The sequence below is a fragment of the Scomber japonicus genome, chromosome 14 (genome assembly GCF_027409825.1).
Source record: "Scomber japonicus isolate fScoJap1 chromosome 14, fScoJap1.pri, whole genome shotgun sequence".
In the NCBI taxonomy this organism is placed as follows: Eukaryota; Metazoa; Chordata; class Actinopteri; order Scombriformes; family Scombridae; genus Scomber; species Scomber japonicus.
Window position 1 is genome coordinate 15378977 of NC_070591.1, and position 249744 is coordinate 15628720.

The following is a 249744-nucleotide window of genomic DNA, read 5'->3' on the forward strand; positions in this document are numbered from 1 at the left end:
CAAAAACAAACAAATGCGTGCTTCAGTTTTCTCCTGGGTTCAACTATCCATGGGCTGATCTACTTATCTTGAAGTTCAGTTGCAAATTAAACTGCCTCATAGTAACATTGGCACAGTGTGGGTACACCACATAGTTCAAGTGCTCTTGTTTTGGTTCAAAACTACATCTTTTTTTTAATGCTGGTGTAGAATAGAGACTGTCAAAATCATGTCCAAACCTTTCTGCCACAACAGATCCTAATTGACACTTATCTCTATTCACACTACATACTGAAGGATACAATCAAATGTAATAGGAAACATCAAAGAAAAGCTGTGATGAGGGCTTTTTTCCCCTACTGCTGAGCCACTGTAACCACCTGTTAGAATATAAAAGGTCTATAAATCAAAAGCAGGAGATCAAAAGCGGTCCATGCTGCAGGTGGTCTTAATTTACTGTGTCTCTTTGCAGTTAACATTCAGATGCATGGTATCATACAAGCAGGTTTGAAATCAATCTGCTTCTCTTCAAAACATATGTTTCTTTTTTCCGTTAAAAACTTGTACACACTGAACTTGAGTTACCTCATTCAAAAGTTCATCTTTGTCCAATCAGATAAAAGAATATCAAATCTTGTCATGACTTGCCCTCACTCCAGGTGCATGAGCCATGTGAAAAACTCAATAAACACCATCAGATTGTGTGAGAGATTCAACAAGCCTCTAAAGTCTCGGCTAGACATTCTCTTGGCACTTCCATAGTCACCAAACCAGAATTCAATCCTTCAGGTTTTGAGGAATGTTTTTAAACATTATGCCAACCAGTCTTACAATCAACTGTCTTTTCCAGAGAGTATACATATGTAATTTAAGCAACTGCAAAATAATGTTGTTTTTTTATCATATCTCATGTAATTTCACATATGCTGCAAAGGAGCATTTCATGATAAAATGGAATGCTAATAACAATACAGACTCATATGAACTGATTGCATTATTATTATTATTTATTATCAAAATCTAGTGGAACAATTGCCTTAGTGCATCCATGCTTCCAAGAGGATTAGCCATTGTGAATATGGTGACACCATGACTTGAAGCACAGTTTCACTGTCATTATTTGACATAAGATACCACAATGAAATACAGATGTTGACTGTCCAATGTATGCTTGTGTTTTAATAAAACATGCCCCATGAAGCAATATTCGATCAATATGTAACACCCATTAAATAAATAGAGACAGTCAGAGTTTGTATTTGAACTCTGTTGTCATTACATCATTACAAATGTATGTATAGTGCTTTAATTATGCATTAGGACAAAGCTGGGGGGACCATCTGAAATATTTATTGATTATAAATGTCATATTTCATTATAAACTTGCTTTATTCATGGTTGGTTTACTGTTTCATTTCACATGCCAACATGATTGCAGGCACACTCAAGCAATGCTTTACATGCTTTATATTGGTTAAGGTTTAAACAGTTTATAAAACAGTGCTAAAAATGGTAGACTGTAAACAGCTGTACTGTGCTACACCATTTCCCCCTACAATACAGCAGGGCTCATATTTTCAGAGGTTTTAATGTTAAGTAGAAAATATGCTCTCTAGAATTGAAGTTTTTTGCTCACATTTGTCTTCCTTTCTCACACTGGCCATACAAAACTGCGTCACTGTTACATAACCAAAGTACAATAGTAAGTAAATGAAATGATGGGTTGTGAGACTTTACCTGGCCTTTCTTTGTCAGCACCTATTCAGTTACTGCTCAGCTGAATAGATGCAGGTGCCATTTGAAGAGAAGAAAAAATGCTGTACTGAATTCATTTGATTTACTGGGATGCATCAAGTGAACCACATACATACTGAGCAGATGGGAACATCTGTAGAATTGTTTGGTACTTAATTTTAAGTACAGCTACTTTAGTGATCCTTGCAACAACAAAAAAAATCCTTGAAACAATGCATGACTAATTAGTTAACTCTCTGCTCCTCAGCACTGTCTGCTGAGCCTGTCCATGATCTGTTACTGCAGTACATGTTTGCCATTTTGATATGCATACATGGATTTCTAGGTCAGCATACATTACTTTGCCCAAGAAAATGAGATCAGATCAATTGTAATCATCTGAACTCTCCATAGTAATCACAGTGATGTTAGGCCTGGTTTCAGATGCTGTTTTCACAAGATGCAATAAATGCTACATGACAATCATATCTGAATATTGATAAGGGCATCACATGATGGCAAATGTGCACTCGTGTACTGGGTCAAATGTGCCGCATACAGATGCAATACAGAAACAGCAGATGTAGTTACAAGCAATGACTATGGAATAAGATCTAGATAGAAAACAAGAAAAAATATTCAAATCTATGAAGAACATATTGCGTTACTTATCGTCCACAGACTTTTGACATGACAACTACTCCATTAAAATAAAAAAATATATGTTTAAGATGAATACACACACCACTCAGCATCACACACAGAGGATCTACAGTATGTAAACATACAAACATCAAGTTAGAAGGTCTAAAACTAAGAAAGAGCATCTCAAATTGCATTTCCACTACCAAGAAAAACACTAAACAGTAAACATATCGTTATCTAATTATACAGTGTGTCCTCTTGGGTACTCACATGTAGACCTTCCTCACACTGGGAACATACAAGAACTTAACAATATACACTCTGTGTACACTATTTAAAAATCAGCTATAGAAACATCACATCATTTACACCTCATCCTAAACTAGTGAAAATCCAGTCAAGTTTTGACTGTCAGAGTCAGACCCTGTCATCTCTTAAACTAGTGCTCGTAATGGGGCCGTCTTTTTACAGACAAAGAAGAAAAATGGCAATCGAATTTCCCTAAACACCTCATTATTTTCTTCACTGGCAGTGCTCTGGTGACGTGGTCTGGTGAGGCTGTTGGTGCCTTTTACTGCAAAGCATGTTCACTGAGGAAAACAGAAGCGATAATGAGTGGACCCGCAGAGCGATTGTTTGGCTACAAACACCTGATTTTAATGCATGAGCTAGTCAAAGCAAATGCTGAACAATGATTTGAATAGTAAGACCATGACTTTTGCATTGAACCATTCTAGTAACAGTCAAGCCTCTGTCAAGTAAGATGCTAAAGAGGATAGCTTTTTTAAGTCTGTTGGGGCAGGTCCACGTCGCTCTGAGTGACAACCCCAAAGAGAATTCTGCAATTCCCCCTCAGCTCGTCTGAGCTTTATAGCCCTTTTCAGCTAATTGTTACAGCCTGTGATTTGTTTCACTCTCACTGCTCTTTACTGCTATTTGCCCAGCACCAAACTGCACACAAAGTTAGCAACGAGTCTTGTTGGAGTATTTTAACATTTTTTGGGAAGTGTCAAGTTGAATCAAATCTTAAGGAAATCTTGTTTCATGTAATTTGAGTCTCAAGTCCAAAGTCCTTATTTTTGTCTACCTTGAGTCCAAGTTTCAATTTTGCTACTTTATACAACATAGATATTGCAAATCCCCAGTCGTTCAGATGTTAGCATTTCACATAATAATATTACATATTTCTTACTATAGCTCCAAAAACAGCTGAATACTGTGTTCATCAGTACGAAGTTGGAAAGACTGGCAACCGTAAAACCTTAAAAACATTGTTCATGCAAGTTTACATCCAAGTCCTACAATTATAATGATTAATGTGGAAATTATTTCTTCACGTGTGGGAAGAAGCAGAGCGTCACACATACAAGCTGGTTTTATTATAAACAATACATTTAAAGTGTATTAATTTCCAAAAAGGATATGGTTTATGGCTTCATCTTGCAACTCATTTAAAGAAATGATCCTTTACTTCTGCAGAGACCTACCCAGTAACTCAATATTCACTCTAAATATTTTGATGCAACTACTTACATCTGCCAAGGGTGTGTGTTTGTAGAAAACAGGAGGCGGACCCAAATGCAGACACCATTGCACACCAGTGGAATGAGAGGGGGCATGGTGGTTCTTCCTCTGGGCAAACTTCCTGATTGTGTGGATGATGTCATGGAGCTGCTAAATTGACTGTCTTTCGATTGACAGCATTGCCAATAATTTGAGTCATGACTGTCTCATGGTATTGCAAGTGAAAGTTTTTATCCTCTTCAAGCTGGAAAATTTTCTCTCTGACTCATCATATGAGTTGTTTTTATGATCATCTTCAGTAGAGTGTAGAGTACTACATTCTCATGAATGGATGTTAACACAGACTGAGCCTTCTAAGTATCATGTTCAATGTGGCGGTACAGAGGGGTCAGCTCAGACTTCAACTTCTCCTTGTTTTCTAAAGTCCATAGTTTAACAGCACAGTCGAGCTCAGATGTAGTGAATGACAGGATAAATTATGGGAAGAGCGAGCAAACCAGCTTTGCAGCGATCAGGTGGTCGCACTGTGAAAACAACTGACCCGAGAGATTTCCCCAATTCTCTCTTGAACATAAAGTTGTTCTGGGCTGTCGTTTTGAAGACCATCCCAAAACCTTTATTTCTGCTCTAAGGAGTGAGGATCTAATACACCACACCATCTCTGCAGTTTCATACCGAAGTGGAGACAGATTACAGATTAAACTCAAATGTATCAGTCCCATGTTTTATGTTTTATTTGTATTCAAATTCACCATCTCATTAAAAATCTTTGTTAATTGTTCATCTGATCAACAAAACAACAAGAAATAACTTTCTTCATTATTAGTGTAACAAAGAGCTCTTCGTTACTAGTGACTGAGGGCTTCTGCCTTATAAATATGGCACAACTGGGTCTGTGTTTTAATGTCACTTTTAAATAAACAACTTAATTAGGCACTTTAATAATGGCACATGCACTTCATTAACAGTTTTGCACATTGCATATTTGCACATTGATCTTTATTGAATATGTGAAGCATGTGGGTGAATATTTTAAACCATTGGGAAAATGATGAATTGTGATTGATGTGTGTTGTCTTCTGCCAGGTGCGGTTGTGGATAATCGGCTTCACCGAGGGAGAGAGCGATTAGACAATACTGTGTGTGCACCTCCAGTGTTCATAATTGATAAACAGTGGAAATGAGGTGCTGTTGAGCTTTGTTTCGTCAGACACAACATAAATGTGCTTTCATATTTCAATGAGAGTGTTTATTAGTGTGTTAAAGTTGCGGCCTGTGTTTGAGTTGTTTGTGTATTCTTACCTGTCTTTTTGGTGTCTCCTCCAGAGTGTTCGGCCAAAAGAGTCCCTAGGCGTACGAACACCAACTTAAAGGTTCCGGGAGAGACCAAGTGAGAGGATAGGAAGAGGGGGGTTTGGTAGTTGGTGTGTGACCAGTGATGGGGTATAAAAGGCGCCAGTTTCCATACGTCCTTGTTGCTGGTCAGGTCTCCCATCAGTTAATGCTGTTAGTTATGTTAGTTATGTTGGTTTGGTGCAATGTATCATCGCCTTTTGACAGCTCTTTACTGCATCATCCAGCTGCTTATGGTCAATGTAACAATAAGAAAGCTATTTCCCACATTAACTGTTATTATGGATCAAATTAAAGTAAGGGAGAATCTGTCTATCAGCAACAAACCCATTTTAAACATATTTATATTTTACATAATTTCTCATCATATCCATTCAATCACATGTGAAACTGAAAATTCCAGAGCATCAGATGTCATTTTTTTCCTGAAACGTTTAGCTAACTGTTATCCACTTTTTCTTTGGAAGCCACTCCACATTATGCCTGCAGTTAATTTTACCAGCAGTTTGAGTGATGACAATATCCTGTGGCTGGTGGACTCCAAGGTTCAAATATGATAGGTTCAAATATGAAATCCACTTTTTTCATTTTCACAAGTTAGTTGGATCTGTCAGACAGATTGCCAAACCCTGAAATATGAAATTATGCTGTAGTGGGGCTATGGGCTGTCTGCCCCACTTGTCATCAATTTCGTCTGATCTACATTAAATACAGTAACACTCCAAGCATGCATATTTTCTCACATACAATACTCATTGCATTGTGAGAGACGGGCTGGCCCCACATTCACGCAAATCAGGAATACGCAGTTGAGGCAGCAAGACAGGGCAAATCCTAACAGAAATGATACACAAATGCAAATTTAGGAAAATTCAATTATCATAGCAGATAGCAGCAAATTCAAGCAGATACACATTTCAAAGTTAATAACATAGTTTGCAAAGTTCTTTCTGGCGACATCAGGTGGGTCAGAGTCCCACCTGCCCCTAATGGCCAGTCACCAGTGGGTATAAGTAGGACTGATTGGATAATGACCAGCCAGTCAAAACAATTTGGTAGTAAGCAGGTGGATGTGGGAACCAGGCAAGAAAGAGGGCATCTGGTGGACAGGTGGAGATGGCAAAGCCAAAAGAACAGAGTGTGTTACTGAAGGCAATGACAAATGCAGAAATGTCAAGAGAAACAAAAACAGGACCCAGGCAGGAACAACATTTACCCTGTGTTTCTGCCTCTAAGTTAAACAAGCATTTGTCCTGATCCAAGAGTCGGAGTCAAATTGTGCTGTTGGGTACTTTTATCCATCTTGGTCAGCTGCAGTTATCCCTGGTGTGAACCGCCAGCTATTCTGTAAAAGTGGTGGTTATTTTATGATGCTAAAAGTTGCTTTAAGACTGCCATTTAGCACAGTTACTGATTTAGTGATTAAACAAACACACATAAGGATGGATTTCTACTCATGCAATGAATGATAAACAAAATTATTATAGAGTGTTTAGGATGCAGAGAGATGAGTCCATCATAGTCCCACAGGTCTATAAACACATCATAATCTCAGTATGATCTCTCAGTTTCACAATCTCTGGATCACTGCACACCACTGAACACCAAGCTAAATAAAATATAAACCAAGCCCATAATGCTGTTATGTTCTTCCTGTTAGATTTATAACTCTCAGTTCAAAAACATAAATCCTCTGGACAAATGTGAATCGAAAAATAGGAAAGAACAAAAGGATCAATACAATAAAAAATCAATAGCAACCCAGTGGTGGAATGTTGTAAACTGGGAACAATGAACCAGGAACATTTATGTTCAGCTATTAACCTTACACAACAGCTGAATGTCTGTTTGTTTGTCTGCACCTTTTGGCACTGCATGTTGGTACACAGAGCTGCTGACAGCTGTAGTCAAATTCTTTGTTCAAGGATATACTCTGCCAATAAATAAACTTGATTCTAGTAATTTCAAATGAATGTTCCTCCCAGCTACAGTGTGCCTGATCACAGTCATGATCAATAACAATTTTCCCTGTATTTTTGTCACTATCACTTTTCAATGCTATGTGACAACTTGATTTTACCTCTGTATACACGCCTGCCGGGTGGGGTTCATTTTCTGCTGACACCCCCCTGTTGAGGATCATATGATGCTCTAGTGTTGCTTTGTAATGTTTTGCATATGGCTCCAGGGCGAGGGTCCAAACTCTGAGCTGAATGGTGTTTTTGTTCAACATGGATCATCCCCGAAGAGAGCAAGCGTGCACCACGGCTGCCTCAAACAAGGCTGTCAAGATGTGCGGAGAGGCCCCTCGCCAGCATACCCCACCAGGCAGCTGCTGCCTGCCAGGCGCCCATCTACAAATAATCTACTGTGGGAGGAGGTGTCAGTCTGTTCTGTCAGGCTACATAGTGTTTATCCAAATCTATCAGTGAAAGGCATAAAGTTTTTCCATGTACAAATATATAATAAACATAATTAGAATCGTTTTATCAATATAATACTTTGTGACTTTAAGCTGTTAAACTGAGACACTAAATCCATTTTTAAACTTTAACCCTATTCTGAGTGATTATTGTTGGGATTATTCACAGGTAATGACATTTTTAAGGATGATGCACTAGGAGGTGTTCACATTATCATTAATGTCATACAGGTTTTGTGCTCTTCCTCTGGTGTGCAGAATTATGAAGATGCATTTAAGGCAAATTTAGACAAATATATTTAGTTTTTTGCATGTTTATAATCCGTATTTCGTAATTGCTTGACAATCATTTAAAGTGTACGGGTAGTGAATGGAGCGTTGATATTACTGTAAGACACAAGGCATCATGTTTTATCATTTCACAGTGAAGAACATTTCTCCTTGTATTACAGAACAACCAATCAGATTTTGACAGCCCAGTGATCAGGTGGCATGTCAAACTCTATTAAGCATGACTGTGAAAGCCACAGGCTTCATGCCATAAACTCCTAAATTCTTTGTTCACACTTTTTGCTTTGATATTTTTAATTCATCTCAATTTCCTTTGACAAGTAAAATCAGTTTGACCACTTTTCATAGAAAATAACTATGTGAAATGCTGCATGAAAAATGCCAAGTCATATGGCTTTACCCGTGTTGCAAATTGCTTACAGACAGTCGAGTTAACCGCAATCAGTTTGTATAAACAGCATGAGAATAAAGCTCATGCTACTGAGCCAATACAGAGTCTCACAGGCCTGGCTGCCGACACAAGTTATGTAAACGCCAAAGCGACAAGGCAGATCCTGAGAGGTGCCCACCAGGGATCAGGGCCATCATGCCAACTCTGAACCTCTGAAGCCAGACACTTTAGAGAAGCCAGACCAAGTTATTACTTCATTTCAATGGAAAGGTGGAAGGGCAAATGTGTTAAACTACACTTTTAATTAGCAGTTGCAAATGAATTAAATTACGGAGTTTGAGTTTTTTAAATGTTGTATATGAAGCTTAATAGTCACATGCCTAAAATGTCAATTTTTCAGATTTTGTGTCACTGTTATGAAGGAAAAAGATGTTACAAGAAACCAACAAATAACCATATTGAAACAAAAACTGAAGATAATTTACCACACAGCCTTGGTGTTTTCATGTTTGGGCCCAATTTCTCAGCTCCAGCATCATTCTAGCCTGAAGGCAGTGGTGTCTCTGCACGGTCATCGTGGCGACTTCACCGCTAAGAGTTTACTGTCATAATGCATCAGCATTCATCTTCCCACAAGCTGCCAAATAAATCCTGAAACACTGCTGTGTTGACTGAAGACACTGGAGTAAGATGACCACAAACCAAGCAACCCTTAAACCTTCAGTAGCTGGAGGAAATACCACCCTGCAGAATGACATCTCTGTATTATCCAAACAGTCAGATGTAGCTTTTCAACCATATTGTTTCATGCATTTTGTCCACAAGCGTGGCACAGCAGACCAGAAGACTCAGAGTACTTAGGGCCCGGAGGAGCAAGCTGCTGGCAGATCTGAGGGTGCGGGTGGAGGTTTGTGGTATGATCATTTCCTGTAGGTAGGGAGGTGCGTGTCCCTTGATGGATTTGTATGTAGCAGGACTTTGTAGTCAGTTCTGAAGGAAACAGTGAGCCAGTGCAAAAACAGAGGTGTTATATGTTTGTTTTCTGACTCTCATCAGGATCCTGGCAACGCTGAACTGAATGTATTGGAGCTTCTAGGTGCTCCTGCCATGGATCCCTGTGAAGAGCACATTACAGTAGTCCAGTCTTGAGGAGATAAATTTCTCTGCATCTGAGTTGGGGCTGAGTTTAGGAATATTTTCAAGATGGTAGAAAGAGGTTTTGCACAGATGTTTTATACAGCACAGATTTTAAGTCAGCTGAGGGTCAAACCTAACATGCAGATTAGTGACTGAGGAAATAAGGGGGATGTCCTTGCCATCAAAGGTGAGTTGAGATATGAATCTGGTGTGGAGTGGCAATAAAGAGAGCTTCAGTTGTGCTGCTGTTTAACTGGAGGACATTTGAGTCACAGATGGCTCCTTACAGAGGCCTAACTTAATTTTAGAGCCTGCTGTCAGAATATTTCCCTTTCTGCAGTTTTCTACATCAGGAGAGATTATGTAAAATAAGCCAAAGCATATCTGAGTTCCTTGATATGATTGTGCTTTAGATCTAAACACCAGCTTTAATTTTTTGAAAGTGGGTGTGAAAACACAACCTGTTTTATGAAGGTTGTGCATCTGTGGCAAGAGTCCAAAGGAAGTAGGTAAACTGAGGACACAACACGAGTGGTCATAAAAATGGGAGTAATCAGATATCAAAATCAAATAAACAGAAGCAAAACAGCATTTCAGCAGCACACATGTGACTTACAATGGAGACATTAAATTGTATTAAAAAGAGAGGCATCATCTACAAGGCCGTTAAGGAGGTTTACTGCTAAATTCCTCTCTTTGGTGACTACAGCGTTAATATTCCTAGGAAGCTCCGCCTCCACTACCACCTTTTATGTTAATTTCAGCGTGATCTCTGCACGGACTGGAGGAAGCTGCCGCCTGCTGAATGTGTTGGCTGCTGCTGGCTGCATGCTGAGGCTTTGGACAGATGCAACCTGCAGCTGAATCACTGTCGGGACTTTTTTGAGCACGGCGTCGTGTCTGTATAATAATGTCGCCGCTGAGGACGCGCAGCTGAATTTGAATATTGGGGATCCGCTGGTAGTTAGAGAAGAGGTGAAAACACACCTTGCATCCAGCCATGGGAGGTCAGATCACCAGAAATACCCTGTACGGTAAGGACATCAGTCATCACAGCTCCGGGAGACTGTATTGAATCTATATTATTTACAGATCTTGTAATTTTAAGTGTAGATTGAAAACAATCTGCAGTGAAAACTGTGGGCGTCCTGGCAGCCTAAAAATAAACGAGAACTGAAAGTTGCTGAGTTTGAACACCTTCTGTACGTCACGACTGGTTTGGAATAAAAGGAAACAGAATAAACTGTATTTCATGATCCTTCACAGCATTGTAGTATAAAACATCCCAGAGATGCAAATTTCAGTCAAACCTGCTCACATACCAAACAGGACAAACTGAAACTAAATTGGTAAACTACACACAACTTTTTCCACCTGGCTTGTCATCTGTCCTCATTGCCAAGCTGAAAGTGATACATGCTTGTAAATGTAAGCAAGTTGTAAACAAATAAATGTAACGACTTTGTTTTTTTCATGTTTGTATTTTTGAACTCACGAGGCTATAAATTGATCACGAAAGTCTAAATGATGGTAGTTGACAGGTGCTTTTTTAATGATACAAATGATCACGTTTCAGTCAATTAAAAATGTATCTCGGAAACTTTACATCTAGTTAGTTGAAGACACATTGAAGTATTTCTGATTAGTTGCTAATACAGTCATCAAGCAAAGCAAGAAACTTTTGTTCCCTAGTTTTCATCTGTACTCTAACAGTAATGCACACAGGCCACATGTGTGATTGAACTAGTTACTAGGTTACATAAATATGATATCGACTGTTCACTTTATATTCTGACATTAAGAAAACATCCTTGTTTCCTCAATAAAAGTTGATCAAATATTATCCCAGGTGATCTATTACTGTTTTATGTATAGCAACAACTGAAATGATTAGTTGATCAAACAATTAGTCTGCATCTATTTCTAATGTCAGTGAATCATTTCAGTAATTTCTCAAGGAAAATAATAAGGTAGACATTTTCTGTCTCCACCTTATCAAATGTGAGGATTTACTGCTTTCTTCTGGTATATAGGACAGTACAGTATGTTATACATGATTGGGTGTTGCTTTAACCAAACAAGCAATATAAAGATGTCAGCTGTCATCTTGGGCTTTACTTGTTGTGGGCATGTCACCATATTTTCTGACATTTTATAAATTAAACAATTAATTAATTAATAGATGAGGAGAATAATTTATAGCAGCAGCTCTGACTGACAGCAGATGTGGTGTCCAAACCAGTTTTGTGAAATGGAGGAACTCACTTCTGAATGTTTCATTTGGCCTTGACTGAATTTTAAACAGTGAACACTGAAAAGCAACAGAATTCACTGATGATTGGATGCTCTAGTATTGATGCATGAGCTGATTTCTTTCCTTTGGCTGTATAGCAGATGCTTATATTGTATAATACATGTTTGGTTTGAAGCTGTGTGATGATGTTAACTAGCGTATATGTCTGGGCAAAGAAAACATCTCGTCCACCAGACAGACAAATGGACTCGGGTTAATCTGCAGTAATCCATCCAAATTTCATTCTGAGAGGCCACTAGTGTGGAATAGTAATGTAAGTGCCGGCAGGGGTGCTGCTAGAAATCCTTGGCCCCTTGACAAGAGCTCAGTCTGGGACCTGAAACTGTAAATATCTATAACCCCTGTCATGTTCCAGGGCCCCTGTCCAGCTCAAGGGCCCATGAATCATTCAGCTTCCACCTCTCCTAATTTGGCATCTGTGCGTTTACGTAGTACTGAAGTTTGGGCATCACAGTTTGAGGTTAAACCATTTTTCATGAAAAGTCATTAAGTTTATTTGAACCTTAGAACCTTAAAACGGGCCACTAGCTCTTGTTTTCTTGTTCAACAAAAATCGTGCCTCAATTTTGGCTTCTGTAACACCCTCATTTAGAAAATACCTCCAAAACAAGCAGCAATAATGATTCATTACTTAACATTACAGTGCAAAAGAAAGGGCTGCCTGGAGATATGGTACATGGAGTGTTTTCTGTCTTAAGTAACTTAAGCTAAAATCACATACATGCCCTCTGGCTCTTTAGGATGCTGTCTATGAGTGCTGGTCTTGTGAGTACGTGTCGCCGAGCCTTGATACTAACGTCACACCACATTAGGGCCTCTGTTGAGGTTTCGTACTGAGAACTAGCCTGGGGATACAACACAGAGGAGGCCAGGTGACACTGGCCAGGGCCGTTCTTTGTCTCTGCAGTGTTTGTCCTTTCCAATTAATGACAGCAGCGGCAGTCACATTGTGTGCGGTGGTGCATTAAGTAACATTATCCGTCCTTAAGTTGCTCATCTGACGTTTGTCGTGGCACCTCTCTTTATCATGGCAGGGCTCTGGTAACTGTTAAGCATGACATCTCTGTCAGGTTGCATTACTTTTTAAACACACTTCAACAGCCACTCTATCATCAGCGCTTTTGGCTCTAATCATTGGTTCTGCTGTCATTTAAACTACATCAAATGTGGTATTTTTATTTATCCATTATTTACTAATTTGACTTTATTCAGTTTATATAGTCCTCTGTATGCTCCAAATGCTGTAAACCTATTCCAAGATGCCTGGGATGTGTCAATAAAGCTGCTACTGAGGAAATAATTTAATTTCACTGCTGCAGAAATTATATTAATACAGTGAAAATGAAAAAATAGATTGAAATCTATGCTTAGGTGGTGAATAATGCACACTGCCAGACTGTCTGCCGAAGTGTGTGAGGTGTTGCTGCTGTTTTCAGACCTCACAGGAAATACTCTATTCAGTCTCAGGCCCAGTCATTGATGGAGTACAATACCGCCCTGTTATTTTTTCCTGAAGACATCGCGTATGACATGACATCATAGATGCAATATGGTTGAAGGATTTGTTATGACTTCATTTAAGACCACTGTTGTACATTGAGCACAATTCAGCATTGTTCTGCAGCGACAAGAACATGCAAAGAGCTTCACAAATACACAGTGCTGAGCCCAGTGCACTTGGCAGAGCCTCACCAATTGTGATTTGATTATAGGGAGAAACTCTACAGAAATATGTGACATCTAATTGAGAATATTTAGATTATTATATATTTATAAATTATTTATATTCTTTTTTGAGCCTTTTCTTGTTTAACCTTGACAAACAAGTTTTTACATCCATGCTTGTAAATTAGGGCTATTTTTAGGGAATTTATTTTCATTAATCTGTTGATTATATTTAATAAAATATCAGAAAATGGTGAAAAATGTTGATCACTGTTTCCCATGGTCATATCCTAAAATGTCTTGCATTGTCATGACCAACAGTCCACAACCCAAAGATGTTCAGATAATATAAATGGACTAAAGAAACCAGAAAATATTGAAGAAGCTGGAACCTGAGAATTAGTTTTTTCTTTTTTAAATGACTGAAAATAATTAATTGATTATCAAAATAGTTGATTAATTTAATAGTTGACAACCAATCAATTAATCATTGAAGCTCTGATGTAAATTTAGTCTTTATCCACAGAACAGACTAGAGTTCTTCCGATTATGATACCAGTATCGGGAATGCCTCCGATACTGCCAAAAATGCTGGCATCGGTATCGGCGAGTACTGAAGTCCAGGCACGATCCGATACCACGTAATTTATTAGAAACAGGATTCTATTCACTGGTTAGCTCCGTTAGCTCTGACACACTTCTTCTTCGCTGCTCTTAAAACAGTTGCACTATGCTGCCATGGGCAGCTGCTGTTTTAGAGGGGCGAAGAAGAACTGATCACCTGACACCTGTAACAAGGAGCTAACGTTAGCGCATCATGTCGGCGGTTTGGCAGTACTTCACAGTGGATGTTCCCACCAGTAAGACGGTGACATGCAACATATTCAAAGAAGCAATTTCGAGGGGTGGCACGAGTGTTGCTAATTTCAACACCAGCAACGTAATCAAACATTTGAAGACGTGTCACACTAAAGAGTACAACGAATTTACCAAAGCTAAAGGGAAAAAGAAGGACAAACTGCAGCAGCAAATCTGGAAACTGTGTTTTTTATTTTACAATATTGTGGCTGCACATTATTTAAAAAAATATATATGTTATTCCTAGATTTATGTAGTTAAGTTGCTGTTGCACTACTGTTTTATACTGTTCTATTTAAAAATAAATGGCTTCCATTTGCTGTATTCATTTATGTTTTACAAAGGCTTTAACCTGAGCCAGGCTTTACCACAATGATAATCACATTACAATCATGCAGGCGTAGTATGATTTTTTATTTTTTATTTTTTAAGCACACTGGTATCGGCTGATACCCACAGCACAAGTATCGGAATCAGTATCGGGAGGGGAAAAATGGTATCGGAACATCTCTAGAACAGACCCATTTCTCTGTCCTGAAATCGAAATAGTGGTGATGTTTTATCAGACCCAGCCTAAGAGGCCACATGATCGGCTTTAACCTCCTGACAGTGATAACTGATTTGTCTCCAGGGTACATTGTAAAACCTCTCGACCCTCCAAGGTCACTCAAAGGAAAGCGAGAATAGCTGTCTTTCAGCAGTGGCACGTATAGTCTTCTTCTTTCACACACACAAATACATGCAGCTCCTACTCAGTCTTCCAAATTTAGGTGTGAAAATACAAGCAGCTCTCAAGGACAAGTGCTAATTAGGCCTAAATTATTTATTTGGCTTCCAGTCTTGGCTGGAAAATCCTTAAATGTCATTGTAGAGAGGACTTAAGTGTTGCATTAGAGAAAACATTAAATGAGATTTGTACATGAAGTCATCTCACCGTACATGTACATGTAACGAGAACCCAATGTCTCTGAGAAAATGCCTCCTGCACCACGTCACTGTAACCTTTGCAAAGAGAAATGTGGGTTTGTCCTCATGAAAAGCATTGTAAAACCAAAAAACAACAACAAAAAAACAATTTAGGTACATTATGAGTTACGGTAAGTGGGAGCAGTGGTGATTCACGTGTCACATGGGAAAAATGGAAAAAGACTGCTACTCCTGTGGGTCTGCGCTTATTTTACCACCTCCTGTGAAACAAAGCACACTAAATATCACAAAGCCTGGTAGCTGCTCTATTTATTTTCTTTTAAAAAAAATCATTGGGCAGCTAGTGCATACTTGACTGTAATACAGTATATTGCAAGTGATATGCACTCATTCAAACATAAGCCACAGCTGGATTCACAGCCTCTCTGTTATAAGAGCTGTTTTGAACATATCAGCCAGCTAAACATATACATAAGTGACTCCCCAAAGGTTGCTTTCTGCAGTGCTAATTTAGCTGTTAAGAGAGCTGTTCAGATGTGTGGTGTCGTTGCACCTTACTGTACATGCTGGCTAGTCATTGTTAGTGTGCCTACTATTTCTCCTGCTCCATTTCCTCCTCTCTACTTATTATTGTACAAATGGTGTTCCAGCACAGACCTGACCACAGAGGAAACACTAACCGGTTTCAAATTTGGCAAACTGTAGAATAACACAAAGTGACAGGGTTTTTACTGGAAATATATAATTTACTGAAATTAGAGCATTTTGTATGAACTTCTCGCAGCTGCAATTTTCTCCTTAATTACATAACAATGAGAGCAAGCCTGTCCTTGTATTTTTTTTCCATCCAAAAACATTTTTGTATGTAATCACCTTGTATATTGTTCTTTCTTTTCTACACCCTGTAGGTGTGTGGTTGCACTTATCTACCTTAAGAGGCTGGAAACAGAACCCAAGTATTAGATTATTTAAATGTATTTTCACTGAATTTGACATGTAACATCTATTTATAAATTACAGGAGCGTCCGTCTGTCTGTCTGTCTGTCATTCGCATATCTCTCGAACTGTTTCAAACGTGACAGGTGTCTTGCTATGGGCATGGGTAAGTGCAGTGCCAAGTTTGACATTGTTTGGATACGAAATGTAAAAGATATAGATAAATATATCGGTAAAAGAAGCACACATTTGCTGCTGCCGCTCTGGCCGCTGGCCACTCCCCCTCTCACACACTGAGAACAGCGCAGTACCAGAGGGTATAAGGCAGTAGAGCTTTGGCAGCTAAAATGTGAAATACACTTCAGACCCTCAAAAAAATGGATGAAACTGAAAACACTTCAAATAGCTCAGGCTACTTTATTGGATAAGGTCTAGGGTCATAACAGACCATTGCTCTAGCTAATTTATTTGAGTGTTTCTTGTGTTCTTACACTGTTCATTCAAAAAAACCCACATTTTTCAGAAACAGAATATAATATTCATAAGTATGTTTTAATTAGTGTATAATCACTTGAAAATAAGGATTAGGCTATTGTGTTTTTGTTACCTTAGGATGAACCTTTTCTATATAGGGAGCAGGTCCTCTTCCACAAAGTCCACCATGTTTCTACAGTAGGCCAGAACAAACAAACCAAACTCTGGCTGTAGAGAGAAACACTTTTTTCCCACTAAATCCTACACATTGGTCCTTAATGTGAGTCCACAAAAACCTACATCTTGCTATTTCTAATCAAGAATTGATTGTAAGTATGTTTTCTTAGGTGTGTCTACACAGGTTTTTCCTACCAACATATTCCTAAATACTGTAATCACCCAACTGGGCCCAATTATTCCAATTCATACCACATCTGCTTACATTAAGTTTTTTTCAATTTTATGCTGCTTTCATTTGCTTACACTTTAGGTAATTCTGGGGCACACTAGTATGTAAGGTGAAAAGACATGTGACAGCAGGTCACAAAATGCTATGATCTAATATTCTAATCTGAAATGCAGTTACTTTACTCTAAATTATAAGATTAATTAATTGTCATCTATTTTCTGGTCACCACCTGTGGACCAAGCTAAGCATAGCTGACAAATTCATATTGACTCTTGTTTATCCTCATAGATTCTCTGAATGGGCCATTTCCAGCCACATCCCACCGATGCCATCACAAGCCTAAATGCTGTCTGCCCATTCAGCCATGCAGCAGTCTGTCGTCCTTTCCTCTGCTCTTCCACCCCAGCACCAAGGGCTCGCAGATCGTCATGGACATGTCCCAGAGGACCGTCAAGAGACAGGCCAGCTTCTGTAACGCTATCACCTTTAGCAACAGACCTATTGCTGTATATGAGCAAGTTCGGCTGAAGGTAAGGAAGATACATGGCAATCACTAGCTGATATGTCCCAATCCCATACCACAGTGTTTGCTTATTCTGAGCCTGTTTAGAGCACGCCGATTAAAAAAATCCATTTCTGAGCGAGGCACTGATGGACACATTGTGCTCTGGTGCAACCTGTTACGAAAATGTAGGAACTACTTGAGAAGTGCAATTGCTGCTGTGACAGAAAAAGGAAAGCTAATAAGTCATTAGAAAATATCTATTTTACCATTTGTGATATTGTTTTTATAAATCAGGGACCCATTTCACCAAAAAATAATTTGTGAGACATGATGCCATCATTATCAGGCACAGACCAGGTGGAATCAAATGCAGAGACAGGGACACAGGGATGAAGAGTTCTCAAGCCATTTAATCAGTCCAAAAAGTCAGAAACAGGAAATCCAAATCACAGGGCAGAAGTACCAAATCACTAGGCAAAACTGGTCAATAACACTAAGAATATATACTGAGATATGAATGCTGACAGGAAACTGACAAGACAATCTGGCACAGAAGTGAAAGAGCACACCACATATATACACTGGATGATAACGAGGCACAGGTGTAACACATTAGGGGAAGGGAGGCAAACAGGAAGGGAGGCAAGACAATGGAAAACACAACAAAATAAAACAGGATGTAGACAAGACACAAAAACTAAATCTACCAAACTACCAGGCCCTGACAATCATGTGCATCACTTGCAATTCACATTTATATAATGGGGCATTTTGATAACTTCCCCCGTATCCTTTAAAAAATGTTACTGAACAAACAACACAACAGTTCATGAAGTTATTGTGTACTAATGCCAACATTAATTCTAGGTCTGTACGTGACTCTTCTGAAACTGATTTGGCTGTTCAATATGGAGATTTGACTATTTGCTCCTTTTTTCCACATAGACTATGTGGCAATCAGAAAATCCATTGGCATGAATTTCAGTGATGACTTTGACCACATTAACATAGCCAAATGCAACACAGTCATGGGAACATATTTTGATCATTTAAAAAGATAAAATAAAAGACAGCTGCATATGATGCAATATTTGAATTGTGGCCTATCTAAATTGCTGACATATAACGTAGGGCTACCATATGGATTTATTGGAATGACAGGTATCTCTCTTTAAACATAAAAACGAATAAATAAAACCAAACAAGAATAAATTAACACATCTATCTGTGTTATCCTGTTATTGTAATGTACACAAACTGTGTACTAATTAGGGGGCAGCCCTAATTAGTATACACTGAACTGCGTAATGTTTGTAAAGTAGTAAGGACACGCTAAATTTGACTATGATGAAGAGCAAAGTCCTCCTACTGTATGTCTCTCCCTCTCCTCTCTCCTCCATTCTTTGTGTTTTTAATTTTCTTCTCCCTCCCCTGCCTCACTCTTCATCCCACCACTTTGCTCTACTGTTTTGTTTTCTCTCTTTTCTCTCTCTCTCTCTTTGTGTGGGCCAAAGCAGCAGCTTAGAACAAGTTTCCACTTCACCTATCAGGCCATCTATGTCTCGAAAGTGAGAGAGCAGGGCAAGCATTGCCATGTGAGGAATACTGTTATCTTGCACAGTAAATGCAAAGTAAATAGAGACAAAAATTGTTTGCAGATGATAGACATACAAAGGTACCTACACTAGTCTTAGTTTTTTTAAATTAATCTGTTTTTATTTTATTGTTAACACCTCAAAGAGAAAAGTAAATGTAAAAAATGATATCAAGTTGAATTAAATTTGTACTCTCCAGATCACTAAAAAGCAGTGCTGCTGGAGCGGTGCTCTGCGTCTTGGTTTTACATCCAAAGACCCGTCCAGGATCAACCCAGACACCCTACCAAAGTACGCCTGTCCCGATCTGGTCTCTCAGAGCGGCTTCTGGGCAAAAGCTCTGCCGGAGGAGCTCTCAAATGAGGGGAACGTAATCTCCTTCTGGGTGGACAAGAAGGGCCGGGTGTTCTATCGAATGAATGATGCTAGCCCCATGCTGTTTTTCAGCGGGGTTCAAGTCTCTGAACCTTTATGGGCTCTCATAGATGTCTACGGCCTCACCAGGGGGGTCCAGCTGCTAGGTGAGTCCAGATTATGTTCTTTCTGGAAACAGTAACTCAGTTTGAATTGAGAAGTTATCACAAGCTTTCGGCTGCTTTTTTTAGACTGGGACATTTCTTTTTTTTTTACGTCTGATACTTTGAAAGTGAGCGGTTATAAGGTGATGTTACCTACAGCTGCTCTCCTTTTCCCACACCCACCAAAATAGCTCAGTGGAAAAAGATGGTGGGAGATTAGGTAGATTGTATAGTTACCACGGTCGTTAGTATCAAAGAAGTCTCCCTTAGGGGGAATTTCAAAATGTCTGAAATCCATTCTAACAATTTCACCGTGCTGTTTAAATGGTCATTACATCAAAGAAATTAAGAGCAAACAGGTCCTCTCCAATCATTAACAGCAGTTTTTCACTGCTTTGAATTATCTGAAGTATGTTTTCATGGTAGCTTGAGATGCATTTATGAAACACATCATGCGTTGAAAACAGCTGTGTCCAATTTTTGAAAACAATGCAAAATAGATAAATAGGAGTTCTTGTGGACGCCTCAGTATTTATTTACTGTGTAACCATTTCCAAGAATTGCCCTGCCTCTCATCTTGGAATAGAGGCTGTCAGCACCGTTAATAAAAATAGAAGAGGCTCCCATATTGTGGAGATAGTGCCATTTAACCTCATTTCTTGCGGTGTGGTTGACAGCGAGAAGCGTGCTATCTCATGATGGGCTGTTTGGTATCCAGCGCCGGAGTGCGACTATCTGGGGTTCAATGGCCTTGCGGTGCTGACCAGTACACAGCTCTTGTCGGAGAACAAGAGGAGTGTGTTGGTCATCCCAATAGGACAGACAAGAGGAGGGATGATGTCAGGTAATGACATGTCTGGGGTGTTTTTCCAAGACAATCAAACCAGTGGAATGTCTCACTCTTTGGGTCCAAGTCCGAATTCAACTTCATGTGACAGCCTAAAACAAATTGTCATGTACAGCCATAGTATGATATTATATCCAAACACTGATTTGTGTATTTATGTTTTGCCATTTTAAAATTAAAACCAAGTATATAGTCGTACTTCATGTAACTTTTGCTACTGTTTTGCCTGTGAATTAGGCCAGCATCCCTAAATCCCACAATTTCTTCTCTGGTTTTCCCACATTGATCACCTTTATCCCTATATTGATGGCTTAAACCGAAAAGCCTCGGCCCTCAGTCAGCTGAAGGATCACTTGGCTATCAGCTTTCCTCTATAGCCCGAGAGCGTCACCAGTCAAGAGCATGGTATATCTCAAAGGCCCAGTATTGTCTCAGCAGTTGGCTGCAGTTCAGCAAGCACTTAGTCTCTGAAATATGGGCGGACACATCAAAGTCTGGTGTTGCGAACTGGCACATGTGCACATTTTCCTTTAACAGAAGGACGCATTTTGATACTTAATGATGCTTACACTGGGGTCCGATATTAATGCTACACCAGCTGATAAATTGGGCCAGATTTCACCTGTTGTGGGCAAGTTATCACAGAATCTGTCCAGGTGGGAATTACAGGTCTGTAGCAGTTGTTGTTGTTTTTTTGCAGGAGACAAATGGAGCGTGGAGCTGTGAATGAGCTCTGTGGAGTGTAGAGAATGGTTTGGATGGGTGACCTTGATTTGGCTTTTGAGATAAATGCGCTAGACAGTAAGATTTAAAGAGAAAATAAGTCGTTGACTCAAGTAATATACATTGCTGAGTAAGTGAGATAATGTAATAGTGTTTTTAGAATTTCACGTTCATTTAGTTTATGTTGAGAAAATGAAAATATGAGTAGTGATAGCGTATTTCCTCTTCCCCATAACATTTAACTGTTGTTTCTCTAAGCTTAACCATTCTTGTGTTGTGACCTAATTTCCCAGCTGACACAGCTTAGTCCATAGACTAGGCCTTTCTCAATCTGCGTTCTTGTCTGTACTTGTGTTCTTGTGAAACATAATTCCTTTTGGAAGATAAATGTTAGTGTCATGGATTAAATCTATCATTGTTGCTGCCACATTAGTTTGTTTGAAAGTAAAGTGAAGCTTCATGTTTTTACTGGATAAAACAACAGCGCTGCCTCTGGATTCTATATGTATAGATATCACCACATTTCAATAAATAAAACTGTAGTAAAATGAACACATTTTAAATGTATTTTCATTAACTTACAGTTTGGGTTTTTACTATAGCTACATTACAGACTGAATTACACAATTTGCTCTATGTTTCTGTTCATGAAGTTAGTGGAGCTATGAGTTGAGATTATTTTGACATAGTACAGTCGGATAGTTGTGTTTAAGCTGAGCTGTTGCTGTCAGCAAGTACGCTGCTGTTCCAACTGCAGAATAATTGTACTGCGTCATTCTGTTCTCCGAAATTTATACTCCTGAGTTGAACTACCAATTCCAATCTTCCAAGAACGCAAGTTCAAACACTGCTGCACATGGTATTGAGAAAGCTCCTTTAACATGACAGCAGCTCCCCAAAAGTGAAGCCAAAACATCTCAATCATCACCTGATGGCTGGCTGCAGTGTAGGTCATAAATCTCGTGCCCTCCATGTCATCAGACAGGACATGAGCAAGTATCATGATGACGTATGTTCAAATGCTTATTGTTCTGAGAAGTTTGTTTTCAATTAGTTATTTGACAATATAAAAAGGGGATGTGACGTCATGATTGACAGCTGTAATACAGCCACCCTCTAACCTTTGTCCGACAAGCTGCTACAGCAGTAGCATGTACATTTTCATTTGGGATTCCCTACTAGCTTTAGCTTCTAGTTACTTGCTGGTTTTGGCTGGTTTACCTCTCCATGGCAGCTCCTCTTGGTGACAGGACAGCTGTCAGTCAAGTTGAGGGGGTGGGTCCTGAGGGCAGATATACCACCACTGCTCTACTGTGCAGACTCTGGTTGCAAATGACACAAGTAAGATGGCAGCTGCTAGAAAGGAGATATTTTGGCTTCACTTTTGCATAGCAGCAGGAGGTGAAGACATGTTGTCCATCTTCATCAACAGTTTATGGCTCATCCCAGCCAGCCTTCACTCTCCCTTATTTAAAACCTTATGTCTTGGTCTTATGAGCATAAATGTATCTCATCACGTCCTTTCTGTGAATAGCTTCCTTGCTTTTCATATTTCATAAATGAATTATAAAAGTGTCCCTGTTTGTGGTTTGACTATTTTGCTTGAACTAATCCATCCTAGAGTGAACAATGTTTTCTAAACCTAGAGGCTGAAATTCATTCTCAACCCATGATTTAAGTTGCATCATTGTAAAAAAAACTTTTAGATATTTTTGAAGCTCTTTTTCAGTGACCTACTATGAAAGTGAACCATTTTAGCAGGGTTACTGTCAAAAGTATGTTGTTTGGGGATTTGTTTAGCCTGTGGATAATCCACATCATCCACATGCTCCACAGGACTCTCATACCGTGGTGTCCGATTGATCCTTTACAACCTTGCATGCTGTGTTAAAGAATTCATCAAATATGCTATCCATTGCTGTCTCTCAAAGTTGCATACCGCCAAACCGTTTTCCTGCTGTCAAGTTTTATTCTACTATTTAAGGATCTATTTAAGAGCAGTGTTGTTTCCTCTGTAAGCTTCTATCAAGGGAGTGCAGTTCAGTAGCTAGCCACCCATGCAAGGAGTCAAAGGCAATCCTGAGATCTGTGAGACTGCTTGAAAGCTGAGATGGTGTTGCGTAAGAGAGGAGGCTAAATTAATCTGCTGAAATCAAACTGAGCCTCGGGGGTTGTCCAGACCAACAATGCTGCCCATGCAATTTAAGAAAGATCTGTTACATCACCGCACTTGTCCTACTCACGCAGCTATCAATAAAGACTGAAGTGCCTTGCTTGGGCTATGTACAGAACAGATTGTGCTGTTGAGCATCTGTGGCGCTACACAGAGACACATAAGCCCTTAGAGGGACTGACAAAAGGTTTCTTAGAGTGTATTATATGTCTCAAAGCTCAATTTGTCAGCTGTATTTTCACACGTCTCTTCATCCAAGCAATGTTATAAGGACAGAAGATTTAGAAACAAAAACACTATCTCCCTAACAAACATATTTTAAAAATATGAACGTTTAATGGTTACTTTTCAGGTTGTTGTTTTTTTTTGTTTTTAACTTCTCAGCTTTTGAATTTCAGAAGGTTGTTTGTTGTAGAAGCTCCAGAAATCAGGTCAAAGATAACGTGCAAATGTTTTCATTTCCCTGAAGTGAAACACATATGGGAATGGTACACCTTCCCGCAGTCAAAAAAAGTAATGGAGAATCACAGTTATCCCTTTACACATGTATGTTTGCAGACTTAACAGAATGTGTTTGTTTATGGGAAGAATCCCGAGAGACCACACAGCATCCACCGTTTTGTACAGGTATGATGGATTCCTTCCAAGTTAGATAAGCGGAGCGAGTCAGAGGCATCTTTTGATGGATGCAAGATGCTCTACTGGGGGTTTGTTTACTAGAGGTAGATGAGTCACTTAATCACTGACAGAACGGTAGTGATCCGTGAGACCGGCGTCAGCTAACATCATCTGCAACCTGTCTCTCTAGTCATTAGAGAAGAATCCAAAATGTCTGCCAGACTGCCAAGAGGCTGCGTACCTCTCAGGTGATTAAGAGGAGGGTGTTGACATCAATCATCTGAGTACACGGCATTGCAATACATTAATCCTGTCGAGCATCACGGCAGGGAAAACCTGGTGTACAGTATAATTTTCACGCAACATCACTAACATTTCAACCTGAGGAGACAGAGCTAACAGTTTCGGAAGATGCTACAGAACATAGATGGCAATGTCAGTTTACAGTATATCTCAATCTATCTCAACTTCTATTGGATGGGTTTCCAGACATTCATGGTCTCCAGAAGATGAAGAATCCTGACTTTTTTGATCCCCTGAATTTTTCAATTTGCACCTTAAGGTTGTGATAAGGTTGACAATTGTATTTTATTTATTTATTTTTTTGTGAAACAGATTATTGAATTGGCGTCTATAAAAATTACGTCATTATTTAAATTTCAACAAAACTCATTAGATTCCCATCATCCCTTAATGTTCCTTGTGTTAAATGTCAATTAGCACGTTTGCATATTAACACATTAAACTAAGATGGTTAACATTGTGAACATTACCTGCAAAACATCACAGCATATCTAACAGCTACCATGGCTGTAGACTCATTTCAAATTCATCGGTGCAAACTTGCAATATATGGTGGTCACTATATCTGAAACCTTTTTTAAACTCTTGTTATCACATGGTCCTCATCTTACTAAAAGTAAAACAGAAATTATCTCTTAGAAGTTAAAAGATCTCTGATTCACACCTTTATGTCAACAGATGAAAAGAATGAGTAGCATGGAGATACTGGAAAGTTCTGGAGATACTGGAAATAATTTAAGTATGATGAAAATGAAGGTTGCTGTGGAGGTACAGAGGGAAAAGCAAAATTACGAATTTGAAAATAGCGAAACAAATGAGTAACAGGGAGGCCATAGCTAGATGACAAGTTGGCACAACTATCAAAGACACCATCTACATATAAATGTTTGGATTGTTTGATACCCTTGTCATACCACACTGAAAATGTTGAGTCCGACTGCGTAATAACAAACACTCTGCCTCTTTAGTTGATATGAGATCGAATTCTGCCTGTAAATCTAAACGCTGCTTAAGCAGTTCTGGAGAAGAGTTCAGTGCACATCTTTGATCAAGGTTACTCATCGCAGATGTAAGTACATTAAGTCTAGCATTAAGCGTTTTATTAGAAAGAGATTTAAATGTCTCCCATAACAATGAATATGAAGTGAAGTCATTCTGATTGAAAGAAAGGAACTCATCAATAGAATTAGAAATGAAGTCACAAAATTCTTTATCTGACAAAAGAAGAGCGTTAAATCTCCAAAGTGGTGGCCTATGTTTATAAGTAGATAATTGAATATCTCATAATAAAGGTGCATGGTCAGATATTACGATGCCTAAATAGTCAGAGGAAACTACACATGAATTAAGTGGGCTATCTATGAAAAAATAATCAATCCTTGAATATGAATGATGCACCTGGGAGAAAAAAAGAGACATTTTTAATAGAAGGGTTATGAGATCGCCATGGGTCAACAAGACCATTCTGTCTTATAAAATCAGAGAATGTTTTAGACATAGCAGATTGAGTCAGATTATGGGGATTGGACCGGTCCAACATTGGGTCAAACACACAATTTAAATCCCCCGTCAAAGTTTGGTTTGGTGCATATACATTTACCAACAAAACCTTTTTTGCATTAGGGTTCCAGCAACTATGAGGTATCGGCCGTTCTTATCAGCAATGACATTAGTGGATGAAAACTGTACTTTTTTGCTAAGTAAAATGGCGACTCCTCTTGCTTTTGAATTAAAGTTTGTGTGGAAGACTTGACTCACCCAAGGGCAATGTAGTCTATGGTGATCTTTAATCCGAAAGTGAGTCTCCTGTAAAAATACTATATCCGAGTTTAAACGTTTCAAGTGTGTAAAAACCTTAGATCTCTTAACAGGATTACCCATGCCTCTGATATTCCAAGTAATAACCTGAGAGGTGTGCCTGACCCAGCAATGCTGGGACCTATATTGCCGTTAACCATTTAAATAAGATAAACAACAAAAATACAGATAGCCATAAAGAACCGAGGTGGGACACCCTCCCCCCAAAACACCCCTAAACACACATACACCCAAAGTCTCCATATAACCACAGAACAAAGGAAACCGCAGTGTTTCACACAGTAACGAAAGGTTGTCCACATTAATGTGAAAACGACTCAGAGAGTAAGCAGAACAAACAGAAGTAAGAGAAAAAAATCCTACCAATTTCAAATCTGGTTAACACTATGCGCAAAATAGCAAATAAAATATAATTTAAAAACTCACACCACAAAGTCTTGTTTTGTCTGATAGTGAACATTCCAAAAAAAGTATCCCTGAGAGTCGTTTGTAGTTCCTGCTTCAAAATATCAGTGATGTCTTTCCTCAGCGAAGCCAGCAACTCGAACTTAAGAGCGGTAATGTCAGGGTCAGCTTGCGACGAGGGAGTTGGCGGCTCACTCGAGGATGTAGCTGTAGCTTGTGGGCTAGGCCTCAGTTGTGTCTGAATAGTATTGCGAGTTTTTATGCTCTTTCCAGCCATTTTAACGTGGTCCAAAGTTAAACTTCCAGATAAAAAATGGAACGGAGTAAGTAAGACAAGACTAAATATAATTATAAATATTAATTATAAATATAATAATATAGACTGAAAAGCGCAGATGAATTACAATTTTAATCAAAATGGGCAGGAGCCTCCAAACTCACATCCTATTCCATTAACTGCTCAGCAGCGCCCCCTCTTTGTGTCTATTTCTAAATGCCCACACTCACAAAGTTTTGATTTGTGGATAAAATGGTTCTAAATATAGAGAGGTCAGATAGTTGCAGTCTGACACAAGTGGCCAAATACAGCATGGAGTCAGTCTGGTGTTTAACTCAAATAACAATGCAGGTAAAAATGGCTCAGTATGACAGGATAAAGAACAAAATGAAGGCCATAATGCACTGAGTGAAACTATAAATTCAGGTTTATGCTGTCTCTAAATCATGTGAGATTACCTGTGACGGGGCTTCATAAGGGAGCAGCAAACTCTTTTGTTAATTTTGATTGATGAAGACGTGATAGACCTGAAGGCTTTGATTACTCCTAACTACTGCAAAATGGATGTTGTACTAAGACGTTCGATTTCTGGTCTGCTGCTTACATCCAAATCCTCCAAAAACAATAAACTGGAAATTCAGCATGGTAATAACAATATGCAAAGTCATCTGTCAAAAGTCTCTTTCTAGCCAAAAGCAAGCAGTAGACAGAGAGAGAGAGAAAGGCAAAGAGAGAAGATAAATGCCTCCATATTATAAACATTTAATAATTTCCTTCAGCTGAATTCTTTTGGCAGAATTAGACTAAAATCATGAATCATACTACAGCCTGTCACTGTCTTTTTTCTGTTTTGCTCTCTCTTTCCTTCCATGCTCCCTGTCTGTATGCTGATCACACAAGTAAATTATATGAAAAATGATCCTTTTTTCAAGGGATTGGACACTTAAACCTGATTATAGTCACATTAAGATTTTGCAAGACTATGCATCCTGTCCCAAGTTCTCCTCTTTTGGAAATTACTGAAGCCTGCAACTTATGTTGAGGTCAAGAGGACCATTAAGGCCCATGTTGATGCCTTTTTTGGGGAAAAAATCTAAGCCTAGATAATTGTGGCAATGTTGTCCATTTCTAAGTATTGTCCCTCTCAATCTCATGCTTGTAAGTCTTTCCCACCATACTTGATGCTAAAGCTGTAACTCTCCCTAGCGCCTTTCCAAGTGCAGCATTTTGCACCTACATACAGTAGTACTTTCACATTCATTCCTTAAAATGACAAAAACTAAGTACAAATGCCAACATGCTTGTGATTTCTAAGGGTTTCTTCCTCAATGTGTAGATATTGAGTCTTTCAATTTCATTTTAATCCTTAAATGTAATGTTTTCAAATCAGTAAATACTGTTCGTACTATATATAATAATATATATTTTTAAAATAATTTTACCTGTATTCATCCTTTTAGATACTAAGTGCCAAAGTAATACACTGAAGACTAGAACCTACAGTATAGTGCAGAATTGAGATGCAAATAACCTAGATTTTCTTAATTCCAGTGCCATGGCAATTTCATAATCTTTTGTTAAAATGTGTTTCCATGCGTGCTTCCTATGATACAAAGATACACCATGAACAAAAATGTTCCTTGGAAGAGGATTTTAAATACAAAAGTTGAAACATTCACAATTACTGATTATAACAGTTCAGTTTCCCCAAGATAATAATAAACTTCCTTAATCTGCAAGAGATTGGCTGTAATCAACAAGAGAATAGGGTTGGATGAAAGCAACCATGGCAACGGTGCATCAGAGGCTAGTGTGAGTCAAGAGCAAAGCAAAATGCCAAGAAATTACTTGAAAAAGCAAAATAAGATAAAAGACATTCCTGGACTCAAATGAAAATTTAATGATTAAATGTAGTGAAGACACTCAGTGAGCAGTTTTTTCAGGGTATTACACAACAAGATGGACATGTATTATTAAATGGCCACTTTACACTCACCATTTTTCAGAAATTTTTATCTTTCATGGTTTGTATATACTTTTTCTTAAACCTGCAATAACACATTTTCAGCCATTTTTAGACAGCTGCAGAAGCTGTAAACACTAAGCTGATATGTGAGCACTTTTTAAGTTAATAAGGTGAGCATATTTACACATCATTATTAGGCTTGAGCACTATGTATTTCTTCATACCTTCACACCTTCCTCACATTTCACCAGGGGATATGGTATATGACAGTATTTGTAAAAAAAGAAAAAAAAAGAGCAGAGCTACTGGTGATAGAAGTTGTAGCATTTGTGACATTGTGTAGCCTAATGCTGTGTGTCTAATATGCCGTTAGTCTGCTTGAACAAGTATTTCACTTTCTTCAGTTTCAGACCCACAGAATAATAGGAAATAAAAATAGGAAAAGGAAATAAGCATCCTTCTTCCATCAATTCTTAGCAGGGGACTTGATGACACTTGTTGCCATGGCAGATACCAATATATCGGCGGGCTGGATGGTGGTGGCAGGCTGGCAGTTGAATAAAATCATGTGGCTAATAAACTGCTCTTTATATGAGGTATCCGGGACTAAACCCAAAATACTCCCACACAGGGACAGAGGCATTTTTTTCTATTTTACTAGTCCTGTAATGTTATTTCTACCACTTGTAGTCACCATCTTTGTCAGCACAGCTACCTGTTCCATCAGCTGGTGGCTGTGCATTACATCTCTATAGTCTATTTTTGATGATATTGGAAATCATAACTTGGGGATTTCTAAATACCCTTCTATACCATAACATCTTCATAGCACCCAAGCCTGATCATTGGCATTCATTTGTAGTCATGTATCTATCCACCTGATGAATACAATTCCAGTATTCACGCTCCTTTTTAGCTTTGTTTTTGGTCTCCACCAACTCCTGCGTATCTGCCTCTTGAGTAGTTAAATGGTGCTCGGCAGGTAGCGTAAAGTGGATTTATAGAGCTTCACACTGAAAACAGCAGCCTGCTGCTGGCAGAAATTACACTGATGAGAAGGAGGTGAGAGTGAACAACTGTAAAGGTTCAGGTCGTAAAACCAAAAACTAAGAGCTGAAACAGGCTGTGAGGGGAAGTCCAGAGTCTGGTTATAATTCACTGTCGGTTTATCACTTAGACATGAATTAAACCAAAAACTAACCAGACCTCCTCATACCTATTACATGTTACACTTGATATGCCATACACATCATGCACTGACTACGGTATAATGACAGTATCTTGATTTACCCTTTATTTCTCCTTTGGAGCTTTATTATTACTGAAGTTAAGTCATTCTGTCAGACACTTACAATAAAATGAGGGGCCTGGTATAAACTAAAATGTTGGAGAATTGTCCTTTGACCTAACATCTGCCAGCATGTGCACATTGGGATTATGGTCTATGTATTTATGAGAGCTCTGTTTCAAGTGATCTCAGTGCTTGGAATTTATTTGATTTGTTGAACTAAAATAAATGCCGCTGGACAGGCTATTGTGCCTCAGCTGGGATTTAATCGGCCCAGATGGAATCGAACAGATTTGCGGAGAAATCAAAATAGAAATCGTAATGGAGCCTGTCAGGTTTGAATCCTGGGAGCTGCGCTGTATGGGGGAAAGCCTTCGGAGAGGAGACTAATCACTTTCAGATGACCAGGGTCTAGTCCCAGTGACGATGTGAATGTGTGCTGTGTATTCTGTGTGTGCGTGTTGGTGTGCAGATGTGTTCATAGTGTGTGTAGTTTTTCACACACACTCAATATTGCATTGACCAAAACAATGAGATGAGTCTTGGAGAAATGTGTTTGTAATCATATTAAAACACCAGAGACGCCTCATCTACCAATGCACACTCTCACCTTGAAGGTACTCTGCACTGCGTGTTCCAGCACTTTAGAAAAGATAGGTATGTTGTTCAAAAGGGTGTTACCATTATAAGCTGAAAGAGTGTGTGAAGTGCATTGTCCTTTATGCATATGGAGACACTTAAGTTAAGTTCAGAAGTGGCTTTTAGCTTGTTTTGGAAACACTGTGCCCTTGTGACATCCCCTGAAGTCCTTAGCGTCGTTTTCACTGCATTTGTCACCTGGGTGTGTCCCACTTTTCTTTCAACGAGCACAGTCCAAAACGCTCCGAAACATCTGGCACTAAACCAGAGACCCGCCGTGATCTCTCAAAAACGCCACATATGTGGCTCCTATTGCACATGGCATCTCAGATACTCAAACTGTTAGGCTTCTCCCTTATATCAGTATCTCTAGCCATGTGGCCCCATCTGCTCCACACTCCTATACTCGTGCCATTATCTTGACCGGGATACCACTCCTTAAAAGCTCATCAATGCAAATTTTCCCTCTGAGCCAGTTTTTGTCTTTGAGAAGCGACAGCCCTTCTTTCTCCTTTTTTGGGACAGACACACAACCCCCACCCCTCTAACTTTCTTTCTCATGACAGATGACTTCACTCACTCATTCTAGACAGAGCCCTGGATTGGCCTCCTCGGTATGCATACTTAGGGCAAATCCCCTAACACACATACACACACGTCCAACTGGTGCATCTGACCTTGTATAGGGGTTGCAGCTTCACTAAAAAACCCCAAAAGCCTCCTAATCCTGTTCCACAGCGCCAAGGAATAAACTGAACCCTTCCCTGTCTAGCCTTGCTATTGTCTGACTGAGAGCTGTTTAAGGCTAAAAAAGGCATTAGACATGTAAATATCAAAAATACTGGCACAGTAGTAAATGAAGATAATCCATTGAGGCCCGTCTAAAATATATTTCAAGATGAGGTGGAGTTTGACTGCATTATGTTAGTTGTCATTCATGTATCTGTTCACAGTGGATCTTTTCAGTTGTTTCCTCCACATCCTTCTTCCCCAGTGTTACAGTAACTTTCCAGAAACTGTTTTGTCCAGTTGGGTTAAGAGCTGAGGGTTGCAACTACTTTGAATAGGTAAACCTGAAACAGGAAGAGGGATGTTTATTTCTCCATAGGGGGGATTTTTTTGGTGTGGGTGTTTTCTTCCACAAAACCATGACATTCCTCCCTAGTGTACAGCAAGAGCTTTCAGATTATTTTCCCACAGCCACAATACTTAATACAAAGCCAAGAGGTCAGCCATTGAGTTGAGTAGAACTGTTCAAAGACCACTTAATTTTACTAGAGCAATTTCAGCCATGCACTTAATCACGTCTGTATTGTTTTCAAGCTTGAAAAAAGAAGTGATTCAAACTTTCTGTTGCTATTCAAAAGCCTCAAGGACCTGAACTTTAAAAGTAGAATATAATCACCATTATGTTCAATAGGTGCTATTATAAAGCCACTGGAGCGTCGCCAAATGTTAAGACTCAAAAAGTGTGTCACATTAAGCTGCAGTGAATTTTCTATGGATGCCATGTTTAATTTTGGGACATACTGTAATTCAGAGGACAATAGGGCCGACTGCATCTGTTTGAATGTGAGTGACATTTTAATGAGTGTGTAGACTGAAAGGATCTAGCTTTAAACAACAGTTGGCACCTTTTCAACTATTATAACAAGAAAGTATTTATACCCCAGATCCAACAAGGTAAAGAAATTGTTTACTGTTATGCTGCTGGACTATCTTGAGTTAACTTTTTTTTGTCAGATGTACCGCCACAGCCCTTTCATATTGAACTGAAATGCATTTTTATCAACACCAATGATCATGCTCATAACATGGTCATCTCAATATAATAGAGTGGATATCCCTTAACGACTGATTAGGGCTGCAGCCTGACTCTTCAGTTTACCTCGTCTTTACGGAGCTTTTTAACGAGTTTTAGTTTATTGTTTAGCTGTCCGGCCCGTAGCTTTACTATTTTGGTTCACTCTCAGTGCTCTCATCATGTCTTGACCAGTGGCAAAAAAAAACACAGTAAACAAATAGCTGATGAACATAGTGGAGCATTTAGCAGCAAAAGTGTCAGATATTTCCCTTCAGGAGATGGCAGAAGCCAACAACAAAGCCAAAGAAGAATGAATATTGAACTTACATTCAGAAACAGACTCCAAATGAATGTTGCTACAGAAGAAACTGTTTGCTAACAAGTAAGCCATATCAACTTAAAAGGATATATCAGTGCCGTGTTCACAACTTGTTTCCACTGCCCACAAGTGGTTAATGCAGATAATGCATTAAGTTAATGCAGGTTTTAGTTTGCATTTGTACAGCTACTACTTCTAGTGTCAGAGGCTTGACATTTCAACCATTTATTTGTTATTTATAGCCATCTAATAGTCTAATGGATTTCAGGCACTCTCAGTCACAGCACATAGTATTTAGGTGGTTGAGGATCACTGTCTTGATACTGTCGAAAGCCATGTTCCCCCCGCTATGTGCATGTGTTTGCTGTGAAAGTAGTAGTTTACCCCATGCAATCAACCCTGGTGTGGATGTTGTAAACATGCAGTGAATGTTGGTGCACATAAACAGATGTTCATCATTCGACACAGAAGATAAACAGTGTATTGTGTGTTTCAGGCCGCGTAATCTCACCGTGTGACTCCTTTTTTTCCACATTTGTTTTATTTGTGAAATTGTATCCCAGACTCCTTTGAGACCAAATCCAGGAAGAGGTCATACATAAGTATTTGCTTCGTGTCTTATCTCTCATTGTTTTGTCTCGTTTTATCTTTTTTACATCTTTTTCTCTGCAGTAAAACTTTAAACCTAGTATTGTTACTATTCTCCTCACGGATTGTTTTGACTGCTTCACCACTCTCAAAAACAGAAACTCTAAACCCCAGGAAGCCATAATAGCAAGAGTAGAAATTATCTCTTGTATCCCAAAGTCGGCTAACTTTGCCTTGAAGATGATAAGGCTGCTAATAATAAGAGCCTCCTGCTTGGTTGTGGACACTCTTGACTGAGGAAGTAATTAAGTTCAAGCAGTTTATCAGTGGCTGGCCGGAGATGTGCTGTCTTTGTGTGATAAAGAGGGGCTGGAGAGGTATGCCCGTTCTCTCAAGTGTCCATCCCACCCTATTTTTCATTCTCTCCTCATCTTTCACACTACCTCTTCATCTACTTCCCATAGGGGAAGCCCAAAGCGTATCCAGGCTAAGAGCCACACAACTCAGCTATCATGTCATTCATCCCTTAGCCCGTCCCTCACCACTCTCCTCAAATATCCAATCAGGCAAATTTTAACCTGTGTTAAAGGGGTGTGTTAAATTTGGCAGTGTGTCCCAAAGCGTGCCACGCTGTAGATCCATTTGAACTGACTGTGTGCATGGAAAGACAAACTGTGTTTCTGTTTTCTTTTTTGTAACGATGTTCCTATGCGGCTTCTATTTTAGAGTCGGCAGAATTAGAAGAGGAAGGGCTATTTATGAGGGTGGTACATCGTATGAGCAGACATGTGATACACTTTTTAGAATGCCTTTTCCTTTCAGTGATTGGAAAAAGCTGCTTTTGGCATTCAGACACAGTACTGAAAATGACAACAGTGTACAAAGGTAGAGTACATTAAGCCACTGCAGCTGAGACAGTTTGTTATGTAAACACCTAGGACCCGTGGTAGCTCATTACAGAAGTTTGAAACCCTGCTGGATTATACATACACTTCCAGTCCTTGACAAAGACTGAAGGCAAACTGGCTTCATTAAAAAGTGGCCTTTTTAAAAAAACAGTCTTAATAATGTCACCTTTTTCATACCTTAGTGAAAGCTGCAGCTTCAGTACTCTGTCTCTCTGTACCGGAGGCATTCAGCAGTGATGGAAGAACAACATACATCCTTTAGTTCAGGAAACGTTATAATACCACACCATGAAATATGCTAGCAATACAAGCAAAATGTACTTGAAGTATTAGAAGTAAAAAATATTCATAATGAAGAAAAATGACCCCTGTCAGTGTTGTAGTATTTTGTTATTATTAAGTAGCATTTTGATGTTGTAGCAAGTCAAAGTGGAACTAATTGTAACTATTTTATATAGGCTACTATTGGATAAGTACTGATAATGAATGTGCTTTGACCGTAAACAGTAAATTTATGATTTGTAAAATAAACTCAAAACCATCCCTTAGGCTACGCCCCTTCTGTGTAGTTCTGTATGATTACAATAGAAGCGTATCTGGTCTGTCAGATGCAAGTAAAATGGACAACTGAAACACGCAGCTGAAATGCCTCCCGCAATAAGATCAGTCCTGCCCATTATCACAGCACTCCAAGCTAAAGACAGAGTGGGAGGCCCAAATGCAGCAGAGTTTCATGGTCTTTCAATGGCTTCATGTATGTCTCTTATTCAATGTTACATAAACCTGTTAAGTCTCTATTACTGTGATGTAGCCACTGGCCTGTGGCTGCTGCATGTTCCCACTTAAAGTCCTGATATGTTTTTAAATATGTAAACATGGATGTATTTGTCGCCAACATTGAATAACAAGCTTTGCCGCACAGAGTGCATTATAATGAATATGTGTTCAAGCAGAGAAGCCGCAAGACAATATTTGTTTACAGTGACAGGTATGATGAATGAATAGCGTCCAGTGAATGTAAAACAAACCAGTGCTGCAAACAGGGATCTGCAGAATACTAAGTGGGTACATAAATTGAATCTGGTTCTCTGGACTCTTTCTATCCCTGACTGAAAATGGAACATTATGTGACTGTGTCAGCCACAGTCCAAAAAATATAATGTTCTTGAAGTAAAAATTAGAAAACAACAATAAAGATATTGTGCAGTGATTCCGACTGAAAACCCAGCAAACAAGTGATTACATAATTTCTGTTTATCTGTTTCCACAGACAGTGAGATGGTCCCCCTGGACTGCTTGCGTCCTCGCTCTTGTGCTGCCACCCACCGAGCCTCTATTCAGCGAAACAGTGATGACCCTCGCCTTTCCATCAGCCTGTGTGACCTGAGCCTGCAGCAGCAAGAGATGCATCTGGAGGAGGATGATGAGGAAGAAGAACAGCTACAATCCTTAAGCTCCTCTTCTTGCCATGTGCCCCAGAATTCTCAAAACTCACAACAGTGCTCACTGCTGCCCAGCCATTTGGACAATGATCTGCATTTCCACTCAGTGCATGGTATCCATGTTACTGGACTGGATAAGCATACAGTGGCGCGGCTGGATCACCGCGGTGACGAAAGGACCCTGGTGTTCACCAGTCGGCCGATGCACTGCTCAGAGACTGTCTTTGTGAAGATGAAAGCAGGTGTCACACGGGCTGGCTCTCTTTCTTACGGTGTGACATCCTGCGACCCAGCCACCCTGAGGCCTAGTGACCTGCCATCCAACCCAGAGTCCCTGGTTGACCGCAAGGAATTCTGGGCAGTGTGTCGGGTGGCGGTGCCGCTTCACAGTGGAGATATCTTTGGCTTTGTGGTGAATGCAGAAGGGGAGGTGATGATGAGCCATAACGGTGTCAGGGCAGGGATGCAACTGTGTGTAGATAACTCCCGACCTCTCTGGATGTTCTACGGTCTGCACGGTACCATCACACAACTCAGGATTTTAGGTATGTTCATATCATCTCAAAGAAAAAGAAATAAAAAACGTTAAACTATTTCCAAGCCTATCCAATCAAATTTTGTTTCAAATGGCAACCCTAGGCCATTTGAATGTAGGTTAATTGGTTAATATTCATATATTTGGCACAAAATTACCCCCTTTCTATGTAAATAAGTCTTGCAAAAAAACGTCTAATTTACAAAGACTAGCACTAATTGCCTCATACAGTTAGGGTGGAGTTATTAGTGTCTTCAGATAGTTGGTGTTAACTGTGCATACACTCACTCTATCTCTCTCTGTCTCTCTCTATCTCTTCAAATCTTCATGCTTGTGAGACTTGAATAATATTGAATTGATATTGAATGGTATCTGAAATCTTCAGTCAGACATGGGGAGGAGGATTGAAGTCAGTATGGTAGGCTTATCTTGGACTTTCAGCTACTTAAAAATAAAAATGTCCTGTGCTGATGAAGCTCAGATTTGGAATCTGAGTGTAACAGCTGACCTGTGTAGATGTGCAGCAGAACACAGAACATTGATTACCATAAGATATTGAACAATCCAGTGTTAATGAAGTTACTGCTGCTGTGCCGCATGCGTAAATGCTCGTAGCCTCTTTCTCAGTTTGGAGACACGTTTCAGCTGTTGTGTGATGCAGCCAGCTGTGACACATAGCCAGCTGTGAGAACATCAGCATTAACATTTAGGATTAAGATTCAGACGTTAATCTAACACGTTTTAGATCTGCCGGAATCACATGGATAGCTATAGCATATTTTGATGGCGTTTCAGTTGGTTATGTTAGAGTAAAGTTATTATGAGATGTTATTGCATTAGAATTGGTATTACTTTTTTTTTTTTTAATTTAGTTTCAAGAAATAAGAACACATTCCAACGACCTTTACAGGATGTCATTTGTAACTTTCCATTCCGAAATAAAGGCAGTCTGTGATCCTTGAACGACCTTTGGAGGCTGAATTCCTACTCAGCCGAGTCTTGAAATAGTTTCTCCTCTTTTGCTTTCTGTGCTGCTCTGTCTGACTTTTTATCAACTCATGTATCTCTTTGGAATTTACATTCAGCTCCTGCAATTTGCATATGAATGTTATCTTTGCATCTTCAGCTGATCAGAGTTTCTGTCAACTCGGTTTAATTCTGACAGATTTCACACAGTGATACCACAGGATCGGCTGAAGATACTGTGAAGTCAGTTGTGCCGGTGTTTACATTCTGATATAATGGCTAACAGGTCCAGAAGCTGTTGAAAAAGGTGACTTAATGACAAGCTGTGTTAGAAAGTAGATATCACTCGCATCATTTTCTTGTCCAGGAGTTTTATTGATTTTGAAAGTGAAATTGCAACCATTCAGCCCATATTGCGTAGCAGGCATGACCACAGTCTGAAACACAAACATGGTGAATACATTCTTTTGATGATGTGTGGAGAAACAAAGCTGCCTTCAGTGAGGAGGTACAGTAAATAAGCTTTCATCTGAGTCCAGTTTGAGTTTGAAATATTTAGTATCACTTGCCCAGTTTTAACACTTGAAGGATTTTAAATTATCATAAGATGGAGTTGCTGTATTGCTTGGACTTACTGTATTATGATGTGGCTGTGAAATACTGCAGAGTGCTGCAAGCACAAATGTGAGTGCTTTCCATTTGTTTACAGTCGCCGCAGATAAAGACGTTTATCTTAATTCTTCGGAAACAATCTTCCTCCACCCTGCTGTTGCATTCTGGCTGAATTGATAGTGATTCTTTCCCAGCATGTTTTCACACAAAATTTATAATTACAGGCAAAGTTTTTTAAGGAACTTCAGAGGAGGCGCAAAATGCACAACATGTTAGAATTTGTTGATTTACTTTAAATTTGTCTTGTAATTTATTTCTGGGTTAGGTTTTTTCCTCTCCTTTCCTTTTTCATGTAGTCAGTCACACCAGAGCTGAGGAGGTTATTTCTGTCTTGCGTGGGCTCCCAGCAACCAGCATTATGTATCAGGAGGGGGCCCGTGATAGCTTCTTATGATGCCCTCCATATGCATTATTAAAATGTAATTGCATGGAGCTTTGCAATGGTGGGTCTTCCACCCACAGCCACCGCTCCCTTAACACTGGTTCTCCAATCGTCGCTCTACTTTCTCTTTTTCTTTTTCCTCTTCTCCTCGTGCAATTTCATACTCGCCTATCCCACCCCCCGATTCTTTGGGGTATGAACGTTCTTCGAATCATTACCCACTTGAGTTGTGGGGAGTGCATTTGTGACGTATCCTCTCACCCACTCGCCGCAGCCTCACGCCATGAGTTGCCATGGAAACATCTAGCCACTCAGGCAAGTGACAGTTTGTCATGGCTGGGTGTTGTCAAGCTTGTGAAGTGGAACAGATGGGACTCTGTTGCTCTCCCATGGTCATTTTGTACGTGTTATCTTAGACATCAAGATTTTATAATTTCATATGAAATATTCATATTCAGTAACGGCCTACTTATGTATATCCTTATTATAGGTGTCCTGCTGTGGGTTTGCTTCTGCCATCCTAAAGCTGCTACAATAAATATTTTTTTACATTAACAATTGATCTAGAGCTGCAGCAATTATTTGATCGACACAAAATTAATCTGCATCTATTTTGATAATTGATGGATTGTTTTGAGTACCAAACAAACAAACAAAATTCTCTCATTCCAGCCTTAAATGTGAATATTTTCTGGTTTCTTTTGTCCTCTGACAGTAAACTGAATATCATGGGGTTGTGACTGCTGGGCAACAGTGATCAACATTCTCCATTTTCTAACATTTTATAGACCAATCCGCGATAATGAAATCAATAATAATATCATCATCAATAATTAAAAGAATCTATTACTCACAGATAATTATCACCCAAAACTCAAGTTGCCTTCAGTGCTGCAAAGTATTTCAGCATCTTTCAGCTCATTTGTTTGTTTTTTATGCTCTACAACTTAGTTTTGGTTCACTCTCACTTGATTGATTGATTGATTGATTGATTGATTGATTGATTGATTGATTGAAAATGTCCTTTATTTATTCAGGGAAGGTCAATTGAGAACAAGCTCTCTTTTCCAGTGACACCCTGATAACAAAACACATGAATAAACATACACAATTACATATCACAATTAGATTCAGACTGCAGAACACTGAACAATAGGCATTTGAAATCTAAAGAAATAAGACGATCTAGTTCAAGAAAACACTGTAAATCATTCCACTTCTGAGGGGCATAGACCTGAAAAGCAGTCTTCCCCAATTCGGTGTTGTGTTAATGTTTAAAATGAAGGTCTCTTGTGAACGAGTGTGCAAGTTACAAGTTCTAAATGAGATTCAACTTGTTACAGATACAGCAAAAAAGCTCTTAAAAAAGTACCACACATACGATCTGACCAAAATATCACAGCATATTAGCAATTAGCTGTTGAATGTAGTGGAACATTTAGAAGTTAAGGAACCAGAAATCTCCTTCAGGAGTTGGTGGTGAGCAAAGCAGAGCTAACAGAATGGTAAATATTGGACTTTCATTAATTAGTTGGCCAGAAATAAGACCCCAAATGAATGCTAATGTTGTTCCTCATGTTAGATGTGTGAACTGTTTCCTAAGAAATTCACAAAATCAACCTAAAAGGTGATGCTGTATTAACTTGTTTCCACTGCCCCCAAGCGGCCAAAAAAACATTTAGGGCCCCATCTTGCGGTCGGCGCAGGCGAGCGTGGCGCATGTGTCTTTGTTAGTTTTCCCTGGCGCAGTTGTCATTTTCTCGCCCTGCGACCTAATTGTCTGAATAGCAAATGCACTTGCACCAGTCTGTGCAGGTCTCAAAATGAGGTGTGGTCAGGCACATCGGTGGCACATTGCTATTTTGATGCAGGGGAAAGTGATTGCGGTACTGACCAAAAAAAAACAGGTCTAAAGTCACTGGCGCATATGTCACTGTTACTTAAGGGGCACATCATCAAGAGTCCAATATGCTCTTAGATAGGCGTGTATATAGACGCAGCCACTTGTTACTGCTTGTTACCACACGGACGCGCAGCAGCACACACGCATGCAAAACATCACTAATAAAAGGACCACAATGTGAATTGGTATTATGATGTACATCAACATATTAAAAAAAAGTCACAATGACATGCCACTCTGTATCAGAATCAGTCAATGGCAGTAATGATCAATGAAACTGTCAGTGACAATGAATGTAGTCATGTGACCAATCCTGGTAAATCTGTCATCAAATTTACAATCCGCCAAAGTGACAGCGTTCCTTGATATTAAAGGGAATGAGAGATGACACTCTGATTGGTTTACCGCGTTATGCCCAAAATACGGCTATGATTAATGAGGGGACTTAAGTACGACCCTTTTAGACCATGTGCCTGGCACAGTGACCATTTTTCCGCCGTTAAAGTAGCAAAAGTGGTGCTTTTGCGTTTCACGCCATGCGCTATAGATTGTTAAAATGTGGCCCTTAATGGCAATTTAAAGCCCAACAGAAAAATAAATATTGTGACCGAGTTAGCAGACCTTTCTATGTTTGATAAGCAAGTGTTGAAAGTCACCATACACATGCTAAACCTCAAATAAGTCTCCTCTGCTGCTTACATAGCTACAGTAAATACATTCACATACTTATTCCTGGTCATGCAGTCAGCAGTAAATTCATAATATGAGAGAAGATGAAAAGTATGCTTGAGGGTGAAGGGTAAATGAATAGATATGAAGGTTATCCATTCTTCCTTATTTGAGTTGACAAAGACATTTGCTAACAGGTGCATTGCCATATAGGTCACGTTATGTAGGTAATGGAAGGGTGTACAAATGCTACCGTTTACATACAGGACTCTATATCCACACTACAATATTAAAATAAAAGAATAAACAAATAGTCCCAGTGTCTCAGTAAAATGGTTCAAACATCCCCTGTACTGATATTAAATGCAAACACATTATAGAAATGTTCTTGCATAGATTACATTGAGTCCTGTATTCATGCAGACTTTCTTGTATCCGTTGATTTTCTGTGTAGCAAACTGATTGTTGCATGACTAAAAAGCTACTATGGTTTGTTTGTGTAGGCTGAAACTGAGACTGTAGTTGTTCGAGTGGTCCAAGGAGAAGGCATCAGAGTTCAGAGCAATGGATATGAGCACGTAGCTGCAGTTATGCAACAAAACTGTATACATTTTTGTGCAAGCAACAGACCACATAAATGTATCTTTTTCTCTTCTTATTTTCTCCTTTTAATATTTTGCACCATCTGTGGTTCTTTTTTTAGCCATTTCTCCTCACCACACTGTCATTGTTGGGAAATTTGGACAAGCAAATTGTGGGATAGGATGTAAACTAACAATATTAGATTATTTGACACATGGAACGATGGGTGGTGCCAAGTAACCGGCCAGCCTGACAGTGTAGCAATATTTCTGCCATGGTCAGTTGAAGGACGATGTGTAAACAACAATGGCTTGTGGCTGCCAGGCAGACTGGATCAGAATTTGTCTGTGGAGTCAGGGTCGGTATTCACGTCTGTAAGGAGAGATGAACTGCCAATATGAGAACTGATGCCAGAGCCGATGGTTATGGGGTGCGGATGAGAATGCACCAAGACAGAGAACAGATAGGAAGCATTTTGTACCCTACCCAGAGGGATCATGGGCTTATGAAGGAGGAGGAGGGGGTCCTTGGCATCTCTGACGAGGCTACACCAACTCGAAGGCTCTTGACTTACTCATACACACCCACACACAGACACTCTGAACTCACAAGTCATCTTCTTGGTGATAATACAGACTTAATGTGTGTGTGAGTGTGAAATGGAAAAAGTGACAGATGGACATGGTGAGAGGGAGATGCATCAAGACATCAGCTCTCTTTCTTTTGCTAATTATCAGCTCAACTTCTTCTCAGTGTGAATTATGATTCACTCACTTTTGTATCTTTTGAACACTGAAGTCTTCTTCTTTCATAGATGATCTGTAGGTTGATATTCAGAAAGTCTTTTTCTGATCCCGGGGTCTCTTCTGTATTTTCAGGCTCATCTCTGCACCCAGATCCCCGAGGCCCATCAGTCCCCAGTTCTCCATCCTGTACGCCCAACACTCCCAGAATGCTTTGCAGTGGCAACTCGGAGCCCAACCTTAACACACCTTTTAACATCAACCTCAATTCCAGCCTCAACTCCAACTATCAGACTGTCTTTACTTCATCCGCAGGTTTGTGTTCCAGTTTACTCTTTTATCTGTCTTTATCTCTACCTACTTAGGTTCCCCCAGTGTATTGTTATTGTCTCAGTAATCAGTTGTCCTAATAACCATCCTAAAAATTCTATCATAGAATTGGGGAAAATAAAAAAGACACTTCATCTTCCTTTTGCATACACTGCACAATTATTTTCTTGTGCCATTTCTGTCCAGAAAGTCATGATTTTCTTTCTGCTTTGTTATGTTTTTATTTATGAAATGTATTAAAATGCAGACATGTAGGACAACAATTGAACCGCCAGCTGTTCACAAATACTAACAGAACAGAACCAAAACATCAATTCAGGATATGCATGTTATCACATCAAGCAAATATTTACCTTGGTGATATGAAGCAATAATCACTGTAGTCCCAATCTGCAGACAGCATGTCAGGAAAAGTCCTAACAGGTGTTGGATGTAGAAAGAGCGACGATTGAAGCACAAACACAATTATTCCTCCATAAAGTTGTCCTTAAGTATTAGCAGAGGACTTAGAGGAAATGAGTGGGAGGAAGGGTATTGACAGCTTAAGTATTGCCACCTAAATAATTCTTTGTATATATGCAGTGATTTCCCTGTGTTTCTTTCTCACAAACCTCAGGTACAACACCAAGCTCTCCATTCTCCAGTCACTCAGAGTCCCCTACCTTCCCATCCTGCTCAGGATCATGGAGTGACGAATGCACCATCTGCTACGAAAATGTGGTGGACACTGTCCTCTACGCCTGTGGACACATGTGTCTCTGCTACACCTGTGGCCTCAAACTCAAGAAGATGGCCAACGCGTGCTGCCCCATCTGCAGGAGGACAATCAAAGACATAATCAAGACCTACCGGAGCACGTAGGCTTGTGTTAGACAATGTGACACATCATCAGGTTCAGCTCAAGAGGTTATCAAAGCCATTTCAGACTTTGTAAGGATGGACACAGCACATGTGAAAGTTCTGCTTGTTTGTGTGTGCAATCTGGCTCAGGTACTCTACAGCAGGACATTTAAATCCACATTTTATCTATGTTACGTCAAATGCACATGGTTGGTTCGTACCTGTGATGTCTCAATAAGGACCAGCAATGAGATTCATCGGAGACCACTGACAGAAAGAAAATATTGTGTGTGCTAGTGCAGTAATAGAAGATTGGACCAAACTCATCAAAGCTTGACCTACTGTTTTCCGCAGACTGTGATTTGTGCCTCTGTTGAAGAGAAAGAATAATATGAGGAAGCATGTGTCCTACTTCCTGCAGAATAACCCTTCATTTTGCTGGCGATACCGTTGCTGCTAGCTAGATGTAGAAGGAGTAAAATTGTCCAGAGGTGTGGAACAAGCAAGAAGAATAAATATGTAGTTTCATAAGCTGCTCTTTCACTGCTTGTCAGATAGCATTCAGTCAAAAAGCAGTGTTGAATTGCTTCTCTGCTAAATCTGAATCCTGAATTTTTCCAAGATTCCAGAGGCTAGTGAGGAATGAATTTTAAAAAAAACAACATTTTTGTTGGTGAAATTTTGAAGCAAAATAAGCCATTTTTTAACGATGAAAAGCTCCAAGCTCGAGCTTGAGGGTAAAAGAACTCTGTTTTGTAATGATTGAAGCGTTTTGTCAAATATCACACTCCCTGCTTCTGTGAACTTCAGGCAGGGTGAGATTGTGCGAAGGGTAAGAATGTGTGAACATTGTCACCATAGAAGGTCACGCTTGCAGTGAATGAGGATGTAAATCAGTGAAGAGGGAGGAGGAAGAGAGAGGATGTTGTACGTTTGGGACAAAGACAAGAGAAGAAGGGGCGCCTTTACTGTGTGTCTGCACAGCATTCGGTGCAAAGAAACAAAGCTCATTTGGGCAGAACTTTATATGAAAGCCTGTAAAATGTGGGACTCACATGGGGTTACATGTCCTGCCTCTTGGCAGTGGTCCCTACCATCTCTGGCCACTCAGTAAGCTTGGCGGATGCTGTAATTTGACAAAAGTCATACAAATAAACATTGGTGGGCAGTGAGGTATTTTTAAAATGCTGAAAGAGCACATAAGGAAGACGAATCAGCATCTACATCATTTCTAGTAACCCATGAAACACAATACGTTACAGATGGCTTTGCTTACTTCAGGTTACACACTTCTCTTCCTTTTGTATCTACATTAAATCCGAACATGATCATTTGCTTTCAGTGATGACGTATTTTAGTTCATTTATGTTTAGTGTGTCTTAAATTGAAAAAAAAAAATTCATGTGCAGTCAGTGACAACAATGCAGCTTGTTATTGTGGGACGTTGTGATAATTTAATTTGCATTTCAGTTGCTGAGTGCTGCTCTCCGTCAGTAAAAGCAAACTCCAAGGACATTTTCACTTGACTAATCTCATACATTATGTACGGCTTTAAATTGCTAATTAATACAAGCTATTTTCAGGTGTTTTTGTTTTCTTGTCTTTTTGTTTTGCTTTTGGCCTTGCTAAAACATTACTCCTGATTTTGTTGATGCTTGGCATCTCGCCACCGTGGAGGGAAAATTAGCAGTTATGTTGTTTGAGTCAAAGTTGTGTTTTAGCGCTTTTGTGTGCCTTTTTAAAAAGAGTCTGGAAAAACTTCATTAGGTTCCTGCTTGGAGGAGGTTCATCTTCATCTTTAATTCACGCTTATGAAGTTATGTTTTTGACATGAGCAGGTATAATCACACAACCTACCAGTTCATAGCTGTTGTATTTGACTTTGAAGCAAATGTTTCCTTCTACTTAAAGGTTTACTATGCAGGATGGTTTGTATTAGTAAACACGGCATTCAAGGTTGGCCTCTCCTCCCCCAGCTGAGAGAGAGAGAGAGAGAAAGAGATAGGTAGTGTTGCGAGCTAGAGTGTAAATGAAAAGAGCGAGCAGTGGTGGTGAGAACAAAGCCGTAAATCAATATCTTCTGATTGTTTCATGGCAGTCATGTTCTAAAGCACAAATAAACATGCCCACACCTCCGCCCAACCTTGCAGGAAGGTACGATTGTGTGAATGCAGATCTTCATCCTGTCCACTGTGGCCTCTCTGCTCTGTGTGTGTGTAGCTCAGCGCCACCCTTGGTCAAACAAACACACACAGACCTGCAGCTCTTTATACGTCCATGATACAGAGACAGAGAGCAGAGCGGAGCAGAGAAGAGTCACAGAGACAGTAATGTAACCTCGTTGCTATGCTACGAGTCCCAACCTCACATCCAGCATGCTGTTAATGGCTAGGGGCTACATACCCACTGCTCAAAGGTTGACACCCAGAAGCATCCCAAACACAGCAAAATAATAAGAAAATACAGGCAGTGTGTGTGAGTGTGTAGTGTCTGCAGAGTAATACATCACCACACACTTCTAGTGAGTTATAAGTGATGATTAAGAGGGATTACTTTTGTATGAGACTGTACTTTGTTTTTAGGGGGAAAATCCTGCATAGTATACCTTTTAAAATCAGTGTATGCATTTATTTAATTATTCACTGCTGAAGATCAAATGTTTAAATATTGCCTTGTTCCTCTCTGTCACTGCATTGCATAATACTGGAATTTTAGTTGCTCTTGAAAGACGCTTAGCTTTTACATTTCTAGTTTTTGTTTTTCTTCCTGACCAAATATATGACATAGCAGATATATAAAACATTGTGAAACATTTTCATATAAAAATACCATTAATGACAATTAGTGTAATAATAACTGTACATTATGAGGTTTATTTATTTTGTCAATGCTACTATAGAATTATTACCACTGTTTGTTTTATATGTATGACTATCATGTCCAAACAGTACAAATATTGTCTATTTTGTTGTTGCATAGTTAAAGATTATAGACAATTTTATTGCCTCGGAAGGCTCTGTGTTTGTGTCAGCTGATTTTCACTTAAAGAAATAGTTTGACATTTTGGGAAATATGGGTATGTATGTGGTGAAGCATTAAGGTGCTAGTAGGCTGATTTTGTTACTCTTAGATGGAGCCAGACTAAAGTAGCTGTTTCCCCCGGACTCCAAACTTTATGCTAAGCTAAGCTAACTGGCTGCTTGCTTCAGCTTTATACTTAACAAACATGACAGTGGTATGAATCTTCTCTTGGTCTTGGTTAAATTTCTTTCCCAAAATGTCAACTATACTAAAATATGGTATTAAAATGGAATAAAATGTGTAAAGTTGGCATTGATTATCTAATCAGTGGTTAGCCAGTAAAATGATGTTTGTCCTTGTGCATATTTAAATTCTATCTTGAATTTGTATTGTAGTGAAGCAACGTGAATAGTTCCCATATGGTCATAATTTAGACAGCCTGTTTGAAAACTGAGTTTTTCAAATATGACCAAATATTTGTTGCCCAAACAAAAACAGCAAGTAACTCCAGGAGGGTATTTGTGGATTTTGGACAAGAAAATCAGCTCATACATTTGGCTTTCTGGGTTTAGGATTTCTATTGGTCGTTATAAAGAAAAAAAATTCTTAAACTGGTTTCAGAATTTGCTAATAATGTTTAGTTTGTTAAATAAAGTTTAAGTCTGAAATACTCGTTTCAGTTTGTCATTGATATTATTTCCTATTGATTGATTCCTATCAAATGAAAAAAACACGACATTCCCCAGCCTAGACACACGCTTTCCAGCCTTTGGTACAGGTATTTGACTCAAAATGCAATAAAAAGGTAACACTGACCATTTCAATTTCATAGATACTGTCCTTATTATGGATTATGCTAAGCAGGAGGCTGAAGTCAACCTGGCAAAGGAAATGGGGAAGGAGAACGCATTAGTGCTATTACCTTCTCCCAAAACATACATTATACAAATGTTTAATGATGGATTAACCTCTTAAGCAGGAAAATTCAAATTGGGCAACAGATAGAGCACAAAAAGGCAGCCCTCTCTCTGATGCCTTACACACTAACAATCACTCTCCACAGTAGTATACTTGTGTAACACCCCGCCATATACTATATGAATAACAAAGGCAAGGGCTTTTAGTAAACAGCTATAACTCATAGAGAAACTGTTTAGAGCTGTGGTATGTAAACCTGGCCAGACTGAACATCATGTGTTATTTACTACCCTGCAGGCCTAGCTCTAATGTAGCACTGTTTTATGCTGCTCTCCAATAGGCACAAATATAGTGCATGACGTCCGGACATGAAACAGGCAGTGGTGGCTGCCGTTCATGGCCAAGTGTTCTCAGAGGTGAGAGGGAAATACACAGCCGGGGCCTGTGAAAGTGACATGAATACAGTATATCTCACTGGTGTCTGTGTACACACAGACTTTCCACTCAGACCTCTCAGTGAACCTGGCTGAAGGCCTTCTGAAGGCTTAAGGGCTTGGCAGACTTGTTTGAGCTGTGTTTTGGTATCTCTTCTAGACAGCTGTTTGGTCAAACATGCACATCTATTAGGGTATCCAATTTGTTTTCCCAAAAAGCATGACACTATCAATTTTGAATTTCAACCAGACATCATAGTGAAAGTTAGAGTTTCTTCCTCTGTTGTAGTTCAGGGTTTAAGCTTTTGGTGTTCAGGGTGATGTAAAAACTTTTTCCTCAAGTCAGATTTGCAGCATCAAGGGAAAAGACATGAACATCAATTATATTCAAAAGTACAACTTTGTTCACAGTCTAAATATATCAAATGAGTGATTTCACCCCTACATTATATAATTATTTTTTTGATGCAATTGGAACATTTATTTCCTAGGCAGGGAAATGACACCTTTTTTTTAAACTTACAACTAAGCCAAAGTAAACCACAAGACAAATTCTGTGACAGATGTGAAGGTTATTGTGATGCTTGGTTGTGATGATCTGCAATGAGATGCTGAGTTCTGCTGTCCTCAAGTGGCCATAAACTGCTGTTGCAGCTTGTCTAAATCTTCAGACATACAGATCAGCATGTGTACTGAAGGCAGAGATCAAAAACTATTCCAGTGTGTGTCATAGGATATTTTTAGCCAGCCATTTTAATATTTAATATGCAATTCTTTGTCATTTTCTACATTTTTCAAATGATTACCACAGTGGGAGTAGGCTACTTCATAGTCACGATTACTGTTTTTCATGGCAGAGCAAAACTTTTTAATAATGAGCTAATCAGTTATACTATTCTATAATATATTTCAATTTGACAAATTAGCATTACAGTAACTCAATCTCATAGTCTTCACCAATATGCTCAGTTGTTAAACAACTATCCAGCTATGAACTTTCATGTTTATTGGTCAGTATAGACCAAGATTAGAGCTTTACAGTACAGCCTGTTCTGACGTAATGACTGACACACCAGCTCCACATGTGAGCTAAGATTTATTTTTAAGCCTCTCTGTGTATATTTACCTGCACTCACCTGCAAAACTTGCATTTTCTTTTTCTTCTGTCTCTCTTCCATCATTTATCATTTTCATGTTTAAATAAGTACAAGCGAGCATGCAATCAGATAAACTTACAGCAGGCATACATGGTACACTTATGGTCAGCACCGATAGGTTAGTGTCAAATGAGTGTAGTACAAGTATGTAGATCCCAGGATAGGAAACAGCCAGTGGGATGGACACATTGAAGTCATATGAGCCGTAAATCTTATTATATTTCAGACACCAAATCCAATATATCACCAATATGATTGCAACTGTGTTTTGATTTGGTGTTTTGCTGATTATAACTTAAGGCGACAATATTATAGACTACAAGTCCACACCGGCAGATGATGCTAAATTTAAGCAGCCCACAGAATGAAAGCTATCTAGACCAAAGACAAATGTGCAGGTTCTCCTGAAGCAGAAGCTGCCAGACGAGGTCAAACAAAGAGAATTGCATCACTATCTGGCTTTGGGTTAGAAATAAAAGGGCGTGATCTCATTTATTTGCATAACAACATCCAGATGGTCAAACACTTCAGCTGTATTGCATATGCACAGACATGGGTTTATACAAGATATAAACACATTCAGCATTGAGATATTTTACTTATAGTACAGCAGAAAGCTTTTAGTGCAAAGCAAATGAGAAGCTTCACATACCAGTGATTACCGCTTGTAATAACTTTTCATTATATTGTTTATAATATGCCACAATAATTAATTAATTAATTCATCATTACTCCCCTCTCACATCTCTTTTATAAACTATGATGGCCATTGCCACACAAAATACCTTTGCCCACATGAGCAGCTTTGAAAACGCTCTTACAACGCTGAGAAAATTGATTCATTTTGGTTTCCTGCTGACTACTATTATTACATTATTTTTCATTTCTAAATATGAGCCAGTGTGGAAGCAGGTCATTATTTTGCCTTAAATTCTCATTTCTTTGTAATTTTTGGAATCCAGGATGGTTATCACACCTGATATAAGCTGTTCAGGTTTTACCAAATTAAAGAGACAATGCAATTTCTCAAACTAATAGAACAAGAAAATAAGTATTTTCAGGCTTTTTAACCTTTTCCTTTTAGGTGACAGAAAATAAGGAGGGAGAACATGCAGCTACTCCTGGGGACTGTCAATACAAAATCACAGGGAGCTGAACTAACTAGAATTATTGTAATGTGTATGAATATATGTATGTTTAATGTGAACATGTATTCTATGTGAAGTGCATCATGGTATGTACAGCCACTGAAGCTGAAGTGATTTGTGTTTTGTCACACAGACTCACACATTGTGTTGAATAAAAGCCCTTTACAATGGTACCAAACATATTACAATGAAACATTAATAAACATCCTTTATGTGTGCCTAAAAGAAAAAATGCATCATACTTTAAATACTAAATACATACTATAAACTATTAACTGATGTAAATTTAAAAACGAAAGTACAAATAATTGTTCAAAAGTGCATTTATTTAAGTCTTTCTTTTGGCACTTCAGTTATCATCGCTGGTCACACAGTTAACATAAAACAAAAGTGAGCATCCCTGTATGACTACAGCTGAAAAGTTTTGTCAAATTTACTGCCCAGCAGAAATTTTTAATGTTATCAGGATTATTAGAGCAGTCAGCTCGTAAAAATGTTTGAGCGGTTGTGAAAATGTGTTTATCTGTTCTTACAATAATAATAAAATAAGCAATAATATAATTCTAAAGTGATGAATAAATATAGTTTTTGCTGAAGTTAGGGAATTTTTAAGTTGAACAATAGTCTCTGAAATAAAGAAAACAACCATAAAAGGATAATTTCAGGGAAGTCAACAGGGATTCATTTCTGATTTAGGGAAATAAAATATTGTGATGATCAGAGATGCTCACAAATTGTTTCGTTAGGACAATATTACACAATTAAATGGGTAAAATATTCAAAATAACGGTGACATACAGTATAAAAAGATATTAAAAAAAACATGCAAACAGACAGCACCAAAATGAGACTAACACAAAGCAGCTTTGGCAACAACTGAAATTTTCTGTAAGGAAAGGAGGAAAAATGTTAAATCTTAACAGCCCAAGGCATTGTCAGTATATTGAATCACTTCAAACATGCAGTAAGTTTTAAATGCTTAAAAAGTTGTACAAAATTACATTATAAACTTACAAAAAAAGAAACATTCAAGGGGTGGACACAAAATGACATTTTATTTCAAGTTAAAGTTAATGACTGAAGCATTTAATCATTCTTCCACTTTCTGGTGTTATACTATATTGCTCCTAATGCGACGTCTCAGGCACTGTATCATGTAGACTCATTTTACTAGATGTCTCATTTCTTTTCAAAGTCACGATCTGATCTGGCTGCTCATTTTGTACCGGGTAAGATTTCAATCCTAACTCAATGTTTTAGGGTTAACCTTTTTCACAAAATTGATGTCTCTTTTAGAAGTCTTTACATACATGTTCAGAGTTCAGCCAGCTCCTCACACAAGCGCTAGTGCTTTTTCTCGAGGTAATTTGAAGGAACCCACCCTTTCCTTGGTCTGCCATTGTCCAGAACCTTGCAGTACCACCAGCCATTTGGGTTTCTATCAAGAACCTCCAGACTTGTCCCCTCAGGAAATCCCATGGTCTCCTCGTCGCCGTGGTAATCTGCTATGGAGACATACACCTCTCTGAGGTTGTTATGAATGATGTGGGGCTTGGGTTTCACTGTGGATACAGGGAGGGCGTTCTTCAGAGAGCTGAGGCCGAGGGATTCAGAGCTACCAGTACCAGATCTGTTACTGCTGGGTAGTGCTAAATTGTTCGGTGCAAGGCTGCGTGGCACTGTGCCAAAAGATGCATTCCGTCGCACTGTGGGGCTGGCACGAGGGTGGTCTGTTGAGTTGAGGGATTCGTTTCTCCTGAGAGAGCCAACAGGGCTGGGACCATCCTTGATGGGAGCTGATATGAAGACGGACTGAGGTCTGACAACCTGCTGCTGTTTGGTGCTGTTCTGCTTCTGTGATAAAAACAACCCGGTAGGTTTGGAGAGGCCACCTGGAGGCTTGGAGGGGATGGGTGGCGTGACCTTCTTTAGGTTTTGGTTAATGTTGTTCAAGGCCTGCACCCTTTGTTCATTCTTCTCCAAGCTGTTGGACTTGCTGAGGCTTCCAGGTTTAGTGGGAGTGCCATCAGATTCGGACCCTGCCATGTCATCTTGTCTGACTGGCTCCAGGAAGTACGTTGGGGCCCAACCCTCTGTATCACCCCAGCGAATGTACCACCAGCCACTCTCCTGCTTCTCCAGCACCTCCACCTCCACCCCAGCAGGGAAGGTGAGCTCACACTCTTGGATCTTTACATAGGGATCTGTGGTGCGATAAAGGCAGCAGCCTTCCAGGTCAGAGTCTCCCCGGCTGCCTTTGGAGTAGATAGAGGAGAGGTCTGAGGTGCTCTGAGAAGAGAAGGAGTCCTCAGAGGAGATGACAGAGGCTGTCTCAGAGTCCTCACCTTTAGTTTTACTGCCATTCTTCAGCTGCCCTGTGGGCCGTAGCTGTCTTCTTAAGGTGCTGATGTCCATCTTCTCGGCACTTGACGCCTTGGCAAGCTGTGGTTTAGGCCTAACTACTGGCTTTAGTTTAAAGGAAGAATTGTTGGCAGAGAATGTTTTGCTTTCCTCTTGGTCTTTCTTTGGTCTGGACAGATCTGGGGTAGACTCAGTGGAGGCAGATTTAGGGCTGGATGCCTCCTCAGCTTTGGTTGAAGATGGGCTCCCATTCAAGTCAATCTTGAGCTTCTTACCCACAGATCTCCATCCTGCTGGTGTTGAGTTAATGTTTGCAGTCTTGCCAGTTTCTAACAAGACACTTGTCTTGGAGGAATTTGAGTCTCTGCTGCACTGCCTCTCTGGGGTCTCCCTGAAGGGTCGGAAGCCATCATTCTCATAGATACACTCTTCCTCTACCTCTGCCTCCACCTCTGCCTCATGGCCATCTTCAAATGACTCACCCATCTTGAAGGAGGCACTGTGGAGTGATGAAGCTGGGGAGGGCTTGGAGGACAGATGGGATCCCTTCTCTGAGGAAGTGTCTTCATTTTTTCCATCCACTAAAGAAGCTTCACCCCTCAGAAACTCAAACTCAGACTCCATATCTAGATCGCCAATGGCAGGAACATCGTATTCTGGCTCTTCATACACAGGCCTCCCAGGAGACACAGGGGACTCTGGAGCCTCAGACCCTGGGCTGCTTGGAGGTGCAGTCTCCACAGAGTCCTGTTTTTTGACAGGTGGAGCTGGGGGTGGGACTTTGGGGCGGCACAGAGTGCTTGTTCTACGATTCAGATTAGGCTTTTTACGTTTGTCGATGTAGGAGCAGGGAGCCCAGCCCTCCCTTTCTCCTATTGAGACATACCACCAGCCACCAGAATTCTTCTCAATGACCTAAAACAAATGTTCAAAAGTTCAAAATCTGTTTAATCTTTGTAGGGAAACATTTCAATCTATTTTGTTACTGAACAATAATGAATACGTTGATAAAACCACAGATATATGGTTGTTACACAAGTTTAAGACAGTTCTGTTCCTAAAGTTTACCTTACAAAAGATATCTTACCTCTGCTTTCTGTCCTCCATTGAAACTAATCCCATCAGATATACAGGACTGAAAATCTGCAATGGTGTAATACTCTGCTTCAACTGTAGGGGGCTCTGGTGGGGAGGGCAACTGAAATCCCTGAGCAAAAAATGAGATCACCACAGTTACACATGGGTAACTCTATAAAAGAAAAATCCTGTGCATGGCCATTAATCTGAGTAAATAATACAATCATTGAGGCTCTGATTTATCTTTTCCATTATAGATGGTTTGTTTTTTTCCTCAAACAAGAATAAAAACTCGGGATAAAACTCTGCATCCTGCCAGTTACAATTGCTTGCAAGGGGTAAACATTTATTAGCGCCTATGTATGCATCTTTTAGAGGTTTGTGATCTTCATCAATAAAAGGACAAATTAGTAGAATAAAATCTTAGTCATCCAGTCATTTTTTTGTGATGGATAAATAAATAACATTCTTACCAGGGTTGCATCTCTTCGAGGAGGAGGTTTTTGCCTGAGAACTGGTGAACCTGTGAAGCAATCATAGAGCAAAGAACAATGCTTGGTTACATTTCAGAATAAACATCTGTAAACCTAAGAAATGAAAGAAACAAGTTACTGATGATAAGAAAATTATTGGCATATTTGCTATACTTAACATTGAGTAACTAGTGCCCTAAACATTCACAGTGACATAACTGACCAATTTCCACTCGATGAGGGGCAATACGGGCTACAGCTGGCGAAGCTGGCTCTGCTTTGCTTTTTCCATCCTGTTGGGTATTGACAGGGCTGGAATCAGAGCACGGGATTGGCAAGCTGATCTCCTTCCTAGCCTCTTGGGGGCTCTCCGGGACACCTTCAGTCTGCACGTCTTTCTCACTCAGGGCTTTCTTGTTAAGCAGGTTACTGATCTCCATGATGTTGCCAATGATCTCCACTGGTCCTGTCACAGTCTTCTTACGGGGAGAGAAGTCATCCTTCATCTTTTTCAGGTAAGAGGCTGGAGCCCAGCCCTCCTTATCCTGGTATCTGTGAAGTTAGTCAGGAGAGAAAACAATAAATAGGATGAACTTCTTGTGTTGAGAACAGTGAAACCTGTCTTCCCAGAAAGTCAAGTGCGTGAGCAGAGGCTTACCTGATAAACCACCAGCCTTCTAGGTTCTTCTGAATCACCTCCACAATGGCTCCTTTTTCAAAAGCAATTTCATCCTTTCCCTGGCTGGTGTAAGGCTGCACTGTAACGTACTTCTCTTCTGTCAAAGCCACAGCAGAGAATGGCAACAAAATTAATGTTATAGTTTTTTAAAATTTGTATTAAAAATTAAATAAAAGATAAAGGTGTGTGTTTTCCATAAATCCTCTACCCTAACCCATTTACATGAGGATTCTGCTGAATGATTCTCTATAATTAGCATTATATCACCCAGAAACATACCTGTACAATAGTATATCATGATGATCATGATGATTAATTTGTGATCCATTGGCACCAATTTTATAAGATATTAGAGCAGAGGTGTATCTTTCCTTTACTACAGACTTTGATTGTTGTGCTGTACGGCACTTCAGCTGCCAGATGTAAGTATTGTGTGTGATAAAATGTTTTTGGCACACTCTGCTTTATAAGGCCTGTCTATAAATGTTTTTACGGAACTGAAATCACTTTATAATATAGTGGGGCACATGATTAATTTCTGTATTTTGAAAAGTTACCTTTAGGAATGCAGCTAACAATGAATTTCAATTGATGAATCTGTTGATTATTTTATCAATTTATCATTTGGTATATATAATATGAGAAAATAGTAATATATTAGCTTGTAGTGTTTGCATCATATCATGACAAACACACCATGACAGTATTGATTTATAAGTAACCCTATTGGTGTGCATTCCTCAAAATGTGATGTAGTGTGCTACATGGCTACTGTAAATTTACTGGTATTGATTACAGCATAAGCTAGTGTCCTAACAGTGTCCTTGGCCTGGTGACAGCGAGCATCTCCTACTGTAAGTCGGCACCATGCTGATTTATGTATTCCCACAAGGCCAGTGGGCATGGAAAAGACATAATTTCCTGTCATTATGGCAATTTCTGTCTAAACACAGACAGTTCCGGAAGGCGTTCAGAAGGGAGAAAAGGAGCTGTTTTTTAAGCTGTTGGTACACAGTCATTCAGTCACATTCTAGTCAAACACAGTATTATTCCATTTTCCTTTTCTCCACCCATGTCATAGGAGTTGAATGGGTGTAGGATAGTAATTCCCCTGACTTGCAAAAACTACAGTAAGTTTCGTAGGTATAGGATATTTTTGTCTGCTTTATTTTCCTTTTGCCTGGTTCTTCCGGCCTCTTTGTGCTGGGGCTGGTAGAACGTTTTCCTCTCACCAACCTCTCTCAAACAATATCCAGCAGTGCAATGAAGGGAAACTCTGAATCAGATGTTATGTTAACCACAACATGCATCGCCTGCATCAGTGTTATAAATTATTCTTGTGGAGTCAGCAAAATATCTGTCTTTTTTTTTTTAAACACAAAGCAGGATTTCAGTCCTAGGGTGGAAACAACTCTCTCTCTCCACTCCAGAGAGCAGCATTCAGTTCTCTAGAAACCACTGCCAAGCACAAAGTTTGGGCTGAACTCAATAGCCTATCCTCACTCCTCTGTCAACAATCCAAATGCATCTCCTATGAAAAAAGCCTTGGCGTCAGTAAGAAGAACATGTGCAAATTTGTCACTGACAATGTGATTTTCTTACTAACTAAGTAAGAGATTAATGAAGTGCTTTGTTTGTCTGTCAGCATTGGTTGCTATCTGCACCACAGCAGGATAAATGTCTGTTTCTGCCACATGTTGGTAAAACACATATTCATTAGAAAACTACACACATGTTTCGTTTTCTCATAAAAAAGCAAAATATGGTTCTAAAATGCAGCATAAGGCATTCCAAAGGGTAATACGCAACTACTTTTTGATGAGTGGGTAGTGCTTTTTTCATCTTCTGTGATTCTGAGAAGATTGGTTTTGGCACACAGTGTTTAATTATAACAAAAACGCTTACATGGAGCAATTTTGTAGCATAATTTGAGCTTAGCATTGATAATTGGTGTATAAAAAAGTTGCTGATTTCACCTTTGCTTTCCAGGCTCATTTCATATTAACATCAGTTAGTGGTTAGTTGTGGTGGATTGTGGCTCATGATAAAGACATTTGCTGGAAGACAACATGAAATGCAAGACCGAACAATTATGTGCATATGGAGAGGGGCAAGTTTAGCCTTGTGATAAGAGACAATACACAAGACAGGGTGAGCATAACAATAACAAAGGGAGGGAGGGAAGGAGGGAGGGAGGAAAGGAGGTGATGCAGCATCTGTCTCAGTTCACCTCGGCTCTGCTGCCTGCTGATGACACCCCCCAACGTCCATCTCCGGTCCAGCCTCTTCAGATGGGCCTTATGTCGCTTAGTAACTAACAGACACAGATGGTAACCAGACAACAATAAACAAGCAAACATGGGAAACATGAAGAGCAAGCACAAATGTCGCACAAACACACAGCACACAAATGACATGGATCTGAGCCCCGTTATTAGCTACATGGGAGACATGAAAACAAGACTACAAAGCAAAACATGGTGGACAGTTAGAGTGGATGGATGGGTGGTTTGATGAGTGAAGGTTACAGAGGAAGTGTTAAACCAAGACATCTTCTCTGTGGCTTGTAATTAGGATGTTGTTAGCATGGTTTTCCCATCCTGTCGTGTTAGAGCATCTGGGAGACACATTGCTGCTACAGGAATGCCATCCAATTAATAGAGCAGCTGAGAGTGCTGCTGGTTGGAGCTGTGCGCCTCAGAAGGTCTATAGTTTCCTACGTCTTTTGTAGGCCACAGAGTGAAGAAACCATTCTGAAAACTTAGAAATCTTGAGTCACATGTTAAAATGATAAAATAAGCTCCTGCAAATGGTCTTCCTGTATGTAATTTCCAATGATGGTAACAGAATCTGAGTGATGAGTTAAAATAAATAAAATATTATTTTTAATGCGATTAAACTAAGCTAAGTAATTCAAAGGATTAGTTAAACTTTTTGGTAAATATGTTTATTTGCTTTTTGGATGGTTCGATGAGAAGATTGATACCACTCTCATGTCTGTCCTATAAATACGAAGCTACTGCCAGCATAACTAATTAACACATTATATCCATTTGTTTAATTCATACAAATTTTGCTGGGATCACTAACTTTCTGGTCTCTACTGGTTGCTAAGCAACTACTCAGAGGCAAGAAATAGTCCAACACATAAACATCCCATAAAACAATGAATTGCTCTTTGTCTCTTGCACAAATTAAACAAATGAGACTTTATGCAGGTAGGCAGATTCTGTTACCTTTTGGACAGGTTAGCTGTTTTCGCTGGTTTCTATTGTTTGTGCTGAACTAAAGACTTACTGTGCAGATATGTGACAGTGGTATCAATCTCCTATTGACCTAATTTTCATCCAGAAAGCGAAAGAGGTCCCAAAAGTATTCCTTTAAGCAATTTTTTTACATGAAATATGACCAAAACAAGGACTTTGACTTTCCAAAAACCTTCTTGTTTCTCCTATCTTGTTTTCCAGAAATATGTTTTTTTTTCTGTGATAGTGCAGTGGCACAGACTGCTGAAGACCACAGGACTGACAAAGAGATGTTTTATGAGTTTCATGCCATTCCCATGACTGACTAGACATATAAACACTGATTACACTGACAGATTGTCCTTCCCATAATTCGCTGGCAAGAAAACTCCTGCTATCCCTCTGGTAGACAGGAGTGTTGGTTGTAGACATATGTATGGTAATAATTTGTGTTATGCATGTTGAAATCCTCTGTTGATAGATATGCTATGTTAGAGATATGATAGATAGGCTATGTATGAGAAAATGAGAAGAAAAGGGCACTAAAACATACTGCTAAGTGTTCATGTATCCTCTCGCACTCCATCTCTGACTCATAAGATATACAACACCAAGGGGATCCTGGGTCCCATTGTTACAGAGTGTACCAATTGTAAAGCAAATATGTTTTGGCCAGAGTGCTGGAAAATCCTGATGTTTGTTTGGAAGCGTAATATGCAACTTAATCATTTCCGTGCCTCCAGTTTGTTGGGTTTTCTTTAACATAATGATGCATAAATCTTAACAAATACTCTACAGTTGCTTCACTACCTGTCAAAACTATCAAAATCTGAGTATGTGACGCTAACTGAGCTCTATTGCTCATCTAGATTCAAATGTTTTCTCCACTAATACTGAAAAATGCTGGAAGAGTGAGATGGCTTGAGCTCCTCTTAGATGGCTTGATAACCATAGCTGACAGCGCTGTCAGGATGACTGCAGTATTGGGTGTCTGTAGGTTCACTTGTCAGCATGATTTTTCTGGCAAACCAAACCTCACATAGGTGTGTTTCCTATAAAGGATTTGGATATTGCTCTGATTCCAGTAAGCTCACGTAAACAGCAAACGTCTACAGTACTGTAACTTATCAGTAATTGCATAAAACTGCATAATTCATTTTGAAGCTCAATTTGATTAACAATAACTATAAGTTTAAGAGTCCGACTCATTAAATATTATCATGTTTTATTCCTTAATGCTGATGGAAACACATGCCTCTTTCATGAGCTCACTCCATGGAGGTCATATCATTTAATATTGCATCGCATCGCATCTCTACTGTACAGTGCAGTACTGTACAGCACGTCATTTCAGTGCACCTCCACACTCGGCTGTGGTCTGGTCTCTCCTGGCACTGCTCCTTGCCGTTTACTTGGGCCTGAATCCGTACTCTGTTCAAGCATGCTTATGATGGCAGGCAGACAGAGAGAGTTGTTCACACCAGCCAGGCGTCAGCCGTTAGCGTAGGCCGGCAGTGGTGAGGCAGGGCTGAGTTTGCTCCATTTTGTCACAGATCAAAGACTGAGGATTGAGGGCAGAGGTGGTATCTGTGTGTGGGTATATAACAGAGTGTGTGAGGTTGTGTGTGAGCTTGTGTGGGTGGGTGGGCAGGGGCAGGAGAGTTTGCTGTGACTTACCTTCCCCGGCTTTTGAAGCGCCCAGCTCCAAGTCATCTCGTGTACCACTGTGGGTGTTGAGATAGGTAGCAGGGACCCAACCCTGCTCCTCTGCAGTACTGACAAACCACCAACCTGTGGATACACAAAGAAGCTGACTATGTAGAGTTTACCGAGGTAATCATGTAGAATATGCAGGATATTTAACATACATGCACTTCGTCACAGAACAAGAACCTTGACTGTATGAGTGTAAGATGAAATACAGGAAATAATAGAAAGTGTCTAATTAAAATATCTTTTAGGGTGTAGAAGATTTGTTGACATTCTGCCTGATATTCTGGGCCTGTGATAAGACCCCTTCCCTAAAAGCGAACATAAAAATGTCTACAAATACGGACAAAAATCAACACAGATGATGTCAGTGGATGTGACCATAGATATTCTAGTATGGCTTATATCTGCTGATAAATCAGCATTTTAGTCACTGAACCCTAATTTGATGAAATATCTCAAATCAAAAGGATGAGCTACAAATAAATATGAACATGAAGTAAAAAAAAAAAAAATCAGGTTGACTGCGCTGCCAACAGAATCTAACTATGGGCAGGGCCAAGAACATCAGAGGGAACACCGTCTGGCTGTAGTTCGACTCATGACGAAGATTTGCTAAACCTGCATTTCATAGGGATCAGTCATGATTAAAGTGGGCAAGACACTGCTTTTGTGCTATTATTTGCCAAAATATCCATGTGCAATGTTGCAGCTGATTTGACTTGGAATGCCTCAGTGGGAAAGGTGCACATAGAAAGCAATGTTTCACTTCTACAAAATCTGCTCCAAAAGAGGTGACTCGTGCACAGTGATCTATTGTATTGGATAAGGTGTTTTGTACAATGGATAACTGCAGATGTTAAGTCCATATGCTCACTAATCAAAAGCCACTCCACATTTGTGACACTGCGTCAGTTCTCAGCAGGAGAGCTAAGTGGCAAATTTGGCAAAAAAGCTGTCCTATATGTGGTATGCCACACATACAGTATTTGTTGTGGTAACAGGAATACAATATGGCTGACAGCTGTCTGGACAACCCATAAAGATGATAGAAGTGTTCCATCACACTTTCACAGCTGTTCCAAAACCTCCAGCGTACATTTTCCTTGAGAAATGGTGTGATTTGAGGTGGATAAAAGAAAGGGAAAAGATTTTTGGGGATTGTTTTATATCTGCGTCTAGCCTGTTTTAATTATCTTGTCATTAATTCCAATCAGACAGGTAGCAATTAAAGGCTTATATAGATTAAAAGGTGTAATTATTGGAGTTTCCGGTAGACGGTGGTGTACAAAAGGAAGCCCTTTTCATTTCATATTCACACCTTTTTAACTCCATTACGCTGAATCTACTGAATGTGGAGAAAAATTATTCTGTGAAGTCAGAGAGAATTTGGAAAATGGCAATACACAAAATCTAATACCTGGTGGATCATGTCAGTTTATCTCTCAGTAAAACAAACCAGAAGTCTGCTAACACTGAACAATTTTTCAACTTGCTGTTTTATCCCAACATCATTGCTTTCAGTAAATTGCATTCATTTCTGCAAGAGTGCCCTTAGGATTTGCTATCAGGTCACAGAGTTTCATATTGTAGTTACGGTTATAATTGTGTAATGTCGGCAATCCCAAGTTTTGATGACTAACATAACTGAATCAAACCGTCCCCTGGCTGTAAGCCTATCTGTCCACCAAACATAGCTGGAATCAAGATCCAATAGAGATATCCTGCTGACAGACTAAATGCATGACTTTTTCAGTGAAAGCAATAACAGAGAAAATCTATCCAAGACTTAAACTTACACACGCAATCTCTGTGATTCATTTGAAGGGTGATTTGTTTAAATGATAAACTTGCTAAGCTACGTAACAAAAAACATTGTCAGCTGTACAGTGGAGCTATTTTGCATAGAGTTAGGGTGGGTCCAGCTTGGAGAAAGCCTATGCTGTTAGTGTGTCTGGCTCTGACCACCATGCTGGCTGGGGCTCAAGGACGTAACAAGCCATGTAATGTGCTCAGTCTTTGCACTAAAAGCTGTGGCTTGCATAAAACCCTATGCCAATAAATTAGACAGAGCAGCATGCTGCAAAAAAACAACCAAACTAAATAGTGTCTACATCATTCAAAACCAAAGGACTCATGATATAGATTTTATCTTACCACACTGGTGTTAAAAGCTCATGCAAAGGTTTGTGCAGTAATGATTTTATGATGTTTGGTACAAAGAAGATTAAAGTATTGTTAATTTTCATTTGACATCAAGTACACCAAAATCAATATTTAAATGACTTAAGTTACATCTGTATTTGGAACTGAGAACATTTAAAAAATCAAAGGGCAACATCAGCTGCATTAATGGTATATTAAATTAAACTGACCATTACAGAACAGCTTGGCAGGAGTAAAAACATGTGTGTCAACTCAATAAAGAAAAAAATCCTTACATTTGAAAACTGCTATTTTCACACCAACAAACTGACACTTGTAGAAATATAAGCAAATACAAGACTAAGGTGTAAGAATGTACTTTAATTGAGAGCACTTGGCCAAAAGTCTGAATATACATACACAGCAAAGAAACACTGTCACTTTAAAAGGCCTGAGTAAATATGTGCTGTTATTGAAGGCCAGACTTGCCTTGCCTGTGTTTTTCAACCATCCTCCCATATGGCAGGTGTTTAGGCTGAGTTCACTGAACCTCAAAAATCTGCAATAAAAGTACTTTTAAAAACACACATACATATTACGCAAGTGCTGACTTCCTGACCATTGCAGGTTTATATCAGACAAGTTGCATCTTATGCGTTATATGGGCCGAGAAAAGAAAAAAAAACACTTCTAAATGAGGAACCTGCTTCATGTCTTTCATCACATGCATTCATTCACAGAGTGACTACAAATCAATCGTGCACAAAACTAGCTCCATGGTCAATGTATATGGGCAACATATAACCGTATCCTGTATTGCTGGGCAAGGTGTCAAAAATAAAAAAATAGCATCAACTCATTCAATCTATTAATTATGTTTAAGCGTTCAGATTTCAAACAAAACTCACCTATTATTGTCAGATATTGTACCTTATGCCATGGGCACATATCCCAGGGGGTTTGGGAGGAACAAATTCCCTCCAACTTCAAAAAAATAGTTGTCCTTTCCAATAAATTATTTCTAAATAAATTATGTAATTTAAAATATAATTAATAGAAGCATCACTGTTGAAAAAATTCCTTCTTTGTGGTCTACTGTTGCATATACTAGACTTGTTTATTTATGGAAACCCATAGGGGACTGCTATCATCAAGGCGGGTCTTCAATTAGGACATCAAGCCTTCTCTGTAACCCTTCACCATCCTGCTACTACAAACAGCACGCAGCCCCGGAGGAGGGTCCAACTGGGGTCAACTATATAAACATTCATTTATTTCACCGTAATCTACCAAAATCTGTTTCAAAACAAATTTGAGGCAAGAAACAAGCAATCCAGTTGCTGAATCTGGACTCACATTGGAGTGAAGACCTAATTTAAAAATGTGTTCTGACTTTCGTAAGCTGTCATGCTGTACAGAGAAGATCAAGTCGCAAAGGAAGTGAAACACAGGAACGGCATAATAAATGTCAAACAACTTTTCCATTTTCATTTTAATATAGTCATAGAAAGCACCCACAGCTGGCCCCCCTCTCCAGTTTGTAATTAGATCTGCACCCTTCCCTTATGCTGTGATAATACTTGCTGAATATTTCTCCATAAGTGTGAGGAGGGGAGGAGTGTGATTCTTAACTTTTGGAAGATGTCAACTTCATATTTGACCTGGGTTATCATTTGTGCATTATTGATGATGATGCATACCTTAAACTGAGGTCATTATAAAAGAAACAGCTGTTTAGTGTTTTCCTGCCGCCAAGACAGCAGAATTACATCATGTTGAACATTTTGATAATTCTTATTTTTTAAGTCTACAGAGTTTCAGAAATTAGCTAATCTTAATTTTATCAGTATATGACCTAATAGGTGTCAATTTCGTAATGTTGGGCTTGAGATCTCTGTTGTCAGATATAAAGGATTGCATCTGACATCAAAAAATGACCTTACAACAATTGATCAGTGAGGTGAGTTGTGTGAATAAAGTTTTTAATTCAACTGGCAGATAATGGTGCCATGGCAGATAATGGAAATAAAATTAGGAAAGGAATATCCTCTCTCTTCTTTGTGTATGGATGGCAGGGATTATGTGTACATATGTGAGAGGAACAAAGGTGAATGAATTATACTTTCATACCCTGAAATCTGTGTATGGGTATATATGTGTGTACTTGTTTCTGTGCATTTGTCTGATTTTGATCCGCTAACTGTCTCGGCTCTCACAGCAGAGAGTGCAGCTTGTTTCTTTACCTGTACTTGTGTTTAACCTTCAAATGTTTTTCATCAGTCTCTATCACAATCTGTCTCTCCCTAACATCTCTATGCCTTGCTGTCCATGACAGGAAATGTTAACAATCCCAGAAGACTGCTGCAAAGTTTCAAGCACAGAGGAAAACAAGAGGTCAAAACCTTGAACATTACTAAACAATGTATTAAACATGAGGGAGATTTTAATTTACATGTTGCCTCGTTACCATCAAACATGAACATCATTACCATGATTTAAGATGTTTGTTTTCATAAAGTATTTATTTATTTTATTTATTTGTATAGCGCTTTTCATACAGTAGTTACAAACATACTTTAAACACACTGCATTAGGTTTTGGTGTAGGTTGTATGGTGCTGTTGTAAGAAGGGTTGAGTTTTTTTTTTTACTTACCCACATCCAAAAAATGTTTTAATACAGTAACTAACAAGTTAATTATTAGTGCTAAGCGTAAATGACCCCAATGGTGTTTGTCAAAGTTACAGTACAGTAGATGTACTTTTTATTTTACTTCTACTTTTTTGAGGAAATTGATAGTTGCACTGGTAAGGCTAACAGGCTTTATTTGGATAAACTGACCATTATATTGTATAACAGCTTAATCTCCGCCATTGCTGTTGGTTGCTCTTTATATATCCATGGTCAGTAGGTGCAAAAGGCCTTCTGGGATACTTAACTTCAGCGGCCTTCAACTGGCTTTGGCTGACCAATGGTGTAACTTCCTAACTCAGTCAGTCGATCAGTGATGAACAGACGTGGTTATAGCGCTGGTCTCACTCTTGCGGTGCAGCCAAAAAGAACATAGCCAAATGCTGACTGGCAATACACTTTGCTAAACATTATTCAATATTACAATTACAGCTCCTTAGTCAACATCCTGAGTAAATCAGAAAGCTTTTAAACCATTTGAGCAAAGGATCCACCGTTTTGGGGGTCAGTGGTTGCTAAACCCACAACCCTCTGGTGAAGATCTCATATAACACCATCACATCATAGGATCATGACTGCAGACATTGGCCTCACATGTCACAGCCTCAGAAAAGAAGAAACCAAACTGTTTATCTTGACAACACTATTGTATTACACTACAAGGACATCATGAAAAACTGGATGTTATAAGCAGACCAGAGGGCAAGTTGTAACTAAGTTTATGCGTAACGTAGCCTGCTGTGAGGTGCAAAGCTCTGGTTGTTTGAAGTGGAATGCCTGCTTGATTCCAATTATCTCAGTAATAAAAAAAGAAAATGATGTCAACCTAATTTAGACCACATGAAACATACTGATCCAAAATTAACCAACAATGAGCAACACATATCAAAACTATTTGGTTGTATAATGAAGAAAGATTGATGTTGGTTATGCAAGTTGAAGGTTTTGCAGATATTTGACAATGCCAGATGGAAAAATGCTACTGAGGTAGATTTTTTTATTTTTTAAACAAAAAAAAGGGGAAGCAAGACATGTGAATAGATGCTTGGTCTACGCTTCTAATGGAGCTGTCCTCATAGCTTACTCACCCTTATATTCTAGCTGTGTAAGTGAAGATGCATTACAGCAGTTAGACCTATAATGAGGGTGAGTAACATTTCTGAACTCTATTTGTCTCTCATACAGTACCTGCCATCTGGAAACTCTATCAGCTTTAAGACCCATGCTTCATTTTTACTGTAATCAACAACAGATTCTCAGCTGCAACAAGAAACTAAGCTTTCATTTTGGGGGTTTTCCTGAAGTGACTGGATGACTTATAAAACAAAACCGCAATCTATGTATGCAATCAATCAACCTAATACCTGGCAGTGGCATACATAACACAGCGTGACATTGCAATGAATTTCTTTGATTCATTAATGTCATACACACCTACTTATTTATCAGAGTCTTAGACCTGAGACTGTACTAAAATTGTTTTTTACTTCAGGAGTAACTGACAAAAATTTTCTACACATCTAGCATGAATATGAGAACCACAGATTCAGCAGTAAGCAGAGGCTTTTTTCATGGCCTGAAATGATGAGGAATGCAGTGGCTCAGCAGTCTTGCAGATATCTGACACCACTGTTGAGTAGAGCAGAAGAAAACTCCATTCATTTCCAGCTTCTGTATTTATTAACAGTAGATCTAGTATCAAAGCACAAGGGGGAAGGTATCCAGCTCTATACACACACTTCCAGTTTTCATAAAACACTGGGTTTCAATTACCTGTGGGTCGGTTATGAGGGGGGAGGTGAAAACGGAACAAAACGACTTTCAAGAGCTAATGTTGACCTAAGGAACAACCTTCACTCCCTCCCAGCCTCTGAAAGGATCCCCTCATGGTATGAACGAGGCTATAGCCCACTGTTTGTGTGCACTCTAGGCTCCACTGATTTGGAGACACAGCAACCCTTGAGCGTGTGAAAGCCCACCCCTTAAAATACTGTTTTAACTCAATGGTCAATTCTTGAGTCACAGTGGGGTACCTTTTTGGCTCCACAAGTTTAATTCTGTAAACTGCTTTTGCTACAATTTGTGCTTGTGAATACTTACTCCTGTTCTTCATCTTTTCTGTCAGTATTGCTTTGTGAAAACATTCAAGAGAATGGGGTAATAAAAGCCTAAGTTGAAATGCTATACTTTATAATTGCAAGCCACACATCTGAGTTTCCACATAATAAAAATATAGGATAAGGTTAATTTCTTGAGACGCTCATTAGTACTTTCTATAGTGAACTAAAAGAATGTGGAGTATGGGGAATACTATGAGTGGATAATGTGTCTTCCATCTGCTTCTACAACTTCTCCTTAAAAACGACATTTAACACTTGGCAAGCTTTCTCTATCGTGTGGTGGTTCATTGTGAAGAGTTATAAGGTTTTTCTTCCTTTATACAAGAAAACATGCTCTTGCTGAAACTGCAAATACCAGATTGGGAAACCGAGTTTGAGTACACAGAGGCTCAACACTAAACTTAGCTTTAATCCTCCTTCATATAACACAGAATCAATGCACCAGTATACATGATGCTGTCACACGTGCAGAAATTGTTGTTGAATTCAAACAGCTTTTGTGTACCATTACCTCAAAAAAAGACAATTGTCATTTCCATTACAATGAATGAGGAGCAGGGTGTGTGTTCCAGGAGACAATAACTAAAAATCAAGGGCTACATTAAGCTTCACAGTTTATTACAGTTATCAAGGTTATGTGCCCCCTATTTGAATTTGTCTTTCAATGAAAGTCCAATTAGAGTCAAATGAAAAATGTCACCTGATGATGACACCAGATGTAAAAGTTAAGGGACCATATAAATGAACTTGAGGAGAACTTGAATATCTGTAACAAATTCTATGGCAATCCATGCAATAGTTGTTGAAATATTTCACTAAAAAACACATGTCATCCTGCTGGTAGTGCTAGTGGAAAAGGTTAATAGGTCACCAAAGTGAGACTTCATCTTCTCAGGACCATGTCTCAGTGTCTAAAAAAACAATCTATCTGGTAGTTGCTGTCTAGACCAAACCATGCTCTGGACGACACTTCCATCACTAGCATGGCTAAAAACAATTAAAAGATATAGAAATAATCTAAAGTTCCCCGAAATAAACTAACTGAACTCTAGTGTTTGATCTTAGAGTGAACTCTGTTGTTGGATAATTCAAAGCAAGGCCCTGCTGAGCTGAGCCCTAAGATCATGTTGTTTCCAGCCTGAAGACTGAGGCCTGATATTATTGTATAGGTATATTTTTTTCCATTTGAAAGTAAAGCAGACATCCTGCACATCCATCATGCCATGTTCAGGGCCAGACCCACTTAGTCTGCTAGGATCTCACTCCTGTAGTTTCTTTGGGCTTTCAGCCAGGCAGTCGAACATCACCTGTGGGATCCCCCTATTACCATCCAGCTTTTCTATGGCTCAAATTCAGCAAAGAAAATAAGTGTTCAAGAAGGTAAAAAGCCATTTTATAAACACGAGAGAACTGTCTTGGTAAGTGACTCTTCATCTGATTTTACTCACTCCACCCTGCTTAAGTAGGCTGGGTGGAGCAGTAGAGATACATACTGCACATGGGTGGTGCCAGGGGGTCTTGGGGGAGCCCGAGGAGCCGATGGATCTGAACTGGCCTCTTTAAAACAGACAGGCAATCCTGGAGTTGATTTGTAATTCATAAAGGCTGATCTAGACTTGGAATGAAGACAAGTTAAACCCTTACTGGTCCATAGGGAGAGATTTGCTACGCAGGCCTGGTACATGCATAGGGCTGCCCTTGAAATGTAGGCAATCCAGCTGCAGTATAAGTACAATATTTCCAGAAGTGACTGCAATTTGTTTTTCCTTTTGTACATATTATTCCATTAAAGGTCAAAGTTTAAACCATTGAATATAGAGCATCTGAACTGAGCAACAAGGCTGCTAGCTTAGCTTTAGTTAACATTTCTCCAATATAGTGTAAACTGAGGAGGCATCCTGCAGGATCCATTAAACTATTATAATGAACCAATCTCTCTGAACCACTAACTTTGGCAGGAACTAGGTTTTTCCATTTTCTCCTGCACTACTCTTTTCTCCTGAGCAGCAACTCCTCCTGGCAAACTCTCATAAAACAGACAAATAAAATAGCTGTAATCCTGGAGAGGGAGTGAGGACAGAATTAATAATTGTAAAACAATACAAAGTTGTAATTTTTCTGACATTTTCATATTGCTCCTTTAGATTGAGCATTTATATCCTGAGGTTTTGCTAATAGGAACTTGTGTGTTGTCTAAGTATTATTCCAGAGAGACTAAATGCTACATTGTAGCATCAAGCAGTCATTGATCTTCCCTGCTGATTTATTGCATGCTGCATATACTTCAAACACAACCAACTAAATCAACAATCATTAATAACTGTACTGTACCAATTGAAACAAAGGCCACGACACAAACTGTATCGTCAAGCCAGTGCAGCGGAAAATACTGCCTTGGCTTGAGATGGCAAGCTGGAAAAGTGGAGAAAGCTGAGCTCGCTTATAGGTCTGACCTAGATTCACGGCCCTGTCAAAGGCATATATCATCTAATCCAAGGTAAGGAAAACTTGATAACTGCACTGGGCAGGACAGCCACAGTAGGACTTCTATTGATGGACTATGGTGAATGACAAAAATCATACAGAGCTGTTGTACAAATATCACTGTTACAGCTTTTCTTAACAAATCTCATATAAAGCAAGCTACACACACAATGCTGATACAAAATTACATTGCAATATGACAGAATACAGGGATTTTCCGCTTAAAGCATTGAAACACTCGACAGAGGAACCCATGCTAGTTGAAATGTGTGGCTTTAAAGGAATATGTGTATGTCACTGAATATAGCTCAGAGCTGTATAAAAATCCACACAACGCTTTTATCATCACAAATGTAATAAAAACATTTTAGTACCTTTAGCTCAGCACATTCGCTTAGCTCTGTAATTCACAGATCAATCTGTCAGAAACCATTAAAGGGTTTGTACTTATCCTGCTAGGGAATGGATGCTAAATCAAATGAGCTCTGAAATCTTCTTAGCACACACCTGGTCTTGTTAGTATTGGCAAAGGGATGTGGAGTGATGTCACGCAGCCAAATGGAGAAGCTTTAGCCTACTTCCATTGCAGGAGGTGTTGAGATTTCAGTTAAATGCTAGCTGTGCTGCTGGAAACAGTCTCCATAGCAAGATGTAAAGGGGGTTTGTATTTACTTCAGATCTCTGTGAAAGTGTCCGTTAGTGTATAATAAAACTGTCAAATGGCCTTAGGATGTGTTTTAAGAAGGCTGGAGTCTACTGTTTTGCTTTGAATTCATGACAAATGTAACCAAACCAGAGATGAATGAATGAGCCAAACTGCATCCAAATATTGCCTGCATCAGAGAAAAGAATGAAACAAAGCAATAATTATGTGGAAACTAAGCTAAAGTAATAACACTGAAGCCTGGAAATCATAATCATAATGAGGCCATTGAAGTGCATGAGTTTCACATTCTGCATGGATCATCAACACACAGTTCAGCCGCCATAACCTCGCACAGTGATCAGCTGAAATACAAAAGTGAAGGGGCCTCTACTTAAAAGCACCGGACCATGCAATTCAAGTTCATACATGTGCTGGAGGAGAGCTCTCATATAAGGCCCCTGATAAAAGGACTTCAAGGTGTTGGAATATCCGCCTTACCATGGCTCCCCATTGGGTTAAAATCCTACTGGAGCAGGGAGTGAAAACAAATACATGAACCCGAAGGCAGGACACGTGACACTTCAAAGTGTTTCTGCTCTATGGACCCTCTTCCTTAAGGCCAGTGTGGCATGGCGTTTCACTCACACCCATCATGAAACCCAAGTCCAATTGCCTTCCTGGTCACCGTTTCCTCCTCCATCTCTCTTTCCCTGTCCTCCCTCTGAAGAACACATGAGTCCCATTACTGTTTTACTGTCTCAGCACACCATTAAAGCTGAATGTCAGACCCTATTACTGGGCCCATTCCTCTCCAGTCACTCATGTGCCTCATATGACAAATTATCTTTGAAGCAAAAGTGCTTTGTGCAGGTGCTTTTAAGCTGCTTAGACATGGGTTTAGTACAATGGACAGTTTTACCATATTTACCCAAAACACATGAATATGTACTCATTCAATTATTGATAAATACAACTACCATACAACTAGCTTTTCTGCTGTCCTGCTGCCTTAAAATATACATTAACTATTTAACCAGTGCTCATTTTCAGTGCATTTCAAACAGATATATACTGCATTCAATTTATTTATCTACATTTGCCTTTTGTGGTAGCCTCCATTCCTAAAATATAATGAAGATGTACTTCACATCAGAATGCTACTGACTAATTAAACATTCAATATTGTCAAAATGAATGATCTATAACCTAAAACATGATTTTGTCCCCATCAACTAGCTTTTCCAGAAGTTTAACAGCTGACTAAGGACTCTCTGCAGCTGGCATTTGTAAATCCGGCATGTCTTGCTGGCTTTCCATTAAAGTGAGGTGGAATAATTAATACGAGTCTGGAAGACATTCCTCTTGCTAGAGGCAACATTCTGGCCCCCAGCCTAAACCAACAGTGGGAAAAACAGGGCTGACTGCAGGCCAAAGTGAGCCTCCAGATGGAGCTAAGTAACAGCTAGCAATCTCTGGACAAAGGAGGTGAGAGGGTTGAGATAGGGAAACTGCCAGGGCAGATTGTCTGAGGAAGCAGGGAGTGAAAGACTGAATCATTAAAGTGTCTGTGTTTGTTTCAGTCTTCTGTATTTGGCTGACAGCATTAAACAATGCATGTCGTCCATTCCTGCTCAGCATGTTTGTGTCGTGCATTTGTTTTGATTACTCACCACTCTCGCTCTTTTCAATGACGTCCACCACCTCACCCGCTTGAAGGCTGATTTCTGCAGGTTCTTGTTTTTCGTAACTGGCCACCACCACATACTGTTCCAGGAGCATGGGATCCGAAGCATCCAGACCTGGAGTTGATGGGAAAAAACATGCTGTCAGCCAGCTGCCAGCCATAGGTCCCCGAGAACGACTGCTGGGCACGCGTTGTGCCATAGGCCAATCTGTCAGTAGAGCTCAGCCAATCACAATATTCAAAGGGCTCAGTACATCTTCCTGGGTGTCTAGCCATAGAGATACATCCCCCTCCAGCCCAACATCAAGGGCAACGGAGATGCTGAAAGTCTAGAAAAAGAACCTCCTTCCAAAAAGTGAAGGATCAAGCAGTCAACTGCAGAAAATCCATTCTGTGTTACAGAAAAGGCCTCATCCTCATTGTCCAACAAAGCTGAAACCAGATCAATAGGTGATGGTAGAAACATTAACACAGTGGGAATGGGAGCCACAACTAGAAAGCAGAAGAAGCTGTAGCAGTGAGAGAAAAGTGAGCTAAAGCCAGTTGAGGACAGGACAGTAGAGTGGGAGAAAGAAATGGTTTCCCTTGGAAAATAAACCATCTGCTAAAAAGTCTCCTTCTCCTCAGTTGGGGCTGGAGCTGGAGGAAGAGTAGGGGGTTGTGTACGCCAATCATAAGAGTCGGCACTAGAGGCCTTAAATAGAACCAGATGAAGGGGCTGGAGCTGTGCTCAGAGGGATGGCCCTCTGTCTCCATGAAACACTAGAGCTCTGACTACAGCGTGTAGCTCAGCCAATGGAAATCTTCCTTTCTCTACTTCACTAGGTTAACCATATAAGCACCAGCAGTGACTTAGTTCTTTTGCAGTTTGTGCTTATTTTCATAATTTGATCTCATCTATTACTTAACCAAAGTTTGTTTCATTCTAAGTACAGGAATGTCTTCTTAAGACAGAAACAGATATATTTTATTTGTAAAGACACTTCAGATAAAGAATATATAGTCCCTGATACATCACAAACATTCACAACAGTTTCCCCCCACATGATTAACTGAGCCTGGCTGACACCTTAATCATGAAAAATCCTTAAAACAAGTGTAGCTGAATGAACTAAAGCACATCTAACAAGCGTCAGCTGGAATCCGGACACATCCCCAGCTGACATTCAGTTCACACATTAACAAGAGCTTCTGCTAAACCACTGAGTTCAAAGCTCGTCACAGAGGGAGTTTACTGTTTGCACATACTTCAGATTAAATCTGTCTTTAATGCTGCTGCTCATATACTGGATATTTCCTCCAGTTGGTATGACAATGTCCTTTGGTTTGTTTGAATAAAGGTAAAGGATCATCAAATATGGTAGGAATCACATTATCTACTGTATATATGGCCACAGTGCTCCATATGCTGATTTATTAGCAACTGCTAGGGCTGGACGATTAATTGGTCAATTTTGGCCTCCCACGATTACAAAAACGTAATAATTGACTTAAAACGATTATTGTTCCACCTTACCGCTTTACAACCTCTAAATATTTACAAATGTTAACAGGTTTTAACAGAATGAATGTACTACTCTTTGTTCAGTACTTTGCACTAGATTTTCAGTACTTTGCACGACAGGATGGCTGTAAAAATAGTTTAAATTAAAAATAATAATAGCCATATGTAAAAACAATACAAAATAAAAACCTACCCAAAAAAAATTCCCTGGCTGCCGAGCTTTTTTTGTTGTTGCTTTTTTTTGATTTTGAAAAAAAATCACAACAAAAAAAGCTTGGCAGCCAGGGGATTTTTGTTTTGGTAGGTTTTGGCTATTTATCTTTATTTATTGTGTTTACATATTGCTAGTTTGCACTAGGTTTTGCAGGGAGCAGGATGGCTGTAATTTTTTTTTTATCAAAAAAAGCAACAACAAAAAAAGCTCGGCAGCCAGGAGATTTTTTTTTGGTAGGTTTTTATTTTTATTGTTTTTACATATTGCTATTATTATTTCCATTTATCATTATTATTTTTTTCTTGATTTTCATTTATTTCTGGTTCATTTATTTTCAAGTTGAGTTCTGGTGGTTCAATAAATGCTTATGTTTACAAATCTATGAAAAATCGTGTTTTATAATCGCAATTTCAATATCGATCAAAATAATCGTGATTATGATTTTTGGCATAATCGTCCAGCCCTACCAACTGCCATTAGTTACTATAGTAAAGAAACAAAAGAAAATGTCAATATATGATCTCTTGACTCACATAATAAACAAATATTTCCAGAAAAAGTAATGTCACATGGAAAAGAGTCAAGTTGGTCCAAATAAAACATTTTTTCAAAATGTGGTTAACAGTTTCTGGAAAGAGGAAATACATTTCATCCTGAGGATGGAAAAATAAGAACAAGTCAGTCCAATAGATGGAAGGTTTGAGACTTAGATAAGGAATGATTGAGACAGCTTGGATTAAGCTGCCATTTCTGCAAAGAGTTGACCTGACAGTCCCCCAGACTAGAGATTAACATTTCTCTAAATCGGGATAATATTTTGCATTCAATTTGGGAACCGAATTTGAAATGTCAAGGAGCTTATAACTTATGAGGATGAACTCAGCACCATTTGCATCTCAAATTCTCAAACTGCCAAAGAGTCTGGCACTGGATTACAGTGGTCAGGCCTGTAGCTTCATGTTATTTGTGCAAGATGTTTTGTCAAACCACAAAGTTGGGTGCAGAAACACTGGAAAGAACATGTTATTTAAATTCAGGGTATAGCCTTCTTGTTCTTCAAAGTATAAGATGACAGCATTTAGTTAAGTAACAGCAAACAGTGGTATTTCTTAGACATAATTCTTGGAAATGTATGGTTGAGTGGTTTGTTTTAACTCACTGGTCAATTAACACTGATTACTAGTGTCAGCTCAACAAGGACTTAACTGCCACCATGCTATAACTATTACAGGACTTTTACCACTGATTAAAGTAAAAAATAAGTAGTAGTGAAATTTTGTGGGCTGTAGACATGGTAACAGTATGGGACAAAGTACAGGAATCTAAGTATGTGTAAATCAAGTTCCCAGACTATGGTCCTGGCTAGATTTACTGATGTATTAGTATGTAGCACATTATTGGAGTGAATTCTAAATTAGCTCCTCTTTATTATTTCATGACCAGCAACTTTCCCTCCATTCAACTGCCCACCTGTATAAGAGACACAGCAAACAATGCTGTGGATTTATTCACTTACTTTGGCTGTGAAATAAAATAATGACTTGTCAAAAACCCAATTTCCCAAATGCTATCTTCGACATCATCTTATCAAAAACAAGACACACACACACACGTCAACAATATAATTTCAAGACAGATAGACATAAAACCCAGCAGGTTGTGATCTCATAAAACCATAATTTATGTCCTATGATGTAAATGGAGGTTTCTAAAACCCGCAATTAATTACTGCTGGTGGTGAACAGTAAATCTGAGACATGAGGTGAGTGACAAAATATAATATTTCAGCATGTTTTGCAACAGCAGGAAGACAGACCCAGCACAAGAACATGTGTGAGAAATAGGAGGTGAAACAGCCTTGGACAGGATAGGTCTAATTTCAAATTCAATCTGAGCAAGGAGTATAAAACAAGCTGTATACATTTCTGTTTTTTTTATTGAGGTTTCAATTAAATGCATCAGCCCAGTAAAGTTATTCCCATTAGTCACCCCAAAAGAGGTGATTTCACATAGTCAAGTGCTATTGTGTGTGTAAGCTAGCATGTGTGTTTTTGTTTATTTATGTGGGTTATATGTGTATGCACAGCGCAGAGCATGACCAAGTATTTATGGGATTTGAAAAGGGTTTTTCTTCTTGGCTTCAATCAGATAGCCCTATTAGCCACTCATTGTGTTTATATCTCTCCTCACTCAGATTTATACATGTGCTTCCTGCTCCCACCCCAGCACTCCCAGAAGTCCTAACTCCATCCAACCTTCCGCCCCACCCCCACTCACCAATCATCAGCCCCATCCAAAGATGATGACAGTTGGAAACTTTGCAATAATTCATCACCAAGAGGAGGAAAGCAGGGAGTCGAAGAATTTTATTTTTGTGAGAGATTTTTTGGGGATCAAGCTTTTTAGTTGATAGCATAGTTGGCATCAGCCTTTATTTCATAGTGCCATAATTTGAACCCCTGGGTAAGTTTATGAGAGCAGATTTGGGTTGAGAGGAGCAACATTTGGCAAAGTGCAATGCCTTTGTTTGGCTCATCAGCAGCAGATGTGCAGTTGGATTAGAAAAGGACACAAGACTGCTGTTCAATGTAGTACAGATGTACTCATGTCATTGAATCAGTATGTGGTCCTGAGGGAGAAGGGGCAGACCACAAACAAATAGTACAGAAACTTCCCCCAAAATCATCCAATCATTACAGTCAGGCAGCCTTTACAAGCCTGTTAAAAGCCATTAAGTATCGTCCCTATCTCCAACTGATCTCTGGATCCTCTCAGTATTTTAGGTCGAGCATCAATGTTACAGAGGCAAAAAGCACCACAAAAGTAGAGTCAAACATTTAAAGGCACCCTATGGAGTTTTTTGTTGTTGTTGTTTTCTTTTTTTCTTTTTTTTTTGGCTGTTTCTCACAATATATATTGTGTGCTTCTTTTCTCATAAAACGTGCAGAGCCAAGATTTTTAAAGAATTTGAAACCTATATTGTTCTTCTTCTTCTTCCTTGCCTTTTCTGATACATTTACTATATTTCTTATAACTTTATCACCACAAACTGTAGATCAGCACAATACATGACACCATCACAGGATTGTGAATCAAGTTACCCACATACACCTGCATGTGCATCTTTGTGGGCGCACACATGACACTCCTAAAAACATTGCTCCATTGCAATACTAGAGGTACAAAACTCCAGACCATTAAGTCCTCTGAATTAAGGGTCGATCGATACATCGGCCGGCCGATATATCGGGCTGATATTTTTTTTTTTTCGGTCTGAGTTACAGACAGGCGCATCTACAGACAGCCCTGTGTTGTTGGGGGCGCTGGAGAGCACGTGCAGCACATGCATTGCCCCTCCCTCGCTAGCAGCGTGCAGCTGGAAGTTTTGGAAGCCTGCCAACAACAGCACAGCTCCCGGTGTCCCATGAGAGAACGGTAAGTTTTCACTCTGACTGAGAGCAGGACAGAGCAGCAATCACAGCAGTGTGTGTGTGTGTGTGTGTGTGTTTGTCTCTCTCTTTCTCACTCTGACTGAGAGTGGGACGGAGCAGCCATCACAGCGGTGTGTGTGTGTGTGTATGTGTTTGTCTCTCTCTCTCTCACTCTGACTGAGAGTGGGATGGAGCAGCCGTCACAGCGGTGTGTGTGTGTGTTTGTCTCTCTCTCTCTCTCACTCTGACTGAGAGTGGGATGGAGCAGCCGTCACAGCGGTGTGTGTGTGTGTATGTGTTTGTCTCTCTCTCTCTTGCTCTGACTGAGAGCGGGACCCATCACGGCAGTGTGTGTGTGAGCGCTCCTCCTCGTCTGGAGGGAGAAAAAGCAATATTGTCTCCAAATATCGACTCAAAAAAATCTGTATCGGCCATAAAAATCTTTATCGGTCACCCTCTATTCTGAATTAATTGACCAAATACATCGTTTGACCATGAATTCCAGAATAGAGGATGACAATGTTTTCGGGAATCCTGTGGGTCTGAAGTTAATTTCACTGTTGATCACGTGATTGAGAGGGGACCGGGAAAAAATCAACGGGAGCAGGCGGGAGTGGGAATCATAGTACATTCTTTATTATGTATATTGCAATTGCAAATTTATTTATATTGGAGTCATAATGCAATGTGCATAATGCAAAATTTTTATTATCTGTATTATCTGTCTCCTCTGTCAGCAATGGCTGGTTACTTGTTGCTGGTTGGTTGCAGGCTGTCACGTGACGTGACCTGCATACCCGTCATTATGGGCTAATTCAACGTGCTGGATATCGTCAGGAACTAGACAAGACCGGGAGTCACTCTTCTGGGAGTGGGGCAGGACAAAACATTTTTTCAAATCCGTCACGGGGCGCGCTGGAGGTCGAGTGGTTAGGACACATGCCACATACGCAGTGGACCCTGGCTGGAGTTTTTAAAAACTTTTTGGAAATGGGAAACTAGTGGTTGAAAACAGAAAACTAGTGGTCTTCTGCAACAAAGTCCAAAGTCCACTTTTAGAAAGTTAGGGTTAAACCATCCACCCAGCCTGTCACCTCTGAATGAGCAAATTTGTAAACTTATGGAGATATCATCTGAAATACATTTCCAGGTCATAATTACTATGGCCACTTGATGACACCTGTCACTCAGATGTAACTATGGGCCTGATTTACTGAGATCCCAAATAAAGGGTACTAAATTGCATGTGCAGTGCAATAGATTGTGTGTTTCGTTTGCGCGTTTTGTGGGTGATCTACTAAGAATAACTGCGTAAATGAAAACAGGTGCAACAGGGTGCAGACAGCAGTATTTAAATGAGTAATAAATATATTGAGTTATAACAAAAACAAATATTACCAGAAAAATCCACATACGGGAGAGTATTTGTGACAAAGTCGATGCTGTTTGTAAAACCAAAAATATTCCACTCCAAAATTATTAACACGGGTGGAAAAACTCCTGTACGTATTCTGTCATTGTGCCTCTGTCTCCTCCTCTCCACAGTAACAGAAGTCATCTGTGCACAGTGCGCAGCTGGTTAATACCTGCCCTTCATAAAAATTACCTTCAGGTTTGGAAAATCACAATGGGTGTGCTAAATAACATATTTACATAAACTCCTCCCTGTATTTTGCACACTGGGGTTAAAACGCCCCACATTACATATTCTTTATGGTAAATGTAATAAATGGACAGCGCGTACTATCTCGCACATTTGAAAGATGCAAACCTCAGTGCGCCACGTTAGTAGATCAGCTTGCATGGTTTTTGCAGGTGATGTCAAGTTTGCACACATTTTTACACATGCAAACCTTTAGTAAGTCAGGCCCTATATGCTGTTTTTGGCCGACTGATATTACAACCTATTTTACTACCCATTTTTCTTGGGAGGACAGACTCCCCCATAAGGTACCTTTAACTTCAGTAGTTGCCATTGCACCAGGTGATGCTGATACACTTGGTTTTGAATCAGTGGCAAACTGTTAAAAAGTATTCACTTATTTATCAGTGCATGTAACAATTGTTACATGTTGGATTGTGTTGTTGGACGTGTTATGCTACTGGAGGCTAGCCTCAAGCAGACATGAGGAGCTGGATACAGTGGTCTGGTAAAGTTATTTCTAACTTCACACCCCAGGATTGTTTTTCACTTTCAAACTTGTGGTCTTCTGCCCCAACCGACATGACATCAATTGAGGCAATGTTCTGTATCAGATTAAGCACAGCTCCTTTTGGAGACACAAAAGGCTTTAAAAACTGTTTTCATATATAGTAATAGCAATAACAGTAGCATTACTCCCAAAAATATACTTAGGGCCTGATTTACTAAAAATGTGCGTGTGTAAAAACGTGTGCAAGCTGATCCACCAACGTGGTGCACTGAGGGTTGCGTCTTTCAGATGTGCAAGAAAATATGCACTGTCCATTTAGTAGGTTTTTGTCATAATAAATATGCAATATGGGGCGTTTTTTTAACCCAGTGTGCAAAATACAGGGAGGACAAAAATGCAAATATGTTATTTAGCACACGCATTGTGATTTACCAAACTCAAAGCTAATTTTGCTGACGATAACTGCGTCTGTAAATAATGTTTGGAGGGCATGTATCAACCGACTGCTGTTAAGAGGACATGGAGGCACAATGACAGAATATGCAGAGATCTGACTTTTTCCACCCGTATTAATATTTTTCGAGTAGAATATTTTTGGTTTTACTAACAGCATTGACTTTATCACAAATACTCTCTCATATGACAGGTTTTATGTTTTTTTTTTTTTTTGCTATACCTCAATATGTTTGTTAACCTCTTCCACTAGAACCTCTAATGCCATGGGATCAATTTTCATTTTGCGCTTGCAGGCTTTCTGTTCGTCCAAACTCTATTAAGACATGCAACACCCTCATTTAAATACTGCTGTCTGCACCTGTTGTCATTTGCACTGTCATTCTTAGTAGAGCACCAGCCAAACGCATGCTAACAATCTGTTGCACTGCACACGCAATTTAGTACCCTTCATTTGGGATCTCAGTAAATCAGGCCCTTGGTGTAGTACATGTTAAATCAGTGGAGTTCCCACTGAACCAAATCAGAGGGTTTTAAAACCAGTCTTCAACTTCATCTGGTGCTCCTGTAGAAACTCTGACAGACACCTTCAACACTTGACACCTCGTATGTAAAGAGAAAGCAAGTGTATCAAAGATCATAACTTATTGCTAAGACTTTAGTGACACCCTGTTGAAAATGACCAAAACTGTATTCATTCATTTAATTTCTGATCACATTCAACTTAAGAACTTTTTTCTTTCTGGCTTGAACATGGTGTTTTGAGCAAGAAGCTTAAGTGCTGCCTCCAGGGTGGGAGCATTTCCAGGTTGGACTCCACTGTGACAAATGGTCACTTATCAGAAACAGAGCAGTCTGTATTGGATCTGCTCCATGATGTAGGGGGTAGAGTTTCAACACTGCCAGTGTTGACGTTCTGCTTTGACTGTACGGTAACTTTATAGCTATGATAAAGTGGACAGCAATATTCCCAACTTTGGCAACATTTACTAAAAAAGCAAAAGCCACATTTGATTTAAATCTGGTTTAACTCACAAAATGAATCTTTCTGCTACTACATCATTGTGTAACAGCCCAAAAAAGCAAGAATTTGCTATTCAATCGCTATTCATTGAGAATGAAGCTGCTGAAACACAGCACGGCTGTTAAAGTGATTTCAGAGCACTCATTTGCTCTAATGATTTCCTATGCCAGTTTAAAATCTTATCCATCTGCAAACACAAACAAACACACAGACCTCCTGACCCACCCACCATCTAACTCAGTTAACCCTTTGGCTCCCACCAGGCATGCACACACAACACACATGCATACACACATACAGTATGAAAACACCCACATGCAACCTCATGCACACAAACACACACACTTTAAGCCCCCAGAGACTTGCAGCTCAAATAAAGACAGCAAGTCTGCACACATTTATTTAACCTTAATTTAACCAGGAAGTCCCTTAAGATTAAATTCTCTTTTTCAGGGAAAAAACGCTCTCCCTCACTCCATGCGCAACACTGAAATGGTTTCCACTTGCCACGTAAACCTCCTCTCCTCTCCATCTGCTTTTCACATGCACTACACCCCCGAGCGCTCCGTTTCTTTCTCTCTCCTACTCAATTTCTTACTGTCTTCTGCATCTCACTTTTTCAACTGCACATTAAATACAGATTATCACTAATGCTTTAAAGATGATCAAACACTCCTGATCCAGAACATCCTAAAAAAGTATGTGTTTATTTAGAAGAAAAACTTGTAAGCAGTGGTTGACACTAAAATCCTAATTTTTTTTCTTCTTTTTTTAACCATGAAACAGTTCACCCCTTATCTATGCATGCTAGTATTAAGTATTAAAGAGATATTTCCTTTAGGGTTTGGTTTTGGACAACTCCACTATAGTATATGTCAGACAGAAGATTGCTGTATTACTGTATTTCTTTGAACTTTATGTAGACAGTGGCCTGGCTATGATGCTGAGTCAATAATGTAGACAACTTCAAGCTCATAGCGCTCTTGAAGTGGGAATCTCAGTTGGGAGATAATAATAGAAATATCAGACAAAATCCTACTGAAAACATTCGAGTGATGAAATTCTTTTAAGTGGTCTCCATCATCTTGTAACTGCCCTCCAAAAACAAGACATATCTCCAATCAAGAGCACTAATGGGGGAGTTTGAGTGAGACAAAGAAGCAAGAAAGTCATGATGGTGATGATAATGATGACAACATAATCATAAAGACAGAGGTTATGATGAGACCAACAGTGATCAATCTCAGCTGTTCAGATAGTCTAGGATTTCCTCTGCTTGCCAGGTAAATAGAGTTCCTTGTCGGACCTCTAACCGCTTGCAGTTTTGTGGCGAAGGGCCACATTCTCCTATTTAGGGCAGGGGCTCAGTAAACTCTTATGGGAGACCAGTACCATGTAATTATGGAAACCATAAGATGCAGCTACAGCACAAATTCACCACAGACTCAGTTCACTTTATCTGCTGTCCCGCTTTAAAAGAGAAAGATCAATCTTTCATCTGCGTTAACCACTAATGCCCAGCATGGGGGCTACAGTGAAGGTTTGGGGATCAAGTATGGAGGGCTTGTAGAGTATGTGCTCCGTGATGACTGTGGACAATAAATTATCATGAGCACCAGACATTAAGCATGTTATTATTGTTTTCATTAGCATAATTGAATAATGTATTGCAAGCAGAAATATGTTTACATCTTAGAAACTACAAAACTGATAATTACACTAATTATCATCAAACCATATTCAGAGTGAAACAGCAACTGTGCATGAAAACGAAAAGGACTATACAGTATGACAAACTTTCCAGGCAGCTGATATGACTATAACTGGAAACCAATCTAATATCTTGCACAGGCTGAATGTAGGCTACTTGACACACACACAGCTGAAATAAGACCATTTTTCCATTTCGCTATGTAGCTGGAATTCCCTGTTACGTAAAGCCTCAATACCATGGAACACATAATGAAATTAAGTTGGGGTCTTATTTCGTTTGGTGGCAACTCCGGCACAGCTTTTACTCAAAATGGGTCGCCCACAGAAAATTAACTTTCAGGTCAGACTTCAGTCAGACTTTCATTGCCAAACTATGGCATACACAACTGCGGGATGGCCACAGCAACTTTGCATCTGATTGCAAGACTAATATGTAATTTAGTAATGCATGTGGGTATTCTAAGACTGCATGCATGCAAGTACACGCACACAGACACAAATACACAACACTTGCACAGCTGTTCACTAAACCCCTCATACTTTTCCTGCTGCCTCCTACGCCTGTATCCCCATGCTCAGCTGAGTCACTCAGTCTTTCTGTCTGCCTTGCACTCACACACACACACACACACACACACACACACACACACACACACACACACACATATACACACACATACACACACATACAGATAAATTAAACACACACACATACACACACACACACACAAAGTCACTCCAACAGCCAACCCTGGCAGAGCAAATACAAAGCATGGAGGCACAAACAGGTGCTACCTCCCACATGAGATTTTTAACCATTTCATCCTAATACTAATAATAAAAATAGATTAATACTAATCTTGTGACAGGATGTGTGTTTGAAGAACAAAAAGCCAACATGAAAACTGATGAAAACTGATGTCATTTGTACCTAACAGCTAACAAGCCATCATAATTTTACTGAAGTGTTAGAAAATACAGCAAAGACACAATACAAATAGATAGAGCATAGAATAACTATATGTCTGATTCTACCAACTGAGGTTAACAAAATTAAAGATCCTTACCTGATTTGCGTTTGCCGGAGCCACTGCACTCTCTGGAAAAGAAGCAACACCAGAAAGGCATGGTCAGTATGACTGTGTGTATGTTTATGTTAGTGAGTGCATGTGCAAGAGAGGTCAGTGCATTAATATAGCTTGATTAATCCAGTACAGCTGAATCTCTGACTGGGACCATCCAAATGCCGTTGGCACACAAGTACCAGCCAAACCCTCGTGGAGAATGCACGCAGAACATGACCTACTAGTGAGGGGAGGGACGCAGGGTGGGCTACAACATACAGTATGGGTGTGTGGAGAACCACAGTAAGTATGTTAAGGACAGAAACAAAGCAACTAATCAAATCAGTTAGTCAATATACTGCTGTGTGTGTATGTATATCTGTTAAAATTGTAGAAATGGTGGTAACACAGCTGCCCCTGTTCAACAGAACAGCATTTATTTAGTTGACAACAGTATCATATCCCTTGTAAATCCCATTCATTTTTAGATGTGAATGCATCTTTCTTTTCCAAAGCACTGAAGACTGAATGGATGAGCATTAGCTTCAATGAACCCGCTCTGTGCTTTGACATTCATTGGGGTCACAAAGTCACAAAATTTTAAGGAACCACTGATTTAGAAGCATACACATTTGTTGTGGACTGGAATGATGAGTGCAGGATAAATACACTAAATTAACTGATTAAAATGATGTCAGTTCAGTGCGGGGGCTCATGCTTCATTTGCTGTACTGCAGGTAGATAAATGATCATACTTATCCAATTTGATATACAATAGAAATTTATTTGAAAGCGTGCAGGCGATTGAGTGGTTAAGAGCGCATGCCACATTAACAGCAGACCCCGGTTCGAGTCCCGGCCGGCGGATCTTTGCTGCATGTCACACCCCCCTCTCTCCCGTGATTTACTGTCAATAAAGATGTCTATGCTGGGAAAAAAATCTTTAAAAAAAAATATAGTATAGTATATGTAGATGTGCATGTGGTTTGTTTAGGAAATGTTGGTCCACTGCAGATCCTCATTTAGTTAACTGAGCTGCAGAGAGAGCACACCGAGGAGAAGCTGAGGTTTGACGTAGATGGGAACAGACACCTGGCTCCCAGGAGAGGCCAGCAGCAGGACTGGAGCCATGGCCAGTTATGGATATGAGTGCATGTTTGGAGAAACCTTGTCCAACATTTGCCAGGTTATAGCCTTTTTGTCAACTCTTTCTGTTTCACTGATTCTGGTTAAAAACATGAGAATTTTAACTATTTCTGTGATTGCTAGTTTGATGTTAAAGGGCATGTTTTCTGTGGATTTCATTAGACATTAATTCAGTAACATTAGGATTCGAATCTGTAAAACTGAAGTATGTCAGTGCCTCTCAAGCATCATGAAATGATTACCCTACTGTACTTCAAGCAAAGCAACACTTCTTGCTTAACAAACATTCACATTGTTTTAACAATAACTGTATTCCTCTGTTACTTTAGATGAAGTCATTCTTGGCAAGAGGTTTCTCTGTTTCCAGATGCATGAACAAATGAGACAGATCAGTTATGAGACTTTTTCAATCACACAGCTAAAACCATGCAACTCAATTCAGCTTCATTAAAAACACAAAATATATACTTACTTAATTTTGACAGAAAATTCAACTATGAGTACACTATTAAATTTGATTGTGACACGGTAAAAACAATGTTTATATTGGATTTTCAGCAGTGGTCATGCTGTGGAAAAACAACTGCTATATGAATTTCATAACTTTCTATAGTATATGATGGACAGAAACAATATAATGTTGAATGCTTGTGCTGAGCCAAGTTTAGAGTTTATTAAAAAATAAGTGCAGTCTAAGCAGATGATGCACCAAGCATCACTCTAAACAACTTAAAACCAAAACAACTCACACATCATAGGCTACTGTGTGTTCACAGATTCTACTTTTCATAGAAAAGTGAGCAATGAGTGATGGCAGCATTTCTTTATGCAATGTAGCATAAACTTAAGGATAAATTATTATATGTTTACAGTGATATTTCAGGTACTGTTCAAATTGACATAATGTGTGAAGCATTTCTGAAGTATTACTGCATATGATGCTCTCTGTGTTTATTTTGCAAAAATATGCTAGGGTGGAGATGAAACCGAGGGAGGCACTATAGAGGGTTGGGGAGAAATGATGGGGATGAAGTAGATGCTTGACCTGCCTTGCTCGTTGGTGACCCTTAGCACAGAGCTGGAATAATATTCCTCCCAAAAGGAGATTGAGCACACAACTCTCTGGCTCTGTGCACTTTCTTCTCATCACCAGTAAAACGTAATAGATGTGAGGAAGGTAAAGGGAGAAAAAATATCTCCAAACACTATTAAATGTTTAGGACACTGCTGTTTTTTTAGGCGTAAAGTTTAACCTTTAGTTAACAATGGAGTCACAGAAGTTATGAGATAGACTTAACAATTCATACAGTTTTGATTTCATCATGTACACACCCATGCCTGGAGATGCACACACACTGTACAGTGCAGCAGCTGATTAAAAACCCAAGCCCGTGAGAGTTCATCCTAAGCTTGAGTTGAGAATAACCATCTGTCTGCATATAACTGCAGCTCACTCTTTGTAGGTGGGCCTATTAGAAATGGAATGTGTGAGATATTAGTCCTTTGCTCACATTTCTCAGCCAAGCCAGAGGACAGAAATGTTTGCCTTGCTCCAAGTCTACATTACACAGACACTCCTGCCTGAGGTTGACCTAAGATTAACCTCTGTGAGAGTAACCTCCAGCTCAGGGGTCAACGGGTCGACGCCAATGAGCAGGAAATCATTACGATAGAGTAGAGATCTGGTTTGCACACAAAAAGGGTGCAGTAGGAGCTTTAGTGTATGTGTCCTTAAGAAAGGTAATGAAACTGCTTATACACAAAAGCAGGCACACACACACACTCACACACACTAGCACAGTAAAATCATGCATACTGGTCTACATCACCAGCAAAGCTTGGTCATGATTTCACAGTGATGTAAGGGGGGAAAAAATGCTAGTTTGATCACGTCAGCCACTAATAACTTCTTGTGCGGAAACACTGATATAAAATTAACTCATGGCTGTAAAAGAAAAATACTTTAAAATAAAAAAACAAAGAAAAAACTTTACAACCACTATACTTATAGAATTTAATCTGCATAACTGTCTGCTTTTATTAACACAGTGTGGAAACAAAAATCAGTTCACAAAACCTTTGTTTTAAAAACCTTTGGGTTAAGGTTAGAATTCAGGTTGGGCATGCAGTGATTATAATTACATATGTGTTAACTAATAGTAAGCTAATTTAATGTAATGTCTTCCTAAGGGACAAAAACATGTATGTCCAGTCAACAGTAGCTGTACCACCATGTATGCACATCTGTAGGAATACATTATGACCACAAGTTTTATACCAAAAGCATGTTCATATGTTCTGAATCAAGGCAACAGAATAGCAAAAGAAGGGAAACTTCTTTTCTTCATTGATGCCCTGTCATCTTGTCACAGCCAGCTTTCATCTGATCTTTACAGACAGTCTTCAATGAACTAACCCTTTGAATGCTAGATTTACTGTTTGTAGTGAAGAGATTTCATTCTGACGAAAATGCATCTTGCATGATGTAAATGTCCGTCATGTGAATATGTCACAGGAACAACTCAGTCCTTGACCCCTTTGAGTAAGAAAGATGGTGTTTAGATCTCCAAAATCAGACAGCAAGGAGATTATTCCCTGCATACTGGTTATATTTATCTTCAGCTGCACAGCCTTTGCTGTCATGGCATGCTAGGTCATTCATGTACTCTAAACCTTTGATGATGCGATGTCTGAAGTTGCTGACAGGATCCTTGACATCACATTGCAATTGTTTCCTTTTCTTACTATTCAGTAAAATTTAGAATTTAACTCACACTCCTGATTCCTGGTATCAAGACTACTGGATGGGCAGCAGTTAACAAGGAATCCAGTAATGTGGGACGTATGAAAGTACTGTTGACAATCTACATCAGGGCACTTACATCCTTTTCATTTCTAATCAAAGCTATGGTGGACAAGAAGTTGCTGTCTGGCAAGGGCTAATATCCATGCAGGTATTCATCAAGGTCATGTGAAATTGAGTCAAAACATAACTAAGCGATGTCCTTCTGCTGGCTGAACATGTGTACAGGAAGTACAGTCCAGGAGGTACTGATATTTTAAGTTCAGTCAGTTCAGTAGGGCTAAATTTTACTCTGTGAGATAAGGTCTTCATCTTCAGTTTTTTACATGCTGAGCTTGTATACTGCCCACTGGACCACATATGCAGAGTCCAGATGTGGATTTGACTGCAGTGAAGTTCAACCAACCAACCTTCAGACTAATAAGAAGTTTAAATATCATTGCATATATACTGAAAATACATAGAAAGTTGAGAAACTTGAGATTTGTCCATATAATGAGTACAATGACATTTAAAACTGAGATGGTGCTGTGAAGAAGGTGGATATATGGATATGGTTATTGGATTTATTCATAGTCCCCTTGCCCTTGAAAAAAAAATTTAAAACTGCCCTTGACCAAGGAACTGGCCTATAACTGGAGCTGGTCCCCTGGCGATGTGCTGCAGCTCTTCCTAAATAGTTTAGATGTATCAAATGCAGAGGACAAATTTCACCATGGGCATTAATAAAGTGTAACTTACTTTTTACCATTCACTAAAAATACAATACAAAGGGATGTCACATTGCTGACAGGGCAATAAAATATATTTTTCAGTCAACAAGCAATGACATGGGCTGGCATCTCAACTTTGTACACAAGTTACTTTTTTTTTGCATTCAGTAACTTTAAAAAGGGACAGCATTATCTAAATGAACATTGATCATTACTTTATAATGCATGTCTGTGACTAGAAGTTAGCCTCACTTTGTTTTAAATTAGTCACTATGGACAAAATAAGTTCAAAATAACTGACACACGTCAAAGTGTCAAAGTGTGAGAGAATTATTTAGCTACACTATTTTGATACAAACATTTCAACATCAGAGATTACAAGAGAAGATGTTCTGTCATCCCAACACTCTCTATAGCTTTCCACATTGTATAGATAAAATACACAGTTTTATGAACAGTGTATATTTATTCATTTACTGTGCTACAAAAATCTATTTATACATATATTCAGAAATCTATAAAGTCCAATCAAGACATTAAAACAAGTTGGATATGTTTTTTGTTGATGGCTGTGTGTGTTTTGTGTTTATCTATCTTCACCATTATTATGACTGCTGTTTATCCTCATATCAATGTGATGTGAAACATCAATAATATAAATAATATAAATAAACATTTTACAAATGTCAAGCCTACTATATGGCTCCCTCTTGTGATGGAGCAACATCACATCCATTTATTTTTGCATTTTTTTAAATCTGCGAAGGAACATCTATTGACCACTAGATGGCAGAAGTAGACGAGAGCTCAGACAACAACAGTGCCTTTCTGCTGGTGCTGCTACACCAGTGACTACAGGGAAGGACGACAGTAAAATGATCATGTCAAAGAATATGTCACTGATTGTCTCATGGTATCGCTCACTATTTAAACTGCTTCCCAATTACTTCCAATCATTCATCATCATCTTTTTCACAAAAAATAATGAAAAAGCTCTCTGGTTCAGGGAAAATATAACTTGTTACTTTCCGAAAATAATGTTGGAACAGATCCCACAGTAGAGAACTGGGTGGCTTTTACACCCCCACATCTCAATTTAAGCTGCACTGAACCGTGTCAGAGACTGGAGGACGACCTCACTTTGAAGTGGGATTAACATGTCAGAGGTGGTGGGCCTGGTTGTTGCAGAGAGACCTCTCAAGAGGTTACCCAACCACTTTTTCTCTTAGAATGTGTTGGGACAGTGTGCCAACTATATTCAGCATTTGATGAGGTTATATTCACATAAGCCTATTAGTAAAAACACACAATACTGAGATACTGGTCGGTAAAATAGCAACTTAACAAACCTACCCTGAACATAAATCAAAGGGAAAAAATACAACTTCAGCTAAAGTAAACTTGCACCCATTCAAAATAGTGAGTCTGTTTTTACTTCCACTCTGACTTTGATCTGAGTAAGACAAATGACTAGACTGAGAGCCATGTCTGCCCTGAGACTTGAACTCAGCCACACTCGCATAACACCACTGATCCTTACGCATTTGTTCTGGGATCAGGTGTCACCTCCCAGAAATCATTATTAATAAAACACAGTGCCTCCCAACCCACATCAATCAATCATCTCTGAGACTCAGCAAAGCCTCTGGATCAAGATGGGTCAGCATGGGTGAAAGGCAGAAACCACAGCTGCTGGAACTCTAACAAACACACACAGTGGTACTTAACCCACCAGAGGGTAGTGTTTGGTATCTAACAGTTCACGTAACAGAGATGATGCTAATGCTCAATGATAGCTTATGATTTATAAAGTATAAAGTGATAGTTACTCACTCTGTGGGAGGGTTCAGGTCCTCTGCATTGGTTTCAAAGAACTTAAGAACCTCCTCACTTTGGGAAAGGTGGGTGGGAAGCTTCAACAGAGCCTGTAACAAAGGCAAAAATATTTACAGTAGAAGGTCACACGTTTTCAAAAGTGCTGTATGGTTTAAAAGGCAATGAGTAACAAGCTCACAACACTTTGTCATTGTACAGTCAGTCAGATGAGAAGACCAGACGGAGATGTGGAGGGTGTGGAAGGGAAGGAAGAAGGATCTGAGCCCAGAGTGAAGGTTAAAACAAAGGAAAACACACAGGGGTGATATAGAATAACAACCGTCTGTCTCAGCTGCATAGAGGTATTCAAAATCAGATGTTTGAGCCCACTGCACACGAATCAATCCATATAGAAACAATATTAATAGGAAATATTTTTCTTCTGGAGAGACAGGCTTGTTTTTAAGCATCCTGCCTTCACAGCAAATCTAGTTTAGTTCTTTTAAATGAAAACTGCTGCCACACTTGGCAACACACCTGCCCCACATTCCCTTCTCTGCCATAATGAATATAAGGGAGTCAGGTAGCCATCTGCACACTGCAGTTTAAGTCTGCTGATTCATTCTTGCTTTCTGGATTATGCTTTACCCCCTATGCCCCCATTTCCCTCGTTTCCTTTATAGGCTGCCTATTTACATTGGTGACAGGAAATGACCAGTGCAGATAGAGCAGTTGCTTTCCTGTTGAGGCTGGTGGGGGAGATAAATGCTGAAGCCTGCCTTCAAAATGTGGCAAATGTGCACAGGGAGAAGAGCACTTACATTGATAAAATGCTCTTTCAATCAACAATGTATGGTCAACCTTTAGTACATTAAATAAAAAAAGAGAGATTATGGATTCAGTTTTGTGAGAAAATAACACATACAATAGACATACAATCATTCTCTTACTTTGCAGTAGTTATCCAGGTGCTTCAGTCTTCTGACAGCTACATCCCTTATGTGACTTCTGCGAAACAGCACCTTTCCTGGGGGAAAACAAGGCACTGTCAGTTATGTGTATGACAATCATTTGTATGCATCTGCAAAAACATAGTAATCTAACACACTCATTAAAAAGGCCTGTTATTAGTTCTGCACTAACAAAAACACCAGCATTAAGTACAACTTCCTGGGACAGATAATATTTACACAAAGGGTGCATCGTTACCAAATAATTTATTAATATTTTGTCAGTAAGATGTCCAGCAGTATAAAGTGTTTCTCTGTATTTTATGGAGCTCATTGTCATAATTATCTATGATATACTCAAGAAAAAAGTAGCAAACAGTGAATACATGGTTTGAATATTTAATAATACAAGCATATTTCTAAACAGAAGAACTCCTTAACTTGTTTTAGGCCACGTATTAATGAAAGTGATTGTAAAAAGTTACATAAAGTTACTACTAATCCTCACTCTAGAACGCAGACTGCCAATATCAGCATCCAAACACTGACCAGTGAAAAAGTGTGTGTTGTTTGTTGTGTGTAGGAGAATCCAGTTCACCTCACGGTGGGCTTACAGAGAGATCAAAACAGCACTAGCCAGACTTGAACAGTACAGCTTGTCTAACAAAGGATCTCTTCACTGCCCTCCTCTGCTCTGACCTACAATGAGTTGATCAGATTAGACAAATCCCTCTCTGCTAGCCTCCTACTTGCATAGCAGACAACACATTGATTTTGCTTGAGTGGAATATTTTAGTTAAAAACAATACAACATGGTAGATCATGCTAAGGAGTATGTAGGAGTAACAATCATTGGTTGTGCATGAAAATATCTGAAGGCCCTTTTTTTACTTGTACTTTCTTTACTTGTATCTTCTTTAACTTTGAACACTGTAGCCCTTTAGATAAAGGTACAATTGATTGACTGTTTAATGCAAGCTATGATACAATGTTTGTTTATCACCTGGCAAAAAAGGAATTATCCTCTTTTTGGGGTCCTTCTGGCCACCGTCAATTGGGAATTTGTCAAGGATTCGCATCTGAAAAAGTGGAGGAAAGAGCAAACATGAGTTGTGCAGCAAAACTTCTTTTTAAAATCACCCCCTTTGAATTGCTAATCTAACGCTTTAAGCAATTCGATAGGACAAAGATAAAAGCCAAAATATTATTATTCTATTTGAGGTCTGACATAACAAGAACTGTCTTCAGTTAAAGTTCAAGTAAAGGAATCTGAGATGAGAATAGAGACAAAAAAAGTGGTTGCAAATACTCCAGGAACAGACAACCTCCTTGTTACGGTACATGAGTTCATTATGGAGTGTAATTACACATCGTCTGAAAAGCTACTGTGTCGTGCGACTACAAACAGAGTCACTTTGATCTCTGGGGCAGCAGACAAGGTTACATCACCCACACTTATCTGGAAAAACCTCAAAAGTAAGTTCCATTTAAGCAGCTTAAAAAGCCATCAAAGTAGATCATTAACACTTTGATGTGAGACCTCAAGCAAAAATGACACTTGGTATATATCTATCCATGATCGATCTACTGAGAGATAAAGGCTTAAACCGAAAAAATAAACAGAACACATGCTGTGTGAAGTCTTGATGATGACAGCATGTAACTATTTTCCTCTAAGTGTAGCAGTTTGTAATTGTTTCAGCATGTGTCTGTTCAGATGCATGTATGTGTGTGCATCTATCCCATGTGTACAAGGAACATGCTCTGTTGTATATGATGTATGAGCATATTTGGTTGCGTGCTGAAAAAACATGAATTGCAAATGCGTTAAGTATTTGTCTGCATGTGTTTGTATTACGGACAAGAGATTTTAGTTTCCTCTTTGAATAAATCAAAGTAATACCATGAATGCATATGTGAGCTTCCTACAGTAACAGCAAGCTCAAAACACAGACGTGGCCCCGTTCTGCTTTGCCTTGTTCCAGATGTGCTTGGTAAAACAGCAAAGGCTGTGAGCGTCAGGCTTAAGCACACTCAACTGAGAGGAGGAGACTGGGAGACTAGTCTCGGTCTAGACCGAGCCAAAAAGAACCAGGTGGACAAACAGAAACCAGCTTGGAGGGTAAAGTTGGATCCACTCTGTCTGGGCCTGTAGGAGTTGTTTGTAGGACTTCTCTAGTAAGAGGTGGTTTGGTTTCTCTTCTTGTGGTTCTTTCTTTTCTGTACTCATCTGCTGCCTCCACTAAGTCTTTACATTTCTCTCAGGGCATGGTGTTTCTCCCTTGCTTCGAAATATAGACAGCTAACAAGAGATGGTTTTCTTTGAGGACAGCCACTGTTATTGCGCTTTAAGGGCAAAGTAAAATAGAGTATAAAGCACAGCCCTGGTTAACCACACCTACCTAAATGGGCAGAAATGGACACAAACATATCACAGTAATATTCCTGGTCTTACTAAGATTAGATTTTATTGCGTCTTACACAGAAAAGGCAAGACAGCAAATATGTATGCAAACCAGACTGTATTTCTTTTGGACACTATGGCAATAACATCATTTTACAGCCAGAGCTATAATTTAAAAAAAATCGTTTTTGTAACATTGGCAATTTTATTGTTTGTCTGAAACACCAAGCTGCACACTCATCAGCTTCCCAGCTGCCTGTAGCAGTATACTCCCTCTAAGATGGGAGTGTTCACTCAGTACCTTTGGAAACAACCACAGATGACACAGAGACCTCTCATCCAGAAGCAATGACGACATCATCCCCCAGGACCTGCCTGGATACACTCACAGCTCTACAGGACAGGTGTGAAAGGCATTCCTATGGCAACAGCTGAACAACTTGGAGAAAAACTCCTAGGCAAAATATTTCTCACATTTCATATACCTTTAATTCAGAGGTTCGGGAACTAGGCCCAAAGATGATGTATCTACACTGTACAGTATATTGCTTTCCTAAACTCTACACAGGATACTGCAGCGTATTAAGCTGCAGTGTCAGCCAAGTGTTCCCATTGGGAAAATGAATATGTCGATGTAGCAACAGGTGCTATGATGTAATCACCATCAGCCTGTCTCTGTCTACACACTAGATAATCAGTGGTGTGAATAAATGCCAGAGGAAGAAACCCTCAATCATCAAATATACCTCTATTTTAGCATTATGACATTGTGAACAAGAATTATGGTGACAAGAATAAACCCAAACAGCTTTTGTACACTGTAATGATAATCATTTAGAGCATTTAAACATAACTGTGCTTACAGGGATGGGAAGGGAGGAACAGACAAAGAGACAATACACTGTGCAACAGACAAAGAAACTGTTCTGGGAGGAATCTCTGACAGCAGAAATTTGGAGGAATGTTTGAGTGGGACAACAATTTGATTCCATCTCGTTTTGACATCTGCTTGACAGTTGTTTACTGCAGAGTGACTGTGGTGCAACAGCCGTCTTGGTCAGAAAATGTTTCAGACTTACATGGAGAGAAACGCATAACATTGTGCATGTTTTAACCACAAATGACTACTGTCCTCATTATCAGATATAAGTAGAATCAAGTGATATAAATACACATTTTATGTCTCTACTGGTACTAACTAGTCGCTGCAACATTAAAAATTATAATTAAAAAGTCTCATCAAACCTTTAGGCTACTATTAAATTAGAGCTTATTAAATTAAATAAGATGTAACTTCAGCCTATTCTCAGCCATTAGTTTGTCTGCTTTATATGCCTTCAAAAAAGCCCATGTTTGATAACAGTTTGTTGAGAAAAATACCCATGTTATACACTCAGCGTGTGTCAGTAAGTAAGTAAGTAGAAAGTAGGCCAGACAAATTACAATGTGGGCTGGGTAGAACTGACCCTGGTCCAATTCCCAAATCCAAAAATAATGACGACTAAGAGATTTTTGGAGACTTTTCAGTCCAAAAGGGAAAACCAGGCCAGCTAGCACACTACACAATCCCCTTGAGGAATATTGCGACCCTTGTGTTCTGTCCGCTGTGGTTGAAGGGTGTGGAGGGGGTAAAATGTGTCTGACACACTGACCAATTCTGCTCACGTCGAACATGTGCAGGTCAAAAAACATTTCCCTTTCACACCAGAAACAGCACTTGGTGGGATTCAGGCTCAGCACTATTCATGAAAACAAATGGATCTAAAACTGTGAGTCAATGTGCTTAACTCTGCACATGCATTACAAAGACCACACCTCACTTAATGTCAGCAGAAAAGAAGAAAAGAGAAATATTTGGCAAAAAGGAGATGGGCTCCTTTTAATTTATGATAATTGCATCCCAGAGGACCAGTTATGAGTTATGTGAAGTGCACCAGAGAGGTTTGAAACATAAGCAGTGAGTGCATTTTTGGATGTCCATTTGGCAATGAAAATGGATATTTCATGTTTAAAAGTCAAACAGAAAAGCTGCCCGTTGTTGATGAGAAGTTTCATATAACGGACTGTGCAGCATAGACTGATATTAGACATAATATGAATTATAGGCCACTGCTAAAAAGGCATTTTTTGTTCTGTGACCTTACTTAACTCTTCATTCTGGATGAATGCTTATCAGATGAGATCATGGTCACAATTGTCGGGCCAAGGGTGTCAAATGCATTTTTTTCCTCAGCCAACCTCCAGTGAACATGAAACAAGCAATTGTGCTACAAAGACAGAGAACTATGCAGAGTTTGGAAATATAGTAGGTGTCAGTTGGCAGGCACAGAAGCAAAGCTCATTTTCTGATTTGAGAAAATACAAATATTTAAATACATCTGTCTGTTGATGAGCTACAAAATGGGAAATTCAATGCACCAGAATTGTAAATCACTGGACTACCATTGCACAACAAGTAATATTAAGACATGGGAAACATGCAGCAGTGAATTAACTGTCTTATCTAAACTTCGCAGGGAATGCATCTTTCTTTCAGTTGTGAACCCCCAACCCTTTCCTGATCACTCCTTCCTCTTAATTTCATCCAGTGCATTCTGAGATGCATTTCCTACATCCTACATCCTCCTTCTGTCGGAAAGTAGCTGCAAATCTCACTGATTAATTTGGTTTCCACAAAAAAAGTAATTATTCAGCAATTTTTCTAACAATGGGATATTTTGAAGAACCAGCTAACACTAGTAGAGAGAACATGTTGTTGTCTCTTTTGTGTGGCTGCTTAATCCAACACTAATCACAGATTGTCTGCCACTGCCAGGGTGCTGCACTACGGAGATTTCATTTTTCCATCTATACAACTATGTTCCCATAAGGAAAACAAATTAAACACACCATCTCCACCCATTTCACATGGACAGCTGCAGACTGCTGTTCTCAAACACACCCCGGCAGCAGGAATCTATGGACAAGAGTAATGTTTACAGAGACAGGAGAGAAGTTCTGTTTCCATCGAACACACCAGGGCAGAATTTTCCTGGCTATTAGCAAGAGACCAGAGAACAAAGGGTTTCCTCTGCTGCCTTCAACAGAGCCAGCCCACCAGAGCCACGGTGCTACAGAATGCAGTCTGGCTAAAAGGGTCATCAGAGAAGAGACAGCCTTTTACAAGAAAAATGCTTGATAAGGTATGCACTCATTTAGACTTAAATCCTCCATACTGCTACTTAGACTACTGAAGTGTTTTGATTTGTTAGCTTTCTAACAACCATACAATAGTAAAGACTGTTTAGTGAAGTGCAGTTGAAATGTAAACTTGAGTCTATGTTAGTAAATGCATCAGTTTCACCGAAGGCTATGAGAGCCCTAGGAAGTTAAGACTGTAATGCCCAATGCTGCAATCTGTATTCTGACTGAGGTGGTGTTTTCTCCCTGCCTCTTTACTTCAATGAATATGATGCATCTGCTGACTGGATTTCCCCCATTTCCCGATTTCCAAGCAGGCTCCAGCAATCTTAAATGAGACCTTTCACTAAACATACTGCCTTCCATCAGCTGAACAGAAAGCCGTGACCAAAAGGTCAAACTGACCTCAGAGTTTAATGTGGCTGGTGGGTAACATGAACAAAATATATTCAGGTCATTCTTAACACACAATTTAAAACTGTATTGCTTTTGAGAGAATTTAATAATATTATGTGAATTAAAACTGCTCATATATTTGTGTAAAGGTGTTTAGTTATTAAGCCAGTGAAACATACCTGTAAGTCAAAGAATTTGCTGTATCTCCTGTAGATGATATGAGAAGTGGAGTCTGAGTAAGTCACGTTGATAAGGTACACCTAGTGAGAGAAGCACAAACAAAAGGGCCATTAAGAACAAAGTCACTTTGTCAGACACCACGGCATCGCTTTGGATCGACTCACCCTAATGCCACAAAGTGCATTCTCTCCTGCCTTAACTTCAAGAGGTCCTTAAAGGTCAAATAAACTCATTAAGTTTGTCTGCTTCAGTCACACATTGGAAAGTCATCAGGGGTCAACAAGAGGGCCAGATAGATAGATTTCAAGCGTTATGTCATTTTAAAAAATCATTTCTAATTAATTTCTTTTGTAATTTGAGTGATTTCAGTGGTTTAAAACACTACTACTCACTAAGACTGAATTCTACTAATAACTATAGCAAGAAGCTGTGACGCCATCTTTTTAATATGATTTGCTCTTACGATATGCATTTCGATTCCTTCCACTACACACTACTAAACATCACAACTTTGAATTACTGTGTTTATAATGTCCACCTGGGTCCACTGTCTGAGGAAACAAATGATGACCCCATTGTGTCAGCGACTTCTTGCGCTTATATCTGTCATCAGGAGTAATGATAGTGTTTACTCATACAAAAGCTGAAATGGGAATATCATTTCCTTGGTAGACATCAGTCATTTTCAGAACAAAACACTGTTGCCGGAAGTTTGCCCAAAATAAATTCTCTATTTGTCTCAACAATAAAGAGCCCACAAACAATCGTGTACACCCTGAGGTTTTAGAAACAGATGGTTGAACCCAATGCATTTCCATCTATGAGCATGAGTGTTTACGGAAGCAGCGTTTTACACATATGGTGGCAATCTACAAGGACATATGTCTGAAATGCGGTATTCATTGGGCACACATTTTATTACAGAAGGAGTGTGCAGTGAGGCAGAACAAGTTCTCTAGCAGCTCACTAATTAGATACAGACAGTATGATCAAACACTCTGAATTTAGGCAACAGCATGGCTAAAAGTGAGGGTAGGTGAGGCAAAGCTATGTCCCAAAAGAACCATGAACCATGTTTATGGTTGACAATATAACTTGAGATTAACATATTATCTGAGTTAATTAATGCAGAATTATAAAGTAATAAAAGTAACATCAGGAATTGATTGTGATGTTTACAACCAACATATACCTTATGGGCCTATAGTAAAAGGCTTACACTCTTCACAGTGGATTCAAAGCAAGTTAAACAGCACAAAAGAATGCACATTTTTGACTCTGTGGGCTCATCCGCCTTAAATTACCATGACTGGTGGTCAAATACTGCTGACTGGCACACTTTTTTCTAAATACTAAAGTCTGTATTTAACAAGTACCTAGCACAGTATACTGCACAAACTAAAGACTGGCTTTTGGATCCCCCTCTGGAAGTGTGTGTAAACAAGGACTAGTTGCCATGCACTCACTGGCTCCAGTGCCATGAGTCCCTGGAAGGAAGTCACACTTGAACCGTGGGGACAAAAGACAAAGGGTTGCTTCTTTCCTCTCTCAAACCGGATAGGCATTTTCAGTTGCTTAGCTCATAGATAATGAGATTTTATTTTATTCTTCCTCTTCAACCCTCATGGGGACTTCCCAGTCAACCCTCACTTCCAGCTTCCATCCCAAGGGAGAGCCTGAGCCTGACTCTTAGCAGCCTTGGGGAGCTCCACTCAGCAGAAGATGGATGATGCAATTGATCCTAACTCTCAGGTTGATTAATCCAATTGTACCTGATGGACTAATTGATTTTTGCAGTCCCGCTGAGACATGTCTCGTGGCTCATTGGATTTGATTACTCAAGTCAGTAAGATGACACCAAGACTAGACCATGTGCTCAAACAAGACATAAGAGTCTACAGCCTTCCGGGCGGCTCTGTGAGGTAGTACTACGCAGAGCTTTGTGCTAAATGCTATGGTCAGAAGCATCTGAGTTTAACTAGCACGTTAAACTAAGTGGTGAACGTCGTAAACATCTTCTACAGAGATTAAGAACAAAGAGCCCCATTTTACTGTCTGCCAGCAAAACAGTTCAATTATGTATCAGCCAGAGAACATGATTATACCTTAAAAGTCTTTGTGACGTTTCGCTAAAAAATGATGGTGACGCAAGGCTAGCCTGAATCAGCAGCCTTCAACCATGTATTTCCTTCACCACAAGTCACTGTATTAAAGCACCAACCATGGTTTTATAATCCTGTGCTTTAACCAGGTCATTAGATAAATGTACTGCAGCGTATGTCCTGTAGCTAAGAGATGTTTCTCTCTTGAAATACTGAACATTTTTTAATCCATTACTTTAACAATTTGTGCAGTCTAATATTTAGTATTATTTTTCATGTAATTGTCTGTCTTTATGTCTTCATGCCAAGCTAAATGAACAGTATCCTGGCTTTGAAAGCAAGAAAATGAATAAGCAACATTTTTAAACTACTGCTTTTATTATAGTCATGATCAATTAGTCCCCGACAGAGTGTCAAACATCATCAATCTACAGACATGACATTTTGGTTGATTAACAGCTGATATATTTGATGTGTAGCACAGAAACACCACAACAGTGAACGTTTGGCAGTGAACATGTCATGGACTTATAATAAGTGACATATGCATATAAGCACACTCTTCCTCAAATGGATGGAAACAAACTATCTACATACTCATTCCTGCTAAATGGTGATGATGACATCTATCTCCAAAGCATGAAGGACACTGATGGAAGCAAGTGCCTCTTTTCTGGCCATCTGATCAAATATGCATGTCCCATTATACGGACTGAGAGCAGGTATTGTATTCCATTTACTTTGAAAATGGGGGCTTCCTTTTGTCTGGCTACACAGCTTTGGTCATAAATAAGATGTCCCACTCCATTACTATTATGGAGTGATGATGTTTACATGGGAATATGTTTGGCCAAAGCAAAACTCACGCCTAATGGGTGTGAAGATGGTACATTCCTTCCCTTAAAATAGACAGATGTGTCTACTAGTACACAGATTTCTTCCAGCTAACGTTCACATTATGTGGAACAGAATACATGATCCTAATCTGAAATGCTGTACCTTGTAAAGAAATGGCTTCAACATTGCTAAACTGTAACTTTCAAGTGGTAAAAGAGCTTCCTGGCACTTTGCTTCCTACAATTGCTTTTAGGTTTATAAGTGTCGGCATGACCTTGTGCATCTGTGTTAAGGATTTAAACTGTTTTTCTACCACTGTTCCTCCGCAGCTTCTTAATAGGCATCAGCACAGTCCAACCTTTTTCTTTCTTTCTTTTTTCTTTTTTTTTTGCATCTTCATGGCAATTTTGTGGGCAGGCAGTCAGCCAGAGACAAATGGACATGGAAGTGGGGAGTAATAGAACCTTGTAACCTGGTACATACTTTCTGTACAGTACTTGATGAAGATCATGGACAGTATCAGTGTAGGAATGTCTGTGGACTTTTCACTTTAATGGCGGTATGTGGTGGGAGTGTTGTGTGTTACATATTTAAATGATTGCTGTCAGTTCGATGTTGTGTGAGTGTTGTGACATAGCTTGGCATCAATTTGCAACAGATTCTCACTACAGATTGAATCATGTGTCCACAGCAAATACTGTAGTCTCGACAAGACTTCTAGAGTTTCAAATCCTATGTTGGTTTGCTCTGGTGTGAATCAATAGAAGAGTTTATAAAGTTGCAGTGTTAACATCAGAATAATAAAGTGTTAATCCGTAGAAGGTATAGTTTTTAGAGCTGAAACCTAGTTAGTCTTACCACTGAAAATTAATCTGCAAATATTGTTTCAGTCATTTCAAAGCTAAAAAAATCCAAACATTGGCAAATTTCAGTTTCTCAAATGTGAGGATTTGCTCGTCTTATGATTGTAAATTAAACATCTTGTGTCTGTTGACTGGACAAAACAAGCAATATCAATACTACGACCTGGGAAATCACAATGGGAACTCTTTATAACTAAACAATTCACCAATGGATCAAGAAAATAATCAGAAGATAAATCAATAATGAAAACAATTTGCTGCAGCTCTAATAAGTACCAAAGTCACCATTTTACAGACAAAACACAAAATACAGTTGAGGCTAGTGACTGTCATTAGTTAATAAAATACTCTTAACATTTTGACCTGATCATGGCATGATAGCAGATGAGAAATCAGACATTCGCCAACGTTGTTACTATTAACGCTGAAGGGACATAAATCTGTGTATCAATTGTACTAACATTTCACTAAAAACTACAGTGAATCTCGGTGGCGCTGTAGAGGAAAATCATAGGATTATTTGAGGGGCAACAAGGTGGACCAAAGTGGTGGACCAACCAATAGACCAACATTGTCATCCACAGAGCAAATACAAGCAAACAATAATGGTAGTTTGCAGCCTGCATTTATACAGCTACTTAAACAACATGATAGAAAAAAAAAACACAAAACTATAAGAAACAATAACTTACATAGTGTTTGGAGGGATTCCTCCTCTTCTGAACATCCACAACATTAGCGTCCAGGACCGTCCGGAGCTGCATCTTGTCTGACCAAATAGGATTTTCTCCCCCCCTAACCCTAACCTTTTTTTTTTTAAATACTCTGAATGCTACAAAAGAGGATGCTCGCCCATGAAAACGATATTAAGTAGCAAAAACTAAGAGGGAATTCATTGTCTTGTGCGGACACTCCGAAGAAAAGCAAAAGTTGCAGAAAAAAGCGGAGGGGGGGATTCCGCACTCAGCCTCAGTGTGCGTCCATGATATGCTGGTGTCAGGCGGTCTCGGGTTTTCTGAACTGCTTGTGAAACATGACAACGCAATAAAACAGACGTTTAATCAGTCCTCTCCTCCCTCAAGAGGGGCTGTACTGCCGCAGCAAAGTAAATGGACAAGAAAGCAGGGTCCGGGGCGGTCCCACTTCAGCTGGCTGGACACAATTCGGGACCTTTAGAAGAAGTGAAGATAGACTGCTTGGGACACGAAAACCGTGGGGAGTTTGGAGTTAATTCTGGACCTGCTACACGAGCAAAAGCATACTATTCTTTACTTAAAAAAAGAGTATGGACCAGAGAATGTATTGCTGCCTTCAATGCCCCTCCTAATTTTCCGTAAAGGCTAACCAGCCTTTCTAGTACATTCATTTAGAAAAATCTAGATGCAGTGGTACAGTAGCTACGAGAAAGCACAAAAACGATGTTTAAAATTTTAAAAGGCTATATCTTTTTTCCCAATAAACACCCAATAGCAAACTGCGTATAGACGTTGTCCTTTTATAATGACTTATATGTAGCCTTCGCCTGACTACGCATGCACAAAATGGGTTACTTACATCTTTATAGAAGCATATTATTTGTCTACTCTGGTGACTATCACATAACATTACTTTTACCGTCCACTTTAATGTTTATTTCAACGTTATTTTAGGAGTTACGACTGCCCATAAACGCCTCATATGGTGAACAACTCTGCCCCCTCTCTGGAAGAAATAAAAAATAAATAAAAATGAAAAAAAGACAACAACATCCAGAGTCTTCCACATGGGGGCGCTATATAACATAATGATACACCTATTTAAATGTGAGCAGTAGTGGTGGTGGTTTATTTTAGTGATTCTCAGAGTGGGGACCCCAGGGAAAAATGTATTTGCACTACATCAATCCTTCAAATCCTATCAAATCTTATCAGATAGGAGATCCTGGGACAAAATATTATCAAATGGAGGTCAGGGGTATGATTTAATTGTGTCAGATTAGGGGTCTTTGACATGAAAAGGTTTGACAATCACGTTTATTTTATGCTCTGCTGTGATGGTAAAGTAAAGCTCATGCCCTCACACACAATTCTGAGGTCCTTGTGTTTTACTTTAGTATTTCATGCCACTTTAGACTTCTACTCAGAGGTATTTTTTTACTCCTCTACATCTGTTCTACAGCTATAGTTAGTAATCAGGTTTTACATTGTGCTATCATCATATAAGCAGTGTGTAGTTTACATCAACTCGACCTGCTGCAAGTATAACACAATGACATGCTTACATGTCAGTGAAGAGTCATTAACAAGAGTCTTACTGATGATAAGGTGATATTGGTCAATGTTTTGTTGATTTTTTTGGGGGGGCTTTTTGTTGTTTTGTTTGCCTCTTAGTCGGGTGTGGGGGTGTGGAGAGGGACTTAGTGTATACAGCTTTTTTCAATTCAAATCAATTAGTTTTATTGCCATTAAAGTCTCCAATGTTGCCAAAGTATGAAAAGACAATTTGTCCAAATATTTGGACAGCACAATATAAAAATGACATGAACATTAACACAGCATGAATGTTAATTTATATCCTATGCATGTATTGTGTGTGTGTCTAGGTCATTCACTGCCACCCTGGTTATGGTATGTGGAGTATTTTCGACTTTGAGAGGCCATTAAGCTGTTTGAAATCTGACATTGCAGAGTTGAGCTTGTTAAATTACCCTAGACTAAATGTCCTTTATATCATTGAATATTTTACATTGCCATGTACGAATATGCACCTATTACGTCTCTCCAGATCTGAGTGATTGTGTGTTACGTTTTGTATTTCTTCCTTTACACAATAACTGATTCATCACAAGAAGAAAAAAGAACATTGACATAATTAGCCATAACCATCTGCTACAGTAATTCACAGAAAGCTTAGCCCATGACTTCTCTACAATTACAAATTAGCTGAACTGAGAAGTTACATCCACTGACTCCTTGCACAGTTATGTTGGCCTGTAACTGGGGCTAAACGCTGAAACAACTTCTTCCATTTTCCTCCTTCTCATGACGACAAGAACACAAGCAGCATGCGTGGTAGAAAACGTCCTGTCGATGAGATTCAGGAAACCGATACAGGGCCAGTTATCAAGTCACCTAGTGATAGACCGACTGCTAGCAGAAACATCCCCGTTTAGCCTCCAATGTAAAAGCATTGAATGAGTCTTATGCGCACAAAACAAAAAAACACTTTCACACTTGAGATGTTAAGGATGACGTGCTGCGTAAAATGCGTTTTATCAATCCAAACAGGTGTAAAGTACGCTTGACTTTAGCTATCAAGTTCTCATCTTTTCGTTGCTATGATGTGTATTAATCGTATGAATCTCTCTCCTTTTCTAATTGCAATGACTAGATGTAACGGCTACGTAAAATAAATATACCTAGGCCTAACCAATCCGTTGCAGTTTCTGAGAAGAAAATGTGTAAATAAATTACAATTATGAACATGTTGATGATTACAAAGGTGTTACATCATATATGTAGCATACATATATTGCTGTTTTTAATTCATTGAAATCAATACATTTTGTAAATAAATCATGATGTGGGCTATGCTGTCACAGTACCAATTAAGCCCATCGCATACTTTTGACTATTTTCTATCTTTAGGCCTATTTTTATTCCAAAATCTACATGAACGAATGAACACATTTTCAAATGAGAGAAGAAAGTTGAAGAAATGATCTCCCTTACAAATCATGTCAGTATGAAAAACACCTGAACTTAGATTTTGGTGGGCTTAATGGGTACACTTACCCTAACAGCTGAAAAGTTAAAAAAAAAACTAAGTTGCATTTGATTAAGTAGGCTAATTTAAATAGTTACATTACTAATTACATTTTAAATAGGGTAACTGGTAATCTGTAACATTTTACGTTTCCAAAGTAACCCAACCCTGACTTAACGTAACATTGGTTTTATTTCCAATGGTTTTTAGCGGAAACTCATATTCATATATTGGCGTTAACTTGCCGACGCAGGTCCGCTAACTTCTGTGTGGTCAGCCAACCAAGGCATGGGGTCCTTACACTGCCTGTTTATATTTCTTTCGTGAGAATGTTAAAAAAAAAAAACAAGAACAACATAATAACGTCGTTTAGAGTGAGAATATATGGTCGATATTAGTGGTGTCATTGTCATTTCATCTCAGTCGCTGAAAACGGAAACGCCAGCAGCCTAAACTCTTCTCGGGTATCCTCCTCACCTTCTCTCCACCAGCGTCCGGGCTGAACACCGCATATACGATGTGATTGTGACTATTTGCCGTCGGGGGGAAGTTATAATTGACATTATCATAGCTGAATGGCTACAGTAGCGGCGTGTCTGTCTCCGTTTCACCGCCTGCATGCTGTTATTTCGATAGACGCCTGAGCTCCGTGTCGGGAGGAACCGCTAGTGTTACATTTCTTGGCGGAAATAACCGAACAGACGGCATCCACGGCGCTGTAGTTGAGCTATATCCGAAGAAAAAGATGTCCTTTTTCAATTTTCGAAAGATATTCAAGTTAGGGCCTGACAAGAAGAAGAAGCAGTATGAACATGTACACAGAGATGTAAACCCGGAGGATATTTGGGACATCATTGGGGAACTTGGAGATGGAGCGTTTGGGAAAGTATACAAGGTAATAATAAGAAATTACGCCCGCCTTGGAGATTTTCTAACCCATTTCTTAAACATTTGGTCCCACTGTTTTTCATGTTGATGCCTGTGGGTCATAATAGACGACGTTTAAATGACAGCAGTGACAACCTACAGTCATCCGTAAGGCCATTAGACTCTCAGTCATTACAATTTACGTTTCAAATGTTTGCTAGTTCACTTATACTCTACACTGTATTATAATTGCTACTTGCCTAACACATGGCTTACTTGAATCGTAACTGGAGAGGAAATTACACCCCCCCCCCCCTCCCAAAAAAAAAAGATGAACTAGGTCTGTGTGAATGACAGCTTTAACTCAACGCCTAACTGTGTCAGAGGCATTTCCCATTTTGGAGTTTTTTAAGGGTTAGGTAGGCCCAGCTACATTGTCAGGTTATAAATATGACTTTGCCTTGTCATTGAGTTGCACTTGGCCTCAGTCAAACTGTTGAAGGTGTGGTTTTTTACCACAGAAGAATAAACATGGCCTCACAGATGCCAAACGGGATTGTCTAAGGCTGCTTGGAGAGTTCACAGGACACACTGATGAACTGTAAAATAAAGAAATAAATAAAGATCCTGGGAGCAGGTACCCTAAAAGTCAAATCAGTCACTGTCAGCTTTGCAGAATCGGGTGTATGTGAAAATGAACCTTGTTTAAATAGACTATGGAAAGTAGCTAGTGCCTTACACTGTGGCAGGTGTGTATGTAAATTTGATGCATGGTTAAAAGTGTGTCACTTGAGGTCGAGGTTTGTTTCACAAACACATACCGTTCATTATACATGAGGTGGATACAATATCAGTAACACCAGAACAGTACAATGCAATTTAATAAAATAGCTACCGTTGTGTAGACTTTGATGTGCTGTTTTTGTCGAGAGTACCACAGAGAGGAGTCGTTTCCTCCTGTGGTTATACCTAAAGCTGTAATGCGTGTCGTTGGATTGCATTGTATTGCATGGTGTACATGGTTTTGTGTTCACCTCCTGTAATCTCCACTAACTGACGCATATCTGCAGGTTATTTTTGTGATAATGTGTGTTGTGCCGAGCTCACAGTTTAAAAAGGTCAACAACATGAGAGAAATTCAGCCTAGCAAACTGTATGTCTTTTTTTTTAACATAATTTAAAAACAACCTGTTTGAATAACTTCCAGGAAAGGTAAAGTGTGTAATACAAATACAGATGGTGGAAATCACCTTAGCATAAACCTCTATGCCTTCATCAATTGAGGACTATTTTATTACTGTAATCCCTGTTGAGCAGCTCTCTCTCTCTCTCTCTCTCTCTCTCTCTCTCTCTCTCTCTCTCTCTCTCTCTCTCTCTCTCTCTCTCTCTCTCTCTCTCTCTCTCTCTCTCTCTCTCTCTCTCTCTATCTGCCACTGACGTTGTTTCTTTCCGGAGCTCTTGTGATCAAATAATGCAGCTAATAGCCCCAGAAGTCTTCATTTCCCTGTTTCCGAGTCTTATTAGCTGATTAGTTAACCATGATGAAAGCCAGAAGACTTTCAGACAAAATAAATATGCTGGTAAACATACACCTTACTATGTATTGACTCCTGGTTCCCACACAGAGCGGTTTAGGGAGGAGTTGCAGTTCACATTACAATCAAAGCACTTCATCAGTTATTTCACAGGCTTTTGAAGGCTGCCTCACTTGGGTGGGGTGATTGCCAGCGAAGTGTGTACCAGCTGTTTCAGCGAGGTGAACGAGTTCTGACCTCATATTTACATCTAACATGATGGTTCTACTGTACCTTTAATTAGTAAAGAGGCATGGCGTATATTTTGTTAGGACCTACCGCATACTGCTTATATAATTCTCTTCACACAGACCATTACTCACATAGTTCATTCATGTACCTGTCTGTTATAATATGAGAGACAAATGGTGAGAGCGGCGTCAGCCAGTGCAAAGCGAAAGAGACAGGGTGTGTGTCAGGTCAGAAGTGTGTAAATATAGGGTCTGACACATGCTACAACAGTTAGTCTGAACTCTCCCTCCCTTTTCTTTTTCCTTAACTCCCTGAGATTATGTCTGTATCCATAAACATGAAGCCCAAAACTGGCCTCAGAAGAACTCCTCAGCTTGTTGTTGTCTGACAGGAAGTGTGCTTATTTTTCATGATTGTCTCCTCAGTGCAGCCTAATGGGGAATATGACAGAAACTGTGGTGTGTGTTACCACAGTTTAGATGCCATTTCTCCAATCAGAAACCTATTCAATAATTGATTCATTTCCTATAATGTCTAAATAGCTGTAAGCTATTACAGTTTCAAATCTGACCTTACAGTGGGTGTGTCACTGTGAAGGGAAATAAAGAAGAGAGAGAGGAAATGAACACGCTTCACACTAACCACTTTTGTTAGTGTAGGTCAGAAGATGATGAAATGTTTTTACTTCAAATGGGCTCTGTGGGGCTCGGGTTTTTTTCTACAGTTATTTTCCTTTTCAATACATAACAACTTGTTATCATAAGGTCTCTGTGAAATGTATTAATAGAGATGTGATCATCTAGGAGATTGCATGCTATAAAGTGCTCAAGTGTTTATTTTTCTTCCCCCAAAATTGCCTTTGTCTGAGATGAAGTTGTTAATGTTGATGGATGTTCCTCCACAATAGCCACTCTAACCAAGCTGATTGTTCTGTAGCCTGGCCAGCATGTATTAAAATTGTATTGAATAACACACTTTTTTGATACAATCCCTCTCTTTGTTGTCTTTCTCTTTACTTTTCCTAATTTATACATTTTGTATTGTGAGAAAGTACTCGGGGATTTAACCTTTTTTTTCCTGTCTTAATTTTAGGCTCAGAACAAGCAGAATGGGACCCTCGCTGCTGCCAAGGTTATTGACACAAAGACAGAGGATGAGTTGGAAGACTATATGGTAGAGATTGAAATTCTGGCCTCTTGCAACCATCATTACATCGTCAAACTGCTGGATGCCTTCTATTTTGAAGGAAAACTTTGGGTAAGTAAGAAAGCGCCTGACTGAGGGAACTGTTTTTTTTTTTGGGGGGGGGGGGGGGGGGGTTCCTTGTGTGTTGCATCAGGGGCGATTTTAGGCCCTTTTTAGGGTTGCTCTAGGTGCTCAGGAGCTGAGCCACCGTAAATGTCTGATCCTGCAATCGCCCCTGTAATGTATTATAAATGATTAATAATTTATGGATAATGTTTGGAACCACAGCAACCACCATTGATTAGTCAACTAATCAATTAGTCTATCGACAGAAAGTCATGAAATGGGAGAATTTCAGTCTTTAAGTGTGATACTTAATCATAAAGTGAATATGTTTGGATTTTTGACTGTTGATCCAACAAAACAAGACATTACCTTGGGCTCTTAAGAAATACAGGCATCAATATTTTCAGACATTTTATAGACAAAAATAGTAAGTGAGAAAACAGTTGGCATGTTAATTGATAATGAAACTGTTAGCTGCAGCCCTAATCTTGTTAATAAGTGAAGCTGTTTGCAAGGTAAGGAATACAATGTAGTAGGGCTGGGCGATTATGGCAAAAATCATAATCATAAACACAATTATTCATAGATTTGTAAACATAAGCATTTATTGAACCACCAGAACTCAACTTGAAATATATTTGAACAGCACAACCAGAAATAAATTAAAATCAAGAAAAAAATGTATCATGATAAACGGAAATAGTAATAGCAATATGTAAAAACAATAAAAATAAATAGCCAAAACTTCCCAAAAAGAAATCCCCTGGCTGCCGAGCTTTTTTTGTTGTTGTTTTATTCATTTAAAAAAAATTACAGCCATCCTGCTCCCTGCAAAACCTAGTGCAAACTAGCAATATGTAAAAACAATAAATAAAAATAAATACCCAAAACCTCCAGCGGGTCTAACATAAGGGGCAGGACACAGAACTTGCTGGAAAAGACGAGGGCGTTGGATTTATGTCACAGGTGCGCCGGGAAGAACAATAAACGTTGTAAGTCAATTATTACATTTTTGTAATCGTGGGAGGCCAAAATTGATATCACGATTAAAATTAAATTAATTGTCCAGCCCCACAATGTAGGTCAACAAATTAACAAATAGCTTGCACCTGTGATGTCCAACACTGTATATTACAAATGAACTGGACACAACATCAGCAACAGTGGTACAGTATAATGCAAATGAATGAAATGGGCCCAGAATAAAAAAGTCTCAGTCAGTATTGTGCTGTGGTGTAATCCATATGGATTGTGAAATAAATAGATTTTCAACAGAGCCTCTGTGTCAAATAACTGACCTCCCACTTTTGACCTTATTTATTGACAAGGACTCATTTGTAAAGAGTCCTGCATCTACTTATTTTAATACCCTCATTAAGCTTTGTCTCCAAGAGCGACAACTTGACTCACAGAGCAGTTTTGATACATGGTCAGTAGATCTCATGCTGTGTGCAGTAAGAGGCCCCCGAGCAATTAGGTCCTGGCAGGTGGTGTCATGTGACCATCCCTTGTGGACTGGCCACATCTATGGGAAGATAATGGAGTGGTTTTGGTGGCTAGAGAAAGTGCCTGTGAATAATTCAGAGCTGTACGCACGTTGTACCTCGGCCCCGTCTTTAAGCAGCGTGATGAATACGCAACTGCCTCCGCTTTGCATGTGTTGCGTGTTGCATTTATGTACAATATGTTCAAGAAAAATATGTTGCTTAAAATGAAATTTATTTGCATGGATGATGATTAATTTAAGATTATGATCAGCATATAGCACAGATTTGTAACAGCTTTATGTCAGAATCATAAAAACATCAGATAACAAGCAAGAGTTTTGCGGCTCAATAAATCGTTATACATAGCAGGAACAACAGCTTGGTTTTCCCTCTTCCCTCTCTTTGTTTGAATCCCTGAATAGAAGACAATGCTTGGTTGTAGCTCTGATTGATTTTTCTGTATCATCATACATGAGCTGCCAAGTAACCTGCTGGCAAAGCCCATATAGATAAAGAGGTGGTTGGGTACATTACATCAGCTGTTACAACTGAGGTCACACTCTGGTCAGTTTTACATCAACAGTATTAGGCAATGATATTATGTTCATCTAATGCACTGCTGCCCCACAGACTTAACTGTTTCGTCCTTGTATTATACGCAGGCCATTTGGTTTAAGCAGGTCAGGTTTATACTGTGTTGAAGGCACCCCTGTTGAGTATTGCTCAAGTCTGAACTTCTCATTTTAAGTGGTATGTTATGTAGACTTTCACTCAAGGCAAGAAATGAAGTAATCAATCAATACGTCCACTCACGATTTCCCTAATATAAATGATGTATGTTAGACATAGTATAAAGAGCTTGGGCAGTTATTTGTGATAGGCATTTAACAGTCTGTCTGTCAGGAATGAAATGCTTCATGCTACATCTGACATTTTGACTTCTCAAAATGAGGAAGTCATTTTTCACCAGCATGTGTGATGAAATATCCTGGATGTGAATCAACAAAGCGTTTACACTTACACAAAATACGTTTTTCCCCATTTTTAAAAAGCAAAGTTCAAAGAGGAAAACCAACCATCACCACCATCTCCCTCACACTTTTTGAATAAAAAACCTGAAATGGTGCATTGAATTGTAAAAAAGCACATAATGACAAACAAGGAGATGATTCAGGTCATTGTCTGCAACTGGCAGTTTGAATCTCTATTTATATTTCGATCCAGCAAGGACTGCAACATAAAGATTGTTCTGAAAAGAAGGGATGTGTTTGTAGAAGATGCTCACTATGGTGGTTTAGTTTCTGATTGATTGGCTTCTTGGAATGTCTTCACAGTATAATCAATAACATAGAATAGGGGTGCTGATGTCTTTCCTATAAAGGTCATGCTATTCATCTACCTTGGATGACATGTTCCTCCTTTAAACATAATTTGCTTGGTTAAGAGTTTCAGAATTGGGGGTGCTTTACATTTATATTTCATCCATCTTACAGTTTCACTTTCTTTTCTTTTATCGTTGCAGATTCTGATCGAGTTCTGTGCGGGTGGTGCAGTGGATGCCATCATGCTGGGTAAGTCCCTCATTCATTCAGGGAAAACTGAAAAACACTATGAAGATGTGGAGCTTTTCCTTTGCTCCATCCTCCAGTGCCAACGCTTTTTATTCCATCCAAAACCCTCTGTGGGATTTTTTTTCCCTCTCCCCATCGGAGAGCCCATTCCAAGTGTGTAATTATTGTAGCTCAGATTTCAAGGAGTGGTTAGTCCACTTCTAATGCCTGCAGTTTCTTTCTCTTATTGTGAGGCTTGAAGAAACACCTCTCCACATCTTCTTATATGTGAATTACAATGACATAAAGTATCCCTGTTAATTCAGTCCGCTGCTAAATGTTGATGAATTCTGATCTGTTATGTGACTCACCTATTACACATATTCTTCCACCAGGCTTGTCCAGTCATACATGCTGGCTTGTGAAAGGGTGGAGTTTTGTCCACTGGTTGCTATTGGATACCATCAGGCCATCACATATTAACATGTACAGATGTCCCAGTCTGTTTGTAAAAGTGCATCACAAAAACTACAGTAACAAAACCATCTGGAACAAAATATGACTCACGAACTGTCTTGTATGTTTATCTACAGAACTCGAGAGGCCTCTGACAGAGCCCCAGATCCGTGTGGTGTGTAAACAGACCTTGGATGCGTTATGCTACCTCCATGAGAACAAGGTCATCCATAGAGACTTGAAAGCTGGGAATATTCTCCTCTCCTTGGAGGGAGATGTGAAACTTGGTAAAAAAGAAAAAATATCTGCTGCTGCATATGCCATCTAATTTGTTTCATTAATTGTGAAGGGTTATTCAGCACTGAATTATCACTCATCTTCCAGCTAAGCACACATTAAGATAATCTTAAGAACACTACACAGAACAATAGCTGATTCATTGTTGATTTCTCTCTCAGCTGGTGTCCTTGGTGGCCACTCAGAACTTTCCTGCAGGGCCAAACGCTAATAGGCTTAAAAAGCTAATTAGTAAAGTCAGTTTTGGATCCCTTTGCCATCAGTGTGATGTCAACCAGCTGAGCTATGTGACTTTGGGGATAGCGGTGACAAATGCACAGCACTGTAAAATTGGAATGAGTCATTTATGTAACGCTGATGCATTTTCAAGTGCAAAAAAAATTACAAAATGAAGTGATGTGTTTTCTGTAGCCCTAAAGGACAAAACTGGATGGCAATACAATGAATTGATTGCATAATTTCACAAGTATTCATGTTGCTGCTGTAACATCCGAAGCTGCTGGTTCCCGGATGATTCATGTTCTGTAGGCAGAGGGTCATGACGGAGCCTGGCAAACAATAATTATCAAGCAGTCACCAGGGACTTAATGATAGATCTCTCTTTCCCTCTAATGTGTACATACTTTAAGTGATGCGAGAAAAAGAGAGCAGGCTCAAATAGTCGCTCAGGTAACATAACTGCTGGTAGTGATGATAGACTCTCAGAGCATTATAGAAGGAATATTGTGGCTTTTCTATCCAGTTATATGGTTCATATTTGAAGGCATGGAAGTTAAGAATGAAGTCTGCTGTTTTATGTCTTCATTTGCAATTGATTTACTGTTAAACGCAGGATGTGTCTTAACAGTTTAAGTTGATTCACTGATAAAGAGAACATTAATTCATTTCCTCTTTCAGCTGACTTCGGGGTGTCTGCTAAAAATACCAAGACGTTACAGAGAAGAGATTCTTTCATTGGCACTCCGTATTGGTGAGTCATGCTGCCTGGACACAAGCGGGTATTCACCCCTTTTACATCCATAATTGTCCTAGTGTGTCACACAGCTAGGGGTGATTATTTTTCAATGTGGTATCACAAAAGCTGTCATGGATTGAGGGATAATGGGAAAAGCCTAATCAGCAAGTTAAATGCAGCCGAGTGTTTGATGACCTCAGCTTTAAATAGTGAATAGGCTTCCTATCTTTCAAATTCCAGACCCAAATGCACATGCTCTATTTTCATGTTTCCCTCCAAAAGTAAGATATCAAAGAATGCTCCTGAATGCACACACTCACATTCAGTCCAGATTTTTCTTCATGCTTATTTCAAACCTACTGGCTTCTCATTATGCAGGATGGCCCCAGAGGTGGTAATGTGCGAAACTTCCAAGGACCGTCCATACGACTACAAGGCTGACATCTGGTCCCTTGGGGTAACCCTGATAGAGCTGGCGCAGATTGAGCCACCCAACCACGAGATGAATCCCATGAGAGTGCTGCTGAAAATAGCCAAGTCCGAGCCGCCCACACTCATGCATCCCTCTCGCTGGTGAGATTGCACACTGGTGATAAGTAAAGAGGTGGCACTGGAATGTTTTCAGACTGTTTAATGTGTGAAAGCTCTGTAAATGGTTAATGCTTAGCTGAATGGCCACAGGAAAAGGATTGTATTAAGTTTAGTCCACAAAGCAGCACTCAGGGGGCATTGATTATGGTTTATATGGTTTATGTTCTACAAGCTGACTCTTTGTTATTTATTCTTGAAAGGTCGCCAGAATTCAGTGACTTCCTGCGGAAGGCACTTGATAAGAATGTGGACAATAGGTGGGGCCCTGTACAACTTCTACAGGTAGGCTGCCCTCCTGTTACCACATGCTATGCAACTATTTACACAGCCTGCAATATAACCCAAAGATTGCATGCACTTAAAATAATGTGAATCTGAATGTCCTATTTTGAAGGGTGTTATTTTACTGTTTTGCTTTTTTTGTTTGTATTTGATTCTACCCAAAAGTTTGTGATGGATAGATATTTATATTTCATTTTGATCTTGTGTCCTCCTCCATCCTTGTAGCATCCTTTTGTCACCAGTGTAACTGATAGCAAACCCCTCAGAGAGCTCATAGCCGAGGCCAAAGCTGAGGTCACAGAGGAGATTGAGGACAGTAAAGAGGAGGAAGAGGAGGAAGAGCCTGATACACCTCTGGTATGTACTTTTAATGTTGTATACAATGTTCATAATACTACTGATTGTTTGCTTTTTTTGGATCAATCAAACTTATTCTAATGAAAAACCTTTTTCTAACTTTTACATCAGGCGGCTCCTGGGCACAAGCGAGCACCATCAGATGGCAGTGTGGCCAGCTCAGAGGATGACAAAGTTCCACCAACCCCTTCCACGCTGGAATCTGTTACAGAAAAGGCAGAGGCTGAAGTTGCTGAGGACAGGACCAGTGATAAGCTGTCTGATGAAGGACTGGGAACAAGTGAGGTAGACAAGACTGAAGAGGAGAAACTCAATGAAGTGTCTGATGCTAGCAATGAAGACCTGGCCTCTGGGTTAATAGAGCCCACCAAGAACATTATCTCACAAGATTCTACGGAGACTAAACCAGAAGATGGTCAAGCTGAAGAAATTCCTGCTGAGCCTGTACTATCACAGCCAGAAGAACCTGTGACAGATGGTCAACAAACAGTGGAGGAACTGACTGAGACACAAGAGAAAACCAAGGATGAATCTCCACAAGTATTGGAGGTTGAAAAAGAGCCCGAAGAGGTGACAGAAGAGGAGGAAAAAGAAACAGGTACAGAAGAATCTGAGTCAAATCAACAGCTTACTGAATCCAGAGAATCAGAGGAGAAACTTGAAGATACACCAGAAAAGCCAGAATCCATATCAGAAGTAGTGAAGGCAGGAGAAAAAGAAGAAGAAGATAAGGACACAATATCAGATATGGCTAATGGTACAGATGTAGATATGGACAAAGACAATATAGAATCAAGCCCAGAATCAAATGTATTGGACACAAACTTAGATGGAGACACAGAAACAAAGTCCAGTGTTGATGACTCCTCTGCTGAGGTTTTGGTTGAGAAGGAGGTTGCAGAAAGTCAGCCAGGTGGGGCGACAGAAGAAAAGCCTGACGAGAAAGTCCCTGAGGAGGCAGAGCAGCCGGAACAAGAGAATGAGGCCAGAGAGATTGAACTGGAGGAGCAGGCACCAAGTGAATCCACAAATGGAGTCAGTGATGAAGCCAAAGACACCTCTGAGGATTCAGAACAAGTGCTTCCATCTAAGGATGTCCCAGTGAAGGAAGATGAGGAAAAGACTACTAGTGCAGATGAGAGCACATCGCAAAATTCGGTCTGCGTCCCAGAGAGTGAAACTGATTCAGAAACCAAGACGGAGCAGGGAAGCCCTGCTGTGATCAAACCAGATGTGGAGAAGGACTCTGACTCTGGAAGCAGCTCTGCTGCCGATAGCAACAGCCTTGACCTCAATCTGTCCATCTCCAGCTTCCTGTCCAAGAGCAAAGAAGGGGGCTCAATATCATTGCAGGTAATACAACCTGTCCCTCACTTATAACCTCAAATATCAACAATAATTTAATCATCTGAGAACATCTCTTTTCCTTTGTAGGAGTCAAAACGTCAGAAGAAGACTCTAAAAAAGACACGTAAGTTCATGGTGGATGGAGTGGAGGTCAGTGTGACAACATCAAAGATAGTGACCGATAACGACACCAAGAGTGAGGAGATGCGGTTCCTCAGGTATGTCTGTCTCTAATTTTCTTGCTATACTGTGTTTCTAAATATGGGACATGACCTATTTAACATGCCAGCCTTAAATAGTTCTCATTCATTTCACAACTCCCACAGCTTTTTACAAATGCCAGATGGGTTATCTCCCATGATGAATTCTGCATTATGTTACTGTCATCTCCCATGCTGCCTTTTTAAGACATGAGACCTGCTGCTCTGACTGTTTATACAAGTGCTGTCTGACTATTTGCTGCTGGGTTCATGACCTTCTGTCAGTATGCAGTCTGAGTTAACATGTATCAATTTAACAACTACACATTCAGAAAGTGGGAACCAGAAACATCAAAGCAGGGAAACAATAGTCTCCTATGAAATATGGATTGGAGATTAATATTGAATTAAAAATTAAACTGCATCAAAGAAAAAATAGATAAAGAAGCATAAAATGTATTTTGTGAGTAATTACACCATTGGTGTGGTTTCCTCAGGCGGCAGGAGCTGAGAGAGCTGCGCCTCCTGCAGAAAGAGGAGCAGAGGGCTCAGCAGCTGCTCAGCAACAAGCTGCAGCAGCAGAGAGAGCAGATCTACAGGCGCTTTGAACAGGAAACTACAGTGAGTCAGATTGCTCATACTGCAGCGGTGTGATGTTTTTTCTTTGGTAATTTCCTTGGAATTGAGTTCAAAGTTCTTAAACGTGAACTCTACAGAAGTTAAACATCCCCTCCACAAGTTTTACAACATATAAAAATACCTTTGTACTTGAACTAGTAATATATGCTTCATGTGGTTTTTCCACAACAACAAAAAAAATCATTTCAAATTTCTCTCCTACTTCACTGTAAAGCACTGTTTTCAGTGTAAGTGTTGAAGGTGCACTGTATGTTGCGTATAGGACCATGATTGCCTCTGAAGTAGTTGTGATCTCATAAATCAGGCTTGCATGGCCTTGAACTCAGATTCTTGGTGAGCACAGAGAAACTTTTTCTTCAGCAGCTGAATGTGAACTCTCTTAGTGTCACAACTGTGCATGCATCATTCTGCACAGTGAAGCTCAAACAGGGACTTTACTGTAAATTTAATGGAGGGATTTAATCCAATAATATTGTATCACATATAAACACTTCACCTTTTCAGACTGATGTTAATGTCCTGTGACTCTGTTTGTGTAGGCTAAGAAGCGTCAGTATGATCAAGAAGTGGAGAACCTGGAAAAGAAACAGAAGCAGACCATCGAGCGCCTGGAGCAGGATCACACCAGCCGCCTCCGAGACGAGGCCAAACGCATCAAAGCAGATCAAGACAAGGAGCTCTCCAAGTTTCAAAACATGCTGAAGAACCGGAAGAAAGAGGTACGTCATGCATGACCGTGTCTGCAAGGAAGAGCCTTTTAGTGGGATGATTAGCCCTTAGCTGGTGGAGGCTCATTTGCATGTCATAGATACGAGCTGTTTAATGGTGCATGTGTTTAACAGCTTACCGGGTGGCATATTAATCCTCTGGGAGTGGTTTGACCTGCTGTTGTGTTTAAAACTGTACTGTATGTGTGCAAACGATAGCAATTGGCAGACTGTGCTATCTTACTCCTAGATGCTGCTAGCTGCATGTTGTTGCATCCATTATTCATCTGCCTCGAGGCTTCTAGTTGCCTCACAAGCAATAGCGCACTATTGAGTCTATTTGTTATTTTTAGAGAACAATTTGATAAAAGTTCAATCTCAGGCTAAGCATAAAACCTTATCAGAATGGAGGTTGCTGAGGTTGTGATACATATATGAGAGGTGTTTAATAGTCTTTCTGGTTCTTTCTCAGGCAGTGTTAACATGCTCTGTCAATAGTTCATGTGTTTTGCTTTATGCAGCCTTCTCATGCCAATGATGCCATTGGTATTATATTGTGCATTATGATGCCTAGGTGGTTGTGCTCTTGCTTCTTGCTATTTTTCTGGGCAAGGTAGAGGATATTGTCATTTAAAGTACCTTCTTATTGCAGGTTGGCTGAAAGTGGTTGCTTCTGTCTGTGGCAGTGTACTTTGTTTGTTTGTTCAGCTGCAAAAATATGAGCTATTATTTATTGATAAAATGTGTAGTTTTGTTTTTAATACATTTTGTTATTTGCAATACTGTATTCTTTATCCAGAATGTACTGTTGTTGTCTTTTTAACTAACCATGTATTTTGTATGAGTGTGTGAGGTGGCTTTGGTCATGGGATGGCCAACTTTTGAAGATTTTTCCAAGTGGTGTTTGGGGAAGTTTGGGAAAATAATAAAAGTATCAGAGTAACTGTTATGGAATCATCTTTAACATGTAAATTAAAACTTAAATTAACACGACTTGAAGCATTACGTGTGTAACGTGATGCAGCAGTGAAGTCTAATCAGCATTAAATTATAAACCCAGAGTAGTCTACAAGTCCGGACTGTTAAACTGATTCCAGCTCACTTACTCTGGTTTTTGATTTCAAGAGGGGAAAATAATCTTCTTGATAGCTTTGGGAATTAATCAAATGCAAAGTAATGCAGAGGGAGCTGCTACATCTTCTATCATGTACCAGTCAAATCTTTCTTTGACAAACTCTTGACATGATTCTAACTCGTGCAGATAATGCAGACAGTTCTGACGCGCTCCAAGCGGCTACTAATCAAAAGACTGACTGACTAGTTCAGAGGGACTTCCAACCCGGGCAATGGGGGTTTAGCATGCTGATCAGTTGGTGGCTGGATGCGGCATATTTCCTCTCAAACCGGGCCGTGCATGTCTTCTACTGTTGTTGGCCGACTTTGTTAGCTTTTCAGAATATACAGCATCAACCAGTTTCTGCACACACACTTTAGGTCGAACAGGAAGTTGGACAGTCACCCAAACACATGAGAAAAGAGCTCATGAAACGCGTAAAGGAGGACCTATCACTCCTTAAGACTGCTGAGGTAATCCATCACCTGCTGTCTCCTACTCTGTGAAAGAGTAAGAGATTATCCTGTCTCTCCATATGTCCTTTTCTCTCTCTCCCTATAACCTGATCTGTTCTGTGAAGGTATTCATATGTACACCAACATGAACAATGACTGTGTCTGTAATCTCTTAATATTTACTACCTAGTGCTCTGTATTCAATCTTTAGGTAGAGTTAGCAATATGACAATATACAGTATATGGTATACAACAAAACTGAGTGTACCCTTGGTCAATATCAGTATCACTAAAATGTTAAGTAATTACAAATCATGTCCATTTAATACAGTTTAATTTGTTTTGTTTGTTATGTTTTCAAGATTTAAAAAAAGAGGTGCATGAGGTTGACTTCATGCATTGTGTGAGCAGTAACTGAAACACCAGTTTCCGCAGATAATCCTTGTGCCAATTCAGAGGCACTCGGCTGTCTTTTTTTAATACAAGGTTGCATATAAACAGCAAATTGTGCATGCTCTCATTTTTTTAAGGATGACCACTGTGTCTTCTGTTATTGATAGTATGGGCTGATACTGATGATTTTGTATCCCTCTCCCATCCTTATGGTGTCTCACAATCTGGTTTCTTACGTGTTCAGTGGAGCCACGTTGCATCTGACACAACTTTCACGTGTTGTTTTATAGCGTCGTTCAGGAAATTAGACTAAATTTAAAGTCGCAGTTGTAATTTAGTTTTGGTGGTCACAGGTGTCACTTCTGCATTGAGGTTGTTCTTTCCGGCCTGTATTTTCAGTGTAGTCTATAATAAGTAAAATTAAATTAATTTAAAATAAGATAAAATACCCTGCACTCCACCATAAAGATATTACAGTTATTGTAAGATTATATGATGTTGAATTATTTAACCGTGTACTGATATTGCACAGGGATGTATTCACTTCTGTTATATGCTGTATACTCCTGACAGTGTCTAAGATTTTAAGAGTCAGAGAGAGTTCCAATGATCCAACTTTTCATCACATGATATTTCTCAAGGCAAGTTCAAATACAAGTTCAGATACACCTTACCCGGTGGTAAACCACAGTTCATCATGTTCACTGAACATTAACAAAACAGTGTCTGAGATTTCGCCATACCATTTATACTTAGGGTTGGGCAGTACATTGATAGTATATCAGAGCTGCGATATGAAACTAGATATCTTTTATATTTAAAGGCTGCATTATAAAGTGATGCAATTTTCTGAACTTAACAGATTGTTCTAGACATTGTATTATTTCTATCGCCCAGCCTGAATTATACTGCGGTAATGATCCTCATGAGCAAGAGAATTTGATTGGTTAGGTATTGATCTACTGTAACTAGATAAATCTATTTATATTATCTATAAATGGCTTTGATGTTGAGTTTCCAGAAAACATTACGCGATATTAATGATATTAACAATATGTGATGATGATCAATTAATTGTTAATCATATTTTTAGCAAAAGCAACATAAATTCACTGGTTCTCACCTTCTTAAATGGTAATATTGGCTGTTTTTCTTGCCTTTGCCCCTAACATTACTTTTACACACAGCAAACAGAGAGCGGTGATGCAAAATGATGATTCATAAGTGTTTTTTTCTCAGTTTGGTACTTATCATAGAGCCCCCTTAAGTGTCTATCATGTAGAGGGAGATTGAAAGAGGGAGCGATTACAGACACAGCTTTTGTTTCCACAGAATACGTTTACACTGTCAGCCCTTTCCTAACTTTGTTTTCCTGTACATCTTTTATTAATTAGTGATGAGTCACATGGAGAAACGCATTCTTTTCTTCGGGAGGTAACCGTTTTAACACTTCATAAGCCAGTAGCATGGAACATATGTTAACAAAACTGCTGTTGCAAGCTGGATTAAACTCAAGTGCTTTCAAGCATGAGAAGATGAGAAGAGTTAATAACTAATTAATGAACTTCCTAACATTTCTCCAGTATTATGCTGTGCGCCTCAAACTCGCTGACATTCCCAAAGTAGAAAAAGGGCCATATCCTGCATAACCTAGGAAGAATCAGTGTGTGTGTGTGTGTGTGTGTGTGTGTGTGTGTGTGTGTGTGTGTGTGTTTGTGTGTGAAAGTGAGAGATCCTCAGCCTGCTGTGTGATGTCTGTCCCTGATCAGGGCGAGTGCGCTGTGTGCTCTCCTCCACAGGCAGTGGCCCAGGTTATGATACAGTCTTTTCAGTTGTCCTCATGCGCACTCTTCAACGCTCAGATGCAGGATGTAAGTTCTCCCCCACCGCCCCGATTCTCTCCGTTTCTAGCCCATACTTAGATGTGTGTCGAGTTAAGTGACAAGAGGGTTTGTAATGATTCAGCTTTCACTCTTAAGAGCGACACATGTAAGCATGGGCGGTGTTGTTGTTTCTTTTTTTAGTGTTGCCATCGCTCTGTTTGTGCAGTGGTTTTCTCTTTCTCTCCTGCACAGTATTTTCCTCCACCAATCCACAAATGTTCTACATCGAGTCTGTGTATTTTATATGGTATTTTTGCATCAGACTAGATTGAATCTGGGAGTGAACTTCTACATTTATCCTTCTCAGAGATGGTGTTATTGTTGATCCCCCAGCTGAGGTCAGCTGAGGTACAAATATAGACTAACTACCTCACAGGATAGATGTAAAAGCTGCTGGTATAGCACATAATTTTGTTATGGCGTCATATTTCAACCAGTTTAATTTAGAACTCATCAGTGAATTCTTTATAATTGCATGATCAATTATATTTAATCATAGTTAAATACAGTAATAGCGATTCATTTGTCACCTGCTACGTATTTGAAACCTAAAGAATGAAACATTACATAAAAAAGCTAGAAAATAACATTTAATGAATCGATGACTCATGGCACAATGTAGGCTGGACTGCACACTTTGAATGTCGATGTAGATGTTGTCTTACATAAAACTGTGAATCTGAACGTCTACTGAACTGTTAACTTTTATCTCTTACTCTCTTCACCTCCATTGTGGATCGTTGCCATCCATGATCTCTCAGTGTTCCCTCTTCTTACTCCAGTTTGATGATGTGAAATGTGCTCTGTGTTGTACTGAACTTGAAGTGGATGACTTCATAAGATTATGTAATTTACCCTCAGGCAGCTTTGATACATAAGATGCATTTGTACTTTGACATTTACGTTTTTCCTCTCTACTCTTGGCTCTGTCTCTCTGTATGATCCCCTCATCTTCCTCTTGCTGTGTCTCACTGCTCTTCCTCTGTCTGGCTCCTCAGGAGCAGGAGTTCCTACAGAAACAGCAGCAAGAGCTGGACGGAGCTCTAAAGAAAATTATCCAGCAGCACAAACTGGAAATTGCCACGATTGAGAGGGACTGCCTTAACCACAAGCAGCAGCTGATGAGAGGTGGGAGACGGAGAAAGAACTACAGTATTTAACAGATGAAATCAGTCACATCTTTTCATTACAGCTTACCACTTGTGCTTTTTCTTCTACTAGTTTCTGTTGAGAAACTTGCTTCAGACAAAAAATCCATCACAGGGATCACCTGTCTTTATTTTTTGTGTGTTGAGTCATTGTGTAATAATGTTGTTGAAATCACTGATAGATTTGAAGCGTCAGGCTGTTGTGGTGCATTCGTGTGCTGGTGACTTCAGGATTTGATTCCCTGACAGCGCAGCTGAAAACACTACATCAACAGACTTTTGTCATCAGTTCACGCTTGGACTGTCACCTCTCAAAAAAACATTTCAGCTGAAGCATCCTGTGCAAGTTTCTAGTCTTGTTTAATTTTCATAACAAACACACATGAAACCAACAGTTAAAGGCTGAAAGGTAGAAACACTGTCCCCTTTTTACCCGTGATTCACTGAGGGGCTTGTGAAGTCAGTTCATGTCAGTGATGACTTGTACTCATCATCAGTGTGTAAATAATGACTGTGACATGCAGACATGTTTGAGAAGACATGTAACAGCTTGTCATACTTGCTGACAGTTTTTCCCGACTGTTTTGCTTTCATCACACTTCTCATCACAAGCTAACATGCATATACATGTCTGCTAACCATGGCCTTGTCTGATGTTTCTGTGTGTGTGTGCACATGTTTTTTTGCAGCTAGAGAGGCAGCCATGTGGGAGTTGGAGGAACGCCACCTGCAGGAGAAGCACCAGCAGCTGAAGCAGCAGCTCAAAGACCAGTACTTCCTACAGAGACACCAGCTGCTGAAGAGGCACGAGAAAGTAAGAGCGAAGACATGGAGAAGGGTAAAGCTTTACTAAAATACATGACGTGTGTTCATATGTTACCATTTCTGTGTGTGTGTACTTTACAGGAGATGGAGCAGATGCAGCGCTACAACCAGCGGCTGATTGAGGAGATGAAGAACAAACAGAACCAAGAAAGGGTTCGTCTGCCCAAGATCCAGCGCAGCGAGGCCAAGACCCGCATGGCCATGTTCAAGAAGAGCCTCCGTATCACTGCCACTGCGAGTGTGACTCCAGAGCAGGAGAGAGAACGGATAAAACAGGTACGGACATCATGGATTCATGCTACTGATGTTTCTATTTTATCTATTTCTATTTACCAGTTGCTACATGTAAGGAGAAGTGACTGAACATGCGTGTACTTTTTATAGCAACACTGTGTCACACTGGCATACCGTCACAGCTGGAATCTGCCCAGCACAAACACAGTACACTTAATTTTCCTGGATTTCAGACCAGCAACTTTCCCAGTAAACATTTCACAAGCTTCACTGGCTTCATCATCCTCAAAGTTTTGGAGGAAATAATGAACATCTCATAAATTCTCTGCATCAAGAAGCACTTCTTCTTCTGCTGACTCTATTCTTCTGTTTGCTGGTATTGCCTTTAGCACAGTACTAATGAGTTTGAATTGTGTTTTGTATGTGTGGTTCAGTTTGCTTCTCAGGAAGAAAAGAGGCAGAAGAACGAGAGGCTCCATCAACACCAAAAACATGAGAACCAGATGAGGGATCTGCAGCTGCAGTGTGACTCAAACATCAGAGAGCTGCAGCAGCTACAGGTGAGACCACAAATGCTCACATTATAAGTATTTAGCTTGCTTTCTTGTCTGCACTCACAGAATGAATGTAACCGGAGAACAAGCTTTTAATACCTAGATTATAAACAGTGGAGTGTGACTATAGAAGGATCAGCATCCAGAAGGAAAATGAATATTATGATATTATAATATTATCAAAATGAATATTATGAAGTATTTTTGATCTTGACACACCAAATTAAATGAAACAATCAAATAAGAGCAAAGAAACAAGACTTAATTGCAGTGCAGATAAAGTATTTTGTTGTTGTTCTTCCAAAGATTATGTGTTCACCCACATTTCCTTTCAGAATGAGAAATGCCACCTGCTGATCGAACATGAGACCCAAAAACTGAAGGAGCTGGATGAGGAGCACACCCAGGAGATAAAGGAGTGGAGAGAGAAGCTCAGACCCAGGAAGAAGGTACATTTAATATAATTTTACTCTTTTGAAGAGTTTGTAAATCCCACAAATCAGACTGTGTTTTGTATCAAGCTCATGCTCATCACTAATCTGTTATATGAATGTCACGGTTGAGACTCATGCAGTCAATTAGCTGCCTTGACCATTTTTTTCATCATGTTATAAAATCCTCAATGGTTGACTCACTTGTTTGTATCTGCTGCCCCCTGCAGGCATTGGAGGAGGAGTTCACACGGAAGCTCCAGGAGCAGGAGGTCTTCTTCAAGATGAGCGGCGAATCCGAATGCCTTAACCCCACCACCCAGAGTCGAGTATCCAAATTTTACCCCATCCCAAACCTGCACAACTCTAGTTTATAGCCTCAAATCAAACTTGGCTGTGCTAACAGACTCTTCCTGTGTGTGCATCATTTCTCTGACCGTTACTGATAAACATGAACATGTCTTCACTGCTTCGATTCCACCTTTAGTGAGCATGATGTGCCTACACTCCGTTCCCTCACTTAGTCAACTCTTATCTGCTCGTTGGGAAATGTCCGATGGACAAATATGCACTTTTTTGAGCATGTTCAAAATGTATAAGTCTGCAGTAGGTAGCTATGGCCAATCATGCTTATCAGAAGCATTGTAAGCACAGCCTGCTACAGTATGAATGATCTTCAGTGCCTCATATGTTCTTTTTTGTTTCTGCATTTAGGGCCCATCCATGTGTTTATTACAGCTTGCGGTAAATACAGGGCCCCCTGAATGTTTTGCACTTAAATACCTGGATATCATTTTCACCTGTAATCACAAGGTGTTGAGAGAGAGTTTTATTCATTTCATAAGCTGGTGAGTAAGCCAACTATAAAGTCTGTTTTGCTGCATGTAAGGTGGAGCTGGTTCTGGGGAGATGTACTGATGAGTCAGAAGAGGTCTGTAGTCTGTAAGGCGTTGTTATGGCTGTGTAGTCCTATGTGCCCAGTGTGTAATGTCTTCATGGGAGTCAAAAACAGCAACGTGTTGGGATCATAAGGCTGTGATTTAAAAGCAAGTGGAATGTACTGTGTTGTGAATCATGCGCTGAGTAAAATGTTACATGTGCGTAGCTACATATGAAGTTCAATCAGATACTCTGCTTAACATGAGGATTTTAGTCTTTAAAAAATATATCTATTGCTTTAGTACATCATTTCATTTCATTGCTGTTCTCCAAAATACACATTCCCCTGTTTAGTTAAAGACAGAGGTGGCCTGTTACTTCCTGGAGAATGATGAAAATACTCATATAAATAAATAAAAGATCACCTTTTTTGAGAAATGTTGAGTGAATGCTTTTCTGTGTGAAGTATGAACACAAACGTATACTTAAAGAATGTAAAGCTGTTGATTTGCACTGTTTTGCCACATGAGCTAAAAAGATATGCAGTAGTAAACTGTCATGTGTATTTGACAGTAAGTCACCTTTGTCTCACCCAAGCCTATTCGAACTCCAAACTGAATGAATTGTTTGAACATCTTTTCTTGCTTCTGATTTTACCTTCTTTTTTTTTCTTTTTCAAATAAGCCCATATTTTATGACCACAGCTAGTTTTCTAAACATGTATTCCTGATATATTGATGCTGTAATCGCTCTTCGTGATGAGCTTTGGCTCTTTTTGAGACCAGTGTTGTATGAGAGGTAATATGCTGAATCTGTAACTCCTTAACTGTATTTCATAATGTGAAGAGATGTTCTTCACTGCATTTTATGAGTACTGACGGCGCACAAAAAGAGACCCATTTCAAGAGAACAATACCTGATTCATTTATTTTGCCACTGCATATCATCAATGCATGTTATTAGTTCTCTATATACTGACATGAACATTAACATGGTGTTTTGTCATGAATGCTGGATTTTTATTGGGGTTATTGGAGGCTGTGTCTTGTGAATGACACCATGTGGCCCATAGATTTCAAATATTTTTTTATTTTAAGTTACAGCATTTTGATGTGTTTGACGAGTTGTCATTCTACCACAACAAATATTCTTAGTATATGCATTTTTGATGTCAGATCAAATGTGTTTAGTGTCTTTATAAATGGACATTTTTGTTGTAAATAAAATATTGACTGTTTATTTGGACCAAACCTTGAGTGAAATCATTTTGAGATCAATTTAGTCACACAAATATCAAGACTCACAAGTCCAAAAATAGATTTATTTGTGTGTCTGTCAAATATATTGAATGTCAAATGTCAATAAATTCATGAATGTAAAACAATCTGGGAACAATTTATAATTTAATCTTTCCAACACTTAAAAAGAAAATATATGAATTTCAGTGTGCTGTCATACAAAAATATACAATCCAATCAGTCATTCCTTAGAGATTATCTGAGTCCCTGTCTCACAACCCTGCAAACAACCTAATTTTTCTTTTTTAACCAACAAACCTTTCAAGTAAATCATCAGTCCTGAATGCAGCATCATACACACCTAACCCCAATCCTCCTGCTGCACAAATGACCTGCAACTTGACTGGGACAGTGTCTGCTTCAGATAATGATGCATTGCTATTATGTTTAAAAATATATTTGTTATATAATTTGAATGGCTAATTTCCAGGGTTTTAGAGGCTGGAAGATGGCTTGATTCATAAAGATAATGTGGCAGTATTATAAAGTATTGTAGTCTTTCATGAAACATCGATTGGTTACCACGTTACAACATTAACAGCATTTAACACTTGTATAGTCCTCAATACAATATAATCCTCAAAAAAAAAAAAATACAAAACAAAAAAAGTACACCAGACTCTGCAGTCACACAAGCTGTGGGAAAAGATGCAAAGTGCAATTAAAAATTTCAGCAATTTCTAGCTATTGCCCAAAAATGTTCTTAACCAAAGCTGTCCCCCAGATAAAGTTTGAATGTAAGCTTCTACCTAAGCAAAGTAAACATTACACACCCACATTTTAAAAAGTGAAAAATGCCGGACTCTCACAAAAACCCTCACCTGTAGCTAAATCCATTACTCTACCAAAGCTGTTTTTAAGAGACGTTTGATGCATTTTTTTGGCAATTTTTCCTCAAATTGTCCTTTTCTACAAATTGAAAAAATAATGAGCATGTTCTACTACTTGCATTGCTACTGTTGAACACCTAAGAAAAAAAAAAGACTAAAGTAAAAATGAAATCTGACATGATCCAGTAGTATGTTGCCTTTTAGCCAATGTTAGCTTGACGGCGACGCAGCTGATGACGAACCACTTTATTGCCTGCAGTGGAGGAAAAAAATGGTTTAGTGATGAGTTAACATGTAGGTTACACTTTTACACATTTTTTCACGATTTGGATTTTGAAGTATGTTACCGGTATCCCTCTTCTGCACTCGGTGTGGAATTTGTACAGTGTATGTCCCCGGTAGTCCTGATAAACCCTGGCGTCCAGGATCACCTGTAAACATACAAGACTCAGATTGCTTGTCTCAGTCACTCTACTCTATTTTTCTACTCTGGAAAATATACAACAGGATTTTCTCAGTGTTATCTATTCTTCTGGGCTGTACCTTTTTCTCCCCTGGGTCCTGGGTACCCTCTCTCTCCCTTTGGTCCAGGGATTCCTGGAGGACCGGGGATGGTGCCATGGGCTGTGAAAGAGCAAAAGCCCAGATTCAGTGGTAATGAAGCAACATTTTCCAACTACGCTTACATAAGTCCAGATAGTTTTCCATTGCTGTAGAGTTTAATCTGATACAACATGTGGAAAATCATAAATCTGTGTCCTCACTTCTGAAGAAGTCCATCAGGTCAGCTGTGATGTTGCCGTAAGTTCCAATGACACGGCTGTAGCCAGGTGGTCCAGGAGGGCCAGGTGGACCAGTGGGGCCTTGAATAGCTCTTACATTTGACCTCCAGGGACCTTCAACCAGATAATCCTGCAGGAGGCCTTGATCTAGGGAAGGATTATTATATCAAAGTACTGCTGACACACATGTAGTCATACTTGTTCATTTAATTTGATTTCTATTAGTTCCAATTCATGTATAATAATATGAAATTATTCATTCTCTTCATATTAGTCAGCCGTAATCTACTCACTCTTGATGTAGTCTGTAACTTTCAAAGCAACGTTGGAGTAGTCTAGTCTCTCAGCGAGCCTGCTGACATCAATGTCTTTGCGGTCTGAACCATAGCGAGGGTCACCCTGAGGGTAGCTCGAGCTATGCACGTAGCTCTGGGAGTAACCTGGCTCTCCACGATCTCCTTTCTGACCTGGAGGTCCTTGGGGACCTGGAGGTCCCATAATGGTACGACGAACATTGTCACCTGTTAAAAAAAGGATTATTTATGAGATCTGCAGTCATAAATGTTTCCACATGTTTCTCATGTATATTCATCTGTGTATGATAGCTCACTGGTCAGATACTCCTGAACTTCAGCACGGATAGACTCCCGAGGGAAGTTCCCACTGTAGGAAACCGATCCACTTTGTCTGCCTGGTGGACCCTGTGGACCTGGAGGACCAGGAGGGCCAGGAAGACCTCTGAAGCTAGAACCTTAAAAACATTAAATTCAAAAAGTGTGTATCAAAATGATGATCACTAGTGCAACTCCATTTATATTAATGAGGGTCTATGTATGAAACAATGAGCTGTGATATTATTAGAAACACAAGCACTGTCAGAAAGATAACTGAGTCAACACTGATCTAGCGTGTCAACAAGAACTGAATGTTGCATTACATACAGTAAAGGTCTTAATGCAGGCCTGTTGTATTGCATTATATAAAAGAGTAACTTAACCCTCTAAAATATTGTTATTGCGGACCTTCAGTTTAAACTTCTCACTTTGCTTCAGGGTGCATTAATACACTGTGAAGTCATTGATGGGTGTGGCTAAACTTCTGGCCACACCCAGCAGTGAAACAGGTTTGAATTGTTCAACCAGAGAGGGCAGCAACTGCTTTTCATGTTGGTGAACCTAATAAACTGGAAACTCCATGTATTGAAAAGTATTTTATTGTTAACACAAAACCGTGGGAATAAGGGACTATTCTTCTCTGTCTGTAAAGCAGGCACATGTTCCGGGGGGAACATGTGCTTAGAGCATTAGAACATTCTAATGCTTTCTAGTGCTTTGCCAAATGTTTAATTCTGTTTTCAGTAAATATTCTCTCAGGCAGGCAATTATGGCATTAAAGTCTTGTCTATGGATTTTCCTTCTTTTTTTCTTCTTCTAAGTATGTTGCAATCGTTTTACTCAAATGAGCTAAAAGATGTAATCATTAGTATGCTTTTTTTAACTGTACTACAGTGTAACACAATTGGTCGCAGGTTGTAGATACATTGTTTTAAAGTGTGATTATTTTATTTATTGTCGTTATCATGACTCTTCATTGTTAGACATACTTTTTGACAAAACATTCACAGCTGAGAAGAATGAAACTACTTGATATAATAGATACAATTTAATTTGAATTTACATTAGCAGTCAGTCTACCTCACAATAACCAATAAGTGATGTTCATCCAGTCTGCCAGACTCACCTTGCAGGTGACGCTGAATTTCCTCCAAACTGTACCCGCGACTTCCCGTTCCCTGCACAATTGAAGTGGAGACTCCTGGTGGCCCCTGGGGGCCAGGAGGGCCAGGACGCCCTGAAACACCTGGAGGACCGGGAGGACCATGTTGTACAGCAGAGGAAATCCATGAACGGAAGTCTGGATCTGGTGTAAGATATAAGAAAGGTGTATGAGTGACTTTTGTTTTGCCTTACTAAGTGGCGAAGAACATTGTTTTCTGTGTAATTTTTGAGGAAAACAACAAGACAAGCAGATCTAAATCCTGTCCTGTAGAGTTTATTGTCTCTAAGTAAGACAAGGTCAGTGTCTGTGAAAGGGAAACATTAGTAGTAACTTACTTCTTATCAATGCAGAGTAGTCAATTGTAGCAGAAGTATAGCTAGAGCCCCCTGCACCTGCAGGCCCAGGAGGGCCTGGTGGCCCAGGCAGACCTCTAGCAATCCCTCTCTCTGTGAGAGAAAAACAATTTTACTGATTGAAGTTCAGGCACCATTTCCAGGGTCAATGTTTTCTACGCAACCTGAGCCTACCATTCATGATGTTGAAGACATAAGTAGCTATCTCCTGTATATTGTAAGTGCCAGAGATTCCTCCTGATGCTCCCGGTGGTCCTGGTGGTCCTTGTGGCCCTGGCGGTCCTGACATATATCTCCTCACATCATCTCCTGAGCAGATCACAACAGAGAGACAGAGTTTAGTTATGTGCACAAATGTCAGATGAGTTGATGTTGAAGAGTTCATGGGCACACTGTCTCCAACAAATGTGTGGAGTGCAATGTGGGTCATGTGTCTGATAGGATTCGGCTCCAACTGAACATGTACATACTCTGTAGCATGGTAATGAGAGCGTTGACAGTCAGGGATCCAGAGCCGGGGCCAGGAGGGCCAGGTGGTCCTGGAGGACCCTGGACACCAGTGCCGAAGCTTGAGCCTGAACCTTTGGTAGCACAACATAGCTAATAAATGAAATCATCAAGTACTCCTCACACTGTCATTTAATAATAGAAATTCTGGGGGGAAAGCACAAGTTTACGTTGTATGTATGCAATGATGCGAGTGGAGATGTCCTCTATAGAGCCTGAGAAGGTTCCGGGGATTCCTGGAGGCCCAGGTAGACCTGGAGGTCCAGGAATACCAGCCTGTCTGTTTCTGCCTGCATGGAACAAATTAAACATGTTTAACTCAGTTTTGTCCCCTGGCAGCATGTGATCTTGCAACCTTAGCTCAGAAAAACTCTTACTTAGATAGGTATTGATGTAATGGTGCATCTCAGAAGAGGAGAATGCGCCAGGTGGGCCTGAAGGGCCAGGAGGACCTGGAGGACCAGGAGGCCCTGAGGTGACTGAGATTGAGCCTGAGGAAAAAATAGATAGTAAACACCTTGCAGAATATAGTTAGGCACAAACTTTAACACCATTCTAGTGCTTTAACAAGATTTTTAATTGTGTTTGCTCATTACTGTAAAGAGTTATAAGGATATTGTAGGGGTTTTTCCTACCTCGTGAAGTGCTGGGTAAACCAGGAGCTCCAGTGTCCCCTTAGAAATTATTAACAAAAACAAAAGCTTTATCATCAGGTGATGTATAGGCAAGCAGATACAATATCTACTCTACAATACAAAAAAATAAAGCACTGTATGGACATTTTGTTTTTTGTTAGTTTTACCTTTAATTCCCTGTGGTCCTTGACGTCCAGGAGGCCCTGGTGGACCTGGTGGTCCTTGGATCCCATGTCCTCCAGCATAAGTTGACACTGTAAGGAAGAAATATACAGTTACAGTATTTCTATCACACATTGTGCTTAGCATGCTCCTCACACATGCTAAGCCAATAAGATTTCACAATTATGGCTCTCTAATATGATTATGTATGATTTGTGTTTGGACGTTCATTTGATGGACAAACAACTGACCTCTCTCTGAGCTTCCTGGTCTTCCTGGGGTGCCGGGCGAACCTGTTTCACCTGAGACACAAATGAGACATCACAGTTCATTTTCTCAGAACTATCTGTACTTTTACATAATGGTCATAAAGGTTTGTGAAAGCTAAACACAATGAATGGATCAGATTGATTTATAGCTGATAAGATACACATAACTTAAAGAAAGACAGTTACCTTGGTACCCTCTTGGTCCAGGTGAACCTAAAACAATAACAGAAATGTCATGATAGAGTTCAAGTAAATTAACAGAGAGGAAGTTGTATTAAAGGATACATAAGAGGTCACCTGTTTCTCCCTTCTGTCCAGGTGGCCCAGGTGGTCCTGGTTGTCCATAATGCACTCCTGTAAGAAGAGCAGTGTTGAAGTGAATACACTTGTGTAACTGTTCTTTAGTGCTTTCTGTGACATGCTCTGTTTCTGTTGCATCCTGACGGAGCAAACATTCAGATTTTGAGCCATACCAGAGCCAGATGCATAGCTTGAATCTCCTTTGTCTCCTTTAGGTCCTGGTCTTCCATAACCTATAAGGCAGACATGATTATTAATGTTTGATATGAAGAATGGATAAGTGTCATAAAATACGAACCATTTGAAACTGTGGATTTGATGAGCTCAAATACTTGCCTGGAGGACCTTGAGGACCAGGTGGTCCTGGAGGTCCTTGTCTTGAATCTCCTAATGAAGAAAGTATTCAGATGGTCAGTGACACATGTTAAAGAACATGCCATTGCAGGAAGAGAGAGTGGCTATTCTCACATGGTGTCAAATTCCACAATATTGTTTCTGATGATGTCTTGGATAACCTCAAAACAGAGTACAAATGTGTCTTATTTACCTGGACGTCCAGGAGGTCCAGGCGGACCTGGTGGGCCAGGTATTACTGAGACTCCACCAGCACCATACTGCCCTAAAGCAGAAACAGATCAACAACAGACCAAAACATTTACATTTCTTTGGTGTACTGGTGGCAGAGGGCTTTAAGATGCTAAACATGTACTCAGCTGAAGGACTTTGTTGCCTGTTTCCACTGTATCCAATCTCATTAAGGTTCGAATGGAAAGTAGAATTTATGTTTTTATTGGTAAGTCTATGTCTGCAGCAAATCATAATACATCTCAGATATTTTTCAATTCAAAATATTGTAGGATGTCTAGACTTCATAAAAAGAGGACTCACTCTCAGTTCTGCTTGAGCTTACAGAATCAGACGTTCTCACTGTTATTCCTGCTTCTCCCTGCTCTCCCTTGTATCCCCTGTCACCTTTAGGACCTGTGAGGACGGAAAAACATAGCATCTATGAGACTCTGAGGGCTTCATATCTGATCCAAATTTGTTTTGTTTTGTTTTTGACTCCAGGGTGCAGTAACCTACCAGGTTGGCCAGGCAGACCAGCAGGACCAATAGGACCTAAAAAAGAAATACAAACACACTTAAGTTAGCTAATACAACAGTGATAAGCCCTGTTAATTGTGATAATATGCAATCAGTCATCATGCAGAATGACGTGGACGAGGGCTGGGTTTTTTCTGGGCTGTCAAACTGTCAGACCTGATAATCCTGGATGTCCGGCAGGGCCGGGAGGTCCAGAAGGCCCAGGAGGTCCTGGGATACCCACAGAGGCGGAGCCAGCTGGAAAACAACGATCAGATATTCTCAAAACTATATTATAATCAATGGTTTGTAAAAGAAGGTTCTGTGCTTTCTCTGTTACCTGCATTAATGATTTTCCCTTGTTGACCCATTTCACCTAAAACAAGACAGACACATCTCAGATTTCAAATAAACTACACTAGAAAGCATGGACATGTTCTGCTGGAGAAGGCTTTTCTGTTTTTATTAAAGCATTACAGTTGACAGGAGTACCTTTGGCCCCTGGCTGTCCTGGATTCCCTGGTATTCCTAAAAATAAAATGTGAGAACATTTTCAGTCTTGACAGCGTTTAAAGCAACAAATCTAAAGATAAGAATCTAAAACCACAGTGTGAGTCATAATAGACCTGTACCTGGTGGTCCTTGAAGCCCAGGTGTTCCTACAGAGAGGGAGGAATTATGACTATATCTCATCATACTGTCCGCTAATAATACTATAGCTGAAGATTATGTTTCATAGAAGGGACAGCGAGTTTATTTTACCTGGAAGTCCAGCATCTCCAGGAGGCCCAGCAGGACCTCTAAGTCCAGGGGGTCCAGCATGTCCTTGGTCACCTATTGGCCAAATATTATAACATAATCATTATTTTATATATTTAAAAAGCAAGAGGAATAAAAGCTTCTTCTATTAGCTTGACCCTAATATATTCAAGAGTTGTAATCTCTGATGTAATGTCCTTGTGCATATTACAATAATATTTAAATAGGTGTATTAGTAATATTTATACAGTAATGACTCATTTACCTCTTGAGCCTTTTGCACCATCTTGTCCAGACAGCCCTGATGACATAAAAATAAAATAAAAAATAAATATTCTGTTGAATATCAATCCATGAGTCACTCAAAAACAAAACATTTGTCTTTTTTTAAGGTGACTGTTATTCAGTACAAACACACTCAGAGTTTGTGGCAAGGCATCTGTAGTTTTATATTGGACTATATCTATGATGCCTTTGTACTTTGTTTGAACGATGTATCATTTGGTTTTACAAATCATAGGAGAGACTTAGACGATGTATTTTTTCTATGTAATCTCATCATATTCCTGGCCAAGTTTTATATATAAAGTGTTAAAAACTAAACCTTCCTTTTATACCTTTAAAAAGGAGTCAGAGTCCTACATTAAAACACCTACCTCTTGCAATAGAAAAGCTGTGAAAACGTTGAAGCTGTGATCCAAATTTGATGTATTTTTATAATTTTAATTTTTTATTTATTTTTTTTTTACATTGTGTGCACCATTTTTATTTCATACTTGTGTTTTGTTTGTAACCCCTGGCGTTGTATATCTATTTGTTTCCCTATTTTCGTATTACTACTGTTGTTTCAAAACATATTATTTCTGTAAATTATGCTATGAAAAAAAAGACTGTTACAAAAGATGGTTTATTATCAGACTCTTCTCTGCTGCCACCTGGTGGACTGAGTGTGTTACTGTCCTTAACTGACTAATTTTAAACACCTGCCATAACTAATTTTTTCAGTGCAGAATTAAAATTCTTTTTAAAAATAAAAGACATAATAGAATGATTTGGTACAGTCAAATCTATTACATGAAGGGATATGTTCACAATTTATATATGAACAAACCATATTTCAATGTTCATTTGGGCACCTGACTGTTGCATTAAAACAGATTGGGAAACTTTGAACAATTTCAGCACAATCCATTCACATTAAAATTAGAAGGGCACCATTTACTCACCCATCGCTCCTTTGGATCCTTTCTCTCCAGCTGGGCCAGACAGACCTGGTAAACCAGCTTCACCTGATTGAGACAACTGGATTTAGAAACTCATACTGTACAGAGTAAAAAAAACATGCCAATTTCACAGCTACAATACAGTAATTCACAAAGCTGTACTAACCTTGCAGACCTCTAAGACCTCTTTCACCAGATTCACCTAAAATAAACACAAATTAAACAACAATTAGAAACATTTACTGACCCCACAAGTCCTATAAACACCTGAAGTATTTACAAACAAACAACAAACCTTTAAGTCCTTGAAATCCAGCAAGTCCTCTGTCGCCTGCAGAATCAAAAGAGAGAGTGTGAATAACATTACAGCATAAAATCCATGTTCTATCTGGGTATTTCCATGTAACCTACCTTTAGCCCCTGGTAGCCCTGCCTCTCCACGGAAACCTTGAGGACCTGGTTGACCTGTAACAAAACAGTTCATGTAAACTGCCAGGGACAAGTTGAGGCAACGCCAACAGTGTTTTACTTGGTGCTGCTAAATCTGAGATAATAGTCTCATAAGCAGGTGTTCCTGTAATGACTGTAATGTTCTGAATGGATGAGAACAGGAAGAAACTCACCTGGTGGTCCAGAAAGACCATGAGTTCCAGGTTCACCTAAAGCAAAGATTATTAATTAAGATCAGCAAAAATGCAGTTTAACAACAACATTTTATTGCTTTGTGAGATTTTACAAAACAATTATTTTCCTAGTCACAATGAAACACCAATCTCAGTGCTTTTCTTAATTCTACATTTAATTTTATTGTAAGACAGTATGCACAGCGGTGGCTCCCAAACTTTGTAGTCTAACAACCCCAACAGTACTATCAGATGCACTTCAGTCCCCCTTAATTTATATTTTTACTATTTTTGCTAACAAGTTATCTTACTCTATAATGTGCAGGTAACTCAGGCTGGTATAGGGAGTGTGTCATTTGTCCAATCATAACTGATACTTTATTGAATATTGTGACTAACAAAGACAAGCCTCACGCAAGTTTGCTGTTTGTTTTACTAGTAAACACAACTAATAAAATAATATTATGTGTGTGAACATATCTAATATATTCATACTAGACATTTTAGATGTATACACATAACTTATTTTTTCCAAACTAGTTGAGTTATTCTACATGTTTCCATAGTCTGTAGTGATTTAAAACCAATAACACTATATTAACACTTTATAATTTTTTATAATGATTCTGCTCATCATTAAATGATGAGAAGAATCATTACAAAGTCAAATAAATCATTATAAGTGATTATAAAGTGAAGGACATCAGTTAGATAAACATGGGTTGGTATTGCAGGCAGTATCCTAAAATTAAAGTGAGAATTTCAGATGGATTTTCAAATTGAATACAACCCAGTTGTGCTCAAAAGACAATGAATAATGGTTAAGTAGTAGTGAACATTTTCATTATGATAATTTATGTGCATTATTAGTATTAAACACTGGATTTGCTTTAGTCTAGGAAGGAGTCCTTCTTTCTAATGTGGCTTTATTAGCAAACTGACTCTTTGCTGCCACCTGGTGCAGTTTGTATTTCTTGCATTACGAGATAATAAAAGTAATAGCAATATGTCAGCAACTCTGTAAGTAAAACCAATGGAAATTTGATCAAAAACTACTATACATTTAGGTGTTTTTGTTTTAAGTTTTTAAATACATTGAAATGTAAGGGGTAAGTATTTAAGTTGATGATTCACCTTTTGGTCCAGGCGACCCAGAATCTCCTGAAGAAAGCAGAGAAATGAGATTCCACATTTACACAAGTAAATAACAAGTTCCACCAGGTGTTATTATTATCACTGGAAAACATAATTTCTGTGAGCCATATCTGAGCCGTACCTCTGTCACCTTTTATTCCAAAACTTGCATGTCCTGGCTCACCTCTGGGGCCAGCAGGGCCCTCACGACCCCTGATACCTTGTTGCCCCTCCGGGCCATGATCACCTGATCAGACATTTTAAATCAGATACTCACTTACTCTTAATAAACCAAACAGCATACTTGTATTGTGTACTTTGAACTGAACCACTCTCTGTACCTTGGCTTCCTTTCTGTCCTTTCTGACCATCAATACCTGGGTGGCCAATCGAACCAGGAGGACCTGAGGTCAAAGGTCACAGAAAGTAAAATTACATGGTGATCCTACACAAATTATGTAGTACTGGTAATGACTCAAGGAAAATATGAGGCATTATTCCTAACCTGGCTGTCCAGGGAAACCAGGATCTCCTGTGACAAGAAAAACATCCATTTGATTACGATGACAGTATGCAGTAGATCACAAACAAATACAAATTCAACATAACAGAATTAAAACTGAAGAAATCTGAAAAGATTTATAACAGCAAGTGGTTTTCTCCCTAACCTTTAGCTCCAGTGTCCCCTGAAAAAAGCAGAATAAAGATAAATTAACATAAAATAAACACAGCTTCTGGTAATTAATTAAAAAGAAGAAAAAGATTTTATGAAATTAATTATATTTGTATTTCACCTTTAAGTCCAGGCAATCCCCTTTCTACTTGCACAGAGGATGCTATTAAAGCTAAAAGAGAAAACAGCCATTAGATAAACCTGTTTGATTTTATGTGTGTGTGTGTGTGTGTATGTGTGTAAATGTGCAGTACCTCTGAATGCCTGTGACTGCATTTCAGATTTCATCATGTGCTGGATAGCAATGTGGAGAGCCGCAAGATCTATGTGTCCTCCGCTTACACCCGTCCCAAGGCCAGTGAAGATGGGGCCACCAGTGCCGGTGCCATAGCTGGTGCCACTAGCGCCAGCGCCACCACTTGAGCTGGTTCCACTAGAGCCGCCAGCGGTGCCACTAAAGCTGGTGCCACTAGTGCCGGTGCTGCCACTAAAGCTGGTGCCACTAGTGCTAGTGCCACCACTGAAGCTGGTGCCAGCACCTCCAGCACTGACTCCAATGGTCCCACTGGCACTGCTGGCACCACCGGCCCCAGTGGCACCACCGGCAGCCCCAGAGCTACTTCCAGTGCCGATGTCAATGGCATTTCCACCTCCACTGTGGGAGCCACCGGCACCACCAACTCTGATTCGTGTTCCGGTACCAGAGCCTGAGCCTCCTCCAGCAGCTAGGTGTATGTCAGTGCGGCTGCCACCTGCACCATCCACATAGGCGTTGATGTCATTGGTACCTGACAGACGACTGGTCTGAGCAGTAGCGGCTGAGGATGCAGCCTCCAAAGTAGCCACTCGATTCTTCAGCTTTCTCACATCCTCAGCTAAGAAAAGGACATCAAAATTTGTTAGGATTCACACACAATGAGCATATATTCAAGCAGAGTCAAGAAATTATTTTCAGTTTGTACTTTGACACACAAATACAGTGTTTCCCACAGGTGAAGAATTTATCTGTAGTAAGCTCCTGGGGTTGGGTACTCAAATATCCATAATTTTCATCCACAAACTCAATGAACCATTTTGACAGATTTTTATATCAACAAAATTTCCAAAAAGAAGGAATAAGGAAGAAATAATTTACAAAACAAACTTTTTGAATGGGATGGGGAACAATATATTTGAGAAAGCTGCCAAGATGAACATGGTAAATATTTTACTACGTTCATCTTGTTAATTAATTAAAGAAGAATTACTTAAAAACAAGGAACTGTAAAAGATAAAATACAGCAAAATATTGCAGTTGTGAAAAAAATCAAGTGGTTGAATTACATCCAAACAACTTTGGAAAAAGAAGATGTTGGAGTCCAAAACAAACTCAAATAAGAAATACAAAACATATTTACAGATTAGATACAGATGTGATCATAGATACAAACCATAAACCCTCATTCTCTTATTGGGTAATGTGCTGGCTGGTGTTAATTTCAGTGCTTAAAAAATAGATATAAAAGTATTTTGACTAATTGTTTATGAAATTAATTTAGATTGATTTGTCCTGTTTCAAGCTTTTTTAACTACGGTCATCTGTATGCCTGTTGTGTGTTTTCCCCATAATATTCTGCCAGAATCTCATGAACTAAAGCTGAAAAGTCAATCTAACACAACCCATATGATCTCTATGATCACTCAAGAAACCAAATTATTGATGAAATAAGAGAAACAGTCTCAGTATAGGGCTGCATGTTAACACACAGCAGTTTAATCAATTCATATTCAGCAAACAGGATTTTATTAAGTATTTATCTGTTTGTTGGTTAATTTTTTTAAAGATTTATTTCTGGGCTTTTCTAATAGTAGGTAGCATAGAGGCCAACAGGAAACAGGGAGAGAGAGAGGGGAATGACCTTCAGCAAAGGTCCCTTAACGGAATCAAACCAGGGATGCTGCCATTATGTGGCATGCACAGTAACCACTTGGCTACCAAGGCGCTATAAACTAGATTTAAAAAACATATATTATGTACACATACTCTGTATTTTCTACTTTTCTGATTACACTTATAAAATAACTGAAAAAAGTCAGTCATTTCTTATGTGTCTTATTAAATGCAGTCAACAGGTTTTGCTGTGTGGATGCTTTAGGTAAAAATAAATCCCAAATGATGATGAGGGAATGCAAATGTTATTCCAGGTTTGTACATGTTTTATAAGGTTTAATACACATCAACAAGTCTCCTGCCACAGGGTAACAAACTGGAGTCTGTGATGTCATCAGGCAGCAATTTCTGGAGCTGCTCCACTGACAATGAATGTCAGACCGACTTTATGGCACTGGGACAGAGCCCAGGGATCAAATTTCCAGGGAGAGGAGTACGTTTACAGGCTACCAGTTCTTTGCAGCACTGTGAAATAATGCTCACATGCCTGTAAAAGCTGAAACACACATTTCATTGGTTCAAAAACAGTCAATCCCAGTAGCTTCACTGCAGGGCAATACCAGAGAGTATTGCATGACTCCTGAGGTTTTTAATCTTCATCCCTAAATTCAATTTCAGAATGTTTCATAAGTGATCCTCACCTAATGCAATGAGCCCAAAGAGGAGTCCCAGCAGGAGCAAGGAGAGAAGGAGAAGACCCAGCAGCCATTTCCACCAGGAGCAGCATGCGTCAGAGCAGCAGCAAAATCCTCCTCCTCCAAAGATGCCGCTGTCCCTGTGAATCTCTGAAGACAGAAGATAATTCTCACTTTCCAAAATTAAAACAGTCACCATCCTGAAAGTATTAACATACATACAATCAAACATACCTGCATAGGTGGCTTTGTCTTTCATTACAACTCCAGACGACCCATCTAGTGAATGAATAAATAATGGTTGCTGATTTAGTTTTTTTAATTAATGTAATCTTTCCTCCTTAAGATGTTTTAAATGATCACTCACAGTAAGTGTTGCCGCTCTCTGTCTTCAGTGGCGCCGTCTCACTATAGCTTGAAATAAGCTTCTCTTTTTTTATGGAGTCTCCTGAAAGTGAGCCTGGAAAAATAACAACATTCATTAAACATAATTAGTAGAAGCTGAATTCACTTTCGGTCATTTCAGCTATTTTGTTACAAAACAGAAGTGTTTGTGTTTGTGTTGTGATGGTTTAAGAGAACTGAGCAGATCCAATAAGCTTAAATGATGAATTTACCAAGTGAGCAGTATCAGGGTTTCTTGATGTTTTATTAATGAAAATAGAAGAGTTGTATTCTGCCTAAATATGCTATACAACTTGGGAATCTGGGGATCTAAGATTGGTTCCAAGAATGTTGAGAAGTTCCACTAAGATGATGGAAAATGAGGTGTTAAAGCAGCTGACTGACCTCCTCCTAAATGAACGCTGCTGCCAGTGGTGGTGAACTGCTTGCCACTGTCTTTGGCCAAAATGAGTATCTCTGCATCTCTTCTGGCTGGAACGTTCTCCTTTTCAGAGATCAGGAACTTATAATCTTTCTTATATGCATCTTCAGTTTGGGATCTAGTGGCTGACAACAAAAACAACAAGGTTACGGTAAGAAGTGACTCATTTTTAGATTTGACTGGACTAACAGGACTAATTTGTGCTTACTTGTAGAGACTCCAGTGCTGACAACACCACCACCGTTTGACACATTCTTCTGAACTCCATAACCTGCAGAGACAAACACAAGTGCATGTTAACACTGATTAAATAAAAGCACTATTTTGAATATTTATTGACTCAGGAAACTGTCAAGAGTGTTGTGCCACCATACCTCCCAAATGAGCATTGACGTTAGCGCCATTGGTGGTGAGGACACTGCCAGAGGTGGGCGCCAGATTATTCTGAAAGCCATAAACTACAAACAGAGACATACAGGGTCAAATCTAGAGCTGCAAAATAATGAATATTTTCCTCAATCTCTTGACTTTGATTTTTTTTTCTTTTAAATTAACACATAAAATGAAGGATTCTTTCACAGGATGAGAAAAAATTAAGAGAAGGAAATCAAAAACAAAAAACACAGATATGGAAGGACAAAAAAATAAAAATAAATACAACAAACTGGAAATAACATAAAGAAGGTGTTAAGATTCAGATTCACATTCAGACAACTTTATTTATCCCAGAAGGGCATTTAAGTTCCACAGCCTGTCAGGTCCACATAAATAAAACTCAGTTTAGCAGCAGCATTCAAGCACTGGCATGCCAGTGACAAGAGATCAACGTATGGCCTATACAAACACAAGCAGAGGACACACTATGGCCCTCTCAGGTCGTCATGTAGGCCTACAGTATTTGCAGGCTTACATGAGGAGCCAGTTGATAACAACAACAAAAAAACACTGAAAGAAAGACATTTGTAGTCCACACAGATTTTCAAGGAGATTGACTACATTTCAATGCTGTCTGCATTTAGTAGCCTGATAGCAGGAGGAATGAAGGAATTAAAATAGCGCTTTGTTTTTCTACTGGCCGCATGAGAGCGCCAGCCTGAAGGCATTACAGAGGATTCACTTGACAGTGCAAGTGAGAGTACACTTTACAGTTAAGCATACAGCTGACCCAGAATACATAAACTAAAAGATAAATTGACCTGCTCAGTTCATAAAATGTCATAAAATACTGAAAAATGCCCATCACAGTTTCTGAAGCGATATCTTCAAAGTGTTTGTTTTGTCTGACAAAGAAACAAAATCCAAAGATATTTAATGTAAAATAATAATAAAAAACAGAAAAGAATCAAATTCTCACATCCAAGAAGCTTAAAAGTTTTGCACATTTACTTGATCAACTGACCTGGCACCTTCATCAAATGTTCCTCACTAACTTTCTAACAAGATGTCAGTTCACCTGCAGGTAACAGGTGATACTGCGGGGACTTTGAGTCTTACCTGACAGCGACGAGGGTGAGGTGGCGCTGAGGGGTGAGGATCCTCCCATGTTGTTGTTGCCCGCCTGGTACGTGTAGCTGCTGGCGTTGCCAGTGACCACCGTGGTGGAGGAGGAGGGCAGGGTGGCGGTGGACCAGGAGAAAGATGGAAGGAGAGCATCCAGCGTGGAAGTGTCATACTGGCCGGATCTCACCCCGGCACTGTACTGCTCTGATTTCAGACTAGCATCATACTGGCTTGATTTTACACCAGTTCCGTACTGTCCTGAACTCACACTAGCATCATACTGGCTTGATTTTACACCAGTACCGTACTGTCCTGAACTCAGACTAGCATCATACTGGCTTGATTTTACACCAGTACCGTACTGTCCTGAATTCAGACTGACATCATACTGGCTTGATTTTACACCAGTACCGTACTGTCCTGAATTCAGACTGACATCATACTGGCTTGATTTGACACCAGCATCATATTGGCCTGATCTGACACAAGTCTCACACTGTCCTGATTTCAAACTATCATACTGGCCTGATCTGACACCAGTGCCATACTGCCCTGATTTCACACTGATATCATATTGACCTGTTTTCACACCAGTATCAAACTGCCCATTATCATACACGCCAGATGCATCAATGGTGTTGAATCCAGCTGACGTCACACCAGAGCCAAACGAAGTTGACACTGCAGGAGAGAAAGAAACAAAAAGGCTACAATCAAGAGGAGATAAAATTGATCTCACTTAACCACCTCTTGTGTTTGCTCATTTTGTTTGAGTCACTGTTTTTGTTTTTAGCTTTCAAAAAGGTCCTTTAACATCACCTTTTGCAAATTTGAAAATATTTCTACAATCCTCAAAGGCTCCTCTGTCCATCTGGACCATCTGGATCTGGGTTTTTGACACATTTCCACAGCTGTTACTTTATTGAAGTAAAAAGGTATCCAGAAGTTCCATAAAACAGAACATAAAAAATATTGATATATTTTTATATGTATTATTTTTTCCATTAATTTCCTTAACTAACAATATATTTTCATTTTCTTGTATTAAAACAAAACAAGCAAGAAGAGAACAGGGTTAAAATATTTTATATTTTGCAGTGGACAAAAATTGTTTTGTTTTAAAAATCCAGATGAAGAAAAGTCCTTCAGGATTCTGTAAATACCTTAAAAACTGCAGTGAGTGTTGTTAAACGTCTGAGTTCACCACGGATTATCTTTCAGAAGAACAGGTGCTGAGCCATGACTAATACGTAACAGTAATAGATGAGGCCTCTTTAAAACAACCATATATCATTGAGAGGGAGACAAAGTGTCTATGAATGTGTGTGTACCCGACTGAGAGGCCACAGAGACAGTCTTGGTTTCCACGCCGGCCTTCTTGGGAACAGGCAGAGTGGTGGAGGAGCGAGTGGGGCTGACACTGCTAGAGCGACCCTTCAGTAGCTTCTTCACGTCGTCCAACTCCGTCCCTGCAAACACCACAATCTAATGTTACTCTGATGTTAACCCTTAACACTGAAAATACTGCCCTGCAATACCTCACACGTTTCATTGTACATGTACTCTAGTACTGTGATTATACAGAACTTTAAGGTACTTCTAATTTCATACTACTTTATTTTTCTACTCAGCTAAATTTCAATGAGCAATATTGAACAATTACTTTTATTTTACAGATATTGTTATTAGTTCCTTTGCAGATTTAGAGTTAACAGACATAATATGGAACATTGTTACAGATCAAACTACCAAATGTATTTAATTTGCTCCACTTTGTCCAGCTGCAACATTCAAATGTTGAAATCGTATTAATGCATCATTGATAGTAATCCAACAATATGACAAACAGTACAGCAATAAAATACCGGGGGACCATTGTTCATAATTCATGTACATGATTTGCTCATAGTACTTCTGTTCTTTTACTTTAAGTGAAATTTTGAATGTAGGACTTTTACCTGTAATTAAGTATTTTTACAAGTGGTTTAAACAGTGTCGATCATTTTACTGAACTATAAGTAGCAATATAACATTATAAAAATATTCATTTACAAATAAAAGTCCTGCACTCACAATTTTACTTATATAGAAGTACAGAAGTACTTAAAGTATCTGCTTACATCTAAAATATGTTACCAGAGCAACAAATCAGACATCACCCATCTCAGTAACAGCTTCTTTCCACAGGCTGGTGAACAGATGGTGTACCCATATATACTGTGTTATTGTGTACTTAACAATGTGTTTATAATTTATACATATGAATGCACTGTGTACATAGTCTATTTAGGTCTGTAATGTATTTTTGCTGTTTCGGGATAGTGTATTCATTGAGTTAAGGCAGAGAGAGCCGGAGGACATGTTTTTTTTAAATACATATGACAATAAAGGTGAGCTTAAAGTAAAAATACTCCATATGTCATCATGTAAGCAGCATTGTAATGTTATAGTTATAGGAGGTGGATCTCATTTTAACTGCTTTGTATAAATCTGATCTGCAACAATGCTCCGTACTCTATGAGCCAATCAAATGTTTTGTATGTGAAATCTTCAGATCATCAAAGTAATTCATTCTTATGATTTGTTAAATAAATGCAGTGAAGTAAAGATCTTTGTCTCTGAAATATAGTGAAGTAGAAGAATAGAGTAATATATCTAATATATATAGTCATATAATGGAAACACCCTCAAGGAAAGTAAAAGTTTCTTGGGTAACTCTAATTTTTACACTGCAGGAGTGCTATTTTTTCCAAGTAAATGCTCTGAAGACTTCTTTCACTGCTGGTGAAATCACAGAGAAAAGCCACACAGCAATCTGACACCCTGCTGAGCTGGGGTTAAGGTGGCACTGGATGACTAACTGTTCAAAAATGTGGATAAAATCACAGCAGTTGTTGGCTTTAATCAGCAGGGGGAGCAATCAGCCTCAACAATTCTCTGACCCTCCACAGTTGTTAGGTTTCTAATGGCAGGCACAGCAAACAGTGAGTCATGTGTGCCTTTGTTGCCACCACAAATCTGCACATAAACTTCTTCCCCATTTGAGCACAACGCAAATAAACCCTGTGATACTCGTTTAAATCTCGCCCTCTTACTTTCCGCTGATGTATAGCTTTTGTCTGAAGAACTGCACGTGTTACTAATTGAAATTTCACGAGTGTAAATGTGCATTTGAGAAGTGGAAGAGAAGGGAATGCCTTATGTGTGATATACTGGGGTCTTGAAGCATTTGAAAGCAGCATAATTCAAAAGAACACGCTCCTCATAAGTAACCCTGCTCCCTGTTTTGATGAACACGCTCAGATGAAGATGCTTTGTGGCTTTTATGGCGAATTGCATAACCGGCACCATATGGATCCATGTGTCTCAAGCTGTCTTACATCTGGAAGCTGAGGGGGAGGCACTTTGTAATCTGGCTCTGATCTCGCTCTCTGGAAAAAAAAATCACAACACACAATGGACAAAGAAATCCTGATTTAATAAAACGTAAGCCAGGACAATGCAGAGTCAGATGGTGCAAAAATAAAGACAGGAAGACTTAATACCTCTGCTTTCACTCCTCCCTCGCGTGGCACTGGAGCCTGAAAAGAAAACAAACAGAAAAATGGAAGAAAAAAAAACATTAAATCTACATAGACACAAAACGAGGATGAAGCTGGAGGAATGGCGCTCTCACTTACAATAGTTGCCATAATCTTTGCGTGTAAATTCTGGAGAGGAATTTGCACTGGAACTTCCTAAAAAGAAACACACAATGGCTTAGAAGAAATATAAACTGCACCCTCGACAGTGCCCAACAGTTTCCTCCTTTTTATAAGCGCCTGTGATGCCAACTGAACAGTGCTTGTTCAAAGCTCACCGTCGTAACCTCCTGAGCGACTGCTTATGGTCTTCCTCTCCCGGAAAGCTGGCGACAGGCCTCGTGATGAGCCGGTAGCCTGCGTTCTCCTGGCCCCACCAGACGAGCTGGTCCTGACCTTTGACACCGAGCTCACGTGATAACTGCCACCTCCAGAACCACTGCTGCCAACAACGCCTCCGCTTCCATAGCTTTCTCCATCTATGTAGCTCCCCCCTCCATCACCTCCTCCTGAGGAGTCTCCACCAAGGTAAACTCCTGAGGAGGAGCTGTAGTTGCTGGTATTAACACCTACAGAGGCTGGAGGGATGTACACAAGTCATTTCTTGTAACTGTAACATCTCTACAGAGTTAAACAGGCTTATATATTAGTCACATTAAGGAAGTCCTTAAAAACTGCAAGTGGAAACATTAATGATACACAAACTCATAAATCAAAATCTATCCGTTTAGTTCAAACAGGAGCTTAAAATACAACATTCAGCATTTCAAAACTTTTCTGAAGACAACCACTTCCCAAATTTGGACCACAAGTGGAAATATATTCTCACATGAACTGAAATAAGTTCCACTGTTCAGGGTTAAGACATTCTTCTCCAAGCTCAGCCCTCCAGCACTGCTGGACATATTCCTGTGATTTGATCCGCTGGTTCCCTCTAGCAACAAGAAGACACACAGCAAAACAAGGAGAAGCTGTTAGTCATCGGGGGCTTCCTTTGGACCTGCCCAGCTATAATTATTGTTTTATGCTATAGTTTAGGGACAATACTTTAGGCAGGCGTGGGTTAGGGACCAGGAAAAAAGAGACACTCACTTGGTGGCAGAGAAGTCAGTCTGGTCGTGGAAGTTATAGTTTCTGTGACAACTGATAGCAAACAGAAAGAAAGAAAATGAATACAGTGTTTGTGCACTGTGCTTTGTGCTTCATGTTGGCTAATGTATATGTTATCTATAGAGCAAGCTTTATGTTACAGTATTTAAAGTATGTTTCTCCCAGTGGGCAGGTGCTTAATGGAGTGTTGAGTGGCTGGCATGATGATGTGCTTTTATCTTTCCAGAGTTGACTTTACTTACTTACTTACTTTACTCTATTAACAGAGCTACTGTAGTGCTACTGTCCTATGGGTAGACTGGCTAATAAGGCAGAATTTATTAATTGTTTATAAGCAAGTTAAAGAAATCCCTCTGGATAAGTTTCATCCATCTCCAACAGGAAATTTGCTTTGTCTTTTTGGCTCTAAACTTCATCAAGAAGTCCCCCGTGCCCCCGAATGGAACGTTAATGGTTTATTATAAGAAACCTACACTAAAAAAGTGGCCTTTTATTAAGGCTTTTTAGAAAAGTGAAACATACATAACCTGTCTAAAATGCATTACTAATGACTATTATTTTTCTTATAAATGTTTATAACTGATGAATAAATTAGTAAATTATTCCTTAACTATTAAAGGCCTGAAAACAATCAACCAATCACTATGAATGATGAAGTACTGCATGAGCACACCACTTTCTGCCAAAGTTTGAACCGGTGTAATGACTCCACTTGAGAGGTTTCTGTTTGTTTTAAACCGGCGAGGCTCAGCTAGAACAATGCAATGTCATACAGTTATAGGAACCAATCAGGATTCAGTAACATGTGGATCTGAGGACAGTGGGTGGGTTGTTTTTGGTCCCTGTCAATCAAATCTGATTCAACCACACACACAGTCCTGATGAAACAGATTCACTTCTTGAGTGGTAGCATCTTTATTTAATGTAAATTCGTTTTCCTAACTCTAAATTTGGTTGTTGCTTTATTCAATCATGACTATTTTTAGATGTTACATAATAAGTTATTACATAATCAGAAAAATGTTGGGTCTCTTTATATTAAATTAAAGAGTAGACCTGCTCTATGTGAAAAGTACCTTGAGATGACCTTTGTTGTGATTTTGCACTTTATAAATAAAGATTGATTGATTGTTTGGTTTATTGATTGATTATCCTACTTTATACGTTTACTCTTTTACTCTGCTGCATTTATCTGACAGATATCATTACTAGTTATTGTGAAGATGAAGATTTTAACAGCTTATACTAACTACACAATCATTTATAAAGTAGTTAAAACTATCTCCACCTTAACAAGCTTAAACTTTAAAAACCTGCTTTGACAGTGATAATAATTAAATTATACAACACTCATTATGTCACCTAATGAATACTTTTAATACCTTAAAGTACATTTTGCTACTAATTCTTTTGTACTGCTTGTAGGATTTTTATTTTTATAATATGATATTACTACTTTTCCGTCAGTAAAGGTCTCAACACTTCTTCCACAACTGATAAATATAAACTAAATTATCAAAACAAATAACTTTATCAGGGAAGTCCGGCTTTTAAATTTTCACTTTGACAAAAACTTCTACGTTTCACTCTCTGGAAACTTTCAACATAATAATTAAACCATCTTCAAGACAAATGAGGCGATGAAGGCTACAAGAAGGCTACAAGCCGCTGAAATTGTGACTGATGTTTTCCAATGAGCAGACTGTGTGCTAAGAGTCCTTCCTGCCAAACTGCTTTTTCCAACGTCAATAATTAATCTTTAAGCTCAACTTGATTTTTACTATTGCAAAGTTAACTCTTTTGTGAATGCATGAGAAAAAACAACAGTACTTATAATCCAAAAGCTCACTTTTCTATAGAAAGTACACACATAAAATTTGGAGTCCTGTTCTCACATAAATAATAATATGTCTAAATCTGTGTCCGAACCTTTAGATTATAATAAATGTAGACTGTAGAAAACTATTGAAGTTTAAGTTTGTGCTAATCAGATCCTTTATAATTAACTTGCTGATGATGATTAACATCAGTAACAATCTTCTTCCACTAGGTGGCTTTTTACTCTCTAGCTGTAGCCTCTTGACTTTTCACTGTATTCAGTTATAGACAATATAAATTCATCTTCACTTTCATGCTGCCTCCTTCCCTGCTCCTCCTCCTCCTCCTCCTCCTCTTCTTCTTCTGTCCTTTTAGGGACTACTGTCTGTTTGAAGGTCTAGGATGAAAACTTAAGGTGATCGAGCTTTTACTGTTGTCACTTCTCGCCTTTGAACGGCTTCCAACAAAGTCTCGGAGAAGCCAAGTCGGTGCACATTTGTCAAAATCACTTTCTAACTCAATTGTTTTGGCTTTTTTACGATCCTTCAACTATGTTTGATTATCTCATGTCTCTGTTTTTCACTTTCTTTTTCTCCCTCGTGTAAAGAGCTTTGTAACTATTAGTTTGAGCAGGACTACTTACATAAAGTTTATCAACTCAACTTGCTTACTTTAAAAAATGACACAAAAAACAAGAGAAGAACGACAGGGTGGCTGATTATATGTTTCTCTTGGTCGGCATCAAGCATATAATCAGGTGTCCCCTGACCTCTCCATCCTCGCACGTGTCAGAAGTCGTTAGTACAAGTTGAGCTGTACTTTTAGATCCAGTTATGACTACTGGAGCAAAAACCAGAGCATGACTTACACCATGAGCCCCTGAGAATGAGGAATAGAAATGAAAACTGAGACTAGTGAAGTCATGCCATGTTGTTAGTAACAGTAAGCCCCCAAGAAAAAGAAACAAAAGCAACACCCAAGGAGAGGCTGCAGTGCTATCTAAGGAGAAGTGTTTGGGGTTTTTGTGTCTAAAGTAACCCTACACCAATCTGTCATCAAGCTTTAGCTTTGTCATTAACGAGAAATCACATTTTCAAATCTGTGGATTATCCTAGGACATTGCATTTGTAAAAACATGTTACTGTTGAGCTTTTCAAATGTAATTATTTTATGCTTTGAGCGAAACAAATGCGCCTCTATTCTCCTCTGTTGTCTGCACACATCATACAAGTATAAAAAAGTGGGGATGTTTGTGATTTGGACAAACCAATCCCTCTCCTCATGCTTTTATTGTTTCTTTTATGATGCCTTTTATCTACCAGAAGTGAATTTGGGAATCTCACCATTTTCTTCTGACAAGCCTCCTGAGAAGTCCATCTGTCTCGTTAACTCCTCCATTCCATCTTATCTGGTGAGATGATGATAAAATGTTGACCACTGTCATGCATTTATTGTGCCAACTCTTGTTAAAAGTCTGCAACTGTGGTTAAATGGTATTCTAGCAACAAAAAAATGATGGGAAAAGGGCAAAAATGTCAAAAGAATTAAGACCAGAGGGCGTGTATCATAGCCTATGATTACTGCATTACTTTGAATTTTCAGTGCACTGAATACACAGAAAACTATCATTTCATCAGCCTCACAACCACATTTTTAAAAAGCACTATTTGATAGATAGGGTTAGGCCAGTTTCCTCTTGAATAACCTGCTTTTAATGACTTCAACAAAAGCAGACATTTCCCCAGTGGCTCCCGGTACATGATCAAAACATCCACTACTCTCGTCAACCTAAAACTTTCCAGACACGTTTAATGTCATGTGGATAATTGACACCACATGAAAAGGCCCCAAAAGTTACAAAGCATAATGATCAGACTACCTGTATATTTCAATACACTTCTGATTTACTTTGTGTCTTTGAAGAACAAACTAACAAAAGAATCAAAAGAAACCAGATTCCTGCACTGCTCTGAAAGACCATCCACTCACCACACCCTTCGAGCCAAGGACATTTAACCACATGTGCTTCATCTGCAGCACACTCATTTAGGAATAAAAATGCAGAAATATACACAAAAATTACTTTTTCCCTCTCTTTTTTCTCAAAGCGCAGGCTGCTTAAGACACAATATAGAGCCAGCTCAGTGCAACCATAAATGTTTTCTGGAGAAAACTTTTCACTTTTATAATAAATTCATACTTAATAGTTGTTTTCTTTCCTCTGTGTACAAAGTTCACTATTATAGCCTGTAACTGAGCTGAAGAGAAAATATAAAAGGCTGATGTCAAGTCAGCCACTGCAGTATATTTAGAGGGATGTAAATAGCACACCAAAGAGCATGTAAAACTATCCTGAGCTCGCTATAACAGACTAATTTTATAAATACCACCAGAAGAAAGGTGATCCCCTTCCACAAAACCCCTACTGAGCTGGAAAGACATGAGAAACTTCAAGAAGAACTTAAGAGAAATACAGTATAGAGGACTTTGTGCAGATCCATCCAACAAAGCCAACAAATGTGTCTGACAGCCCATCACCAAACTCCAAGAGCGCAGTTATTAGTGCAGAGGTGCAACAGCCAGGTGGGACTAAACATCCGCAACATCCAGCAAAAACAAGAGCCTCCAGGTTATTCCAGTGTACTCTTATTAAAGTCCATACCTTCACAAAGCCGAACAACAATCTATCAAATGCCGACTCCTCTCAAGATGGACAGTCTGATCGCGCTCTGCGCGGAGAGAACAATGTGAGTTTGTGAAGTAGGCGCACCGTGGTGGGATGTTCTTAAAGTCCTCGGTTCTTTTGTGCCTTTTAGCACAACTTTCCCAGGCAAGTCAAAACAGAGATTAGGGCACAGGTCCCAGCCGCGCCCATCAGGGCTGGAGCTTGGCAAGCAGGTGTAGTAGACGGCACGAAAAGCTTTAGTTAAAAAACTCAGAGCCTGAGGGAACCAATTAAGCGTCGGTCTCACCCCTGCAGAGACAGATAGTCTGACTGTGTAGAGAAAAAAAGGAAAGTGATGAACTCCTCCTGTTGCTTTAGTCACAACTTATCGACACTGCATGGCCAAGTTTTGGGAAAGGAGTGCTTGAGGAGGTGGGATTTTCTCCCTTTTTTCTCTCTCCCTTTTTTTTTTTTTAGGATTGTAGGAGTGAAACTATTTCAGGGTCTGCTGATATATTGTGTGCAGAAAATCCATCCCGTTGCAGCTGGGTCACATCTGGTGCACACATTGGAATAAGAAACATAACATTTAACCTATATGGTTTCAGCCGCTGTGTTATTTACCACACATCCATTTTAAGGAGACAGTAGCTACATCTTAATATACTTTCAAAAGTAACTGAGGTTCATTTCAAGCATGTTTGTGCAGCTCTGTAGCTTTTATGTTTTCTACTTCTGAGATGTGGAACTTTGATAGATTTAACAGCTGAAAATCATTTGAAGATGCATCAGAAAGAACGCACCTCTGAGAGGCAATTTTGAGCCAAATTATAGATGTTTGATTCCTCTACTTGCAGCCACAAAGCACCATAGGATCCCTCACCCACCACACCCAACATTCACCCACCCTACATGACTCACTGCAGAGCATGACTCCAATCTGCTCAAATGATGGAAAACAAATGGCCCCAAGGATAGTGAAGGAAGGAGGGGCCACTCCACACTCCACTCACATCTATGTGCAAGCTTGAATAATGCCAAAGCTAACGGAAAGGGGTTGGTTTAAAACAACAGATACCAGGTTTGTAAAAATAGAAGAGAAAAAAAGTGTTTCCAGCAACCCTTTTACATGAGACACACTCATGCTTGTGTTGAGGATAACAGTTTTCCTGATAAAGGTACATTGTTACTCTGGAGCAAGTGTGCAGCAGCCTTTAAACGTGCCCAAATTTGGTTTACATGGACACAGGAGTCCAAAAGAAGGACTTAACATAGCAAAGAACTTATTCAGTTGAGATTTATCAAGTTATTGTGACATGAATATCCACATAAATGACTCACTGTGAAAGTGAACTTGACAGTACAGTGTTATAAAGAAAGTTAGTGTTCCTCAAGTGAACCAGAAAAACATTACTCATTATGCTACATTACAGAAACTGAATATGTTAGATTGTCTTCATAACTGTGGGGTATAAAGGAATCTCTGCACTCGCACACAAGGTCTAATGGACTCTCCTGCAGGTATGAATATCTCCCCATTCAGGTGGTTTATTGTTAACAGTAAAAGATAATACATAAGAAAGCTCAACAGACTGGCAGTAAAACTTAGGTATTTTGGAAGTTTGGATGTTTTAAAAGAGATAAAACTGAAGTACGTCTTTTCATTGGCATCACATTTTGTTCTGAGTTAAGCTGGTAAACCTCTCTGGGAAATATCTCAAAAGAACAGAGAGAAACAGATTCCAGGAGGGCACCGTGTGCGGTCGCACGGTGGTGAAGCAGTTCTTTTCCCCTCACTGTATATTTAACTGGATTCTTGATTACCTGGATTCATGCAGGCGGTTTGAAAATAAAAACATAAAAAGTTTATTTCCCTCACTTTTTTTTCAATTCAACAAAACTCTGACACAGAAAACTCAGAACTAATCAAAAACTGTATAATGATAAGATATTTCTTTGTCTTCATTACTGTGCATTACTACCGAAGGATCATCAGGGTCTTTAGCAAAATATTCCATTTAAATTGTACCTTATTCTGCATAATTAGCCTATATCAAATAATTACGACAAAAGAACATTAAAAAGAGCATACAATTGAATAAAAGACAATCACTGCCCTTTCTTCACAACATACCTCAACCCTCTTAGATGGAAAGGTGACAATAGTGTCTTACTGCTGCCCCATATGTACACAAACATGACATTAAGCTTTATTTAGTGCTTGAGACACAGAACCTCTGTATGATGAAAGAGCTGGAAGCCTCACACAGTGTCTCACATATACAAACCCATATAATGCAACAGTTACCTCATTTATATTGCGGGGGAGCAAACTGCAATATTTCATGTCAACAGTAAAAGAAAAAAAAAAGGTCCCTCCTGACTCGCAAGTTGTAATTATCTTCAATCCTCAGCCCTGTGAGATTCATCCATATAAAATGTTAAAAATCCCCATTACTCGGGGTGTGTTATATCAGATTGCCAAGTGTTCAAGTCCAGACAGAGTTACTTGGATAACACCTTTTTCCTCGAGGCTACAGAAACACAAAATCAAAAATGTAGGATATACACAAGTCTCTAAACAATCTGAAAAATATCAGTTGGTGGGACTTTCAAATAAACCTTTTAATAGAGTGTGAATCAACGGATGAGAAGAGCTGAATCACAATGCGACTTGACACTAGTAACCAAGGTAACCAAGTAACAGAGCCTCAACAGTAGCCTCATTGCTATTTCACTAGATCATCCTCCTCATAATTAGGGCCCGAGCCATAGACTGTATATGGCCCTAGCAAGCCAACGGGCGAGGCCCTATTTTATCTGTACTTATTATTTTTATTTTTATTACACATATATTTTGTAGGCTATAGTGAGTCGATTATTTTGGTGCCTGTCCGAATTGTTGTGAACTAAAGTGCCACTAAAGTGCAAATAACTCCGCCAAAATAAGAAATGAGAGACTGGTGTAAATATTTTTTTTGTTTTTGGTGTGACGAATAAAAAAAGTAAAAGTGAGTTTTAAAGTCGAAGTTTAATTTTTGCAGGCATTAACTACAACTCCCATGATCCCTAGCGGCGAGACGTCATCACACGCTGTCCAATCACTGATTTTGGAGGTTTTCTTGAGCCGCAAAAACAAGGAAAAACAGAAAAATCTTACCGTAGCTCTCACTGTTATTTATTTTTCTATGATAGTAGATGTGCTACTTTCTCTGTAGTTATTGTGAACTTGTCAAACAAGTTTTCTTCGGTGTTCGCGTGAATTGTTGTCTTCGGTCGCGTTATTTTGACAGGGAAAATTGCACTAATTTACAAGAGGTGATCTAAGTGTGACCGATGGATATCACGCCGAAGACAGAGAGATTAAAGTCGGTGTTTTCTCCACCTTGTGATTCAGTGGAGTCAAGCCCCACTGAGTCTAAACAAGTGAAGGTAAATTAACTTCAATTTCAAATCTAATTGTCCGATACTTGGGGTTTAACTCTATAATTTTAGATAAACGATACATACACATACACGTTATGCACTGTGACATATTCACGTTAAAGTACCACCTGTCCACCCTGTCGTCTCTGCAGAGTCACCCACAGCTGAGTGCCTCGCTGAGGGAGAGGCTAAAGAGATCAAGGCGCTCCTTCACCTCGCCCTTCTCGGTGGCCAAACGCCTTTGTGTTGAGGAAGGGGAGGAAGAGGAGGATGGTCAACAAGTTTCAGCAAAGTCCCGGGAGACGTTTAATAACACTCCACTGAATACCCTGAATGTTGATATAAACAGAAATGAAGCCAGATCAGGGAGTGAAAGGTTGTCTGAAGCAACACATACTTCTCTTGTACCACAAAGACAACAGCTGAGCAGGGAGATTAAAGACAAGACCGAGACTCTGCGCAGACTCAAGATGGTTAAAATGTACAGAAGCAAGGTATCAGCCACCTTTTTTAAGTTGTCTGGGTTTCTCCTGCCAAGAACATAATGGGATTTAGTTTTTGCTGACCGTAATTATTTCATGACATGTTCCCTGTCTTTCTCCCTAGAATGATCTAAAGCAGCTCCAAACCTTGATTGACAAGTGGCGGAGTTGTGCTCAGGCCGCTCTGTATGAGCTCCAGTCAGAGGTCCCCGTAGACGGAGGAAAGGCCAGCCTGTCAGTGCTTATTGACCTCTTTAGTCTGGATGACACTATCCTGCACTTTGATCGCACAGAGGAGGACTTCACTATCTAAATATGCTTTCAAACACACATATTTAGTTGTATTATGAGTACAGAGAAAATAGTGCAGAAGAACAATCACATTTAATATATATTGAGTTTTATTTGTTGCTGCTATGCCATTGTTTCACAGGTTCAGTTGTGATTTCACGTTGAATGTACTTGTTAAGACGTGTAAATAAAACTTGTGTTGTTTGTTGAAGACAAGGCTTTGCTCAGTTGTGTTTCAGCTGATTGAGGGAGGGAAAGTTCTTCATCCTCAGACGCTCCACTTCTGCGCTGAGGAAGGCCAGTTCCTCTCCCTGTGCCCTGGCAATGTCCTTCAGATTCCTCCTCTTAAGGATTTCCTGGTAGCGCTCCTCTATTTTAGCTACCTGGTTTTCCTCTGATGCTAAACAGCGAAAGAGCCATACCGTCAGTCAGAAGAAGCTTTAAAAAAAAAAAGCATTTTGCTGCGTTGCATTGGAATTAAAATGACAGTTTTATTACCTGCTGCTTGATAGATGTGCCTCATCTCTGCCACAGTCACCTGCATATCATGTATCTGCTGGTCTAAAACAGCATTCTTCTCTGCTTTCATCGCTGCCTGCCGACTAAGCTGTTTAATCTTTTTTTTGCGTATCTCCAGGTCCTTTAGATGAGTCTGAAATCAGAGGATAATATGCATATCAACCAAAAATACACAATACAGGGCTGACTGAGGAGATCACATCAGTACTTCTCTGTTACCTTTTCCTGGAAAGCTATAGTTTTCTTCAAAGTGGAAACCTGCTTCGACACTCGACTGTCACGATCTGTCTTGTTGAGATACTGGAAAGATGGAAAAAAGTAAATTTTTATGAAGTGACAACCGATAAAACATATTAGCAATGTTTTTTTGCCGTTCTTGATTACAGATTCCACTACAGTAGCAAGGATTAAATTAAGACTTTTATACGTTTAAAACTGCACAATGCCTGAAATTAGGCATTAACCCCTGCAGTAGTGGTAAAATAATGAATGAATCGTAAAATATACAGGATGACTCAGGATGGACTTGTTTATATTTAAACTTTACTCCCACAAAGTTTCGGGGGCCTAAACAATGACAGGAAGCAGTATGCCACACCTACAGCAGAGCTACCTGAGTCCTTTTTCCAAAGGAAACTGGCATTCGTGCCTGGAAACGTGTTTGTGCCATGCGCGCAGACTTGTCGAAAATAAGATTATGAATGACTCATTTAATCTTCATGTACTGTTTCGTTGTTTAACCACCAACTCCCTGTACTTTTCTTTTTATACCACTGACTCACCAGATGTATTTTTGTGATATATCTGTCTGAAGGGGTTAATGGACTGAAACCATAAGTAAAGTATCTTCCTGTCTTGTTTTGTAGCCTGTATTTGATTAAACCAACTGTTCACGCCTTACTTTTACTGCCAAAAGATGCAGAGTAGCTTCTTTGTTTTCCCAGAATTTTAAATCTTTGCATAATCATGGCTGAGATGTTAAAAAGCTAAAAAGAACAGAAAAAAAGAAAGCACAAGATGTGTGTGTATAGTTCTTAAGATGTCTCCACTTATTGGATAACAGTTTTTTAAAAATTCAAAATAGGGGTTGGGTTCTCGCATGGGCAGGTTGTGATCATCCATCTGCACAATGGGAGCAATTATCTGTTTGCACAATATCCAACACTGCCAAAACCAAAATACCTGCCCTGAAATCGCTGATTGTGGCTAGATCAGAAATGCTAACAGGCAAAACTTTTTAACCCCAAGAGCAAAGGTTTCATTGCCACTTCAAGCAGATGCTAAATTTTGAAAATGTGACGTATGGCATGTAAAAAATGTCAGAATTACATGCAGGGTAACATCTTTCCACTATCCAGCAGTTGTTATTACAGCACAGACTGTTATTTAGAGCTCATCTCTTCTTTATGGGCAAGTCAGTATCTGATAGAGGCTAAAAGACATTCAGGTCCACGAGAAAGGCAAATATTTTGATGTTTTAGGATCATAATTACCACACTTACCTCCTTCTGGTCTTCAGATAGTCGTAACATCTGGATGTCTCTAGCCTTTGTTTTGAGGTCCTCTATCTGCATCCTCTTCATTTTGTTTTCCCACTCCAGCTGGATGATGCCCTTACGTAAGTCTTTTGTCTCCACCATAGCAGCTATCTTTTGGTCTCCAAGTGCCTGATCACACAAATAATCACTTTACAAATTTTTCCATTCTCAGTGTGTTTGACATACTTAAATGTGACAGATTTTGTCACTTTGGCCGAGCAGAAAATGATCTTTTATTGTATTTACATTGTAATTAATAATTAAATACTCTCTTTTCATAAACTCTGGACTCTTTTCCAGAGTTTATGTGTTGCCATAAGAATTTGTGTGTGTCTGATTGTATAGACTGACCCTGATTGAGCTGTTGAGGTCTTCCACCACAGATCTGTCGAGAAGTACACAGTCACTGAAGTCAGGAGTAAAGTCTGTGGTAGGCATCTCCACCTGGCCCTGTTTGAGTAGGACCTGAATCATGATGTCCATCAGGAAGCGGTGCTTTTCCTTATGCAGACTAGAAGGGAACGGAACAAAAATCATTGGGTGATCATACTTCCTTAGAGATATAAATTTAAGAGTTGCAGACATTAAAGGATGCCTGCAGTATTTTATGGGAGTAGGAAAGAATACAAACGTTGTATGTATACGATTATAATTGTTTATAATGTCAAAACCACAGTCATACCTTTCAAGTTCGTCAGTGAGATTTTTGATTTCCTGTTGAGCAGTCTTATCCTCATTTCTCCTCTTTTGTAGGAACGCCTGCATCTCAGCAAGAGCCAAAGCTTTTACTCTTACCTGCACAGGATATGTGTAACAGTGAATGGACAACTACAGCTAAACATTCAGAAGAGAATACACACAAAATACATATTTGGTGATGTTTTTTTGAATCTGTTTCTTAGGTGGGTCAGAAGAATTACAGCAGAGGTGTATTTTAAAATAGGGATAGGAAGGCCTTGTTGATAAATGCAATTAGAAATATTTAATTATAAAACAGACAAACATCAAGTGTGTGTGCATGGTTATTCCATATTTGTACTGGGACATGCCTCTATGTGTGTTTTGGTGGTCTAGTGCTCTGAAGTTGGGCCAGGCCACGTTCTTCTGTTTTTACAGTTTTTACCCGTCAGTGTCCTCATATTACCTTTTGCTCACTCTCTACTTTTGTTCTGCGTACAAGACAAAACCTCTCCCAGATTGACGGATTCAAGCCCTCTGGCATATTCTCGTGAGTATCCAGCTCATCCATGGCCATCAGCATTTTTCCAAGCCCATTGGATGCCAGAGAACCACACAGACTCTGGTCTTTAAAGGGGTTTTGGTTGTTGTCGGTCTGGGTCCTCATCTTTTGAACCCTGAGGCATAAAAGACCCTGATAATGGGGCAGCTCTGCCTGCAGCAACTGCTAAATAATTTACTTTTATTTGTATAATATGCAGTTTTATACATTTTAAATATAACAAACCTGGGTCTACGCTTGAACAGTTTATACAGGTGATCAACGACATGTCTTGGTATATCAAAGAACTCCTTCCTGAACTCTTTGTCAAGAACCTTGGGAGACATGAATGACATATTATATTGTGGGCTCAGATATGTACTGTCAGAATTATTTCAGTATTTTAACCAGTAAGCTTACTTTGTCCTCAGCTAAAAGGCTGTCATAGGTCTCGTGAAACAATTCTACTTCCCTTTCATGTTTCTTCACTTCTTCCTCAAGTTCATCCTGTAAGAGAAATACATGTTGATAAGATCAGAGTAGGATGTACGGGAAATAGTGACTGGCAGTCTTGAAGCCAAAGAAATTAGCCTGCTGTACAGGTTAGCTCCTGTAAAACAAGCCTGAGCAATGGGAAGATGTTATACTACAATTTGGAAAAACATCAGTGCTATTCACCCTGTTATTTCCCATATAACAGAATCTGAAACTGACAGTCATAAATTCATCCATCATTTCTATAGAAGAGTACTCTGACCTTGTATGCCAACGTTTTTTCAAGTCTGAGCTTGAGCTCCAGCTCTCGATTCCTCATCACCTCTTCCATGTGGATTGAATAAACAAGAAAAGTAACCTTGAGCTCTTCCTGTAAGATATGTTAAAAAAAACTATTTTAACAAGAGTTTTAAAGTGTGACGTTCACAAGATATCATATTTGTGTGTATGTGTGTGTCTTTCTATTTTTGAGAGAACCAATTTCAGTTGAAAACCAGCGTGCTGAAAACATTTCTATGTTTTAATGACATTATGACCTCACAACATCAAGAGGCAATTTGAGCATTAACACTTGGTTATAAAATTAAGGTTAAAATTGGGTTTAGGTTCAGTTTAGGACAAGTTTGGATTTACACATTTAATTGTGAAACCTAAAGTTAGGGTTATGGACCTGGGTATTAATTATGTCAATGAGTATCATCACAAGGATAGAAAGACAAACGTGTGTGTGCTGGCTCACCTGATATATCGCCATTTCACACTTAATTTTCTTCTCAAACAGCTTTTTCAAGGTTTCATCAAACCTTTCAGTGGCATCCTTGGAAGATGCCTGGAGTTTTTTCATTTCAGTTTCCAGTGACTGAAATTACAGTGTCCACACATTATTTATATTGATCACTGATCAGCAGAATTCGGGACATTTTCCAACAATAAAAGTATTGCTTGTAAAACTCAAAATGTTAAGACCAGGTGAAATGAAAATTACTTTTTCCCACTTTTAATCCTGTGTCTCTGTGTTAATTGCTTATTTATCTCTTATTATAGGCCAAATAGGTCATAAAATCAGTATTCTTACATCTTTTCCTGTAAAATAGTCTGAAATATTCGCTGATAAACTCATAGGCATTTACAAAGGTTCACCCAATCAAATGTGACTTTGTGTAAGTAGTCAACCACACTGGACATATAAAACCACACGATTTGTCACGATTTGTGAGTCATAGTAGCTAACAGAGCAATATGAACAAAGACAGGAAGAGAGATGTGTTTGATATCACTAAGCAAAAACTTTGTTTTCATGTCCAGAACAACGTGGCTGAACTCTAATTTACTGAAAACAATCTTCCTTCTCTGAATATTGTCGGTCACATTACAAGCAAAAAACATTGTGGAGAATTTTGCAGATTTTCATTCTGGATCACCGCTGAAAAATCTAAAAAAGTCAGCAGATTCCATTTGGGTCTGCTGATCAGATGTAAATCATATTTCTCATTATAGCAAATCAAAAATCACAGGTGTGACTGTAATACCTTTTTGTATTTCTCCTTCTCTGCACTCAGCTCTTTGCTTTTCTTTTCATACTCTTTGTAGACTTTTTTCTCCTCTTCACTCCACTGAACGTCAGGTTTCGTCAAAACAAACTCAGGCGGAGGTATTTCCTGTGGAGTAAATTCAATAGAAACTATGTGCTCTAATTCAACTGGAACTGCCTAAAAATAATTCAAGTTTAAAAAAAACCCAACTAAGACATAATTTGGCTAAATGAAGATAATTAACACTTTCCTGTGTGCACATGAAGCCGTCAATTTGGGCTGCTGTGAGACGTGTAATGTTTTGAGTACATAATGAAAAATGACAGCAGGAGGAAGGGAATAGTTTTCTTTCCCAGACAGTTCAAAAATCATTTTGTATAGAATGTATTAAAACTCTTAAAATTTACATTTACAGTTTTTGATTGAAACCAACCTGGGATTGACCACTTTCCTGACATCTGTTTTCATCAGCCTGGCTTCAATATTTAAATAGATGCAGTTATCATTGTTAAATAGGTTTGTGTCATTTTAATTAAAGGATAAAGTGTTGTCTGCAATATGTGTGTAAAAATGAATACTTTAAAGTGTTTGTAAATTATTTTAATTGATAAGCAGAGAATATTTCACTGTTAAAAAGTCTATTGTCTATTGTCAATCTACAGTATTTAACCTTAACAAGCTTTGACTTGTAGCTTTAAACCTGCAGTGCCTGTACATATAAATGAATGTCTGTTACTTTCAAGCTCTTGCTAAACATGTTCACACAATGCTGATTAAGCCTATCACTGCCAGATACATCTCTCTGTATTTCAAAGTATACAAAGTTTTTAAATCCCATTTCGGGCAGGGAATCCCCACTTTGGCAGTTTCAATGCTTACCCAGAGGCTTCCAATTAGCTCCCTGCTAACTTGAATGGGGATAAAATAATGTAATCGTGCAGCTCTACTAGACTTTCCAAGCGTTATCAGGCCAAATGGATCAAATTCTCATAATGAAATGAGTGATTTCACTGAGGTTTTTGTGATGCTCAAAACATTTATCCACCATTTTACAGATGCAACAATAAAGTCGGAGTAGGCTATACTCTCACTGCCAAAAGGGGAGACCAAAATTTTCACTTTAACTAGAATTTGACTATTTTGACCTACCGTTTTTAAGAAGTCCTCTTTTTTCACTTCAAGCACTCCATCCATCATGTCATCAAGAGCCCTTTCTCTGACATTATCAGCCTGAAATAAAAAGAGAGAACTGCACTATGTATTTGTAATTCGTACCAACACTATGTACTGTATATCACTAAGACAAAAGACATTCATTTAATTGACAGCATTTCTAATTAGCAAAGGACCATTGCATTTATTTTTGTTGTTGTGAGTAACCATCAAAGACATAGAGATTCCACATGGAAGAATTTGAAAACACTGGCAAGCTGTTTAAAAACAAAAACACACTTCTTATGGCAGAATACCTTGGCAGCCAAACGCCTTTGCTCCTCCAACTTCTTTACCTCCTCCTCCTTTTTTTGTTCTGGAGTGAGGTACTTTTCTGCTTTTATCTGAAGTGGGACAAAGGCACATACAGTGTCTCACTGGTGTTTCATTGGTTAGTTGCAAAAAACTCATTCCTATCATGACATCCACATAATGTTTGACATGTTAAAAATAACCCAAACAACCACTTAGTACAAATTGTAAGCTGTTTGTTGCTTTGTTTGAACTCTACATGATCTTTATGTTTAGATGTTTCATGAGGCAGTCATTAACCTCTGAGTCATCCACAGTGAACAGCCTCTCAGGCCACTCGCTATCATCCAGGCTGGGCTCCCACAGCTTCTCGTTTATTTCCAGCTCTGCCATGATCTCCCTGATTTGCCTGTTCCTCTCTCTCATACGGCTGAGCTCCTGCACCTTCTGCCTGTGCACAGCTTCAAATTCAGCATTGAAAGCGGTCTTGACTCGATAAATCATGTCCTGCATTTCGAGTTCAAAGAGAAAAGAAAGTATTATTTATGACCAAAAAAGTGACTTATACAAACTGCCTCACAGCTGATTATATAGTTAAGAGCTGTCAATCAATTTGTATTAATCACTTTTTAAAACACATTTTCAATTATTCCTTTTCTATTTTTTATTCATTTTTTGCTATGGTGGTGCTATATAATACAAAGATATAATTATCACCACTTTTACATTATACTGTTGGTGAGAACTTTTTGTTCAGGTTCCCACCTGTAGCAGAATGATCTGGTTGACCTTCTGTTCTGTGGTTTGCAGGTTGAACTGATTGTAGAGGTAGGGATTTGAACATCCTAACTGAGCAGAGTAACTACCCGTTACAGCGTCGCTCTCTGCCTCATGACCTCCCTCCCCTGGCTCCTGCTCCTTCACGCTGGTTGTGTTGGAATTTTTCTCTGGGCCAATGTGCTGCAGCTGAAAGGTGTGGACAAATACTTTGAATGTGTGGGCTGAAATTAACATTTAAGATTGAATCTGTGGCCATGAGATTATAAACTTTATCCTGAGAATTTTGAAGTGAACCATCTTAACAACTCTCACACAGCCATAAATCCAGATGCATTTCAACACTAGTGGATTGGCACATAGTCAAGTACTTTAAAAAGTTACAACAGTGAAAGGTCAACGTAGGACTGTGATTCAAAGCATCAACTTATTCTCCAGCTGTAATCTTGTGTTGACTTGAGTGGTTTTCCTCATAAAATGTATTTTCAGGGAGTAAAAACCTGAATGCAGAACATGTTGCCGTGTGGCAGCTTCTAGAAAATGTAGAATGTAGATTTGTTGTTGGTCATGTCTTTACATGCTGCATTTCTGTTACATGTTATAAACTGTAAACATATGTCTGATCCATTCCAACTAATTAACTGTGCTTCATTTTGCAGTGTAGACAAAAATCAAAACCACAGACTGTTGAAATCAGTTTTACTCACGATGGAGGCAGCCTTTTCCAACGTTCTCATATTCTCAACCCTGTGCAGGTCCTCCAACTCTTTTTCAGATCTCTCTTTCAAAGGGTAGTTCTTCACCTCGTGTTCAGAGTTAAATGCCTGAGACAGACAGCGAGATATTTATAACATGCTCTTAAAATTCTAATGATAATGCAGAAATGTTACACCACCAAACTGAGACATCTTACCTTAACAGCTCTGCCTTTGACTTTCATAGAATCCCAGCATTCTCTCTTTAGGACGTCACGGAGGTAACATTTCTCTACAATTTCCAATTCGATTTCATTTTTCACCTACAATCAAGGATCACAACCGTAATGACCTCAAAACAAACAAACAAAAAGACCCATTGCAATCATTTCTGTAAGCATGCATTACCCTGGTAACTTCCTGCTGCATTATGACATCCAGCCTTTTCTGCTCCTCAACATCCAGGTTGAACTCCTGTAGTTCTAGACGCTCCATTTCTGGGGCTCTCTCATTTTCACGGATCATCTCCTGGATCTGACAGTACAGAGGATACAGTTTAGTTGTCATGTTGTTTGTTAGACAAACCATAAACTTTTTAAAACCTTTCTGCAACTTGTTTTGTATTTGTGTCACTCTCTATATTGTAACTTAGCTAGTGTCATCTTAACTTAAAGCATACCGTGTGCTAGAAATATGAAAAACTGTAAATCAAAGATTATTTAAAACGTTGTAAAATGTATTTTAAAATGAATCAGTGATGCTTTGATATACCATTGGATGACTGCTGTTTCAGTGCCAAAGTTGTTAATTTTCACATAGTTAAGGCATGACTTTGTAGTTCATTTTTAATCATTTATGTATTTACTACCAGAATTCAACATAACGTTATATCTAAAATCTTTGAATTGCATTGACTGTGTTTGACTGTTTTTGCTTGTTTTCTCTTTAGTTTCTTGTGTGTGTGTGTGTGTGTGCGTGTGTGTGTGTGTGTGCGTGTGTGTGTGTGTGTGTGTGTGTGTGTGTGTGTGTGTGTGTTTGTTGCCCTGAGTTGTGAGCTGATCCTTATAATTACAGAGGTAAGTCTTGAGTTGATTAGAATACATTCACGCAGTGTGCAATGTGTTTATGGTACATGCATAGATGCACGGTGGGATGTTGTTTTGTCAGCGAGTTTTATGTTTGTTATGATACTGTTATTGCTCATGGCAAGTGTCTTTGTAGGTTACAATTTTTTAAAGTTGAATAGAAAAAAACACTTACAATGTCACGCATCTCTTTCATTCGTTTCCTCAAGTTTTTCTTTGTCTCAGAATATTGCTCGTTGTCTTCTTCTACAACCTGTTCAATACGTAGAGATTGAAAACAAAGTGACATTTCAACTGAACTTCAATAAATGATTAAAACAGTTAAATAATTAAGCTGTATACACAATATATCAACTTCATGACATGTTTTTTAGCCACTGTGACTAAAATAACAGAAATTACAGACCTTAAATCTGGTAAATATGATAAATTGTATAACAGGGCAAAATGTTACAACACTTTACCACACAACATTTTATAGCTAAATACAAGTCCAATACAAACAGAGGCCCTCACAAATGTGAGTCAGCTGATAAAGCATGTTGGAGCACAAAAAGCTGGCTAGATAGCACATCTGCCTGTTTCCCATGTGTGATTGTCAATGAGGTGTAAAACCCACAATCCAAAGACTGACACACCTTCAAAATCAATTTTGCTGTTATCAAGAAGCAGGTGACAAATACTAAATATTTCTTTTATGAATGCTTGTCACCATTATCGCACTTTAGCACGTGCTAATAGGTTGACTGTCTCACATTATAACAAGTCGCAATAAGTCAAACTGCTGCGTGGTGAAACAGTGTGAGAAACACAGCTGATATTGCACACAGGTGCAAAGGGCAAATGCGTAATCCTCCACCTGCAATGTGTCAGAGACATAACAGACCTATCTAAACATGGTTAATATTAATCAATCAATATTATCAAAATCATTTGTCACCACCACAATTATAGTATATTAGTCACTGACTGCCTCTTGTCTGTTTTCCAGCCAGGTGGGGTGTGAAGATGGAGCATAACTCTCATCCTGCGCCTCATCCACAGTCGCTGTTCTAACGCTGACCTACAAAGTGTTAACATAAGAAATATCAACATATATAGATAAATAAAATGTGTCTTGTTTTGATGTAATACTAAAATAAGGAAGGAAATAAATAACACAGTGCATCTATCAAACCAGATTTATATCACAATACCCTAATTAAAAACACAAAATGTTGATTGGCGCTCCGAAAGTAGTTCTTAAAAGCTATTTACATTTGTCATTTTATTCCCTTAAATATACTGGGATGCCTCACCCTTCACACAGTATCATTAGTATAAGTCTCACATACCAACATACTTTCATGCACAGCTACTAATTTTAGGCACATCTAGCTAAAAGTCCTGCAATAAATATCACCCTGTTGTAACTTAAAATGAGGAATGCTGAGATAATCTTAGAGGTGTTGATTCAACTTTATGATTGTTTTGCAATTTCTAGTTTGTGGTGCTGTTGAATTGTATAATGCTGTAGTGAGAAATGTTTCTAATACTTTTTCCAAAAAACAGAAAAGCTGCACACTCAACTCTCAAAAAAGCAGCACAACAGTAGCAGTTAGTACACTTTTATATGGTAGTAATTTACTAAAACAGAACTGAATAGAACATTGTTTACCTCACTTTCTTCTGTTTTTTCAGTGCCAGCAGGAGACTCTTTTCCCCACTTTGGCAAGTTAATAAGGACTGCGTTCTCTTTAATGATTATGTTCCTCAAGAAATAATTCATAGACTGGCTGTGCTGAGTGGCGCTGTTCATTTCACCAGCATCCAAATCTTTAATGCTGTATGGAGCCATGGAAAAAAGACAGGAAACACAGAATATGACAGTAGGCATATGAATGTCTTAAAGAGGCCTGATAATCACCAGTTGATCCAAAGCAAGCTTTGCTGTTCTTCGCTATATCAAACTGGGAATGACACTACTGCTGAGAGCAACAGTTCCCTCTACTGTTCACAGCTGTGCAGGATGTAAACATGACATGACAGACTGTTCACTGCTTTACCTGAGACTAGCACACACAAGAGAGCCATCATTAAAGCCAGCAGTGAGGAGGGTCTGGCTGTCTGCAGAGAAGGACACACTCCGGACTCCATGGAGGCGGTAGGAATGACACTGTAGCTCGATGTACTGCTCCTGCAGGTGCAGCAAGCAACAGCATCGTAATGCACACCACAAACAATAACAAGATTGTAACACTTACAAACAAACCAGAAGAAGGAGAATTAAGATTAACATCAAATAAGCTCACACCATGGAGGTGGTTTCTCGGATACGCAGTAGGCCATCGTGGCCCACAGAGGCCAGCCATAACTGGTGAGGAGAAAGCACAAGAGAGGCAGGGCCCAGAGGATGACCCTTCACTTCCTGCTCTGGTTGCAGCTGGACCACCTGATGACTCGGGATGCTGTCTGTGTCCTAAGAGGATGAAGCAGGGAGTGGGTGTTACTACACAGATTAGGAACACATTTCATTTAAATTTGGACCAAATATACAATGCAAAAAAAACACAATGATGCTTTGCAGTAATTTCGCAAAGCATCATTTGGATGAATACAGAGAATAAGGGAATATGTCACATTAGACAAACCTGTGGAAGCTGAAATCGCTGAAGAGTTTTCCTCCTTTGGCAATAAGTGAAGACCTCACTGACTCCCAGAACACAGGATTTAAGTGGATGAGGCACTTCGTATTGGGACACTTTTAGGATATGATTAGACAGACAACCATGTCTGTCTACACAATCCAAACCTGCAAGTCAGTAGGGGCACATCATAAATGTAGTAGGACTTGAATAAGTAAGCGATTATAAACAGACTATCTGTAGTGACAGCTTTAAGGGGTCTGCTAAACATGCATGTTCACATTTACAAGAGTAACGAGAGATTCTAAAATAGTTGATTCTGGCACTTTTGTTTGAAGAGTAAAAGTGCTTTATCAGCGTGAGCAGACATACAAATCACACAATGAGAGTCTCTTTTTTTTGGTCTCAACTTGCAACTGTGACCACACCCTTGACTTAATGTTTGCATTGCACAGGCTTCTGCCTAAGCAAAGCATGCAATTTTGTAAACCTCTCAGTCATTTTTCTTCCTTCTTACCAATGTTAATGACTACATGTCTAAACATTTGGATAAAATTTAACACTTTCAATGTATTTTCTTGTCTCAGGATATAGTTGCCACTTTAGAAACTAAACTGAAGTCCACTGTCAGGCTTTTCAGGCTTAAAATGATAAGAGCTGTGGAAATGGAAGTCCAGTAATCTGCAACTCTATTATTTAGGGCTCACTGATTTATTAACCTTATATAACCATACAATTAAAGAGAATACAATATATGCCATTTCTACCAACCAGCACAACATTTGAATTTGATTTTTATATCAGTAATCACCTTGTAAACTCCTCTAAATATCAATTTTTGAGTGTGTCTCAATGACCTCATCTGCTCCATCAGTGCTTTACCTGTAAGGTTCCTTACAGGCAGAGTGAGCAGGATGAGCAGGTTGCCATCGTGACTTTTGCTCTCATGTCCAGGGCACAGTGCAAGAACTTTCACCTGTTTAAGGTCCCTAATGTACTGAGTGGAGAGGGACAAAACTGGCCCAGGAACAACTGGAAGAGAAAAACAAATGACACAAGAATGCAGGAGAGCTGGACCTTTCTCTTTCTTTAAATATTTATACATTAATTGTGCCACAGCACTGGGTATCTACCTGTGTATCCAATGACTGAAAATCTCTTTGATGGTTTTGCATCAAGTACATAGATATGTGAGTCTAAGGCACCAGTGAATAGACAGTGTCCCTCTTGATCAAAACTGTAAAAGCACAAACACACAGTCCACATATATATTTACATTTTAATTAATTTTCCTGACCAGAACTGGGAGAGATAACTCCCACTACTTCATAAATGTACTATAAAATACTTTGTCACATTAATCCTGTCAAAGTCTATAAGTCTATAATATTGGAGTGGTGGAGGATACTTGCACTAGGTGATCCACAGGCCTGTGATAGAGATGAATCTGGTGTACCAGGCGAGGCTGTTGCTCCATGTTCAGGTCAATGAACAGGACATTTCCTGTCGCTGTTCCTACAGCTGCATATTGTGCAATGGGACAGCAGGCCAGGCTTGTCACCTACACAGACACAGATGAAAAGTTTTCTTGATTAATTTAAGCTTAAGTCATTTTCACATGCTTAGGGACCACATGTATTAATGTGGCCGTACTGATGTGTTATGCATATTCATATGTTTTGACTCTGACCTCAGCTTGAAGTGACAAGGAACTGAGGCAAAAGCCATCCGCTGACCACAGCTGCAGCTCCCCAGAGTCCCTCACTGACTGCAACCGGACACAAACATCATTGTCACTTAAATTGACCTTAATTTCACAAGCCAACACGAGACACTGATTATGAGCAACACTATTTTACCACACAAATGTTCTTTTCATATTGCAACATAGCAGCTGCCACGAAGTTGCCACTGAGGACATCCAGAACCTTCACAATCTCTTCTGACCGAGTTGGGTTCAACATGTAGATTTGCCCCTAAAGAACAAGCAGTCGGTTATACTTTTTTAAAAATGTTATATATATTTTCTCAGTAATGCTATCTGGTATTATTTGATGGAATATCATGTGTCCTTATGTAAACTAAGTCACACTATGGCACTTTTAAGTACTCACCATGTTGGAGGACAAAAGTAATGTGTCATAATCAGGGGAGTACATAACAGTGGTGACAGGTCCCTCTAATTGCCATGTTTGTATGATGCTAATCTGAGCCCCTTTTATTTGTAAGCAGTGCACCACATTCTCCTGTAAGACATAAGCATTTTAAAGTACTTTTAAATTGGTGCGAATACAATTTTCTTACTGAAAACTGTGAATTAGATCACTGATAAGCAGAAACTTGAGAGATAGGAACAAGCAGACAGTAATAGACGTACAGGTTCCTACCTTTCCTACAGCAATCAAACCATTTCTGTTCAGAGCTAAAGCTTGAAAGTTGCTCTGCTTGAGTTCAGGAATGGCATCAGCAGCTGGACAAGAGGTAAACACAAATTAGTTCTCAAATGTTCAGCAATATTTATCTGAACGAGTAAAAAAACTCCCACAGATTTTCTTTTACATATATACCACATCACAGTGTTTACTTGTGGGGTTGAAGAGGACGGAGATGGAGAGCTTCTCTGGGTCAACAAGCAGCAGAAAGCCTTCCTCACAGCCCACATAAAGCTCTGATGTGGCAGTCCAGCAGATGGCAGTAGGAGTTAATCTGGCTTTGGTGCAGAGTTTAGTCTGTGTAAACACATGGAGTTGAGTAACAGTTTACAGGTTGTTTTGAAAACCTAATTGTCTTCCCACAAATGGATACAAAGATCTATTACAGATATATCACCAAAAAGCACATTAAAAGATGGAGGTGTGTTTATTTTCTAAAGTACTAGTGCATAGGTGACAATGGGACAATACCACAATGCTTTCTGCCTTGTCTCCCCTGAGTCCTATGATGGCTGATGGGGGCATCTCTGGACCAAAATAGGTGAATTGCTCGCTGGCTGTATGAGAGGTGGGCCACAATTTCTCAACCAAGGAACCATCAGTTGCTGGAAGGTCTATCACACTGAAATGCACAGAATACTGTTTGAATCATATACATTTTAGACATACCAGTGTTTGATTGTGAACACTTTCTGTTAGTAAATACTGATTAACGTATTTCGAAATGCCACAGTCTTAGTATCTACAGTATGTTCCACATGTGTTTTTATAAGTCCCTGTTTCACCCGCTGCCAACTGAACATAAAGACAAAATACTAGTGATGCAGTTTAATGTACATGTTGAACAAGATAATTGCAAAAATGTTATGCCCACATATTAAGATGGATTTCAACTACATGCTTGTACAGCTGGGTCTGATTCACCTTGGTTTTAGGAGGTGAAAGCTGGCACTCTTCTCAATGTTCCACACAGTGAGCGATGAAGTGCCCAAAGCACAAAGCTGGAGCCAATTCAGAGGGTTGAACACCAGTGAAATGACCTCTCGCCCAGCTTGTGGTTGTGTACAGAGTAGCTCAGCATTTTCCCAGTTCCTGCATAACACAAGTCACAATCACAGTAACAGAGCTTCTCAGCACACATAAACATAACTGAGAATATGTAACACAATATAAAAAAATGTGTTTCTTTCAATGGCTTACCACACTGTTATTGTGTAGTCTGGAAGAGAGGAACAGCAGCCCAAATAAGAACCACCATCACTTAATGTCAGGGATGTGTAGTCCAGTTGTGCAGTTCCTAGAGATATATTAGTGGATAAGAGGATAACAAGATACATTTTGGAGTACATTTACAGCAATATCCCACCTTAAATTGATTATTTTAACCCTTACATACTGCTCAGAGTCAAATTTGACCAATTTGTACATTTGAGAGTGCCAAAACACAATAAAATACTTTTTATCTTATCTTTGTATGCTGTGGGTAACCCTAATGTTACAGCATACAAAAATTGAGATAAAATGCATCTTTTTTCGTGCAGCTGATACACTTTTTTGTATGCGAATGTACAAGTTTGACATGTGTTTACTAAAAAAATTCAAAAATCAGCATTCAAACATAAAATGATGTCCTGGACCACAAAATATTGATTGTGAATGTCTTTTTTCCCTATAAGATTAATCAAACAGATTAATCAAATATTTATTCAAGACTGATGGGAAATGTATTAATGTGAATTGGTGTAGAAACCAATTATGAGTCAGATTATGAACAGTGTGTAAGGGTTAACAGTTATAGCTAGTAACGTTTTATATGAGCTGGAAGAAAATATTGCCTCACTTGGGTTACCTTTTAGCTCGTTTTTCAATTGAAGCTCAGGGAAAATGTACACAAATATAGAAGGGGAAAGCTTTTGCTCAGAGAAAGCAAAAATCCCACTGTGGCTGTTTGTTGTTAAGGCACCGACACCTCTGCCAGGACTTTGAAGTACACTTTGCGTTTTTGTTTCCAGGTTCAAGAAACAGATGTGACTCCCACATGTGTAAAATATTGTTTTATCGTCGACAAACTCGATGTTCTTGTTTGTAAAGCCTTGAATCCACCTGGAGGGAGTAACGTAAAGGTTAACACAGCCAGATATTAACGTTTACTGCTTTGGGCACAGTGATAACAAATGGTACATAATGATGCATTATAAATTGTGCTTTAAATAAAATAGAAAATAGGTTCAGTTACACCGACGACGTACCTTATTTCTAAACTCCCAATTTCATCCATTTTAAGATAAATATAGCTACTCACAACTACATTAAACTGTTTTATTAGCAGGCAGACGAACAGGCGAGTTGTTGCGTTCACCTGGCAACCAAAAAGACCTAAGACCCGCCCCCCTCTTAATGTCATTGGTTTACCGTTCTGATTGACAAAGAGATGCAGGAAGTTATGTTATTCAGTTTGTAATGTAGATTATAATAATCCAAACGATTACGTTGTTTATATGATGTATAATAAAACTACTTTTTATATCGACTGATCTGTTCATTTTTATACATGTATGTTTATTAAAATGTGGTGATATCTATACATATAGAGCCCTAGTTGTTCTGTCTATCTTGACCCCCCTTAGAAGAAATTCAAATTGACAGTTGGGAAAAAGTAGCAGTGAAAGTGGACTAAAAATAGAATCAACAATAAATAAGACAAAAATAAGATAAAATAAAATACTTTATACAGTAAACTGGAAATAAATAAATGTGCAATGTGTATAAAATATGAGATATATACATGTACAATACTGGGATTTATATATTAAGGTAAAGTAGGTTAAGTAAATACACTCGTGCATACTGTTGTACAGAGTGAGTGGTGTATGGTTTGAGTCTTAATTCTAGTCCTACTACTGGTCAGTGGACTAGGAGCTGTGGTATTGTACAGTCTGGTGGCTGATGGCATGAAAGAATAATAACAACAATAACGGTAATAATAATAATAAGAAGAAGAAGAAGAAGAAGAATGATAATAATAATTTGAACAATAATGCAATCCATAAATAACATAATTTAGATGATCACAGGGCTGAGAATAGGGATTTATGATTTTAGTAGAGCTGTGGGAATGGGATCCAGGGCACAAGTGCAGGGTTTCATCTAATATGGCACTGCCTGATGCTAGCTCCCGAACAATGTCGAGGACAACAGGGAGGTAGACATCAGAGCTGGACATCAGAGAGCAGATGTTGATCTTGGCTCTGAAAAAGTCTATTAAACTGTTACATTGCTCTTCTATCCTCAGTTGGGGTAGATGGTTCAAGGATATAGGCTATGGTAGAATAAAGATGCTTAAAATGACCAGGATTGTTATTGAGGAATGTGGTCAAGCAGTCTTTAAGGTTTATTTTGTTTGGTGGTAATTTGTTTCCTCTTTTGTCTATTAGACATGTTTATATTGTATGTATGTTACTGTTGTCTGAAGTCGACTGTTTTCAATAAAGTTTTTTTTAACACAAAAAAGCTCCCTGACACGCCCAACCCGGAAGTGTAGTACATAAACAGCTACCTGCCATTTCTGTTGTCAGAGCTCCACTTTTATACGGATTTCAACCCTCATTGTAAACATGACTACTGAAAAGTGTCTCGCCAAAGGTAAGACAACCGGCAAATACTCTGGAAAAGTATTTACATCAGTCTGTTTTTGTTAGAAAGACTGCGGTGCAGCCAGCCCCAGTTCGGAGTCTTTTTGTTTAATTACGGTAATAGCGACCAAAAACGTCGAAGACTGAAGATGTTACTATTCAGACTAATAAAAATAATAATAGTAACAAGAAGAACAAAGCCCTAGTTTCCTTTTCATGTTCCTTATTTTTTCAATGTTATGGAAGCCCCTTTCCGTCAATGTCATGAAAAGAAAATGGTGCAAGTCATTATGACCCAGACTTTTTTTTTTGCTTATTCAAGTCATGATTCAAGTGAATAGGAAGGTGTGCCCAAACGTTTGACCGTTGAGCTTCCTGACACGCCCAACCCGGAAGTGTAGTACATAAACAGCTACCTGGCATGTTTGTTGTCAGAGCTCCACTTTTATACGGATTTCAACCCTCATTGTAAACATGACTACTGAAAAGTGTTTCGCCAAAGGTAAGACAACCGGCAAATACTCTGGAAAAGTATTTACATCAGTCTGTTTTAGTTAGAAAGACTGCGGTGCAGCCAGCCCCAGTTTGGAGTCTTTGTTTAATTCATTTTCTTTTATACAGTCTATGGTTTAATTACGGTAATAGCGACCAAAAACGTCGAAGACTGAAGATATTACTATTCAGACTAATAAAAATAATAATAGTAACAAGAAGAACAAAGCCCTAGTTTCCTTTTCATGTTCCTTATTTTTTCAATGTTATGGAAGCCCCTTTCCGTTAATGTCATGAAAAGAAAATGATGCAAGTCATTATGAACCAGACTTTTTTTTTTTTTTTGCTCATTCAAGTGTATAGGAAAGTGTGCCCAAGTGTTTGACTGTTGCTGTAGGCTATATGATCTGTTCTCTTATAAAGTGTTGCAAATTTACTGGTTACTTATTTAAAAAGAACACGTGGTTTCTCTCATGTGACTCTCAGCTGGGATTCTTCACAATTCACAATTATACTATTAAAATGTAACCATACAAATTTAAAGGAAATGTCCTGCATTTCTAATATTTACTACTATAGTAGTTTAGTAAAGTCCTTTCTTTCATTTGCTGTTTTAATTAGAAAACTTAAAATTAATAAAAACTTGAGGTAAAGAAGTAAAGCAAGCAAATTCAATTTGTGATTTTATCTGTGAAACACAATAGCTGAAAATAATTTAAAAAGTCAGTAAGTAAAGCCACATTGATGCTGTAAAAGGGGTAAATGTAAACCAGCAACCAAATGTTTTAGTATTTAAATATAAATCAGCATGCTCTCCCTGTTGCACTGTTTAACAATCTGGAAATTGCAAAAAAATTCCAGGAAGTGTTGCACCTGATCCAGTGCCCGAAGGCCGCATCAGACTGTACAGCATGAGGTTCTGCCCCTTTGCGCAGAGGGCCAGACTGGTGCTGAATGCCAAAGGGATCAAGTAAAGTTTCCTGATTCTTCATTATTTTATGCTTAACCATTACCCACACTGAATCGTGAAATTCCTTAAAGTGTGCTTCGATTCTTATCAGGTATGACACCATCAACATTAACCTGAGGGACAAGCCTGACTGGTTCCTTGAGAAGAATCCCCTTGGTCTTGTCCCAACACTGGAGACACCTGCTGGTGAGGTGGTATATGAATCTCCTATCACATGTGAATACCTGGATGAGGTCTACCCTGAGAAGAGGCTGCTGCCTTCCAACCCGTTTGGTAAAGCTCAACAGAAGATGATGCTGGAGCAATATTCCAAGGTATCTTGCATGAAAACTTTAATACAAATCATAGGATTTGATCTTGTAAAGTCTAGAACCATCATTAAAGAATCATTTGAATTGCTGTTTTTGACAGATAACGCCATACTTCTACAAGATCCCGACAGGCAGAAAGAATGGTGAGGATGTTTCAGGACTGGAGGCTGAACTGAAAGAGAAGTTTACCAAATTAAATGAGGTAAGTTGCTAAATTGAGATTAATTTGAGTGCTCTGGTTTCTTGACACATTCACCAGATGTGTCGTTTTGTTGATTGTTAAATCTGTTCTTTCGAATTACTTTGGGTGCAACTGTATGAACTGTAGTAAGTCCTCAAAGATAATGAGTGAAGTTACTTTATTTGTGAGATTGTCATCCATGTATCTTTTCTTTAATGAAAGTGTGTGATTACTTTGCAGTGTGACAATATATTTTATAAAAGATGAGTGACAGTGATTATGTTGATTATGTTTCAGGACCTGGTTAATAAGAAGACCAAGTTCTTTGGTGGTGACTCTATCACAATGATTGATTACATGATGTGGCCATGGTTTGAGAGACTGGAGATCTTTGAACTGAAACAGTAAGTAATCTCTGAGGACCTTTTATAAATAAACACATTTATCTATGGAAGCCTTTTAAGACAGTCAGCATCACCTTTTTATGAGGAGCGAAAAGTGTGGTGTTGATGTTAGGTACAGTACAAAAGTAAATACAATAAAGAGAACATTGGGATACAAATGATTATCATCTCTCCTTCATGACATCTGACATTTCAGATTTCTTGATGATTGACTGTACAACCTTCATGCTGAGTCAATAATTTATTTTTCAGCTGCCTAGATCACACACCGGAGCTGAAGAAGTGGTCAGAGCGCATGTTAGAGGACCCTGCTGTCAAAATCACCATGCACAGCATGGACACCTACAAGGCCTTCTACAAGACTTACGTTGATGGGAAACCCAACTTTGACTACGGCCTGTAGAGAACATAGGCCAACACCTGTAACCGTCCAGCGTTTTGTTTATACTCGTGTTCTTGGTCATCATTATTCTGGATTTAAGTCTATTTTTCAAACTTAGATGTAACAGGAAATTTTACTTCAGTAAAAACCATGGGGAGTAAAAACATTCCAGAGACAAAGCTAACAAAGAAATCTGTTTTTATTGGACATTCAGCACTTATTGAGGGAAGACATGAAATTGACATAATGGGAATGAGGCACCTTAACTGTATTTTGTATACATGTATAAAAGGTGTTTTCAAAGATGTTCACTTTTCCTAATAAAAATTGTAGGTGAAATGACGTTGAGGTTTTCTGTCTGTTACAACACACACAACTTCATTATGTTTTCCCTCTAGGCTATACATTGGTCCTATTTCATTAACTGTAAGTCAAAAGTGCCAAAAAGTTGACATCAACATTGCGGAAATCTAATAGGTCAAATAAATGTGCTTTTTAATGAGCAATAAAAAAAAGAGAGAATTGTGTAATAGCTGCGATCAGATTTGCAACAGTACAAATGCAAACGTGTGATACTGTTTGGTAAGTGATACTGGCATAATATGAGAGGTATTTTTAAAATCCGTACAATACTTATTGCTACTTCTTCGAGATTTGAAGTGCTCCTTTCAGGTTATGCTTCTAAAACAAGCAGCAAGGCTTATAAGATTCAGAAATAGTCCTTCAAAATTATTTTTTGAAAAATATCCATTCACAGGCATACAATACACCTTACAAGTCTTGTAAGATATAAACAGTTTTGACACTAGATTTTACAAAGCAGAGCCCATATTATTATTATTATTATTATTATTATTATATTAAGTCTGAAATACTGAACCGATATAATGTATGTAATTACTGGATATTTTTAATACACTGGTAAATTGTTTGCGTTAAGAAAGCAGCTACAGCAAATCACTACATATTCAGATAACTGCCATCAGTAACATTATTTCTAGGCTGGGTCTGATACACCTTGGTTTTAGGAGGTGAAAGCTGGCACTCTTCTCAATGGTCCACACAGTGAGCGATGAAGTGCCCAAAGCACAAAGCTGGAGCCAATTCAGAGGGTTGAACACCAGTGAAATAACCTCTCGCCCAGCTTGTGGTTGTGTACAGAGTAGCTCAGCATTTAATTCATTTTAATTTTAATTTTCTTTTATACAGTCTATGGTTTAATTATGGTAATAGGGACCAAAAACGTCGAAGACTGAAGATGCTACTATTCAGACTAATAAAAATAATAATAGAAAATAATAATAGTAAAATAATGACTCATTCAAGTCATGATTCAAGTGACTTGAATGAGCCTATAGAGAGACGTCTAGTCTCTCTATAGGCACTCTATGCCCAAACATTTGACTGTTGATCTTCCTGACACGCCCAACCCGCAAGTGTAGTACATAAACAGCTACCTGGCATTTTTGTTGTCAGAGCTCCACTTTTATATGGATTTCAACCCTCATTGTAAACATGACTACTGAAAAGTGTTTCGCCAAAAGTAAGACAACCGGCGATTACTCTGAAAAAGTATTTACATCAGTCTGTTTTAGTTAGAAAGACTGCGGTGAAAAATCTTACAGTATTTCATTGAAGAACTAAATTTATGTGACCCCTGGAGGATATTATTCCCCAATAATAGAGAATACTCATGTTATTCAAATGTTTCTAAGGGCCACTCCCGAATAGATTACTTTTTGTTGTCCAACAACCTTTTCCCCAGAGTAACAAATTGTATCTATGAATCCATTACTGTCTCTGACCATGGTCCAGTCTCCATATTATATAATGATAAAGATCTGGCACAGGGTAGCCGAAGATGGCGACTCCAGCCTAAATGGTTAAATGACCCAAAATTCCTGAAATATGTGGGAGAACAAATAGACGTGTTTTTCTTTGTGAATAAGGAAGAGACATCGGCCTCAATAAGGTGGGAGGCATTTAAGGCCTTTATCCGTGGACAAATAATTAGCTACACCAGCTCAATTACCAATAAAACAAATTTAGAAATGTTAACCTTGATAAGACAATTAAACAACTTGAGAGGGAGGTTTACAACTCGGAAGCTCACTTACAAGAATTATTAACTCTCAGGGCCAAATACAATGCACTTTCAGCTGCTAAAGCAGAAAACAGCTTATTTAAACTAAAACAAACATTTTATGAACAGGGGGAGAAAAGTGGGAAGTTGTTAGCTTGGCAAATAAAGAAGTTAGAAACTGAAAGAGCCATCAATATTATTAAAATCTCAGATGACAGTTATTGTTGACCCCCTATTGATTAACAATGCTTTTGCTGCTTATTATCAAACTTTATATGATTCAGCATCATCAGAATCGGATCAGGATCAATCTCTCTTCCTTGATCAACTTCCAATTCCCACCCTATCTGAGGATGATAAATCCTGGTTGGACCGTACACTTACAGCCCAGGAAATCTCTGAAGCTATGATGCATATGAAAGGAGGGAAGGCAGCAGGTCCCGACGGTCTTCCAATCGATATCTATAAATTATTCAAAGATAAATTGATAAGCCCACTGAAAAATATGTATGAAGAGTCTTTTTGTAATGGTTGTCTGCCCCCCTCTCTGAGAAATGCATTAATTACTTTGATATATTTTTTTGGGCTTTTTGCCTTTAATGTACAGGACAGTGGAGATAGACAGGAAACAGGAGGCAGAGAGAGGGGGAATGACCCGCAGGACAAGACCGCTCGACTCAGGATTCGAACCGGGATCACCTGCAACGAGGACTATAGCCTCAACACATGGGGGGGTGCTCTACCCGCTGACCTATGGTCAACCCCAATTACTTTGATATTAAAACCAGATAAACCACCTACAAAATGTGAATCCTATAGACCGATTTCTCTTTTAAATTCAGATACGAAAATAATAGCTAAATTATTAGCTTTACGAGTAGAGAAATGCCTTCCATCTATAATAGGCAGTGATCAGAATGGATTTATTAAGAATCGTCAGGCATACTATAATATTAGGAGAGTATTAAATATAATTTATGAAAAAGGAGAAACACTGGATTCTTGCATTCTGTCCTTAGATGCCGAAAAGGCTTTCGACAGAGTTGAATGGCCATATCTATTTGATGTACTTCCCCGCTTCGGTTTTGGTGATTATTTTAGGCAGTGGGTCAGACTTTTGTATTCTGGACCAAGCGCAGAGATACTGACTAATAATGTTATTTCTAAACCCTTCACCCTACATCGTGGAACCCGTCAGGGGTGCCCCTAGTCCCCCCTGCTTTTTGTTTTGGCACTTGAACCCTTTGCCATTTCCATCAGAAATCACCCTGTTATTAGAGGAATTCCAATTGCAGATGTAGAGCACCGCATAGCCTTATTTGCAGATGATACATTAATTTTTATGACAAAGCTGGAGCAGTCATTATCAGCCCTTACTGACGTAATTGACAGGTTTGGGAAATTCTCGGGTTATAGAGTTAATAAGTCCAAATCCTCTATTCTTTTTCTTAATGAACAGGAAAGGATCCAACCTGAGATCCAGCATCCTTTTGTGAATGCTTCCAAAGGTTTTAAATATCTTGGTATTTTTATTACTCCAAACCTGAAGTCACTAATACCTGCCAATTATGATCCAGTTATTGTAAAAGTGAAGGAATCTCTAAGCAGATGGGTCTCACTCCCCCTGTCTGTGATAGGACGTATAAATGTTTTGAAAATGAATGTTCTCCCTAAATTTTTATATCTTTTCCAGTCTATCCCGCTTTCTCCTCCACCTAAATTCTTTCGAGATATGAAGACAGCATTCACCAAATTCATATGGAAGACTATGCGCCCAAGGCTCCGTCTTACACTATTATACCTTCCATTTGACAGAGGGGGCCTGAAGGTAACAAATCTTGTGTGGTACTATTGGGCAGCTCAATTAAGAGCTGCCAGCTTGTGGTTCTCTCCCCAACCTCAGTTACCCTGGGTAGGGATGGAGGCATTGTCCACAAAAGGGCTAGGATTAGACTCATACTTATACTCTGACTCTGTTAAGAATTTGAAGGAAAACACTCTGAATCCATTTGTCAGAAATACCTTGTTGATATGGCATAAGGTGCATAGTGTTATAGGCGATGTTCCTAATCTGTCCTGCTTCTCACCTATCTGGGGAAATGCTGAGTTCAGACCTGGTAAAAATGATTTAGAATTCAAACAGTGGTCACAGAAAGGTATCAAGAGGATCATGGACCTCTATGACAGTGATACACTGATGCCCTTTAATGAACTCAAAGACAAATTTAATATTCCACAGACCCACTTTTTCAAATACCTACAGCTGCGAAGCTTTATTATCTGCAAATTTAAGAATTCATCTATCTGCCCCCCTTTAACAATATTAGAACAGTTTGTAGTTCAACACCAACATAGCAAGGGCCAGATCTCTTCTCTTTGCAATATATTTTCATCATATTTCACAGAGTCCTCTGACTCAAAAAGGAAGTCCTGGAGTGAAGATTTGGGTGAGTGTGTTCTTGACTGTGAATGGAGCCAGGTGTGCTCCGAGGCCCATAATATTTCAATAAATACTAGACTTAAATTAGTATAGTATAACTGGATCATGAGAACGTACATCACCCCATAAAAGGTAAATAAATTCAATCCAAATGTTCCAGATATTTGTGTGAAATGTCAGACTCACAAAGGCACCCTCTTTCATTGTATTTGGGAGTGTGAGGAGATACAAAAGTTTTGGAAGGACGTTATTAACATAATTTCTCAAATCACCTCCAAACCCATTCCCCTCTGTCCCAGAATTTGTATATTGGGCCTGTATCCCATAAATCTTACTTTAAAAAAACATGAAATCACATTGATTAATATCTGTCTCATCCACACGAAATGTCTGATTGCCATGTACTGGAAAAATGTGTCATGTCCCAACATTAGCCATTGGCTTAAGGAACTATCATCCTGTCTTGCTTTAGAGAAACTAACTTATAGTCTTAGAAACAGGCTGGGGGAATTTTATGAGATCTGGAGCCACTTCTTAAATTTCCTGGAAAACACTGATCTGCAACATGCCCTTCACTCTTAACCTCCCTCCTAACACTTTATATATGAGCACATTCAATTCATCTGAAAACTTCATTAATCCTGCATTTTAATAACTTTACCTGTATGCCTTGCTCTACTCTGACTGTATGTCTTGATATGTACTGACTGGAAATCTGAACATTTGTTGTCTTCATTTTATTTTCAGATAACTGCACTATGTACTGAGATTTATATAATGATGTAGTTGTATTTCTTGTAACTACTGAGAGACGAGATGCTGGGTGGGTGGGAGGGTGGGATTATTTGTTCACAATGTGTTTTATGTGTACATGTTCACCTTGAATTAAAAATCAATAAACATATGTTTAAAAAAAAAAAAAAAAAGAAAGAAAGACTGCAGTGCAGCCAGCCCCAGTTCGGAGTCTTTTTGTTTAATTCATTTTCTTTTATACAGTCTATGGTTTAATTACGGTAATAGCGACCAAAAACGTCAAAGTCTGAAGATGCTACTATTCAGACTAATAAAAATAATAATAGTAACAAGAAGAACAAAACCCTAGTTTCCTTTTCATGTTCCTTATTTTTTCAATGTTATGGAAGCCCCTTTCCGTCAATGTCATGAAAAGAAAATGATGCAAGTCATTATGACCCAGACTTTTTTGTTTTTTGCTTATTCAAGTCATGATTCAAGTGAATAGGAAGGTGTGCCCAAACGTTTGACTGTTGAGCTTCTTGACACGCCCCATCTAGAAGTGTAGTACATACCTGGCATTTTTGTTGTCAGAGCTCCACTTTTATACAGATTTCAACCCTCATTGTAAACATGACTACTGAAAAGTGTTTCGCCAAAGGTAAGACAACCGGCGATTACTCTGGAAAAGTATTTACATCAGTTTGTTTTAGTTAGAAAGACTGCGGTGCAGCCAGCCCCAGTTTGGAGTCTTTTTGTTTAATTCATTTTCTTTTATACAGTCTATGGTTTAATTATGGTAATAGGGACCAAAAACGTTGAAGACTGAAGATGCTACTATTCAGACTAATAAAAATAATAATAGTAACAAGAAGAACAAAGCCCTAGTTTCCTTTTCATGTTCCTTATTTTTTCAATGTTATGGAAGCCCCTTTCCCAGCTGACACAGGATGTTGTATTAACGTTGGTCCTTGGTTGGATATCGGTTGCAACGTCAGACAACTAAAAGCCAACATTGAGACAACGTCTAAAGCTGACGTCAGTTTCACATAAAAATATAACGTTGACTTTACGTTGATATTTAGTTGGTTTTAAGTTGTGTTGGTAAGCAATCAATATCCAACGTCTAGTCAACCTCACCTGTTTAGGTTTACTTGTTTAGGTTTTAACGTAAACCCAATTTTCAAATCCATATCATAATCCAATGGCAATCCAACGTTGGAGTACAACGTTGTTCTAATGCCGCATTAACGTCAGGTGTCTGTCAATGTCATGAAAAGAAAATTATGCAAGTCATTATGACCCAGACTTTTTTTTTGCTCATTCAAGTCATGATTCAAGTGAATAGGAAGGTGTGCCTATAGAGTCTCTCTATAGGCACTCTAGGTGTGCCCAAACGTTTGACTGTTGAGCTCCCTGACACGCCCAACCCGCAAGTGTAGTACATAAACAGCTACCTGGCATTTTTGTTGTCAGAGCTCCACTTTTATACGGATTTCAACCCTCATTGTAAACATGACTACTGAAAAGTGTTTCACCAAAGGTAAGACAACCGGCAAATACTCTGGAAAAGTATTTACATCAGTCTGTTTTAGTTAGAAAGACTGCGGTGCAGCCAGCCCCAGTTTGGAGTCTTTTTGTTTAATTCATTTTCTTTTATACAGTCTATGGTTTAATTACCGTAATAGGGACCAAAAACGTCGAAGACTGAAGATACTACTATTCAGACTAATAAAAATAATAATAATAGTAACAAGAAGAACAAAGCCCTAGTTTCCTTTTCATGTTCCTTATTTTTTCCTAATTTTTTTGCTTATTCAAGTCATGATTCAAGTGTATAGGAAAGTGTGCCCAAGTGTTTGACTGTTGCTGTAGGCTATATGATCTGTTCTCTTATAAAGTGTTGCAAATTTACTGGTTACTTATTTAAAAAGAAGACATGGTTTCTCTCATGTGACTCTCAGCTGGGATTCTTCACAATTCACAATTATACTATTAAAATGTAACCATAAAAATTTAAAGGAAATGTCCTGCATTTCTAATATTTACTACTATAGTAGTTTAGTAAAGTCCTTTCTTTCATTTGCTGTTTTAATTAGAAAACTTAAAATTAATAAAAACTTGAGGTAAAGAAGTAAAGCAAGCAAATTCAATTTGTGTGTATTGGTTGTGATTTTATCTGTGAAACACAATAGCTGAAAATAATTTAAAAAGTCAGTAAGTAAAGCCACATTGATGCTGTAAAAGGGGTAAATGTAAACCATCAACCAAATGTTTTAGTATTTAAATATAAATCAACATGCTCTCCCTGTTGCACTGTGTAACAATCTGGAAATTGCAAAAAAATTCCAGGAAGTGTTGCACCTGATCCAGTGCCCGAAGGCCGCATCAGACTGTACAGCATGAGGTTCTGCCCCTTTGCGCAGAGGGCCAGACTGGTGCTGAATGCCAAAGGGATCAAGTAAAGTTTCCTGATTCTTCATTATTTTATGCTTAACCATTACCCACACTGAATCGTGAAATTCCTTAAAGTGTGCTTCGATTCTTATCAGGTATGACACCATCAATATTAACCTGATGGACAAGCCTGACTGGTTCCTTAAGAAGAATCCCCTTGGTACTGTCCCAACACTGGAGACACCTGCTGGTGAGGTGGTATATGAATCTCCTATCACATGTGAATACCTGGATGAGGTCTACCCTGAGAAGAGGCTGCTGCCTTCCAACCCGTTTGGTAAAGCTCAACAGAAGATGATGCTGGAGCAATATTCCAAGGTATCTTACATGAAAACTTTAATACAAATCATGGGATTTGATCTTGTTAAGTCTAGAACCATCTTTAAAAAATCATTTGAATTGCTGTTTTTGACAGATAATGCCATACTTCTACAAGATCCCGACAGGCAGAAAGAATGGTGAGGATGTTTCAGGACTGGAGACTGAACTGAAAGAGAAGTTTACCAAATTAAATGAGGCAAGTTGCTAAATTGAGATTAATTTGAGTGCTCTGGTTTCTTGACAAATTCACCAGATGTGTCGTTTTGTTGATTGTTAAATCTGTTCTTTCGAATTACTTTGGGTGCAACTGTATGAACTGTAGTAAGTCCTCAAAGATAATGAGTGAAGTTACTTTATTTGTGAGATTGTCATCCATGTATCTTTTCTTTAATGAAAGTGTGTGATTACTTTGCAGTGTGACAATATATTTTATAAAAGATGGGTGACAGTGATTATGTTGATTATGTTTCAGGACCTGGTTAATAAGAAGACCAAGTTCTTTGGTGGTGACTCTATCACAATGATTGATTACATGATGTGGCCATGGTTTGAGAGACTGGAGATCTTTGAAGTGAAACAGTAAGTAATCTCTGAGGACCTTTTATAAATAAACACATTTATTTATGGAAGCCTTTTAAGACAGTCAGCATCACCTTTTTATGAGGAGCAAAAAGTGTGGTGTTGATGTTAGGTACAGTACAAAAGTAAATACAATAAAGAGAACATTGGGATACAAATGATTATCATCTCTCCTTCATGACATCTGACATTTCAGATTTCTTGATGATTGACTGTACAGCCTTAATGCTGAGTCAATAATTTATTTTTCAGCTGCCTAGATCACACACCGGAGCTGAAGAAGTGGTCAGAGCGCATGTTAGAGGACCCTGCTGTCAAAATCACCATGCACAGCATGGACACCCACAAGGCCTACTACAAGAATTACGTTGATGGGAAACCCAATTTTGACTACGGCCTGTAGAGAACAAAGGCCAACACCAGTAACCGTCCAGCATTTTGTTTATACTCGTGTTCTTGGTCATCATTATTTTGGATTTAAGTCTATTTTTCAAACTTAGATGTAACAGGAAATTTTACTTCAGTAAAAACCATGGGGAGTAAAAACATTCCAGAGACAAAGCTAACAAATAAATCTGTTTTTATTGGACATTCAGCACTTATTGAGGGAAGACATGAAATTGACATAATGGGAATGAGGCACCTTAACTGTATTTTGTATACATGTATAAAAGGTGTTTTCAAAGATGTTCACTTTTCCTAATAAAAATTGTAGGTGAAATGACGTTGAGGTTTTCTGTCTGTTACAACACACACAACTTCATTATGTTTTCCCTCTAGGCTATACATTGGTCCCATTTCATTAACTGTAAGTCAAAAGTGCCAAAAAGTTGACATCAACATTGCAGAAATCTAATAGGTCAAATAAATGTGCTTTTTAATGAGCAATAAAAAAAAGAGAGAATTGTGTAATAGCTGCCATCAGATTTGCAACAGTACAAATGCAAACAACGTGTGATACTGTTTGGTAAGTGATACTGGCATAATATGAGAGGTATTTTTAAAATCCATACAATACTTATTGTTACTTCTTCGAGATTTTAAGTGCTCCTTTCAGGTTATGCTTCTAAAACAAGCAGCAAGGCTTATAAGATTCAGAAATAGTCCTTCAAAATTATTTTTTGAAAAATATCCATTCACAGGCATACAATACACCTTACAAGTCTTGTAAGATATAAACAGTTTTGACACTAGATTTTACAAAGCAGAGCCCATATTATTATTATTATTATTATTATTATAATATTAAGTCTGAAATACTGAACCGATATAATGTATGTAATAATACACTGTTAAATTTTTTGCGTTAAGAAAGCAGCTACAGCAAATCACTACATATTCAGATAACTGCCATCAGTAACATTATTTCTAGTAACAAAATATATATAGAACTGCTAGTGCTATAAATAAGTAAATGTGGCCAATGCTTATACACTTTCATCTAGACTGTGGTGTACACCTCCATTTGATAAGAGGGATGTGTACTCTTGTAGGAGCACAGTTGAATTCCTCAACATCTCCTGGAAGTGTCTGGCTGTTGCTGCATAAAGTTCCCTTTGCAACACCAGTGACCTGAACAGGTTGATGGGCATTGCTTTGCAGACAATCTCAGGAACCTGGAGCACATCAGGCACTTTCCTGTTCCCAATCAGAATGTGATGCAGTCTCTTCTCCTGCAGGCTCCTCTGTATGAAGTTGAGCACATCCCGAAGCCTGTGCTCAACATTGTCAATGCCCCACAATGAGGGCCTTTTACTCAGCAACAAGTGCAACAAAGCAGTCTTGAAGTGGTAGTTAGTCAGAGCACTTTTTCCTGTGAGCCCTGTCTGCTTTCTGTGCAGGAAAGAAACAATCTGAAGGCAGTGCAAATGACAGGAATTTTGTGGTAGGCGTTTAGTAAAATGTTTAAGCAAATTCCTTTCATAGACAGCAAAAGAGAGGGGCCAGTATGGGTCTGGAGAGCTGTCACAATCTGATGGAAAGTGTGAGACAAAATAAGCATCTGTATCTTCAAGCTGAACAACGGGTATGATGTTCATCACAATGACTTTCCCTGAACGGAATCTGATCTTCAAAGCACCGGCAGCATCCAGGTTGCGAAAAGTGACCTCGAAGTCATATTTGTGAGAAATGCGTCCCCACGCTTTGGTCACAGAGATCTGAAACCACTTCATGACTTGATCTTTGGCTAAGTAAGGTGTGTTCTTGGAGCACAGCAGTTCATCAGGAGTGCGGTCAACTATGAGTGCATCATTTCTACTATGCAAAAGACAAAGCATGTCCTCTCCAAGGTTAGCAGAGCCACAGAGACAGCCACCTTCATTCTCCCCAAACCTGGTCACCTTTATCATGCCAGAGCCCTGCATGTCTGGAGGAATGTCACTGGACGGACTGCACCACAGATTGAATTGGAAGGAGAATGGGTCCGGAGGTGAGAAAGGCACTATGAGGTCGCACATCAGAGGCTTGCACACCTTCCAAGACTCAAACATGCTTCCAATCCCGACAAAGTCCCCAACTTCCATGTCAGCCTCCCTGTCACAAACGCTCCTGAGTGATTCCAGCAAGTCATCAGCAAAACCTTCAACAAACTCCCTGATCCTCCAGTTTTCATGGGCTGAAGTGTAGGTGGATCTGTCACAGAAGTTGCTCAGGATATCCTTGTCTAGTACCATTGTGCTTGGGCTGACGGATTCACTCTCTGAAAACACATCTTCTTCGTCGACTGGCCGTATTTCTGTGTCAGCAGAGTCCGCCCTGCACATCTCAATAGTAAAGAATATGACGAAGGACAGAGCGCTCCAGAAGTACCAACCATAACCTTCTTCTGACCTGGTTTCTTCTTGCTTCGAGTCGAGCTGTGAAAGCTCCTTCTCCAGCTTGGCCTGCTCCATTTCCAGCCTCTCTTCATGTTCACGCATTCGAGCTATCAGCTCCTCATCCTGTTCTGGAAGTGTGGTGTTCTCTTGAGGAAAGAGCAAGGGATGGTTTAATATGGCAGCCGCCACCACCATACAGACTCGTGCGATGGCCCCCTGCATCTTCGGCTAGTTTCTACCATTCACATTTAAGCTCCTTGCAGACGTCCAGCTCAAATCCTGAAACAAAAAATAGAAATAGTCATTTAATTAAGAAGAAAATTGGATTCAAAACAAAAATGAGCATTGGTGTACTAAACTAAAAGTATGAAAATCATGTTAAATACTGTATACAAATAATCCATTTATTTTTATAGAGTACTCCACCCATCAGGGGAAGCACAGATTGTACCTCTAAATATAGAGGCAGTGGGTTGAGTGACGCACTCTTCCAGTATCAGACTGTGCAACATGCATGGGAGGAAGGAAGATTGAGCCCTTTAGAAGAACGTTGCCCTTCTCTGATAACCCTATTTAGTTACCAACATTGTGCCTCCTAACATTTACATCCTGTTACCATTTTATCCAAAATAAAATGAAAAATTACTCCCTTTCTAGAAAATGTCCAAATAAATCCACATTTATAGACTAGAAATTCAGCTTCTTCTGTAAGTGAAACTATGTGCTGAAATAAATAGACACTGACACATTTTCTTCTTTCCTGAACGTCATCAGACTAAACAGTAAAGCAATATATTACAGAAGAGGAAATTACATGACACTGTTGCTTATGGTCTGAGCTTTAAGGGGAATTTAAAGAGAGAACTGCGAAATGCTCTGCTAAGGACAGACTAATTTACTATTACTAATACTATTACTATTAATAACACAATATGAAAGCAAGTGCTAAAACTGCACTGACTTGAGTAGACTTCCTCAAGTTCAAGACATACGAAATGACAGTAGGAACTAGGAAGTACATGCATCATCATCTCATAGTTAGATCATGTGATTATGAACTGTTTCTCTGTCAGATTTTAGCTTTGACATGACAGAAATAATGGCAGCGCAGTAGTAGCAGAGCACATGAGTCCGCTGAGCCAAACTTCCCATGCCTTGCTCAGCTAGATGTTTTCCAACACTTGCATGGCTCAGTCCATCCAAACAAACATCAAGGAAGACAGAGACATATGCTGCGGCTAATCAAAAATGATTTCAAATAATCTGTTGCTACATAACATGTTGACCATACCCAACATGAATTAAAAAGACTGAATCCTTGTTAGCTACTCACTTTCCCCAAAAATGTTTCAACTGCAATTCAAAACAGAACATTGATCCTTAACTTAAATAAGAGTACTAATATCATTATGTAAAACTAATAAGTAACTATGCAGAATGACACATTTCTGAGTTATAAAAAAACACATGCTTAATTTACATAGGGCTGGGTATTTCAATCTATACGTTACTAATACTTCATATTTGTTAAGCATATATTTTGAGGGCTCAATCTTATTCTTCAGAGCAAAAAGTTAAATTGGAAGTACTTCTAAGTTGTACGAGTAAATATACTTCATGCTTACCCTCAATCACTTTTGACTGCATCATCTTACACCCAATGAGTTCAGGTTATTTGGAACAACAGAGTACATGATCCAGACTTTCCAACCACTACTGTACTAACAAATGGATGTATTTAGACAAATTGCCAAGGCTTACCTCCCTTAGCAACAAAATAGTGACCCACTCATCACGGAAATATGGTGGCAGTCATTAGTGCAAACATTATACCAGACTCATGAGTCACTTTACAGGCTGGTGTCTGCGGACTAACGATGCTCTAATGCTGTGTGAAACTTTGAAGCAAATAACAGCATAATGTTCCCGAAAGCACAGCAATAAAAAGCAGCATCACTTGGACAACATAATTGCATGTTTGATAGCTTGGACTCGCTCTGCATCTACAAGTTTTTAGAGCCACGTTTAGAAGACGTGTTGTAAAGAAAAAACAAAGTTGATAAACATACCTTTGCCGTGATCTCTGCCTTACATGATAGTACACTTCATGTTACGGGGTTCCTGTTCAAAGGTACTCAACCTCCTGAGAACATCGAGGAATGTTTCACAACTCTTCTCTTACATGTTTCCTGAACTGTGCGCTCCACCCATGCAAAGACACACCGCCCAGTTTCCCTCTATTCAACCAAATAGGGGATGTTAAAGCGGGCGGGTAGCTTCCGGTCTGAAAAATGAGGCCAATAAGGAAGTGCCTAAAACCTACATTCTTTCTAATGGCCAGGAGAGGGCAACTACATTGGATTGTATAGAAGTCTAGAAAAGGACCCTACTTCTCATTGATACATTACCCCATGAAGCTTTCCCCTATTGTGTTTATGATCTCAATTGCTAGTTTCAAGTATTTTTCAATACAGCATGATGCTAATTTTGGCCCCATTTAAAGTAAAAGGGACAATTCATCAGCGTATTAGAGCGTGGCTACCTTATTATTGACAAGACACTACTATGCCGTGGGATGTTTAGTTTTCACAGTATTGTTTTAGGCCTGTTTTTTCATTAGCGAAAAATAGCATTAGCATTAGCAGTATCATTATCACCATAGACTTTAAATGCATCATGCCATCATCCAAATATGGTCACTTCTGGCTCCAAAAATCAAAGAGGGTAATGGTCAAATCACTAAAAACCAATGGGGGACTTCATGGTGACACTTTTTTGTAGTTAAGTTACAGTATTTATTTAGCCTACAGTTAAGCTGGTTTAAGCTGTGACTAGACAGGGTTTTGGTTTTATTAAGAATTTGTCAGAATAAAAGTAGATTATTGCAGTCTATGCAGTTTAAAAAGTTAAATTAATTCTATGCATTAAATCTTGATTTTATCTGTCATTGATTAAGATTTCTTTTGCAGTAGACATCTAAGAACATAAAAAATAAGACAAGAACACAGTTAGATAGAAATCATAACTACACAATAAACAAGGAATTCATAAAAACATTTAGATAAAAGATAAGATATAAAAGATTTAAAATCTCCAAAAGGAATATCAGGTTTGAGGGCAGTTGTCAGTTCATTTCACATCAGTGATTACCCGAAGCATATCTAAGTTAAGGTTAAGTGGTTACTGGATCACTAGCCTGTGATTAAGAAGTGATAATTGGAAAGCATCAAAGGCAGACTGAAGATGAGTCAAGGCCTCTATGGGCTGGGTTGGAGCCTGGGGCATGTAAAATTGTATCATATTGTTACATCAATACTATGGTAGTGCAGTAAGTAGTGTAAAATGTCATGAAACTGAATTACTCAAGTAAAATAAAAACTATGAGAACATAAGAAATACTTGAATTCAATACAGCATGAATAACCTACTGTATTGCTTTGCATTGCATTGACAGCTTCTCTTACATTTCCATTTAGGGTTCACAGGAAATTGCATCTCAGAGACACAACCACCTTCCTCCTCTCATTTTCTATGAGAAGTTAGACGTTTCCCAGCTTATGCTGTTTCCTGTTAAATTGTATGCTGAGTGTGTGTTTTTACTCAACTACAAACACCACTGTTGAGAGCTGTATGGGAAGTAGTCTGATAGTTGCACACATTATGATTCTATCTTTCCTCAGATTAATAGTGCTGCAGTGTTGTCAAAGTTAATGTTCGGAACATACAGTCACACTGCAAAATATCAGTGTGAAATGTATAATTAATGCAGATTTTTTCTTCTACATAATTACGTCAATGATAATAATTTATTACAAAATTTTATGAAAAATGTATGACTGGAGGTAACCTCTCACTGGTCACATAGGAGTGAACATCTGAAGATAACAGAAAGAACTTTTGAACAGTGCCTGGATTGTCTTGTTTGTAATGAATGAAACATAAACTGACATGTTTGCAGCTTATTAATAGAAAACAACTGACAAAAGTTTGAATTTGCTAAATAAAGGTGCATATGGTGCTTGATTGGTAGAATTAGAAATCATTCTCAGGAATATTTTCTGTATCTGATTAAGGTGTGAAGAATATGAAGTAGCCCAGACAATGTCAAATATGGAATTAAGCTATACTATAATGTCATGACACAAGACTGATTAACTAAATGAGAGACTCTTCTAATACCATAAGACTTCATAATTGTTTTGCATACATACTCAATATGGTTTCTATACATCTTTCATCAACTTATATACCAAGAAATTGTGTACGAGAGACCTGTTTAATTTCAATGTTATTAATTTGCAGCTTTGAATCCTGCTCAGGAAAAGTTTTATTTTTGTTTCTACAAAGTATGAAATTTGATTTGTTCACATTTAAGGAAAGCTTGTTCGTCTGAGACCATCTTGAGGCATATTCCAGAGTGGTATTGGCATTTCTGATTAGACAGCCAAAGTCAGACTGAGACATGGCAATATTAATATCATCTGCTAATAGAATGGGCAGAGTAGACTCAGACATTATAGCAAAATCATTTATGAAAATTAGAAACAGAAGGGGCCCAAGAATCGAACCTTGAGGCACACTACAATATAGTTTTGCTTTCTTAGATACATGACCATTTAAACACACATATTGTTCTCTGTTACTAAGGTAATCACTAAACCGTCTGATCACAACATCTTGAACACCATATGGGTGGAGTTTTGACAGAAGATTCATATCATGGTTAACTATGATCCAAGAAAATGTCATAAATGTTGAGTGCTTTTGACGAAAACCATATTGGTGTTTGTACAGTATGTTATTACCATTAAGGTGTTTAATAACTCTTGTATACTAACTTTTCCAGGACTTTGGAGAAACACGGTAAGATAGAAATCAGCCGATAATTGTTAAAAATACTGGGTTCACCTTCTTTAAAAAGAGGCAAGACCCTTGCCACTTTGAAAACATTAGGGACTACCCCAGTTTTTAATGAAATAGCAAGGACATGTGTTAAGGGTTTACTAATGAAGGGAGCTTCTTCCTTTAGCAGCTCAGCCTTGATTTCATCATGAGCCGCTGCAGAATTGTTAAGATTTACAATAATGTCGATCACTTCATTAGTGGGAGGTTCGAAATTATGCAATACAGGGAAGAAACTAATAATATTATCAGTAAAGCAGTCATTTGATGGTGGAATTTTCATGGCGAAAGAGCTACCAACATTAACAAAAAATAAATAAATTGTTAAATTAATTCTCTATGTCAGAGAGATTAGAGAATATGGACTTGCCATCTGTAAATTGGGATGGGAATTTCACAAGGACCTTTTTCTTGTTTAATACTTCATTAATGATATTCTATGTATTTTTTCATGTTGTTAGTAGATTCTTTGAATTTATCAGAATAGTACTTCTTCTTTGCCATTCGAAGTAAATGAGTAAACTTGTTTCTATATTTTTTTTTATAAGTATTAGAGTTCTGAGCAGTTGGGTTAGAAATAAACTTTGTTTTTCTTAACTGAGGATTTTAAAATTCCAGTAGTGAACCAGGGTTTATTAAAACCATGTTGTTTATTGATTTTGAGGCTTAAAAGCAGAAAGCACTCATTAAATACTGTCTTGAACAATTGAATAAAGGATTGGTAAGTTCTCTTGGCATCCTGCTGAGCGTAAACATCATCCCAATTTACTTTCTGTATCATTCCCTTAAACTTGTGGAAACATGTTCTGACACATATATAAATACATGTTTTGTTTTTTTAAATGTATTTTTATTTATAGTTATTTATGATGATTAACTTCCCTATTAAGTTCAAAGTTTCAGTGCACTGCTGTCATTTTATATTTGTTTATATGTTTATGGTTAAACTATAAAATATTACACATTCTATTACATATCTTTGTCATAAATGTTTGATGACCAAATTTTAGGGATCACTACAAAGATGTGTTTATGTAGGCTACATATTCTGTATATATATGGTAATATTGATCAGATTTTTTTAAACTAAATCCAGTATCAGTCTAGCCCAAATTTAAAGAGACATATTTAAATGTAGCATAAAATTTCTAAATCTTTAATTTTTTCTGGCTATGTTCACACTGTAAAGACCTAAACAGAAAATGTTGTTCTCTGATTTCTGAAGATACTGAGTCATATTTATGACCAATAAGTCTTGTGAACTGATTTGCTTTCAAGAAGGTTGTAGTCATGAACGTCCATACATGATAAAGCATTCTGCTTTAGCGTAGTGACCGGGTCAAAAAAAATGTGGAAGGGCTACATGAAAGGTGTAATAACACACAGGAATAAGGAGAAAAAAGTGTATATACAGAGAAACCACATGAATGAGTAAAACAGTGACAGAAAGCAGGTGAGCAAGTGAGTTAAATGTAGATGGGTTGGAATTTTATGCAGTTTTTTTGCTGTAACAAAATGTCTACTAAAAGTGAGGTTCAACCACACTATTTTTTGATCAAAATAAGCCCACCTTCTCATCAGTGTGGACTACTTAATCAGTATTTTCAGAATGAGGAATTTGCTTCAATTGAGCAAGTTTCAGTCATAAGATCTGGCAATTTCTGTTTATTTCCTCAGTACAGCACTACAGTTGATATAAAATTACATTAAAAACTATTTTGATAATCAATCACCAAAGGTTCCTAGCTCCTCAATTTGGCAGACTTCCCTTATTTTGTTTAAGTGACAGTAAACTGAATATTTTGGCGCTTTTGGACTGTTAATCTGACAAAACAAGAAATCTCAAGACAAGTTCATATTGTGGTGTGCATTTGTTAGTATTTTCTGGAATTTTATAGACCAAACAATTAATAAAAAAATGATCGACAGATTAATTGATATTAGAGTGACAGTTTAGATTACAATGGTGTGCACTGGGTAATTCTATTGTCCACAGAGTGCCAAGATCAAAATTGGTTTTATATATATACTCAAAAGCAAATATTCCAGTTTTTCATTTTATTTTTATTCCAGAATTTTCTGTGATTTCTATGAAATGATTAAACTGAATCTCCTACAGCAAACAAAAACAACCTTTGAATACATAAACATGGTTCTTGGAAACAGTCAATGGGCATAGATTGTCTCCCACTGATCATCAATAAATTGAGATAGTCATTAATCTGACGATTATGAAAATCATTCTGACTCATCACCATAAAATGTAGATACAAGGAAAAAAGATGAGATCATGGAAAAATCTGAGGTGCAGTAATGTGGTCAAGATGTAACAATACATATTTTCAAATATTTACAAATGCTATTAGCAACCTATAAAGTAATGTATAAAGTCTACATCTTATTTTAGAAGTACTTTGAACGGTAGCATACATTCTTCACATCATAAAAGCAAATTAATATTTACAGGTTAAACACTGTCATGGAAACCTTTAAAAATAACAATTCACACAGTAGACAGCCATGCAGTATCTGTAAATGTTTTTAAAAACTTCTTCTTCTCCATGCCCTGCTGCTCCACCCAGATCTTCAGTAGTTGGTGCGGCTGCTCCTGACAATCGCCTCGGTGGTCCTATTTACGCACCTCTATAGTAGCAGTAGCATCTGGTATCCTGCTACGTGTTTCTATGCGCTGCTGCCACCACACAATATATCGTGCACTTTCTCTGCTGTGTGCCTTCTGCCTCTGTCTTGTAGCATTTGTACCAATTTTTCTGAGGCCTGCATGCCCTGCTGCTCCACCCATACCTTCAGTAGTTCAAGTGTCTGCGCCTGACAGTCATTAGGGTGGTTCCATTTACAAGCATCAATAACGATCTTTTGTACCCCAGTACGCGTAGCTATAGCCTCCATATCTTTCCATTCAATCACCCCTGCAATGTCATGTACGTAAGGCGAGAGATCCACACGTGGAGCTAATGTGAAAGACAGAAAAAATAGGGTTGAATGCAACAAAGCACAACACATCACAACTTCATTGATCTTGCAGGCACATTTTGATTCTGGAAATTGTAAACTAGACATAGAAGACACAAGGCAGATACAAAATAACCATATTTAAGGCCATATTTAAGAAGTTGAAAAGGACATCAGTCACAATGACTAAACTGACACAGGTTCTAGACAGCCAGATTTCTTCTCACATTTTAAATTAACATGATGGTTAAACCAATAATAACCAAGCAGATTAGGATGTCATCTTTATGTAGCAGAGTCAGAAAAAAAATTGATACGCCTGTGAAAAATATCAACGGAAAAATCACCCTAAAAATGGATGAGATGTGCGGGTTGATGTACTTACAATTTGACTCACACATAAAAGATAATAATAACTTTGGATGCAGAAATCAGCTAACATAAACTGAAAGTCAGACTGAATAACAATGTGAAATGAAATGAACAGTACGGTCTGATTATCAATCAAACAGCAATTTCATTTGACAATCTCAAAATATAAAGAAATAAAGCTCTAATATTACATCAACTAAAAATAAAGGTTTTGCTTTGCTTACCGTTAAGAAGACGCATCTTCTGAAAAGCAAAAGTAGAATGAATGTTAATAAAAGTTTTTCAACTCCACTGTGATAAAATAAGAAATAAAGTTATTCTAGTTTTACAGCTACAGACACACAACAACAACACTGACTCGGCACAAGCACGCTAACAAGGACACAAAGGTTTCTGACAACTAACCTGTATCTCTTTTAGAAAGCAGATGCTGCCCAAACATTAAAGGAGAGACAGAAAGGGTTTATGATACATGTACATATGTATGTGGGTCTGTCACAGGCTACTTTTGGGAAACCAGTTAATTGGGGATGGCTTGTCCAGTTGGGGAGAAAAGACGTGTCCCCAATTATTAAAAACACTGATCAGTTGTTAAGGTTTGAGTTAGGGTCAGGCAAATAGTGGTTAGTGTTAGGGTGAGTTTCCAGGAAATTAAACTCTATGTAAATACCCCAAAAGTTACCTTGGACGGCGTGTGTGTGTGTGTGTGTGTGTGTGTGTGTGATAAAAACAGGACAAACATCTACAGTTGGTCAAATATGGTCAGAGAGTTATAAATGGACTAAATAGGTCTGTTTCTTTTACCCACTCTGCTCCTTGGTTTACACCAGCACAACGCCAGCTCAAAACTAAAGGCCGTCGTTTGGAGCGCTTATATGTAAAAAACGGCCTTGCAGTTCACAAAGAAATGTATTATAATCACATACTTCAATACAAGGATGCTCTTTCTTCAGCCAAGACCACATACTACTCAACCTTAATCAGGACAGCTGATGGGATAGTTGAGCCCTATTCTCAACTCTCAACAATATTCTGAAACCACCTGATGCTCTACCAACTCACTTACTCACAGTTACACAGTGTGATACCTTCATGACCTTCGTCAATGCCAAAATTGAAAATATCCACCAGACACTGACTGCTACTAAAAACTCTGCATCCTCTCTGCACTCTTGGCCTACATCTTCCTTCAGCTCTCCGCTCGCCAGCTTCATACCACCAACTGTCTCTGAAATAACTGGTCTCATTCATAAATCCAAGTCATCTACCTGACAGTTAGACCCCCTACCTACACACCTGGTAAAAATCTGCGTACCTGCCCTGTCCGCGTTAATAACTGACATCATTCATTCCTCACTGTCTTCTGGTGTTGTTCCATCATCACTAAAGACTGCTGCAATAACACCAACACTCAAGAATCCCTCTGGCTTGGTCCAGATTATATCTCTCTGGCCGCACACAGTTTGTTCAAATCAAGAACCTGAGATCCGGCTCCTCTCCAGTCTCTAGTGGTGTTCCCCAGGGCTCGGTCCTTGGCCCCCTCCTGTTCATTATTTATCTTCTGCCTCTTGGTCACATTCTCAGGAAATTTGACATACAATTCCACTGTTACGCTGATGATACCCAACTCTATCTTTCCACTAAGCCTACTTCCACTCTGCCACCCACAGCGCTATCTGACTGCTTACTGGAAATTAAATCATGGCTCTCACTCAACTTTCTTAAACTCAACAGCGAAAAAACTGAGGTCCTCCTCATCTGTACCAGATCAACCTTAGTAACACTCAACACTTTCTCCATGTCCATCAACAATTCCACTGTTCTTCCATCCCCCCAAGTAAAGAGCCTGGGTGTCATCCTGGACAGCACATTATCTTTCGAAGCACACATCAGTAACGTTACTCGGTCTGCATACTTCCATCTACGCAACATCAATCGTCTCCATCCCTCACTTTCACCAACCTGCACCGCTATCCTGGTAAACACCCTGATCACATCCCGTCTGGACTACTGTAACTCTCTCCTCTTTGGTCTTCCTCAGAAATCTCTCCACAAACTCCAACTGGTACAGAATGCAGCCGCTCGTATCATAACCAGAACTCCCTCTATTGAACACATCATTCCTGCCCTGCAGCAACTTCACTGGCTCCCTATCAAATCCCGCATTGACTTTAAGATTCTACTCCTCACGTTCAAGATCCTTCACAACCCGGCACCATCATATCTCTCTGAACTTATTCACATCTACACACCTTCTCAAACTCTCCGATCCTCCGCTTTTCACCCCATCTGCCAACTTAACTACCATGGGGTCAAGAGCCTTCAGCTGATCTACCCCCCGCCTATGGAACTCTCCCACCAGACATTCGCACTTCGGACTCCACCTCCACCTTTAAATCCCGCCTGAAAACACACCTATTCAGAGTGGCATACTCTGTCTCACACTAACTATGCAATCTTCGTACTTGTTTATTTATTGTACTAATGCACTTTGTAGTCACATTCATATTTATTTTTTATCTTTGCACTAAATGTTACCTGATTTATATTGTTTGATGTACTGTTGTTGTGTTATATGTGCCTTGTAAGGTGACCTTGAGTGCTTTGAAAGGTGCCTTTAAATAAAATGCATTATTATTATTATCATTATCATTATTATTATTATTATTATTATATAATACATAATACAGGAGAATCATTTACCACCAGAGTTGCTTTGCCATTTTTCTGTCCGGTTATGTTCTGCTGTGCCCTCCCTAATGAGACAAATGATTAAAAAACAAGATGCAAGGATATATTATGGAGAGGATACAAAAACAATGATTAAATCAGAACATTACTAGAGCTAAACTAAAGGTATTATTACTATACTTTGCTATTTTTCCAAGGAAAATAGAAGGTTGTTGTGCCCTCTGCTGGTCACGTTAGATATAGCTGTAAAGTAGTAGAAATGCTCACATTTCTTTTTCCATAAGAAGACTACAGTGCCCGCAATTCCAGCAATTCCAGCAATTAACAATATTGGTAGAACTACCCCGAGTATAGTTGGCGCATTTCCCCCTGAAACACAAGCACACAGATATTAGTGGACATTTTCATTACAGACAAAAATACTTTAAAATGACAAGGCAGTAGTCTGATTATCACCAGGTTGCAAACTCCAGCCATCAAACTTAAAATCATACCTTCACTTTTGCCATTGCACACAGTGTTATTGGTGGCTGTACAGCGTTCTTTAATCCCCTCATCACCACACCTTGAACCAAAAAGAACCCCAAAAAAGTTATCAGTCACTTTGCTGTGGTTTCAAAACTCTGCTGGTAGTTGGTGAAGACAAGTCAACAAATTGATGATTGACAAAACACTGAAATAAAACTGACAGTTTTTAAAAGCCTTGCACATATCCTATGAACAAATATTTGAATGAGTAAAACTTACACTTTACAAGGGTTGCAAAGCCTGCAGGTGTCTTTCATGTATCCAGTGCAGTAGTGATCCTTTTTACATTGACACTTAGTATCACTGACAGATGTACAGTGTTCACGGACCTCTAGATTGGCTAGAAGGAAAGTACATTGATACAACTGTCACCAGTGGTTCTGACAGACCTTTACATTACTTTATTATCCAAAAATCACCACAGTAAAACATTTTGGTTTTTATGGGTAGTCTACACTTCATGTTAGAGTGAATTCTTTAATGTTGTTGTTGAGTTAGTCTGTTTTGTTTTATTAAAAGTAAAAAACATTTACTCTGAGTACTGAATCCTCATAGATAAACTAAGTGCTTTTGATTCTTTTTATTTTTTGATTCTGCATATCTCACTTTAAATGATTGGAATTAGAGCTGCAGCTGTTTTCATTATTGATTAATCTGGCCAACATTTTTCCATTTATTGCTCAAAGACATAGTGTGTAGCATTTAGGTGCATCTAGGGTGAATATTATATTTTGTTTCTGCCATGTCAGTTTTGCTACATGCCACTAAATTCTAAACACTGCACCTTTAATTATTTGGTTTATATATGTCGGAAAGTAGTAAAGAAAACCAAAAAGCCCATAACATTTTCTCAGAACTCTAGTTGATGTCAATAAATACATTTATATCTCTAAAAACATTCTAAAACCCAAAATGTGTAAAATTACAACCAAGAAAAGCAGCAAACCTTAAACTTTGAACAGCTGGATCCAGGCAATATGGCATTTGTGCTTGGTAATTAACTTAAACAATTAATTATTTTAATTGTTGGTGATTATTCTTCCCTGACTAATTGTAATCATTCTTCTTTGTGTAAACTTAAAACGAGGCTGTGAATATACTTAACTAACCTTAACTAAGTGGAGAAAATTTTACACCAACATTATTTTCAGCCATATGCAAATTTGAATTAACTCTATAATTAGGATTTCTTGATTCTCTTTATAAGGATAGGAATGTCAATTGGCCATATGTTGACAGGTTTTTGTGGAGCTTATGTGGTCTGAGACATCTTAAAAGCATAGCATATTAGACAGTGTACCTGCCTACTTCTAAATCGTATGTCATTTGTATAGGCCAGTTCCATTGTTAAATCAAGAAATGGTGTTTAATTGTGTCTGTACCATTGGATGAGCATGAGATGCAGGGTTCACAGGTCGGCAGGTCATTAGGCAGGCTGTTATACGTTCCACTCGCACACTTCTCGCATTTTGTAGAACTTGTTGCAGTGCAGTGACCAATCCACCGTTGACCTACAATATGGAGACAAATTATCTAATCAGATAGATTACAGAAAGATAGGCATGCAAAAAATGTTCAAAGTCAGTATTGTGTCACTTAGTCTTGCAAAATAGACACTGACAGCTTGTAATTGCCATACTTATCAATATCTTGTCAAACGTTATTACCTACCACAAAGTTCAAGTTTACTTGTGACATGTGAAAGATACAAAACAACACAGAAAATACTCTATTACAAGTCCAGCATAAAACAATCCCATGTACACAAGTATTAGCAAAAATAAACTGTACTTAAGATAAAAGTAGTGCTTTGGTCCCTTATCATTTATGACATAATTACATCATATACTGAAACATTAGTGTGTAAGCAGCATGTTACTGTTGTAGCTGCTGGAGAACATGTGACCCCGACTACACACTGCTTTTTGTAAGACGTCAGAGGCCAAAAAGGCTGATAACATCTGGTTTCATCTCTAATAAATTGTTGTACTTTAAAGGCTTGTTTTAAAAGTCTATCTGAAAAGTATGCTATCAAATCAATGCAGTGAAGAAGAGAGGACAATATTTCCCTCTTAAGTATTGCCAGAGGAGTGGCAGTATGAAGTAGCATCAAATTGAAATACTAGAATAAAGTAGTTGTACCTCAAAACTGTACTGAAGTCCAGTATTTGAGTAAATGTATTGCATTTCCCATTAATTATATAGAATGATGCGGTCTGTCATGGCCTAATTTATGCTGCTAACTTGCAGTTTAGTTATCAACTTGAAACAATGTAGGAAAAGATGTTTATTAAAAAAAAATGTGTAAAAATCTAACAATAATTTATATGTTTCTTTGCTTTCTTTGTTTCAGAGCTGAAATATGGGCATTAGTCTTTTTTGCAGGTTTGTTATTGTTACATTTATGAACTTGTACATTTTCTATCCCATGCTTTGTGGGTATGAGCTTTTTGCTGTATCATCACCATCCATACCAATACAGCCAGTAGTTAAATTACTAGAACAATAAATTGTTTAGAGCACCATCTTTAAAATAGATATAACCTCTTAATTTGGCTCCCATGATTTGCTCCCAGACTGAGGTCCGACCATCTTAATCTCTCAAAAGTGTGGGAAACACCGATGTACTTAGGTGTCTTGAGATGCTGCCCTACATTTGACCCTCCTTCATTGAGGAAGGCAGCAAACTGAGCTAGTTTTTATTCACTGAGACTCACCTTTGTCGCATTTACAACATTTCTTGCCCTCATGGTCGTAAGTAGGCAAACCATTGGGACACACATCCCTCTTGCTCCGGATGACTCCTTTACTTTGAGATAAGCGGGCTTTCCCTTCAAATTTGGCAGCTACGGAAGCCCTTGAATAGAAGTAAAAAACGAAAGTAAGTTTCAGTTGCAAATAGGGCTATAATCCCTCTAAAAAAGCAATTACCCATTTGAAACACAGACTAACGTACTCCTACTTGTCTTGACTGCAAAATTAACCGTGTTAATGAACATGTAGGTGACATAGAGTTTAAGTGTTGTGTGTCAAAATGTGTTACTCGTCGGTTTGTTACCCAAACATCAACCTCACCTTAAACCTTAAAAACAACGCCAACCTGTTTTAATCTGCATCTGCGATAACTTAAACTCAGCCTAAAACCTAACTAGTCATCTCTACAAACAATAATGTAGCTCCACACTAACTTAAACTCTACTAGCCTAATTGTTTTTTATTTTTCAGAAAACGAAACTGACTTCGACGCCCAACACCCAGGCTGATACAGTAACGACAACAAACGTAACGCTTAATTGATAAAAGTGGTCTATTAAACTTGACTTACTGTGCTGCAGAGAGGGCGAACAAAGTAAAGACGACGATAAAACAATAACAACGCATAATTGGATCAGACGCCTCCATCAAACTTCATGCTGTAGCGAGGAGTAGGTTATGACCAGTCTATGGTTATGACTCACTGAGCAATGCGGATGCGCAGATGAGCAGGACTTTTGTGGGGGGATTTTCATATGGGGCTTTTTATTCATTTCTTGTTTTCTCTGTTCAGTAACCGTACTAATTTGCATTGAATTAGTCATTTGGCAGTATGTCTAACTCACAATAATGCCTACATACAATTGTAACATAGCATAAATGTAAGATAGTAGTTGGTTATTGTTTCTGGAAGGAAGAACATAGTCTATGGTATATTTCTGTTATATTCCAATAGGCGGCCTACAGTTGCTGTGTTTTGCCAATTGTGTGTGTAGCCAGCAGTTTAAAAATACTAAGATGACTCACTACACCCCAACAGGAAATTTTACAGTCCAAAAGGAAGGTACTTTCTATAATTTTTATTCCACAACATAAAGGTCTGAATGGTGCCAGGAATAGGATTCTTGAGATTGAGATGCTGAAGGCTTTAAATTTGTAGTGCAATTTAAGCACATAGCCTACTGAGATGATCTTATAAAATACCCACATGTAATTCTAATTGTAGAATGTGAACTTTCCCTTTATTACTGTGATCACTTTAAGTCACAGTTTAATGAGCATTACAATTTTGTGACATCAAAGCTAAGACAATGGTGGTCCAAGACTGAACTAACACAAAGGTTAGGTCTATAGCCTAAATATTGGGTTCTTTTTTTAAATTATTGTATCAGAGCATTGCATACATAAATGTCATTGCCAGTAGTTGCTGTTGATCCAAAAAATATATATACATGTATAATAAAATTGTCGATACACTTTTAAAACAACTAACATACCCCCCCCCCCCCCCAACATGCTATATATTAATATAAAATATACAGTATATATATAAATATATTGGGTTCTTAACTCTATTTTAGTTCGTTATGTAACTATCACAATGATTAAATACTGACAGTAACAGCTCCATGCATGTTACAGCCACTAGGAGGTGTCATTGTTCTGTTTTTGGTACAATGCTGCTGGAAATAAGGAGCATGTTGATGGGAGACCATCAGTGAAATTAAATATCATTTCTAGTAGTTTTTTAATTTTTGATTGAGAACAGATGAAAAGTAAAACACCACCAACTACACTGCAAAAACTATCCAAAAGTGGTGACACTTACCTATCTGAATTGTGTTTATAATGCATTCCTCCTCGACACAACTGATTTTTGGGTTACAGACATACACAAGTTCAGTTTATGAGTTTTAATGCTGACATTGATGGAAGACAAACCTGAAATTCAGTTTAAAACGTGACATGTTCTTTGCTGTATTAGAGAGATGTGTCCCACCGCAACATACTGTACATTTCTGTTCCTGAACAGAAAAATCAGGGAAATGAAAATGAGAAGAAGCTGATAAATGCAGATGAGCAAACCAGTGTGCTGCTGGGAATCCTGCTGGCAGCTGCCTCATTGTGAAGTTCTGTGAAATCAAAGAAAAGTTACATTAACCTATATGATGAATCAATATCTGCTTTAACTCAGTCTCCTAATTTACTATACAAGATATTTCTGTAGCAGGAAATCCTTTTGTCTGTGCCACCCACTTAAGAAATTAATGCCTCACTCCAACCCCACACCCCAAACCCCCCGCCGTATTTATTTGATCACTGCCAAGCGTAGTTAACAGCAAATTTATCTTTGAACAAAAGTGAAGAAAATAGTATTTGGCTGGGGAATAAAAACTTAACTTGAAGGAGAGCTCCTGTGGGATTTGGTTGTTTTTGCAAGTGTATCAAATTTCAACCCTTTGTAGTCCCAGTGAGTCCCAGTGTCGAATTTGTACCAGTCTGCTGCCTGCTCATTTGGCCCACTTATACAGTGAAATGAACACGTACGCACGTACACACGAACGCACGCAAACACACACACACACACACACACACACACACACACACACACACACAGGTGTTGTAGAAAAATCATGAATTCATATTTTTAGCCCCACTAGTACGGTTGGCTCTTGGGTAAGTATAATTCAGTCAGTCCACCGCTTTGGTCCAGACTGAAATCTCTTATCAACTGTTGGATGGATGGTAATGACATTTTGCACAGACATTTTTGGTCCCCCCACTCCCCCCAGCCCCCACTTTTTCTCTAATTCCCCCATAAAGTAGACATAAAATTTAGTACAGACATTCATGCCCCCCTCAGGATGACTTGTAGCACCTTTCGCCACCCCTTTTGTTACACTTTTTCCCACCCCTTAACCCTTCATCTAAGCACCATTGTCAGGTCAAATTTTTCATTTGTCTAATACTTTACTTAATATTTTCATATTTTCAAAGTTAAAGCTGTTATACTGTATAGTCAAACCCGGAAAAAAGCCAGTAGGCTAGGCCATGGTGGATTAATGCTAAAAAAATTAAAATACTATTCACTGGTTTTCTTTTATCAAAGCCAAATGTCTAACAGAGGTAACAGAGGTTTTAAATAAATGGATTTGGACATATGTATGTTTTGTGTGGGCTAACACTTTAAGGATGGATTCGCAGTTTTTCGAGTCTCAAAACAACAGTCAGGTGTCCATATGAACTGTATAATCACTCCTCCTGTTCATACTAGGTATTAAAATATCACCTTAAAATGTGCTTTCAGTGTAATTGACGGGGAACACAATAGTGCAAAAGTTTATTTAAAATTTATTCTGAAGCTTTTACGAGGCTTCAGCAGTCTAAATTAGTCACATCAAGTGGATATCTGCCACTTCTACAGCCTTTTTAGCATCAAATTCCCCCTTTGTGTTTCTTCTGACAGTGTTTTCCTGTTGAGCTGCAGTGGAAGTACAGTAACAAAAAGAGGGACTTTGGCACTAAAAAGTCTGTAACACTGAAAGATATCTACTTGTTTTGAATCATTGGGATGGCTGAAGCTTCATATACAAGCAATATGTATGGAGGCTTGTGGATTTTGGGCCACATCACAATACATGAATGGGGTATTCTAATGGTCAGTATGAACAGGAGGAATGATTAAAAATTTTAAAAAATTAAATGCCCACTTGGGCACCTGACTGTTGTCTTAGAAAGACAATTGTGAACTTGTGCTTTGATGTCATAACAGAGTATAAAACTGTTATAAAACTGCTATGAAACTCTCTTCTATTGTACGGTGCTGCAACAAAACCAAATGTGCAAAACCACACAAGAGAAGTGCAACATGTAGATTTCAGCTCTGCAAAGACATTATCATCCACGGCCAATGTGTTACGCCTCCCATCGCCCCCAGGTCATACTATGCAGAATAAGGCACAGTAAAAGCTCCACTGAGATGGAGGGGGGGTAAAATGGTATAAGACAATGTTTTTGTTGTTAGGAGGAAGCTGCTGGAAGGGACCATGTTGCAAAGCCTCCCCAGAGAGACAGAAGAAAAGGGAGGAGAAGAGTCGTGGAAGCAGCAGGTAACAGTTTCTCTCTTTGGGTGAGAGAAGCTTGTGGAGGAACACTAAAAAGAAAGAGAGGAGACATCAGTGGTTGTGATTCCTTCTGTAAGACGAAGTTCATTAATGCTGAGATTTTGTTAACTATAGACACGACGCGCTGTGTCTTTTTTTGAAAATTGGGTCACAACAGTGTTAACTGAAAATAACAAGCAAATATGCGGAAAGTTAAACTGACAGTATTTTTCCCCCAGAAATCTACTGCATGCATGTCAGTGCCACATTTTATACCAGCTAATATTTCCCCTTAAGTATACTATGCATTCGTTAATTTTACATTTCATGCATTTGTGGTGAAGCATGCTTCATTTTTCATGTTTACTGCCTTGAGGTTGTGCATCGTCTTTAGCTTGAGCTGCAGCACGTCTTTTATAGAACCAAGCTTTTAGGCCTACTGGTAGTAATCATAAACCATGAATGTGAGAGTGAATGTGAAACTATATTTCCAAAGGGAGTGGCTTTGCTCTTTCACGTCAGAATAACTATACTGCTGCAACTTTGACATTTAATGATTCACATTATTCTTTGTGGATGTGAATTTTTGAAACATTCACCTCAAAAGACAAATGTGATTTGCAGGTTTGCTATTCTGTGCTCATGTTCAGAAATTGAAACTGTGGTACTGGACGAAGAGTGTTTAGTCAATATATTAATTTAGTAATCAATTTGAAATAGGGTTAACTAACATTAGGCAACAACATCTATTGCTACTGCTTGCCTGCCTTTAATATACTGTGTGTCCAGTGCAGAAGAAACTGGGACTGGTGGCACAAACCTGATGTTTCTCCACACACAGAACAGGAAGAGAGTCATGCTGCTCTTCAACTACAGGAAATAACCTCAGTGCTGATGACGCTGGTCTCAGGGGAAAGCTCAGCAAGTTCTATAGATCTGAGGCATACTGTACACTCTGTAACTGCTTGAACACCAGCGCTGTGCAAGGCAATGCAACATGTTGCAGCACGGACACACACACATTAACACCCTTGCATATTCAATCACACTTTTTCTTTGTGGGCTGTTTTGTGCCACACATTAAAAAAAAGGATTGTATTAGTCACCAAATCGCCAAAAAACCAAGCACAATATCTCCCTGTGTCTCTCTCTCTCCCCCAGCACCAGCTTACACACACATGCACACAAATTAGATGAAAAGTTGTAAATCTGTAAAGCTGCCACTAGACGATATGTCTGTGCAGAGAGATTTCCCCTGCAACACATCCAGTGGTTTGCCTAATTAGAGCTGAGTGTATCTGTGGGCAAGGGAGTCTGTGTCTCCACATGGAAGGGGGATTTGGCCAGGAGCATTCATTCACTGGGCTGTCTGGTGGGGAACACAATGGAGAGGAGTGCGGATTGAATGTCTTGTTCCAAACTGTGCTGAGTGCTTTTCTCCAGCACAGGAAATACATGAATAATGCCAGTTGAATATCCCATAGAGATAGATTTATTGGGACTATTGGTGTAGGAAAAATCCAGTTAGGGATTTAATCAGAACTGTGCAGCAGCAGGGAAAGACTAAGCTGAGTCTGTAGGCCAGGCCAAACTGATTCCAATCCTGCCTGTCCTGTCCTTTACCTGTCCTTTCTGTCCTCAGAGTGAGTCCTCAGTCATACTGTCCTTCGTCTAAACCGTCAGACAAAAGGGTGTCCTCTCATTCTGCGCTCAATGACAACCCCCCTCACTTGTTTCTGTGTCTGCCCTCCTGCAGAATGTGTGAAAGTTTTATATGTCTGTGGTTCTCAAAGTCTCAAACCCTGTCGTAAACTGTAACTGTAAGCTGTGATCTACTTCATTTAACTTGTAGTATGAATTTGTTATTTTTAATGGAAAATGTTTAGAAATGTTCCATCTGTATCTGGATTTGAAAGTGAGAAATAGTCACAGGATACTTCATCATCCTCAAAGTTTTGGAGGAAATAATGAACATCTCATAAATTCTCTGCATCAAGAAGCACTTCTTCTTCTGCTGACTCTATTCTTCTGTTTGCTGGTATTGCCTTTAGCACAGTACTAATGAGTTTGAATTGTGTTTTGTATGTGTGGTTCAGTTTGCTTCTCAGGAAGAAAAGAGGCAGAAGAATGAGAGGCTCCATCAACACCAAAAACATGAGAACCAGATGAGGGATCTGCAACTGCAGTGTGACTCAAACATCAGAGAGCTGCAGCAGCTACAGGTGAGACCACAAATGCTCACATTATAAGTATTTAGCTTGCTTTCTTGTCTGCACTCACTTAGACCTAGAACGAATGTAACCGGAGAACAAGCTTTTAATACCTAGATTATAAACAGTGGACTGTGACTATAGAAGGATCAGCATCCAGAAGGAAAATGAATAATATGATATTAAAGTATTTTTGATCTTAACACACCAAAAAATGAAACAATCAAATAAGAGAAACAGGAGTTAATTGCAGTGCAAATAAAGTATTTTGTTGTTGCTCTTCCAAAGATTACATGTTCACCCACATTTCCTTTCAGAATGAGAAATGCCACCTGCTGATTGAACACGAGACCCAAAAACTGAAGGAGCTGGATGAGGAGCACACCCAGGAGATAAAGGAGTGGAGAGAGAAGCTCAGACCCAGGAAGAAGGTACATTTAATATAATTTTACTCTTTTGAAGAGTTTGTAAATCCCACAAATCAGACTGTGTTTCGTATCAAGCTCATGCTTATCACTAATCTGTTATATGAATGTCACGGTTGAGACTCATGCAGTCAATTAGCTGCCTTGACCATTTTTTTCATCATGTTATAAAATCCTCAATGGTTGACTCACTTGTTTGTATCTGCTGCCCCCTGCAGGCTTTGGAGGAGGAGTTCACACGGAAGCTCCAGGAGCAGGCCGTCTTCTTCAAGATGAGCGGCGAATCCGAATGCCTTAACCCCACCACCCAGAGTCGAGTATCCAAATTTTACCCCATCCCAAACCTGCACAACTCTAGTTTATATCCTCAAATCAAACTTGGCTGTGCTAACAGACTCTTCCTGTGTGTGCATCATTTCTCTGACCGTTACTGATAAACATGAACATGTCTTCACTGCTTCGATTCCACCTTTAGTGAGCATGATGTGCCTACACTCCGTTCCCTCACTTAGTCAACTCTTATCTGCTCGTTGGGAAATGTCCAATGGACAAATATGCACTTTTTTGAGCATGTTCAAAATGTATAAGTCTGCAGTAGGTAGCTATGGCCAATCATGCTTATCAGAAGCATTGTAAGCACAGCCTGCTACAGTATGAATGATCTTCAGTGCCTCATATGTTCTTTTTTGTTTCTGCATTTAGGGCCCATCCATGTGTTTATTACAGCTTGCGGTAAATACAGGGCCCCCTGAATGTTTTGCACTTAAATACCTGGATATCATTTTCACCTGTAATCACAAGGTGTTGAGAGAGAGTTTTATTCATTTCATAAGCTGGTGATTAAGCCAACTATAAAGTCTGTTTTGCTGCATGTAAGGTGGAGCTGGTTCTGGGGAGATGTACTGATGACTCAGAAGAGGTCTGTAGTCTGTAAGGCGTTGTTATGGCTGTGTAGTCCTATGTGCCCAGTGTGTAATGTCTTCATGGGAGTCAAAAACAGCAACGTGTTGGGATCATAAGGCTGTGATTTAAAAGCAAGTGGAATGTACTGTGTTGTGAATCATGCGCTGAGTAAAATGTTACATGTGCGTAGCTACATATGAAGTTCAATCAGATACTCTGCTTAACATGAGGATTTTAGTCTTTAAAAAATATATCTATTGCTTTAGTACATTTCATTTCATTGCTGTTCTCCAAAATACACATTCCCCTGTTTAGTTAAAGACAGAGGTGGCCTGTTACTTCCTGGAGAATGATGAAAATACTCATATAAATAAATAAAAGATCACCTTTTTTGAGAAATGTTCTCATGAGTGAATGCTTTTCTGTGTGAAGTATGAACACAAACGTATACTTAAAGAATGTAAAGCTGTTGATTTGCACTGTTTTGCCACATGAGCTAAAAAGATATGCAGTAGTAAACTGTCATGTGTATTTGACAGTAAGTCACCTTTGTCTCACCCAAGCCTATTCGAACTCCAAACTGAATGAATTGTTTGAACATCTTTTCTTGCTTCTGATTTTACCTTCTTTTTTTTTCTTTTTCAAATAAGCCCATATTTTATGACCACAGCTAGTTTTCTAAACATGTATTCCTGATATATTGATGCTGTAATCGCTCTTTGTGATGAGCTTTGGCTCTTTTTGAGACCAGTGTTGTATGAGAGGTAATATGCTGAATCTGTAACTCCTTAACTGTATTTCATAATGTGAAGAGATGTTCTTCACTGCATTTTATGAGTACTGACGGCGCACAAAAAGAGACCCATTTCAAGAGAACAATACCTGATTCATTTATTTTGCCACTGCATATCATCAATGCATGTTATTAGTTCTCTATATACTGACATGAACATTAACATGGTGTTTTGTCATGAATGCTGGATTTTTATTGGGGTTATTGGAGGCTGTGTCTTGTGAATGACACCATGTGGCCCATAGATTTCAAATATTTTTTTATTTTAAGTTACAGCATTTTGATGTGTTTGACGAGTTGTCATTCTACCACAACAAATATTCTTAGTATATGCATTTTTGATGTCAGATCAAATGTGTTTAGTGTCTTTATAAATGGACATTTTTGTTGTAAATAAAATATTGACTGTTTATTTGGACCAAACCTTGAGTGAAATCATTTTGAGATCAATTTAGTCACACAAATATCAAGACTCACAAGTCCAAAAATAGATTTATTTGTGTGTCTGTCAAATATATTGAATGTCAAATGTCAATAAATTCATGAATGTAAAACATAATCTGGGAACAATTTATAATTTAATCTTTCCAATTTCAGTGTGCTGTCATACAAAAATATACAATCCAATCAGTCATTCCTTAGAGATTATCTGAGTCCCTGTCTCACAACCCTGCAAACAACCTAATTTTTCTTTTTTAACCAACAAACCTTTCAAGTAAATCATCAGTCCTGAATGCAGCATCATACACACCTAACCCCAATCCTCCTGCTGCACAAATGACCTGCAACTTGACTGGGACAGTGTCTGCTTCAGATAATGATGCATTGCTATTATGTTTAAAAATATATTTGTTATATAATTTGAATGGCTAATTTCCAGGGTTTTAGAGGCTGGAAGATGGCTTGATTCATAAAGATAATGTGGCAGTAGTATTGTAGTCTTTCATGAAACATCGATTGGTTACCACGTTACAACATTAACAGCATTTAACACTTGTATAGTCCTCAATACAATATAATCCTCAAAAAAAAAAATAATACAAAACAAAAAAAGTACACCAGACTCTGCAGTCACACAAGCTGTGGGAAAAGATGCAAAGTGCAATTAAAAATTTCAGCAATTTCTAGCTATTGCCCAAAAATGTTCTTAACCAAAGCTGTCCCCCAGATAAAGTTTGAATGTAAGCTTCTACCTAAGCAAAGTAAACATTACACACCCACATTTTAAAAAGTGAAAAATGCCGGACTCTCACAAAAACCCTCACCTGTAGCTAAATCCATTACTCTACCAAAGCTGTTTTTAAGAGACGTTTGATGCATTTTTTTGGCAATTTTTCCTCAAATTGTCCTTTTCTACAAATTGAAAAAATAATGAGCATGTTCTACTACTTGCATTGCTACTGTTGAACACCTAAGAAAAAAAAAGACTAAAGTAAAAATGAAATCTGACATGATCCAGTAGTATGTTGCCTTTTAGCCAATGTTAGCTTGACGGCGACGCAGCTGATGACGAACCACTTTATTGCCTGCAGTGGAGGAAAAAAATGGTTTAGTGATGAGTTAACATGTAGGTTACACTTTTACACATTTTTTCACGATTTGGATTTTGAAGTATGTTACCGGTATCCCTCTTCTGCACTCGGTGTGGAATTTGTACAGTGTATGTCCCCGGTAGTCCTGATAAACCCTGGCGTCCAGGATCACCTGTAAACATACAAGACTCAGATTGCTTGTCTCAGTCACTCTACTCTATTTTTCTACTCTGGAAAATATACAACAGGATTTTCTCAGTGTTATCTATTCTTCTGGGCTTTACCCTTTTCTCCCCTGGGTCCTGGGTACCCTCTCTCTCCCTTTGGTCCAGGGATTCCTGGAGGACCGGGGATGGTGCCATGGGCTGTGAAAGAGCAAAAGCCCAGATTCAGTGGTAATGAAGCAACATTTTCCAACTACGCTTACATAAGTCCAGATAGTTTTCCATTGCTGTAGAGTTTAATCTGATACAACATGTGGAAAATCATAAATCTGTGTCCTCACTTCTGAAGAAGTCCATCAGGTCAGCTGTGATGTTGCCGTAAGTTCCAATGACACGGCTGTAGCCAGGTGGTCCAGGAGGGCCAGGTGGACCAGTGGGGCCTTGAATAGCTCTTACATTTGACCTCCAGGGACCTTCAACCAGATAATCCTGCAGGAGGCCTTGATCTAGGGAAGGATTATTATATCAAAGTACTGCTGACACACATGTAGTCATACTTGTTCATTTAATTTGATTTCTATTAGTTCCAATTCATGTATAATAATATGAAATTATTCATTCTCTTCATATTAGTCAGCCGTAATCTACCCACTCTTGATGTAGTCTGTAACTTTCAAAGCAACGTTGGAGTAGTCTAGTCTCTCAGCGAGCCTGCTGACATCAATGTCTTTGCGGTCTGAACCATAGCGAGGGTCACCCTGAGGGTAGCTCGAGCTATGCACGTAGCTCTGGGAGTAACCTGGCTCTCCACGATCTCCTTTCTGACCTGGAGGTCCCATAATGGTACGACGAACATTGTCACCTGTTAAAAAAAGGATTATTTATGAGATCTGCAGTCATAAATGTTTCCACATGTTTCTCATGTATATTCATCTGTGTATGATAGCTCACTGGTCAGATACTCCTGAACTTCAGCACGGATAGACTCCCGAGGGAAGTTCCCACTGTAGGAAACCGATCCACTTTGTCTGCCTGGTGGACCCTGTGGACCTGGAGGACCAGGAGGGCCAGGAAGACCTCTGAAGCTAGAACCTTAAAAACATTAAATTCAAAAAGTGTGTATCAAAATGATGATCACTAGTGCAACTCCATTTATATTAATGAGGGTCTATGTATGAAACAATGAGCTGTGATATTATTAGAAACACAACCACTGTCAGAAAGATAACTGAGTCAACACTGATCTAGCGTGTCAACAAGAACTGAATGTTGCATTACATACAGTAAAGGTCTTAATGCAGGCCTGTTGTATTGCATTATATAAAAGAGTAACTTAACCCTCTAAAATATTGTTATTGCGGACCTTCAGTTTAAACTTCTCACTTTGCTTCAGGGTGCATTAATACACTGTGAAGTCATTGATGGGTGTGGCTAAACTTCTGGCCACACCCAGCAGTGAAACAGGTTTGAAATGTTCAACCAGAGAGGGCAGCAACTGCTTTTCATGTCGGGGAGCCTAATAAACTGGAAACTGGAAAGGGACTATTCTTCTCTGTCTGTAAAGCAGGCACATGTTCCGGGGGGGGCAACAAAGAATGAAAAATGCATCATTGCCTTTGGTTGACGTTTACAGGAAATTCTAATGTGCTTTGCCAAATGTTTAATTCTGTTTTCAGTAAATATTCTCTCAGGCAGGCAATTATGGCATTAAGTCTTGTCTATGGATTTTCCTTCTTTTTTTCTTCTTCTAAGTATGTTGCAATCGTTTTACTCAAATGAGCTAAAAGATGTAATCATTAGTATGCTTTTTTAAACTGTACTACAGTGTAATACAATTGGTCGCAGGTTGTAGATACATTGTTTTAAAGTGTGATTATTTTATTTGTTGTTATCATGACTCTTCATTGTTAGACATACTTTTTGACAAAACATTCACAGCTGAGAAGAATGAAACTACTTGATATAATAGATACAATTTAATTTGAATTTACATTAGCAGTCAGTCTACCTCACAATAACCAATAAGTGATGATTATCCAGTCTGCCAAGACTCACCTTGCAGGTGACGCTGAATTTCCTCCAAGCTGTACCCGCGACATCCCGTTCCCTTCATAATTGAAGTGGAGACTCCTGGTGGCCCCTGGGGGCCAGGAGGGCCAGGATGCCCTGAAACACCTGGAGGACCGGGAGGACCATGTTGTACAGCAGAGGAAATCCATGAACAGAAGTCTGAATCTGGGTGTGGATATAAGAAAGGTGTATGAGTGACTTTTGTTACTAAGTGGCGAAGAACATTATTTTCTGTGTAATTTTTGAGGAAAACAACAAGACAAGCAGATCTAAATCCTGTTCACTCTGTAGAGTTTATTTTCTCTATGTAAGACAAGGTCAGTGTCTGTCAAAGGGAAACATTAGTAGTAACTTACTTCTTATCAATTCAGAGTAGTCAATTGTAGCAGAAGTATAGCTAGAGCCCCCTGCACCTGCAGGCCCAGGAGGGCCTGGTGGCCCAGGCACACCTCTAGCAATCCCTCTCTCTGAGAGAGGAAAACAATTTTACTGATTGAAGTTCAGGCACCATTTCCAGGGTCAATGTTTTCTACGCAACCTGAGCCTACCATTCATGATGTTGAAGACATAAGTAGCTATCTCCTGTATATTGTAAGTGCCAGAGATTCCTCCTGATGCTCCTGGTGGTCCTTGTGGCCCTGGCGGTCCTGACATATATCTCCTCACATCATCTCCTGAGCAGATCACAACAGAGAGACAGAGTTTAGCTATGTGCACAAATGTCAGATGAGTTGATGTTGAAGAGTTCATGGGCACACTGTCTCCAACAAATGTGTGGAGTGCAATGTGGGTCATGTGTCTGATAGGATTCGACTCCAACTGAACATGTACATACTCTGTAGCATGGTAATGAGAGCGTTGACAGTCAGGGATCCAGAGCCGGGGCCAGGAGGGCCAGGTGGTCCTGGAGGACCCTGGATACCAGTGCCGAAGCTTGAGCCTGAACCTTTGGTAGCACAACATAGCTAATAAATGAAATCATCAAGTACTCCTCACACTGTCATTTAATAATAGAAATTCTGGGGGGAATGCACAAGTTTACGTTGTATGTATGCAATGATGCGAGTGGAGATGTCCTCTATAGAGCCTGAGAAGGTTCCGGGGATTCCTGGAGGCCCAGGTAGACCTGGAGGTCCAGGAATACCAGCCTGTCTGTTTCTGCCTGCATGGAACAAATTAAACATGTTTAACTCAGTGTTGTCCCCTGGCAGCATGTGATATTGCGACCTTAGCTCAGAAAAACTCTTACTTAGATAGGTATTGATGTAATGGTGCATCTCAGAAGAGGAGAATGCGCCAGGTGGGCCTGAAGGGCCAGGAGGACCTGGAGGACCAGGAGGCCCTGAGGTGACTGAGATTGAGCCTGAGGAAAAAATAGATAGTAAACACCTTGCAGAATATAGTTAGGCACAAACTTTAACACCATTCTAGTGCTTTAACAAGATTTTTAATTGTGTTTGCTCATTAATGTAAAGAGTTATACGGATATTGTAGGGGTTTTTCCTACCTCGTGAAGTGCTGGGTAAACAAGGAGTTCAAGATTTTCTCAGAACTATCTGTACTTTTACATAATGGTCATAAAGGTTTGTAAAAGCTAAACACAATGAATGGATCAGATTGATTTATAGCTGATAAGATACACATAACTTAAAGAAAGACAGTTACCTTGGTACCCTCTTGGTCCAGGTGAACCTAAAACAATAACAGAAATGTCATGATAGATTTCAAGTAAATTAACAGAGAGGAAGTTTTATTAAAGGATACATAAGAGGTCACCTGTTTCTCCCTTCTGTCCAGGTGGCCCAGGTGGTCCTGGTTGTCCATAATGCACTCCTGTAAGAAGAGCAGTGTTGAAGTGAATACACTTGTGTAACTGTTCTTTAGTGCTTTCTGTGACATGCTCTGTTTCTGTTGCATCCTGACGGAGCAAACATTCAGATTTTGAGCCATACCAGAGCCAGATGCATAGCTTGAATCTCCTTTGTCTCCTTTAGGTCCTGGTCTTCCATAACCTATAAGGCAGACATGATTATTAACGTTTGATATGAAGAATGGATAAGTGTCATAAAATAAAAAACATTTGAAACTGTGGATTTGATTAGCTCAAATACTTGCCTGGAGGACCTTGAGGACCAGGTGGTCCTGGAGGTCCTTGTCTTGAATCTCCTAATGAAGTAAGTATTCAGATGGTCAGTGACACATATTAAAGAACATGCCATTGCAGGAAGAGAGAGTGGCTATTCTCACATGGTGTCAAATTCCACAATATTGTTTCTGATGATGTCTTGGATAACCTCAAAACAGAGTACAATGTGTCTTATTTACCAGGACGTCCAGGAGGTCCAGGCGGACCTTTAGGACCTGTGAGGACGGAAAAACATAGCATCTATGAGACTCTGAAGGCTTCATATCTGATCCAAATTTGTTTTGTTTTGTTTTTGAGTCTGGGGTGCAGTAACCTACCAGGTTGGCCAGGCAGACCAGCAGGACCAATAGGACCTATGGAGGTATAAATAAGAGAGATAAAAAAGAAATACAAACACACTTAAGTTAGCTAATACAACAGTGATAAGCCCTGTTAATTGTGATAATATGCAATCAGTCATCATGCAGAATGACGTGGACGAGGGCTGGGTTTTTTCTGGGCTGTCAAACTGTCAGACCTGATAATCCTGGATGTCCGGCAGGGCCGGGAGGTCCAGCAGGCCCAGGAGGTCCTGGGATACCCACAGAGGCGGAGCCAGCTGGAAAACAACAGTGAAGATCAGATATTCTCAAAACTATATTATAATCAATGGTTTGTAAAAGAAGGTTCTGTGCTTTCTCTGTTACCTGCATTAATGATTTTCCCTTGTTGACCCATTTCACCTAAAACAAGACAGACACATCTCAGATTTCAAATAAACTACACTAGAAAGCATGGACATGTTCTGCTGGAGAAGGCTTTTCTGTTTTTATTAAAGCACTACAGTTGACAGGAGTACCTTTGGCCCCTGGCTGTCCTGGATTCCCTGGTATTCCTAAAAATAAAATGTGAGAACATTTTCAGTCTTGACAGCGTTTAAAGCAACAGATCTAAAGATAAGAATCTAAAACCACAGTGTGAGTCATAATAGACCTGTACCTGGTGGTCCTTGAAGCCCAGGTGTTCCTACAGAGAGGGAGGAATTATGACTATATCTCATCATACTGTCCGCTAATAATACTATAGCTGAAGATCATGTTTCATAGAAGGGACAGCGAGTTTATTTTACCTGGAAGTCCAGCATCTCCAGGAGGCCCAGCAGGACCTCTAAGTCCAGGGGGTCCAGCATGTCCTTGGTCACCTATTGGCCAAATATTATAACATAATCATTATTTTATATATTTAAAAAGCAAGAGGAATAAAAGATTCTTCTATTAGCTTGACCCTAATATATTCTAGAGTTGTAATCTCTGATGTAATGTCCTTGTGCATATTACAATAATATTTAAATAGGTGTATTAGTCATATTTATACCATAATGACTCATTTACCTCTTGAGCCTTTTGCACCATCTTGTCCAGACAGCCCTGATGACATAAACATAAAATAAAAAATAAATATTCTGTTGAATATCAATCCATGAGTCACTCAAAAACAAAACATTTTCTTTTTTTAAGGTGACTGTTATTCAGTACAAACACACTCAAAGTTTGTGGCAAGGCATCTGTAGTTTTATATTGGACTATATTTATGATGCCTTTGTACTTTGATACGATGACAAGTTGAGTCATCGTATCAAGTTATCTTACTCTATCATGTGCAGGTAACTCAGGCTGGTATAGGGAGTGTGTCCTGTGCATTTGTCCAATCATAACTGATAGTTTATTGAATATTGTGACTAACAAAGACAAGCCTCATGCAAGTTTGCTGTTTGTTTTACTAGTAAACACAACTAATAAAATAATATTATGTGTGTGAACATATCTAATATATTCATACTAGACATTTTAGATGTATACACATAACTTATTTTTTCCAAACTAGTTGAGTTATTCTACATTTTTTCCATAGTCTGTAGTGATTTAAAACCAATAACACTATATTAACACTTTATATTTTTTTATAATGATTCTGCTCATCATTAAATGATGAGAAGAATCATTACAAAGTCAAATAAATCATTATAAGTGATTATAAAGTGAAGGACATCAGTTAGATAAACATGGGTTGGTATTGCAGGCAGTATCCTAAAATTAAAGTGAGAATTTCAGATGGATTTTCAAATTGAATAAAACCCAGTTGTGCTCAAAAGACAATGAATAATGGTTAAGTAGTAGTGAACATTTTCATTATGATAATTTATGTGCATTATTAGTATTAAACACTGGATTTGCTTTAGTCTAGGAAGGAGTCCTTCTTTCTAATGTGGCTTTATTAGCAAACTGACTCTTTGCTGCCACCTGGTGCAGTTTGTATTTCTTGCATTACGAGATAATAAAAGTAATAGCAATATGTCAGCAACTCTGTAAGTAAAACCAATGGCTCACCTCTGGGGCCAGCAGGGCCCTCACGACCCCTGATACCTTGTGGCCCCTCCGGTCCATGATCACCTGATCAGACATTTTAAATCAGATACTCACTTACTCTTAATAAACCAAACAGCATACTTGTATTGTGTACTTTGAACTGAACCACTCTCTGTACCTTGGCTTCCTTTCTGTCCTTTCTGACCATCAATACCTGGGTGGCCAATCGAACCAGGAGGACCTGAGGTCAAAGGTCACAGAAAGTAAAATTACATGGTGATCCTACACAAATTATGTAGTACTGGTAATGACTCAAGGAAAATATGAGGCATTATTCCTAACCTGGCTGTCCAGGGAAACCAGGATCTCCTGTGACAAGAAAAACATCCATTTGATTATGATGACAGTATGCAGTAGATCACAAACAAATACAAATTCAACATAACAGAATTAAAACTGAAGAAATCTGAAAAAGATTTATAACAGCAAGTGGTTTTCTCCCTAACCTTTAGCTCCAGTGTCCCCTGAAAAAAGCAGAATAAACATAAATTAACATAAAATAAACACAGCTCCTGGTAATTAATTAAAAAGAAGAAAAAGATTTTATGAAATTAATTATATTTGTATTTCACCTTTAAGTCCAGGCAATCCCCTTTCTACTTGCACAGAGGATGCTATTAAATCTAAAAGAGAAAACAGCCATCAGATAAGCCTGTTTGATTTTATGTGTGTGTGTGTGTGTGTGTGTGTGTGTGTGTGTGTGTGTGTGTGTGTATGTGTGTATGTGTGTAAATGTGCAGTACCTCTGAATTCCTGTGACTTCATTTCAGATCTCATCATGTTCTGGATTTCAATCTGGAGAGCCGCAAGATCTATGTGTCCTCTGCTTACACCCGCATCCACATTGGCGTTGGTGTCATTGGTACATGACAGACGACTGGCGTGAGCAGTAGCGGATGAGGATGCAGCCTCCAAAGTAGCCACTCGATTCTTCAGCTTTCTCACATCCTCAGCTAAGAAAAGGACATCAAAATTTGTTAGGATTCACACACAATGAGCATATATTCAAGCAGAGTTAAGAAATTAGTCTCAGTTTGTACTTTGACACACAAATACAGTGTTTCCCACAGGTGAAGAATTTATCTGTAGTAAGCTCCTGGGGTTGGGTACTCAAATATCCATAATTTTCATCCACAAACTCAATGAACCATTTTGACAGATTTTTATATCAACAAAATTTCCAAAAAGAAGGAATAAGGAAGAAATCATTTACAAAATAGACTTTTTGAATGGGATGGGGAACAATATATTTGAGAAAGCTATTAAGTAACAAGATGGTAAACAATGTGGTAAATATTTTACTACGTTCATCTTGTTAATTAATTAAAGAAGAATTGCTTAAAAATAAGGAACTGTAAAAGATAAAATACAGCAAAATATTGCAGTTGTGAAAAAAATCAAGTGGTTGAATTACATCCAAACAACTTGAATTACATCCAAACAACCAAACAACATCCAAAAAACTCAAATAAGAAATACAAAACATATTTACAGATTAGATACAGATGTGATCATAGACACAAACCATAAACCCTTATTCTCTTATTGGGTAATGTGCTGGCTGGTGTTAATTTCAGTGCTTAAAAAAATAGATATAAAATAAGTATTTTGACTAATTGTTTATGAAATTAATTTAGATTGATTTGTCCTGTTTCAAGCTTTTTTAACTACGGTCATCTGTATGCCTGTTGTGTGTTTTCCCCATGATATTCTGCCAGAATCTCATGAACTAAAGCTGAAAAGTCAATCTAACACAACCCATATGATCTCTATGATCACTCAAGAAACCAAATTATTGATGAAATAAGAGAAACAGTCTCAGTATAGGGCTGCATGTTAACACACGGCACTTTAATCAATTCATATTCAGCAAACAGGATTTTATTAAGTATTTATCTGTTTGTTGGTTAATTTTTTTAAAGATTTATTTCTGGGCTTTTTTAATAGTAGGTGGCATCGAGGCCAACAGGAAACAGGGAGAGAGAGAGGGGAATGACCTTCAGCAAAGGTCCCTTAACGGAATCAAACTGGGGATGCTGCCATTATGTGGCATGCACAGTAACCACTTGGCTACCAAGGCGCTATAAACTAGATTTAAAAAATACATATTATGTACACACACTCTGTATTCTCTACTTTTCTGATTACACTTATAACATAACTGAAAAAGTCAGTCATTTCTTATGTGTCTTATTAAATGCAGTCAACAGGTTTTGCTGTGTGGATGCTTTAGGTAAAAATAAACCCCAAATGAGGATGAGGGAATGCAAATGTTATTCCAGGTTTGTACATGTTTTATAAGGTTTAATACACATCAACAAGTCTCCTGCCACAGGGTAACAAACTGGAGTCTGTGATGTCATCAGGCAGCAATTTCTGGAGCTGCTCCACTGACAATGAATGTCAGACTGACTTTATGGCACTGGGACAGAGCCCAGGGATCAAATTTCCAGGGAGAGGAGTACGTTTACAGGCTACCAGTTCTTTGCAGCACTGTGAAATAATGCTCACATGCCTGTAAAAGCTGAAACACACATTTCATTGGTTCAAAAACAGTCACTCCCAGTAGCTTCACTGCAGAGCAATACCAGAGAGTATCGCATGACTCCTGAGGTTTTTAATCTTCATCCCTAAATTCAATTTCAGAATGTTTCATAAATGATCCTCACCTAATGCAATGAGCCCAAAGAGGAGTCCCAGCAGGAGCAAGGAGAGAAGGAGATGACCCAGCAGCCATTTCCACCAGGAGCAGCATGCGTCAGAGCAGCAGCAAAATCCTCCTCCTCCAAAGATGCCGCTGTCCCTGTGAATCTCTGAAGACAGAAGATAATTCTCACTTTCCAAAATTAAAACAGTCACCATCCTGAAAGTATTAACATACATACAATCAAACATACCTGCATAGGTGGCTTTGTCTTTCATTACAACTCCAGACGACCCATCTAGTGAATGAATAAATAATGGTTGCTGATTTAGTTTTTTTAATTAATGTAATTTTTCCTCCTTAAGATGTGTTAAATGATCACTCACAGTAAGTGTTGCCGCTCTCTGTCTTCAGTGGCGCCGTCTCACTATAGCTTGAAATAAGCTTCTCTTTTTTTATGGAGTCTCCTGAAAGTGACCCTGGAAAAATAACAACATTCATTAAACATAATTAGTACAAGCTGAATTCACTTTCGGTCATTTCAGCTATTTTTTTACAAAACAGAAGTGTTTGTGTTTGTGTTGTGATGGTTTAAGAGAACTGAGCAGATCCAATAAGCTTAAATGATGAATTTACCAAGTGAGCAGTATCAGGGTTTCTTGATGTTTTATTAATGAAAATAGAAGAGTTGTATTCTGCCTAATATGCTATACAACTTGGGAATCTGGGGATCTAAGATTGGTTTCAAGAATGTTGAGAAGTTCCACTAAGATGATGGAAAATGAGGTGTTAAAGCAGCTGACTGACCTCCTCCTAAATGAACGCTGATGCCAGTGGTGGTGAACTGCTTGCCACTGTCTTTGGCCAAAATTAGTATCTCTGCATCTCTTTTGGCTGGAACGTTCTCCTTTTCAGAGATCAGGAACTTATAATCTTTCTTATATGCATCTTCAGTTTGGGATCTAGTGGCTGACAACAAAAACAACAAGGTTACGGTAAGAAGTGACTCATTTTTAGATTTGACTGGACTAACAGGACTAATTTGTGCTTACTTGTAGAGACTCCAGTGCTGACAACACCACCACCGTTTGACACATTCTTCTGAACTCCATAACCTGCAGAGACAAACACAAGTGCATGTTAACACTGATTAAATAAAAGCACTATTTTGAATATTTATTGACTCAGGAAACTGTCAAGAGTGTTGTGCCACCATACCTCCCAAATGAGCATTGACATTATGGCCATTGGTGGTGAGGACACTGCCAGAGGTGGGCGCCAGATTATTCTGAAAGCCATAAACTACAAACAGAGACATACAGGGTCAAATCTAGAGCTGCAAAATATTTTCCTCAAACTCTTGACTTTGATTTTTTTTTTTTTTTAATTAACACATAAAATGAAGGATTCATTCACAGGATGAATAAAAAATTAAGAGAAGGAAATCAAAACAAAAAACACAGATATGGAAGGACAAAAAAATAAAAAATAAATACAACAAACTGGAAATAACATATACAAGGTGTTAAGATTCAGATTCACATTCAGACAACTTTATTTATCCCAGAAGGGCATTTAAGTTCCACAGCCTGTCAAGTCCACATAAATAAAACTCAGTTTAGCAGCAGCATTCAAGCACTGGCATGCCAGTGACAACAGATCATATATGATCGTATGGCCTATACGAACACAAGCAGAGGACACACTATGGCCCTCTCAGGTCGTCATGTAGGCCTACAGTATTTGCAGGCTTACATGAGGAGCCAGTTGATAACAACAACAAAAAAACACAAAACTGAAAGAAAGACATTTGTAGTCCACACAGATTTTTCAATGCTGTCTGCATTTAGTAGCCTGATAGCAGGAGGAATGAAGGAATTCAAATAGCGCTTTGTTTTCCTGAAGGCATTACAGAGGATTCACTTGACAAGTGAGAGTACACTTTACAGTTAAGCATACAGCTGACCCAGAATACATAAACCAAAAGATGACCTGCTCAGTTCATAAAATGTCATAAAATACTGAAAAATGCCCATCACAGTTTCTGAAGCGATATCTTCATAGTGTCTGTTTTTTCTGACAAACAAACAAAATCCAAAGATATTTAATGTAAAATGATAATAAAAAACAGAAAAGAATCAAATTCTCACATCCAAGAAGCTTAAAAGTTTTGCACATTTACTTGATCAACTGACTGATAACAGCACTAATAACGACAAAACCTTCATCAAATGTTCCTCACTAACTTTCTAACAAGATGTCAGTTCACCTACAGGTAACAGGTGATACTGCGGGGACTTTGAGTCTTACCTGACAGGGACGAGGGTGAGGTGGCGCTGAGGGGTGAGAACATGTTGTTGTTGCCCGCCTGGTACGTGTAGCTGCTGGCGTTGCCAGTGACCACCGTGGTGGAGGAGGAGGGCAGGGTGGCGGTGGACCAGGAGAAAGATGGAAGGAGAGCATCCAGCGTGGAAGTGTCATACTGGCCCGATCTCACCCCGGCACTGTACTGCTCTGATTTCAGACTAGCATCATACTGGCTTGATTTTACACCAGTTCCGTACTGTCCTGAACTCACACTAGCATCATACTGGCTTGATTTTACACCAGTACCGTACTGTCCCGAACTCACACTAGCATCATACTGGCTTGATTTTACACCAGTACCGTACTGTCCTGAACTCAGACTGACATCATACTGGCTTGATTTGACACCAGTACCGTACTGTCCTGAATTCAGACTGACATCATACTGGCTTGATTTGACACCAGTACCGTACTGTCCTGAACTCAGACTGACATCATACTGGCTTGATTTGACACCAGTACCGTACTGTCCTGAACTCAGACTGACATCATACTGGCTTGATTTGACACCAGCATCATATTGGCCTGATCTGACACAAGTCTCACACTGTCCTGATTTCAAACTATCATACTGGCCTGATCTGATACCAGTGCCATACTGCCCTGATTTCACACTGATATCATATTGACCTGTTTTCACACCAGTATCAAACTGCCCATTATCATACACGCCAGATGCATCAATGGTGTTGAATCCAGCTGACGTCACACCAGAGCCAAACGAAGTTGACACTGCAGGAGAGAAAGAAACAAAAAGGCTACAATCAAGAGGACATAAAATTGATCTCACTTAACCACCTCTTGTGTTTGCTCATTTTGTTTGAGTCACTGTTTTTGTTTTTAGCTTTCAAAAAGGTCCTTTAACATCACCTTTTGCAAATTTGAAAATATTTCTACAATCCTCAAAGGCTCCTCTGTCCATCTGGACCATCTGGATCTGGGTTTTTGACACATTTCCACAGCTGTTACTTTATTGAAGTAAAAAGGTATCCAGAAGTTCCATAAAACAGAACATAAAAAATATTGATATATTTTTATATGTATTATTTTTTCATTAATTTCCTTAACTAACAATATATTTTCATTTTCTTGTATTAAAACAAAACAAGCAAGAAGAGAACAGGGTTAAAATATTTTATATTTTGCACTGGACAGAAATTGTTTTGTTTTAAAAATCCAGATGAAGAAAAGTCCTTCAGGATTCTTTAAATACCTTAAAAACTGCAGTGAGTGTTGTTAAACGACAACAACCATATATCATTGAGAGGGAGACAAAGTGTCTATGAATGTGTGTGTACCCGACTGAGAGGCCACAGAGACAGTCTTGGTTTCCACGCCGGCCTTCTTGGGAACAGGCAGAGTGGTGAAGGAGCGAGTAGGGCTGACACTGCTAGAGCGACCCTTCAGCAGCTTCTTCACGTCGTCCAACTCCATCCCTGCAAACACCACAATCTAATGTTACTCTGATGTGAACCCTTAACACTGAAAATACTGCCCTGCAATACCTCACACGTTTCATTGTACATGTACTCTAGTACTGTGATTATACAAAACTTTGAGGTACTTCTAATTTCATACTACTTTATTTTTCTACTCAGCTAAATTTCAACAAGCAATATTGAACAATTATTTTTATTTTACAGATATTGTTATTAGTTCCTTTGCAGATTTAGAGTTAACAGACATAATATGAAACATTGTTACAGATCAAACTACCAAACATAGTTAATTTGCTCCACTTTGTCCAGCTGGAACACTGAAATGCTGAAATCGTATTAATGCATCATTGATAGTAATCCAAAAATATGACAAACAGTACAGCAATAAAATACTTGGGGACCATTGTTCATAATTCATGTACATGATTTGCTCATAGTACTTCTGTTCTTTTACTTAAGTGAAATTTTGAATGTAGGACTTTTACCTGTAATTAAGTATTTTTACAAGTGGTTTAAACAGTGTCGATCATTTTACTGAACTATGTAGCAATATAACATTATAAAAATACTCATCTAAAAGTAAAAGTAAAAGTCCTGCACTCACAATTTTACTTATGTAGAAGTACAGAAGTACTTAAAGTATCTGCTTACATCTACAAAATGTTACCAGAGCAACAAATCAGACATCACCCATCTCAGTAAGAGCTTCTTTCCACAGGCTGGTGAACAGATGGTGTACCCATATACACTGTGTTATTGTGTACTTTACAATGTGTGTACATAGTCTATTTAGGTCTGTAATGTATTTTTGCTGTTTCGGGATAGTGTATTCATTGTGTTAAGGCAGAGAGAGCTGGAGGACATGTTTTTTTTAATACATATGACAATAAAGGTGAGCTTAAAGTAAAAATACTCCATATGTCATCATGTAAGCAGCATTGTAATGTTATAGTTATAGGAGGTGGATCTCATTTTAACTGCTTTGTATACATCTGATCTGTAACAATGCTCCATACTCTATGAGCTTTGTATGTGAAATCTTCAGATCTTCAAAGTAACTAATACTTATGATCCGTTAAATAAATGCAGTGAAGTTCAGATCTTTGTCTCTGAAATATAGTGAAGTAGAAGAATAGAGTAGCATATAATGGAAACACCCTCAAGGAAAGTAAAAGTTTCTTGGGTAACTCTAATTTTTACACTGCAGGAGTGCTATTTTTTCCAAGTAAATGCTCTGAAGACTTCTTTCACTGCTGGTGAAATCACAGAGAAAAGCCACACAGCAATCTGACACCCTGCTGAGCTGGGGTTAAGGTGGCACCGGATGACTAACTGTTCAAAAATGTGGATAAAATCACAGCAGTTGTTGGCTTTAATCAGCAGGGGGAGCAATCAGCCTCAACAATTCTCTGACCCTCCACAGTTGTTAGGTTTCTAATGGCAGGCACAGCAAACAGTGAGTCATGTGTGCCTTTGTTGCCACCACAAATCTGCACATAAACTTCTTCCTCACTCGAGCACAACGCAAATAAACCCTGTGATACTCGTTTAAATCTCGCCCTCTTACTTTCCGCTGATGTATAGCTTTTGTCTGGAGAACTGCACGTGTTACTAATTGAAATTTCACAAGTGTAAATGTGCATTTGAGAAGTGGAAGAGAAGGGAATGCCTTATGTGTGATATACTGGGGTCTTGAAGCATTTGAAAGCAGCATAATTCAAAAGAACACGCTCCTCATAAGTAACCCTGCTCCCTGTTTTGATGAACACGCTCAGATGAAGATGCTTTGTGGCTTTAATGGGGAATTGCATAACCGGCACCATATGGATCCATGTGTCTCAAGCTGTCTTACATCTGGAAGGTGAGGGGGAGGCACTTTGTAATCTGGTTCTGATCTCGCTCTCTGGAAAAAAAAATCACAACACACAATGGACAAAGAAATCCTGATTTAATAAAACGTAAGCCAGGACAATGCAGAGTTAGATGGTGCAAAAATAAAGACAGGAAGACTTAATACCTCTGCTTTCACTCCTCCCTCGCGTGGCACTGGAGCCTGAAAAGAAAACAAACAGAAAAATGGAAGAAAAAAAACATTAAATGTACATAGACACAAAACGAGGATGAAGCTGGAGGAATGAAGCTTTCACTTACAATAGTTGCCATAATCTTTGCGTGTAAATTCTGGAGAGGAATTTGCACTGGAACTTCCTAAAAAGAAACACACGGCTTAGAAGAAATATAAACTGCACCCTCGACAGTGCCCAACAGTTTCCTCGTTTTTATAAGCGCCTGCGATGCCAACTGAACAGTGCCTGTTCAAAGCTCACCGTCGTAACCTCCTGAGCGACTGCTTATGGTCTTCCTCTCCCGGAAAGCTGGCGACAGACTTCGTGATGAGCCGGCAGCCTGCGTTCTCCGGGCCCAACCAGACGAGCTGGTCCTGATCTTTGACACCGAGCTCACGTGATAACTGCCACCTCCAGAACCACTGCTGCCAACAACGCCTCCGCTTCCATAGCTTTCTCCATCTATGTAGCTCCCCCCTCCATCACCTCCTCCTGAGGAGTCTCCACCAAGGTAAACTCCTGAGGAGGAGCTGTAGTTGCTGGTATTAACACCTACAGAGGCTGGAGGGATGTACACAAGTCATTTCTTGTAACTGTAACATCTCTACAGAGTTAAACAGGCTTATATATTAGTCACATTAAGGAAGTTCTTAAAAACTGCAAGTGGAAACATTAATGATACACAAACTCATAAATCAAAATCTATTTGTTTAGTTCAAACAGGAGCTTAAAATACAACATTCAGCATTTCAAAACTTTTCTGAAGACAACCACTTCCCAAATTTGGACCACAAGTGGAAATATATTCTCACATGAACTGAAATAAGTTCCACTGTTCAGGGTTAAGACATTCTTCTCCAAGCTCAGCCCTCCAGCACTGCTGGACATATTCCTGTGATTTGATCCGCTGGTTCCCTCTAGCAACAAGAAGACACACAGCAAAACAAGGAGAAGCTGTTAGTCATCGGGGGCTTCCTTTGGACCTGCCCAGCTATAATTATTGTTTTATGCTATAGTTTAGGGACAATACTTTAGGCAGGCGTGGGTTAGGGACCAGGAAAAAAGAGACACTCACTTGGTGGCAGAGAAGTCAGTCTGGTCGTGGAAGTTATAGTTTCTGTGACAACTGATAGCAAACAGAAAGAAAGAAAATGAATACAGTGTGTGTGCACTGTGCTTTGTGCTCCATGTTGGCTAATGTATATGTTATCTATAGAGCAAGCTTTATGTTACAGTATTTAAAGTATGTTTATCCCAGTGGGCAGGTGCTTAATGGAGTGTTGAGTGGCTGGCATGATGATGTGCTTTTATCTTTCCAGAGTTGACTTTACTTCCTCTGTTAACAGAGCTACTGTAGTGCTACTGTCCTATGGGTAGACTGGCTAATAAGGCAGAATTTATTAATTGTTTATAAGCAAGTTAAAGAAATCCCTCTGGATAAGTTTCATCCATCTCCAACAGGAAATTTGCTTTGTCTTTTTGGCTCTAAACTTCATCAAGAAGTCCTCCGTGCCCCTGAATGGAACGTTAATGGTTTATTATAAGAAACATACACTAAAAAACTGGCCTTTTATTAAGAGCTTTATTAAGGCTTTTTAGAAAAGTGAGACACACATAACCTGTCTAAAATGCATTACTAATGACTATTATTTTTCTTATAATTGAATAAATTAGTAAATTATTTCTTAACCATTAAAGGCCTGAAAACAATCAACCAATCACTATGAATGATGGAGTACTGTATGAGCACACCACTTTCTGCCAAAGTTTGAACCGGTATAATCACTGCACTTGAGAGGTTTCTGTTTGTTTTAAACCGGCGAGGCTCAGCTAGAACAATGCAATGTCATACACTTATAGGAACCAATCAGGATTCAGTAACAGTCAGTGGGTTGTTTTTGGTCCCTGTCAATCAAATCTGATTCAACCACACACACAGTCCTGATGAAACAGATTCACTTCTTGAGTGGTAGCATCTTAATGTCAATTTGTTTCCTAACTCTAAATTTGGTTGTTGCTTTATTCAATCATGACTATTTTTAGATGTTACATAATAAGTTATTACATAATCAGAAAAATGTTGGGTCTCTTTATATTAAATTAAAGGGTAGACATGCTCTATGTGAAAAGTGCCTTGAGATGACTTTTGTTGTGATTTTGCACTTTATAAATAAAGATTGATTGATTGTTTGGTTTAATTGATTGATTGATTGATTGATTATCCTACTTTATACGTCTACTCTTTTACTCTGCTGCATTTATCTGACAGATATCATTACTAGTTATTGTGAAGATGAAGATTTTAACAGCTTATACTAACTACGCAATCATTTATAAAGTAGTTAAAACTATCTCCACCTTAACAAGCTTAAACTTTAAAAACCTGCTTTGACAGTGATAATAATTAAATTATACAACACTCATTATGTCACCTAATGAATACTTTTAATACCTTAAAGTACATTTTGCTACTAATACTTTTGTATTGCTTGTAGGATTTTTATTTTTATAATATGATATTACTACTTTTCCGTCAGTAAAGGTCTCAACACTTCTTCCATAACTGATAAATATAAACTAAATTATCAAAACAAATAACTTTATCAGGGAAGTCCGGCTTTTCAGAGTTTGTAACGGTTTTCAATTTTCACTTTGACAAAAACTTCCAAGTTTCACTCTCTGGAAACTTTCAACATAATAATTAAACCATCTTCAAGACAAATGAGGCGATGAAGGCTACAAGAAGGCTACAAGCCGCTGAAATTGTGACTGATGTTTTCCAATGAGCAGACCGTGTGCTAAGAGTCCTTCCTGCCAAACTGCTTTTTCCAAGGTCAATAATTCATCTTTAAGCTCAACTTGATTTTTACTATTGCAAAGTTAACTCTTTTGTGAATGCATGAGAAAAAACAGTACTTAATATAATAATTCAAAAGCTCACTATTCTATAGAAAGTACACACATCAAATTTGGAGTCCTGTTCTCACAAAAATAATAATTTGTCTGTGTCCGAACCTTTAGATTATAATAAATGTAGACCGTAGAAAACTAATGAAGTTTAAGTTTGTGCTAATCAGATCCTTTATAATTAACTTGCTGATGATGATTAACATCAGTAACAATCTTCTTCCACTAGGTGGCTTTTTACTCTCTAGCTGTAGCCTCTTGACTTTTCACTGTATTCAGTTATAGACAATATAAATTCCTCTTCACTTTCATGCTGCCTCCTTCCCTGCTCCACCTCCTCCTCCTCCTCTTCTTCTTCTGTCCTTTTAGGGACTACTGTCTGTTTCAAGGTTAAGGATGAAAACTTAAGGTGATCGAGCTTTTACTGTTGTCACTTCTCGCCTTTGAACGGCTTCCAACAAAGTCTCGGAGAAGCCAAGTCGGTGCACATTTGTCAAAATCACTTTCTAACTCAATTGTTTTGGCTTTTTTACGATCCTTCAACTATGTTTGATTATCTCGTGTCTCTGTTTTTCACTTTCTTTTTCTCCCTCGTGTAAAGAGCTTTGTAACTATTAGTTTGAGCAGGACTACTTACATACAACTCAACTTGCTTACTTTAAAAAATGACACAAAAAACAAGAGAAGAACGACAGGGTGGCTGATTATATGTTTCTCTTGGTCGGCATCAAGCATATAATCAGGTGTCCCCTGACCTCTCCATCCTCGCACGTGTCAGAAGTCGTTAGTACAAGTTGAGCTGTACTTTTAGATCCAGTTATGACTACTGGAGCAAAAACCAGAGCATGACTTACACCATGAGCCCCTGAGAATGAGGAATAGAAATGAAAACTGAGACTAGTGAAGTCATGCCATGTTGTTAGTAACAGTAAGCCCCCAAGAAAAAGAAACAAAAGCAACACCCAAGGAGAGGCTGCAGTGCTATCTAAGGAGAAGTGTTTGGGGTTTTTGTGTCTAAAGTAACCCTACACCAATCTGTCATCAAGCTTTAGCTTTGTCATTAACGAGAAATCACATTTTCAAATCTGTGGATTATCCTAGGACATTGCATTTGTAAAAACATGTTACTGTTGAGCTTTTCAAATGTAATTATTTTATGCTTTGAGCGAAACAAATGCGCCTCTATTCTCCTCTGTTGTCTGCACACATCATACAAGTATAAAAAAGTGGGGATGTTTGTGATTTGGACAAACCAATCCCTCTCCTCATGCTTTTATTGTTTCTTTTATGATGCCTTTTATCTACCAGAAGTGAATTTGGGAATCTCACCATTTTCTTCTGACAAGCCTCCTGAGAAGTCCATCTGTCTCGTTAACTCCTCCATTCCATCTTATCTGGTGAGATGATGATAAAATGTTGACCACTGTCATGCATTTATTGTGCCAACTCTTGTTAAAAGTCTGCAACTGTGGTTAAATGGTATTCTAGCAACAAAAAAATTATGGGAAAAGGGCAAAAATGTCAAAAGAATTAAGACCAGAGGGCGTGTATCATAGCCTATTGTAGTGAGAGAGCGGCGTAGGGCGGAGGAACTCGCCGGAGCGGGGGGTAATTAGGGGCTGATGCAGTCCACCTGGGAGGGGGAGGAGACTCACCTGGGTTAGTGGCTGGGAAGAAAAGAGGTAGGGGGAGAGAGACAGGGGGGGGGGAGAGACGGGAGGACGTGGGAGCGTCGGCCTGAGTTTTGTCGGGAGCTAGTGGCACTGTGGCGGGTGGGTGCTGTTCGCAGCTTGTAGTGCTGCCGGCAGTGAAGACAGCTGAGTAGGGGAGTTCGTCGTGTCGATCAGCCCTGTATCAAGAGGGGAGGCCAGACACCTCCTTTAGGTAGCGAGGGACCGGGGAGTAGCCGTGCCAATTATCTGTGCTCTCTTGCAGTGGCTATACCTGTGACGCCGACCACGCCAACCGACTCCACATCTGTCAGCTGAGCAGCCTGTTCTCCGGTGCCCGGCCCAGCTCCATTGCCTAGACCCCACGGGGGGGTCTCGTCACCAGACCGAGGCAGGATAAGTCCTGTATTTTAATGATTTCTATATAAACTTACTTGTAGCCTGAAAGTCTGAGTGTTATATGCTTTCCTGTCTTAAACAAGCTTTTAATGAATTGACGTCAGTCTGCCAGCAGCCCTGTGAAGGGCGGCTCATTGCTCTTGCAGCACTCTACCGCCCCCTAGCGTCAGGAGTGGGGTTCGACCCATTATGTTGCAGTGGTCCCTAAGGAGCCAGTTTGATAGTGAGCTCCCATTGTGTGTAGTGTGATACCTGTTGCAGTGATTTGTGTGCAGTGTCCCCTTTTGGGTGTGTTCTCTTGTGTGCAGTGTTGGTGTCACCGGATGGTGGAGTACCTGCCTAACCTGCTGGAGCTGTCCTCACTGGCCTGCCGGGTGCAGACGTCCCTAACCTGAAAATTAATTGGAAATAAAGATTTGTCTATTTTTATACATATCTGTCTGTGGTGGGTGCTCTCTGACCTCTATTACCGGACCAGACCGGGTTACCAAAGGTGGTGGCAGCTTGACGCTACTCTGACCATCTTAAATACACAAAAATTATTACACTGGTGGCAGCGGTCGGATCAAATATATAAATATTAAAATTAATAAAGAACAATGTCAGAGGCAGAGAGTATCTCACCCCAGCAGGGGTCCTCAGAAGCAAATGCTAGCCGGGTTAATCCCTCTGTGGGCTCTTTGCCTGTTCCAACTGGTGGCATTTCACGCCCTGTGTTTATGCCCGCAGTTTTTACTGGGTTGGGCCGTGAATGGTCTGATTGGGTGGAACAATTTGAGTTGGCGGCTAATGTTAATGGGTGGGACGACCCTGTTAAGCTTAAATTTATGTCTTTATTGCTGTCGGGTCATGTTCGTGATATGTTTAATGGGGTTTCTGGGGAGGCAAAAAGTAATTATGCCCTGTTGAAAGCAGCTATGTCCAGATATTTGGACCCCTGTCATGGTGATGACTGGAACAGGGTTGCCTTCACTGAAAGGAGGAGGTTACCCAATGAGACCGCCCAGGAATTTGGTAATGCTTTGCGCAGACTGGTTATTAAAGCGTACCCCTCCGTGGATGACCATACCCGAGATTTATTAGCCAGAGATCAGTTCATTACCCATTTTACTGCAGGGGACTTCCGTATTAGCCTCCGTGCAGCTAAACCTAAAACATTAGAGGCTGCAATTCATTTGGCTGCTGAAATGAAGCTTCTTAGAGCTTTGGAACAAACACACATTGCCCCTGATGCTAAAGTAAGGGGGGTTGCAGAAGGTCCCAGCAAAACTGAGGAGCGTTTTGAGGCTTTATTAGGAGCAGTTGAGGGGCTGCGGCAGGAGGTTAAAACGATGCAAACTGCTATGCAGGTATTACAACAGCCTCCTGGTGCAGCAATCCCTCTTAACCCCTCTAGGCCACCCAGGAACTTTGATGTCAGCCCTGGAGCTGTTCCTAATGTCCCCTCTAGGCGTAGGGTCAGTAGGCAGGCTGGGGTGTGTTGGGAGTGTGGATGTGACCGACACTTGCGCCGTGATTGCCCCTATGCACAGGGAAACTAAAGGGGGTGGGCACAGCAGGCCAAATGCCTGCCCCCTTGACTGTGACTCGGACTTTGGCCTCTAGCAACCGTAAAGGTAGCCACATAGCCGCTAAAGTGGGCGGGTGGATTTTCAAGTGTTAGTGGATAGTGGTGCTGACCGCTCCATAATCCCCAGGGAGTTGTGGATCACTATTACAAAGGGGGCTTGTAAATTGACTGACTATTCTGGGACTGTATCTGCTGCTAATGGGGGGGGTATGTGCATAGCTGGGGTATGGCAGACTGTTTGTCAATTCGATTCCTTGGCCCTAGTGGCCGAGTTTTTGGTCGCCGATGTTCCATCTAGTGATATTTTGTTGGGCTTTGACTTCCTGTCTAAGTATGGGGCTGTGATTGATTATAAGGAGAGGGTTGTTCGCTTGATGGGCAAGACCTTACCGCTGTTGTTTCCAGAAGACTCTGAGAAGCCTCGCACTGTGGTTATTAAATCTGACACTGCAGTGCCACCGCGGAGTGAGGCTATCCTTCCTGGCATGATCACAAGCCCCTTCAGGGATCGTGTGGAAGGTATGCTTGAACCCTCAACCTCACTGTCTGACCACTGTAATGTTTTGGTTGCCCGAGTTGTGTGTCAAGTAGAACAGGGGATTGTCCCAATTCGTGTTATCAATGTGACAGATGAAGAACTGATTCTGAGGGAGGGTATGAAAGTTGGCACCCTCTACACTGACATTGAAGTGGGGGATGGTTTGGGGGAGGTTAATGGGAGGAAGGGTCACGAGCCCTCTTGGTCTGTAGATGCTCTGGTTGAGAAGTTGGGACTGAATCAGAAGGGGCTGGGAAATGCAGACCAACAAGCTGTTTATAATCTGTTGTATAAACATCTCTCTGTCTTTAGTACAGGTGATACAGATCTAGGGAGGACCCCCCTTGTAAGGCACACAATTGACACCGGAGATGGCAAGCCTGTGAAATTGCATCCACGTCGTGTTCCTCTTCATTTACAGGAAGAATGCGCTGAACACATTAAACAGATGCAGGCGAGTGGTATCATCCAGCCTTCCTGTAGCCCATGGGCTGCCCCGGTAGTTCTTGTGAGGAAACGGGATGGGGGTCTGCGTTTTTGTGTTGATTATCGGCGGCTGAACGATCTTACCAGAAAGGACGCCTACCCCCTCCCCCGAATTGATGATGCCCTAGATAGTCTACACAAAGCGTGCTGGTTTTCAACTCTTGACCTTGCCAGTGGTTACTGGCAGGTCGAGATTGATCCTGAGGACCAGCATAAAACTGCCTTTATAACTCGGCAGGGGTTGTTCGAATTTAATGTGCTCAGTTTTGGCCTCTGTAATGCACCGAGTACATTTCAAAGGCTCATGGATGTGGTTTTGGCTGACCTGCAGTGGACCACTTGTTTGGTCTATCTAGACGATATTATTGTGTTCGGCCGCACATTCATGGAGCATCTGTCACGCCTGGATGAAGTGTTGCTTAGATTACGCCAGGCAAATCTGAAAGTAAAGCCATCCAAATGTAATTTGTTTTCTACTCAGGTGCAGTACCTTGGTCATGTCATCTCAGCAGAGGGGGTGAGCGCCGATCCAGCTAAAGTTCAGGTAGTAAAAGAGTGGCCCACACCTAAAAATCAGACAGAGGTGAGAAGTTTTGTGGGACTAGCATCTTACTACCGGCGCTTTATACGTGGGTTTGCAGAGATGGCGCGCCCTCTACATCAGTTAACAGAGAAGGGCCGGCGTTTTAAGTGGTCTGAAGCTTGCCAGAATGCCTTTGAACAGTTGAAGGCTCATTTGGTGTCAGCCCCGGTGCTGGCTTATCCAGATCCTGCAAAACCTTTATTTTAGACACCGATGCAAGTGATGCAGGAATTGGGGCAGTTTTGTCACAGGAGGGTAATGGGGTTGAGCATGTTGTAGCTTACGCCAGCAGGGCGCTATCCAAGCAGGAAAGAAAGTATGCCACCACCAAAAAGGAGTTGTTAAGTATGGTAACATTCACAAAGTATTTCAAGCACTACCTGTTGGGGAAGGAGTTCATATATGTTCATACTGACCATAACTCTCTTAGGTGGCTACATAATTTTCAGGGCCTGGAGGGACAGTTGGCTAGGTGGGTGGGACAGCTGGCCAGTTTTCAATACCAAATTGTCCACAGGCCGGGGAAATTACATGCCAATGCGGATGCCATGTCAAGGCTGCCTGCCTTTAAAGCTGAGCTGTCCCGGTCTGGCCAAGTACTATGTGACCCTATGGAGCAGCACCTCCCAGATCCCAGTGTGTGCGCTGTGCAGGAGGGGGGGGCTAGTCCACTAGTAGGTCAGGAATTGGTTGGTGACGAAATAGCAAAAGCCCAACAGGAGGACGATGAGCTGAAGCAGTTGATTGAGCTTAAAACACAGGGGAAGGTTCCTGAGAACTCGCCCCTGCGGAAGTATGCTCCTGTGTGGCCTCAACTGCAGATTCGGGATTCCCGTTTGGTAAGGGCCCCCCTGCAAACACTGATGCAGCATCGCAGGTTCAGGTTGTTCTCCCACAGGCCCTGGTCCCTAAAGCAGGGGTCGACAATATAAATGGCCCGGTGGCCCGACGTACTTTTAAAACCGTCAGGGCCACCAGAACGCTCCAACCACTGGCCCGATGGGGCCAGTAAAAATAATGCCCTTGATTAAAAAAAACAAACAAAAGAAAAACAAGTAAAAAAAATCTAACTTCACATTAATTCCCCTTGTTTCCAATGTTTTGCGATGATTTCTGTTAAATCGTCTCGGTTTATACCGCTAATACTTTACGTGATCCCGATCAAAGACAGCCGTCAATGCAGCCAGCCTGTGCTCTCCGTGGGACGTAAACACACCTTGCTCGCTCCCGCAGAACGCGCGCGGCCGCTCAGTGCAGCTGCTGATACCGTGTATTTCGTGGATCATTAAGCTTGTTACAGCTTCTACCTGTTGAGAAGATCTCAGTCAGAAGTATGAGATGAGGAGAGGAGCAGCAGCAGGTTAACCTCAGGTCTCTACACTGAGAGTCTGAGGTAGGAGCAGCGGAGGAATCTAGCGCAGCTATGGAAGCCTAATGATGCCAAAAGTAAAATGAGTCACACTAACAAATTATAACACAATTTATATTTTGTTCTACTTGTGTATTTATGTGATACAGGATTTGTGCAATTTACTTTTATTTCTGTGTTGTTTTATTTATTTTATATTTATTTTATTTTATGTTATAATTTGTGAGAATTAGATTCTTTATTTAATTTATATTTATATATTAGAATCGTTTCTACTCTTTATAATTTACTTTTTAGTATTTGTGATTTATCTAACTTAGGTGTTTATGGTTGTTATTTCCATTAATATCAAAATTATCAATATATAAAATATCTATATGGGGAAACCTTTTACAGTGCTGCATGCTGCATATGATAATTATATATTTAGAAAGTAGAACTGAAGTGATTCATTATAAGATGATTAGTTAAAACATTTCAATTCCATTTTGTGAATTTCAAATAAAAGAACAGTCATTTATTTCCTCATTGAAGTTTTCTTAAAAGTCTCGTCTTGATCTTGTGAACCCAATATCGTGCCTCGTCTCGTGAGCTGAGTGTATCGTCACACCCCTATGAAATACAAGTACAACAGTAAAGCAACGTTTTGGTTTTGGCTAGTAAAAAATCTGGTTGGCTAGTAACTTTTTTGATCTACTAGCCACTTGGCTAGTAGATCAAAAAGTTAATTTCAAGCCCTGGATGCAATTATTTTAACATGCAATTAACGATAGACACTTGCTTTATAGAAATGTAGAGTGGCTAGTTTTATATATTTACAAAGGATGAGCAGTAAAAATTATTTTTTTTATTTCTTGCTTGTTTATTTGAGGAGTTCTCCACTCTACAAGGGCCATGTAGCAGAGCGGGCTACTGGCTTTGACCCTCATGAAAAGAGCATCGCACACCAAAACTGCTTTAAAAAGAAGAAGGCAGAGAATGTAACATCTCCTGTGTTAGTTTGTGTGCATGTCAATAGTGAAATGGCAGCAGGGTTCAAAGAAAAAAGAAAGAAAGAAAAGCCATTTACTGAATTGTTCTTTTTCGTGATTATTGGGATCTATACCTGACGTTGACCTGGGCCACTGGTTACAATAGTCGGGCCAGTGATCTTCATTTCCTAATTGTCTACCCCTGCCTAAAGTGTTAGCTCGGTTGCATGACTCCCCGACAGGTGGCCATTTAGGGATACAGAAATTGCAAGGGAAAGTAAAGGATCGCTTTTACTGGTTGGGGTGGTTTGGTGATGTGAAAGAGTGGTGTAGACAGTGTGTTGATTGTGCCTCCAGGAAAATTCAGGGTCGCGCTCCTCGCGCCCCCCTCCAAATATCCACAGTGTCAAGACCGTATGAAAGAGTGGCACTTGACATTTTGGGCCCATTACCAGAGACATCTTGCAAGAATAAGTATGTTTTGGTTGTAGGGGATTACTTCTCCAAATGGACAGAGGCATATCCACTGCCTAATCAAGAGGCCCATACTATTGCTAAAATGTTAGTGGAGGAGTGGGTGTGCAGATTTGGGGCCCCCCGGAGTATCCACTCTGACCAGGGGCGGTCTTTTGAGTCGACCTTGTTTAGGGAATTGTGTCAACTTTTGAATATTCACAAAACAAGAACTACACCATATCATCCCCAGTCGGATGGTCTAATTGAACGATTTAACTGTACATTGTTGTGTATGCTGTCACTGTTTGTGGAGGAAAATCAGTCCAATTGGGACACTTTGTTACCATATGTAATGATGGCATATCGCAGCAGTGTACACGCTAGTACAGGTTATACTCCATATAAGGTACTGTTTGGGCGGGAGATGGTGCTGCCAGTGGACATAATGCTAGATGTGGGGGCTGGGGAAGCATTTTCTTCAGTCAGTGCATATGTCGGCCACTTGGTGGAGACACTGTCTACAGTCGTAGAGGCAGTAAGGAAGCATCAGGCTAAAGCGTCAAATCAGCAAAAGACCAATTTTGACTTTAGAGCAAGTCTTCAGTTTTATTCTGAAGGGGAATTTGTGTGGGTTCTTAATAAGGCTAGAAGGAGGGGATTGTGTCCTAAGCTGCAGAGGCGGTTTAAAGGCCCCTTACTTGTCCCCTTGTCCAGGATCACCACCAGCCCAGGATGTCAGAACAGTTGGTCCTCCAGGGCAGTCAGAGGGAGTACCAAGCCCGGGCCGAGGTCATCTGACAAGCAGGCAAGGAGCTGGTGGGCCATCCCAAAGGTTACCTTTTGGAGAGACGAGCGAAGGGGGCTCGCCTGGAGAAAGGGGAGAGGTTCAGGCACCAGTTCACTGTAGTGAAACAATGGACACTGAGGTAGTTTTAGAACAGTCATGCGAGTCATCACTCCTCCCAGTAAGGGGGGGGAGTTGTCAACCTGACCCTGCACAAGGAAGACGCCCGGTCCGTGACCGGCGTGGTCAAGAGACTATGATTTGTCATGTTGACTCGAGGACGAGTCTTCTCCCTTAGGGGAGGGAGGAGTGTAGTGAGAGAGCGGCGTAGGGCGGAGGAACTCGCCGGAGCGGGGGGTAATTAGGGGCTGATGCAGTCCACCTGGGAGGGGGAGGAGACTCACCTGGGTTAGTGGCTGGGAAGAAAAGAGGTAGGGGGAGAGAGACAGGGGGGGGGAGAGACGGGAGGACGTGGGAGCGTCGGCCTGAGTTTTGTCGGGAGCTAGTGGCACTGTGGCGGGTGGGTGCTGTTCGCAGCTTGTAGTGCTGCCGGCAGTGAAGACAGCTGAGTAGGGGAGTTCGTCGTGTCGATCAGCCCTGTATCAAGAGGGGAGGCCAGACACCTCCTTTAGGTAGCGAGGGACCGGGGAGTAGCCGTGCCAATTATCTGTGCTCTCTTGCAGTGGCTATACCTGTGACGCCGACCACGCCAACCGACTCCACATCTGTCAGCTGAGCAGCCTGTTCTCCGGTGCCCGGCCCAGCTCCATTGCCTAGACCCCACGGGGGGGTCTCGTCACCAGACCGAGGCAGGATAAGTCCTGTATTTTAATGATTTCTATATAAACTTACTTGTAGCCTGAAAGTCTGAGTGTTATATGCTTTCCTGTCTTAAACAAGCTTTTAATGAATTGACGTCAGTCTGCCAGCAGCCCTGTGAAGGGCGGCTCATTGCTCTTGCAGCACTCTACCGCCCCCTAGCGTCAGGAGTGGGGTTCGACCCATTATGTTGCAGTGGTCCCTAAGGAGCCAGTTTGATAGTGAGCTCCCATTGTGTGTAGTGTGATACCTGTTGCAGTGATTTGTGTGCAGTGTCCCCTTTTGGGTGTGTTCTCTTGTGTGCAGTGTTGGTGTCACCGGATGGTGGAGTACCTGCCTGACCTGCTGGAGCTGTCCTCACTGGCCTGCCGGGTGCAGACGTCCCTAACCTGAAAACTAATTGGAAATAAAGATTTGTCTATTTTTATACATATCTGTCTGTGGTGGGTGCTCTCTGACCTCTATTACCGGACCAGACCGGGTTACCAAAGGTGGTGGCAGCTTGACGCTACTCTGACCATCTTAAATACACAAAAATTATTACACTATGATTACTGCATTACTTTGAATTTTCAGTCCACTGAATACACAGAAAACTATCATTTCATCAGCCTCACGACCACATTTTTAAAAAACACTATTTGATAAATAGGGTTAGGGCAGTTTCCTCTTGAATAACCTGCTTTTACATGATCAAAACATCCACTACTCTCGTCAACCTAAAACTTTCCAGACACGTTTAATGTCATGTGGATAACTGACACCACATGAACAGGCCCCAAAAGTTACAAAGCATAATGATCAGACTACCTGTATATTTCAATACACTTCTGATTTACTTTGTGTCTTTGAAGAGCAAACTAACAAAAGAATCAAAGAAACCAGATTCCTGCACTGCTCTGAAAGACCATCCACTCACCACACCCTTCGAGCCAAGGACATTTAACCACATGTGCTTCATCTGCAGCACACTCATTTAGGAATAAAAATGCAGAAATATACACAAAAATTACTTTTTCCCTCTCTTTTTTCTCAAAGCGCAGGTTGCTTAAGACACAATATAGAGCCAGCTCAGTGCAACCATAAATGTTTTCTGGAGAAAACTTTTCACTTTTATAATAAATTCATACTTCATAGTTGTTTTCTTTCCTCTGTGTACAAAGTTCACTATTATAGCCTGTAACTGAGCTGAAGAGAAAATATAAAAGGCTGATGTCAAGTCAGCCACTGCAGTATATTTAGAGGGATGTAAATAGCACACCAAAGAGCATGTAAAACTATCCTGAGCTCGCTATAACAGACTAATTTTATAAATACCACCAGAAGAAAGGTGATCCCCTTCCACAAAACCCCTACTGAGCTGGAAAGACATGAGAAACTTCAAGAAGAACTTAAGAGAAATACAGCATAGAGGACTTTGTGCAGATCCATCCAACAAAGCCAACAAATGTGTCTGACAGCCCATCACCAAACTCCAAGAGCGCAGTTATTAGTGCAGAGGTGCAACAGCCAGGTGGGACTAAACATCCGCAACATCCAGCAAAAACAAGAGCCTTCAGGTTATTCCAGTGTACTCTTATTAAAGTCCATACCTTCACAAAGCCGAACAACAATCTATCAAATGCCGACTCCTCTCAAGATGGACAGTCTGATCGCGCTCTGCGCGGAGAGAACAATGTGAGTTTGTGAAGTAGGCGCACCGTGGTGGGATGTTCTTAAAGTCCTCGGCTCGTTTGTGCCTTTTAGCACAACTTTCCCAGGCAAGTCAAAACAGAGATTAGGGCACAGGTCCCACTGGGACAGAGGCGATTCTTGGGTCTGTTGGGGCCCCAAGCGGAAATTCAGTGGGGGCCCCCCACCGCAACAGAAATTCCCAAAAAGCTGGAAGCTGTTTCAGACTTCATCTATAGCACAAAAATCCCTTTAATAGTGCAACAGAGAACAACAGTACTTATTATTGATTTAATATAACCAACTATAGAGAACTATAGAGAAGTACAAAGAAAGCTCTTACCTAAGACTCTGAGTAACAAACCTGTGAAGACAAATAATTGTTGTTTTCTGATTATGCATTGTAAAAAAAATAAACAGTTCAATTAAACTCAAACTGTAACTTGCAAAATGAACACTGGTATACTGTAATACAGACAACTGAAGATGGATGGAGGAAAGTGATGGAAAATGTATCACTCAAAACATCAGGAAGTGCTGCATTATCCCTCTCAGTGCTATCCCATTATCAGATCTCAGTGCCATGTTCAGCTACTGTGAAAACCAATCCGCACCCGCTGACTCTCCTGTTTAACCATTATCAACTTTATGTATTTTGACAAGCTTTGATAGGGCAGAATCTAGTTTTGTGCTCCATTGACAGCTGGCAATATGAGTTTCCACCCATTGTGAAATCTGTATGTTAGAGTCGGATATGAGCCAAACAGTGACCCATAAGAAGAATTATAATGCTGTGATGGTGGTACTGAAAATCTTAACCATGTAAGTAAATATATCTACAGTGTTTCCCACAGATCTGAAGGCAATGTGTGGTGGTAGGCCGGGGGGCCTACCACCACAATAATAATTCCTTCGTTAATAACACACCCAACTTTATTGTATTAATATTCACACCTTCACAACACCTATTATGCTACATTTTGTAAACCGCCCACTGATTCCTTCATTAATAATTGGTCATACACAACTTTATCATATTAATCACAAATTATTCACACCCCATTCAAATGTCTTTACCTCTACAAAATACTATACTATGCTGTCCTCCTCTCCGACTCTTTCTTCAATGCCTAACGAATCTATCTCTTTCTCTCCCTGACCCTGTCTTTCTACTTGAGCAGCACTGGTTGAAGCCTGAAAATATTGTAAACAAATTAATAACATAGCTAATTACACTGGTCCGACTGTTCAGCTCTGTTTCAGACTGATACCTCCGGTTCAGGCTGGTCCTCATCCTCAACACGTCTCTTTTTCAATCGCGGAAAATATTTTTCAATACTCATCTGGATTGAAGCAGCAAACATTCAGTGTAAGGGTAAAAAAACGACATAACAGTACTTATAACAACTTTATTTGATTCACAGCTGCTAGTGTTTTGACCTCGACAACCCAACTACATTTTACCGCAAACTTGCGACTAATTAACTTTATAAAGAAGGTGTAAGGGTCGGGTCGGGTCGGGACAATATTGTATTCAAAATATAAAATATTTTATAGGACTTTTTAATGTGTGATTTTATAAAGGTGCACGTGATACCAATCTCTCTTGAATTTCACCAGCCGTCTTCTCTGCACTAAGGCACAGCTTCCACGCTTCTAGGGATGACCTCGCTGATGGAGACACACGGTGTGCACGGAGGGGAGGGGCTGTGTGTGTGCGTGTGTGTGTGTGTGTAGGCTATGTGAGAGAGACGCGTGAGTGACAGAGAGACGCAAGGAGAGCAGGGAAAGGAAATGCAGCTTAACGAATACGATGCGTATTTTTTAAATAGCGTTAAAAAAATAATTAATAACGAAACGCAATATGTGGCGGCCGGTGTTGAATCTGTGGCGCACCGCCACGAATTAGTCTATGTGTGGGAAACACTGATCTATTCTCAAAACAAGAAAACATATATCTTACATAAAACATATACTTTTCAAAATACATATTTTTCTTTCTGTTTTGGGATTTTATTCACACTTTGCTGGCATCATCTAAACAGAGCTTTTTCAGAGTGAATGGCTTTAAAACTGCCGGTTTGGTGTCAATGGGGTAAACAATACAATGTTGTAGGACTTTGATCAGCCTTCACACACATGGGAAATTATCTCTATACAGCTGCAGTGTTAAGAAAGCCTGCTTGTTTCTTCTGTGATTACATTTCAAATAATACAGGTGTTGTCAATGACAAATGGTTACACTGTTGGTGATTGCATGTGTACAAAGGAGTAATGTGAATTGAACTCTTAACACAGCAGGGAGTATCAGTGTGTGTGAACAGATACTATTGCTCAAAGCATTATGAAATCACTATTTGATTCTCATACAGTTGTCTGACAATGGAAACAGAAAGATATGTCAATGTCAACACTTGAATGATGTAATCACCTATATTATATATAAGTCACTACAGTGGGAGTTGAAGGCAACCGAATGCTCCCCCAGCTAAGACCAAGTGAAGCAACCAGCCATATTTTTCAAAAATTGTAATAATTCTCCAGTGATGGAACCAAATATGATTTAAATATAAACAGATAATACACTGTGAACAGAGGTGAATGACATCCAAATTTGTGGAGTAATATTTACACTATTTTATCACCTGACAGACACACTTTGCTTTAAACTCACACAACTTCCTCTCAGTCGGATTGTCAAACACTAATGCATTTCATATACACACTTCTGGAATCAGCACATCACGTTTTGCCTACATTGAGAATAAATTCCATAAATCCTTATATAAATCTTGTATGTTTTGGTATGCAGAGCAGGATAAAGCTTGACATATGTTGCACAGGTGTTATTTTTACTTCATGACCCAAAGCTGTCACCTTGGGCAACAGTAGAGGGGAAGATGACAAACTTAAGTTAGAAACCATCTTAAAACTATGGGGCACCGTTTATAAAGTTGCTCACACTTAACCTCTTAACGTACGCTGTTCCGTTTACGGGACGGGACGGATGTTAGGAGGTAGCCACACGTTCTTCTGAATGTTTTAAACAGCAACCCTTAAACATATATATTCATGCCGTACATTGTTGGAAAGCTTAGATTGCCCTGATTCATTCAAGACCACTCACGACTTATATGGTTGCTCACAGCCGTAATAGTATTAGCGATTAGCTCGGCTAGCCACTCAGCTAAGTGAGAAAAGCTATAATGCCTACATACCTTCAAAGTCTTCCCTTTATCCACAACGATCATCTTATGACTCAGGACTTTCTGTACAGCTCGCCAAGTATCCATTCTTGTGAAATATGAAATCCGTTTCCTTCTAACCGAAATATTTTCCTCAATATGTCCATGTATTTAGTCCAACACGTAACGTAATAACACAAATAACAAACCATATACGGTCCCTTTACGTAATTTCCTGACCTGCACGTCCATCTCAGACTACACGTGACTAGATGTTTACGACCGTGAGCCTCTTCTGCTTCTGACAACACCACACACCAGCCAATCGGTGTTTAGGATTAGGCAGTACATGTCTCCAAAGCCAATGAGGACATGTGACCGACAACAATGACGACATGTCTTTCATCAGCTAGAGTCTTTCGCCACCTAGCGGATCGGGGGCTCCAAGCAGCTGCCTGCCCTGCCTGGTGACGAGATGCGCCTCTGGGTCCCAGCCGCGCCCATCAGGGCTGGAGCTTGGCAAGCAGGTGTAGTAAACGGCACGAAAAGCTTTTGTTAAAAAACTCAGAAGGGAACCAATTAAGCGTCGGTCTCACCCCTGCAGAGACAGATAGTCTGACTGTGTAGAGAAAAAAAGGAAAGTGATGAACTCCTCCTGTTGCTTTAGTCACAACTTATCGACACTGCATGGCCAAGTTTTGGGAAAGGAGTGCTTGAGGAGGTGGGATTTTCTCCCTTTTTTTTAGGATTGTAGGAGTGAAACTATTTCAGGGTCTGCTGATATATTGTGTGCAGAAAATCCATCCCGTTGCAGCTGGGTCACATCTGGTGCACACATTGGAATAAGAAACATAACATTTAACCTATATGGTTTCAGCCGCTGTGTTATTTACCACACATACATTTTAAGGAGACAGTAGCTACATCTTAATATACTTTCAAAAGTAACTGAGGTTCATTTCAAGCATGTTTGTGCAGCTCTGTAGCTTTTATGTTTTCTACTTCTGAGATGTGGAATTTTGATAGATTTAACAGCTGAAAATCATTTGAAGATGCATCAGAAAGAACGCACCTCTGAGAGGCAATTTTGAGCCAAATTATAGATGTTTGATTCCTCTACTTGCAGCCACAAAGCACCATAGGATCCCTCACCCACCACACCCACCATTCACCCACCCTACATGACTCACTGCAGAGCATGACTCCAATCTGCTCAAATGATGGAAAACAAATGGCCCCAAGGATAGTGAAGGAAGGAGGGGCCACTCCACACTCCACTCACATCTCTGTGCAAGCTTGAATAATGCCAAAGCAAACGGAAAGGGGTTGGTTTAAAACAACAGATTCCAGGTTTGTAAAAATAGAAGAGAAAAAAAGTGTTTCCAGCAACCCTTTTACATGAAACACACTCATGCTTGTGTTGAGGATAACATTTTTCCTGATAAAGGTACATTGTTACTCTGGAGCAAGTGTGCAGCAGCCTTTAAACGTGCCCAAATTTGGTTTACATCGACACAGGAGTCCAAAAGAAGGACTTAACATAGCAAAGAACTTATTCAGTTGAGATTTATCAAGTTATTGTGACATGAATATCCACATAAATGACTCACTGTGAAAGTGAACTTGACAGTACAGTGTTATAAAAAAAGTTAGTGTTCCTCAAGTGAACCAGAAAAACATTACTCATTATGCTACATTACAGAAACTGAATATGTTAGATTGTCTGTCTTCATAACTGTGGGGTATAAAGGAATCTCTGCACTCGCACACAAGGTCTGATGGACTCTCCTGCAGGTATGAATATCTCCCCATTCAGGTGGTTTATTGTTAACAGTAAAAGATAATACATAAGTATAAGTATGTGGTACCGTGAGTCTTGCTCAAGCCAAAATGAGATGAAGTGAAATATGAAAAATTGATAAAGCAAAATTTAAGTGCACGTTGAGCTCAAGCAGTAAAAGAACAACCCAGCTGAAATTTGATCAGAGATAAATATACAGAGAAGAGTTATAACCAAATTGACCAAAAGGCTGCAGCCGAACAACAATTACTACATGCGCATAAATATAAACTAATCAATATAGATATATACTAAGCTACACAAATACAAGAGGTTTAAGTGAATGTGTATAACTTGTGTGTGTATAATCTGTGCTTGTAAAAAAAATCTCTATGAATGTGATCTGCAGATGTTGTAAAACTCTTGGCTCATAACCAAGAGCGCCGACCGCTGTGTGTGTATCTTGGGGCGTTAAGCCAGAGGAAAGTTAACCCTTAGTTAAGAGCATTAGAATATGAGATACGTGGCTGGACTGGTTAGAAAAGCGTAATAGCCGTGTGAAGAGTGTGGAGGATAAGATTCATGTTTAAGAGTAAAGGCAAGAGTCAGAAGAAGTGTTTCTGTTGAGTATAAAAAGAGCTAAGCCAGTGTGTGAAGAAGTTGACTGTCCAACAGCTGGCAAGCAACTGACGAAGTTCATGAAGTGGGACCAGACAGTGTAGGGGGAGGAGCCTGAGACACAGATAGGAGCCACTCTAAAAATAACTAGCTGCAGGCTACAAAGCCCCTCCCAGCCCCTCCTTGCGAGCGCACTCAAAGTAGAGAAGCAAACTTTTCATTTTTTCAAAAACTCTAAAACTCAAAGAACATCTGAGTGATAAAATAAAGCAACAGATTAAATCTGAGTTAAACAATTACACGCAAGTTAGTAAGTGACAATCTGAAACAATGCTTCCAACACCAATCGCGATTGTAAGCAACAAAAATCCCGACATGCTAAAGGAAATTCAAAAAATCTCAAAGAAATTTGAAAAACGCACCAAAGACCTACAGTGCCCCTGGCCACAGAATGGAACCTTTGACCTTTGTACGTCTGAGATCTTAGAAACCAGGGTGCGGGATTACAAAGCCAAAGACAAATCAAACAAACGCCAGAAAAAACGAGCATTGGAACTAAAAGTTTTACAGCTGTTCAAAGATGAGGGTGAAATCTACAGAGCCAATTTGAAACAAGGGCTGTTAAAACTAAAACAAATCAAGGAAGCACAGGAGGGCCAGTTAGGCAAACAACTTAATTTAGGTGAGGAAGCTGGACTATATCCAAGTTTAGATGGGTGGATTAAATTTGGCGCAACCATCTCAGATCCAGTCATGGAGATAATGCCGCCTTTCATGCCATACGGGCAGGGAGGGGATGCACCTCACACACGGAGTGGAAGCAAAAACCCCACTCCGAAAACACAAAAGAGCAGCTCTAGTGAGTTAGATGAATCAACCGTGCAAAGCACATCACAGAGCAGGCTAAGAGAAGAGAATAGGGATAAATCCACAAGGTCAAGGGAAGGCAACAGCAGTGCCATCAAAAGTCCAAAATCTAAAGAACCAGATGCGAGTGAGCCACAAACCAGTGCGAGCGCAGCAGAGGGAAAAGCATGCAGGGAAATTGAAATCATGCTGGATAAAACACCAGTGAAAATTCTGATCCCAAAACATAGCAGCACAGATAAGAAATCACGACGCAGCGCTCCACCGATTTTAGACTGTTACAAAGGGAGGAGAGAAGCTACAGAAGGTCAGTCGTTTTGGATTAATATGCCAAACAGAGCTGATTCAAGTCGCGATAGGATTATGGAGCTTGAGGATGAGTTGGAAAAGCTAGAGGAACAGCTAGAATGTGAGGGTGATGGGGAAAAGGAAGTAGATACAGAACCATTAAAAAAGACGCTCAGAGACAGGAAGCTACTGAAAAAACAGACAGATACAACAATGAGAACTATATGGCTCCAATCTTAATGAAAGGGAACAAGGGAAATTACATACCGTGGCAAACCCTCGATCTGACGGGCCTGATCTCTAACCTCCCAGATATTCATGATGGGGCGTCTAAATGGATACGGGCGTTCGAGCAGGCCACTACGGGCAAACTCATGACCATCGGCGACATAAAAGCCATATTTGCCCAGACCATGGGCGTGCCAACTATGGAAAATATGTTGAAACAAAATGACTGTGGGTGGATGGTAAACAATAGGGCGGATGGAACTGAGCTTGATCACTATAAGGGTGGGCTGTGGAAGGCTCTGAGAAGAGAGTATCCATCGCGCCTCGACCCAAAGGCACTAAGGGGGGAACCTCTTAAAGACACTGACAATCCTGCAACGTACCTAAACAACCACCTGGCAAGGTGGAGAAAAGAAACTGAGGCGAACATTGAACAAAGCCCAGTGCTGACAACGCTGTTTAAAGACTCTGTCATTGATGCACTCCCCACACCAGTCCAAAGCAGACTGAGGGATGTGGTGGCACTAACCACCATGCCATACAGACAATTTTGCGATAATGTAACCCACGCAGTGGAAAGGTACAGGAAGGATGAGCAAAGAATCAGAGATCAGGATAAAGAAATCCAGAGGAAGTTGGCACAACTCCAGCTTAACGAACTACAGTCCAAAAGTAAACAAAGAATCCAAGCGCTGATCACAACAGGGGACATAAACCCCACGGCAGCAAATACACAGACCGCGCAACAGACACAGCCCCCACAAGCATCACCAGTTGTAAATGTCTACTCACAGCCATATCGGCAACAATATAACAACGCGAGACAGTTTGGCGGCCCTCGCCGCGGAACCAACAGAGAACAGTTTGGCAGGAGAGGGCCACCGGGAGCGTGCTGGCAATGTGGAGAGCCTGGCCACAGAGCAGTGAACTGCCCACAGGCGAACCCCGGACGGGTAGAAGGGAGGGGGAGATCCAGAGCCACTCAGAGAGGGGGGGCGGGTCCAGCCAATCCTTGGGCGGGTCCGAACCACGGTTACTAGGGGTGCCCAGAGAATCCTAAAGGGGAGGGTCAGATGCCAATAGTCACCACGGCATCTGATAAAGAACCAATGCTGCAGGTTCAAATAGAGGATAGGCAAACTCCAATGTTAGTAGATACTGGAGCCGTATACACATGCGTGAGTAACGAATATGCCACCTACCTCCCCATGTCAGGCAAATTTGTCAAGACAGTAGGATTTTCGGGATTAAAGCAGCTAACCCCAACAACAGCTCCAGTACGCATAGTCACAGAAGGTGGAGAAATAAAAATTCCAATTCTGGTCTCAAATCAAACACCAATCAATCTATTGGGAAGAGATGCACTATGCAAATTAAAGGTAAAAATCTGGTGCACTCCACAAGGAGTGTACGTTGACACATCTGGATTGGACTTCCAAATGCA

The 249744-nt window shown here is 39.3% G+C and overlaps 12 protein-coding genes across 15 annotated transcripts; 6 read left to right on the forward strand and 6 right to left on the reverse strand.

The window, feature by feature from the left end:
• The first annotated feature begins 10476 nt into the window (after window positions 1-10476).
• On the forward strand, window positions 10477-43439 carry LOC128372896 (E3 ubiquitin-protein ligase NEURL1-like). 2 transcript variants are annotated; one of them, XM_053333095.1, is made up of 6 exons: window positions 10477-10510; window positions 17349-17590; window positions 19360-19681; window positions 35625-36341; window positions 42384-42523; window positions 43188-43439. In XM_053333095.1, exons 1-6 carry the CDS (start codon window positions 10477-10479, stop codon window positions 43437-43439), a joined length of 1707 nt encoding a protein of 568 aa, XP_053189070.1. The 2 variants fall into 2 exon arrangements, with proteins under 2 accessions (XP_053189070.1, XP_053189071.1); XM_053333096.1 differs by having other exon boundaries at window positions 42384-42497; window positions 43162-43439.
• A 6984-nt stretch (window positions 43440-50423) lies between these two features.
• On the reverse strand, window positions 50424-96609 carry LOC128372425 (SH3 and PX domain-containing protein 2A-like). 2 transcript variants are annotated; one of them, XM_053332468.1, is made up of 13 exons: window positions 96553-96609; window positions 91397-91472; window positions 90394-90470; window positions 89462-89553; window positions 82970-83001; window positions 71397-71525; window positions 59609-59722; window positions 56917-57000; window positions 54666-54783; window positions 54231-54559; window positions 54008-54057; window positions 53545-53664; window positions 50424-53372 (listed from the first exon to the last, which is right to left on the reverse strand). In XM_053332468.1, exons 2-13 carry the CDS (start codon window positions 91470-91472, stop codon window positions 51441-51443), a joined length of 3153 nt encoding a protein of 1050 aa, XP_053188443.1. In that variant the 5' UTR covers window positions 96553-96609; the 3' UTR covers window positions 50424-51440. The 2 variants fall into 2 exon arrangements, with proteins under 2 accessions (XP_053188443.1, XP_053188442.1); XM_053332467.1 differs by lacking the exon at window positions 56917-57000.
• A 7834-nt stretch (window positions 96610-104443) lies between these two features.
• On the forward strand, window positions 104444-125203 carry slka (STE20-like kinase a). Of its 2 annotated transcripts, XM_053332465.1 has the most exons (19): window positions 104444-104994; window positions 107825-107989; window positions 110993-111041; window positions 111614-111763; window positions 112671-112743; window positions 113107-113301; window positions 113520-113601; window positions 113827-113958; window positions 114070-115311; window positions 115393-115523; window positions 116003-116126; window positions 116684-116863; window positions 118346-118438; window positions 121695-121824; window positions 122534-122658; window positions 122751-122945; window positions 123338-123463; window positions 123793-123906; window positions 124119-125203. In XM_053332465.1, the coding sequence occupies exons 1-19, from the start codon at window positions 104845-104847 to the stop codon at window positions 124263-124265; spliced, it is 3603 nt and encodes a 1200-aa protein (XP_053188440.1). In that variant the 5' UTR covers window positions 104444-104844; the 3' UTR covers window positions 124266-125203. The 2 variants fall into 2 exon arrangements, with proteins under 2 accessions (XP_053188440.1, XP_053188441.1); XM_053332466.1 differs by lacking the exon at window positions 118346-118438.
• A 209-nt stretch (window positions 125204-125412) lies between these two features.
• Window positions 125413-151417, reverse strand: LOC128372428 (collagen alpha-1(XVII) chain-like). Its single transcript, XM_053332469.1, has 57 exons — window positions 151240-151417; window positions 149921-149985; window positions 146742-146792; window positions 146479-146583; window positions 145928-146227; window positions 145749-145805; window positions 145614-145649; window positions 145449-145499; window positions 143400-143537; window positions 142617-142749; window positions 142063-142391; window positions 140943-141026; window positions 140777-140839; window positions 140532-140693; window positions 140110-140202; window positions 139977-140021; window positions 139749-139892; window positions 137432-138052; window positions 137299-137349; window positions 137173-137190; window positions 137010-137036; window positions 136846-136908; window positions 136647-136751; window positions 136505-136531; window positions 135371-135406; window positions 135159-135212; window positions 135043-135078; window positions 134914-134949; window positions 134751-134813; window positions 133790-133825; window positions 133528-133599; window positions 133398-133424; window positions 133258-133293; window positions 133106-133141; window positions 132943-133023; window positions 132766-132801; window positions 132571-132663; window positions 132230-132301; window positions 132019-132069; window positions 131856-131915; window positions 131680-131736; window positions 131569-131595; window positions 131365-131406; window positions 131119-131205; window positions 130952-130990; window positions 130694-130807; window positions 130487-130606; window positions 130280-130390; window positions 129984-130118; window positions 129792-129902; window positions 129418-129597; window positions 128288-128428; window positions 127971-128198; window positions 127660-127824; window positions 127439-127519; window positions 127243-127326; window positions 125413-127148 (listed from the first exon to the last, which is right to left on the reverse strand). Exons 2-57 carry the CDS (start codon window positions 149973-149975, stop codon window positions 127096-127098), a joined length of 5358 nt encoding a protein of 1785 aa, XP_053188444.1. The 5' UTR covers window positions 149976-149985; window positions 151240-151417; the 3' UTR covers window positions 125413-127095.
• Window positions 151418-154578: 3161 nt separating this feature from the next.
• On the forward strand, window positions 154579-155475 carry sfr1 (SWI5-dependent homologous recombination repair protein 1). Its single transcript, XM_053333181.1, has 3 exons — window positions 154579-154674; window positions 154821-155162; window positions 155275-155475. Exons 1-3 carry the CDS (start codon window positions 154579-154581, stop codon window positions 155461-155463), a joined length of 627 nt encoding a protein of 208 aa, XP_053189156.1. The 3' UTR covers window positions 155464-155475.
• A 190-nt stretch (window positions 155476-155665) lies between these two features.
• LOC128372509 (cilia- and flagella-associated protein 43-like) lies at window positions 155666-172099 on the reverse strand. The gene is made up of 38 exons (XM_053332603.1): window positions 172071-172099; window positions 171671-171924; window positions 171022-171118; window positions 170746-170913; window positions 170293-170443; window positions 169965-170118; window positions 169777-169859; window positions 169504-169635; window positions 169249-169365; window positions 169080-169157; window positions 168802-168950; window positions 168523-168626; window positions 168272-168421; window positions 167396-167556; window positions 167059-167223; window positions 166811-166941; window positions 166423-166588; window positions 165736-165828; window positions 164941-165018; window positions 164089-164214; window positions 163899-164003; window positions 163671-163809; window positions 162974-163155; window positions 162509-162715; window positions 162214-162300; window positions 161894-161974; window positions 160742-160870; window positions 159952-160071; window positions 159475-159582; window positions 159138-159224; window positions 158964-159052; window positions 158643-158853; window positions 158181-158293; window positions 157850-158009; window positions 157463-157627; window positions 156180-156260; window positions 155940-156093; window positions 155666-155841 (listed from the first exon to the last, which is right to left on the reverse strand). The coding sequence occupies exons 1-38, from the start codon at window positions 172097-172099 to the stop codon at window positions 155666-155668; spliced, it is 4980 nt and encodes a 1659-aa protein (XP_053188578.1).
• A 1735-nt stretch (window positions 172100-173834) lies between these two features.
• On the forward strand, window positions 173835-176659 carry LOC128372645 (glutathione S-transferase omega-1-like). The gene is made up of 6 exons (XM_053332760.1): window positions 173835-173955; window positions 174807-174915; window positions 175007-175229; window positions 175327-175428; window positions 175705-175811; window positions 176064-176659. Exons 1-6 carry the CDS (start codon window positions 173928-173930, stop codon window positions 176212-176214), a joined length of 720 nt encoding a protein of 239 aa, XP_053188735.1. The 5' UTR covers window positions 173835-173927; the 3' UTR covers window positions 176215-176659.
• A 6125-nt stretch (window positions 176660-182784) lies between these two features.
• On the forward strand, window positions 182785-185258 carry LOC128372867 (glutathione S-transferase omega-1-like). Its single transcript, XM_053333060.1, has 6 exons — window positions 182785-182991; window positions 183801-183909; window positions 184001-184223; window positions 184321-184422; window positions 184699-184805; window positions 185058-185258. The coding sequence occupies exons 1-6, from the start codon at window positions 182964-182966 to the stop codon at window positions 185206-185208; spliced, it is 720 nt and encodes a 239-aa protein (XP_053189035.1). The 5' UTR covers window positions 182785-182963; the 3' UTR covers window positions 185209-185258.
• Window positions 185259-186201: 943 nt separating this feature from the next.
• Window positions 186202-189792, reverse strand: itprip (inositol 1,4,5-trisphosphate receptor interacting protein). The gene is made up of 2 exons (XM_053333059.1): window positions 189694-189792; window positions 186202-187903 (listed from the first exon to the last, which is right to left on the reverse strand). Exon 2 carries the CDS (start codon window positions 187844-187846, stop codon window positions 186233-186235), a length of 1614 nt encoding a protein of 537 aa, XP_053189034.1. The 5' UTR covers window positions 187847-187903; window positions 189694-189792; the 3' UTR covers window positions 186202-186232.
• A 5416-nt stretch (window positions 189793-195208) lies between these two features.
• Window positions 195209-202496, reverse strand: LOC128372510 (tumor necrosis factor receptor superfamily member 6-like). The gene is made up of 7 exons (XM_053332604.1): window positions 202416-202496; window positions 201808-201947; window positions 200473-200601; window positions 199310-199430; window positions 199057-199127; window positions 198830-198931; window positions 195209-195627 (listed from the first exon to the last, which is right to left on the reverse strand). Exons 1-7 carry the CDS (start codon window positions 202490-202492, stop codon window positions 195209-195211), a joined length of 1059 nt encoding a protein of 352 aa, XP_053188579.1. The 5' UTR covers window positions 202493-202496.
• Window positions 202497-205890: 3394 nt separating this feature from the next.
• On the forward strand, window positions 205891-210105 carry LOC128372511 (STE20-like serine/threonine-protein kinase). The gene is made up of 4 exons (XM_053332605.1): window positions 205891-205953; window positions 208044-208169; window positions 208475-208588; window positions 208801-210105. Exons 1-4 carry the CDS (start codon window positions 205891-205893, stop codon window positions 209014-209016), a joined length of 519 nt encoding a protein of 172 aa, XP_053188580.1. The 3' UTR covers window positions 209017-210105.
• Window positions 210106-211724: 1619 nt separating this feature from the next.
• On the reverse strand, window positions 211725-241345 carry LOC128372512 (collagen alpha-1(XVII) chain-like). The gene is given in 47 exon segments (XM_053332607.1): window positions 211725-211804; window positions 211899-211982; window positions 212095-212175; window positions 212316-212480; window positions 212627-212836; window positions 212926-213066; window positions 214030-214209; window positions 214401-214511; window positions 214593-214718; window positions 214880-214990; window positions 215087-215206; window positions 215294-215407; window positions 215552-215562; window positions 215685-215736; window positions 215821-215877; window positions 215997-216056; window positions 216160-216210; window positions 216370-216543; window positions 216708-216788; window positions 216877-216912; window positions 217029-217064; window positions 217169-217195; window positions 217299-217370; window positions 217561-217596; window positions 218470-218619; window positions 218714-218776; window positions 218878-218904; window positions 219042-219059; window positions 219168-219218; window positions 219339-219548; window positions 221265-221408; window positions 221493-221537; window positions 221626-221718; window positions 222047-222208; window positions 222292-222354; window positions 222458-222541; window positions 223550-223926; window positions 224263-224338; window positions 224905-225042; window positions 226898-226948; window positions 227063-227098; window positions 227197-227253; window positions 227373-227672; window positions 227924-228028; window positions 228187-228237; window positions 231348-231412; window positions 241256-241345. Coding segments are annotated over 46 exon segments (4545 nt in total). The 5' UTR covers window positions 231403-231412; window positions 241256-241345; the 3' UTR covers window positions 211725-211751.
• Between the last annotated feature and the right edge of the window lie 8399 nt (window positions 241346-249744).

What these genes read in the sequence shown, in the direction of transcription:
- LOC128372896 (XM_053333095.1), top strand. Translation starts at nt 10,477, where the DNA reads ATGGGAGGTCAGATCACCAGAAATACCCTGTACG. An exon ending in CAGGGGGGTCCAGCTGCTAG is followed by an intron (nt 19,682 to 35,624) that starts GTGAGTCCAGAT and finishes CTGTTTCCACAG; the next exon opens with ACAGTGAGATGGTCCCCCTG. An exon ending in CACACAACTCAGGATTTTAG is followed by an intron (nt 36,342 to 42,383) that starts GTATGTTCATAT and finishes CTGTATTTTCAG; the next exon opens with GCTCATCTCTGCACCCAGAT.
- LOC128372425 (XM_053332468.1), bottom strand. Translation starts at nt 91,472, where the DNA reads ATGCGAATCCTTGACAAATTCCCAATTGACGGTGGCCAGAAGGACCCC. An exon ending in CCCTCATCGAGTGGAAATTG is followed by an intron (nt 54,058 to 54,230) that starts GTCAGTTATGTC and finishes ATTGCTTCACAG; the next exon opens with GTTCACCAGTTCTCAGGCAA. An exon ending in CTCGAAGAGATGCAACCCTG is followed by an intron (nt 53,665 to 54,007) that starts GTAAGAATGTTA and finishes TTTTTTGCTCAG; the next exon opens with GGATTTCAGTTGCCCTCCCC.
- slka (XM_053332465.1), top strand. Translation starts at nt 104,845, where the DNA reads ATGTCCTTTTTCAATTTTCGAAAGATATTCAAGTTAGGGCCTGACAAG. An exon ending in GCTTTGAACAGGAAACTACA is followed by an intron (nt 116,127 to 116,683) that starts GTGAGTCAGATT and finishes CTGTTTGTGTAG; the next exon opens with GCTAAGAAGCGTCAGTATGA. An exon ending in TGAAGAACCGGAAGAAAGAG is followed by an intron (nt 116,864 to 118,345) that starts GTACGTCATGCA and finishes CACACACTTTAG; the next exon opens with GTCGAACAGGAAGTTGGACA.
- LOC128372428 (XM_053332469.1), bottom strand. Translation starts at nt 149,975, where the DNA reads ATGGAGGAGTTAACGAGACAGATGGACTTCTCAGGAGGCTTGTCAGAA. An exon ending in CAAAGATTATGGCAACTATT is followed by an intron (nt 145,650 to 145,748) that starts GTAAGTGAGAGC and finishes TTTTCTTTTCAG; the next exon opens with GCTCCAGTGCCACGCGAGGG. An exon ending in CTCACCCTCGTCGCTGTCAG is followed by an intron (nt 141,027 to 142,062) that starts GTAAGACTCAAA and finishes CTCTGTTTGTAG; the next exon opens with TTTATGGCTTTCAGAATAAT.
- sfr1 (XM_053333181.1), top strand. Translation starts at nt 154,579, where the DNA reads ATGGATATCACGCCGAAGACAGAGAGATTAAAGTCGGTGTTTTCTCCA. An exon ending in CTGAGTCTAAACAAGTGAAG is followed by an intron (nt 154,675 to 154,820) that starts GTAAATTAACTT and finishes TCGTCTCTGCAG; the next exon opens with AGTCACCCACAGCTGAGTGC. An exon ending in TTAAAATGTACAGAAGCAAG is followed by an intron (nt 155,163 to 155,274) that starts GTATCAGCCACC and finishes CTTTCTCCCTAG; the next exon opens with AATGATCTAAAGCAGCTCCA.
- LOC128372509 (XM_053332603.1), bottom strand. Translation starts at nt 172,099, where the DNA reads ATGGATGAAATTGGGAGTTTAGAAATAAG. An exon ending in AGAAGGAGAAATACAAAAAG is followed by an intron (nt 160,072 to 160,741) that starts GTATTACAGTCA and finishes CTGTAATTTCAG; the next exon opens with TCACTGGAAACTGAAATGAA. An exon ending in GCACATCTATCAAGCAGCAG is followed by an intron (nt 155,842 to 155,939) that starts GTAATAAAACTG and finishes TTCGCTGTTTAG; the next exon opens with CATCAGAGGAAAACCAGGTA.
- LOC128372645 (XM_053332760.1), top strand. Translation starts at nt 173,928, where the DNA reads ATGACTACTGAAAAGTGTTTCGCCAAAG. An exon ending in CTGAATGCCAAAGGGATCAA is followed by an intron (nt 174,916 to 175,006) that starts GTAAAGTTTCCT and finishes GATTCTTATCAG; the next exon opens with GTATGACACCATCAACATTA. An exon ending in AGTTTACCAAATTAAATGAG is followed by an intron (nt 175,429 to 175,704) that starts GTAAGTTGCTAA and finishes ATTATGTTTCAG; the next exon opens with GACCTGGTTAATAAGAAGAC.
- LOC128372867 (XM_053333060.1), top strand. Translation starts at nt 182,964, where the DNA reads ATGACTACTGAAAAGTGTTTCACCAAAG. An exon ending in AGTTTACCAAATTAAATGAG is followed by an intron (nt 184,423 to 184,698) that starts GCAAGTTGCTAA and finishes ATTATGTTTCAG; the next exon opens with GACCTGGTTAATAAGAAGAC. An exon ending in GAGATCTTTGAAGTGAAACA is followed by an intron (nt 184,806 to 185,057) that starts GTAAGTAATCTC and finishes TTTATTTTTCAG; the next exon opens with CTGCCTAGATCACACACCGG.
- itprip (XM_053333059.1), bottom strand. Translation starts at nt 187,846, where the DNA reads ATGCAGGGGGCCATCGCACGAGTCTGTATGGTGGTGGCGGCTGCCATA.
- LOC128372510 (XM_053332604.1), bottom strand. Translation starts at nt 202,492, where the DNA reads ATGGAGGCGTCTGATCCAATTATGCGTTGTTATTGTTTTATCGTCGTC. An exon ending in CATCTCATGCTCATCCAATG is followed by an intron (nt 199,431 to 200,472) that starts GTACAGACACAA and finishes CTTTCCTTCTAG; the next exon opens with CCAATCTAGAGGTCCGTGAA. An exon ending in GTGCAATGGCAAAAGTGAAG is followed by an intron (nt 198,932 to 199,056) that starts GTATGATTTTAA and finishes CTTGTGTTTCAG; the next exon opens with GGGGAAATGCGCCAACTATA.
- LOC128372511 (XM_053332605.1), top strand. Translation starts at nt 205,891, where the DNA reads ATGTTGCAAAGCCTCCCCAGAGAGACAGAAGAAAAGGGAGGAGAAGAG. An exon ending in GAGAGCTGCAGCAGCTACAG is followed by an intron (nt 208,170 to 208,474) that starts GTGAGACCACAA and finishes ATTTCCTTTCAG; the next exon opens with AATGAGAAATGCCACCTGCT. An exon ending in AGCTCAGACCCAGGAAGAAG is followed by an intron (nt 208,589 to 208,800) that starts GTACATTTAATA and finishes TGCCCCCTGCAG; the next exon opens with GCTTTGGAGGAGGAGTTCAC.